At 46.6% G+C, this 288,358-nt stretch overlaps 2 protein-coding genes and 2 pseudogenes across 2 annotated transcripts in view; all 4 read right to left on the reverse strand.

Moving 5' to 3' along the window:
- Window positions 1-216: 216 nt before the first annotated feature.
- On the reverse strand, window positions 217-35,154 carry LOC141098058 (indolethylamine N-methyltransferase-like). The gene is made up of 3 exons (XM_073585643.1): window positions 35,004-35,154; window positions 7,688-7,895; window positions 217-946 (listed from the first exon to the last, which is right to left on the reverse strand). The coding sequence occupies exons 1-3, from the start codon at window positions 35,152-35,154 to the stop codon at window positions 520-522; spliced, it is 786 nt and encodes a 261-aa protein (XP_073441744.1). The 3' UTR covers window positions 217-519.
- Window positions 35,155-83,055: 47,901 nt separating this feature from the next.
- LOC141098101 (nicotinamide N-methyltransferase-like) lies at window positions 83,056-127,869 on the reverse strand (annotated as a pseudogene).
- A 12,905-nt stretch (window positions 127,870-140,774) lies between these two features.
- LOC141097824 (nicotinamide N-methyltransferase-like) lies at window positions 140,775-206,735 on the reverse strand (annotated as a pseudogene).
- Window positions 206,736-279,300: 72,565 nt separating this feature from the next.
- LOC141097825 (indolethylamine N-methyltransferase-like) overlaps window positions 279,301-288,358 on the reverse strand; it is a 9,393-nt gene continuing 335 nt past the window's right edge. Inside the window, exons 2-3 of the mRNA XM_073585285.1 lie at window positions 287,627-287,834; window positions 279,301-281,399 (exon numbers count right to left, since the gene is read on the reverse strand). Of these exons, the coding sequence (XP_073441386.1) occupies window positions 280,961-281,399; window positions 287,627-287,834 (647 nt within the window). The 3' untranslated portion in view covers window positions 279,301-280,960. The remainder of the gene's footprint in view (window positions 281,400-287,626; window positions 287,835-288,358) is intronic.

Genomic DNA, 288,358 nt, shown 5'->3' on the forward strand with positions numbered 1-288,358 from the left:
TGAGAGAAGAGAAAGCAGTACCTGTTGAAGCGCATTGGCGTGAAACTGCTGTCGTCCGTCTTTCAGCATATTGTTCCCGTGCCTATGCCTATGCCTTGTTTATGTGAAATAAAGTAATCGATTTTATGTGAATGGTGAGTGCCATCCTGCTTTCTCTTCTCTCAGTATTGAAACTTCTTTTTTCGATATGGGATTGAGCACCTGTTCTAAATGGGATTAAGGTGGTGTATTTGATGTGGATGTGAAAATACATGTGCTGAAACTAAGGGTATTTTATACATTATACAAACGGTGCCGGATATCTGTTTTCTCTTTTTGTGGATTGTATCCATATAAATGGCCCACAATGTAGAGTCACTTGGTGGCCATTGTGGCTATTATGCTGTCTGTGAAGAGTACTGAGATCATTCTCTGTGGATGCAAGACTCGGAATTACCTGGTTCTTTAAAAAAGAAGATCCCATTGTGCAAAATCTTGTGTGTACATAATAAAGGAGGATGGGCGGTCTTTCATCAGTTTCTAAGTTTTACGGGCATGGACAAAGTATAAACTATCATAATCACTGATGTCCATCCTTGACCTATCGGACCGTGGAGTCACTTTTATTTTTACAATTCCATACCCGGCCTCGGTAAATGCTTTTTCTAGGTCATCCTTAGTTATGGACAAACAGGAAAACCATTTCTCCCCAACATGGTAGAAGGTGCAGTTCAGAACGCTCTGAATTACAATGTGACCTCCTGGTTTAAGAAGCGCCTTAAACTTTTTCAGGGTATTGGTAAAGGCTTCCAGGTCTTTACATGGGGCTTCTAAGCAAAGACAACTAATCAGACAGTCCGCTTCTGGCATGGGCAGAGGGTCATACGGATTCTCTTCAAGAGCATCGCACTGCAACACTTTGGTTACTTTTCTCCTCAATGTTTCTTCCTTTTTCTCCCATTCATTACTGTCAAGAAAAGTTATTTGACAGGTCATTAATTACTTGAATTAATATTTGTTCATTTTTAGTACAGCTCCGTAGATGTGCAGTTTACACTATGAGTTGCAAACAACTCATGCTCTATTGTATGTGACTACTTCCAGCCAACCATCTCGGCACCTGACATCTGCTTCTGTAAATCATGCTCTTTTATGGAAAACTAATTTGACATACACAATTGAATAAAGTTTATTGCATTTTATCATACCAATTTTTTTTTTATCATAGACGAGCCTCATGAAAAGAAGCAAAGAACATGGAGTGGTTAATTTCCTCTACACTGCCCCGGCAGGAATAATAAAGTATTACATGATGCCCTTCTGGGAGTGTTTAATACACGTACAGTGCTACCATGGGAATAATTTAAAATTAGGTGATACTTTAGGTGCTTTCTTTATAACATAGAAGTCCACCATAAATCAAATAAGTCTTTCCAGCTGCTTCTTTCTTGCTTTGTCTGTGTTCAATAAGTAAAGGGAATTAAACTGGTCTTTAACAACTGTGGTGCTGGCTAGGGCTTGTAACAACATAACATCTTGGGGCAAAGCATATAATGACGTTGAGTGAAGCCAAGTCAGCGCCAGAGGTGCCGAAGACCGGACTGATACTGTCGAGATGAAGGTCGATGATCTGTGAAGAGAAGAACTGTAAGGACCAGGTAGGGAACTGCTTTGAATGGTGAGGGCAATGATGAGGTCTGTAGAGACCTCACATTATAACAAGGCACATTTCATTTGCATAGAATATATTTTATGCAACTTGAATTTACCTGCCGAATTGAAGGAAATCTGCTGAATTTTAATTTCGGCAGTTTCGCTCTTTCTTAAAGGAAACCTGTCAGCATAATTTTACATATATAAGCTATGCTATGGTTGTATAGACACTTGTCTTTAAATAAAAATGATACCATTTTTGTAAAGATCCGATAAGCCAGTCATGAGAAATCTAATTTAGAAGCCATATGCAAATCAGGCAGGAAGCGCATCGGAAGCAAAACCCGAGAGCACTTCCAAGTTGATTTCCATGTGGCTTTCACATTAGATTTGTCATGATGGGCTTATTGGATTTCTATTAAAAAAAGATATCATTTTATTGGCGGTCCAATCTATGTAAAAACATGTTCATCGATTGCCTTTAAAGTGGTTGTTAATCTAAATATTGAACTTATAATACCATTTGATATAATATATAGGCAGTGCCAAACTTAGAAGATGATTAACTGGTAAAAAAAAAAGCCTCATTATACCCCAATCTATAAACGAGGAAATCCAAAGATAATTCCCTGGTTTACTTGTATGTACGGTTTTATAGGATGGAGCCTGTTTTATTTTAATAATTCAACATCAAAAACACGAGCAGCACTGGGGAACCCTTCTTTAATCTTCCCGATAATATAATCTGGGCATGGAGCCGAGCACTCTGGACACATGGGCAATGAATATCTTATTTTCTTAGCTGCCAACAATGTTACTTTAAATTAGCTTATTTAGGCTATTAAGACTGAATACTCTTAGAGGAACAGCCTAAAGCACCCTTACCCCTAGGTAAAATCTGTAGTAGGGTCACCCTTGCCATGAACCATTAGTAATGTTACTGGCATCGCCTTGGGTTGCAAAGGAACCTTTGGACAACTCATGCATTAGGGTAGGATGCAACTGGTGCACCTCTGCATCCCTTATGGCTACACTATTGGCCCCGTTTTGACCAAAAAGAGAGGTCAAGATAATAAAAATGGATTAGCAATAAAAGGTCAGGACATGACTACAGGAATACTCAAATTGATCAATAAAGAAAGTCTTGATGGTTGATGCAGAAGTAATACCACATTGCTTCTAGAATTTCCTGATTGCTTACGGTGGCTGGACTAGGAAAATGCTGGCAATGGATATTGGAACGTAATAATGAACTGGAACAGTCCACACACAATGGAATATTAATTATATTTGTGTCTGTCCGACTTTGAAGGATGCAATTAAGTTAAAAAAAATTCTCATGCAACGCATCTTAAGATATAACATCTCAAGCCATGGCGAAAGAGAAGGACACATCAGATCAGTTTTACAGATGATCAACAGAATATAAAATTACACCTAGAATGAAGTGCCAGGGGAAGAGTCTTGAGGAGATCATTTGCATATTCCCAGTGCCTTCTGGGATAAGTGAAGAGTCTCCGCGAGCTCAACGATCACTGGGTTTTGGCCGTTGCAGCTGAAAAGAGGAAATCGGAAAACCAGGGAAAGAGTCTTGAGGAGATCATTTGCATATTCCCAGTGCCTTCTGGGATAAGTGAAGAGTCTCCGCGAGCTCAACGATCACTGGGTTTTGGCCGTTGCAGCTGAAAAGAGGAAATCGGAAGTGAAGTGAATTTTGGCTCATCTTTCATCGGTTTTAAGAAATCTCAATATGGAAGAGGCCAGGAGCCATTTGGTGAGCTGCATTTCTTGCTACATGTTCACAAACTTACCAGTGGAAAAGCCAAACTTCACATGCCACAAATGCAAGCTTGTGTCCCTGTTGGAGGAAAAGTTGCAAAATCTCGAAGAGAGGTTAGCTACGTTGAAGATCATTAAGGAAGGTGAAGAGTTCTTAGACGCAGAATTATCTCTTCATGTTGCAGAAAGAGAAGAAATTCGAAGTGCACCTGAAGAAACAGAGGAATGGAGACATGTGACCCAGAGAAGCAGGAGGATCAGGAGGCAGTCAGCACCCATACTTCTCAGGAACCAGTACCAGGCTCTCACGCAGGAAAACGAAGAAGAAATACATCAGGATAAGACTTTGCCCACAAACAGCAACCTTGTACACCTTCAGAGTCCTCCTGGATGGAGAAAGAAAAATGTTGTGAAGAAGAAACGGAGAGTGATGGTCATGGGGGATTCCCTGTTGAGAGGAACAGAGGCCGCTATCTGCAGACCGGATATAACTTCAAGAGAAATGTGCTGTCTTCCAGGTGCCAAAATTAAAGATGTGTCTGACAGGATATCAGGACTCTTCAGACCTACAGATGACTACCCATTCCTGCTACTACATGTGGGGACAAATGACACTGCAAGAAACGACCTGGAAACAATCTGCAGAGACTTTGAAGACTTAGGCAAGAAAGTGAAAGAACTGGGAGCGCAGGTGGTCTTCTCTTCCATCCTCCCAGTGGATGGCAATGGAACAAGGAGGTGGAATAAGATTCTGCAGGTGAACATCTGGCTACGTTGATGGTGCCGTCAGCAACGATTTGGATTTATGGATCACGGAGTGAATTACCTTTACGATGGACTACTTGCTAGAGATGGGGTGCTCCTTACGAAGACTGGAAAACATGTATTTGGAAGTCGCCTTGCTACACTTGAAAGGAGAGCTTTAAACTAGAACAACATGGGAAGGGAAGCAAAAGACCAGAAAAAGCCATACACCTGACAAATGCTACTGAGAACTCTGCTATTAGAAGTGGAAAGGAAGAACAAAGACAAAAGAATCTAATTAATAAAAATATTGGCGAAAGAGAAACCAATCACAAACTAAAATGTTTCTATACTAATGCACAAAGCATGGGCAACAAACAAGGAGAATTGGAACTACTAACACAGGAAAAGAAATGTGATGTCATTGGAATCACTGAAACTTGGTGGGACAATACACATGATTGGAATACAAGACTAGAAGGATACAACTTATTTGCAAGAAACAGACTTGATAAACGAGGAGGAAGTGTCGCATTGTATGTTAGAAACGCGTATATCTGCACAGAGATTGAAACTTCAGAGACTGGGAGTTCTGTGGAAACTGTTTGGGTAAGAATACAAGGACAGAACAATGGAAAGGACACCATTGTAGGCATTTACTACAGACCGCCTGTGCAAGCTGAAGATATGGATGAACTCTTTATGCATCAAATGGCCAAGTTCTCCAAAAAATATGACATAGTTGTCATGGGAGATTTCAACTATCCAGACATTTGTTGGGAATCTCTCTCAGGCAAAACTAACAGGTCAAGGAAATTCTTATCCTCTCTTGCTGACAACTTTATCTTCCAAAAGGTAAGGGAGAAAACAAGGGGAACTGCTACCTTGGATCTAATCCTTATAAACAGGGAGGAAATGGTTGAGGAGGTAAAAGTGGCTGGGACCCTAGGAGGTAGCGACCATGCTATTTTAGAATTTTGGATAACTAGAGGAGGAAGACCTGTGAAGACTCAGACGTCAAGGTTAGATTTCAGAAAGGCAGATTTTAAGGGATTCAGAAAGAGAATTGGAGGGATCCAATGGCTGGATATCCTTAAAGACAAAAATGTCCAGGAAGGATGGGAAATTATGAAAAATGAAATTCTCAAAGCACAATTGTTAACAATTCTGAAAAGAGGGAAGAATAGGTAGCATTTAAGGAAGCCAGGATGGATGAACACAGAACTTAAGCACATGCTAAAAAGGAATAAAAAAATGTTTATAAAATGGAAAGAGGGAGGCATATCTAAAGAAGAATACAATGCTGTCTGCAGAACCTGCGGGCACAAATCAGATTATCTAAAGCTGACAATGAATTGAGGCTTGCAAGAGATGTCAAAAGCAATAATAAAGGATTTTGGGGATATGTCAAAAGTAAAAGAAAAGTCAAAGATGCTATAGGATTTTTACAGGATGAAAATGATGAAATGGTAAGACAGGATGTTGAGAAGGCCGAACTTTTAAATTCCTATTTTGCATCGGTTTCCTCTCAGACAGGAAATGTAACATCAACTGTTCTTCATTGTCCTATTAAGGGAATAGAAGAATCCAGGATATCTATAAACAGAAAGATAGTGAGGAAACACTTAGCTAACCTAAATGAATTCAAGTCTCCAGGTCCAGATGAATTACACCCCAGATTACTGAAGGAGATAGCAGAAGAAATTTTTGAACCCCTGTCCATAATGTTTGAAAATTCTTGGAGAACAGAAGTCCCAGAAGACTGGAGAAGAGCAAATGTTGTTCCTATCTTCAAAAAGGGAAGAAGGTGGACCCAGGCAACTATAGGCCGGTGAGTCTGACTTCTATACCAGGAAAGATCTTTGAACAAATTATTAAACAACATGTATGTCAGTACCTGGATAAGAATGAAGTGATTAAACAGAGTCAGCATGGGTTTGTAACTAATAAGTCATGTCAGACTAACTTAATTTCCTTCTATGACGGAATCACTGATTGGGTGGATCAAGGAAATGCTGTAGATATAGTATATCTTGACTTCAGCAAAGCATTTGACAAAGTATCTCATACAATCCTTATTGAAAAAATGACTAAGTATGGAATGGACAAGGCAACTGTTAGGTGGATTCATAACTGGCTTAGTGATCGGACCTAGAGTGGTCGTTAATGGCTGCACATTCAGTTGGAAAAATGTCTCAAGTGGGGTACCACAGGGCTCTGTCTTGGGCCCTGTATTGTTCAACATCTTTATCAACGATTTAGATGAAGGAATTCAGTGTAAACTGATTAAATTTGCTGATGACACAAAGCTAGGAGGGATAGCTAATACTAGAGAAGAGAGAGAGAGGATTCAAAAAGATGTAAATAAACTGGAGAAGTGGGCAGCAACTAACAGAATGGTTTTTAACAGGGAAAAATGCAAAGTACTACATCTGGGCAATAAAAATGAAAAAAGCATATACAGAATGGGAGGAATAGGCCTAAGCAACAGCACATGTGAAAAAGACTTGGGTATACTAATAGATCACAGACTGAATATGAGTCAACAGTGTGATGCAGCAGCAAAAAAGGCAAATGCAATTCTAGGATGTATTAACAGAAGCATACAGTCTAGATCACGTGAAGTCATTATTTCCCTCTACTCCTCTTTGGTCAGACCTCATCTGGAATATTGTGTCCAGTTTTGGGCACCACATTTTAAAAAAGACATCAACAAACTGGAGCAAGTTCAGAAAAGAGCAACCAGAATGCTGACCGGTCTGCAAACCCTGTCTTATGAGGAAAGGTTGCAGAATTTGGGATTGTTTAGTTTGCAAAAGAGAAGACTGAGAGGAGACTTAATAGCTGTCTACAAATATCTAAAGGGTTGTCACATTGTAGAAGGATCAACTTTATTCTCATTTGCACAAGGAATGACTAGAAGCAATGGGATGAAACTGAATGGGAGGAGACACAGATTAGATGTTAGAAAAAACTTTTTGACAGTTAGAGTGATCAATGAGTGGAACAAGCTGCCATGAGAAGTGGTGAGTTCTCCTTCAATGGAAGTCTTCAAACAGAGGCTGGACAGACATCTGACTGGGATGATTTAGCGAATCCTGCTTTGAGCAGGGGGTTGGACCAGATGGCCTAGGAGGTCCCTTCTAACTCTATGATTCTATGATTCTATCCACACAGAGGTGAGCTTTTTCATTGCTTTTGTGATATTTTAAGACATTATGTAGCTGCAACTTGCATAATGGCATGTGAAACCCTTACGTAGATGGAGGCTTTCTGTGCATTGCTACATGGCAATTCCCTATGGGATCATAGTTCAGAGGTCTTTTTCCCTTTCTATGTATTATGTCTAGAGAAGAATAATCTCATACTTGAGCATCAAATGGACAATGCCATAGTATTTTATTAAAATACAGCAGAAAAAAATCCCTATATGCCTCTATATAGACATATGTGACATACAGTACATCAACATATACTCAATGCTTGCAGAAAACTGCAATTTTATATTTCTATAATTTTCTCTTTTATGTACCTGTTGCCTTCCAGTTCACACACAAATTTGACAATATGAGTCCAGTCCAGGGCATCAGGGTCCTTTCTCAGCCACTTGTTTAGTTGTTTTCGATTTTGCTCAAGAAAATCAGAAGTTATGATATTGTTGAACACTTCGCAGGCAGAGAGCAGATGATAAATTGTGGGACCGGCTCCAAAGTCGATTAATGTGTCTCCTTTCACATTTCCTTAGGAATAAAATGGAATAGAAATGATAAAAGATGAGCAACAATTTTGTGTAAACACGACTTGGGCCTCATGCACGTGAATGTTGCACCCCATAGTTCAGTTGCCACGGTGACATTGCCTCCCTCTAAGGGGTGATGTCATGTCTGGAGGCAGGGGTGGTCCCCATGCCAGGTAACACAGTGTACATGTCAATTCCTGCTCCAGGCCAGAAAGGGGAGCTTCCCTATAAATTCTGGACAGCAGTTGGGGTTAGTGAGTCAGAAAGAAGTCAGCTGAGAGAGTAAACAGGAGAGTTGTCATGGAAACGGTAGCCAGTTGGAGCTCGTGACAGGACAGTGAGAGAGGAGAGTTAACACTTGGTCTGTGGAGAGGGAAGAGCAGAGACAAGGGGCTCTGGGGAACAAAAATTGTATATAGCTGACCCCAGAGCAGAGCGCCGATAAAAACGGACGCCAGAGTCCTTGGCTGGGTGGGTGCTGTATGCCCTAATAGCCGAATCTGGAGAGCAGGGGACTGCAAGCTCCATAGCCACACCGAACACCTGAAGGCATGTTAGCAGACCAAGAGCCCGGGGCTGACAGTGAAAAGGACAATGGCCATGATATAGGCTCATGCTTTCTGCCATACAGGTTAGAAACCATCACACAGGAGAGGACCGCAGCTTAGCTACAAGCAGCAGGGACCGGAAAAGAGAGTGCAGAAGGAAGGTCCCTAACCCCACCTCACAGAGTGGATCCCCTGAATGCCTCCAGGCAAGCTGGAGTCAATCCATCATCTGTAATTGGAACCCCAGATTGCATCTACTTTCAAGTAAAAGGTAAAGAAAACTGCACCTCTCTGTGTCCTTCATTTATTCTCTGCACCCCAACGTTCACCACCATCTGAACAATCAAATATATTTGCCCTGGGGCCTCACTCTACCCGTGGGGAGCTGAACCATCTTTGCTGAGTCACCATTAGCCCCAGTGGACCAAAACCGCAGCGTTGGCCACCCATTGCCGAACACCATGGGTGGTGTCATGATTAAACACCACATAATTATCCTCTATTTTATGACACTTCCAGGGCCACGGAAACGGATCACAGCCCCGTGACATCCCCCATTGAATTGCTCGGTCCGATTCCGTATACCCCATGGCCTTGGTGGGCGCGTCACATGTAGCAGAGCTATGTAAGGGGGTGGGCTAGAATTACCTCCTTGCTTCCCTTCCTCTAATTGTCTTCCATTTGTTAATGTTTTATTATGCTAATTTTGGTAATGTTTGTGATTAATATTTGCTGTACTACTACATAGTAATATGTATTATCGCTCACACTTATGATACTGCCACATTCATACATGTGTTACCATTCTTTGAAGAACTGTATTATTGTGATGAGCAAAGCAGGATTTAGGGCTCCAGTGTTGAATAGCAAGGCCTTTTAGTATGATAATGAGATAAGGCCCAAAACAGAACTTCAAAGCCTGAGTAGGAGCCACATCAGCATGGGGCAGGGAGGCGCCTGGGGGCTTCAATTAGAATATACCTGTCAGTTTGACACAGAAATATGCATCCATTGTCTCTCCCAGCTGCCCCGACTCCATCCTAGGATCATGGATTATGAGCACATCTTTCGACTTATGGACTTATGAAAAATATCCGAGTGACCCTGAGGAAATTGTGCATCTGGCAGTGTGACTCCTGAGGCGGTGAGGGTTCTGGGGCCTGAGATACATAGATTGGCCCTCCACAGCGACCCAATGGGGCCATGTTTGCTCTCCACACGACAGGCAAAACAAACCGCATTCACTGGTACCTCTCATGTCCTGATCCGAACATGCTGTTGAAAGTTACCCCCTTTCTTAGATATTGGGAATAAGTTCTGCAGGGAGCTAAAGGGTGGAGATTATTAGCCCACCCTCTGACACAGGGGGAGGGACCTACCATGCTTAACTAGCAGCACATGGCAGAGAGCCTCTCACACTCACAGAGGAACCAGACAATGATGATCTAAGAAGGAACTGGGGACAGATCTGCCAAGGGGAGCAGCGGCCCATGCTTTGGGGTCTGTCCGGCAACTAAGATTCTTGTACCTATGGACTGCAGAGCTCCCGGCACCCACATGCAACCTACAATCTGATAAATTGACCTCCAGCTTAATATCTCTAATTCTTGTACCCTTATTGTTATATTTTACTCTGACTGAAAATCCATTGTAATTCCATTGTATAGCTTACTGTATATTTCTGTAATTATCTAGTGCGCCCTTAAGGCAATTAAACCATAAAATTAATCTTGGGCTGATGCTTTTACTCTGATTACGAATCTCAGAATACCCAGCGGGTAACAGGACATCCTCCCCGGCGGTCATTTGCTCTAGGTGCAGTTCCCTTACTGACCTGAGAGACAAAGGGGGCACCGGAGAGCTGTGCCTGTGTAGTTACGCCACATTGGTGACGTGGGAGGAACGGGTCCTGTTTCCTCCACATTTGGTGGCAGCGATGGGATCAGAGTAATAGTGTGCATGGGACCCCTACTCCCAGACACTAGAGACTACCAGCGGTAACTTTCACTGCTGGGGTCTTAAGGTCAGCCCAGCACTCTACGGTCAGAGTGCAAATATAATAAGTTGTGTGCGAGGTCAGGGTTGCAACTGTGTCAGTAACCAGAGGTTCCCATGATGGTGGAAGGCACCAGGAGTAAGGCAAAGGGGGAGGCCAACGCTATGGTCTTTGAGGAGGTGGTGGAGGACAATACTAATGAAGGTGAGGGGAAGCTCAGCCAGGGCTCCCCAAGGAGCCAGCCCCCCGTGCTCAGTCCCGCAGTGGACTGCCCACCACCTGCCCGCCCCAGCCTGTCCAGATCAGAGGCCCTTTTCCAAGCAGCTATGGCAGAGCTTTAGGCTGGTAACGACGCCACCAATGACAGACTCCTGGTGGCGGCAGAGAAAGCAGCGGAACGTGAGCAAGTGGCGGCAGAGAAAGCAGCAGAGCGTGAGCATGCCGAACGTGTGCTGCAGGCTGCAGAATGCCGTGAAGCTGCGGAGTGCCGGCACCGACTGGAGATGGCTCAGCACGGGCTCCTGCTGGACGCTCCAGCCCCACCGGGGACCAAGGCTTCCAAGGTCCGGGTGGAGGACTTTCCCCTGCTTGAAAAGTATGGAGACATGGATTCCTTTCTGCTGGCCTTTGAGAGAACCTGCCTCCAACACCATCTGGCCCTGGATCAGTGGGCAAGGTACCTGACCCCCCGTTTGAGGGGTAAGTCCCTGGACGTTTTGGGGGACTTACCTGCCGGGGAGGAGGAGGACTACAACAGCATCAAGCGGGCCCTGATCCAGCACTACAACCTCACCCTGGAGTCGTACCGCAGGAAGTTCCGGAGCCTGCAGCGGGGCTCAAAGGACACCTGGACCGACCACATGTGGGCACTGCTGAGAGCTGCGGAGCACTGGACCTCAGGTCTAGATCTCACCACCCGCCAGGAGGTCCAGGAACTGTTCGTCACGGAGCAGTTCTTGTGGAACTGCCCAGAGGACCTCCAGCAGTTCCTCCGTGACCGGAAACCAAAGGGGGCTTCTGTTATGAGCTCATTTTCTGCTCCTCCAGTTGAGAGTTCTCCTTCTGTTCTCCCTCTGGTGGTGACAGGAGGTAGTGAGGTTGGTTTAAGTGGTAGTGATCTGCCACCTGATGAGAAGGATAACGATTGGATCTCTGGAGTATCAGACTGGATATAAGACATCCGACGCCCTATCCTGCTGCTGGTGATTCAGTCTGCTTCTCAGGTCTTGGACTTCAGCTCTCTTCCAGTCTTCTTAAGTTAAGTTTGTTTTTTGCTAATGTTCACACTTGTGCTTGTTGGTCAATTCAGTTTCTTGTGTGTCAGCTTGCCCCTGCTGGGGCTATGCTGAACTTCCACTCCTATTTATCGGTATTTGCCAATTTGCCTTTTTGTCCCTTATTAGATTGGCCTCTTTTTGCTCTGTTTCAGAATATTTCAGAGTGCTGATATAGTGGGAGAAGTCTAGTGACTTCAGGATTAATTTTGCTATCAGACGTGTTGGACATTATTTTTGGTAGGGTTTTTTGGCAGATTGCAGACAGTGGCTTTACTTTCCTGTCCTTTCTAGTTAGTCGGGCCCCATCGTTTGCTCAGCCTTTTTTCCTGCCTGTGTATGTGTTTTCATCTTGCTTCACAGTCAATACATGTGTGGGGGCTCTCTTTTCCTTTGGGGTCTGCACTGGGGCAGTTAGTTTTCCATTTTATTACTTTAGGTTTATGTAGTCCTCCGGCGGTGACGAGGCATCTGGGAACAACGTAGGGGCGCTCCACTGCTACTGTTGGTTGTGTGGTTGGGATCGGGGATCTGCAATCTGCATAGTGACCAACCTCTATGGTTTTCTGGGACTTAGCTTTTTGTTGTTCCTCCTCGGTGACCCATTTATAACAGGCTTCTGCTACAGCCGTCCTGGCAGATGAGTATGCAAACAACAGTGCATCCGAGCCAAAGAAGCCTGCCAGCAGCACCTGGAGAGGGGGGTAAGCCCAATCCTGCCCCGTCCCCCCAGCCCCCAGAGTGCAAGGGGTGTACCCCCTGCTGCCCTCTCCAGGCCAGGAGCAGAACTCAGATGTTGTCATCATTGCAACCAACCGGGACACTTTAAGGCTGCGTGTCCCCAGCGCCAGAAGGCCCCATCCCTGTCCCAGAAACCGTCCACTTTTTTGTGTGTGGCAGGGGGTGGTGGGAGGTCCCTGGACAATTACCAACCAGTCACCATCGGCCGCTCAGCGGTCATGGGACTGCGGGACACAGTCGCTGAATGAACCCTGGCACGTCCTGAGGTGGTGTCCCCTCAAGACTTGGTGCCTGGGAAGACCCTTTCCATCCCCGGAATTGGAGGTGTTGAACTGGTGCTGCCCGTCGCCAAGGTGTTTTTGGACTGGGGCGCTGGGAGGTGAATGCGGGAGGTGGGAGTAACGCCAAATATTCATGCCAATGTGTTGCTTGGGACCGATTTGGGGTGGCTAGTGTCTCAGTATATGGCCACTGAACCCCCAAGTCCGGCTCCCCAAGAATGTCATGACTCTACTGTGAATGCTAAGGTTAATGTGTTGAATGTGCCTCCAACAGTGGAGGTGGGAGTAACGCCTAATATTCCTGCCAATGTGTTCCTTGGGACCGATTTGGGGTGGCTAGTGTCTCAGTATATGGCCACTGAACCCCCAAGTCCGGCTCCCCAAGAATGTCATGACTAGAGTTGAGCGAAACGGGTCGAAAAAATTCAAAAGTCGCCGACTTTTGGCAAAGTCGGGTTTCATGAAACGAAACCCGACCCTAGGATGAGGTCGGCCACGAGGTCGGCGACTTACGCGCCAAAGTCGCGTTTCAAAAGTTTGTTTTGCGCTCTTTTTCAGCCAATCAGGATCCACGGACACTGTGGGCAACGTGATGACCTAGGCACGGGTCACCACCATCTTTCAGAAGGGCATGCAAGTGATTGGCTTGCTTTGGTGGGCGTCACAGGGGGTATAAAAGGGCGTGCACGCCGACCGCCATCTTACTTCTGCCGATCTTAGTATAGGGAGAGGTTGCTGCTGATTCTGTAGGGAGAGCGTTAGGCAGGGAAGAAGACAAAAGAACTGCTTCTGCTGCTAGCGATTTGGCCTGCACAACACACAAGTCACTGTGTGTGCAGTGCAAGGGGAGGCTATATTGTGGTGTATCAGTGGTGTTAGTTGTTGGGCTGCCTTCTAAGGCTTCCTGACACGCTGGCATTGCTGTTTACCCACTGCTCCGCAAACTGCTTTTTTAAAAGCAATCCAATCTCCCTTATCCTCTAGTCACTTTGGTCACAGCTGTGCCATCGAGCGTGTCACATAGCGCTCAGATATCAGTGGGCCTCACACAATCCACAAGTGTCCAGTGTCCAAAAGTGTACGCAGAGATTCAAAATCTCCATTATCCTCTTGTCACTTTGGTCACAGGCAGCTGTGCCATCGAGCGTGTCACATAGCGCTCAGATATCAGTGGGCCTCACACAATCCACAAGTGTCCAGTGTCCAAAAGTGTACGCAGAGATTCAAAATCTCCATTATCCTCTCGTCACTTTGGTCACAGGCAGCTGTGCCATCGAGCGTGTCACATAGCGCTCAGATATCAGTGGGCCTCACACAATCTACAAGTGTCCAGTGTCCAAAAGTGTACGCAGAGATTCAAAATCTCCATTATCCTCTCGTCACTTTGGTCACAGGCAGCTGTGCCATCGAGCGTGTCACATAGCGCTCAGATATCAGTGGGCCTCACACAATCTACAAGTGTCCAGTGTCCAAAAGTGTACGCAGAGATTCAAAATCTCCATTATCCTCTCGTCACTTTGGTCACAGGCAGCTGTGCCATCGAGCGTGTCACATAGCGCTCAGATATCAGTGGGCCTCACACAAACTACAAGTGTCCAGTGTCCAAAAGTGTACGCAGAGATTCAAAATCTCCATTATCCTCTCGTCACTTTGGTCACAGGCAGCTGTGCCATCGAGCGTGTCACATAGCGCTCAGATATCAGTGGGCCTCACACAATCTACAAGTGTCCAGTGTCCAAAAGTGTACGCAGAGATTCAAAATCTCCATTATCCTCTCGTCACTTTGGTCACAGGCAGCTGTGCCATCGAGCGTGTCACATAGTGCTCAGATATCAGTGGGCCTCACACAATCTACAAGTGTCCAGTGTCCAAAAGTGTACGCAGAGATTCAAAATCTCCATTATCCTCTCGTCACTTTGGTCACAGGCAGCTGTGCCATCGAGCGTGTCACATAGCGCTCAGATATCAGTGGGCCTCACACAATCTACAAGTGTCCAGTGTCCAAAAGTGTACGCAGAGATTCAAAATCTCCATTATCCTCTCGTCACTTTGGTCACAGGCAGCTGTGCCATCGAGCGTGTCACATAGCGCTCAGATATCAGTGGGCCTCACACAATCTGCAAGTGTCCAGTGTCCAAAAGTGTACGCAGAGAATCAAAATCTCCATTATCCTCTCGTCACTTTGGTCACAGGCAGCTGTGCCATCGAGCGTGTCACATAGTGCTCAGATATCAGTGGGCCTCACACAATCCACAAGTGTCCAGTGTCCAAAAGTGTACGCAGAGATTCAAAATCTCCATTATCCTCTCGTCACTTTGGTCACAGGCAGCTGTGCCATCGAGCGTGTCACATAGCGCTCAGATATCAGTGGGCCTCACACATTCCACAAGTGTCCAGTGTCCAAAAGTGTACGCAGAGATTCAAAATCTCCATTATCCTCTCGTCATTTTGGTCACAGGCAGCTGTGCCATCGAGCGTGTCACATAGCGCTCAGATATCAGTGGGCCTCACACAATCCACAAGTGTCCAGTGTCCAAAAGTGTACGCAGAGATTCAAAATCTCCATTATCCTCTCGTCACTTTGGTCATAGGCAGCTGTGCCATCGAGCGTGTCACATAGCGCTCAGATATCAGTGGGCCTCACACAATCCACAAGTGTCCAGTGTCCAAAAGTGTACGCAGAGATTCAAAATCTCCATTATCCTCTCGTCACTTTGGTCACAGGCAGCTGTGCCATCGAGCGTGTCACATAGCGCTCAGATATCAGTGGGCCTCACACAATCCACAAGTGTCCAGTGTCCAAAAGTGTACACAGAGATTCAAAATCTCCATTATCCTCTCGTCACTTTGGTCACAGGCAGCTGTGCCATCGAGCGTGTCACATAGCGCTCAGATATCAGTGGGCCTCACACAATCCAAAAGTGTCCACTGTCCACAAGTGTGTGCAGAAATTCTAAATCTCCCCTGTCCTATAGACACCTTTTACCTTGTTTTACATTACTATATAGTTTGTTGGATTTTGTCTACATTTCTACCAAAAATGAGGAAGGCTGGTGGAAGAGGCCGTGGAATTGGGCGGGGGTTGGCAGCTGGTAATGATGGTGTTGGTGGTGGATCTGATGGTAGTGGCAAGAGCAAAATAGGACCGAATGCAGGAGGTGCTGACCCTGCGTCATCGTCTGGCTACATAAGGCCTCGAACGCTTAGTTTTCTAGGAGTTGGCAAACCGCTTTTAAAGGCAGAGCATCAGGAAAAAGTTTTGTCTTACATTGCTGACTCAGCCTCCAGCTCTATCGCCTCCTCTTCTTCAGTTGTAAAAAGTAAAAGCACTGAGTCGTCATTGGAGGCTCATGTTCATGAGCCACACCTTTCCTTGTGTCCTTCACCCCAACCAAGATTGAAGGATGACGCAGGCCATACTACTGATTACTCCATGGAGCTGTTTTCACATACCATGCCTGGATTATCAAGTCAAATGGTGAATTACCCAGGCCAAGATGAATCTGACATGGAGTGCACTGATGCACAGCCGCTGATGGATGATTCTGCTGGTACATTCACTCAGAGCACTACATTGTCCTCGCAGTGTACAGAGCCAGATTTTGACCCTGATGAGACTCAGGTGCCCCTTCCCGCACACTATACCACCATACACGGTGACACAGAGAAAGGTGCACATGACATAGAAGAGGAGGTGATGGATGACCCAGTTGTTGACCCAGATTGGCATCCATTGGGGGAAGAAGGTGCTGCTTCCAATAGCTCAGATGAGGAGCATCCACAGCAGACATCGACATCGCAACAGCTGTTATCTGGCAGGCCCGGAGCACTCCAAAGACAGGTTCCAAACATCAAAAGAGTTGCTGGACAGCTTGTCCAGAGGGTCAAAAGATCACAGCGTGCTAGGCCGCAAAATGTCTGCCAAAGTAGGAAGAGTGCAGTGTGGCACTTTTTTGAACAAAATCCTCATGATCAGGCCAAGGTTATCTGTAAGAAGTGCGCAAAGACCTTTAGCCGAGGGAAAAATCTGAAAAATTTGAATACCAGTTGCATGCTTAGACATTTAACCAGCATGCACTTGCAAGCGTGGACACAACACCAAACCTCAAGTGCCACATGTGCAACTGATCACAACGAAGGTAGTCAGAAACGCTACATTGTTTCCCCCACTGTAAGCCCACCGGTTAGCACAGCAGCAAATGTTGAGGTGTCGTTGCAAGGCCACAGCAGTCAGGGAATCCCACTGTTATATCAACGAAAGACTGATTCTAGGCCATCAGAAAGAACACCAACTCCATCACCATCATCAACCCTCTCTCAGTCCGCCCTGTCCACCGCTACTTCCACCATATGCAGCTCTCAAGTGCAGCTCACCCTCCCAGACACTATGAGTAGGTCAAGAAAGTACTCAGTCTCTCATCCGCGTACACTGGGTTTGAACGCCCACATTGCCAAACTAATCTCGTTTGAGATGATGCCCTTTCGGTTGGTGGAAAGCACAGCTTTCCGCGAACTCATGGCCTATGCAGTACCACGCTATGACCTACCCAGTCGCCACTTCTTCTCTCGCAAAGCCATCCCAGCCCTCCACCATCATGTGAAAGACCGCATTGTCCATGCACTCAAGCAGTCAGTGAGCGGAAAGGTGCACCTCACAACTGATGCATGGTCCAGTCGGCATGGCCAGGGCCGTTACGTGTCCATCACTGCGCACTGGGTTAATGTGGTGGATGCAGGGTCCACAGGGGACAGCGGTGGTGGGACAGTGCTGCCTAGCCCACGGTATAGGAAACAGTTGGCTGTAGGCGTTCGACCCTCCTCCTCCTCCTCCTCCTCCAGAAGCGAAAGCTCGTCCACAGAGCGCAGTCGTACGAGCACTCCATCTGCAGCTGCCACTGTTGTACACGATGTGTCCCCCTATCGAGCAGCTAGTGGAAAGCGTCAGCAGGCTGTGTTGCAGATGATGTGTTTGGGCGACAGACACACCGCCGAGGTGCTGGCCGAGTACTTGAAGCGACAAACTGAGTCATGGCTGGGCAGTGTACATCTTGAGGCAGGCAAGGTAGTTAGTGATAACGGCCGTAATTTTGTGGCAGCCATAGCCCTTTCAAAACTCAGCCACATACCTTGCTTGGCTCACACATTGAACCTGGTGGTGCAGTGCTTCCTCAAAAATTATCCGGAGTTAACAGCCCTGCTCCAGAAGGTGCGAAGACTGTGCGCGCACATCCGCCGGTCGCCTGTACACTCCGTTCGTATGCAGAAGCTGCAGCGATTGCTCCACCTTCCCAACCACCGCCTCATTATCGACATTGCAACAAGGTGGAACTCCACCCTGCACATGGTGGAGCGGCTGTGCGAGCAGAGGCAGGCCATAATGCATTTGTGGGAGGATACACGGCCAGGCACTTTGCGAGCAGACATGGAGTTGACAGGCGTGCAGTGGTCGAAGCTGAAAGACCTTTGTAAAGTCCTTCAGTGTTTTGAGGAATGCACACGGCTGGTAAGCGCAGACGACGCCATCCTAAGCATGAGCATCCCACTTATGCGTCTGCTCATGCAAACTTTGACGCACCTTAAGGAGCAGGCGTCTGCAGCCAATGTTGATGAGGAGGAAGAGGAGGAGGGAATCCTTGATGACATTCAGCCATTGTCTGCTCAGGGACCTCTCCTGGACGAAGTGGAGGAAGAAGAGGAGGAGGAGGAGGATGATGGGGATGATTACTTAGGGGAGGAGGATGCATCTCGTGGGGCAAGTGAAAATGTTGGCGTGGCAAGGTCTGGTACAGGGTTTGTGCGTGACTGGAGGGATGTGGATTTGCCAGAAAGTGCTCCTCCACCCAGCACTCGCAGTGCATCATTGACACCGGGAACATTGGCCCACATGTCAGATTATGCCTTGCGGATCCTAAAAAGGGACCCCCGCATTGCCAAAATGATGAACGATGACGACTACTGGTTGGCCAGCATCCTGGATCCACGCTATAAAGGCAAATTACAAAACATCATGCCACAGGAGAACCTTGACCTAATATTGGCTAATAAACAAGCAACTCTGGTAAATCGGTTGCTTGAGGCATTCCCAGCACACAGCAGCGGTGATGGTTCTCACACGAGCCGTACGGGCCGGGGGCAGCTTGGCAGAGGTGTTCGTGGTGCACACAGCAGAAGTGGCGTTGGAGACAGGGGTTTCATGACAATGTTGTGGACTGATTTTTCAAATACCGCTCACACAACTGGTAATACTGCATCGATGGAAAGTGACAGGAGACAGCAGTTGTCAACTATGGTTACAAACTACTTTTCCTCCCATATCGATGTTCTCCCACACAGGTCATTCCCCTTTGACTATTGGGCCGCTAAACTGGACACCTGGCCTGAATTGGCCCAATATGCCTTACAGGAGCTCGCTTGCCCAGCTGCAAGTGTGCTATCGGAAAGAGTCTTCAGTGCAGCTGGATCAATCCTTACAGAAAAAAGGACCCGTCTGTCAACCCAAAATGTGGATGATCTAACCTTCATTAAAATGAACCACGCATGGGTTTCCAAGGATTTTGTCCCACCTTCCCCTGATGACACATAGGGTGACAGAAAAATGGCTTGCTTTGGTCTACCTCTTCCTGGTACTTCACCTATTTCGCCTTTTGCATCAGCTGAATGTCCAACATCAACATATGCCACTTTCTAAAACTCCCTAACTGTGCTGCCTCCCCCCCCATGGCCGGGGTCACCACCTACCGCATGACACCGTGCGAGTGCCGTTGCCCTGGACAGGTGGGTAGGCCGACTCTTGGGCGCGGGCACTGGCACAGGGTCCCTCATAGTGCAATCAAGTGTCTCTGACGGCGGTGGTGCACACCCGCCGTCAGACACACCGCTGTACTATGAGGGGCCCAGTGCCAGTACCGACGCCCACGAGTGGGCCCCCCTTGCTTGGGCAGGGCCCCAGCATTTGCAATCTTTACCTCTCCCTGCTCCTCCTCTGTGTAATCTGGGCCGTCAAATCCATACTGTTCCTGACACCGTCTGAGCCTGCCTCCTGAGACATATATTTTGAATGTGTACGCTATCCATACATGTTATCCGGGGATACGGTACCCTTTCTAACCTTTGTGCAATGACGTGCAATCCATACTGGGCCTAACACCGTCTGAGCCTGCCTCATGCTGTATAGACATATATTTTGAATGTGTACGCTATCCATACATGTTATCCGGGGATACGGTACCCTTTCTAACCTTTGTGCAATGACGTGCAATCCATACTGGGCCTAACACCGTCTGAGCCTGCCTCATGCTGTATAGACATATATTTTGAATGTGTACGCTATCCATACATGTTATCCGGGGATACGGTACCCTTTCTAACCTTTGTGCAATGACGTGCAATCCATACTGGGCCTAACACCGTCTGAGCCTGCCTCATGCTGTATAGACATATATTTTGAATGTGTACGCTATCCATACATGTTATCCAGGGATACGGTACCCTTTCTAACCTTTGTGCAATGACGTGCAATCCATACTGGGCCTAACACCGTCTGAGCCTGCCTCATGCTGTATAGACATATATTTTGAATGTGTACGCTATCCATACATGTTATCCGGGGATACGGTACCCTTTCTAACCTTTGTGCAATGACGTGCAATCCATACTGGGCCTAACACCGTCTGAGCCTGCCTCATGCTGTATAGACATATATTTTGAATGTGTACGCTATCCATACATGTTATCCAGGGATACGGTACCCTTTCTAACCTTTGTGCAATGACGTGCAATCCATACTGGGCCTAACACCGTCTGAGCCTGCCTCATGCTGTATAGACATATATTTTGAATGTGTACGCTATCCATACATGTTATCCAGGGATACGGTACCCTTTCTAACCTTTGTGCAATCACGTGCAATCCATACTGGGCGTGAGAACGGCTGGCGAGCTGTTAAGCAAGCTACAGCACCTGTCCAGACAAGTACAGGGATTCCCTAGCGAGGAGACTTATTTGATTGTTTTCAATGTTGGGACAGCAATTTTTGGGGAGCACTATACTTTGGAGAATGATAGATGGGGCCCACCATACACTGGAACATTCCAAAGGTGGACATCAGACACTGGAGCAGCATTTACAGGGCCCATTATACACTAGAGCATTAGAAATGGGGCTCATTATGTTTGGAGCATTATTTGGGCCCATAAGACAGTGGAGCTTCATCCATGGGGACCAACATATACTGTAGCATTATGTGGAGCTCATCATATACTGTTTCAAGCATTATATGGGACCAATGATTCTGTATGGAGAAATAGATGGGCCTCGTCATGAGAAGTAAAAAGTTAGGTATTTTTCATTGTACTATACCGCTATTTCTCTGCCGTATCGGAGCATGATGAGTTGTGGTATGTGTTAAAGGGGCGCTCTTTCGCCCAGGGCACATGAAAACCTGGAGCCAGCCCTCCCCCCCCCACAGTTTGTAGCCAAATAACCCCCATTTTTCAGTGCGTAACTTGTAATATGAAGTTAATTAAGGTTGACAAGCTTAAGAAAGAAGAATTGATGCTTTTGGCATTCAAATGGGCACTGTAGGTGTGTTTCCTGTCCTCCTCTCACTGCCGACTTTTATTCCCCATTGACTTACATTGGGTTTCGTGTTTCTGGACGACCCCGACTTTTCCCTATAATCGGACGATCTTGCTCGACCCGACTTTTGGAAAAGTCGGGTTTCACGAAACGAAACGCGACCCTAAAAAACCAAAAGTCGCTCAACTCTAGTCATGCCTCTACTGTGAATGCTAAGGTTAATGTGTTGAATGTGCCTCCAACAGTGGAGGAGGGAGTGAAACCTGATAGTAAGCCATGCACTAACACTACACACACAGGGCTCACAGTGAGGACAGGTGAGAAGACTGCAGGGGAGAGCTCAGAGGTGGAGGGAGGGGCTGCTATGGGCAGTGTAGTGCCCCTAAGTGAATCCAGCCTGCTGAGTTTAGGGCCTCTGCAGAAAGAGGAACAGGCCATGGGGGGAGGGGGCGTCCCGGGAGAGGAGCCACCAGGTAAGTCCCCGGGGCAGGATTTCCCCGCATCCGGGATATCAGGAGGCCAGGGAAGTCTGCCTGACCCGGCGACTTGGTCGGGGGCCGGGGGAAGCAGGCGCTACCTGTGGTCTCAGCGGTCGTGGCCGCTGTCCTTGGAGTAGGAGCGCCAGAGACCAAAGGGCCTCGCTGAGGTCCAACGGTTTCCCCCCTCTCCGACCAAGTGGCTGCCGAGTCAGACAGCGGCCAGGAGACAGATCCCGGGGAGCTGACAGAGGATGTGGCAGTTTCGTCAATTCTTTCCACATCGAGTCAGGGATTTCAGGCAGCGTTGGAAGCTGACTCTAGCCTGAAAGCTCTCAAGGAGCAGGCGGCACAGCCTCCCCTGGAGTCCGACCGCGAGCGAGTGGTCTGGGACCAGGGACGGCTGTACCGGGTAATGGTCCAGCAGGGTTCACCGGAGGCATGGCCCAGGGGCCGACAGTTAGTGGTACCCTATCCGTTCAGGGCAGAATTGTTGCGGATTGCACACAAGATTCCCATGGCCGGACACCTAGGGATCACTAAAACCAGGGCCAGGCTAGCTCAGCATTTCTACTGGCCGGGAATGAGGACTGAGGTGATTGCCTACTGCCATTCGTGTGACACCTGTCAGAGTGTGGGGAAGGCAGGGCAGCGCCCCAAAGCCCCACTGGTAACTCTGCCCATCATCGAAGAGCCTTTCTCGAGGGTGGCTGTGGATCTCATTGGACCTCTGTCCACTCCCAGCCACTCCGGGAAATGCTTCATACTAACGGTAGTGGACTATGCCACCCGGTACCCGGAGGCGGTAGCTTTGTCATCCATTCGGGCTGACAAAGTGGCCACTGCCTTACTGGAGATTTTCTCCAGAGTGGGGCTTCCCCAGGAAATGCTCACTGACCGAGGGACCCAGTTCATGTCGCAGCTGATGGAGTCTCTGGAGTCTCTCTGTAAGCAGGTACAGATGCAACATCTGGTAGCCAGCCCGTACCACCCACAGACCAGTGGCCAGTGTGAGCGGTTCAATGGCACCTTAAAGCAGATGCTGAAGATGTTGGTCGACTCCCACGGGAGAGACTGGGAGCGGTATCTCCCACACCTGCTGTTTGCCTACCGGGAGGTCCCACAGGCCTCAACGGGGTTCTCCCCCTTTGAGATCCTGTACGGGCGACGTGTACGGGGGCCCCTTGCTCTGGTGAAGAAAGCATGGGAAGGGGATTTGGCCACCCCTGGAGTGTCGGTCATTGAGTATGTCGTGCGCTTCTGGGACAGAATGATGGCCATGACACGGCTGGTGCATGACAATATGGCCAAGCCCAGGCTGACCAGGAGCGGTGGTATGACCAGAATGCTTGTGAGCGGAGCAACGAGGAGGGTCAAAAGGTGTCTTCAGGCGGCCTGGGAGGGTCCATACCTCGTGCACCAGCGGCTCAACGCTGTCACCTATCTTGTCACCCTTGACCATGCCCATGGAAGGAGGAAGGCCTTCCACATGAACATAATGAAGGCCCATCATGAGTGGAAGACTTGTGCCCACCCAGTGTGCAACCTTCCTGAGGAAGGAGAGGTAGAAATCCTCCTGGATCTGCTCACCCAAGCCAAGGCGGGTGGATCCATCGAGGATGTGGGGGCTGGCCACCAGCTCTCGGAGGACCAACGTTCCCAGCTGGGGGTCACCCTACACCCCTTTCGTGAGCTGTTCAGCCGCCTGCCCGGAAGGACTGAGACAGCCGTCCATGACGTGGACACCGGCAATCACCCCTCGATCCGGCGTTCAGAGTATCGGGTCTCTCTTGAGGTGCAGCAGCACATGCGCCAAGAGATAGACAAGATGCTGAAGCTGGGAGTGATCCAAGTGTCCAACAGAGCGTGGGCTTCGCCTGTAGTCCTTGTCCCTAAAAAGGACCGAACTACGCGGTTCTGCGTGGACTACCGGGGGCTCAACGCTGTGACGGTCACCGATGCGTACCCAATGCCGCGCATCGATGACCTGCTCGATCAGCTGGCCAGAGCCAAGTACCTGACCATCACGGATCTGAGCAGGGGGTATTGGCAGATTCCCCTGACCCCTGGGGCACGGGAACGCTCTGCCTTTATCACCCCATTCGGACTGTACGAGTCCACGGTGATGCCATTCGGCATGAAGAATGCCCCTGCCACTTTTCAGAGGATGGTCAACACGCTGCTCGAGGGTCTGGAAGGGTATGCCACCGCGTACCTAGATGACATCGCCATCTTCAGTCCCACCTGGGAGGATCACCTAGGGCACCTGGCGCAGGTGCTCGGGTGGATCCAGTGAGCAGGCTTGACCATTAAGCCAGCAAAATGCCAGCTGGGTATGAGTGAGGTCCACTACCTGGGACACCGGGTAGGTGGGGGAGCTCTGAAGCCAGAGCCCGGGAAGGTGGATGCCATTGCATCCGGGCCCACCCCCAGGACCAAGATGATGTCCTTCTTGGGGACTGCCGGGTACTATAGGAGGTTTGTTCCACACTATAGTGCCCTGGCCAAGCCCCTGACGGACCTCACCAAGAAGAAGCTGTCCGTCGCTGTCGACTGGACAGTTGCCTGCGAGACAGCTTTCCAGGTGCTCAAGACCGCCCTTTCTAGCTCTCCTGTACTACAGGTAGCTGACTTCACGCGGCTGTTCGTAATGCAGACCGATGCCAGCGACTTCGGCCTCGGTGCTGTGCTCAGCCAGGTCGACACTACGGGCCATGAACACCCCATTCTGTACCTGAACCGGAAGCTCCTGCCAAGGGAAGTGGCCTATTCCACGATGGAGAAGGAATGTCTGGCAATTGTGTGGGCCCTGCAGCATCTGCAGCCATACTTGTACGGATGCCATTTCACTGTGGAAAAGACCACAACCCCCTCAGCTGGTTACACACGGTCTCTGGGGCGAATGGGAGGGTGCTACGCTGGAGCCTCGCTCTCCAGCAGTATCACTTCACCATTCGCCACAAAAGAGGCAGGGACCATGGTAATGCTGATGGGTTGTCCCGGCAAGGAGAAGGTGCGGAAGGGCGCATGGGGAAACACAGGAATGTGATACCCCCTAGCGCCCTCTAAAGCAGGGAGGTGTGATGAACAAAGCAGGATTTAGGGCTCCAGCTATGAATAGCAAGGCCTTTTAGTATGATAATGAGATAAGGCCCAAAACAGGACTTCAAAGCCTGAGTAGGAGCCATGTCAGCATGGAGCAGGGAGACGCCTGGGGGCTTCAATTAGAATATACCTGTCAGCTTGACACAGAAATACGCATCCATTGTCTCTCCCAACTGCCCCAACTCCATCCTAGGATCATGGATTATGAGCACATCTTTCGACTTATGGACTTATGAAAAATATCCGAGTGACCCTGAGGAAATCATGCATCTGGCAGTGTGACTCCTAGGGCGGTGAGGGTTCTGGGGCCTGAGATACATAGATTGGCCCTCCACAGTGACCCAATAAGGCCATGTTTGCTGTCCATACGACAGGCAAAACAAACCGCATTCACTGGTACCTCTCATGTCCTGATCCGATCAAGCTGTTGAAAGTTACCCCCTTTCTTAGATATTGGGAATAAGTTTTGCAGGGAGCTGAAGGGTGGAGATTATTAGCCCACCCTCTGACACAGTTGGAGGAACCTAGCATGCTTAACTAGCAGCACATGGCAGAGAGCCTCTCACACTCACAGAGGAACCAGACAATGATGATCTAAGAAGGAACTGGGGACAGATCTGCCAAGGGGAGCAGCGGCCCTTGCTTTGAGGTCTGTCCGGCAACTAAGATTCTTGTACCTGTGGACTGCAGAGCTCCCGGCACCCACATGCAACCTACAATCTGGTAAATTGACCTCCAGCTTAATATCTCTAATTCTTGTACCCTTATTGCTATATTTTACTCTGACTGCAAACCCATTGTAATTCCATTGTATAGCTTACTGTATATTTCTGTAATTATCTAGTGTGCCCTTAAGGCAATTAAACCATAAAATTAATCTTGGGCTGATGCTTTTACTCTGATTACGAATCTTAGAATACCCAGCGGGTAACAGGACATCCTCCCCGGCGGCCATTTACACTAGGTGCAGTTCCCTTACTGACCTGAGAGACAAAGGGGGTGCCAGAGAGCTGTGCCTGTGTAGTTATGTCACATTGGTGACGTGGGAGGAACGGGTCCTTTTTCCTCCACAATTATATTATGCGGAGTTCCTTTACTGTAGTGTAAAGCTGTAAATAATATTATATAGTGTGATGATATGTACCAATGCTCATGTACAGTTTAAGGAAAGTGAAGTGCATCCTTTTGGGATATTAGAGGAGAGCACCTTAGTATTATAGTTCTAATAGACAAGGGTAGGTGTAGTTCCTTTTTGGGCCACTAGATGGGGCAAACTAGTGTGCACTGTAGGTATAGTTTATAGGATGGTTATAGGGGGTTAATGTTATGAATGGGTCACCGAGGAGAAAAAAAACAAAACAAGCTAACTCACAGAAAACCAGAGAGGTTGGTAACTATGCAAATTGCAGATCCCTGATCCTAACCACACAACTAGCAGCAGCTGTGGAGCGTACCTACGATGGTGCTAGACACTTCGTCACAGCCGGAGGACTAAATAAGACTGAAGCAAGAAAACTAACTGCCCCAGAGCAGACCCCAAAGGAAAGACAGCCCCCACACATGTATTGACGGTGAAACAAGATGAAAGCACAAACACAGGCAGGAAAATAGGCTGAGCAAATGATGGGGCCCAAACTAACTAGAAAGGATAGGAAAGGAAAGACACTGTCTGCAATCTGCAAAAAACCCTACAAAAATAAAGTCCAACACTTCTGATAGCAAAATTAACCCTGAAGTCACTAGACTTCTCCCACTATATCAGCACTCTGAAATATTCTGAGACAGAGCAAAAAGAGGCCAATCTACTAAGGGACAAAAAGCAAATTGGCAAATACAGATAAATAAGCGTGGAAATTTAGTGCAGCCCCAGCCGGGGCTGGCTGACCACACAAAAAACTGAATAGACCAACAAAACTTAGCAGAAAAACTTAGCTTTAGATGACTGGAACAGAGCTGAAAACCAAGACCTGACAAGCCAGAAGGAATCACCAGCACCAGACTAGGGCGTCGGCTGTCTTAAATCCAGTCTGAGATTCCTGAGGTCCAATCATCATCCTCATTATCAGGTGACAGATTTCTACTGATTAAATCAGCCTCACTACCTCCAGTTACCACCAGATTGAGCCTGGAAGGAGAACTTACAACTGGTGGACCGAAAAATGAACTCACAACAGTACCCCCTTGAGGAGGGGTCACCGAACCCTCATCCACACCACCAGGCCGATCAGGATGGGCCCGGTGAAAAGCACGAACCAATCTATTGGCATGAATATCAGAGGCAGAGACCCAAGAATTATCCTCCTGGCAATAACCCTTCCATTTGACCAAATACTGAAGTCTCCGTCTAACCAAACGAGAATCCAAAATTTCTCTACCTCATATTCTATATTGCCTTCAACCAACACAGGGTCAGGAGGTGCTGCCATAGGAACCACTGGCTCAACAAACCACTTCAACAGAGACTTGTGAAATACGTTATGGATCATGAACGTAACTGGAAGAGCCAATCGAAAAGAAACAGGATTAAGAATCTCCAAAATCTTATAAGGTCCAATAAATCTTGGCTTAAATTTTGCAACCTTCATAGGAATATTCTTAGACGACAACCAAGCCATATCACCCACTTTAAACCGGGGACCAATGGTCCTATGCCAGTTGGAGAATCGCTGGGCCTTTTCCTGAGAGAGTGACAACTTATCCACCACTTGGTCCCATATCTGCTGCATTCTCTCAACCACAGTGTCCACACCTGGGCAAGACAATGATTCCACTTGCCCTGAAGAGAATCGAGGATGAAACCCAAAATTACAGAAAAAAGGGTGACATCAAAGTGGCAGAACTAGCTCTATTGTTCAGTGCGAATTCGGCCAAGGGCAAAAATGAGACCCAATCATCCTGATCAGCAGATATAAAACATCTTAAATAAGACTCCAAGGTCTGGTTTGTTCTCTCAGTCTGTCCATTGGTCTGGGGATGAAATGTGGAGGAGAAGGATAACTGAATTCCCAGATAGGAGCAAAAGGCTTTCCAAAATGTAGAAACAAACTGGACTGCTCTGTCGGACACAATGTTCTCAGGAATCCCATGTAACCAAACCACCTGTTGTAAAAACAAGGGCACCAACTCAGCGGAAGATGGCAATTTTGGGAGTGGTACAAGATGGACCATCTTCGAAAATCTATCACAAATCACCCAGATAACAGTCATCCTCTGAGAGACAGGAAGATCAGAAATAAAATCCATTGAGATATGGGTCCATGGCCTCTTGGGCACCGGCAGGGGCCTCAGCAACCCACTAGAACGAGAGCAGGGTTTAGACCGAGAACAAGTCCCACAGGACTGTACAAAATTCCTAACGTCACGAGATAAGGCAGGCCACCAAAAAGACCGACTCACCAAATCTCTGGTACCAAAAATACCTGAATGACCAGCCAATGCGGAGCAATGAATTTCAGACATCATTCTCTTTCTCCATTGGTCAGGAAGGTACAATTTTCCCATAGGTTTATCCTCCTGAAATTCCTCCAGGGCGCGTCTCAAATCGGGCGAAATGGCAGAAAGAACTACCCCCTCACCTAGGATGGTAGTAGGCTCGGTCACATTAAGAGAATCGGCAAAGAAACTCCTAGAAAGGGCGTCTGCCTTAACATTCTTAGTGCCCGGAAGAAAAGAGACCACAAAATTAAAACGCGTGAAAAACAAGGCCCATCTAGCCTGCCTAGGATTCAAGCGTTTGGCCGACTCCAGATAAATCAAATTTTTGTGATCGGTGAGGACCACAACTTGATGTCTAGCTCCCTCCAATCAATGTCTCCACTCCTCAAAAGCCCATTTCATGGCCAACAATTCCCGATTCCCCACGTCATAGATGCGTTCAGATGGGGAGAACTTTCGAGAAAAGAAGGCACATGGATTCATCTTAGAAGTCACAGGGTCTTTTTGGGACAAAACAGCTCCTGCACCAATCTCAGAAGCATCTACCTCCACCTGAAATGGAAGTGAGACATCAGGTTGCCGTAAAACTGGAGCTGAAGTAAATCTCCGCTTAAGCTCCTGAAATGCTGAGACAGCCTCAGGAGACCAATTCAGCACATCAGCACCCTTCTTGGTCAGATCAGTCAGTGGTTTGACAATACCAGAAAAATTACCAATAAATTTACGATAGAAATTGGCAAAACCCAAAAACTTCTGGAGGGCCTTCAAAGAAGTAGGCTGAACCCAATCAAAAATGGAAAAATGGCCTGTACCTTGGCCGGGTCCATTTCAATAGTCGATGGAGACAAGATAAATCGCAAAAATGAAATCCTCTGTACACCAAAGAGGCATTTCGATCCCTTAACAAACAGGCAATTCTCCCTCAAAATCCAGAACACAGTCCGGACGTGTTCCACATGAGAATCCCAATCACTAGAAAAGATCAAAATATCATCCAGATAGATGATCAAAAACTTATCCACAAAGTCACGGAAAATATCATTCATAAAGGACTGCAAGACAGAAGGGGCATTAGTGAGCCCAAAAGGCATCACCAGGTACTCAAAATGTCCCTCCGGAGTATTAAACGCCATCTTCCATTCATCCCCGTGCTTGATGCGAATAAGATTATACGCCCCCTGAGGTCAAGCTTAGTAAACCAGCAGGCACTCTTAACTCTGGAGAATAAATCAGACATCAGAGGTAACGGGTACTGATATTTAACAGTCATTTTGTTAAGGGAATGTTAATCAATACACGGTCTTAATGAACCATCTTTCTTGGCCACAAAAAAACCCAGCACCTAAAGGTGACGAGGATGGTCTAATATGATCCTTCTCCAATGACTCCTTAATATAGGACCGCATAGCATCATGTTCGGGTACTGATAAGTTGAAAAGCCGACCCTTGGGAAATTTACACCCAGGCATCAACTCAATTGCACAGTCATAACTCCTATGAGGAGGCAAAGACGCAGACTTACTCTCACTAAATACATCAGAAAAATCGGCTAGATAATCAGGAATATCGTGAGACTGAGGAGAGGTGGAGAAAACAGAAGCATCCCTAAGAAGACACTGACAACCCCAACTCACCACAGACCCAGACTTCCAATCCAAAACTGGATTATGAGTTTGCTACCAGGGAAAACCCAGAACGATAGTATCATGCAAATTATGCAGCACCAAAAATTTACAATTTTCTTGGTGGTCTGGGGCAACTCGCATTATCACCTGGGTCCAAAACTGAGGTTTATTCTCCGCCAAAGGAGTAGCATCAATACCCCTCAAAGGAATAAGCGTCTGCAGAGGCGTCATGGAAAAACCACAACGTTTAGCAAAGTCCAAATCCATCAGACTCAACGCTGCTCCTGAATCCACGAAAGCCTTAGAAAAGGAGCAGATCAGAGTAATTGCCAAAAGGAACTTAGGTTGTACACTGCCCACAGCAAATGTGTGTGCAAAACATTTCTCTCGTTTAGGGCAGACAGAAATAGTATGAGAGGCGTCTCCACAGAAAAAGCACAGCTTATTACGCCTTCTAAACTCCTGACATTGTGCCCTAGACAAAACCCCATCACATTGCATAGGTTCAGACGTTTGTTCAAAAGGTGGCAGTGCTTCTTGTGTAGTTTTACGTTCATGTAAACACCGATCAACTTAAATGGCTAATGACATAGAATCATCCAGACCAGAGGTAACAGGAAATCCCACCATAACATCCTTTACGGTCTCTGATAAACCCTTCCGAAAGAGAGCCGCCAATGCATTCCATGTAGTAAGGACCGCCCACTTTTGGAATTTTTGACAGTATAACTCTGCAGAATCCTGACCCTGGTTTAATACCAACAGAGTTCTCTCAGCTTGATCAACAGCATTAGGTTCATCGTACAACAACCCCAAGGCCTGAAAAAATGCATCCACATTAGTCAGAACAGGATTTTCAGGTGTCAGAGAAAAAGCCCAATCCTGGGAATCGCCGAGCAGCAAGGAGATGACAATTTTGACCTGCTGCACAGAGCTCCCCGATGAGTTAGGCTTCAAGGCAAGAAATAATTTACAATTATTCTTAAAATTCAGAAATTTAGACCGATCCCCAGAAAACACATCAGGAGTAGGAATCTTAGGTTCAGCAGCATGTGACTGAATGAGGTAGGTGGAAATTCCCTGCACTTCAGCAGCAAGCTGCTCCACACGATCAGACAATTGCTTAATCTCCATTAGGAAAAAAATAAATCCTCCTACGGCCCCAGAAAAAAAAGAGGAAGAAATAAATAAAAATAAAAAATTCTGACACTTTTTTTCTTTTTTTTTTTTAACAACTTTTTCCTGCTTTTGAGTACCCTAGAATCTGCGGTATGGCTGGTGATTCTGTTATGAATGGGTCACCGAGGAGAAAAAAAACAAAACAAGCTAAGTCACAGAAAACCAGAGAAGTTGGTAAATATGCAGATTGCAGATCCCTGATCCTAACCACACAACTAGCAGCAGCCGTGGAGCGTACCTGCGATGGTCCTAGTTGCTTCGTCACAGCCGGAGGACTAAAATTAGCCTGAAGCAAGAAAAGGGGTAAGCTAACTGCCCCAGAGCAGACCCCAAAGGAAAGACAGCTGTTGTGAGCTCATTTTCTCGTTCACCTTTGATGTCCGATGAACTCCCTCTGCTGGTGAAAGGAGGTGGTGAAACTGATTTGGATGGGAGAAACCTGTCACCTGAACAGGTGGATTGCGATAGGACATCCAGAATCTGAGTGGATATAAGGCAGCCGACGCACTGTAGGGTTGCTGGTGATTTCTCTGCTCTGAGCTCTGGCCTCCAGTTCAGTTCCTGTCTTCTAAAGCTAAGTTTTGTTCTGTTATTGTTCCATGAGATTTTGTCTGATTTGCTTAGTTTTGTGTTCTGCCAGCCCCGGCTGGGGCTCTGCTGAATTTCCATTTTTGTCCCTGATCGGTTAAATCTCTTTTGCTCTGTCTTCAGAATATATCGGAGTGCTGATATAGGGATTTTGAAGTCTAGTGACTTCAGGGCTGTTTTTCCTATCAGACGTGTTGGGACATTTTTGGTAGGGTTTTTGTGGATTGCAGCCAGCATCTTTTCTGTCCTTTCCTATCTAGTTAGTTGGGCCCCATCGTTTGCTCTGCCTGTCTTTCTGTCTGTGTTTGTGTTTTCATTTGTTTTCACTGACAATACATGTTGGGGGCTGTCTATTGCTTTGGGGTCTGCTCTGGGGCAGTTTAGATTTCCCCTTTCTTTCTTTAGGCTTATTTAGTTCTCCGGCTGTGAAGAGGCATCTAGGACCACCGTAGGAACGCTCCACGGCTACTGTTAGTTGTTGAGAATAGGATCAGGGGTCTGCAATCCGCTAGCTACCAACCTCTCCGGTTTTCTGGACTTAGCTTGCATTTTTGTTTTTTCCTCCTCCGGTGACTCATTCATAACAGACAGCCCCCACACGTGTCTTGACGGTGAAACAAGATGAAACCACAAACACAGGCAGTAAAATAGGCTGAGCAAACGACGGGGCCCAAGCTAACTAAAAAGGATAGGAAAGGAAAGACACTGTCTGCAATCTGCAAAAAACCCTACAAAAATAAAGTCCAACACTTCTGATAGCAAAATTAACCCTGAAGTCACTAGAATTCTCCCACTATATCAGCACTCTGAAATATTCTGAGACAGAGCAAAGAGGCCAATCTACTAAGGGACAAAAAGCAAATTGGCAAATACAGATAAATAAGAGTGGAAATTTAGCGCAGCCCCAGCTGGGGCTGGCTGACCACGCAAAAAACTGAATAGACCAACAAAATCAAGTGTGAACATTAGCAGAAAAACTTAGCTTTAGATGACTGGAACAGAGCTGAAAACCAAGACCTGACAAGCCAGAAGGAATCACCAGCACCAGCCTAGGGCGTCGGCTGTCTTAAATCCAGTCTGAGATTCCTGAGGTCCAATCGTCATCCTCATTATCAGGTGACAGATTTATACTGATTAAATCAGCCTCACTACCTCCAGTTACCACCAGAGGGAGCCTGGAAGGAGAACTCACAACTGGTGGATAGAAAAATGAACTCACAACAGGTTAAGTGTAGGAGGGACTGCCGGGTGGTAAGACAGGAGTTTCTTGGAAGTTAGGTTAGATGGGGCCAGGGTGCCCAAGTGCCAACATGGGCTATAGGCCTGACAGTTCAGCAGCTATGTAACGCTAAATTACGCTGCCCACGTATTCCACGGCCACTGTCTAACATAGTAGTGGGCCAGAATAGGGAAGGAAAGATGTGATGACTCATCGCCTGTGTGGATGCCATTAGGGCAGGAGTCGGTTGGACTGAGGAGATGAAAGTTGGAGCTTCAACGAGATAGGTACAGATGGGCGGTATGCTTTACCAGAGGCAAACAAACCTGGTGACTGATGATTTTGAATCTGGGGCAAAACAGGCAGAAGGAATTGTCATCATGGCGAGGTTAGGCCAGGAAGGGACTGTGGAGCAGTCTAAGATGGTCCAGTCCGGGCGTGTACTGCACAGAAGTGACAGCAAAGCAGGGAAAGATAAGGAAACAAGTGAATCCCATGATGTGCCAACTGTGGATGCAACGTGTGAATTATTAAGTAAAGAGAATGTTCAAGTACTCCTAGACTGTGTCTCCACCATTGGGGGTTGCCTGAAAGAGGGACCATCATCACCTGGGAAGTGCCCAGGGGAACCTGAATTTGGAGTCACAGATATGCTGAAAAGAAGAATACAATTTTCTGTAGGGGAAGGTCGGGACAAAAATGCTGCGGTATCTATGGTCACAACTACAATCCTGGCCTCCCCTTACAGCTACACACATGGTCAAAATTGTTGGTACCCCTTCTTTTAATGACAGAAAAACTCACAATGGTGACAGAAATAACTTGAATCTGACAAAAGTAATAATAAATCAAAAATCTATGAAAATTAACAAATTAAAGTCAGACATTGCTTTTCAACCATGCTTCCACAGAATTTTTTTAAAATTAAACTCTTAAAATAGGCCTGGACAGAAATGTTGGTACCTCTGAAAAAAATGTGACAAAAGGGACATGTTAAATCACGGTGTGTCCACTAATTAGCATCAAAGGTGTCTACGATCTTGGAATCAGTGAGTGGGCCTGTATAGAGGGCTATAGATACTCACTGTGCTGTTTGGTGACATGGTGTGTATCACACTCAGCATGGACCAGAGGAAGCAAAGGAAAAAGTTGTCTCAGGAGATTAGAAAGAAAATTATAGAAAAACATGTTATAAGTAAAAGTTATAAGACCATCTCCAAGCAGCTTGATGTTACTGTGACTAAAGTTGCACATATTATTCAGAAATTTAAGCTCCATGGGACTGTAGCCAACCTCCCTGGATGTGGCTGCAGGAGGAAAATGAATGACAAATCAAAGAGACGGATAATGCGAATGGTAACAAAAGAGCACAGAAAACTTCTACACAGATTAAAGGTAAACTTCAAGCTCAAGGAACATCAGTGTCAGATTGCACCATCCATCGTTGTATGAGCCAAAGTGGACTTCATGGGAGACGACCAAGGAGGACACCATTGTTGAAAAAAAAAATCATAAAAAACCAGACTGGAATTTGCCAAACTACATGTTGACAAGTCACAAAGCTTCTGGGAGAATGTCCTATGGACAGAGACAAAAATGGATCTTTTTTTCAAGGCACATGAGCTCTATGTTGACAGATGGAAAAATGAAACATATCAAGAAAAGAACACTATCCCTACTGTAAAACATGGAGGAGGCTATGTTATGTTCTGGGGCTGCTTTGCTGCATCTGGCACAGGGTGTCTAGAATCCGTGCAGGGTACAATGAAATTTCAAGACTAACAAGGGATTATAGAGAGAAATGTGCTGCCTAGTGTCAGAAAGCTTGGTCTCAGTCACAGGTCATGGGTCTTGCAACAGGATAATGAACCAAAATGCACAGCTAAAAACAACCAAGAATGGATAAGAGTTAAACATTGGAATACTCAATTTAAAAGAATATTAGAATGAATATTAAAATATTAAAAATGAAAAGTCATCAAAATTATGAGCCTGGATAACCCATTTACAAATTCAATTTCAATAATCCTGAGCATTTCTATTACACATTACTTATTAATTTTACCTGAAGTAAAAGTTTCATGAAGATTTTTTAAAGCAAATTCAGTCCATTCTCCAAAAAGAACCCCTTTTTCTAGAGCATAGTAAGTGCTGTAGTAATCAATGGGGCAAAATTCCTTAATGTAAGTTTCCTGTTTGGTGAATGGTGGGTCCATCGTGTCACCTGGTAAGTCTGTCCCTTCTGGGAAATGGTAGGTAGCTGGTAGCTCTGTCACTTCTGGAAAATGTTACTGTATTTATCCCACTAATCCTATGATGTCATTGCAGATAGGGTTTCAAATCTCCCAGCTTGGTATTAGCCTATTCATGTGTCATGAAGGCTTAGATTTACTATTTTCGAAATACTAGATGCTATAGCGTTTCAAAAAGAAAATACTTATATAAAGTCTTAATGAATGAGTGGCAACTTGCTGATTGTTACTGATCCCTGCGTTGGGAGGTCTCAATGACCCAAGAATGAGGCTCTATAAAATACCGTCTAAGTGTAACTGGAGATGAACACCACTTCATTCATGGCTGGTGAGACCACCAAAAATACTTCTCCAGCAAACCATAGACATTGAATTTAGTGGTGGGGCCTTCGAGCAGCTAAATTTCCATTCAAATGGCAGTCGAGATCCCATTCTCAGAATTTGTGGGTGTTCCAACGAACAGCAAGTTATCACCTGTCCCATGAATAGGTGATAACTTTCCAACTTAATACAAATCCTTTTACTCTAAATAACCAGCTAAAATCATGATAAACATGAAGTACAGCACTCTTTATTCATTTAACACCATCATGATAAATTATTATAATTTTTTTATCATTGTTAATACACTGTTTTTTTCTCAACTCAGAATGTACTAGCTGAAACTATCAACCTTTTCCTCTTCAAAGCATTCCAGGTGACAATGACCAGTCCAATTTTTTAATTTCTGTTTTGCATGTACTGGTCATATGGGTCACCCGCCAGGGCAGTGGGGTACTCGGTACCGGGCCGGTATCTCAGAGGGAAGTGTCACAGTAGCGGTGACCCGGTCCGTGGCCCTGGGCGTCCATGTAAAAGGGGTTAAGCGTGGATGATTAAAGTTTATAAGTGGATGATACGTGACGCCACCTGTGGTGCTCGGCAATGAAGGGGTTAAGCCGACGCTGCAGGCAGATCCTCTGGGACACATGGTATAAGGCAGCAAGATGTAATAGCTCCCCACAGGTAGAGCTGTAGTCCCAGGGCAGTAATGATAGGTGTTGAGGAAGAGGGTGCAGTGTTAGGCACAGAGATGTAGCAGTGCTGAAGGGGTTGCAGGAAGATGGCAATGACACAACAGGGTGCAGTTTCTTTTACCTTTACTTTGCTTTGCAAGTGCAGTCCAGGATCCAGATTACAGATGGAACAGGAGTTGGCCAGCCTGGAAGCAACTTAGGAATCTCTCTATGCAGATATGTTGTGTAGTCTCCTTTCTAGCGCTTATCTGAGGTACAAGCAGTACTGAGTTACACTGAAGTTCCTCTTGATTGCTCTCTTTTAGAACCCCCTTGTTACAGAACCACTCAGCACCCAGAATATGTTGTGCAGTTATATGTATATATAATAGGTACCATGTGAGATGCTTGTCCTTAATGTATCAGCAGTGTCTGCCCTCCCCCCACCTTTGTAATTCCCACAGTAGACATCCGCAGGCTCCGGCCACCTGTGGATTTTGTAATGCATGTCTGGCCTGACGCTTGTCTATTGGCCGGCCCTCTGTATCTGTGTGATATATTGTGTTTCCTGTGAGTAAAGTGTTGTCAGACTGGAAATACATGGAGAAGCAGTGATCTTTTATATGCGCCCATGCACTCAGAGGGATTCCAGCCAGCGTCATTCATTCAGACTCCAGCCAACGCAGAGCAGACCACCGAAAACACGGGGTGGTACTGAAAGAGGTACCCCAGCTTGGTAGACCCCGTTACACCCCTCTTATGGCAGACAGCTGTAGCCTCCATCTGGCTCACACGTTACTGTTGTGCCTCCGAGTCTTATGTGGGAACAGAGCATTTACAGCATCCTATTCCTCTGGTTTCTGCTGCAGGAACATCAGTATCCATATAACCTCGGAGACCGGACTCCGGAACATGCGCTACGCTAGAGGTGAGTCTGAACTCTGCTCAATCCTCCATCTCTTCTTCTCCCGTCAACACACTTCGCCCTCCTCACATGAACTAACTAAACTTCCCCTTCCTGGCCCCCAGAGTGCAGCTCTTCCCCCTGTTTTGGTTCAGAGCTCCCTCTGCTGGCCTAGAGTGGGAACCGTGCTGTGTGTTGAATTTACCTGACAGAGAGACCCTTTATTGCTTGCAAGCATGACATCACACTACCTAGGAGGAAGGTAATGCCACTGTGGCAACCATACTCCCGGGGGCGCCACATTCCCCCCTAGTGCAATTCAGTACTCCCGGACTGAAGAAAACATACAAAACATATTAACAAATGAACAATTGTAAGTGTAACAAGATTTCAAAAATGAAAAATTACAAAAACCAAAGCTCAAAAATAGTCCTGATGACGATTAGTCCATGCGTCAATGTCCATGGTCCATTTCCTGAGCAGCTGGTAAACTATGTACAAGTAAGTTTTGACCACACATAGTCCTGTGGCCCAACTGTCCATCAAAAACAATCTGATATTGCTCAAAAGATTCTTACAGAGTCTCTATAGGCATGTAAGCTTGAAAAGTTACATATTTCCATTTTACCATTTACATAACTTATTTATATACGAAACCTTAGGGGTGGTATACCTTGGGTACTGCGGACAGACCTACATAGCACTGGTGTTGTTGGGTACCTTACTGGATGCTGTGTGTTAACTACTGGTGTAGTGTGTGTTGTACTGGCTACACTACTGGTGGTTCTGCATAGCACAGGGATACTAGATTTCCTAGGACCACTTCTACTCACTGTGGGCATGATAGATTCACCACTGGCAGGGTGAGAATTCTATAGTTCCACTGCTGGTGTGGCATCTGCTACCTGTACTTGCTGGTTTTCAGGGTGGTATTGAGTCACTTCTTCTTGCAATACCAGTTGGGGAAAGGTCAAAACTGGCACCACTATGGCTTGATTCGCTCTAGTCCAATTTGCAGGGAAATCTCTGAGTACAGTGTTGACCTTTTCTTCTTCTTCCTCTATGGGCTGAAGGTTGTTTTGCTCTTCCATTCTGTCCTTTAGTTGGTCAGGGCACAGTTTCAGATGATCCCTCGATACTGCTGATGAGGTTTCTCCTACATCCTTACTGATAAGACACACTTTGGTGTTGTCAAAGTTTGATGGTAGGACGGTGTAGGGTTCAGCTTCCCATTGGTCATCCAATTTATGCATTCTTCTTTTCCTCTTTAGGACTTGTTCTCCTGGTGACAAGGGAACTGCAGGTGCATGTTGATTGTAGTTCTTCTCTTCCTTTTGTCTCGCCTGAGCTAGACTCTTTTCTCCACACTCTTGTACTCTATGGTACTGCTGCTGCCTCTCTGTGTCCCAGTCAGCATCTGGTGATGTCGCCTCAGGTGTAAGGACTCCCATATCCAAATCAATAGGCAACCTGCCAGGCCTCGCTCTCATTAGGTAGGCTGGAGTGCAGTTGGTGGAATTCACAGGAATGTGATTGTAGAGGTCTACCAGATCTGGCAACTTCTCTGATCACAGATTCCTCTCTTCCAAAGGCAAGGTCTTCAGTAGATCGATCACCACCTGATTCATCTTATCACACATGCCATTGGTCTGTGGATGGTACGGTGTTGTCCTGATCTTCTTGCAACCATACAAGTTACAGAATTCCTGGAACACTTCTGCCTTAAAGGCTGGACCTTGATCTGTAAGCACTCGCTCGGGGTATCCATGTGGTCAACAAAAGTGCTGTTGGAATGCTCTGGCTGCTGTCCTGGCTGTTTGATCCTTGACAGGCACGACTACCAGGAATCTCGAATAGTAGTGGTCGACGATGGTAAGAGCATAAACATAGCCTGAACGACTTGGGACCAGCTTCACATGGTCCAGGGCGACCAACTCCAGTGGTTGTTTGGTTATTATTGGCTGCAAAGGAGCTCGCTGGCTGTTACGGTCCTTCCTGCGCAGGTTGCATTGTCCACACTCCCGGCACCAATTTTCAATGGCATTCCTCATACCAGCCCAGTAAAATCTCTCTTGGAGCAAGGCCTCCAACTTCTTCCATCCAAAGTGTCCTGCTCCATTGTGGTACGCTTCCAAGACCATCGATGCCTCCCTCTTTGAGACTACCACCTGCCAGACCAACTCATGAGTGCGGGCATTGATACTCCTCTGACACAGCTTTCCCTCATAGATGAACAGCCTGCCTCTTTCCTTCCACAACCGCTGGGTTTCTTCAGGAGCATCTGGACCTGGGCATGAGTCAGCTTGTGACAGTAGCTCCTTTACCAGGTGGACTGCGGGATCGCTATCCTGCATTTCTGCCCACTCATGATGAGGCAATGGGTTTAGGGTGGCCTCTTTCACGATAGATCGTATGTTGGCACTTTGGGCCGCAATTGGCTGGTGGAAGGCAGGTAACTCTATTTCTTCGAGTGCTTCAGGGTTTTCTCCTGCATCTGGCAGATTGAGCATTCTGGACAGCGCATCAGCATTGGCATTCTTGTGCCCCGCTCGGTACTTGATGGTGAATTCGTAGTTAGACAGCCGGGCCATCCATCGCTGCTCCAGTGCACCTAGTTTGGCAGTTTCCAAGTGAGTCAACGGGTTGTTGTCCATGAAGATGGTAAACTTGGCTGAAGCTAGGTAATGCTTGAATCGTTCAGTCACAGCTCAGACTATGGCGAGGAACTCCAGTTTGAAGGAACTGTAGTTGTCAGAGTTCCTTTCAGTGAGATGAAGCTTCATGCTGGCGTAGGACATCACTCTTTCTTTGCCATTCTGTACCTGTGACAGTACTGCTCCCAGTCCCACGTTGTTGGCATCAGTATACAAAACAAATGGTTGGTCATAATCTGGGTAGGCCAGAACTTCATCGCCTGTGAGAGCCATCTTCAGTCGAGTGAAGGACCTCTCCAGTTCCTCATTCCATTCAAATGTAGGATTCTTCTTCCTGGCTTTCTTGGGCTGGCCCACCAGAAGATTTTGCATAGGCGTGGCTATCTCAGTGAAGCCTTTGATGAACCTTTGATAGTAGCCTACCGAGGAATTGACATACCTCATGGAGGTTGCTGGTTGTTAGGCGTCAGGTTTCTGCATCTGCTCTGCAGGAATCCAGAGCCTCACATTCTACAGTCTCCTGCTGTCTATCTACCGCAGAGGAGACTACTTTGCAGCAGATCACTCCAGAGACCCTCTGTTCTCCTACTGGGCATGCTCACGAGATGATCTCGCATTGGAGATCGGGAGTCATGTGCCCAGGTCCTTCTCCAGATTTCATTGGTCCATCTCGGAGATCTGGAAGCTTCCGGAAGGTCCCGGCTATAAAAAGCACGCATGACCATTCGGCCCTGCGCTAGTATAGTCTCTATTTGCTACTGTGTGAATGATGATGGATGTATGTACCTGCGAATGACTCATTAAGATCCCCTCCCTCTGATATTACGAATGTGTACAGGGACTTAGATTAGAGTCAGCACCAGCGCGTGGCAAGCCTCAAGCCACTACAGCATCATCCACAGTGCTAGCGTTCAACATTATGCCTGCTTCCTTGCTTTGTCGACTAGTGGCAGTGTCCTACGCCGTGCTGCAGTTGCAGCCCTCTTTGGCGTCCGCAGTAGCGACGCCGCGCGCATGGTAGGTCTAGATGGATGCAGCTCCTCTGCCTTGTGTCCTGCTCCTGTGACCAGATACTGTGTGTGCATTTACCTGAGACCTGTGACACTAACAGGCTCAGCCTTTTTTAGCCTTTTTTATTTAGTGCGTTCCGCCGTTCCTAACATTATACTAGCGCCAGGGTCTGGCTAGTAATGGCAAATCAGCAGCAACTCCTAAAGTACATTCGGCAGCTAGAGGGCCGGTTGGCTACTCTTGAGAGTGCTATCTCAGCTGCAAAGTCTACTGAGGCTGCTGTACAGGCAATCGCAGAGGTGGTTTCACGTATGTCCACATCCTCCCCTGCGCCTACAGTTTCCCACCTCCTGTTGTCCGATAAATTTTCTGGCGATGGTGCCTCCTGTAGGCGTTTCGTGAGCCAGTGCTTTATCCAGCTGGAGTTACTGGCTGCGCGATTCCCTATGGAACGGGCTAAGGTGGGGTTTATTGTTTCCCTTCTGTCGGGCAGGGTGTTGGAGTGGGCTACGCCACTATGGGAGCGTGGTGACGCAGATGTTCGGACCGCTGCTCAGATCTTAACATCTATCAAGAAGGTCTTCCTGGGACCACGGGTCACGCACGGTACCTCTCTTCAGCTACTTGCATTAACTCAGGGATCTCTCTCGGTCAGCCAGTATGCCATTCGCTTTTGGACACTGGCTTCCGAGCTGGAGTGGTCTGATAAAGACCTCATCCCTGTGTTTTGGAGAGGTTTAGCGAAGCATGTTAAGGATGCTCTGCCTACCAGAGAGGTGCCTGTAAGTCTGGAGGAGCTGATTGCCATTGCCATCCGCATTGATCTCTGTTTTTCGGAGCGCGGGCTGGAGCGTGCTCAAACCAGACGGAAGGTTACTTCGGCTCCAAACCTTTTTGAACCTCCGGAATTACCTGAGCCAGAGTGTTCACTCCCAGAGCCCATGGAGGTGTCATGCGCCAGTCTCGAGGCACGTCCGGCACTAAGCACCACTTGCAATCACCATTGTCAGCACTCTGTTCCCCAGGATAGCGGGGCCCCGCAATGGCCAAACTCGGTGCCGCTGGGCAAGACCTTTGTCCCCCCTCGCTTTCGGCCAAAGGTTCTCGCGTGGGCACACGCGTCCAGGGTGGGTGGTCACTGTGGCTAGATGCAGACCACAAAACTCCTGGCAGGGTCTTATTGGTGGCCGTACACGGCTCGGGACATTAAAGAGTATATTCGGGCATGTGCCTCTTGTGCTCGGAATAGCTTCCTTGAACAGAGAGTGAAGACGCCCGCCGACACACTGCGGCGTTCCACTTCAACTTCTGCTCCTGGTGATTTTTCCGCTTTCGTTGTCTCCCACATGTCCCTTCTTAAACCTGTCGATTTTGCCGCCTCTGATACCTTCCACGTGTCCCAGTTTTCCGTGTCACCTGCCGGGACATCAGACTTGCCTTCGGACGAGTCTGAGGCCTATGCCTCTGTTGGGCACAAGGTGATTGGAAGGCTCAGAGGGGAGGGGGCCCCAGGAGGGGGGTAATGTTAGGCGTCAGGTTTCTGCATCTGCTCTGCAGGAATCCAGAGCAAAAAATCATATGAAAAAACCCTAAAAATGATGCTTTATTATTAAAAGACCAAAGGTCACACCACAAAGTGAACAGAACAAAACAACAACGTGTCCAATTAGTACCCAAATACAAAAAACATGTAATGGGGGTTTCCTAGGAGTCCCTATTAACGTCTAATGCTCAATCCTTCCTTGCCGCGGAGGTTGGCACCCTAGGGGGAACGTTGTGGCGCCCCCGCTCAACGGTGGCTGTCCCTATGGACCCTGATGAACCCTACAGCCACTAGGGATCCCTTCCCCGATGCTAAAGGGGCCCCTATCATTAGACAGAGATCAACTATAGTAAGGAGGACCCTAATCCCCAAAAGGATTAAAATCAAAGGAACACATTAATGTACTGGCATTAAAGTGATGGCATCTCAGTGACATGAGTCAAATAGATACAACAGATACAACAGATAAAGTCCACAGCATATAGAGTATCCAATATCATTTACATGAGGTTAGATCAAAATGGCACAAAGATGCAAACTCCACAAATGATCAATCACTCAATAGCCAAAGATTTGCATGCATAGTGACAAAAAACATGCCACCTGACTAGAGATACAGTGCCAATAAATACATAGTTCAAACACTCAGTGATCAATGCTGCAGATATTCATCGTGTCAAACGCCTTCTGCCATGTACGTGAAGCGCCTCGACGCGTTTCGCCCCATCTGGGCTCATCAGGAGGGCCGGTCTCAGTAAAAATAGTGTCCTGATGTGGTATAGTAGATGTGCTGGCATGATAACCCTTATTTTATAGTTACCGCCACAGCGTTCGCCAGCTCCGGACGCTATGAAGGGACACACCCCCTTAACACTACTGCGCATGTCCCGACTAAAGAAGAGACTCACCCATTGGTTATAGAGTGTCTCATTCATTTCCTCACATCGAGTGCGCCTGTCATGATTTAAGTAACGCCCCTGTCACGGATGTAAAGACAATCCCACCCTACCCCCGTATTATACTGCTTTTGATGATAGACGTGCAAAGTACCGGGGGGTGGGTATGTGTTAATAAGAACATGTATTGATATTCAGTGTGACCTAGTTCCTAACACGCATGTCGCTCATCAATATACCACAGCAAGGGGCTTGCGTGTATACAGCCCGGAACTGATTGTATTATTTCCGGATAGGTCAAAAGTGGATCTCACCGTGCAGAGCCACGGTCTCTCAAAAGCGCATTCACTGCATCCATAGCCCAAAAGTGTCCACCGGGCAGGTTCCAGCTAGGAAACAACACCATCATGAATCCTTATTACTGCGCATGTCCCCCATCGGCCATTCAAAGCCCGCATACGTAGCGGGTACATAGCACTCAATGGAAGCCGGCAGCAAGCATCCCGAACAGAGGCACAATAGGGACAGATGAACCCGATCCTCCAATCCAGGAGAGCAGAGGCAATATGTAACGCTGGCACCATAACCAACAGCCCATGTTCGTCTCTTTGATTATACTACGATATGAAACACAATCAATGTAGATCCATGATGGAAATCATCATGTTAGTAGGTGCATTCTGTCCTCTATTCATATATATATATATTTGGCCAATGTGTAAATCTATAATTAAACACAATAATTTATATTAGCAGAGCAGAGGCAATATATACTACTATCCTCATGGGTAAACATGCATTTTAATGCCCGTGTTCATCTCTTAAAAATGGTGCCAAATAAGACACCCTGTTAGTAGGTGCATTAAATGCTTTATTAGTGTATGTTACGCCAATACATAAATCTGTGATTGGCCAATATCGGACCTCAAACTACCTTAATCATCTGGGTGGTCTCAAGGCGGGATGTCAAGTCCCTAGTAGTGTAAGGGGGAAATTTGAGTCATCAAAATAATTTGTCATGGTAAATCCATGTAGGTCTTAAACCTAGACCTTAACAAGAATTTGGAAAACAGTCCAGTCTTACAATTGGTCCTCATAGGAATTATATCTGGGTTTAATTCAAAATTTGATATATAACAGACCCGTGAACAAGGATGAAAAATCACAAAAAAATCACAAAAAACAGGCAAAGGATAGTTGTTCATTTAGTCCCCTTGGTTCACGACTCTCCATCCTGAATATCCATTCACACTCTCTTTTTAGGATGGTTTTATCTGTGTTGCCTCCTCTAGGGTTAATGTTCACTACCTCAATAATCGTGAACCTGACCTCAGCAAGGGAATTATTGTGGACTAATAGCATGTGCTTAGCCAAAGGGGTGTCTCTCCCGTTCCTGATATCTCCCATGTGCTCGCCTACTCTACGTCTGAATTCCCTCTTGGTCTTCCCTATATAATCCTTAGGGCAAGAGCAAGTGGCTAGATAGATCACTCCAGTGGCCTTACAGTTTGAGAAATTGCGTTGGTAGAAGGTTTTCCCCGTGGCAGCACTACAAAAGAATTTGTTGGGTTTCATCCATCTACATAGGCTACAGTCCCCACACTTGAAGAAACCGATAGGTTTCCTCTCAAGCCAAGTACCCTTCGGTTCAGGCCTCTTGTATTGACTATGTATTAGCATGTCTCTAATGGACTTCCCTTTCCTGAATGTGATGTTTGGGCGTTCGCCTATCAGACTTCCAATATCTGGATCTAATCTAAGAATATCCCAGTGTCTTGTAATAATTCTCCTAACTTCTTGATGTTTATCATCAAATGTACCAATGATTCTGACTATTTCAGATGTATCCCTTTCCGTACGTTTCTGTAGGAGTTTCTGCCTATCCGCTCTTTCAGCAAAGTTTAATGCTGTATCCAAGACATGTGTCGGATATCCCTTTTCCCTGAATCTGTTATACATGTCACCAGCCTGACTATAAAAAAGATCTTTTCTCGAACAATTTCTCCTCAGTCTAAGGAACTGGCTTTTAGGGATTCCTCTCTTGAGAGGGACAGGGTGATGACTCTGCCAGTGAAGCAGACTGTTGGTACTAGTGGGTTTACGATGGATACTCGTTGAGATATTCCCAAAAGATTCTCTCCTGATTTTAATATCCAGGAAGGCCAGTTCTTGCTTCTCAATTTCAAAGGTGAATCTGAGATTAATAACATTATGGTTAAGCTCATTAACGAACATCTCAAATTGTTGTTTCGATCCCGACCATACAACAAAGACATCATCTATATAGCGATACCACATAGAGATGTGTTGCTGCCACCATTTTGTGTCACCTCCGAACACAATAGTCTCCTCCCACCAGCCCAGGAACAGATTTGCATACGACGGGGCGCAGGGGCTCCCCATCGCAGTGCCCCTGAGCTGGTGGAAAAACCTACCATCGAAGGTGAAAACATTGCGTGTAAGGGTGAAATTGAGAAGAGATGATACAAAGCTATTGTGCTTTCTGCAAGCAATTGACCTTTGTTGTAGATAATGTTCAACACTGCTGATCCCTTCCTGGTGTGGGATACTACTGTATAATGCTTCTATATCAATAGAACCCAGCCAAGTACCTTCCTCAAGATGGATACCTTCCAGTTTTAATAATAGGTCTGATGTATCCCTCAGATATGAGGGAAGTGAGGTCACAAATGGACGCAGAATTTGATCTACATATATCCCACAATTTTGTATCAGGGAATCCACCCCTGAGACAATTGGGCGTCCTTTCAAAGGATCTATACCCTTATGTACTTTTGGAAGTGCATAGAAGGTCGCTATCATTGGAAACTTGGGTACAAGGAAGTCAGATTCAGTTTTGGAAATTAATTTATTCAAGAGAGCCTCATCGACTAGGGATCTAAGTTCTGCCTTATAGTCCAATAATGGACTTACCTTCAGGACCTCATAGGTAGAAGCGTCCTGCAGAATATTTAGACACATCTTGCGATATTCTAGATGATTCATAATCACAAGGTTACCACCTTTATCAGATGATTTAATAATCAAATGGTCATTTCTCTTTAAACCCATGAGGGCATCCCGTTCCCCTATTGCCAGATTCTCCTCATCATCCCAGTTAGTTCTTTTCATAATCCTTTTGAGATCTCTCTCAACTAGTGATGCAAAAATGTCAATGTTCTTAGTATCCCCTTGAGGTGGCATCTTTTCACTCTTGTTTTTGAGTTTAGTAAAGGAACCTTTTCCATCCACTGGGAGATTCTCATTCTCTCTGAGGAGACCCATGAGTGCTTGATAACTCTCAATGTCCTCATCACTGAGGCCTTGTCTATAGCACTCCTCCCGGTCATTATGTCTAAAAAAATTTTTCCATTTTAGTTTTCTGCAGAACAGATTGAGGTCCTTCACCCACTCAAAACAGTTGTAGCTGTTCGTGGGGACAAAGTTCAGTCCTCTTGACAGCACAATAGATTCTTCTTTACTTAGGGTGTGCGAGGATAGATTTATAATTTGACCCTTAGTTAGTTGAACCGGGTTCTTAGATGATAGCCTGCCCTCGCACCCCGCTCCAAAAAAGAGGACGAAGAGGATAAGGGTGTGATAGAGGAGGGGGTATTCAAGGAAGACGGTCCCGCAGGTACCGATGACATATTTACTTTTGAGTAAGATACTTCTTGTCTCATACTGCCCCTGTATGACCCTCTTCCCTTTCTTCTCCCCCTTCCACCCTGCCATCTTTGTTTCGGAAAAGAACCTCTGAATGATGGTACACTATCTGCTCTTTCTGTATCTGAGGCTTCTAAGTCAGACGACGATGCCTCTGACTGTCTTTCTATTTGAAAATTGAAAACTTGGTTCTCACTGAAGTCCCTCAGATCCCTTTGAAACTGAAGGTGTTTTCTTTCCTTCAGAAGGGCCTGATATCTTTCTACAGAGGTTTGTAACAGACCTTCCCTCCTGGCAAAATCAGAGTCCGTTTTATGCTTGAGAGTTTGCTCAATTAATGTATTGAGTTGGCTATTAGACCTCTCAAATATTTTCTTTTCTTCTGCTAATAGAATTTGCATGAACCTTAATGATGCCTCAATAGATTCCTTTGTCCAGATATTCAAAAACTCAGGTGAGGTAACTCTTAGGGAAGGACTAATATTAATTCTAAGCCCTCTTGGTACAATACGATTTTTCAGATAATTTTCCAATGTCCTGATCTCCCACCAGGATTTAAGATAGTTTTTGTAACCGACGTATGTTTCATTGAACAGATTCTTTAAAGCCTGTGGGCCAGTATTATTCTCTACAGTACCACCAATGTTGAACGCCTGATTTGCATCCTCCATCCATATATCCGAATTAACCGGACCTGTCAAAAAACTGGCCATTCCAATTCCGAATTGCTAGCAAAAATAACTATCAAATGTAGAGGGTCTCAGAGCAAAAAATCATATGAAAAAACCCTAAAAATGATGCTTTATTATTAAAAGACCAAAGGTCACACCACAAAGTGAACAGAACAAAACAACAACGTGTCCAATTAGTACCCAAATACAAAAAACATGTAATGGGGGTTTCCTAGGAGTCCCTATTAACGTCTAATGCTCAATCCTTCCTTGCCGCGGAGGTTGGCACCCTAGGGGGAACGTTGTGGCGCCCCCGCTCAACGGTGGCTGTCCCTATGGACCCTGATGAACCCTACAGCCACTAGGGATCCCTTCCCCGATGCTAAAGGGGCCCCTATCATTAGACAGAGATCAACTATAGTAAGGAGGACCCTAATCCCCAAAAGGATTAAAATCAAAGGAACACATTAATGTACTGGCATTAAAGTGATGGCATCTCAGTGACATGAGTCAAATAGATACAACAGATACAACAGATAAAGTCCACAGCATATAGAGTATCCAATATCATTTACATGAGGTTAGATCAAAATGGCACAAAGATGCAAACTCCACAAATGATCAATCACTCAATAGCCAAAGATTTGCATGCATAGTGACAAAAAACATGCCACCTGACTAGAGATACAGTGCCACCTGTCTGCAGGAATCCAGAGCCTCACATTCTGCGGTCTCCTGCTGTCTATCTACCGCAGAGGAGATTACTTTGCAGCAGATCGCTCCAGAGACTAAGTCCCTCTGTTCTCCTACTGGGCATGCTACAGATCTCATTGGTCCATCTCGGAGATCTGGAAGCTTCTGGAAGGTCCCGGCTATAAAAAGCGCGCATGACCGTTCGGCCATGCGCTAGTATAGTCTCTATTTGCTACTGTGTGAATGATGATGGATGTATGTACCTGCGAATGACTCATTAAGATCCCCTCCCTCTGATATTACGAATGTGTACAGGGACTTAGATTAGAGTCAGCGCCAGTGCGTGGCAAGCCTCAAGCCACTACAGCATCATCCACAGTGCTAGCGTCCGACATTGCGCCTGCTTCCTTGCTTTGTCTACTAGTGGCAGTGTCCTACGCCGCGCTGCAGTTGCAGCCCTTTTTGGTGTCCGCAGTAGCGACGCCATATGCACAGTAGGTCTAGACGGACGCAACTCCTCTGTCTTGGGTCCTGCTCCTGTGACCAGATACCGTGTGTGCATTTACCTGAGACCTGTGACACTAACAGGCTCAGCCTTTTGTGTTTACCTCTGCTGACATCTCTGTGAGCAAACAGAGATTGCTTAGCGCACTTGGGTGACGTCCAACCCGCGTGCGCATTCCCGCCATATTGCTCGTCTGTCAATACTTAGCAGCAGTGTTTACACCTACTGCACAGTGGACCCCGAGCTGCGAACACACTTTATTATTTATTTTTATTTAGTGCATTCCGCCGTTCCTAACACTGGGCTTCTGCCAGTCCCGGATGACAGTGACTTTGTCAGGATCCGGTGCCACACCTTCTGCACTCACTACATGACCGAGGTACTGTACCTTGGGCTTCAGGAGGTGGCATTTGGATGGCTTCACTTTCAGGTCAAAGTTGGACAAGGTTTCAAACCCCTCAGCCAGGTGCTTCAGATGGTCTTCATAAGTCTTTGAGAAAACAATGACATCATCAAGGTACAACAGGACTGCCTCGAAGTTCTTGTGTCCAAGACAGCACTCCATTAGCCATTGAAATGTCCCTAGGACGGTGCAGAGCCCGAATGGCATGTAGTTGAACTCGCAGAGACCCATTGGGGTGGTAAACGCTGTATTCTCCTTGTCTGCCTCTGCCACGGGAACCTGCCAATACCCACTAGTGAGATCTAAGGTGGAAAAATAGTTAGCAGTTTTATGTGCAGCTAATGACTCCTCAATTCTGGGTAATGGGTAGGCATCCTTATGTGTAATGCTGTTAATTTTTCTGTAATCAACACACATTCTCATGGTACCATCTTTCTTTTTCACAAAGACTATTGGGGCTGCTCAGTGGCTACAACTGTCTCTGATCACCCCAGCCTCCTTCATTTCCCGCAACATACTTTTGGCACATTGGTATTGTGTTGGGGGTATAGGCCGGTACCTTTCTTTAATGGGTGGATGATCTCCAGTGGGGAAATGGTGTTGAACCCCTTTTGCCTTCCCAAAGCCTAGAGGGTGTTTACTGAATACCCGCTCATACTCCTGAGTCACTCGGTAAACTCCATTCTTTTGGTATGAAGGGGTGGAGTCAGTTCCCACATGCAGCTGCTGACACCACTCCTCCAGCTGCTTTACAGAACCATTGTCCCCTGCCTGGTCGGATGAGACCAAGGGCTCTGCTGCCTGTATTGTGTTGTTACTGACAGTAAGCAGCTTAGCAACTGTGGCATACCGAGGTATTGTGGCCTCCTCTTCCTCACAATTCAAGAGGCGTACAGGTACTCTCCCTTTGCGGACATCAACTACCCCTCTGGCTGTCAGGACAGTGGGCCGGCTATCAGAGTATACTGGCTCTACCAATGCTTGGTAATCTTTTCCTCTGAGGCCTATGGCTGCCCAACACCAAATTAACATTTCACATCTTGGGGGTATCGCAATGGGGAAAGAATCACTCACTCTGACGCTGCCATTTTCTCTACCAGACAGTTCTACCTGCTGTCTTTGCATCATGGCCTTGATTTTCATCTGCAGGACTCGTTGTTCACTGGAACCAGCAGTCTCAGCTACCTGTTGCAACAAAACAATAGCCTTGGCAAGACAATTTTCAATCACATTAGTACCTAAGGTCATCATTGGGTTACATTCTCGTCGATCAATGTCTACAACTATCAGACCTTGAGATTTTAACTCTACTCGCCCCACTTTAATGGTAATGTCTTTACATCCTACTTGCGGAAAAGACAGACCATTGCTGGCAACTATTGTCAGTTCATCACTTAGGCCACGAGAAAGTTCAGAGTCAGCCCAATACCGCTTGTAAAGGATATATGGCATAGTTGTCACCTGAGAGCCAGTGTCCAGCAAAGCGTTCATGGGGATGCCATCAATCACCACTGCGAGGACCGGTCGCCCGCCAACATACTTGGCTCGCCAGTTCTTTGGGCCTTGTGGTCCTACTCATGGGGGGTTGGCCCTCTGCCCCTGGGTGGCAGAATCTTGCGATGTGGCCTGCCTTGCAGCAGCGACGATAGATGGAATGTCCATTCTGGTCATAGTGATCGTTGTCTCTCCCTCGGAGTGGCGGGATCCTCTTCTTCCGTAGCCACTGGACATCCTCTGGACTGGAGGCCAGCTGGATCTTCTCCTTTGAGGACACCTGCATGGACTGCACAGTTTTAGCAAGTGCAGCCATATTTTTGGTCAGCTCTTGGACCTGAAGGCGCAGTTCTGTAGATGGATCATTATCCAGAGTCTGTGCATCAGCCTCCACAGGGCTTGGAGGGAAAGATGCTGCTTCTTGGTGGTGTGTGATTGCTGGGCACCTAGGGGGCGCAGGACGGCTGATATTTGGTTCATGCAGCACCCGGATAGCCCTGTCTTTAAAGTCTGCAAAGTCTAGATCAGGGTTCTGTAGGGCTATGATGCACAGATGTGCTCTGTGGGTACTGGATAGGAGTCCCTCAATAAATTGCTCCTTTAACAGCCTGTCTCCATCTTTCACACTGTCTGGGTCAATCTGCTTTATGGCTCGCAGTGCCTCCTGCAGGTTAAGAGCATAGTCCCGTATACTGTTCTGCACTCTCTGCTTACACCCAAAGAATCTCATTTTTATTTCAGCTGCAGTGTGGGTGTCAAAGGTGCTTCTTAGCTTAGCCAGAATCTTTTTAACAGTCTCTTTATCAGTGTCCTGCCAGACTTTTACTTCTCTTTGCGCTGCACCAGTTAGCTGCCCAATAAGGATGTTCACTTTTTGGTTTTCAGACAGAGGATACACTTCCAACAAATGGCACAGTCTCTCTTTGAATTCACTCAGGGTATGTGACTCCCCTGAGTACTGTGGTAGCCAGGCTGCTCCCGGTATACAGGACATGGACAGCGGCATTATGGGGACTGCTGTGATGGGCGCTTGATCCTGCTGCGCTCTGGAGGTGGCGCTGGCCGCTGGATTCTGCGGTGCCATTGGAGCCGCAGCTGCATTTGCCCCTGCATCTTGCGGCGCTGTGGGGTGTGCGGTGGTGTTCACCGCTGCATCTTCTCTTGCCTCAGACATTCTCTTCCCCACCCTAGTTAACGCCTTTGACTTCCCGCGCGTGTCAAACGGCGGGCAATGGCAGCAAATTCACAATAAGTCCACGGAACACAACACAGTCTCTGGCACACAGGACCTGGTGGCACTGGGCTCTGTAAATCCTGTTCGTGACACCAAAATGGATCGCATGCTAGGGCAGTGGGGTACTCGGTACCGGGCCGATATCTCAGAGGGAAGTGTCACAGTAGCAGTGACCCAGTCCGTGGCCCTGGGTGTCCATGTAAAAGGGGTTAAGCGTGGATGATTAAAGTTTATAAGTGGATAATACGTGACGCCACCTGTGGTGCTCGGCAATGAAGGGGTTAAGCCGACACTGCAGGCAGATCCTCTGGGACACATGGTATAAGGCAGCAAGATGTTATAGCTCCCCACAGGTAGAGCTGTAGTCCCAGGGCAGTAATGATAGGTGTTGAGGAAGAGGGTGCAGTGTTAGGCACAGAGATGTTGCAGTGTTGAAGGTGTTGCAGGAAGAAGGCAATGACACAACAGAGTGCAGTTTCTTTTACCTTTACTTTGCTTTGCAAGTGCTATCCAGGATCCAGATTACAGATGGAACAGGAGTTGGCCAGCCTGGAAGCAACTTAGGAATCTCTCTATGCAGATGGGTTGTGTAGTCTCCTTTCTAGCGCTTATCTGAGGTACATGCAGTACTGAGTTACACTGAAGTTCCTCTTGATTGCTCTCTTTTAGAACCCCCTCTTATGGCAGGCAGCTGTAGCCTCCTTCTTCTGCCTCACACATTGCTGTTGTGCCTCCAAGTCTTATGTGGGAGCAGAGCATTTACAGCTTCCTATTCCTCCGGTTTCTGCTGCAGAAACATCAGTATCTATACAACCTCGGAGACCGGACTCCGGAACATGCGCTACTCTAGAAGTGAACCTGAACTCTGCTCAATCCTCCAGCTCTTCTTCTCCCGTCCACACACTTTGCCCTCCTCACACGAACTAACTAAACTTCCCCTTCCTGGCCCCCAGAGAGCAGCTCTTCCCCCAGTTTTGGTTCAGAGCTCCCTCTGCTGGCCTTGAATGGGAACTGTGCTGTGTGTTGAATTTACCTGACAGAGAGACCCTTTATTGCTTCCAAGCATGACATTACACTCCCTAGGAGGAAGGTAATGCCACTGTGGCGACCATACTCCTGGGGGCGCCACACATACGTCTATAGCGTACTTATTTTTAGGGTTAATAAAGGGAAGAAAACACTCAGTAAAAGTACAGTATGCTGGCATTCACTTAATAAAGTTGACATGTCAATTGTACTGCATGATGAACTTTATAAAAATAAATAGAATAAAAAACAATTTAATAATTTTTTTGCTCACATCTACAGCCCCACAAAAATAATTAAAACGTGGTCAAAAATGACATCAGGAAAAGTACAGCTTGTTCTTCAAAAAATAAGCCCTCCTATGGCTCCATCTACAGAAAAGTAGAAATGGGGAATTTCTCCTCGCTGTGAGCTGATGTAGGGACATATAGGAAAAAAAATTATGAGTATCAAAATTGACCAAAAAACAAAAAGTTTTTTTTAAGTATTTTCTTGTGCAAAAGTAGAATAGCAGTTTATAAAACCCTATACTAAACTGATATTGCATTGTCCCATAAAATAATGATAACAGGACAATTAAACCTTATAGTAAAAGATGTTTTAAAAAAATATGAAGTGCATTTTTTTTGTTAATCTTGCCTACCAAACTAAGTAATAAAAAAGTCACATATATCACAAAATATCATAAAAGGAAAAACTACAGCTCATCACTCAAAAAAAATAAATCCTCAAACAGCCCCACTGACGGAAAATTGTTAACACTTATGGCTCTCTGAATAAGGCAACCCCAAATCTTTTTTTCCCAGAGTGTATTGATTATACAAAAGTAATAAAAAATAAATAAGCCCATAGTTCTTTGGTAACGCAATAATAATACTGACCCACAAAATAAAGTTAACACATCAAATTTAAAACACAAAAAATGGCAAAATTGCTGTTTTGTTTATATTTCTTCCTTCAAAAATGTAATAAAAGTTTGTTAATAAGTTATATACACCCGAAAATGATGCCACTGAAAAGCACAACTTATCTGAAAAAAAAAGCACAAGTACTGATAATCACTATGCTGCTGAAAAAAAATGGCTTCTGGAGCGCTACATTAAAAAAGTAAAACAAAAAAAAGTCTATCGTAAGGGTAAAACTGGCTGTGACACCAAGGGGTTAATGCATTATATGAAAAATAAAACAATTAAATTTCTCCAAATTTAGCATAAAATGTTACTTTTATTGGCTACTGCAGTTCTAGAATTATTTGCAATTCAGATGTTTGTTATCTCCTGCACATCTGATCTAATAATCAAGGGTCATTGTTAGTTGCATCACATGTGCTTGAAATCAAATACCTGGACTAGTTAGGGTACCGTTACACCTAGCGATGGACCAGCGATCCCGACTAGCGATATGACGCGGTCAGGATCGCTGGTGCATCGCTAGGTGGTCGCTAGTGAGCTGCCACACAGGCAGATCTCACCAGCGACATCGCTGGGGACGGGGATCGCTACTTATCTGTCAGACGCGGCGATCCTACGTCCTCCCGCCCGGCTCCACGCGTTGCTCGTCGGCGCCACAGGAAGCCCAGCAGGAAGTGGCCGACGAAGAATGGTCCAGCAGCTTCTCGCGCGATCAGCGATAACCAGCGGGGGAGCCGGTCGGAGGTAAGTATCACAAAATCGGTGACTTTACAGCGATATTGCTAGCGATATCGCAGTTTGTAACGGGGGCTTTAGGGTGCTTGTTGACTGTGATATCTGATTGCATGCTGGAAAAATGGTTAACTCATGAGAGTCGAAGAGCTAGTACCAACTTACAGAGACATAAAGAGAGTGGTCCAAATAATGGACTAAGATTCCTCTGGAACTTTGACAAAACCCGGTGCCTGGCTGTGCCTCACATTTGCAGCAGGTTATAACAGCCAGATGGACACCACTAAGAACACACTTGTCCTGCATGGGGTGAATAATTCTGAAACCACAGCAGTAAAAATGTAATTTTGTGGTGAATCAGCAAAATCCACATGTTCTATTAGTTGAGTTCAGCTATTGACATTGTTCTTGTTTGGTTTATTGCAAACAGCAAAACGTTTGTGAATTTTGCTAAAAAAAAATAATTTTCAGTGGAGGGTGGATAATTTTTATTGCAATTAAATGAGCACAAATTGTCTTTCTCCCCATGAAATGCATATATCATCATTGTCATCTATAATATGTAATGTGCACTTGGATATTTTCTTCCACTGCAGAGTAATATGAGGATAATACTCGAGCTGGATCCCGAGCAGTGTAATGTTTGTATTGGACTGTACGCCACGTTTGTTCCTGCCAACTCCATTATGCAATAACTAGATGTTTACAAGGTCAAATTAAGTTGAAATGTTCAGTGTAACTGATCTAGATAAGACTTGAGCAATTTGATTTATCAGCCCCTAATGGAATGAGAGCACATTTTACGTACATAACAGTATTCTGCAAAATGTCCTTTTATACATGAGTATTGGGCTGTAGTCACAACGACAGCTGCCGGGAGGTCAAAAAATGTTCCCAATATCCTGCTGCAATGAGTCAATGAATAGCAAATTATGGTTTTCCAGTGGTCATCCTGATGGTCATCGTGGATGGTCATCGTGGATGCATTTATCATTTTGCAAGCGTGCTGCTCATCGTGGCTGACAACGGTGTCCTAGAGGTGGCAGAAGTAGACTGTTGAACCTGTCATGTTGATCTTGTTAGTTCAATCCTTCTGTTATCGGACAACCCTATTGGCAGTAATCATTTGGTTGACCTAGTGGGCCTTGAATCAGCACAATCCATGGTTACTTTTCAAAATGACGCCACACATCTGTGCCAAGACAGAAAACGTTGGGATATACCCAAGTCCCTCAGTATCCGTTAGCTAGTACAAGAAGGTTTGCACCCACAACAATCCAGTAAAATGGGCATTTCTTTGGGAGAATAAAGATTGCATAAAGTAAAATGTCAGCCAAAGCATCCTGTTGAAATGACTGATGTCATCCATGGGACATGGGTGGAAAAATAAGAGTAGACAACTCTCGAACTTTGTATCCTACACTTTATGGTGCAATTTATACACAGAGGATCTTCGATCTTAGACTCCACCCCTGCACCCCTGCCCTAAAGTCTGTGGTCACAAGAAATAAAACCACAAAACCATGAGAACTTTTGAAAGATTACATAGTCACATAAGTTGAAAAAAGACCAGGGTCCATCAAGTTAAATTTTTCTCCACCAATTATATATTTTTGCCCTAAATTATCTATAACCCACAATGTTATGTGTATTGAGGAAATCATCCAGCCCTTGTATAAAAACTGTTATAGTGTCTACCGTTACTACCTCTTGTGGTCGCATTCCACAATCTGACTGATCTAACTGTATAGAACCCTTTCCTATTTAGCTGCCGGAATTGCCTTTCTTCCACCTGTAATGAGTGTTCCCTGGTCCTTAGTATTGTGTTTGGAAGGAATAAGTCCTGTGTCAGTGTTTTGTACTGTCCACACATATATTTATACATATAAATCTCCTCTGAGACGTCTTTTTACGAAGTTAAACAAGCCCATCTTTTCCAAAATGTCTCCAATTTCCCCAATAGTGGCATCTTCCGTGATCCCCTTCAGGTCTTAACCACAGTGTCCCACAGCTCATCACCTTTTGTCTTCCACCATCCAGCATTGTCCCCCGACACAATGCCTAGGTGTCTCTGTCACAACCTCTATTACCATGGGCTTAACACCTACCAAATTGATGCAAGCTGTCCGATTATCTCATCATCGCACCTCCAACATCTTATAAGAAGGTGCTGTAAAGGCAAGTCAAGAAACCAAGGGCTTCCTTGCACATGACAGTGCTTGGCCTATCACTATTACTGTAAGGAGAGATCCGATTTGAGATCCTGCTTCCCTCCATTCTCCAAACTGGTAATTTGGGAAAAGCAGTAAGAAATGAAGAGTCCTGATTCCTTTGCCCCAGTGCACATGTAACAAGGTGGCATGGGGTGGTAGTCGTGGACGAGTCCATTAAGCCACAGTCAGCGAGCACCTTGCACATGGAGAGATGGGTGCAGTGTAGTACTCACTTCTGTTGCTGGGATTCCCTCAGTCTCTGTCACTCCAGCCTCTGGCTCCCAGGTTCCATGAAACACCACAACATCACAGTTCTTTTCCAACAGTTGAACTTTACTAAATGGCAAGGATTCCATCTCATCAGCAGCACAGTTCACACAGGGCAACGTTTCCAGTCCTTTCCCTGCCTTCCGGGCAGACTTTAGTATCTCTGTCATTTCTCTCTCTTTACTCTTGGCGTTCATGGCTGGACCTCTAGCCAAGCTCTGTCCTGTATGCGCTTTCCTTTCCTCTGCCATCCGTGCAGCATCTTTGGTTCGTGTTCCATCTGTACCTTTGGCATTACCAGCTCCCTGTCAGCGCCTTGTCCTTCCTGGGGACAATGCTGTTGAGCTGGTGCCCACTGCACCATTCTGCAGCCTGGGGTTCCATACTGCCCTCCGCAGCCTTAACCCCATGGCCTGTAACTGTCTCATTGTATGCATCCTGCCCTTGGATAGACTGCCCGGGTGTCTGCTTCTAAACAGGAAGTGCCTTTCCTATATTTCCCTGCTCTGTGCTGCTCTGCTCTGTGACCCTCCCATCTACTTAAGTCCTTGCTGCCTGTGGCTAACTAACCCTCTTATCTATCCTATTCTCTATCTCTACTGTGCCCCCTTCTATTCTAACCCCGCTATTACTCTACACTAACTTCTATCCATAATCCTAAACATATACACAGTACATAGCAGATGCATGACATCACAGTACATAAACATTACATTACACATTAATAACAATGAGGTGTCGCAGGTAATCGTGTGAACAGTGTAACAGTTTCCAGGGGAGAGGAGGCATGTGAGGTTCCCCGTCATGTCCTTATATACACTCTGAATCTTACACTTTTTAAAGCAATATTTTCTTTGCAACATTATAAGGCTATGTGCCCACGTACGGAAATGCTGCGGACATGTCCGCAGCATTTCCGCATGTCCCTGCTGCGGGTAAAATGCATGCGGAATTCGCATGCGTTTTCCCGCAAAACACAAGTGTTTTGCAAGCGTATTTAGCTTGCAGAATGCTTGCACATTCCAAGCGATTTCAAGCATCGCTTGGAAATGTGATTGACAGGTTTGTCACACTTGTCAAGCATAGTGCTTGACAAGTGTGACCAACTTTTTACTGTTGATGCTGCCTATGCAGCATCAATAGTAAAAGATATAATGTAAAAAATTATTTAAAAAAATTAAAAAAAGGCTATTCTCACCTTCTGATGGACCACGGAGTCCTCAGCTGCTCTCCCGGCACGTTCCGGTCCCAGCGCCGGAAGGTGAGTATATTACTATTTTTTATTTTAATTCTATTTTACACAGGATTATGGTACCCAGGACATGGAGGAGAATCCCCTCTCCTCCAGATCCTGGGTACCATCTGCACAGGGAGCGCTCACTTTACGCATGGTGGGCATAGCTCATATTTGTATGGCATGCATAATTTGTACATTACAACTTCCAGATAACTCATTGTCTATTTCATAGCACTATAGTTACCTTGCTAGGGGATTTACTCTGTTTAGGGTCCCTGCACATTGATTGTAGTAGCATTAGGTGTATTGTATTGTATACTTTGCCTTGTAATGTGTTATAGTCTAATCATTTTTCGGTCTGGTGTCCCCTATCATGGCTATCTTGCTTCTTTTTTACTCTGTTTTTAGACATTTCTCAATAAAATGAACACATTTTTAACTGATTACTATTGTGGGATCTCTTCTTGTGCCCTTTCATATGTCATGGGGGACTAGTTGTTATATGGTTCTTACAAATGTAAACAGTTCAGGTTGACTTTGGTCATAATAAAATGTGAAATTGTTTTTTTATTTGATATCCAATGAAATTTTACCAGATGGTAAAAACACTCACAATGGAAATGTACTGGACAAATACTTTACTCTCAGGTGTTCTGGACTTTGGCCTAGATTCTCATTTGAAGCTTGGTTGATTTCATGGGTACATGATGAACACTGGTAGTTTAGTCAGGTAAGAGGTGATGTGTCAATGTGAATACACCTTGTTTTACGTGCACTGACAATAATTAAAAATTGCTTCTAAAAAGCACAGTCTTGAGGCACTGTAAGGCTAAGTGCACACGTTGCAGATTCTGCTGTGGAATTTTGCTAAATCCGCAGGTAAAATTACCTGCATTTTACCTGCGGATTTAGTGCAGATTTACTGCAAATTTTCTGCAGTTTTTGTGCGGATTTCCCCTGTGTTTTTACACCTGCGGATTCCTATAATGGAGCAGGTGTAAAAATGCAGCAGAACTTCACAAATGAAGTGACATGCTGCAGTTTTCAATCTGCAGCAAATCTGCGCGGAAAAATCCACAGGATGTGCACTGCATTTTTTTTTTAATTGGCTAGAATGGTACTGTACATCACTTGCATATCTGCTGCCGATCCGCAGCATCAAATCTGCTGCGGATCCGCAGCAGAATCCGCAGCGTGTGCACATACCCTAAGATCTGTCCAATTTGGATGACAGGTCAACACCTTCAACTCTTTGTCATGTTCTTCAAACCATTCCTGTAAGAATTTTTCAGAGTGATGGGCGGCAAATACCTTAGGTTATGTGATTTGCTCTGCAAAGCTGCTTTGGTTATGGACTTCTGCTGAAAGAATATCTCTAACAGAACACAATGATATCTATAGCGTTTATGTTCCTCCACAATGAAGAACACGCAATTGATGGTTGCAGAATGCACCTAAAGTCACATTACTTTTACTTGTATGTTGCGAAACATAACTTTGCTGTTCTCTTCCCAAGCTTTTCTTTACCAGGGCATGGGGCCTTATGATATTCCACTGGTCCACTAACTGTTGGTTTGTGCCCCGAGTGTCTTTCCAGCTTCCTTATGTGCATCAGTGAATCCTCCCTCAGGGTCAGCATAAACTCCCCAAAGGATACCTACCAGATTGTAGCAGCCAGTCCATATTGTTCTGCTCAGCACCTCCTTGTGTCCACACTATCACTACCTACTACTGAATTGCTCCTAACCACCCTCAGATGCAAACAAAGTGTTGAGTCTCAGAACAGCACATGCTCACAAAGTCAGTGTACTTGCTAGCAAAGTGTCATAGGTTACCGCGACAGAGAAGAGCCAGTAAACCGCAGCATCTGATTTCTCCGACTCCTGCGCTGATTAGAAGCACTTCACCTTATTCAATGGTGTAAATTTCTTTTGGCAGTGCAGGGGTTAATCAGCTCAGTTGCGATCTCTGGGAGAGTTTATGCTCTCAGCTGAGCACGGTTAGCCACTCCCATCTCCTATAAAATCTGGACCCTGGCTAGCACTCATTGTCAGAGTAGCTTATGCTGCATTGCTGAAGGTTGTTGGTATTGGTTATTATTGGAGAAGGCATTTGGTGGATTTTTATGTGACTGTTGCTAGGTTTTGAGTGTGTGATAATTCCCTTTCTTCTACTTTGGTGTAACCCCATCCTCTACTCCCCAGTGCATTCCTGTGTTAAATGTGTGAGTATATTTGTATGTTTGGTATTTTTTGCTACCCCTGTTTGTATTACCTTGTTAGTCTGGTTGGTGTATTATGGTACACTACTACTCCCCTCTTCCCTGGGTTGGTTAAGGGTACAGACTGAGGGTGGATTCAGGTTCTAAGGCAAGGTACGTGGCCACAGAGTCCCCATCAGAAGTAATCCGGGGAACAGGGCGAGCTAGGGCGCCCCTAGTGGACAGGGAAGAAGCCCCTGGTCCTGGGAACACCAGACAGCAGAGGCATGACAGAAAGTATGCATCTTCACTCTACCAGTGAATTTATGATTTCATTTCTTTGGCAATATTTGAGTCTTGATGTGCCCTACAACACTGGCACTTACCAACAATCCCCACAATGAAGCTTTTATTCAGTTATTTTTCAGTTGTTTGTGTGCTTGCAGCCCATATACATTTTCTAGAATGTTAAACCCAGGTCTGATAGTTACATAGGTCAAAGAAAAGTTTTACAGGTTCCTCACATGGTCTGACTGCCCTCACCCATCTGGAGCCACAACGCTACCATATAAACATCCCCCTGTACCTCTTGTGTGGTGTAATACCACAATATCACATTATAGTCACATACATCAGCATTGAGCTATTGCTGGTACCCATGCCGATGCTGACATCTCTTCCTGCCAACAAGCCATGATGGAGCTGTCACGTACCAAGACTCACCTGCCATCTACTACTCAGAGCAAAGTCTCACTGTAGTCCAATATTTTCATATTTGTTGCCCTCCCATTGCGCAGTCATTTCTTCAGGAATATTTCACAGACTCTTGAGTCTTCACTTTTGTCTGATTCCTTCTTTCGACACCACTCATTGCTTCCGGCCGACTTTTCTTCTGTCCTCAGTAACAGGATACCTTTGCCTGCCATGTGGTTTCAGCTACACACTGACTGATTTACTGCTAGCAGTTTCTATATACTACTCAAAAAATGTTGGTTACACTTGCACATCACAATATAATTCCAAGTCAGTTAAACGCCGCGGATTTCAATCTATCCAGTTAGGAAGCAGAAATTACTGAGAATCGATGTCGCCAGCTTGGTGCAAATGAAAGTGACAACAGGAGCAATAGAGAGGAAGATCAAGGCAGTAAACCAAAAGGGAATGGTGTAGGTGGTGGCCGCAGATGATATCTTTCTCCTTATCCTTCATGACTGATTCATGACTGATTCGCTCTTTGCATTTTCCTCTTGTCCTTGTCACTACTGTTAGTGGGTCGCCCCTCACACCCAGGGCAGCGGGGTGCTCGGTACCGGGTCGGTGTCAGGGGAATGGTGTGTCACAGCAGCGGTGACCCAGCCCGTGGCCCTGGGCCCCAATATCAATGGCGGTGATGCTGATCGTATAGTTTATATGGATAGTAAAGTTCGTGACGCCACTTGTGGTGTTTGGCAAGTAAGGTGTTAAGCCAACGCTGCTTGCAGATCCACTGGGACTGATGGTGTGGTGCAGCCAAGATGGTATAGCTCCTCACAGGTGGAGCTGTAGCCCCAGGGCAGTGTATAGGTGTGATGGAGAAGCAGGGGCACCGGATGGTGTCGGTGTTAATACCCAGGTGTGGCGGTGCTGATGCGGGAATCAATGGAGGACACCAGGGCTTGCAGTTTCAAAGCTTTACTCACAGTTCGTAGTGCACACTGGTGCCCGCTTCGGTACCGTGTCCTCCAGGACAGAGGCCCAGCCAACCTCCAGGCAAGATAGGGCTCTCCCCGCCAGCACCCCTCCACATGTGCCTTTCCTGAACGACTCCTCTATTGCGCCTTTTAATGTGAAGATCTCCAGTACCGTGGTTCCCTGGAGTTCCTCCTGTCAGATGTTCCTAGAACCTCACTTGTATGACAGACAGCTGTAGCCTGCTTTGGGGACTCCCTTCTCCTGATTACCGGCTCTCTATCCGTTTCGCTGTTGTGTCCCAAGTCTTTGATGGGAGTAGTGCATTTACAGCCAACTACTCCACCGGTGTCTGCTGCACAACCATAAGTGTCCATACAACCTCGGGGACCGGGCCCCGGCCTTGCGCTGAGAACCTATAGGCAGGGTACTCTCTCTCTACCCACAACTCCTCTCTGTTCTCTTTCTCCTTCGTTCCGCGCTGTTCCTTCTCTCTCTTATGGAAGCTTAGGTTGCAGGTCTACGTCCTTCTCTTTCTCTTCTCCTTCCCGTGCCAGCTGGCTCAGATCACTGAGACAGCTGCAGCACTCTTTCTAAACTGAACTCAAACTGAACTCAAACTTAACTTCAGAACTGAACTCCTTCTCGCCTGACCTTCTGTCAGACTAACCTTCTTCTCTGGGACTCCCCCCCAGACTGACCCTCTGGGACTCTCCCCAGACTGACTTGTAATTCTAACCTTTCCCTCTCTTTTATACTAACTCCACCCACCTCCCAGCACATCTCGTGTTATGAAACAGGGTTCCACGAAGGGTGCTCTGCTACCCCCAGCCTGGAGCTGCTAGGTGTCCCCACTGAACTATCCTGTGTGTGGGATGCAGGTGTTGGAGTGTGGCAAGGAGTTCCCACCTTGCCTGGATGGTGGGGCACTACACCTTAGGAGAAGGTGCAGTACCTCTGTGGCGACCTAGCCTCAGGGCGCCACATACCCCCCCGTTAAACACAGCATGTCCGCGGGCTGTAAGAAAACAAAGCATACAGCAGAGAAACATACAAAAATTTTATATTGCATAAATAACTTTTCTTATCCTAAGCTTCCGAATATAGGAGGTACTCATCTTGAACGTTACCAACAATTCTATCTAAAATTCTGTGACGTATGCTGTGATAACAAAATAGGTTACGTCCGAGAGTGGACCCTCTGGATCGCGGCACTGGAGCTCCCAGAGGTGAGCGCGCCAGGTGGTGCCGACCCCTATACAGGGGCCGTTAGGGGCAGACCCTCAGAAGACAGATACCGCGACTGCTAGAACCAAGAGGGGCGGCTCGAAGGACTGAGTGGAGGGTGCCGGACTGAGAACTGGAGTATAGGACTGGGCACTGGAGTACAAGAGGGAGACACGGAGTGCGGGACGGAGACACGAAGCACAGGACTGGGCAGTGGAGTGTAGGACTGGGTACTGGAGCACAGGATGGAGGCACGGAGTACAGGACGGAGGCACGGAGTACAGGAGGGAGACACGGAGTACAGGACTGGGCAGAGGAGTGTAGGACTGGGCACTGGAGCACAGGACGGAGGCACGGAGTACAGGACGGAGGCACGGAGTACAGGAGGGAGACACGGAGTACAGGACTGGGCAGAGGAGTGTAGGACTGGGCACTGGAGCACAGGACGGAGGCACGGAGGACAGGAGGGAGACACGGAGTACAGGACTGGGCAGAGGAGTGTAAGGAGTGAGAAGGGGAGAAACCCCTAAACACCCAGGCCAGGATACCGTACGGGAAGTCCACACGATAATCAGGCGTCTCCACCATGTTGGAGACACCTGATATACCCTGCAGAAGTCGGCTGATTGGTCGCTCAGACCGCTGGGCGGCGCTGCAGGGTTAAAGGATCTGCAGAGCGCGCGCCCGCGGCCTAAGGCGCCCGCAGGAAGCCGGCACACGCTGGACGGAGGAGAAGGAAGAGGAGGCGGGCCGACGTGACAGTACCCCCCCCTTTACGTCTCCCCTTCTTGAGGTTAGACAAAAACTTCTTTAAAAGATGAGGAGCATTAATATTCTCTTTGGGCTCCCAGGACCTCTCCTCGGGACCAAAACCCTTCCAATCAACGAGGTAGAGGGTACGCCCCTGAACTTTTTTTACGGCAAGAATCTCTTTTACCTCAAAGACATCATCAGCCCTTACTGGCTGAGGAGAAGAAGGGGGAACTGAGCAGTACCGATTCAGCACAACAGGTTTAAGGAGCGAGACATGGAAGGCGTTAGGGACCCGAAGCGAAGCCAGCAACTTCAATTTATAAGCCACGTTATTAATGCGTCCCAAGACCTGGAACAGGCCAATGTACCGAGGACCCAGTTTGTAAGAAGGCAACTTCGAACGGATATACTTTGTTGACAGCCAAACTTTGTCGCCAGGTTGGTAAGGTGGAAAGTCCCTGCGCCTCTTGTCTGCATGTCTTTTAATCCGGATACTGGATCTTTCAAGAGCTTCTCTGGTCTCCTTCCAGACTTGAGAAAATTCGGTGGCGAGGGCATCTGCTGCAGGAACACCAGACGGCGTAGGGAGAGGTAGTGGAACACCAGGGTTCTGGCCGGAAACCACGAAGAATGGCATCTTGGTGGTGGACTCACTGGGGTGGTTGTTGTGGGCAAACTCTGCCCACGGCAGAAGAGACACCCAGTTGTCTTGATGGGCGTTCGAGAAGTGACGCAGGAAGACTGTTAATACCTGATTGATTTGCTCAACTTGCCCGTTTGACTGAGGGTGATAAGCAGAGGAGAAGTCCAGAGATATACCCATGAGCTTGCTGAGTGCCCTCCAGAAACGGGAGGTAAATTGGACTCCGTGATCGGAGACAATCCGTTGAGGGAGTCCGTGAAACCTAAAGATCTGGTGTATGAAGACCTTGGCCAGCTCAGATGCCGTGGATAATCCGGGCAGAGGGATGAAATGGGCTATTTTGGAGAACCGATCGACCACTACTAAGATGGTAGTACATCCGGAAGAACGTGGAAGATCGGTGATGAAATCCATACCAATTTGTCGCCAAGGGGCTTCAGGAGGAGGCAAAGGGTGGAGCAGGCCGGACAGCAGACTTCTAGGTACCTTGTTCAGAGCACAAGCCATACAGGAGACTATAAAATCAGTCACATCTGGGCGAAGGGATGGCCACCAGTAGTAGCGTGAAAGAAGGCTGAGGGTTTTCTTGACCCCGACGTGACCCGTAACCTTGGAAGAATGCCCCCAATCCAGGACCTCAGACCTCTTATTCTGTGGAACGAAGGTCTTGCCTGGCGGAATGGGAGAAAGCGTCACGGGCGCCACGGTAACAATTTTGGCAGGCTCAATGATGTGAGATGAACCTTTCTCAACCTCAGGTGATTGTAGGGACCTGGACAGAGCATCTGCCTTGATGTTTCTGTCCCCCGGTCGAAAATGGAGTTTGAAGTCAAACCGGGAGAAATATAGCGACCACCTGGCTTGCCTGGAGTTGAGCCTTTGCGCGGACTGAAGATATGCCAAATTCTTGTGATCCGTGAAGATTATGAATGGATGAACTGCCCCTTCCAAAAGATACCGCCACTCCTCCAGGGCCATCTTAATGGCCAGTAATTCCCGGTCCCCAATGGCATAATTGCATTCTGCGGGAGAGAACGACCTAGAGAAGAATCCACACGGTACCACTTGACCAGAAGTCGTCCGTTGAGAAAGCACCGCTCCCGCACCAGTAGAAGAGGCATCCACTTCTAGGATGAAGGGCCTATTGACCAACGGTCGATGTAGAATCGGGGCGATAGCAAAGGACTGCTTCAAAGCAAGAAAGGCCTCTTCAGCCTCTGGAGTCCAGGCATTTGGTTTGGTCCCCTTCCTGGTCAGAGCAGAGATGGGCTTGGTTACCGAGGAGAAGAAGGGAACGAACTGTCTGTAATAGTTCGCAAAACCCAGGAACCGCTGGATCGCTTTTACTCCAACCGGACGTGGCCACTTGAGCACGGCAGCCAATTTTTGGGGATCCATCATTATTCCGGAGTCCGTGATGATATACTCTAGGAAAGGCAACGAGGACTGCTCGAACAGACACTTTTCTAGTTTGGCGTAGAGTCTGTTCTCCCGTAGACGTTGCAGAACCAGCCGAACACTTTTTCTGTGAGTGGATAAGTCGGGGGAAAAGATGAGTATGTCATCTAAGTATACCACGACAGAAGAGTAGAGTTGGTCTCTGAAGATCTCATTAACGAACTCCTGAAAAACCGCCGGGGCATTGCAGAGACCAAAGGGCATAACCAAATACTCGTAATGGCCGTCCCGAGTATTGAAGGCCGTCTTCCATTCATCCCCGGAGCGGATTCGGATCAAGTTATAGGCTCCCCGCAGATCCAATTTGGTGAAGATCCGGGCCCCTCTCAAGCGGTCAAAGAGTTCTGGGATCAGTGGCAGGGGATACCTATTCTTGACCGTGATACTGTTCAGGCCCCGGTAGTCAATACATGGCCGAAGGGATCCGTCTTTCTTCCGGACGAAAAAGAATCCTGCTCCAGCAGGAGAAGATGACTTCCGAATAAAACCCCGAGCCAAGTTCTCCTGGACATATTCAGACATGGCCGCGGTTTCTGCCGGCGACAGGGGATAAATTCTTCCCCTGGGGGGGATTGCTCCTGGCAACAGCTCAATAGGGCAGCCATAGGCACGATGTGGCGGTAGAATCTCAGCCGCCTTCTAACTGAAGACGTCGGCAAACGAGTGGTAAGCCGTAGGAAGCCCAGGAAGATCGATAGGAGCTTGCTGCGGACTGGGACGAGATACCGGCAACAGACAGCGTTTATGGCAGAAGTGTCCCCAACGGAGGATCTCCCCGGAATGCCAGTCTAGAACGGGCTTGTGTAGACGAAGCCAGGGTAAGCCGAGGAGCATGGCATGAGACAAACTGGGCAAAACATAAAAGGCGATTTTTTTTCTCGGTGAAGAGCTCCAACTTGTATCTCCACCTCAAGAGTGACCATGGTGATAGGTTCAGGTAGTGGTTTGCCATCCACGGAAGCGATGGAGCGCGGACTCTCTAACGTCACAACCGGAATTCGCAGCTGGTCCACTTCCTTGAGCCGGATGAAGTTACCAGCCGCACCCGAGTCCACATACGCCTCCACAGATCTGCGCTCCTGACCTGAAACAATTAAAGCCGAAATAGTAAGGTGTAGAGAGGAATCGGTGTCACCTAGGGAGGCCTCTCTTACCTGGCCTAGGCGGAGGCGTTTCCCGGCCGCACTGGGCACGTGCGCACAAAATGGTTAGCCCCGCCACAATAAAGGCAAAGGCCCTGTGTCCTTCTCTCCCTGTGTTCCTGCTCTGACAACCTCACACGGTCTAATTGCATGGACTCAGGAGTGGAATTACTGGAAGACGCTGGGGAGCAGGGAATAGGCGCCTGGTATAACCGAAAAGATCTCTTCTCCCTAACTGACTCCCGGGAGCGTTCCTGGAACCGTAAATCAATACGGGTAGCTAGGGATATGAGATCCTCCAGAGTGGTAGGGGTGTCCCGGCCAGCCAGCTCATCCTTTATTTTACCCGAGAGTCCCCTCCAAAAGGCCCCAACCAAAGCCTCGTTATTCCACCCCAGTTCAGAGGCCAGGGTCCGGAAGCGGATAGCATATTGACCGACGGTGAGGGAGCCTTGGCGAAGATTGAAAAGAGCCTCCGTGGTGGAGGCCACACGGCCAGGCTCATCAAATACCCTGCGGAAAGTATCCAGGAAGTTGTGGATGCTAGATACCACCGGGTCATCTCTCTCCCAGAGGGGATTTACCCAGGCTAAGGCATCTCCCTCTAAATGGGACACAATGAAAGCTACCTTGGCCCGATCCGAGGGGTATTGCTGAGGCAGGAGCTCGAAGTGCAAACGTCAATGGTTCAAAAAACCCCGACACAACTTGGGGTCACCGCTAAACCTGGGAGGTTTCCCCAAGCGTGGTGGAGGATGGGATAGGGGATACCGAGGTAGGGCAGAAGCAGCAGCAGAGGACTGTAGCGATTGGAGTCGGTCGTCCACGGACGCCATGTAGCTAAGAATGTGGGATTGAGCGTCACGCTGCTGCGTGAGCTCCTGCTGGAGTCCTGCTAGCAACGGGGCGTTCCCCGGGTCGGTGGTTTGTAAGGCGGAAAGGCGGGTGTCCATGGACTTCATAAAAGACATTATTCTAGTCTGATTTTCACGTAAAAAGAGCAATTCTTTTTGGGTGGCCGCTGAGGCGCTAGCAGGGTCCATGGCCTGATTATGCTGTGACGTATGCTGTGATAACAAAATAGGTTACGTCCGAGAGTGGACCCTCTGGATCGCGGCACTGGAGCTCCCAGGGGTGAGCGCGCCAGGTGGTGCCGACCCCTATACAGGGGCCGTTAGGGGCAGACCCTCAGAAGACAGATACCGCGACTGCTAGAACCAAGAGGGGTGGCTCGAAGGACTGAGTGGAGGGTGCCGGACTGAGAACTGGAGTATAGGACTGGGCACTGGAGTGCAGGATGGATACACGGAGTGCGGGACGGAGACACGAAGCACAGGACTGGGCAGTGGAGTGTAGGACTGGGTACTGGAGCACAGGACGGAGGCACGGAGTACAGGACGGAGGCACGGAGTACAGGAGGGAGACACAGAGTACAGGACTGGGCAGAGGAGTGTAGGACTGGGCACTGGAGCACAGGACGGAGGCACGGAGTACAGGACAGAGGCACGGAGTACAGGAGGGAGACACGGAGTACAGGACTGGGCAGAGGAGTGTAGGACTGGGCACTGGAGCACAGGACGGAGGCACGGAGGACAGGAGGGAGACACGGAGTACAGGACTGGGCAGAGGATTGTAAGGAGTGAGAAGGGGAGAAACCCCTATACACCCAGGCCAGGATACCGTACGGGAAGTCCACACGATAATCAGGCGTCTCCATGTTGGAGACACCTGATATACCCTGCAGAAGTCGGCTAATTGGTCGCTCAGACCGCTGGGCGGCGCTGCAGGGTTAAAGGATCTGCAGAGCGCGCGCCCGCGGCCTAAGGCGCCCGCAGGAAGCCGGCACACGCTGGACGGAGGAGAAGGAAGAGGAGGCGGGCCCAGAGCAGCGCGGCGAGCTCAGGTAAGTAAAGGCGACGGCGGGCCCCGCTGTTGCTGGGACGGCGGCGGCTACCACCACCGACGTGACAAATTCTATGTTAAACAGTGCAAATATCTAAGTGCAATTCTTACTCTCAAAGTGCTATTCTCTGTAACACATTTCTTTATTACTTTTGTCACTTTATTTTCTCATTCTTCTCTTTTCCTACTAGACGCAAGACACTGACCTCAAATACCTGGTCTGTCACCTGTCTCTATCAATTCTTCATCTACATTGCTCATCTCTATATCAGACATTCCTAATTCTCGCTACATAAAAGCCATTCTTCAATATCAACTCTTCTCATAAAACACATTATCAAATACTTTTTCAATAAAACATTGTACATATTCTTGGAAGTGCTGGACACCGCTCCCAGCCGGGATCTCTTGCAGTGACCCTTGAGGTAGACATCATTCTTCGCAAAGTGTCCTTTCAAAAACATCATCTTCGCAAAGTGTCTATATCTGTAAAACTCTATCTTCACAAAGTGTTCCTTTATGTAAAACCAAGAAAGGGGCACCTAAAGAGGTGCAAACTATTTACAAAATGAGTTCGGATCAATTAGCGTCTATGATCTCTTCAGTTCAAATTTGTAGAAATGCTGCCAATCAAAACAGGGCAACCAAAAGTGCTACCGGGAAACATGATAGCAAAATAAGGCACAACTGGTGCAACAAACCCTCCTGGGTAACAAGATTTACTATACATTTTCTTAATTGTGGTCCCCTCTTGGGGTTCTGGAAGCCGAACTGGAACTGCTACCAGATTCAAAGTAGTCATTGGCAATCCTTAGGAACTCCTCTTCCCAAGGGGTCAAATCTGTAAACTTTAACTTGGGCTGCCGGTTAGGAGTTGGTACTGGGTCAGCGGGTCTCTCAGTAACCGGTACAGGAACCGTCTGGTTGGTAGCTGTAGGTGGAGGGGCAGCAACTGGGCTCTTTAGCTTGTACCTTTTGACGAGCTCCTCCGGAATACGGCGGATATTCAGGGCGTACCACCCCCGTGGTCCCTCGTGTCGGGTGAAGGTCACATACTCCCCAGGCTGCAGGTCTCTGTCTGGGTGCCCCCGTCTCAAATGGGGCTCCACGTCCCGCCGGTTGAAGAACAGGTCACTGATCCGTTTGGGGTCTGCGATAAAGCCAAAACCCCTCTCCCGATTCACATTCTGGACCTGTCCCCAACCGGCTGCATCCCGGGGACCATGCCGACCAGAACGGGCCCTCTCTTTCTGTTTTAGATCAGGGCCCAGCACTGCCATCTTCCTCTGCTCCCTCTCCCGGTATTCAGCAGCCAGCTGCCAGAAGGTAGCCTGACAATAGGCCTCAGTATCTTCTTCCTCCCTCCGGGACCTGCTATTACCCACTGGGGCCCGCTGTACCACCGTTAGGGGTTCAGATGTTTCCCCCCTGGGACTAGCCTCCCGGTCCCATACGAGGTCCAACATGACCTGTCCCGCTGCCACTACGGGCGTGCACCCCAGGGCCTTCCCATGCACAGGGCCTGCAGTCCTACCTGTGACCTCCTGGTGGTGCTCCGGTTCCGTTTCAGGCCTGAAGCGGTGGGGCATTGCGGGGATTGCTTCTGGAATGGTGGATCCGGGTGCTGGGGTGGTGGAGCAGGTGACGGGGTGGCAGTAGGGACCTGCGCGGCTGTGACAGGTCTAAGCGGGAGCACAGTCCTAACTCCCGGGTCATCTAATATCTTCTGTGGGCCAGCGGCGCTCAGCTGCACGGACAGCAGAGGTGAATATTAACGCTGCCGGAGGACAGTCCAGTGCAGCGGTAGCAGGTACCGATTGGACGGGTGCCGCTGGTGTAGGCCCGCCCGGGGCACGCTGCCACCTCAGCTCCTCCAGGGCCTTCTGCCTCAACTGCAGACGGGAGGTCAGTGCGGCGATCTCTGCTTCTAATTGTTGGCGTTCCATGCTGAGATCAGGGTTGAAGCCGTCAGCCACGGCGCCGTGGAGATCCGGTTCCACGCGCTCTGCAGGCCTCCTTCCCTTGCTCTTCAAAATGGCATTCTGGCGTTCTTCTTCCTGCCTCGGCCCCTTTCCCGCCACTGGCTTCTTCTGCCCCTCCTTCCGGGGGTGGCGTCTTCTTCCAGCGCCTCCATACCAAGCCAGTAGACGAACCCCTTGGGGGGTGGACCATGTAGCGGTCACATAGTAATTCAGGCAGGGGAGGCCCAATACTCTTCGCAGTCTTTTCTTAGGACCTCCCATCTCTTCACGCCTTTCTTCTCTGCGCCAGCGGCCATTTCTAATATCCATTTTACAGTCTATTAAATCAGGTCTTCTGCACACTTTTAAAAGTATAAAGTCCAACAAATTTCAGGCACACAGAACCCGATGGCATCGGGTCTCGTCATCCTGTTCGTGACGCCAAAAATTGGGTCGCCCCTCACACCCAGGGCAGCGGGGTACTCGGTACCGGGTCAGTGTCAGGGGAATGGTGTGTCACAGCAGCGGTGACCCGGCCCGTGGCCCTGGGCCCCAATATCAATGGCGGTGATGCTGATCGTATAGTTTATATGGATAGTAAAGTTCGTGACGCCACCCGTGGTGTTTGGCAAGTAAGGTGTTAAGCCAATGCTGCTTGCAGATCCACTGGGACTGATGGTGTGGTGCAGCCAAGATGGTGTAGCTCCCCACAGGTGGAGCTGTAGCCCCAGGGCAGTGTATAGGTGTGATGGAGAAGTAGGGGCACCGGATGGTGTTGGTGTTAATACCCAGGTGTAGCGGTGCTGACGCGGGAATCAATGGAGGACACCAGGGCTTGCAGTTTCAAAGCTTTACTCACAGTTCGTAGTGCACACTGGTGCCCGCTTCGGTACCGTGTCCTCCGGGACAGAGGCCCAGCTAACCTCCAGGCAAGATAGGGCTCTCCCCGCCAGCACCCCTCCACATGTGCCTTTCCTGAATGACTCCTCTATTGCGCCTTTTAATGTGAAGATCTCCAGTACCATGGTTCCCTGGAGTTCCTCCTGTCAGATGATCCTAGAACCTCACTTGTACGACAGACAGCTGTAGCCTGCTTCGGGGACTCCCTTCTCTTGAATCCCGGCTCTCTATCCGTTTCACTGTTGTGTCCCAAGTCTTTGATGGGAGTAGTGCATTTACAGCCAACTACTCCACCGGTGTCTGCTGCAGAACCTTAAGTGTCCATACAACCTCGGGGACCGGGCCCCGGCCTTGCGCTGAGAACCTATAGGCAGGGTACTCTCTCTCTACCCACAACTCCTCTCTGTTCTCTTTCTCCTTCGTTCCGCGCTGTTCCTTCTCTCTCTTATGGAAGCTTAGGTTGCAGGTCTACGTCCTTCTCTTTCTCTTCTCCTTCCCGTGCCAGCTGGCTCAGATCACTGAGACAGCTGCAGCACTCTTTCTAAACTGAACTCAAACTGAACTCAAACTTAACTTCAGAACTGAACTCCTTCTCGCCTGACCTTCTGTCAGACTAACCTTCTTCTCTGGGACTCTCCCCCAGACTGACTCTCTGGGACTCTCCCCAGACTGACTTGTAATTCTAACCTTTCCCTCTCTTTTATACTAACTCCACCCACCTCCCAGCACATCTCGTGTTACGAAGCAGGGTTCCACGAAGGGTGCTCTGCTACCCCCAGCCTGGAGCTGCTAGGTGTCCCCGCTGAACTATCCTGTGTGTGGGATGCAGGTGTTGGAGTGTGGCAAGGAGTTCCCACCTTACCTGGATGTTGGGGCACTACACCTTTGGAGAAGGTGCAGTACCTCTGTGGCGACCGAGCCTCAGGGCGCCACAGTAGCATGAGTCAGTCCCTGCAGCCCATTCTGATTGCACAGGTCTTCCAGTTCCTCCAAGATGGCTCATTCATACAGGTAATCACAAGATGATTTGCTGTGTCTCCCAACACAATCTCAAGAGCATGAAGCAAATACCAGGACATGGACTGTTACACGATGAGAGACGGATAGGAGAAGGACATCAACTCAACAGCAGGCTCTGTATTTTCTACTTTGCGGGATGAAAAACTGGAAGAGAACAGATTAGACTCTACAAAATGGCCTATAGAAGCTACTGGTGTGTATCATCAAACTACCAGAAGCAAACTCCATGAAGGTGGCATGAGGACCCTATATCCTGTATTGAGCCTGTTGCTCTCAGACTAGCAACATGCAGCTCGACTATCATTCACCAGAGAGAACAAGAATTGGCAGGTCCACGATTTTTCTCTGAACCAGTGAGAGCAGGTTCATTGAGCATGTGACATACATGAAAGATTCTGGAGATGCAGTGGTGAATGTCAGGCTGCCAGAAACCATGATTGGTTTGGAAGTGGGTGTGTGATAGGCAGGCAAGGCATATCCTTGGAGGCTTGCACAAACCATCATGTGATAGCCAACTATACACTGAATACTGGTTCCCTGCCCTAATGGGGCCAGAATGTGCAGGCTGTTCCAGGATGGTAGTGATGGAGGATGAAACTGCCCTAATGATCCCCAGATGTGAGTCCAATTAAGAACCTCTGGTTTATTAAGTATCAGTGCATCTAATGCATCCAAGCAGCACCACAGATGTAATGGGGGCCCGAGTGCCAGCTGTGATGAGGGGCTTTAACTCTTCAGCACCCGGGCGCCCCGATACTACAACGTTGGAGTGTGTCTTGGTGTTGGTGCGGTATGTGTGCAATTCTTCACCCACCTGCAGGAGCGGAGCCAGATCAGGATAGTGTCCCATGGAGATTCGAACACAAATATCCACAGAATCCTTGTTCTTTTTCTTTAAGGTTTCATTTGAAACAGATTCTAGCAGCACAGTTATAGTCCTTCCATTCCAGTAAAGCGTAAACATGACATCTTTTGTACAGTCCCTGGTCTGGCCCTGCCACTTCTTGTCCTGCACGTTCTCTGAGCCCAAGGCCTGCAGAATCCTCCTGTCAGGAGTCACTGAATGCTCCCCGTCTACATTGCCCATCTTTGGCAAAAGAACCAGACTGCCATTCGCAGCCTCAACTGGACCTTAGGTCCCTGACAGTTCCAGACGGTGTCCCCAGACTCTTACCCGAGATCCTCTTCCTGGCCTCTCCCAGAGAGAGAGAGTGCTCCCCAGAAGCCAAACTTCAAACTTTCTTCTGACCACTGTACCACGTCTTGCCTGTTCTCACACTCCACTGCGACTGTAACTCCAGCCTGCACTGCTGTTTGCTGCTCACACACACTCTGACTAACTGTTTCTAGAACAATTCTGTCTCCTCTGGGTAACTCCTCCCACCAACAATCCCATTGGTACAGCTACTTAACAGTTTCTATTCTGGCTAAAACCAGCTAACTATTGCTATCCTATCTTGCATCTAATCTCCCTAATACTACAGTACCCCCTAATGTCCTAACTACATATCTATGGTGTCCCTACCTTACTTTCGCATTACAATAACACACTTTATATATATATATATATATATATATATATATATATACAGCAATTAAAGGGGAAGGCACAAAGCACATACAGCACCCCCTTTACACAGACTGCCCAGGAGCCACTGATGCCCTGATCCAGGTCTGGAAGAGGATCCCCCAGGATACCTCACACGACTCATCAGGAGCATGGCCAGATGATATTGGGGGTACATAGAGGCACTAGGGGCCACACACACTACTGATTGCATTATGAGTTGTTGTGAGTGCATTAGTGATGAGCGAGTATACTCGTTGCTCGGGTGGCCTCCGAGTATTTTAGCGTGCTCGGAGATTTAGTTTTCGTCGCCTTATCTGCATGATATGCGACTTGTAGACAGGCTGAATACATGTGTGGAATGCCTGTTTGTTAGGGAATTCCCACATGTATTCAGCCTGTCCACAAGTCGCAAATCATGCAGATAAGGCAACAAAAACTAAATCTCCGAGCATGCCAAAATACTCGGAGGACACCCAAGCATGCGGGGAAAACCCGAGCAATAAGTATACTCGCTCATCACTAGAGTGCATGCATTTATGTATATACTGTACATATTGCTGATTCACATTATGAGTTGTGAACAAGATGGAGGTGTCATTCACTGCACTTGCTGATAAAAGCTCAGTAGCAAAATAAAATCAAGGGAATTTTATACTACAGGTTTACAAGTCAATGCGTTTCAAAGTCCCACACAACCTCTTCATCAAGACAAAAACCTGCTACTGAGATTTTATCAGCAAGTGCATCGAATGACACCTCCATCTTGTTTTCCACATTTTCTGGGTCCTTCTGCGACCGGTCTCCTGCAGCAGCTGTAATTTACATACCTACCAAATGTTACGATATTGCAACTTCGCCAGGTGAATGGATTCACTTGTCTTATTATCTGTCATCACCGGATAAGACCCTATTGCGCTCTCCTGTCTCCTAGTTTTCTCACCTTCACATTATGAGTTGCCGAGAAGAAATTCACGTAAAAATTGGATCTGCCTGTGATTTCAATTTTTTTGCTTTTTTGTAGACTACAGCTTTCAGCTGATTTTGGTTTCCATTCACTGTTTTATAATGAATTAAACAATTTATATTAATGCATAATTTTTGTTCATAGAGATCCGATTTGTGATTTACATGTTCCCTTCTGTTTTTGGAGCAGTGTATATAGTCTTGTCCTCCGGGTATCTGCTGCAACAGAGACACCTTGTGCTAACTGGTAATATTGCAATATAAGCTCATACGTTAGAGTAAAGTTATTATCCAGGACTTAGGTCGTTAATAACAGATCTGTGGGGTTCTGACATCCAACATTCCCCCTGATTAGCTGATATCTGCTCCAGCAATGGTAAGATGTAAACCATGTACTGAGTGGAGCACAGAGCGGAGCACAGAACGGAGCACAGTGCAGCCCTGTACATGGCGTAGTGCCTGTTGCCGGTGGCTGCACCTTACCGTGAATAGGGGATATGCTGTCACTCAAACACACAGACTGTATACTTACTATTATGATCATGACTAAGGATGCTGTGACAACTGAAACGCGTTGATAACGCAATGTTTCATCCGTACTATGCTGAATTTTATCCTCTATTTTTGCAAAAATCTAAGTGATTAAAGAGTTGTGTTTTCACTTCATCGTTGAGCTGGATTTTCTCTTCATTGGAATTCTATATGCTAAGACAGTTCCATCTTCCGAGCTTAATGATGTCCTGATTGGTGAGCTGGATTGTTTTATATTCATAAATTGGGCAGAACATAAAAAAAACAAAGTTGTGATGCATCTCTTCACATATCAGAACACAATGCTTCCCAGCATATCCCCATCATACTGTCTGTGCTTGCTTACCTTCTGCCCACAGTGCATTTTGGTGCCATGTTTTCCTAACTAATGGTTCATATACATCCAGCCATCCATTATCCACCTTTTTCCATTGCTCCATCACAATATTGGAATAATCATGTCTCCATTGTAGATGCTGTTGGCAGTGGGTAGCAGTCAGCATTGACAGTTTGATGGATATGAAGCTAACAATGTGCAGCCATCTTCTTGATGTGCTTTATCTCCTTTCTAGCATAGTCTTCTACTGATGAGCGAGCATGCTTGGATGTTATCAGAGTATCTTGGAAGTGCTCTAATATTATGTTCAAATCCCTGTGGTTGCATGATTTGTGGCTGTTAGACAGCCTGAAGAAATGTAGGGCTTGCCTGTTAGGGAGCCCCCACATGTATTGAGGCTAACAGGTGCAAATCATGCAGTCATGGGGATTCAAACATAATATACGAGCACGCCCAGATACTCAGATAACACCTGAGCATGCTGAGATAAGACGTTATTCGAGCACATTTGCTCATCACTATAGCCTTCTTCTGTGAAGTTGGACTAGATGAGCTAGCCTATGTGGATCCAATGAATTGAAGGAGTCCATTACCCTCTCTTTGGTTTGTCAATTGTCTTTCTTTGGACCACTTATGGTAGTTACTAACCTCTGCATATCAGGAAATCCAGCCATTTTGGAGAACCTCTAACCATGTTGCCTATCGATCATGATTTGGTCTGTTATGAATGGGTCACCGAAGAGGATAGCAGGAACAGGCTAAGCCACCAGAAGACCACAGAGGTTGGTAACTAAGTGGATTACAGACCCCTGATCCTATCAACACAAATAGCAGTAGCCGTGGAGCGTTCCTACAATGCCCTAGACGCTTCATCACAGCTGGAGAACTAACTAAGCCTAAAGATAGAAAGGTGAAATCTAAACTGCACCGGAGCAGATCCCCAAAGGAATAGACAGCCCTCAAATATATATTGTCAGTGAGATAAGATGAGACACAAACACAGACATAAAACAGACTGAGCAAATGGTGGGGCCCAAGCTGTCTAGACAGGACAGAACAGAAAAGATACTGTCTGCAGTCATGCACAATACCCTAAAAAAGTCCAACACTTCTGATATACAAAAAACCTGAGGTCACACGACCTCAACCCCGCCAGATCAGCACTCTGGTATAAACTGGAAGCAAATCAAAAAGACACTAATATAACAGGGGACTGAACAAGCTGTGACATATGAAGCAGGCCCCAGCGCTGCCCCCAACAGGCAGCACACTCAGCCCTAGCAAGAGAGCAGAAAGCAAAAAAGGCACAACCAGATTAGATGCAAAGGATTAGCAAAAAAATCACTTAACTGAACCATGCAGATCAGGCAGGGGACAAAAGAACTCCAAATGCACAAGGAGGAAAAATCACCAGCAACCTTCAATAGCAGCCAGCTCCATTACATGCTTTCAGCCAGAAATCCCAGGCTCCCAATTATCATTGTCAGGTGGAGAACTTCCATCCAGCTGGCCAGCGCCACTACTCTCAGTAACCACCAGAGGGAGCAGAGGGAGCTTCGGCTCAGAATCCCGAGCAACGGAGTTCACAACATTGGTCCTTGCCAAAGTCAATGGGAGACCTTAAAATTGATCTGGATTTCACAGTACAACCTTCAAAATACATGGTGTACTTACTTTGAAAATCACTGTCAGATTGTCTGGGCAAACATATTTAAAAGTTTGAACTTAATCTTTGCCCACTTAGTCTGACTGACACCTCCTCTGGGATGTTTCGAAGATCTCACAATGCTCAGTACAATCTGTAGCTGTCAGTCAGGTTGGCTGGGCACAGACAGAATACACTTGGACTTATGAGCTCTCACTTCTCCACTGGACTCCTAAAACAATCCTTTCAATATTAAGTCCATACACTCATTCTGATGTGGAGTTTCACAGTAAGTACATCAGCCGCATCAGGTCTATTTAATAGTGTGTACAGTTTTCATTGTGAAATCTAGAAACAGATCCCCTTTCTGCTGACTACTCGCTCGCACTATTCCTTGTCAGTGGGTTTTAATATATCGCAGGTTTTTATAAATGCTGTAAAATGAAAATGATAGGAAACCGCCAGTGGGCCCCTATGCAAGAGTAAACCACTTACCCCCAACATGAGTAGTAGTTGGCCAATACATCAAATCACTTTGTAAAGACAAAAGCAGGATGTCAGTGATAAGGCACTGTGGGCACCTACACGATCCCTTGAACTAGGGGCATCCTAGGCTATCCCTGTCTCCTGGATTACCCTTGACGGTGAAGACACAAGGGTCTCATAGCTTGATATACTCCTATCTTTATCATTATCTGTACGCTCCCCCACCGAAGGAGATGTGAGGAGTTAACAGGAAAACACTAACCAGAAAGACAAGAGTAAATTAACATTGGTAAAAAAAAACTACAATCATACAAATACACTAACAAAACAGCAAAATAGGAAAAAAGGGAGATATAGGAAGGAGAAACCAAATGGGAGAGGATGAGGATAAACAAACAATCCAACTCCACGCAGTAATATTCAGAAAAACTCTCCAACCACCTACTAAAAAACATTGATCTTCTCCTTCAACTCCAAACCAGGAAGTGGAAAAACTTGGCAATTCCCAAGTGCAAGTGGTGACTGCTGAGCATATATATCAGAGGGGAGTGGCCAACCCAGAACAGCTGAGACAATTTAGGATGGAGAGCTCCAGGAGAACAACTGAACTGGTTATTAACTCTTGCCATTACTGAGCAAGGGAAACCTGCACTGTTTAATAGGATAGCGAAGCAGTTCTAATAAGTTCAGGAGTTTGTATAACCAGACACCACGATATTCTGATCCCTCTCTGTCATGGCATCCCCGTGATAAAAGATACCATTATTCATTCAACCCAACTACCCAGTTTATTTTTATACAGATAGAAAAAATAAAGACGCGCACTCGTGCTGTAGGAGGAGGTGCTGACTGAACGTGGATATACCACAGGTAAAAGTCAATGGGTAGACAGTCGCACTCAATATTGAATGTCACTTGCATCAGAGTCATTAAAGGAATTATTATGATTTTTATTAATTTTTTTTTTTTTTTCAATAAATCAAGAAAAGTGAAAAAACACCGCAAACAGAGATCAGATTCCAAACATGAGTATTACACCGTGTAATACTCATGTTTGGAATCTGATCTCTGTTTGCGGTGTTTTTTCACTTTTCTTGATTTATTGGGAAAAAAAAAAATTAATAAAAATCATAATAATTCCTTTAATGACTGATGCAAGTGACATTCAATTTTGAGTGAGACTGTCTACCTGTTGACTATTTTTATACAGAAGCAGAAGTAAATTTGTCAGAGAAGGTAATATACAATTTGCATGGAGCTGAACAATGGGCCCCCCAAGTCAATGTTACTGGTGGGCCCTTGCCACTGTATAGAACACAGACAGTACTGGTCATAATTGAAGGCACAATATCCTATGTGGCTGAAGGATGGAAAATATACAGATGTTGATCATGTGGCGCTCCTGAGGCTCAGTCGCCACAGAGGTACTGCACCTCCTTCTGAGGTGCGGTGCCCCACCATCCAGGTAAGTTGGAGGCTCCTGACCACGCTCCAACACCTGCATCCCACACAACACAGTAGTTCAGCAAAGCCACATTGCGGCTTCCTGCTTGGAGTGTAGCAGAGCACCTTTGGTGGCTCCCTGCTTGGAACACGACACATGCTGGGAGGCGGGTGGAGTTAGAATACATAAAAGAGCGGGAGGGCTTAGGATTAGAGGTCAGTCAGTCAGTGAGTCACTCAGAGAGGAGTGAGGAAAGAAGATCCCTGGGAGAGGGATGGAGGAAGGAGGTGCTGCAGCAGATCTCAGTGACCTGGGTCTGCTGGCACGGGAAAGGAAAGAAGGAGAAAGACATTGAACCGAAACCTGATCTTCCATAAGAAGGAAAAACTAGTACGGAACGTAGGAGTAAAAGGGATCAGAGGACATGGGTTAGAGGAAGAACCCTGCCTAGAAGTTCTAAGCGCAAGGCCAGGGCCCAGTCCCCGAGGTTGTATGGACACTAATGGTTCTACAGCAGACACCGGTGGAGTAGTGGGCTGTAAATGCACTACTCCCATCCAAGACTTGGGGGCACAACAGCAACATTGATAGTGAGCCGGGACTCAGGAGTAAGGAGTCCCCGAAGCAGGCTACAGCTGTCTGCCGTACAAGTAGAGTTCTTGGGTACATCTGTCAGGACGCACTCCAGTGTAACTCAGTACTAGGAGTACTTCACACTTAAAGGCACTATAAGAGGAGACGTTCAGAAAAGCACATGTTGGCAGAGTGTTGGAAGGGGAGCATTCCATCTGGCCTGGAGGTTGATTGAGTCCCTGACCCGGAGGACACAGCACGGAGGCAGGCACCTGTGTGTACTATAGACTGTGAGTAAAGCTTTGGAACTACAGACCCTGGTGTCCTCCATTCATTCTTGCGCCAACGCACCCAGCACCGCTACATCTGGGTACCAGCTTCTACACCGCTTGTGCCTCTCCTCTCCCCCTACATCTACACTGCCCTGGGGCTACAGCTCCACCTGTGGGGAGCTTCACCATCTTGGCTGCAACACACCACCAGCCCCAGAAGATCTGCATGCAGTGTCGGCTCAACATCTCACTTGCCGAACACCACAGGTGGCGTCACGAACTATTCATTTACATTCCATCATTTCCTTTCTCTCCCCTTTTTACATTGGGCGCCCAGGGCCATGGACCGGGTCACCGCTGGTGTGACACATCCCGCTGACACCGGCCCGGTACCGAGTACCCCTCAGCCCTGGAAGGGCGATCCAAACACAACAAAGATTATCCATGATAAAATGTCACACTTGTTTATTTGATACTAATCTACGACATTCAAGTAATGCAAAACAGAAACCAATTTATTTTCATTGGCCCATAGAAAAATAGAAGAATTGGATCGTGAGGATTTCTTGAATGCTCAAGGGATGAAAAATAAATCTGGTAAGACAATACAATTCAGATGTTCCTTCTTATTTCTCGTTTGCATATGTTGTAATCAATATATATAAAATTGAATGCATGTGTGTATGTTTGTATCACCAACCAATCACGAAGCATCTTTAATTTCACCAGAGCTGTTTAAAAGAAGCTGAGCTGTGATTGGTTGCTATGAGCAACAGTTTTCCCACTCCACAACACCTCAGCAGACACTGACTGGGAGGGAGAAATCTAGCTTCCCTGGGAACATAAGCTCCCAGCCATTGTCTTCCCCCCAGAAAGCAGCAGAGAGCACATGACAGAAATGAATCATCCCCTCCCTGCCCATATACCCATCACACATCCTTCATCCCATAGGTACATCTTCCCTCTTAAAGGGATCTCCGGAATGGAAGTCAGGACAAGTCCGCTCAGCGCTCTGGTTCTGACCCCAGGCCTCTCTTAAAGGGATCTCCGGTAAGGAAGTTAGGACCATTCCACTTAGCACTGTGGTTCTGACCCCAGGGTCTCTTAAAGGGATCATTGGTATGGAAGTTAGGGCAATTCCAGTAAGCGCTCTGCTTCTGACCCTAGGCCTCTCTTAAAGGGATCCCTGGTATGGATGTTAGGACCGTTCCACTCAGCTCTGTGGTTCTGACCCCAGCGTCTCTTAAAGGGATCATTGGTATGGAAGTTAGGGCAATTCCACTAAGTGCTCTGGTTCTGACCAAAGGCCTCTCTTAAAGGGATCCTCAGTAGGGAAGCTAGGATCATTCCACTCAGTTTTGTGGTTCTGATCCCCCCAGGGTCTCTTAAAGGGATTATTGGCATGGAAGTTAGGGCAATTCCAATAAGTGCTCTGGTTCTGACCCCAGGCCCCTCTTAAAGGGATCTCTGGTAAGGAAGTTAGGGTAAATCCCTCAGTGCTCTGATTCTCACCCTAGGCCTCTATTAAAGGGATCATTGGTATGGAAGTCAGGGCAAATCCACTCAGCGCTCTGGTTCTGATGCCAGGCTTCTCTTAAAGGGATCCCCAGTATGGAAGTTAGGACCGTTCCACTCAGCGCTCTGGTTCTGACCCCAGGCTGATGGGATGATGTGGGATATTAGGGGTAGTAGTCCAGTGGCTCTGGCTGATGGGATGATGTGGGATATTAGGGGGAGTAGTCCGTTGGCTCTGGTTGCCGGGATGATGTGGGTTATTAGGAGTAGTAGTCCGGTGGCTCTGACAGAATAATGTGGGATATTAGGGGTAGTAGTCCAATGGCTCAGACAGGATGATATGGGATATTAGTGGTAGTAATCCGGTGGCTCTGGCTGACGGGATGATGTGGGATATTAGGAGCAGTAGTCCGGTGTCTCTGGCTGATGTGACGATGTGGGATATTATAGTGAATGTGGCTATGCGGAGTGGGTGGGATTCTACACTCAGCTTTATATATATATATATATATATATACAGTATATATATATATAATCATTATAATTTGTTATAACTAACCGTAGTTAGTTACTATGCCCGGACAACGCCGGGCTCTTCAGCTAGTTTATAAATATAACATATCTTATGTTTAGGGAGTATAAAAGTGAACATTTGTTTGGTTACCGGGCATGAATATAATAGTAGCCTTTATAGACACAAACATCCATCCTGGATTTTTCTATACGAGGGGCATAAACGGCTTTTTGAATCTCATATCCGACCTCCTCCAACTCCTCCTTTCTTGTGGTCATACTACAAAAGTACCGGTCACCAACACAGTAAAAAGTAGCATCTAGTACTCACAGCCAAAGCTAACAGACAGTTCTCCATCCTCCTCATTCTCAACTTGTCCTCTGCCTTCGACACAGTCGACCACTGCCTACAGCTACAGATTCTTTCTTCCCTTTGCATCAAAGACCTTGCCCTGTCCTGGATCGCCTCTTACCTTTCCAACTGCACATTTATCATTTCCCACTCCAACAACAATCTCCTCATCCCGCCCTCTCTCTGTTGGAGTCCCTCATGGCTCTGTCCTGGGGTCCCTACTTTTTTCTATCTATACCCTTGGCCTAGGACAACTCAAAGTCCCATGGCTTCCAATATCATCTGTATGCGGACGACACTCAGATCTCCCTTTATAGCCCAGTTGTCACTTCTCTGCTATCCCGAATCCCGGAGTGTCCATCAGCCATATCCTCCTTCTTCACCTATCGCTTCCTAAAACTCAATGTAGACAAAACCAAACTCATCATCTTTCCTCCATCTCACGTATTTTCCATACCCGATCTATTGTGGTAAATGGCATCACGCTCTCTCCAGCACCTGAAATCCACTGCCTCGGAGTAACTCTCGACTCTGCCCTGTCCTCAAAACCACATGTCCAAACTCTTGCCACCTTCTGTCACCTCCAACTCAAAAATATTTCCAGAATCTGTCCCTTCTTCAGCCCTCAATCTACTAAAACTCTTGTGCATGCCCTTATCATCTCTCACCTTGATTACTGCAACACCCTTCTCTGTGGCCTCCCCACCAACTCTCTTGCACCACTCCAGTCTGTCCTCAACTCTGCTGCCAGACTAATCCACCTCTCTCCTCACCACCACCAGAGCTGCTGCACCCCGACCTTCTGTCTGTTCCCTATTATCCCGTAGAATGTAAGTCCGCAGGGACAGGGTCCTCTCCTCTCTGTACCAGTCTGTCATTGTAAATTTGTTTACTGTAAATGATATCTATAACTTTGTATGTAAAACCCCTTCTCATGTACAGCACCATGGAATTAATGGCGCTATATAAATAAGTAATAATAATAATCTAGTACATTTAAGATTAGTAAGCAACCTTCAGGTTTAATCAGATCCTTACAGTTTTTCAAAACATTACAGAATGATTTTATGTCTTCGCAAGGAGCTTCAAGGCAGTGACAGGTAAGGAGACAGTCAGCAGGTTGTAGAAGAATGGGATCGAAAAGGTTTATTTTCAAGGCATCACATTGAATGACTTCTTTCACCTTACTTGGGAGCGTGCCAGCCTTTTTTTTCATAATTCTCCCTTAGAACACAGAAAAAATTAATTGTTTTTAATCCCATATTGATACATGTTTGCTTTCATAAAAAAAAATTCAAGAATGCAGAGCTCCATTGTTTATGTTTGCTTTTCTTTTTTCTCTTTCTTTCTTTTAACTTTTATTAATATATTGTTGGTAATATATTTTTATATTTTTCTACTAAAAGTTTATTTCTATACTGTCTTAAATGTGTTCTACGAATTGAAAAACTTAGCCGATTTCTCTCACAATGTAGAGCAAAAATTGTCCACTGCTTTTTTCTCATAATTTTCCATTCAAACACAGAAAAATGAGGTTTAATCCCATATTAGTGTATATTAATAAAAATATGCAAAATAACTTTTTTTTGCAAATCAATAAATGATGCCACGCTTGAGGGTAAATGCTCACAGTAGAATGAGAAGTTATAAAAAAGGGGCCTTCCACTTATAAGACTAGAGGTGCGGCTCCTTTTAAAAGTGGCTTAGCAGCTCATTGGGGTCACCGAAAATGGCCTGTAAATGATGCAACAGTTAAAACTATGCTCTAAAATGTGATTTCAGGTAGAGCCCACTCCTTTACCCAAACCAGAACCAGAGTGCTGAGTGGATTTGCCCTGACTTCCACACCAATGACCCCTTTAATAGAAGCCTGGGGTGAGAATCAAAGCACTGAGGGATTTAACCTAACTTCCATACCGGAGATCCCTTAAAGAGAAGCCTGGGGTCAGTACCAAAGTGCATAGTGGATTTGCCCTCACTTCCATACCGGGGATCCCTTTAAGAGGGGCCTGGGGTCAGAATCAGAGCACAGAGTGGATTTGTCCTCACTTCCATACCGGGGATCCCTTTAAGAGAGACTGGGATTAGAACCAGAGCGCTGGATGGATTTGCCCTGACTTCCATACAGGAGATCCCTTTAAGAGAGCCTGGGGTCAGTACGAGAGCATTTGAAGACAATTGCCCTGACTACCATACCAATGATCCCTTTAAGAGACCCTGGGGTCAGAACCACAGAGCTGAGTGGAACGGTCCTAACTTCCATACCGGGGATCCCTTTAAGAGAGGCCTGGGATCAGAACCAGAGCGCTTAGTGGAATTGCCCTAACTTCCATACCAATGATCCCTTTAAGAGACCCTGGAGCCAGAACCACTGCACTAAGTGGAACGGTCCTAACTTCCTTACCGGGGATCCCTTTAAGAGAGGCCTGGGCTCAAAACCAAAGCGCTGGATGGATTTTCCCTGACTTCCATATCAATGATCCCTTTAATATAATCCTGGGGTCAGAATAAGAGTGCTGAGAGATTTGCCCTAACTTCTATACCGGAGATCCCTTTTAGAGGGAAGATGTGCCTATGTGATGGAGGATGTGTGATGGGGATATGGGCATGGGAGGGGGTGATTAATTTCTGTCATGTGCGCTCTGCTCCTTTCTGGGGGGCAGACAATGGCTGGGAGCTTATGTTCCCAGGGATGCTAGATTTCTCCCACCCGGTCAGTGTCTGCAGAGGTGTTGTCGTGGAGTGGGAAAACTGTTGCTCTGGTGAAATGAAACATGCTTAGTGATTGGTTGCAAGGAAAACCATTGCTCATAGCAACCAATCACAGCTCAGCTTCTTTTAAACAGCTCTGGTGAAATGAAAGATGCTTCGTAATTGGTTGGTGATACACACATACACACATACATTCAATTTTATATATATAGATAACTGATGAAAGACGAGTAGTGTTGAGCGATACCTTCCTATATAGGGAAATATTGGATTGGATTGGATCGGACCGATACCTCAAAAATATCGGATATCGCCGATTCCGATACCAGAAACCAATGCAAGTCAATGGGACACAAATATCGGAATGAAAATAAACCCTTTCTTTCCTTGTAGGTTAATTCTACATGAAGGAAAACAACTAAGAATAATGTAGACTGTATTGGGGGAGGTGGAGGAGACATTAAAGGCATAGAGGTTTAGCCAATCAAATGGAGTAGCAGGAATTAATTTTTTTTTTAAGACGTTTGGAGTTACAAACATATTGACTATGTTAAAGGAGTTGTGTAGCAATAGAGGGAGACGTTCAGAAAAGACACATGTTGGCGGAGTGTTGTAACGGAGTGCTTCATCTAGCTTGGAAGTTGACTGAGCCCCTGACCCGGAGGACACGGCACGGATGCGGGCACCTGTATGCACAACAGACTGTGAGTAAAGCTTTGGAACTACATGCCCTGGTGTCCTCCAGTTATTCCTGTGACAACACACTCAGCACTGCTACATCTCTGTGCCTGGCACTGCACGATCTACATCTCTTCACTACCTCTCCATCTCTACCGCCCTGGGACCAGTGGCGTAGCAACTGTTTGTGGCGCCCGGGGCGGTCGAAAAATTTGCCGCCCCTTTGGTCGTTGATAATTCGGAAGCATCCGAAGAGCCCACACTACACTCAAAGATCTAATTTTTAGTCTGCTACTAACTCTGCTATTATTTCTAAATTTCTAGACTTTCAACTTCTTGCAGTTCTCTATATATATGTATGTATTAGCTTGATGATGCTGGATGAAGACCTAATGGCTTTTTTTAATAATAATTTTTAATAATGTGACAGAAAAAAAACCAGAAAGTACAAATTATTTTGGCGGACAGGGGGCGGACACTGACAGCTTGGGGTCCCTGTGCAAGAAATGTGTCCGGGCCCCCCTCCTTTTATGGCGTCAAAGCTACGTGTGTGTGTGTATATATATATATAGATAGATAGATTATTGATATTATATAGCCACACACACACATACAGGTATATATTACATAGTCTCCTTTATTATGTATATTGCTGTCCCATACACAGTGCCTTCTCTTGTTATGTACAGTTCTGTCCCTTACATATTGGATTATATAGAGCCCTGTTTTTTATTACATACCGTCCTGTCTTGTTAGCTGTATAATGCAATGATGGCTGATGGAGCATGGGAAAGCTTCCTTTCTAATGGAGGAGCTGATGGACTGGTCGTCTGGTCACCGGATCCTCGATCAGCAGTCATTTTATATCTAACAAGAGAGGGGACCATGTAATAAAAGAGGGCGCTGTGAATAACAAAAATAACAAAAATACACTATGTAAGAGACAGCACTATACATAACAGCAGAGGAAGCTATATAATAAGGGACGGCACCATATATAACTAGAGAGGATGGTAGGTAATAAGGGGCGGTGTTATACATAATAAAAGAGGAAACTATGTAACTAAGGATGGTGTTATACAGAATTAGTGAGTACACTATATACTAAGGGACTGTGTTAGACATAATAAACGATAATGTCTTCCTCCACCTCCCCCTGTTCCTAAGGCCATTATAAGTCCCCCTTCCTCCCATCCCAATCCCCCACACCCCTCATTGTCCTCCTCCCCTCGCATCCCATTATTGTCCTCTCCCCCACCTCCATCATTTTCTTCTCCACCACTATCTTTGCTTTCTCCCCCACCACTCCCATCATTTCCTCCTCCTCCACCACCCCCATTTATTGCCCTTTCCACCACCACCATCATTGCATTCTCACCCACCACCCCATCATTGCCCTCTCGACCATCACCCCATCATTGTCTTCTCCCCATCACTGCCTTCTCCATCACCCCATCACTGTGCCTTCTCCCCATCACTCCCATCATTGCCTGCTCCATCACCCCATCACTCCCATCATTGTCTGCTCCATCACCCCATCATTGCCTGCTTCATCACCCCCATCATTGCCTGCTCCATCACCCCATCACTGCCTTCTCCATCACCCCATCACTGCCTGCTTCATCACCCCATCACTCCCATCATTGTCTGCTCCATCACCCCATCACTGCCTGCTCCATCACTCCCATAATTGTCTGCTCCATCACCCCCATCATTGCCTGCTCCATCACCCCCATCACTCCCCTCATTGCCTGCTCCATCACCCCATCATTGCCTGCTCCATCACCCCCATCATTGCCTGCTCCATCACCCTATCACTGCCTTCTCCATCACCCCATCACTGCCTGCTCCATCACCCCCATCACTCCCCTCATTGCCTGCTCCATCACCCCATCATTGCCTGCTCCATCACCCCCATCATTGCCTGCTCCATCACCCCCATCACTCCCCTCATTGCCTGCTTCATCACCCCATCATTGCCTGCTCCATCACCCCATCACTGCCTGCTCCATCACCCCCATCACTCCCCTCATTGCCTGCTCCATCACCCCATCACTGCCTGCTCCATCACCCCCATCATTGTCTGCTCCATCACCCCATAATTGCCTGCTCCATCACCCCATCATTGTCTGCTCCATCACTCCCCTCATTGCCTGCTCCATCACCCCATCATTGCCTGCTCCATCACCCCATCATTGCCTGCTCCATCACCCCATCATTGCCTGCTCCATCACCCCCATCATTGCCTGCTCCATCACTGCCTGCTCCATCACCCCATCATTGCCTGCTCCATCACCCCCATCATTGCCTGCTCCATCACCCTATCACTGCCTTCTCCATCACCCCATCACTGCCTGCTCCATCACCCCCATCACTCCCCTCATTGCCTGCTCCATCACCCCATCATTGCCTGCTCCATCACCCCCATCATTGCCTGCTCCATCACCCCCATCACTCCCCTCATTGCCTGCTTCATCACCCCATCATTGCCTGCTCCATCACCCCATCACTGCCTGCTCCATCACCCCCATCACTCCCCTCATTGCCTGCTCCATCACCCCATCACTGCCTGCTCCATCACCCCCATCATTGTCTGCTCCATCACCCCATAATTGCCTGCTCCATCACCCCATCATTGTCTGCTCCATCACTCCCCTCATTGCCTGCTCCATCACCCCATCATTGCCTGCTCCATCACCCCATCATTGCCTGCTCCATCACCCCATCATTGCCTGCTCCATCACCCCCATCATTGCCTGCTCCATCACTGCCTGCTCCATCACCCCATCATTGCCAGCTCCATCACCCCATCATTGCCTGCTCCATCACCCCATCATTGTCTGCTCCATCACCCCATCATTGCCTGCTCCATCACCCCATCATTGTCTGCTCCATCACCCCATCATTGTCTGCTCCATCACCTCATCATTGCCTGCTCCATCACCCCCATCATTGCCTGCTCCATCACTGCCTGCTCCATCACCCCATCATTGCCTGCTCCATCACCCCCATCATTGCCTGCTCCATCACCCTATCACTGCCTTCTCCATCACCCCATCACTGCCTGCTCCATCACCCCCATCACTCCCCTCATTGCCTGCTCCATCACCCCATCATTGCCTGCTCCATCACCCCATCATTGTCTGCTCCATCACCCCATCATTGCCTGCTCCATCACCCCATCATTGCCTGCTCCATCACCCCATCATTGCCTGCTCCATCACCCCCATCACTCCCCTCATTGCCTGCTCCATCACCCCATCATTGCCTGCTCCATCACCCCATCATTGTCTGCTCCATCACCCCATCATTGCCTGCTCCATCACCCCATCATTGTCTGCTCCATCACCCCATCATTGCCTTCTAGACCATCACTCCCATCATTGCCTGCTCCATCATACACACAGACACACACACACACAGACATACATACATACATACACACAAGACACCACCTCTCTCCTCTCACCTGTCCGCAGCATCGCCCGCGCTTCCTCCCTCACACAGCAGCGGCCGCTGAATGATGACGTCACTCAGCGGCGCTCCTCTGTGTGAAACAGGAAGCGCGGCCTCCGGGCAGGAAGCAGGACGGACCATTGCAGCTCCGCTCCTGCTATTCACTCTTGCAGGCAGCGGAGCTGCCGTGATCGCATCGCTCCCTGCCCGCCGCTGCACTGCACTGCAGGGTGGAATTGCTGCTGCCGCGCCGCCCCCACACACATGCCGCCTGGGGCGGACCGCCCCCCCCGCCCCCCCCACGCTACGCCAGTGCCTGGGACTACAGCCCTACCTGTGGAGGGCCACAACATCAAAGCTGCACCACACCATCTGTCCCAGTGGATCTGTCTGCAGCGTCGGCTTAACATCTTCATTGCCGAACACCACAGGTGGCGTCACGAATCATTCACTCATAAACTTTAATCATCATCCACACGTTACAATGGATGCCCAGGGCCACAGCTACCGTGAGATCTCCCATTGAAACCAACAGGCCCGGTACCAAGTACCCCACCAGCCCTGGCGGGCGATCCAACTTGGCGGAAATACATAACAGAACAGGTTGTCCGGGCTTTTCACATAATCTCAGTGCATATCTAGGCTGCAGAATGCTGACAATAAGTAATTCACCTTCTGTGGCTAGTCTGCATGGTTTCCAAGATATCATCTCTTGATTCTAAGATAAATGTCAGGGGGGTGTTCTGGCATTGAAATGAGAACTAGTCGTTTCCTCCTCCCTCACTAGTTTCACTTTCCATAGATCACTGTTCAGCATGTGTCTGGGGGAGGTGCAGCTGGGTGGTCTGCTCGCAGCCAATCACAGCCATGCCATTAATTAACATGCCTAACATGCATAACAGGATGTGCCCACAATTCTTAGGATTCCTCATTGGCTGAATAAAATCAAACTGGCTCATTGCATTATGGGAACTTCCGATTCCGGTATTTGATATGCAAAAAGTATCGGAAATCAGTATCGGAATTCCGATACCGCGAATATCGTCCGATACCCGGAATGCTCAACACTAAAGACGAGCAAAAGTTGTGGTGTGTGGATTTGAGAGTTATGGGTAGTGTAAGGTAGTGCCTCCTGTTTTGTGTTGGGGAACACTCACAAGGCAGCGGATTCACGACACCTAGGAACACTTTCCACTTAAATAGTCCGTATGATTTATTATACAGCATAAACCATAAAACGCAACAGTCTTACATCAGACAGGTCAGTGTTGATATTAGGGCTCTGCTCTCTCAGACCTGTGGCCACACAGACTGTGCCATGTACAGTAAACAGGCTCTATAGCCTCAAAACAGTTATTTCCCCCTGTCCGGGGTTACCTCTTAGGAGCTCCTGCTCCAGATGCCGGCTCCATAGTCTGAACCCAGTCTCTTTATGACCTCGGTCAGTATCACTCACGTTTGTCAGGGAAGCTGCCGAACTGGGATCACAATGCCTTTCTCACTAGGCCGCCTAACAGTTTCAGATCCTCAGCCAGGCGGTAGCTTCCCAATGCAGAGCTGTCATTGACAGGAAGCACGGCCTCTGTCTCTCTGTGTGCTGTTCAGGACTTCTGTCACCACTTGGAAATGTCCAACACACAGGCCACCAGGTCCAAAGCCTCCATGTGCTCTTCAGGGAGGTAGCACACCTTCCAACACATAGGCCTTCCAGGACATTCCACATAAACCAATCAGGTCCATAGACTCTTCCCATGTGACCAGACCTCAGGCACATTATATGGTCCATAACCACACCCACAGCTGAGGTATGGATCACATGGTTATGACCTCACTAAAGCTCCTATTTCACACAGCCACACACACACAGGCTTTATCCTGGGCGTTCAAACACACGCCCCTGTGTGGGTTTGTAGGTGACTGGTCCCACCCATCTCACCATTTTCCCTATTACAATGAAGGAACGCCTGCATGCATGTCCCATACAGCGCCCTCTAGCTGTCACAGGGGTCAATGCATCACATAAGGGAGCTGGCTTATGTGGTGATGCCACGTTCAGTAGAACTTGTGGAGCAAATTTTGATGTCTTTTTTTGCAGTTTCTTGTGTAAAAATGTAAAATCTGGGGCTAAAAATAAATTTTGGTGGTAAAAATGTAATTATTTTTTCTTTACTGCCCAATGGTATAAAATTCTGCAACATGGCCATGGTGTCCATGTAGGAGGGAGAGTCCCCACTGTTTAACCGGGCCGGAACCAAGGGGACTGTCACCAAGGTTCCTAGGGAAACTGTTTCTGGGGGACACAATTAGAGGACGGGCCGGACAGAGTTCTAGAAGGAGTGGGGGCGGAGTCAATATAAAAGGAACTAAGGATGCCAGCACTTGACAGAGCGAGAGAGAAGGAGCAGGAAGACTGGAGGGTGCCAGAGAGCCAGAGCTAGATGGAGACAACTAGAGGCACTGGAGAGAGACTCACCACGGACGGGAAGGAGATGGCACCAAGCCAACCAGCAGAGGGACCCCGACTGCACGACTGCTCTTCCCGCAGCCATCACTGTCCGACTCCAGCTAGCGGCTGCGGCCTATCCGCTGCTGTCTGTGGCAGCCACTGCTCGACTCCAGCCTGCGGCTGCGGCCTACCCGCTGCCGCCCGTGGCCGCCGCTGCCCGACTCCAGTCCGTGGCTGTGGCCTGCCCGCTGCCACCCATGGCCGCTGCTGTCCAGATCCATCCCGCGGCGGCGGCTTGCTCACTGCCACCCGTGGTTGCCGCTGTCCAGATCCAACCCACGGCTGCGGCCTGCCCACTGCCACCCGTGGCCACCGCTGTCCAGATCCAACCCGCGGCTGGGCCTGCCTGCTGCCACCCGCGGCCACCGCTGCCCTAATCCAGCCCGCGGTTGCAGCCTGTCCGTCATGACCGGCGGCCGCCCATGTTCGGCTCCAGTCCGTGGCTGCGGTCTGTCCGCTGCTACTTGCGGCCGCCGCTGTCCTGCCCCAGCCCGCAGCTGTGGCCCAAGCCTCTCAGGCCCTGTCTGCGGCCACCACACTGCTTCTTCCTGCCTGTTGGGATGCTACTCCTCCCTCCCCCTGTGTGCTGCTGTCCTTGCTCTACATGTCCTCCTGCAAGGTTGGGTCAGTTACTATATCATCCACCACCTCGTATTCCACTTCCACACCCTGGTCATCCTCCTGACTTTCTGGCAATTGTGTCTCATCATTGTCCACCTCTGGTGACACGTTCCCACTGTTGCTTTTGTGTGACCGTGGCTGCTCAAATATTTGGACATTGCTCCATGCAATCTCCTCTTGCCCTGCTTCAAGTGGACTGGGCAAGAGGCCCGAATCTATAAATGGAAAAGTGAACAGGTCTTCGGAGTGTCCAAGTGTGGGATCACTTGTCTCCGGGCACTCGGCATGGTGGGAGGAAGGAGAATCAGGATGAGGAATATGCGTTCCAGACTCACGGCTACTGCGACTTGACCAAATGGAAGACAGGATGGTGGTGGCAAAGTGAATGGAAGCATTTTCCTCTATCCAACCAACAACCTTTTGACACTGCTCTGGGTTCAATAGTTGTGTGCTGCGGTCCCCTATTAATAAGGACAGGAAGGTCGGGAGAGAAGATATGGGTGTTTGTTGTGGCACAATTTCAGCTTGCCCACGGCCTCGGCCTCTGCATGCACCATCACCATCACATCCAGTTCCCCATCCCTTGCCATGCGCCTTGCCCATTTTAAATGGAGGACAATATTTTCCCCGTTCACTACCAATGGCTGAATTTGGAGCGAACTTGTATGTGATCCATATGATGGACAAACCACAGTTTTAAATAGCTGGCCTGTAGGTAACTATTTTTAACAGCAAACTGGTGTCAATAACTTCGCTAACACACTGCAACAAAATTTAAATGGAGGGCAGAAATGGCAGAATTTTGAGTGCACTTACATGTGATCCATGTGATGGACAAACCACAGTTTTAAATAGCTGGCCTGTAGGTAACTATTTTTAACAGCAAACTGGTGTCAATAACTTCGTTAACACACTGCAACAAAATTTAAACGGAGGGTAGAAATGGCAGACCACAGTTTTAAATAGATGGATTTTTAGCACTGTAAGATGGAAAGGATTTGGCTGTATTCTGCAGTGCCAACAAGCAAATGGAGCAGAAACATCAAGGTTACTTACCGGTAGCCAGTTTTTATGGAGCCCATGACAGCACACCTGGGAGAGGGATCCTCCCCGCCAGGACAGGAACCTACTCAAATATAAGGGGACGTACCTCTCCCCCGCTTCAGTTGGTTACATAGCATGAGAAGATCTCCCGGTTAATTACACATATAACCAACACCACATCATAAATACACCCAATTATTCTGAACACCAATATGGTGAAAAGGAGGGGGGTAATATACAGTATATATATATATATACGGAATATATATGCTGTCATAGGCTCAGGAAAAAATGTTACCGGTAAGTAACCTTGGTGTTTTCCCTTGACCCATGACTGCACACCTGAGAGATTTCTGGAGAATTTGAAACACCTTAGGAAAGGACCACCACGTGCAGCACCCTTCTACAAAAGGTTAAGTCAGCAGAGGAGGATAGGTCTAACCTATAGTGCCAAAAGAAGGTTGACGGTGAGGAACAGGTAACAGCCTTACAGATTTGGTCAATTGATACCTCTGCTTTCTCTGCCCAGGTCGCTGCTATGGCTCTGGTGGAGTGAGCCTTGATGCCATCAGGGATCGAAGCACCACTAGCTGAGTATGCTACACTAATGGCCTCCCTAATCAATCTGGCATTAGTACCCTTAGACACCGCATAACCCTTCCTGCTACCCTGAAAGGCTATGAATAGGGACTGGGACCTCATCCACTGGCTAGTCACAACATATATTCTAGCAGCGCCCTCCTAACATCTAGATTGTGAAATTTCGTTTCCCCCGAATTTTTAGGGTTCTCAAAGAAGGCAGGAAGGATAATCTCTTGACTTTAATTAAATTTAGTGACTACTTTGGGCAGATATGCTCGGTCTGTTTTCAACACAATCCTATCCTTGTATACCTGCTTATAAGGCGGACTTATAGAGAGGGCCTGCAAATCACTCACCCTCCGAGTTGATGTAAGAGCAACCAATAAAATTGTTTTGAGGGTGAGGTATTTTATAGACAAGTCATGTATGGGCTCAAATGGTTCCTTCGTAATGGCCTCTAATACTAAGTTTAGATCCCACGGGGAAACTTTTGGAATCGGGATTGGTTTAGACCTATGGCAGGACTTTATGAATCTTGCCACCCATCTATTCACCACCAGGTTACAATTGTATAATGCACCCAAAGCCAAGACCTGAACTTTAAGGGTATTAATGGCTATTCCCAGTTCTAACCCCGACTGTAGGAACTCTAAAATGGGACCAATTGGAGGTTTTTGGCTTAACGGTTTTCCCAAGAACTCTAGGAATTTACTACACGTTCTGCTATATATCCTTGTAGTTATTGGTTTCCTACTCTTTAGCAAAGTAGAAACTAGCCCTGGCGAGAACCCCCTACTACTCAGAAGTGACCTCTCAAATCCCACGCCGCAAGATGGAACCCCTTCACTTGGGCATGGAATATTGGACCCTGGCTGAGGTCTGTAAATCTCCGGCAAGATCCATGGATCTGACAGCGACATTATGCATAATAGGGAGAACCAAGGTCTTTTCGGCCAGAATAGGGCAATCATAATCACTCTCGTTTGATCCCTTCTGATTTTCCTCACTACTGTGGGAATCAATGCTACCGAAGGAAAGTGTAAGCAATCTTGAAGTTCCAAGGAATCTGTATGGAGTAGAGATGAGCGACTTTGCCATTTTTGGGTCGAGTCGAGTTTCATGAAACCCGACATTCGCAAAAGTCGGGTCGAACGAAATCTGCTGATTATCGTGAAAAGTCGAAGGTCGACTTAAACACGAAACCCAATGCAAGTCAATGGGGGAGAAAAGTCGGCAGTGTGTGGAGGACAGGAAACACACCTACAGTGCCCATTTTAATGCCAAAAACATCAATTCTTATTACTTAAGCTTGTCAACCTTAATTTACTTTATAATAATAGTTAGGCATTGAAAACTGGGGGTTATTTAGCTAAAGTTGTGGGGGGGTAGGGCTGGCTCAAGATTTTCGTGGGCCCAGGGCCAAAGAGTGTCACTGGGCTCCTTTAACACATGCCACAATTCATGATCCTCTGATACGGCAGAGAAATAGCGGTATAGTACAATGAAAAATACTTCACTTCTTAAATCACATGACTGATATCCATTTTAAATTCTCCAATAGCTCCAAAAACGGACAGTATTGTGATGCTTCAGGGGTATGGACTGCGTCCGAGAGTGGACCCTCTGGGGCGCGGAACTGAGGCCCCCGGGACGAGCGCACCAGGTGAAGCCGACCCCTATACAGGGACCGTTAGGGGCAGGTCCACGGGGGTCAGAAACCGCGACAGCTGTAACCTTGAGGGGCGGCTCGAGGGACTGGAATGACTACAGGCTTCAGAGGTTTACAAAGGGACGGGACTCCGTGCAGGAGGAGAGAGGAGAAAGCACGGACGGCAGACAGACAGTGGCAGGAGTACAGGACAGGGAACTGAGCAGACACTGGAGGACGGAACAGAGACAGGGTACCGGGGAATGTAGGCAGTGGCACCCGGACAGACAGGACAGAGGACGGGCAGGGAGACAGGACAACAACAGTGGCAGGGACTGCAAGACTGAGACTAGGAAGTGCACAAGACAAGGAAGACCTATAGACAAGCTATAGGCGGCCAAATTAGAGCAGGTAGGCACACAATAATCAGGCGTCCTCTCCTTATGGGAGACACCTGATATATCCCCTGCTGGTGGTCGATTGACTGACCGCTAATCGGTCTAAGCCCACCACAGGGTTAAACAACCCGACGGCCGCGCGCCCGCGACCTAGTGCGCATGTGCGGGCCAGCAGCCGTCGGGAGACCAGGGAGGCAAGGCATGCGTGAGCAGGAGGAGGGGGGAGGCGCGCGTGAGCTGAAGAGAGGAGGAGGCAGCGGCACGCGACGGGCCGGGTAAGTAGCAGCAGCGGGGGGACCCGGTGCTGGGGGAACGGCGGCGGGCACGACTGCCGCTGTTACAGTACCCCCCTCCTTACATCTCCCCCTTCTGAGATTGGCTAAAAACTTTTTCAGAATTTGTGGGGCATTTACATTCTCCCGAGGTTCCCAGGACCTCTCCTCGGGACCAAATCCCTTCCAATCGATAAGGAAGAAGGTTCTTCCCTTGACTCTTTTCATGGCCAGAATGTCTTTAATTTCAAAGACGTTATCGTCCCCCATTGGCTGAGAAGAGATAGGAGCAGGACGGAACCGATTGAGAATGACAGGTTTAAGGAGCGAGACATGGAAGGCGTTAGGAACCCGGAGTGAAGCTGGAAATCTCTATTTGTATGCAGCATCGTTAATGCGTCCAAGTACTTCAAACGGCCCGATGTACCGAGGGCTCAACTTGTACGAGGGGACTTTCAGATGGATGTGTTTGGTTGAAAGCCAGACTTTGTCACCTGGATGATAAGGTGGAAGGTCTCTCCGTCTTTTGTCTGCATGTTTCTTCATCCGGGCACTGGAGTTCACGAGAGCCTCCCTGGTCTCTTTCCAGACTTGCGAAAAGTCAGCGTCGAGAGCATCTGCTGCAGGAACCCCCGAAGACGTGGAAATGGGCAGCGGGACGCCAGGGTTCTGACCTGTAACCACAAAAAACGGTGACTTGGAGGTGGACTCATTAGGATGATTATTGTGTGCGAATTCTGCCCAGGGAAGAAGTGAGACCCAGTTGTCCTGGTGGGCATTGGAAAAGTGACGCAGGAACGACGTCAGAACTTGATTGACTCGTTCCACTTACCCGTTGGTCTGAGGGTGGTAGGCGGAGGAGAAATCCAAAGATGTACCCATGAGCCGACAGAGGGCCCTCCAGAAACGAGAGGTAAACTGCACACCTCGATCGGATACGATCCGTTGAGGGAGTCCATGCAGCTTGAAGATCTGATGGACGAAGATCTCGGCCAACTTAGGAGCCGAAGGCAAGTCGGGTAATGGGATGAAATGGGACATCTTGGAGAAGTGATCTACTACCACAAGGATAGTAGTACACCCAGCAGAGGAAGGCAGATCTGTCACGAAATCCATGGCAATTTGCCGCCAAGGCGCCTCTGGAACAGGTAGTGGGTGAAGAAGACCAGCGGGCAGATTCCTAGGCACCTTGTTCTGCGCACAAGTAGTACAGGATGCTACAAAATCTTTCACGTTCTGCCGAAGAGAGGGCCACCAATAGTAGCGGAAGAGAAGCAAGCGGGTCTTTTTGATCCCGACGTGTCCTCCAATCTTAGACGAGTGCCCCCAACGTAGCACCTCCAGTCTTCTGCTCTGTGGAACGAAGGTTCTGCCGGGCGGAAGGGTAGAGAAGCTCACGGGAGCCACGGTGATGATTTTCGTAGGCTCAATGACATATGATGGATCCTCCTCCAATTCTGGTGATTGCTGAGACCTAGAGAGGGCATCCGCCTTGGTGTTCCTATTCCCGGGTCGAAAATGGAGCTGGAAATCGAAGCGGGAAAAGTACAGTGACCATCTAGCTTGCCTGGCGTTGAGTCTTTGAGCGGACTAAAGATAGGCTAAGTTTTTGTGGTCAGTGAAAATAATAAAGGGATGAACCGCCCCCTCGAGCAGATATCGCCATTCCTCCAGCGCCATCTTTATAGCGAGCAACTCCCAATCTCCGATTGAGTAGTTACATTCAGCAGAGGAAAAGGATTTGGAAAAAAACCCACAGGGAACCAGACATCCGGATGATGCCCGCTGGGAAAGTACAGCCCCAGCCCCGGTGGAGGAGGCATCCACCTCTAGGATGAAGGGCCTGCTGGCTACAGGGCGATGCAAGACTGGTGCAGACGCAAAGGAGCATTTCAAAGCAAGGAAGGTGTCTTCTGCCTCAGGAGGCCAGGAGTTCGATTTAGTTCCTTTACGGGTCAGGGCCGTGATGGGCTTGGTCACAGAGGAAAAGTGGGGAATAAACTGTCTGTAATAATTTGCGACTCCCAGGAAGCGCTGAATGGCTTTCACACCGACAGGATGAGGCCATTTGAGGACGGCAGAGAGCTTCTAGGGATCCATCTCCAGACCGGAATCAGTGATAATGTAGCCCAGGAAAGGCAACGAGGTTTGCTCAACCAAGCATTTCTCCAATTTCGCATAGAGATGATTCTCCCAAAGGCGTTGCAAGACCAGGCGAACACTTCTTCGATGCGAGGATAGATCAGGTGAGAAGATGGGAATATCATCTAGGTACACCACAACACAGGAGTACAGTAAATCCCAAAAAACCTCTTTGACGAATTCCTGGAAGACTGCCGGGGCATTGCAGAGTCCAAACGGCATGACCAAATATTCATAATGGCCATCGCGAGTATTGAAAGCCGTTTTTCACTCGTCCCCAGTGCGGATTCGGATCAAATTATAGGCTCCTCGCAGATCCAGTTTGGTAAAGAGCCGGTCCCCCTCAGCCGGTCGAAGAGCTCTGGGATCAGCGGAAGAGGATACTGATTTTTAACAGTGATATTGTTCAGCACTCGATAATCAATGCATGGCCTGAGGGATCCGTCTTTCTTCCGGACAAAGAAAAAGCCCGCGCCAGCAGGAGAAGAAGATTTTTGGATGAAACCCTTGGCCAAATTTTCCTGAATGTACTCTGTCATGGCCGAGGTTTCTGCTGGAGACAGGGGGTACATTCTCCCCCTAGGGGGGTGGCTCCTGGAATCAACTCGATGGGACAGTCAAAAAACCGGTGTGGCGGCAAGGAATCTGCTTCCTTCTTACTGAAGACGTCGGCATACGTGTGATACGGAGCCGGGAGTCCTGAAAGGTCGACTGGCTCCTGAGGCGGGTGAGGACGGACCACCGACAACAGACAGCTCTCCTGGCAAGTATGGCCCCAGCGCAGAATCTCCCCAGAGCGCCAGTCCAGAACCGGTTCATGCAACCTGAGCCAGGGTAAGCCAAGGAGAACGGCGTGAGACAAGTTGGGGAGGACATAGAAAGCTATCATCTCCTGATGAAGAGCTCCCACTCGGAATTCCACTTCGGCAGTAACCATAGTGATTAGTTCCGGAAGTGGTCTGCCATCCACAGAGGAAATCGCACATGGGTTTTCCAAGGTAACCACCGGAATCTGGAACTTGTCCACCACCTCTAGCCGAATGAAATTACCAGCCGCACCCGAGTCCACATACGCCTCCACAGATCTACGCTCCCGACCTAGCATAATCAAAGCAGAAATGGTAAGGGGCAGAGAGGAATTAGGGTCACCTAGGGAGGCCTCTCTTACCTGGCCTAGGTGGAGGCGTTTCCCGGTCTCACAGGACAGGTCCGTAGAAAATGATTGGCTCCGCCGCAATACAAAGGCCCTTCGTCATCCTCTCCCTGCGCCATTGCTCTGACAATCTTAGACGGTCAACCTGCAAGGGCTCAGGGGCGGAACTGGTAGAGGGTGCTGAGGAACATGGAATAGGGGCTTGATAGAGCCTAAAGGGTCTCTTCTCCCTGGCTGCTTCGCGAGAACGCTCTAGGAACCGGAGATCAATACGGGTAGAAAGGGATATGAGGTCCTCTAGAGTGGTGGGGTTATCCCGACCAGCAAGCTCATCCTTTATTTTGCCAGAAAGGCCCCTCCAGAAGGCTCCCACCTGGGTCTCATTATTCCACCCGAGTTCCGAAGACAGTGTCCGGAAGCGGATGGTATACTGTCCCACGGTGAGCGAACCCAGACGTAGGTTAAACAGAGCCTCAGTAGTAGAAGCCAACCGCCCAGGCTCATCAAACACCTTGCGGAACGTGTCAAGAAAATTTTGGCTACTAGAGACCACAGGATCATCCCTCTCCCACAAAGGATTCACCCAGCCCAAAGCCTCTCCCTCAAGGTGGGACATGATAAACGCCACCTTGGCACGGTCAGAGGGGTATTGCTGGGGTAACAGCTCAAAGTGCAGTCTGCACTGGTTCAGGAAGCCCCGGCATAGCTTAGGATCCCCGCTATACCTGGGGGGTTTTCCCAGGCGAGGTGGGGGGTGAGAAGCTGGATCCTGGGGTTGGACCGAGGCAGCCGCCGAGGACTGTAAGGACAGTAGGCGGTCATCGACGGACACCATGTAGTTTAAGATGTGGGACTGGGCGTCGCGCTGCTGCGCTAGCTCCTGCTGGAGACCTGCTAATATGGGAGCATGCCCTGGGTCGGCAGTTTGAAGGGCAGAAAGCCGGGAGTCCATGGACTTCATAAAGGACATAATGCGGGTCTGGTTTTCCCGCAAAAAAGTAATTCTTTTTGCGTAGTGGACGCGGCTCCAGCGGGGTCCATGGCCTGATTATACTGTGATGCTTCAGGGGTATGGACTGCGTCCGAGAGTGGACCCTCTGGGTCGCGGAACTGAGGCCCCCGGAACAAGCGCACCAGGTGATGCTGACTCCTATACAGGGACCGTTAGGGGCAGGTCCACGAGGGTCAGACACCGTGACAGCTGGAACCTAGAGGGGCGGCTCGAGAGACTGGAATGACTACAGGCTTCAGAGGTTTACAAAGGGACGGGACTCTGTGCAGGAGGAGAGAGGAGAAAGCACGGATGGCAGACAGACAGTGGCAGGAGTACAGGACAGGGAACTGAGCAGACGCTGGAGGACAGAACAGAGACAGGGTACCGGGGAACGTAGGCAGTGGCACCCGGACAGACAGGACAGAGGACAGGCAGGGAGACAGGACAACAGTGGCAGGGACGGCAAGACTGAGACTAGGAAGTGCACGAGACATGGATCACCTATAGACAAGCTATAGGCGGCCAAATTAGAGCAGGTAGGCACACAATAATCAGGCGTCCTCCCCTTATGGGAGACGCCTGATATATCCCCTGCTGGCGGGCGATTGGCTGACCACTAATCGGTCGCCGCCCACCACAGGGTTAAACAACCCAATGGCCGAGCACCCGCAACCTAATGCGCATGTGCGGGCCAGCAGCCGTTGGGAGACCATGGAGACAAGGCGCGCGTGAGCAGGAGGAGGGGGGAGGCGCGCGTGAGCTGAAGAGAGGAGGAGGCGGCGGCACGAGACGGGCCAGGTAAGTAGCAGCCGCGGGGGGACCCGGTGCTGGGGGAACGGCGGCGGGTACGCACATGCGCACTAGGTCGCGGGTACGCGGCCGTCGGGAGACCAGGGAGGCGAGGCGCGCGTGAGCAGGAGGAGGGGGGAGGCGCGCGTGAGCTGAAGAGAGGAGGAGGAGGCGGCACGCGACGGGCTGGGTAAGTAGCAGCTGCGGGGGGAACCGGTGCTGGGGGAATGGCGGCGGGCACGACAAGTATATTACTCCATATAGTATTATGGCCACCGCATAGTGCGCCCTACAGAGTAATGAGGCCCATATATTTCTCCATACAGAATCATTGGTCCTATATAATGTTCGATACAGTATATGATGAGCTCCACATAATGCTACAGTATATGTTGGTCACCATGGATGAAGCTCCACTGTCTTATGGGCCCAAATAATGCTCCATATATAATGGGCCCCATTTCTAAAGCTCCAGTGTATAATGGGCCCTGTAAATGCTGCTCCAGTGTCTGATGTCCACCTTTGGAATGCTCCAGTGTATGGTGGGCCCCATATATCATTCTCCAGAGTATAGTGCTCCCCAAAAATTGCTCCCAACCTTTAAAACAATTAAATAAGTCTCCTCACTTGGGAATCCCTGTACTCTGGACTCTTCGTCGCCCCCATCTTCCATCTCTCTGCACTTGGACTGTTTAGGCAGAGGGCGTACAGACGTGATGTTATCGTGCTCTCTGATCAGAATGTCACTGTCAGGAAACGCGGAAGACGTCACGGCGGTGGAGCAGGGAGAGGTAAGTATTTCAACTTTGCAAGTGCTGTGATCCTGAGCAAGCAGGGGGGGCCCACTCGTTGGCGACGGCACTGGCACAGGGCCCCTCATTGTATGGCGGTGTGTCTGATGGCGGGTGGGGTGGGGGTGGTGGGCCCTCCCCTCCCACCAGCAGAGACACTTTTCCACCAGCAGAGACACTTTTGTGTACTATGAGGGGCCCTGTGCCAGTGTCGTCGCCCATGAGTATGCCCCCCACCTGCTCAAGGAACCTGCACTTTCATCTGCACCTTCCTCTGTAAGGTGGTATAGTATGCGGGAAGGGGAACCTGAGTTTCATCAGTGTCAGATTCTGGCTGTGTAGAGTGCGAGGGGAATGTAGTGGTCTGGGTCAATGTACCAGCAGAATCATCTAGCAGTGGCTGGGCATCAGTGCACTTGTGGCGCCCACAGGAGTACGGTTGCCACAGTGGCATTACCTTACTCCTAGGGAGTGTGATGTCATGCTTGGGAGCAATCAAGGATCTCTCTAGCAGTTAAACCAACACACAACACAGTTCCCACTCCAGGCCAGCAGGGAGAGCTCTGAACCTGACTGCTGAGGAGCTGCTCTCTGTGGTCAGGAGGAGGGAAGTTAGGGCAGTCTGTGAAGGGAAGGGGAAGTGTGTGGACGTGAGAAGGGGAGCTGGAGGATGAGCAGAGTTAAGGCTCCCACCTAGCTGGAGCGCATGGTCCAGATTCCAGTCTCCGAGTTTGTAGGGACACTGACGGTCCTGCAGCAGAAACCGGAGGAAGTAGCAGCTGTAAATGCTCTGTTCCAAACTAAGGCTCGGAGGCCCCAGCAGTGACGTGTGTGAGCCAGAAGGAAAAGGCTACGGTTGCCTGCCATATGAGAACGTTCCAAAAGAAAGTCAACAGGGGGCACTTCAGTGAACTCAGTACTGCGAGAACCTCAGATAATCGCTAGAATGGATGCCACACTACCTATCTGCAGAGAGAGAATTCCTAATTTGCTTCCAGGCTGACCAACTCCTCCATCTGTTCTCTGGGTCCTGGATGGCACTTACCAAGTACAGGTAAAGGAATTGCACAACTGTGTCTGTCCTCTTTCTCCTGTGCCTGGCGCACTGCTCTGCTACATCCTGCACACCATCTACCAACTTTTTCATCTGCCCTGCGACTACGGCTTCTACATCTTAGCTGCACCACATCTGTCCCAGAGAAGCGACACTGCAACGCTGGTCAATCTGATCAGAAACCACAGGTGGCGCCACGTATCATTCACCTATAACCGTTATTCACCCCTTTGCATGGACGCCCAGGGCCAAGGACCGGGTCATCACCACCGTGACACATCCCTCTGAGACACCGGCCTGGTACTGATTAACCCCACTGCCCTGGCTGGCGACCCACACTCCATGTCAGATTCATCTTGGACTGGGGAATTCATGATTTGACTTGATAACCCAGGCATGGTATGGGAGAAAGAGCTACATAGACTAATGTGAAGTGTGGCCTGCTGCATCATTCACTTTTGGTGGGGGTGAAGGACACAAGGAATGGGGTTCTTCCTGTCCAGGAGCCAACACTTGACGACTCAGTGCTTGCATTTTTTGAAACTTCAGAAGAGGAGGGCATATTATCTGGAGTCTGTTTCCGCAATGAAAGACAAAACCAGTTTCTGATGCTCCGGCTTTAAAAGCGGTTAACCTACTCCCAGAATAGGTAGCCTTCCAGGCCTTCCGGAGCCAGACCATGATGCCGGCTCAACACCTCCTGCCTTAGCTGCTATTGTGCTTTTGCCACTACCAGAAGATGCACCACCACCATCAGTACCAGCTGGCCCCCCCACACCCACGTCCGCAGCCTCTTCCACTATACTTCCAAATTTTGGACAAAATGTACCCAAAATAACATCAGATATATGGTACTGTATCAGAAGCGTACAACTCTATACAGTCAAAGGATAATTGTCAATCTCCCTATATATTTCATGAGTCACACAGACGCTCACAGGCTCAGTACGGATTAGACAAGAATATAAAAAGTAGAAAAAGGGTACAGTATCATCAGATAGCAGGTATATATAGTATAATTTAAACATTCTAAATCTCCGTATATATTTCTCCCACCTAGCCAGAATTCTACTCCACACTGATGAGGGGCAACACCCTGAAACAGCTGTCTGTGGATGGATACCTGGCCTTGGTAATTCCCTTGTCATATCTGTAAACTCGTAAAGAGCTGGATATTGACTTAAAGGGCCACTTAATATGGTGGTAATGGTGGTTTCCGAAAGGAGCCACTCCTTGGCTGGGTCCTTCCCTGGAGGAAGATCTGGCTAGTCCCATGTTTGAGACTCTTAAATGAGGCTCCACAGACTTTATTTGCATATTCGTATATATTTCAGGAGGCAGACACAGACGCTCTCAGGCTCAGTATGCATTACAACACAATATAAAAAGCCATAAAACAGTAATGGATCTGAAGCGTACAGCTGTATACAGTGTAGGGGTCATTGTCAATCTCAGTATTTATTTCCAGAGTCAGAAACAGACTCTCACTTGGTCAGTTTGGATTAGACCAGAATATAAAAACCAGTAAATGGGTAATGTATCACAAGCGTAGAGCTGTCTACAGTGTTGGGGTAATTTTTAAATCTACATATAAATTGCAGGAGATAGGCTGAGTTCACATTTTTTTCGCGTTTCCGCGGCGGTTTTAACCGCGCGATTTTGCCGCGAAAACGCGAAAAATAAGCATCCCATGCATTCCTATGGGATTCCGCAATGCTGTGCTAATGCTGCGGTTTTTACCGTGGCGGAATCGCTTCGCGGTAAAAACCGCAGCATGCTCATTAATTTGCGGAATCGCGGCGATCCCGCACCCATAGGAATGCATTGTTCCGCTTATTTCCCGCATGTGGCTGTGCACACCATGCGGAAAGTAAGCAGAACAATTGCGGATGGTACCCACGGTCCGGAGGAGAGGAGACTGTCCTCCGGGCTTTGGGTACCATATCCCTGTAAAATATAGAATTTAAAATAAAAAATATTGTTATTCTCACCCTCCGACGTCCCGCGCAGCCTTCCCGCTTCTCTTCACGCTCCGGTCCCAGTAGTCCTTTGCGAAAATGCTCGCGATGACGTCCGTTCTCGCGGGATCGCAAAGTCTCGCGGTCATTCGTGCGACGTCATCGCGAATAACCGCGAGACGTCGCGATCCCGCGAGAACTGACGTCATCGCGGGCATTTTCGCAAAGAATTACTGGGAACGGATGCGCGGGACATCGGAGGGTAAGAATAACACCGTTTTTTATTTTTTTTTACATTCTATATTTTACTACTGATGCTGCATAGGCGGCCTCAGTAGTAAAAAGTTGGTCACACTCGTCAAACACTATGTTTGACGAGTGTGACCAACCTGTCAATCAGTTCTCCAAGCGATGCTACAGATCGGTAATTTCCGCGAGAGTTCCGGTACGTGTGCACTTAGCCTAACCCACAGACTCTCACATGCTCAGGATGGATCACACCACAATATAAAAAGAAGATCCGCAAGAAATAATCACACATGTAGGCCAATGTTCCAGTTGTCAATGATACACTTAGAGTGGTGGGTGGAGGATGACTTTCTGGCAGAAAGGGGAACAGTATCACCAGATACCAGGTATTTATAAGCATAGTTAAAACATTAAAAATGTACGTCTATATATCAGGAGTAGTGTTGCGCCACCCCGCTAGTGTTTGAGTTCGATTCGGTTCGTCGAACAGAAGGCAAGTTCGTCGAATGTTTGTCGAACGTTCCACGAACACCGTCGAACCCCAATGAAAACAATGGCAGGCAAACACAAACACATGCAAACATATAGAAAACACATACAAAACACCTTAAAAGGTGTCCCAAAGCAGAAAAATGCTCAGAAGACACAAATAACATATGGAAAAGAGCAACTACATATAGAAAAGAGGTGGAGGAGTAAAAGAAGGAGGAGGAGACACAGATATAGGCATGTCATGCCCTTGTATAGTCAAGAAAGGATGGAATAAAAATCTAAAATACAAAAAAAATTCTAAAGTTCTAAAATCGAAGACCACCATATACCGTCGGACTTCCCACCATAAATTATGCCAACTGCCGATCGGGCGGTGTTATTCCCACAACCCTCGAACAGTGTCCATGAAGGCAAAGTGTTTGGTTTACGGGGGCAGTATGGTTGCAAAGCTGAACCTTAAAGGAATGTCCAGAAGGGCACCGCCACAAGGAGTGGAGCCTGCGGCTTAATTGGACTCCACACGGGCAACCTCAGCTTTGCCAGCCATGGAAAAGATGGACAGATTGCAAGCTTTCTCGATTCTGTGGGTGGTGGTGCATGGCCGTTTTTAGTTGTGCTAGCGATTTGTCAGCTTAATTCCGTTAACGAACGAGACTCCGGCATGCCCCCGTGGTCCGCGTCCGGCTTACTATAGAGACACGCGAGGCTCTGGCACGCGAAATCGAGCAATAACAGGTCTGTCATGCCCTTACATGTCCGGGGCTACACGCGCGCTACACTGAAAGGACCAGCGTGTGTCGCTTACAGGTGCGGATAACCCGCTGAACCCCATTAGGATGGGGATGTGGGATTCCAATTCTTCCCCGCGCACGAGGATTTCCCAGTAAGTGCAGGTCAACCGGAATTCCGAAATTAGGCCTAACCGGCATTCCAGAAAGAATGTGCAAAAATTAAGTGTCCAAACCACAGGTGCTGTAACAGCTGGGCTCCTCTGCTGAGTATCACACAGTTCTTACATAAACAGGCGGCATAGCTTGGTTCACGGGTGGGCAACTCTGCTGAGTAGCAGACAGTGCTTACATAAACAGGCGGCATAGCTAGGTTCATGGGTGGGCTCCTCTGCTGAGTAGCAGACAGTGCTACAAGGCCCAAAAGAATTTTCTGGACAAGATGCGGTAAAAGATTATTAGAAACACACACGGTGTAGCTCCTTGACAGGTGTACTACACCGCTGGCTACCAGACACCGCTACTATGCCATGAAACTGTCTATTAACATTGAAAACCATTATAAATGTGAAAATAAAGTTACGCTTTTGGTGAATGAACCGTTCTCGAACGGAATCTCGAACAGCCGAATTTAAAGCAAAGTGTTCGAGTTCGCCGAATGGCTCGAACACTGCCCAAAACAGCTTGAATTTGAACTTGGCAGTTTGACTCAAATATCGCTCATCTCTAATCAGGAGGCATACTCAGACAGTCTCAGGCCCAGTATGGATTCGACAAGATTGTAGAAAGTTGAGAAAGGGTACAGTATCACTGGATACCAGGTATATATAGCATACTTTAAACATTAAAAATCTGTGTATATTTCCGGAGGCCGACAAAGACACTCACAGCCTCAGTATGGATTAGACAAGAATCTAAAAAGTAGAAAAAGGTAATGTATTTGAAGCGTACACCAGTATACACTGTTGGGGTATTTTTCAATCTTCATATATATTTCAGTCTCAGTAAGACAGTCCAGACTCTCCGCAAGAGGAAATGAGATTGATACAAGAACAGACGGAAAGTCGAGTGATTGCAGAAATTTTGGAATTACTAATCACGGAAAAAACTCCCGGGAGAATTCTCTGTTATGAATGGGAAACTGAGGAGGAAAAAAAGACAACAAGCTAAGTCTCAGAAAACCAGAGAAGTTGGTAACTATGCAGATTGCAGATCCCTGATCTTAACCGCACAACTAGCAGCAGTCGTGGAGCATTCCTACGTTGGTCCTAGATGCCTCGTCACAACCGGAGAACTACATAAGCCTAAAGCAGGAAAAGAGGAAAACTAACTGCCCCAGAGCAGACCCCAAAGGAAAGATAGCCCCCCACATGTATTGACAGTGAAACAAGATGAAAATACAAATAAAGGCAGGAAAAATAGGCTGAGCAAACAATGAGGCCCGGCAAACTAAAAAGGACAGAAATGGAAAGACACTGTCTGCAATCTGCCAAAAACAACCTACAAAAATATTGTCCAACACTTTTGATAGCAAAATTAACCCTGAAGTCACTAGACTTCTAAACCTATATCAGCACTCTGAAATATTCTGAGACAGAGCAAAAAAGAGGCCAATCTAATAAGGGACAAAAAGCAGATTGGCAAATACTGATTAATAGGAGTGGAATTTCAGCATAGCCCCAGCAGGGGCAGGCTGATTACACAACAAACTGAATTGACCAACAAGCGCAAGTGTGAACATTAGCAAAAAACAAACTTAACTTGTGAAGACTGGAAGAGAGCTGAAGTCCAGGATCTGAGAAGCAAACTGAATCACCAGCACCCGGATAGGGCGTCGGCTGTCTTATATCCAGTCTGATACTCCAGAGATCCAATCGTTATCTTCCTCATCAGGTGGCAGATCACTACCACTTAAACCAACCGCACTACCTCCTGTCACCACCAGAGGGAGAACGGAAGGGGAATTCTCAGCTGGTGGAGCAGAAAACGAGTTCATGACAGTACTCCCCCTTGAGGAGGGGTCACCGAACCGTCATCAATGCCACCAGGCCGATCAGGATGGGCCCTGTGAAAAGCACGAACCAATTTATTGGCATGAATATCAGAGGCAGAGACCCAAGAATTATCCTCCTGGCCATAACCCTTCCATTTGACCAAATACTGGAGTCTCCGTCTAACCAAACGAGCATCCAATATTTTCTCTACCTCATATTCCACATTGCCTTTAACCAATACAGGATCAGGAGGTGCCGCCACAGGAACTACTGGCTCAACAAACCTCTTCAACAGTGACTTGGGAAATACGTTATGGATTTTGAACGTAACTGGAAGAGCCAATTGAAAAGAATCAGGATTAAGAATCTCCAAAATCTTATAAGGTCCAATAAATCTTGGCTTAAACTTTGGAGATGCAACCTTCATAGGAATATTCTTAGACGACAGCCAAACCATATCACGCACTTTAAACCAGGGACCAATGGTCCTGCGCCGGTTGGAAAAACGCTGGGCCTTTTCCTGAGAGAGTGACAACTTATCCACCACTTGGTCCCATATCTGCTGCATTCTCACAACCACAGTGTCCACACCTGGGCAGGACGAAGATTCCACTTGCCCTGATGAGAATCGAGGATGAAACCCAAAATTACAGAAAAAGGGTGACATCAGAGTGGCAGAACTAGCTCTATTGTTCAGCGCAAATTCGGCCAAGGGCAAAAATGAGACCCAATCATCTTGATCAGCAGATATGAAACATCTTAAATAAGACTCCAGGGTCTGTTTTCTTCTCTCAGTCTGCCCATTGGTCTGGGGATGAAACGCGGAGGAGAAGGATAACTGAACTCCCAGATTGGAACAAAAGGCTTTCCAGAATCTGGAAACAAACTGGACCCGTCTATCAGACACAATGTTCTCAGGAATCCTGTGTAACCGAACCACCTGTTATCAAAACAAGGGCACCAACTCAGTGGAAGATGGCAACTTTGGGAGTGGTACAAGATGGACCATCTTCGAAAATCTATCACATATCACCCAGATAACAGTCATTCTCTGAGAGACAGGAAGATAAGAAATAAAATCCATTGAGATATGGGTCCATGGCCTCTTGGGCACCGGCAGGGGCATCAGCAACTCACTAGAATGAGAACAGAGTTTAGACCGAGAACAAGTCCCACAGCACTGTACAAAATTCCTGACATCATGAGATAAGACAGGCCACCAAAACGACCGACTCACCAAATCTCTGGTACCAAAAATACCCGGATGACCAGCCACTTCACTTCAGACATCACTCTCTTTCTTCACTGGTCAGGAACATACAATCTTCCCAAAGGGCAACGCTCAGGTTTATCCTCCTGAAATTCCTCCAGGGCGCGTCTCAAATCGGGCGAAATGGCAGAAAGAACTACCCCCTCACCTAGGATAGTAGTAGGCTCGGTCACATTAAGAGAATCAGCAAAGAAACTCCTAGAAAGGGCGTCTGCCTTAACATTCTTAGTGCCTGGAAGAAAAGAGACCACAAAATTAAAACGCGTGAAAAACAAGGCCCATCTAGCCTGTCTAGGATTCAAGCGTTTGGCCGACTCCAGATAAATCAGATTCTTGTGATCGGTGAGGACCACAAATTGATGTCTAGCTCCCTCCAACCAATGTCTCCACTCCTCAAATGCCCATTTCATGACCAACAATTCCCGATTCCCCACGTCATAGTTGCACTCAGATGGGGAAAGCTTTCGAGAAAAGAAGGCACAGGGATTCATCTTAGAAGTCACAGGGTCTTTTTGGGACAACACAGCTCCTGCACCAATCTCAGAAGCGTCCACCTCCACTTGAAATGGAAGTGAGACATCAGGTTGCCGTAAAACTGGAGCTGAAGTAAATCTCCGCTTAAGCTCCTGAAATGCTGAGACAGCATCAGGAGACCAATTCAGCACATCAGCTCCCTTCTTGGTCAGATCAGTCAGTGGTTTGACAATACTAGAAAAATTACCTATAAATTTACGATAGAAATTAGAAAAACCCCAAAACTCCTGGAGAGCCTTCAAAGAATTAGGCTGAACCCAATCATAAATGGCCTGTACCTTGGCCAGGTCCATTTCAATAGTCGATGTAGACAAGATAAATCCCAAAAATCAAATCCTCTGTACACCAAAGAGGCACTTCGATTACTTAACAAACAGGGAATTCTCCCTCAAAATCCGGAACACAGTCCGGACATGTTCCACATGGGAATCCCAATCACTAGAAAAGATCAAAATATCATCCAGATAGATTATCAAAAACTTATCCACAAAGTCTCAGAAAATATCATTCATAAAGGACTGGAAGACAGAAGGGGCATTAGAGAGCCCAAAAGGCATCACCAGGTACTCAAAATGTCCCTCCGGGAGTATTAAACGCCGTCTTCCATTCATCCCCATGCTTGATGAGAATAAGATTATAAGCCCCCCTGAGGTCAAGCTTAGTAAACCAGCAGGCAATCTTAACTCTGGAGAATAAATCAGACATCAGAGGTAACTGGTACTGATATTTAACCGTCATCTTGTTAAGGGAACGATAATCAATACACAGTCTTAATGAACCATCTTTCTTGGCAACAAAAAAAAAACAGCGCCTAATGGTGACAAGGATGGTCTAATATGACCCTTCTCCAACGACTCCTTAATATAGGATCACATAGCATCATGTTCGGGTACAGATAAGTTGAAAAGTCGACCCTTGGGAAATTTACACCCAGGCATCAACTCAATTGCACAGTCATAACTCCTATGAGGAGGCAAAAACGCAGACTTACTCTCACTAAAAACATCAGAGAAATCAGCCAGATAATCAGGAATATCATGAGACTGAGGAGAGATGGAGAAAACAGGAGCATCCCTAAGAACACACTGACAACCCCAACTCACCACAGACACAGATTTCTAATCCAAAACTGGGTTATGAGTTTGCAACCAGGGGAACCCCAGAACAATAGTATCATGCAAATTATGCAGCACCAAAAATTTACAATTTTCTTGGTGGTCTGGGGCAACTCGCATTATCACCTGGGTCCAAAACTGAGGTTTATTCTCCGCCAAAGGAGTGGCATCAATACCCCTCAAAGGAATGGGCGTCTGCAGAGGCATCATGGACAAACCACAACGTTTAGCAAAGTCCAAATCCATTAGATTCAGAGCTGCTCCTGAATCCACAAAAGCCTTATTGGAAAATGTGGACAAGGAGCAGATCAGAGTAATTGCCAAAAGTAACTTAGGTTGTATACTGCCCACAGAAAATGTGTGTGCAAAACGTTTCTCTCGTTTAGGGCAGACAGAAATAGTATGAGAGGCGTCTCCACAGAAAAAACACAGCTTATTACGCCTTCTAAACTCCCGACGTTGCGCCCTAGACAAAACCCCATCACATTGCATAGGTTCAGACATTTGTTCAAAAGGTGGCAGCGCCTCCCGCGTAGTTTTACGTTCACGTAAACGCCGATCAACTTGAATGGCTAATGACATAGAGCCATCCAGACCAGAGGGAACAGGAAATCCCACCATAAAATCTTTTACGGTCTCTGACAAACCTTCCATGTAGTAAGGACCGCCCTCTTTTGGAATTTTTGACAGTACAACTCTGCAGGATCCTGACCCTGGTTTAATGCCAACAGGGTTCTCTCAGCTTGATCAACGGCATTAGGTTCATCATACAACAACCCCAAGGCCTGAAAAAATGCATTCACATTAGTCAGAATAGGATTTTCAGGTGCCAGAGAAAAAGCCCAATCCTGGGGATCGCCGCTCAGCAAGGAGATGACAATTTTAACCTGCTGCACAGAGCTCCCCGATGAGTTAGGCTTCAAGGCAAGAAATAATTTACAATTATTCTTAAAATTCAGAAATTTAGACCAATCCCCAGAAAACACATCAGGAGTAGGAATCTTAGGTTCAGCAGCATGTGACTGAATGAGGTAGGTGGAAATTCCCTGTACTTCAGCAGCAAGCTGCTCCACACGATCAGACAGTTGCTTACTCTCCATTAGGAAAAAAATCCTCCTACGGCCCCAGAGAAAAAGAGGAAAAAATACATAAAAAAAGAAAAAAAAATTCTGATTTTTTTCTTTTCTTTTTCTTTCTCTAACAATTCCTTCCTGCTTTTGAGTACCCTAGAATCTGCGGTAGGGCTGGTGATTCTGTTATGAATGGGAAACCGAGGAGGAAAAAAATACAACAAGCTAAGTCTCAGAAAACCAGAGAAGATGGTAACTATGCAGATTGCAGATCTCTGATCTTAACCGCACAACTAGCAGCAGTCGTGGAGCGTTCCTACGTTGGTCCTAGACGCCTCATCACAACCAGAGAACTACATAAGCCTAAAGCAAGAAAAGAGGAAAACTAACTGCCCCAGAGCTGACCCCAAAGGAAAGACAGCCCCTCACATGTATTGACGGTGAAACAAGATGAAAATACAAACAAAGGCAAGAAAAATAGGCTGAGCAAACGATGGGGCCCGGCTAACTAAAAAGGACAGAAAAGGAAAGACACTGTCTGCAATCTGCCAAAAACAACCTACGAAAATATTGTCCAACACTTCTGATAGCAAAATTAACCCTGAAGTCACTAGACTTCTAAACCTATATCAGCACTCTGAAATATTCTGAGACAGAGCAAAAAAGAGGCCAATCTAATAAGGGACAAAAAGCAGATTGGCAAATACTGATTAATAGGAGTGGAATTTCAGCATAGCCTCAGCAGGGGCAGGCTGATTACACAACAAACTGAATTGACCAACAAGCGCAAGTGTGAACATTAGCAAAAAACAAACTTAACTTGAGAAGACAGGAAGAGAGCTGAAGTCCAGGACCTGAGAAGCAAACTGAATCACCAGCACCTGGATAGGGCGTCAGCTGTCTTATATCCAGTCTGATACTCCAGAGATCCAATCGTTATCTTCCTCATCAGGTGGCAGATCACTACCACTTAAACCAACCGCACTACCTCCCGTCACCACTAGAGGGAGAACGGAAGGGGAACTCTCAACTGGTGGAGCAGAAAATGAGTTCATGACAATTCTCAGAGGAGATGCTGACCCTCAATTACTTTATCTGTGGAGACAGCGAAAACAGTTCTTTGTGAAGAAAGGGTTGCTATATCGCAGTACCGTGGATCCCATCACCATTACTCATCTCTATCAAATTGTGATCACAGGGAGAGATGTAGACATGGTCCTCACTGACTATCATGATCTGTCAGGTAACTTTGGAGTGCAAAAGACAGAAGCCACAGGCCATAGGCAATTCTATTGGATTGGCATGAGAGGACACATATAAAAATGTGGGCAGGAATGTCACACGTCTGTGAGTAGGAAAACTGTGAAAGGTGATGATAAACCACCACTGCATCTCATTGTGAGTCGAAATCCATAACGAATGGAAGCCATTGATCATCTGAAGATAGAGCCCAGCAGGACAGGGCATAGCTACGTCTTAACCATCATCTATCAGTTCACCAAATTTGTAGTGGCAGTCCCAGTGAAGGATTTAACAGCCCAGACTACACAGCGGTGGAGCAGGGAGAGGTAAGTATTGCAAGTGCTGGGGCCCTGAGCAAGCAAGGGGGGCCACTCGTGGGCGGCGGTACTGGCACAGGGCCCCTCATAGTACGCCGGTGTGTCTGACGGCGGGTGTGCACCCCCACCGTCAGAGACACTGGATTGTACTATGAGGGACCCTGTGCCAGTGCCGTCGCCCAAGAGTGGGCCCACCCACCTGTCCAGGGCAACGGCACTCGCACGGGTGCGTGCGCCAGGTGGTGACCCCGGCCCTGGGGGAGGAGGCAGCCCAGTTAGGGAGGTTTAAAAAATGGCATATGTTGATGCTGGACATTCAGCAGCTGCAAATGGAGGAATTGGAGAAGTCCAAGAAAGAGGAGGACAAAAGCGAGCCATTTTTCTGGCAACCTATGTGTCAGCAGGGGGAAGGTGGGACAAAATCCTTTGAAAACCATGCATGGTTCATTTTAATGAAGGTTAGATCATCAACATTTTGGGTCGACAGACGGGTCCTTTTTTCTGTCATGATTGATCCAGCAGCACTGAAGACTCTTTCGGATAGCACACTAGCAGCAGGGCAAGCGAGCTCCTGTAAGGCATATTGTGCCAATTCAGGCCAGGTGTCCAGTTTACAGGCCGAATAGTCAAAGGGGAATGACCTGTGAGGGAGAACATCGATGTGGGAGGAGAAGTAGTTTGTAACCATAGTTGACAACTGCTGTCTCCTGTCACTTTCAATCGATGCAGTATTACCAGTCTTGTGAGCGGTACTTGAAAAATCAGTCCACAACATGGTCATGAAACCCCTGTCTCCAGCGCCACTTCAGATGTGTGCACCACGAACACCTCTTCCATGTTGCCACCTACGGCTCGTGTGAGAACCATCAGCACTGCTGTGTGCTGGGAATGCCTCAAACAAATGGTTTACCAGAGTTAATTGTTTGTTAGCCAATATTAGCTCTAGGTTCTCCTGTGGCATGATGTTTTCGAATTTGCCTCTATAGAGTGGATCCAGGATGCTGGCCAACCAGTAGTCGTCATCGTTCATCATTTTGGCAATGCGGGGGTCCCTTTTTAGGATCTGCAAGGCATAATCACACATGTGGGCCAATGTTCCAGGTGTCAATGATGCACTGCGAGTGCTGGGTGGAGGAGCACTTTCTGGCAAATCCACATCTTTCCAGTCACGCACAAACCCTGTAACTGACCTTGCCATGCCAACATTTTCTCTTGCCCCCTGAGAAGCATCCTCCTCCCCTAAATAATCATCCCCATCATCCTCCTCCTCCTCTTCCTCTTCTTCCTCCACCTCGTCCAGAAGCGTTCCCTGAGCAGACAATGGCTGACAGTCATCAAGGCTTCCCTCCTCCTCTTCCTCTTTGGCTGCAGACACCTGCTCCTTAATGTGCGTCATAGTTTGCATGAGCAGATGCATAAGTGGGATGCTCTTGCTTATGATGGCGTCGTCTGCACTTACCAGCCGTGTGCATTCCTCAAAACACAGAACGTCTTTACAGAGGTCTTTCAGCTACGACCACTGCACACCAGACAACTCCATGTCTGCCCTAAAACTGCCTGTCCGTGTATCCTCCCACAAATGCATTATGGCCTGCCTCAGTTCACACAGACTCTCAACCATGTGCAGGGTGGAGTTCCACCTTGTTGCAACGTCGATAATTAGGCGGTGCTTGGGAAGGTGGAGCAATCGCTGCAGCTTCTGCATACGACTGGAGTGTACGGGCGACCGGCGGATGTGCGAGCACAGTCTTCGCACCTTATGGAGCAGGGCTGTTAACTCTGGATAATTATTGAGGAAGCACTGCACCACCAGGTTCAAGGTGTGAGCGAGGCAAGGTATGTGTCTGAGTTTTGAAAGGGCTATGGCCAGTGGCGTATCCAGGGGGGGCAGCCGGGGCAGTTGCCCCGGGCGCAGGCAGCAGGGGGGCGCAGTCGGGCCGCCCGACCGCCTAATGCAGCGGTCGGCAGTGTCTCTCCCCCTGCGGCTGCGTTCTGCCGCCCCCCGTCCTGTGTGTCGGCGGTTCTCTGTGTCGGCTGTCAAGCTGACAGCCGACACAGAGAAGGAGGCCGCGCTGACTCCCAGGCAGCAATTGTACTGGCGTCTATACAGACGCCAGTACAATTGAAGCTCTGACCGCCGGGCCAGAGCGACGTCAGCAGAGTGATCAGGTCATGTGATCACGCTGCTGATGTCACTCCCCGGCGCCCAGAGCGAACGCTGGTGGTAAGTGTGCTCCTCTGTGGAGCTGAAGAACCACTGAAGATGGGAGATGGGGGTTAATGAGTGGATATGGGACTTAATGTGGGGAAGGGGGTTAATGTGGGGATGGGGGTTAATGAGTGGAGATGGGGTTAATGAGTGGGGGGTTAATGGGTGGAGATGGGGGTGTTCATGAGTGGAGATGGGGCTTAATGTGGGGAAGGGGGTTAATGAGTGGAGATGGGGGTTAATGAGTGGGGGGTTAATGGGTGGAGATGGGGCTTAATGTGGGGATGGGGGTTAATGAGTGGATATGGGGCTTAATGTGGGGAAGGGGGTTAATGTGGGGATGGGGGTTAATGAGTGGAGATGGGGGTTAATGAGTGGGGGGTTAATGGGTGGAGATGGGGGTGTTCATGAGTGGAGATGGGGGTTAATAAGTGGATATGGGGCTTAATGAGTGGATATGGGGCTTAATGTGGGGAAGGGGGTTAATGAGTGGAGATGGGGGTTAATGGGTGGAGATGGGGGTTAATGGGTGGAGATGGGGGTTAATGTGGGGATGGGGGTTAATGAGTGGAGATGGGGGTTAATGTGGGGATGGGGTTAATGAGTGGAGATGGGGGTTAATGAGTGGAGATGGGGGTTAATGTGTGGGGGTTAATGAATGGAGATGGGATTAATGTGGGGATGGGGGTTAATGTGTGGAGATGGGATTAATGTGGGGATGGGGGTTAATGAGTGGAGATGGGATTAATGTGGGGATGGGGGTTAATGTGGGGGGTTAATGAGTGGAGATGGGGGTTAATGTGGGGATGGGGGTTAATGATTGGGGGGTTAATGAGTGGAGATGGGGTTAATGACTGTGGGGGTTAATGAGTAGAGATGGGGGTTGGATGGGGGTTAATGAGTGGGGGGATTAATGAGTGGGGATGGTGGTTAATGAGTGGGGATGGGGGTTAATGTGTGGGGGGATTTGGAGTGGGGGTACATAATGTGTGGGGAGATTTGGAGTGGGGGTACATAATGTGTGGGGGGATTTGGGAGTAGGGATGAGGGGTTATTGAGTGGGGATGGGGGGTACTTAATGTGTGTGGGGGATTAGTGATGGGGGATTTGGAGTGGGGATGGTATTTAATGTGTGTGGGGAGATTTGAGGACACAAAATGAAGAGTATGAGGAAACAGTATGGGGGTTGGGTGCAGACAGTAAGGGGTGCGAACGGGTGAATGTATGTGGACACAGTATGGGGAGTCGGGGATATGTGTGAGCAGACAGTATAGAGAGTGAGGGGGTAATATATGAGGAGACAGTATGAGGAGGGAGGGGAATAGTGTGAGGCGACAGTATATTGCAGATATTTTTATTCAGGAGCATTATAATGACACTTCTATCTTTAAGGGCGTCGTGTGGAGATTTGCTGCAGAAGACCAGAGAAGATGGAAGTCTACAGAGATGGCTGTGGATGACAAAACTCATCATGGGTTCTGGACAAGAAGAAGAAAAGGAGAACGACTGCAGAGACGACGTCATCTATAAGGTACCTGGGTGTAAATGTTATTTGTGACACTGACTAATTCTCATGTTTTTATTTGTTAGGAGCATTATAGGGGTTGTCCAGGTTTGCGCTGAGTCTGCAGACATTCTATGTGACTGCAGACTTCTGAATTCTCACAGTGCCCACTGAACGCTGTCAGGATTCTCTCATGCCGGTAATTTACATACATGCGGTCACATGCTGACTAGACATGTGTGGCCTCACTCCATGAAAATGAACGGAGCGAGGCCGGACACGTCTAGTCGGAATGTGGCCAGAAGTATATAAATCACATACTTGTGCTGACATGACTGTACATCGACAAGGGAGAATCCTAAAAGTGTGCAGTGCATTCGTTGTGAGAATTCAGAAGCTGCAATGTCAGGATTCAGCTCTACAGGTTCCAGTGCCATCACATGGACACTTCACTCATATGCGATTTTCATACTTATGGTCCTGTGACAACGAGCTTCTCTTCCTGCTTTCAGTTTTTTACTGAACATTGAGAGCATTAGGGAGAGCAGCTCGTGGGTACATGACTAAGTGTGCAAGTCGCATATGTACTTGGGGGGGGGGGGCGCCGAACCAAATCTTGCCCCGGGTGCCAGAAAGCCTAGATACGCCTCTGGCTATGGCTGCCACAAAATTCCGGCCATTATCACTAAATACCTTGCCTGCCTCAAGATGTAGACTGCCCAGCCATGACTCAGTTTGTCGCTGCAAGTAGTCGGCCAGTACCTCCACGGTGTGTCTGTTGTCGCCCAAACACATCATCTTCAACACAGCCTGTTGACGCTTACCGCTAGCTGTTCGATAGTGGGACACCTCGTGTGCAACACTGGCAGCTGCGGATGGAGTGCTCGCGCGACTGTGCTCTGTGGAAGAGCTTTCGCTTCTGGAGGAGGAGGAAGAGGGTCGAACACCTACAGCCAACTGTGTTATGAATGAGTCACCGTAGGAGGCAAAAACAGAAATACTAGCTAAGTCCAGAAAACCAGAGAAGTTGGCAGCTATCGGATTGCAGACCCCTGAACCTAACAACAACTAGCAGTAGCCGTGGGGGGTTCCTACGGTGCCCTAGACCCCTCGATCACAGCCGGAGGACTACATAGCCTAAAGACAGAAAGGGAAATCTAAACTGCCCCAGAGCAGACCCCAGAGCAATAGGCAGCCCCCAACATATAATGACGGTGAAGCAAGATGAAAAAACACTCACACAGATAGAAAGATAGGCTGAGCAAATGATGGGGCCCAAGCTAACTAAATAGGACAGGATAGAAAAGCTGCTGTCTGCAATCCGCCAAAACCCTATCGAAGCAAGAGCCAACAGACTGATAGGGAAAAAAGCCCTGAAGACGCTAGGCTTCAAAAAGACTACACTCACTGGCCACTTTATTAGGTACACCATGCTAGTAACGGGTTGGACCCCCTTTTGCCTTCAGAACTGCCTCAATTCTTCGTGGCAGAGATTCAACAAGGTGCTGGAAGCATTCCTCAGAGATTTTGGACCATATTGACATGATGGCATCACACAGTTGGCGCAGATTTGTCGGCTGCACATCCCTGATGCGAATCTCCCGTTCCACCACATCCCAAAGATGCTCTATTGGATTGAGATCTGGTGACTGAGGAGGCCATTTGAGTACAGTGAACTCATTGTCATGTTCAAGAAACCAATCTGAGATGATTCGAGCTTTATGACATGGCGCATTATCCTGCTGAAAGTAGCCATCAGATGCCTGTTCTTAGCTGAGAGGAGTGGTACCCAGTGTGGTCTTCTGCTGCTGTAGCCCATCTGCCTCAAAGTTCGACGCACTGTGCGTTCAGAGATGCTCTTCTGCCTACCTTGGTTGTAACGGGTGGCAATTTGAGTCACTGTTGCCTTTCTATCAGCTCGAACCAGTATGCCCATTCTCCTCTGACCTCTGGCATCAACAAGGCATTTCCGGCCACAGAACTGCCGCTCACTGGATTTTTTTTCTTTTTCGGACCATTCTCTGTAAACCCTAGAGATGGTTGTGCGTGAAAATCCCAGTAGATCAGCAGTTTCTGAAATACTCAGACCAGCCCTTCTGGCACCAACAATCTTGCCACGTTCAAAGGCACTCAAATCACCTTTCTTCCCCATACTGATGCTCGGTTTGAACTGCAGGAGATTGTCTTGACCATGTCTACATGCCTAAATGCACTGAGTTGCCGCCATGTGATTGGCTGATTAGAAATTAAGTCTTAACACACAGTTGGACAGGTGTACCTAATAAAGTGGCCAGTGAGTGTATATCAGTACCCAGGTATTTTCTGAAGACAGAGCAAAAAGGAATTCAGCTCACCCCAGCAGGGGATGGCAGAAATCCAGCAAAACAAGGCAAAACAAAACCAAAACAAAAATGCAAAAAGCAGAGCAGAAAACTTAGCTTTTGAGGAGCAGGAATCAAACTGGTCTCCAAGAATCCCTCAGAGAAATCACCCGCAAGGCAGAAGGGCGTCGGCTGCCTTATATCCAGTCAGCAATTCCAGTCACCCAGTCATCATCATTCTGCTCAGCTGTTTGGTAATCAGCCTCACTACCTTCCTTCACCAGAAGAGGGAGTTCATCAGCTTTTTTTTGTTCTTCCCTGCCTAACGCTATCTCTTATTCAGTATCATCAGCAGCAACCTCTCCCTATGCTAAAATCGGCATAAGTAAGATGGCGGTCGGCGTGCACGCCCTTTTATACCCCTTGTGACGCCACACAAAGCAAGCCAATCACTTGCAGGCCCTTCTCAAAGATGGTGGTGACCGCTGCCCATGTCATCGCTTTGCGCACAGTGTGCGTCCTCCATCATTGGCTGAAAAAGGGCGCTGGAATCATCATTTGAAACGCGACTTTGGCGTTCTGGTCGCCGACCTCGTGGCCGACCTCACGCTATGGTCGGTTTTCATTTCATGAAACCCGACTTTAGTGAAAGTCGGCGACTTATGAATTTGACCAACCCATTTTGCTCAACTCTAGTATGGAGTCTACCGCGAATGGCCTTTCCCTTGGGTTTAGTGAACAAAACCTTTTTACTTTCCTGTTGCTTTTGTTCCCAAAAAAAAACTTTCCAGCAGTGGAAAACACTTAGGTTTAAGGCCCATACCCCCTGCTTTAGTCTCTTGTGGCTTAGGAAGTCTGCTTCAATGTTCTCTGTCCCCTTTATGTGTAGTGTTGTAAGGGATAAGAGGTGTTGTTCCGCTAACTGAAAAATATTGTTGGCTGCTTCCATTAGGGAGTATGACCTTGTTCCCCCCTGGTGACTGACATATGCTACCGGGGCCCGGTTGTCTGACATAATTCAGATGTTGCGGCCCTGGGGTAGAGGAATAAACTTTTTTAGGGCCCTGTTCACCCCCCATAGTTCTTTTAGGTTCAAGAATAACCCCAGCTCCTGAGGACCCCAAGACCCCTGATCTGCTTGACCCACCCTGAGAAAATTGCATCTGTTAGATCACATCACTTACCAATGCTTCCCATGGAACCCCTGATGTCAGATTTGTCCTGTCTGACCACCATCTGAGAGAGTCCCTGATCCCCATGGAAAGATTTACCTTCCCTTCTAAACGCCCTCTTAACAACCTCTGTGCTGACAGGATCTCCCATTGCAGCTGTCTGGTATGGAATTGTGCCCATCTGACTGCCGAGATACAGGATGTTAGGGTTCCCAACTGGGACATTGCATTTCTTAGGGACATTTGTGGTTGCTCTATGGCTGCCAAGGTTAGATTTACCACCTGCTCTATTTTGTCCTTGGGTAGAAGACAAGCTTGTATCTCAGAGTTCAGGATAAAATCCAAGAAGGTCTACACCTTTATGGGTTGTAATTTTGACTTTTGGGTATTCACCATCCCAGTTCTTGTAGGGTCTCTGACACCTGTCTTAACTGTGTCGCACAGTGATCCTCTGATCTTCCTACTATCATAAAGTCGTCTAGATAGGGAACTGGATCACCCCCAGGGCTGTGGGGTTTACTCAGTACCGGGCCGGTGTCTTAAAGGGGAAGTGTCACGTTGGCAGTGACCCGGTCCGTGGCCCTGAGTGTCCATGTAAAATAAGAGGATTGATGCTGAGTAAAGTTTATGTGTAGATAAGTTTGTGATGCCACCTGTGGCATCTGGTCAGAGGCAACCAGTGCTGCAGTGCAGATCCTCTGGGACAGATGGTGGGATGCAGCAGAGGTGTAATAGCTCTCCACAGGCAGAGCTGTAGTCCCAGGGCACCTGTAGTAGGTGTTGAGGTAGATGGTGTAGTGTTTAGGCAAAGGGATGTAGCAGTGCTGAAAGGTTGACGCATGAAGAAGGCAGAAACACAGCTCAATGCAGTTCCAAAGCTTTACTCACATTTCTGGCATATACAGGTGCCTGCTTCAGTGCCGTGTCCTCCAGGTGAGGGGCTCAGCCATCTCCCAGGTAAATGAAGTACACCTTTCCAGCACTCCCTTCCGTATGTGCCTTTACTGGATGTCTCCTTACTAGCGCTTATCTGAAGTACTAGCAGTTATGAATTACACTAAAGTTCCTCTTTCCCGCTGTTACATAGAACTCCACTCGCATGACAGGTAGCTGTAGCCTACTTCAGGGACTCCTTACAATCATGTCCCGGCTCACACACGTTGCTACTGTGTCGTCAAGTCTTACGTGGGAATAAAGTGGTCTCAACTTCTATTCCTACGGTTTCTGCTGTAGAACCATTAGCACAGCTGACCACACAGCCTCGGATACCGGCGCCCAGCCTTTGGCGCTTAAACTTAGGAAAGGGCTCTGCTCTAGCTCCAGTTCCCAGCTCTCTCCTCCTCACGTCCCGTCCTTTCCAATCTTTCTTCTGGAGAACTGATCCTCTCCTCCTTTCCTTTCCAGCAGCTCCAGCTTACAGGAGGCTGCTGCATACAAGTCCTCTCACTGCTACCCCCTCTGGGGAACTGATCCTGACTCCCTTTCAGTTTTCCCCTTCTCTAGTGCAAAACTACACTCCACCCACCTCTCAGCACCCTTCATGAACCAAGCAGGGGTCATAGAGGGTGCCCTGTTTTTCTAAGGTTTCCGTGTTGGGTGCAGGTGCTGGAGTCTGGTCAGGTGTCCCCATCTTACCTGGGAAGTGGGATACTACACATCAGGAGAAGGTGCAGTACCTCTGTGGCGTATGAACCCTCAGGGGCGCCACAGAACTATAACTGTGTTTTGGATTCAGAAGAAGGCTGTTATCTCCGCTATGACCTTGGTGAATACTCTCGGGGCTATTGATAGGCCAAAAGGAAGGGCTCTGAACTGAAAATGTCTGAGACTGCCCTGGATATATAGGGCCACCCTCAAATATTTTTGATAACCTGAATGGATAGGGATGTGGTGATACGTATCCTTTAAATTGACTACCACCCTAAAACAATCGTCATGGAGAAGCTTTATGGTTGTAGTCACTGATTCCATTTTGAAGGTGTGCTTTTTCACCCAATGATTGAGACTCTTCAGATTTATAATAGTTCCGAACGAGCCATGTTTTTTTTTTATTAAAAAGAGGGTTGAATAAAACCCCCTCTCCTTCTATTCGTGTGGAACCTCGGACAGGACTTGTTTGTCCACCAAGCTCAGGATCTCTGTTTCTAGGGCCCAGCTGTGCTTCCAACCCCTTCCTGACAGAAATGTTTGTTTTGGCAGCTGAAAGAATTTTATTTTCAGGCCTTCCTTCAGTTTGTTCAGAACCTTGGTGTTGGAGATGTTTTCCCAGGCCTGAACAAAGAATGAAAGCCTCCCCCCCCCGAGGAGTTCTGGCATCATTGCGAGGACTTTCTGGCTGTAGAGGAGTGGCCACCGAACATGAATCCGAACTCTTTTTTCCCCTATCCTCCCATTTTCTTCTTTCTATTGGAGGACAACCTCTGCTGAATTTTCTCCTCTGGAAAGACGGCCTTCTCTGATCCCCTGAGAGCCTGGGAAAGCCATTCTTCCTATCACTTGCTCTAGAATGTCATTCAGAATAGAAACTGGCCATCACAGGGTAGCAAACACAGCTTAATCATATATTGTAAATCTCCTGGACATCCTTTGACCCATAACGCACACCTTGCCGCATTCGATAATCTGGCTGCTCTAGCCGCCAGTCTCAAAGAATCAGCAGATGTATCTGCCAAAAAAGCTGTGGCCCCATGTAACAAATACATGTCTGATAGAATTTTCTCTCTCGCAACCTTGGTTGTGAGTTGCTCCTCGAGATACTGGAGTCAGATCATTAATGAATGTGCTGTACAAGTTCCAGCAATTGCTTGCTTTAGCCCCCCTGCTGCTGCTTCCCATTTGTGCCTCCGGTAAGTGTCCGCTCTTTTCTCCAATGGGTCCCTGAGTACCCCTGAGTCCTTTAAGGGTAGCTCTGACCTTTTAGATGACCTGGATACCGTGGCATCAATTTTTGGAACATTGTCCCAAATATCTATTTCCTTCTCTTCAAAAGAATACCTCCTTTTAGAGGAGGAGGGTAGGGCACCTGACTTCTACAGTCTCCTCTATTCTCTATTAATGAGTGCCTGGACCTTGGCATTGACTGGGAAGGTACCTTTTTTTTTTTCTCCTGTAATCCCCTAACATGACATCTTCCAGCAACTTAGTCATTTTCTCCTCTTTCAGGTCCATAGTCATTCTAATGGCCTTAAGCAGACCATCCGTGTCCTCTATAGGAAAATATGGCCTACCCCACATATCAATATCTGAGGAAGAGGAAGATGGGGATTCAGGATGGGCTAGGCCCTGAGACGAGGGTGAAGGAGTCGAATTAGAAAGAAGATCCCTAACATTTTTTCTCCCTTTCTTCAGTAGCGACTTAAGGGAACCCTACACCTCCGACCCGATAACTGATCAAAGGCTAGCTGCAAAACTGGAGGTCTCTTCCGCAATGGTCCTTTGGATGCAGTTGGAACATAGGTCCTTCTGCCAATCCTTCGCTAGGGGATTTTTACACAGGACACAGACCCTGTTATTTTTCTTTCCCATGGACTTTCTAGGCTTTTCCTAAAGATTTAAGCAAACAATAGCGGCCTATTAACGCCTAGCTGACATTCACGGAGATCACGCACCATCACCACCCGTTGATAACCATGGGTACCACACTCGGAGGCCGTGGTGGGACACATAATGCATCCTCTCTGGACACCGAGGATTACCGGGATCTCTGGCTGGGACGGTTGCTGCTCCTGCCTCTTCAGCGGCTGTCACCTTTTTGCCCATGCTGCTGATGAACTGTCGGTTTGCCTGGAGGTAGTGGTGGTGGCAACGGTGATTGCCGTTGCTCTGAATCAACTGACTCCATTTTTCCAAACGCCTTCCGCTCTGGTGTCCATGCTTTAAATAACGCAAGCCTCGCTCCAGTGTATCTTCCGCCTCCCACTGCGACCGCCAGCCGGCCACCGTTTATTTTCATACCTGCCGACGTCTCACAGTGCACCACCATCTTGTTTCCTGCGCTTCTCTGATGCAGGGCACCTCTCCCATCAAGCCTTATGGCGCCTGTGACTTCAGCAGTACCCGGAAGAAACCCTGGCCACTCCTCCACGTGTAATCCAGGCGGGAGCCAGCCCTGGGAGGTGGCGCAGTGGATCTAACATGACACCCACCGGAAATGCCACCCACGCCAGCACGTACAGCAAGCCCCCAGGAGACCTGTGGACGGTGCTTTCTGCACCTGAAGGCCGGCGCTACAGGTACCGGACCTGCTCTTCCCACGCCGGGACAGACCAAGGATCTTTTCCATTTACCCAAGACAGGTACCTTCCTTCAGTACGGGATCCCCATCCAGGACAGGAACCCAGCTGAAACAGGGAAGAGGTAGCACCCCTTATATTTCAGTCTAGTCCTGGCGGGGCGGATCCCTCTCTCAGGTGTGCTGTCTTGGGTGATGGGAAAAAATGGTGTTCTCTGGATTGCTTTTTAAGTAAATAATCAGGATTAAGATCCAATAAAAGGTATTCCTGGCCCGATATCTGTGGCTATGTCTAGAAATATCTGTAAAAGCAGCAACAGCAGACAGAAGTGGAATGGACCCTCTAGCTACAGTCTATGCACTGCGGTCTGCCACATACACTGCCTGCCTGCGTAACATTGATATCTATGCAGCTGAATTAGTCCTCTGAAGGACTGTTAGTTGAGATGGATATGTGTAGAATATATTGAGGTTTACCTAAACTAAGTAAGAACCAAGCAAATCTCTCCATAGCTCAGCAGCAACTCTCCCTACACTGCCTGAGTCCAGAGTAGACTGTGAAGAGCATGGCGATGCCAGGTCTGACATAGACCTGATGACGTTGTGGGGCCAGCCAATCACTGTAATGCCACAACCAACATGGCTGCGGCATTACAGCGTGTGGCAGGCAATCCCTGGATGTTCATTGGCTCTCTAAAAAGCGCCAAACATGGAGGAAGGGGACCCGAGCACCCGCCGAGCAACCCCGGAAATACTCGGCGAGCTCCGAGCATCTCGAGCAGTGAGAAGCTCAGGCGAGTACAGAGTAGTGGCGCGCATGCTCGCTCATCACTAGTCACAATATATCATTGAATTAATTAACCCACTTGTACAAAAAGGTAAAAGGTGAAACCTTCTGTCATTGCAAAAAATATCATATGACCGACTGTAATGGACCAACGCATATGAATAGGTGTTTTCTACCTCCCTGTAGTGCCATTATAAGTCTGTGTGAGATACATAATGGCTCCCTAGAAAACAAAAAAAGCTCTAGCAAATAGAGCAGCACTACAACATGAAGACCCTCAAAACTACTCAACATATCTCAGCTCTCTGAAACCCATGGGTGTGGCTTTGAGAAAAGTTCCATCTAATCTTTACCACAGATTACTTTACCTGAAGTGAAGGTTTCATAAAGGTTTTGTAAAACAATACAGTCCATTCTCCAAAAAGAACCCCTTTTCCTGGTGCGTAGTAAGTACTGAAGTAATCAATGGGGCTAAATTCCTTAATGTGTTTCCTATTTGGTGAATGGTGGGTCCATTGCGTCTCCTGCTCTTGTGGTAGGTCTGTAACTTCTGGGAAATGTTACCTTATTTATCCCACTGATCCAGTGACGTAAATGTAGGTAGAGTTTCAAATGTCCTAGCTTTTCATAATTCTATATATGTAAGCAGGAAGCCTCAGGTTCACTATGTTTTGTGGTGTTTTGATGCGTATATTGGGATTCAAATTGGCATAAGTTATGTAAAGCCTTAAGGGTGTTGTCAGCCTTTGATTTTTTATTTATTTTAAAAAAATGTCTAAGGTACATAATATAAATAGGAACTAAAATATAGATCTGCCCATTTTCACTTCTGGATGTAAATGAGAACATTCCTGTTGAACACAGCAAGCAGAGGTCTTTTTAAAGAATTAAAAGCACAACACTAACTCAACTTTTCATTATATTTGTCACGAGTGTGTCACACCGAACTGGGAGATCTGGGTGTAGAAGATCTTCCATTTAGCTTGTGTGGTTGGATCCCATATTAAATTAATTTGATTTCCTTTGGAACTGAAGAGGTTACCGACCATTTCTATGCTGGTCACAAACACGCAGCTTTATTTCAACCGCTTCTGATCTTGTTGTAAACTCTTCCTGTAAAACCTGGCCAGATCTTCTCTGTCTTGCCAGTGAAACACCAATGTTACTTATTGGTAGCCATTTTTTCCATAACCCATGACAGCACGCCTGAGAGAGGATGGGTGTGGGGCTCCTGCGGGTCCAGAGGCCACAGAGGTACTGCACCTCACCCAGAGGTGTGGTATCCCACTGACAGGTAAGGTGGATGCACCCGACCAGCAGACCAACACTCACATCCCACACACACCAGTAGTGTAGCAGAGCACTCTTTATGGCTCACTGCTTGGAACACGAAGAGTGCTGGGAGATGAGTCTAGGCTGAGGTTTGAGAGGAGGTCCCCTGTGAGGGAGGGAAGGAGAAGGACGTAGTCTGCGCAGCTCCCAACTGCATGGGGAGTGCCAGACGGTTTGGACTAAAGAAACAGCAGATTCTCCGTAGGAAGATTGGTTCTTCCAGGGACACGGTTGGAAAGTCATCCCGTGGGTCCCGATCCACGCTGATGACTGTTAGGTGGAGGAAGGAACCAGACTGGTCGCAAAGGGAACGGCCCCTAGCCTAGTTCGCATTCCTCTGGGTGCTACTGGCAAGCCGATAGCTTTGGTTTCCTTATGGACCATCGCCCCTACCACAGTTAGTCCGACTGGAAAGGCGGCTATGTAGAATCACAGAAATGGGAAAACATACGTTGTCTGGACAGGATTTGCAGTCGCTGGCCCAGAACGATAACTGTGAAGCGCTTAAGTGGAAGAAGGAGTTTAAGCAGCGTAGTGTTTGGAGATGGCCAGGAAAGGAACACACTGACAGGGAAAGCTGGACAGGTGCATTTCATCTTATCTGGAAGCTATCTGGACCCCTTTCTGGGAGGACTCAGTACTGAAGCGGGCGTCTGTGTGCACCATCCCAGAGAAGCAACACTGCAGCGCTGGTCAACCTGACCAGAAACCACAGGTGGCATCACGAATCACTACAATAACTTTATCCCCATCAATCTACCCCTTTTACATGACCGCCTGAGGCCACGGACCTGGTCACAGCCACTGTGACATTTCCCATTGAAGTCAACGGGCCCGGCGCCGAATCCCCACAGCCTCTGGGGCGCTTCACGGGAAACACACTGAAATAAAAGGGCGGTACCTCTCCCCCGTATAAGTTGGGTTACAGAGCAGGAGAGGGCCCCCGGATTAAATACAGTATATATATAACCAACACAACACCACAAAATCACACAATCTATAATGCACACCAATATGGTGATAAGAGGTGGGGGAATAAACGGGTGCTGTCATGGGTTCTGCACAAATTGGCTACTAGTAAGAGAGATTTTTGGAGAATGGAAACACTTTAGGGAGGGACCACCACTTGCAGCACCCTTCTACCAAAGGGTAAGACAGCAGAGGAAGGCAGATTCAGTCTGCAATGCCTAAAGAAGGTGAGGACCAGGTAGCGCCTTTACAAGTCTGATCAATTGATACCTCTGCTTTTTCTGCCCAGGGGGTTGACACAAATCTGGTGTAGTGAACCATGATGGCTTCTGGAACCGGAGCACCACTGACAATATAAGACAAAGTAATGGCCTCCCTGATCCATCTGACAATGGTACCCTTGGATACCCAATACACCTTTTTGCTACCTCGAAAGGCTACAAACAACGACTGGGCTTTCCTCCACTGACTGGTCATAGACATGTATTATAACAGTGTCCTTTTGACATGTAACCTATAGAATCTTTCCTCCCCTGGATTCCTAGGGTTATTACAAAAGGAGGGCAAAATAATTTCTTCTATGGAACTTAAGGGCTACCTTAGGAAAGTAAGCTTGGTCAGGTCTCAGTTTAACCCTATTCTCATATCTGTGTATAGGGAGGGCATATGGACAGGGCCTGTATATTGATCACCCTTTGGGCCAATGTAAGTGCCACTAATATAATGGTTTTATGTAAGGAATTTAGCTGACAATTCTTGTAGGGCTTCGAATGGGTATTTGGTTAATGCCTCCAGTACCAGATTTAGATCCCATGGGGGAAATCTTTGGACTGAGATAAGCCTGGGCCTAACACAGGATTTTATGAATTGTGACACCAATCTATTGGCCACAAAATTACAATTATACAATGCGCCTAAGGCCGAAACATGCACCTTGAGGGTACTAGTGGCTAATTCTAGCTCCAAACGTGACTGCAGGAATTCTAGAATGGAACCTACTGGAGCCTTATCCCCTAAAGGCTGTCCTGAAAATTCTAGAAATGTTTTTCACATCCTGCAATAAATCCTTGTTATCGGCTTTGTACCTTTTAACAGGGTGGAGACTAACCCTGGTGAAAACCCTTTCTGACTCAGTATTTCCCTTTCACCGTAGCAGGTGGTCCGACATGACCCGTACATGATGACCTAGAAGGAAGGGAAGAAAGCCTCTTAGAGCCTTTTCCATGGCCCACAACTCTTTCAATGCCCGATTTCTCTCTCGAGATGACCATGTCCTCTGAATTGTGCGATTTCCCAGGTCTGCCCCCAACCTGAATTGCTTGCATCACTTGTAAGTTTTTCGTCTACCGGCCTTACTCAATGGACCCCTGATGCCAAATTTACTCTGTCTGCCCACCAAAAGAGGGCGCTTCTGACCCATAAAGAAAGTTCCAACTTTCCTTCTAAATGTCCTCTTAGCAATCTCCATGCAGACTTTCCCACTGAAGTTGTCTCATGTGGAATTGGGCCCATCTTACTGCTGGGATGCAGGATGTTGATATTAACAGGAACATTGCCTTCCTTAGGGTATGTGCACACGTTGCGGATTTGTGGCTGATCCGCAGCGGATTTTCCACGTGGAATAGCTGCAGATCCGCAAGTGTTTGGCCATACAATGTTAACCAATGGAAAAATAAAATTGCTGTGCAAATGCTGTGGATTCCATGCTGAATTTTTCTGCAGCAGTTTATTTTCCACAGCATGTCAATTCTTTGTGCGGATTCTACTTCGTTTCTACACCCATTTCATTATAGAAAACCGCAGGCCAAAAAACGCTTGACAATCCGCTTAAAATCCACATTAAATTCGCACAAATCCGTGCGGATTTTGACCTGCGGTTTCTGTCAAGAGATGCAGAATCTGCTCAGGAAATTCCTGAGCCCAATCCACAATGTGTGCACATACCCTTAGGGTCTTTCCTGGATGATCTATTTCTGTCAAGATCAGGTTCACTATCCTGTCTATTTAGTCTTTGGGTAAGAGACAGGTCTGGAGATTGGGACTTAGAGCCAGGCCGAGGAAGGACTGTATCCTCTTTTTTTATTCTTGACTTGAGAGTGTTCACCATCCAGCCAAGATCCTCTAGGATGATCTCACATCCCTTAGCTGTGATGCACAGTGGTCTTTTGAACTTCCCACTAAAGAAAGTCGTCCAGGTAAGGGACGATAATGGTAGGTAGGCCATCACCTTTGATATTATTTTGGTGACTCTTCCTGGATTGTTTTTTGTATGCAGTCCAAACAGAGACTCTTCTGTCAGTCCACTGCTAGGGCACACTCTCTATTCCTCTTCTTAGCACTAGCTTTTCTAAGTTCCTAGTTATTTAAGCAAAAAACAAGGCCCTATTAAAATTGGTGACATTCACAAAAATCACCACCCGCTGTCACTTTCAGAGTACAGGATTTGGAGGTTGTTCAGAGATACATAGGACATCCCTCCTGGACTCAGACCTTCCACTGCTCTGGATGGGACAGCTGCCACTTCTACCCGTTTACTATGGCCAAGCTTACATGGAGCTTGTGATGGTAGTGGTGACTACTGCTGTCGTCTCTGATCCTACATGATGGAGTAAGAGTTTAAACATAAGCACTGTCTTGTGGATATCCTCCCTTTTTAAAGGAGAATCTATGATGCTCTCCTCGGTTCAGCCTTCTCCAGCCCGGTAATTGCTCCTCCCCCCTCTGACCCACCTAAACCAGGTTGTCTTGAATCCCTGGTCATCCAGGATAGTGTTTTCACTTAGGGTGCCTCCATCTTGTTTCCAGCGAGTCCCCTTAACTTCTCTCAGGCATGCCTATTCCAAGCATGCATTGTGCCTGTGATGTCAGCGGAGCGTGCGCTCATAAGTGCATCCCGGCTGGGACAGCAGAGGAAGAGAGTAGGTAGAGCAGAGGAGGGAGGGTGGCACAACGGTCCAAGAAATGCACCACATTTTTTTCTGTGCAGCTCACAGATACACTAGAGCCCCCTCGTGACCGGTATATGATGCTTCCAGCATTCTGAAGGCCTGCCCACAGGCATACCGCCTGCTCTTCCTGCACCGGGACAGGACTGGGTAAGACAAGATATCCTCTTCTGTGAAACCACCAATTCCAGCACAAGGTTCCCATGAAGGACAGGAAGCCAACTAATGCAGGGGAGAGGTACCACTTTTTTATTTCAGTAGGTTTAATGTCCTTGGTGGGTGGATCTTTCTCTCAAGTGTGCAGTCATGGGTGAATGGAAAAGCTCTGCTTCCTTGCTCTTACAAAACACTGTGCTGAATAAAAGTTTGTTGTTGTTATTGGAGATTATATTATGCGCATAGCAAGACTAAACATTTTGGAAAGTAGTTGTTGTAGAGGCATTCTGTTGTACGTGTGTGTTTATCTCCTGGTCCCTGTTCCCATTTAGTTTATTTTTACCTGTCCCTATCCTCCTTCCTATTGTTGGTTGGTGCTTTTGTATGACACAGTGTTTCTGTTACCTCTGTTTTGTCTTGTGTCTTGTTCACATTACACTTCTGCTCCAGGCTCCATGAGGTGGGGTAGGGGACAGGCCAGGGATTAACAGAAGCATAGTGAGGTCGAAGACTTGGGTCTCTCTACCGTCAAGAGAACCCCCCAGGACAGGAATAGTTAGGGCACCAGTTCCAAGGACAAATTGAGGTTCCCCATCCCTACCTAAGACGGTCACAGCGTGACAATATTATTTCTAAAACTAGACAAATGCTTAAAGAATATACAGCAAATTTGCTCAGATGCAGGTCTCAGATTCTTTATGTTGTGGAAGTATCTCTTCCAGGAATAAAGGCTGGATTTGAAGTCTGTATAATGACAGTGCTGCTGTTTTACACATTTCAGCACAGCTTCTATCTTGCACTTATTTTTATTCATATTGGCAGACTGTTTTTTCTGCCCTCCCCGACACTGTAGTTAAATGCGTTGACCACTCTTCACATAGTGAAAAAATGTGTACAACCACCTCTGTGCTGCTAAGACCAGATTCACAAAACCGTATTTCAGTCTAAGTGCTATCTAAAAAAAAAACAAACACAAATAAACCGATATCACTCTGACAGAACTAGGACCAAATATTATTCAAGTGTGCGTTTTTTGTTTTTTTTCATTAATGGATCAATTTTGATTATGGGTAAAAAAAAAAAAAAAAAAAAAAAAGGATTTTTCAATCCTTTTATGCAAATTGCCTCTTCGGAGAGGAAGAGTACTTGAACTCTATAGCGCCACCTGTTGGTAGTAGCGAGTCTACAAGTCACAATCAACCCTTTAAGGCTACTTTCACACATCAGGTTTTCGGCGTCAGGCGCAATCCGGCGTCGTGCCGGAACGCCGGATCCGGCAAATGTTTCGTAAAACCGGATGTGACGGATCCGGTTTTCTGCCGGATCCGTCTTTTTCTTGACAGACAAAACCGGATCCGTCTCATCCGGTACATCCGTTTTTCTATCCGTTTTTCGACGGATTACGCCGGATCCGGTTTTTAAAATTGACCCTTGTGGCCTTCCGAACGGGATTGGCTACTGGAAAACTATATATAGCATGTTCCTACAGCCCTTCTTTGACAGGTTGTAGAGGAGAAAGTGCAGGTTGGAGAGAAGAGCAAGTTACTGGCGAAGATGGATGTTGTCATTGGAAATATTTTGAAGAATTTGGCGGATTTTATAGCGGAGGCGAATCGTTTGAGGGTGATTGTTCTGGAGAAGGAGAGAGCGAGACAGCAGCGCATCAGGCATCGTAGACGACGTTTGTGGATCCACCCCATCACAGCCAAGAGAATGACGCGTGGGGTCTATTCTATACTCTGCATGGACCTTCGACGAAACCCGGATACATTTTTTGGATATGTTCGGATGAAAATGGAGAATTTTGATTACTTGGTGGAGCGCATTGCACACATCATAAGAAAAGCGGACACCTATTGCCGCTTCTCTGTTTCACCCGCAGAGCATCTGATGGTGACTTTAAGGTAAGCCACATTTATTGGAAGTGATCGCATCAGAGCACACTTTCACTGCAATCTTGTTGGTGGTAGTTTGTATCTCCAAGTGTTATAGCTCAGTTTTGGTATGTAATGCTGTGATTTAAAACTAATTTATTGTTTTTTAATTCCCCACAGATTTCTTGCAACTGGAGAATCCCTTTCGTCACTGCATTTCCAGTACAGACTCGGGATTTCCACCATATCTGGAATTGTGAAGTACACATGCCGTGCACTGTGGGACTCCTTAGCTGAAGAGTTTTTACCAGAGCCCACAACAGAGAGGTGGATTGAAATTGCTGACAAGTTTCAACAGATATGTCAGTTTCCAAACTGCTTGGGCGCTGTGGACGGGAAACATATCCGCATTGTAAAGCCAGCTGGATCGGGATCAGAATATTTCAATTACAAGAAATATTTTTCAATTGTCCTCATGGCCATCGCTGACGCGGAATACAAATTTATTGCGGTTGATATTGGGGCCTATGGCCGCTCCAATGACTCTCAAGTTTTCAAACTGTCTGCCATGGGGTGTAAACTGTATGGAAACACCTTCCAGTTCCCACCACCTAGACCGCTGCCGCAAACATCTGGTCCACCTATGCCATTTGTCTGTGTAGGGGATGAAGCCTTCCAGCTGTCAGAACACCTTTTGAAACCATACTCTAGCAGAGGATTGACAAGACCAAAACGCATTTTTAATTACCGCCTCACAAGAGCAAGAAGAATGGTTGAATGTACCTTTGGTATTCTAACAGCCAAATGGCGGGTCCTATTGACTGCGATCAACCTCAAGACAGAAACTGTGGACGAGGTGATCAAAGCGTGCGTGGTACTCCACAATTTTGTTATCTGCAAGGAACCCATTTCCATTGAGGACACCTCTGAAGAAACCACCTTGCAAGATTACCATGACATTACCACTAGAAGTTCTGTGACGGTTTCAGTAATGAGGGACAATTTTGCACTATACTTTATGTCACCTCAAGGCAGAGTACACTGGCAGGATGACAGAGTGTGAAAGATTTGTGCCCTAACCAAACTTGTGTACCTTCTGGACCAACAGTATATACCTTTGCCAACCAAAGTTGGCTATCTTGTCATGGTCTTACTATTTTTAGCTTTAGGCCACAGGTGTGTACCTGGTTGTGTTTTATGCAAAGTATTTCACCTTTTAACAAAAGTTGTGTACATTGTTAGGAAATCACCAACAATAAACACAACTTTTTAGGTGAAATACTTTGCTTCAAACACAACCAGGAACACAACTGTGGCAAAAAGCTAAAATTTACCCACAGTTATATACCTGGTTTTGAATACCTTTTTACCTTTGAAATACCCTGTATTTAACCTTTTTTTTAAACATAGTTCGCCGCAGAAAGAAATGACAGACAACCATTGTGAAACGATAATTTAACTTTTATTTAAAATTTTTTTTTTTTTTGAAAAATGTTTTTAAAGTGCAAAAAAACTTTTTTAATAAAGGTTTTAAACCCAATGGGCATTTTTATTAAAAAAAAAAATTACAAATCTGTGTAGTGTGGGGTGGAAATACTGCTGGAGGGGCTGCGGGACACTTCGACACTGGGTGTGTGGAGAGAGGACTGGGATCGTGGTGGGGAAGGAACAGTTAGAGGTGAAGGTGTGGAAAAATCTACAGAATGGGTGGACATGTGGGAGGCAGAAGAGGTGGTGGGCGGTGGAGTGGAGGGTTGGGCAGGGACTGTAGGAGCAGATGATGTTGATGGAAAGTTGTATGGGGAAGGAGTTTGGTACGGGGAAGGAGTTTGGTACGGGGAAGGAGTTTGGTACGGGGAAGGAGTTTGGTACGGGGAAGGAGTTTGGTACGGGGAAGGAGTTTGGTACGGGGAAGGAGTTTGGTACGGGGAAGGAGTTTGGTACGGGGAAGGTTGCTGGAAGTGGGGAGATGTCTGGTACTGGGGAGGTTGCTGGTATGTAATAGGAGGGGGAGGATGGAAAGTGGCTGGAGGGGGTGCAGATGTAATAGGAGGGGGAGGATGGAAAGTGGCTGGAGGGGGTGCAGGTGGAGGAACTACAGTGGTGGGAGGTGGAGGTTGGGAGGTAATCTGCTGTAGAGCACCGTGGCACGAATGCATTACATGCATCTGCTGGGTTGGAGATAGTGTTGCCATGCGCTCCACAACAGACCTTAAAAAAGGTGTGGTTTGGCGAAGTTCTTGCTTCTGAATGCATGGTTTGCAGAAGTGTCTTCACCTCCAGAATGCTGGAGTTGATCTGCTGAAAGCCTGCGGAGATTTGCTCTGACAAGACTTTTAGACAGTTCTGGAAAGATGCATTCAGATGCAAGAACTCTTGCGCATAACTCTTTTCCTGACCCCTCTGCCGCTGTCGCCCAGTACCCGCAGGTGTACTAGAGGTGGCAGGGGCAGAAGGGTGGGGTAAAGGGAAAGCGATCTCCTCACCAGCAGCTTTATGTAATGTAGGCAGCCACGATGCTCCTGTGCTGGTGGATGGGACAGATGGGTCGAATGTGTGGGAAGGCTGGGAAGGTGCAGATGTACCGGGGCGGTCGAAGTGTCCCTCGGTGCCGGTCTCCTCAGGGATCGCCTCAGAAGGGTCCAATCGTGCAGGCTCCCGAGTGCTGCTCACCGTGCTGTGGAATAAAGAGAAAAAAAAACAATTAAAATAGTGACATGGTATGGCCCTGGCTGAAAAAAAAAAGTTACATCTAAACATTTTTTTGTCACATGTGGTGTGTAATATTTACCTTCTGGTGAGCATTGTCTCCCGGAGGAACGACAGGGCTTGTGCGTACTTGTACTTGCTCCTGCATCCTCCAGATCCACTCGGGGCCCGCATCTCTTTATTGAACTCCTTCTTGAAACGATCCCTCACAGACCGCCACCGATTCACAATTCTGTTCCCTGAAACGAGAAAGGAGTGGTTAGTATACAACATCAGTGTTTCCCAAACTCCAGTCCTCATGGTCCCCAGGGGTCATGTTTTCAGGATTTCCATAGTAAATAGAAATCCTGAACACATGATCCGTGGGGACCACGAGGACTGGAGTTCGGGAAACACTGGTTTACATCAAGCAACCGGTACTGTATATACTTACGCTCTTTAATCTGGGCCCGAACATCGAGGTCCTCCCAGCGGCCCACAAGGAGTGAACAGATTTCCTCCCAGAGTCGTCGGGTAACGATAAGGTCAGCGTGGCGGCGGTCAGCCATATTCCAGAGCGGCTCCCTTTCTCTGACGAGATCGATGAGGTGGTCCACATCGAGTCCTCCATCCTCACCGTCAGAGTCGGGAGCACGCTGTGAAGGCTGTTAAAGAAAAAGACAAAAATAACATAATTAGCCTCCACAAAAGAAATGAAATAAAAAGTGCAAAAAAACAAAGCAAAAATATTTATACTTACACGCTGGTGACCGCCGCGTTGCTGTCGCCGACGACCCTGGGAGGCACTGCGAGGACCTCTTGGCCGAGCACCAGATTGGGAAGACTAGAGAAGAAAACGAAAAATGTTATGTCTTTGGATGTAGGCATTTGTTTGCTGTGTGTGGTCTGCAGAACATTGTTTTCTATGTGTTGTGTGTAGTGTGATGTTGTGTTTCTGCATTTGATGCAAAAAACTTACTAATTGTGAGCCCACTCCAGGTGTCTGTCCACCCCTTCCTTCTTCTTCTGGGAGCTCCTCTTCATCTTGTGATTCCTGTTTTGAAATAAAAGGCAATGAATAGACATATATTACAAAGATGATGGATTTTGGAAATAAAAACTTACCGTCAAACGCTGACGATGCGAGGGAGGGCTCCCAGAAGAAGATGTGCTGTCCTGTTGATGGCCAGACTCCATGGCTGTGGGTATTGCTGCTGCTGTTGCTGCTGCCAGTGATGCCATTTCTGCTGCATCTCTTTGGCGGCTGTTGAATAAAGAGAAACAAAGGGCCAATGAATATCTTGATATTCCATGGCCCTAGTTTGGAGGAATGGGGGATTTGATAATTACCGTCTCTCATCTGCTTCTGGACTCCCCTCCTCAGCATGTTCCATTTGCTGCTCCATTTGGGGTGGTGGTGGTGCTGATGGTGCTGCAGATGTCTGCTGCCTTCTCCTGGTTCTTGGCTTGGGTGGCATGTTGGGTGTGGCTGTGGGTCCCACTGTCTTGCTTTTATATATGTCTTGTGGGCAGAGCTACTGAGCATGCTCAGACCAAAAAAACCGGATCCGGCCACCGGATCCGGCTTTCGCCGGATCAGGCGCATTGCGGCGCTCATAGGCTTTCATTGTGTGAAAAAGCCGGACGCGCCGGATCCGGCGTGTCCGGCTTTTTCGCCGGAGACAAAGAAACGTTACAGTAGCCGTTTTTTCCAGACGCCGGATCGCGACACATTGCCGGATCCGGCGAAAACCGGATGAAACGCATGGCCATCCGGTGCGATCCGGCGCAAATGCAAGTCAATGGGGGGGAAACCGGATCCGGCATTGCATTTCGCCGGATCCGGTTTCTGTCAAAAGCGCCGGATCGCGCCTGACGGCGAAAACCTGATGTGTGAAAGAGGCCTAACAAGTCTTGTAATATGACTAAGGCTACTTTCACACATCAGTTTTTTGCCGTCAGGCAGGATCCGGCTATTTTTAGAAAAAACGGATCCGGCATAAATTTTGGAGAACTGTAGAAACGGATCCGTTTTTTGCTGGATCCGTCTAGCAGGTTATATCTGTTTCCTGGGGGCTGGCCAATTGGATCTGAGCATGCGCAGACTTAAAAAAACGGATCCGTTGGCTGGATCCGTCTTTTTCTGGATCCGGCGCATTCCGGCGCCCATAGACTTTCATTGTAGCAAAAAGCTGGAAGCCCCTGGACAAAAAACGTTACAGTAGCCGTTTTTTCCAGACGCCGGAATGAGACTAGTAGCCGGATCCGGCAAAAAACGGACGAACCGCAATGCCATCCGGCGCGATCCGGCGTTAATGCAAGTCAATGGGGAAAAACTGGATCCCGCATTGCATTTTGCCGGATCCGGTTTTACAAAAAAAAGCCGGATCGCGCCTGACGGCAAAAAACTGATGTGTGAAAGAGGCCTTAGGATAAAAGCCAAATCAGAATCTCAATTTCCAGACATGGTGTTTCGAGCTATTGGCCCTCGTCAGTGCAAAGTATGAGAGCCGATTTGGCTAGGTAAGAGACTCTGGACTGAGGTCTAAGGGGTAAGGTTTCTCTTTGTGGAGAGTGTCAATCCTTTTATACATTCGAGTGAACTTAGCCTTAAGCCTCATTTAGACATCTGTTTTTTTTGCATACTAATTTTATCCGTGTTTTTCATGGATAGAACTTGTATCTAGTACAGTTTGTGGGACTGTTCGCATGGCCGACCTTATTTTTGCTGACCAACTGGTCCACGCATAATCAAGGAGTCATCTCAGATATTGATCAGAGTGTCAGACCAAAATCTACAATGCGAGGCTATGATCTCTGAGTGCTGTCCATTTATGTACTATTAAATAGAAGGTCGACAAATTTTTTTTTTTGGGTCTCTCATCCGATAAACTAATGAAACGCAACAAAAATCGCTAATAAACGTAATTTTTTTTCTGCATACAAAAATAAACAAAAAAAAAAAAAAGTCTGAATGAGCCATTAACACTGACAGAAAGAAGAGAAGTGTAGAGCTGTTAGAACTAGTAACAGCTCTGATGGATTTATAACATTTTACAAAACCATCAGCTAGATAAAATTTACTACAGATGCAAAGCAACAGGAAAACGATATAATTGTTTTTCTATAACTTCAGAAAGTTACTCAAGATTGAAAAAAAAATTAGTGCAGAGGTGTATACGGCCCAAGGGTCTCTGTGGCTCTGCACGTTCTGTTCCCGCTTTCGTCATAAACCACATGAATGTTTGAAGACTCCTTTCCTGGACCCTTCCTTCATATGGAAGGTATGTTCTGCATGCATGGCATGCTATATATTTATACACTGTCACCTAGCACAGTCAGTAGCACATGTAGGTATTATAGCTAAATTATAAATTGACACTACAGAAGAGAGGAAACTTATCTTAGTAATATATCCAGCTAAAGCCCAAAAATTAAGCTGTCACACAATCTGATATATTTTTCATCTTGTTTATTTGGTGTTACAGTACATCAAGCAAGTAATGCAAATGTCAAAAGATTAGTGACCAATAAAACAATTAGATTTTCACATTTTGTTGAATGCTCTAGAGTTGGAATATAAATCTACTTTTGTTGAATTAGACAAGGGCTCCAATTCTCAGTTGTGTTACATGATACATATCAGATATGCAAAGTAAATGTTAGCAAGGATTTAGGACACCTGTAATAACACCAGAAGAACACACATTATTTTGGTATTCGGGCATGAATATAATAGTAGCCTTTATAGTCACAAACATCCATCCTTGATCTTTCGTTACGAGGAGCATATATGGCTTTTTCAATCTCATATCCCGCTTCTTTAAACGCCTCCTCCAACTCCTCTTTTCTTGAGGTCATACTAGAAAAGTACCGGTCACCAACATAGTAGAAAGTAGCATCTAGTATACTTAAGATTAGTAAGTGACCAGGTTTAATAAGATTCTTATAGTTTTTCAGAACATTACAGAATGATTTTATATCTTCGCAAGGAGCTTCAAGGCAGAGACAGGTAAGGAGACAGTCAGCAGGTTGTAGAAGAACTGGATCAAAAGGGTTTCTTTTCAGGGCATCACATTGAAGGATTTCTTTCACCTTACTGCGGAGCAGCTCAGCCTTTTTCACATAATTGTCCCTTAGAACACAGAAAAATTAAATTGTATTTATTCTCATTAATATAGGTTTGCATTCTTCTCTCACACATACCAAAGCTCACAAAATCAAACAGGCAACCCTAGTACACCAGCCTGACCAAAGAACGGAGGTGGGCTTCCAGGGTTGCTGAGCAGAGATGGAAAAGTTCCCACTCCAATGAGCACTTAATTGCATTCAAACAATTACTCACTACTTTCAAGGCCACAATCGCTGCAACAAAACTAACCTACTTCTTATATCTCATATCCTCCCTGTCTCAAAACCTTAAACAGTTATTCAACTTTCAATTCTCTCCTCCGTCCCCCATCACCTCTTCCCTCTCCACTCATCTCAGCTGAAGACTTTGCCTCATTCTTCAAGCAGAAGATTGATAACATCAGATAAAGCTTTGGCCTACAACCCCCACATTCCCTCCTCATAACTACTAAGCCCTCCTCCTCCAAAAAACAACTTCACCACCATTACAAAAGATCAACTTTCCACTCTATTCTCAAGATCACATTGTAAGCAGGTTGCGGGATGCAGTGACGCAAGAAAGGCAGAACAAGGGTTAATTTAATTTAACAGTCAAGATACTCCTCGCAGGGAGATAAACCACAATGTGATGACAGTCCACGCAATCAACTTATGTTTGTAGCTTCCTTGGCCACGGATGATCCGATGAGGGCTGTAATCCCAGCAACGGCCGATGCACTGTCCTCAGAGGAAATTCCACAGCTCACGGTATATCTTCTGGTGGCAACAGGTGGTCTCCGTTTTTTACCCGTTAAGCCAGTTAGTCCATAAACTTGTGTGGCCAAAGTCAAGGGAATTGCGTGCAATTAACAAGGGGGGTTTGCGACGTGCTGTCTGGCAAAGAGGGCCACAACGAACAGTCCTGAACACTGCCCTCATTCCTGTGCCCTTCCTCTGCTGCTGGTCTCAACGGTGTGCTTGTGAGTTGCAGTCCACGGTATGTTGCAATGCCGCTGCACACTAAGCAGAGCACACTGCGCACACACCTGGCTCTGTCTCTGTTGGCAGGAAACTGCCCGTCGCTTCGTGCGCTTTTCTCTTTGACGCTCCCTGGTTCCAGGTCACAAAGTCTGTCTGGTCTCCTATTCTTTCCCCCAGACAACCTGGGACGCAGCCTCGACAGTTCCTGACCCAGCACAGTACAGGTGCCCGCAGCCCGGTCTTCCTCCTTACAACATCTCACCACCTGTGCACTTAACCCGATACCATCCCATCTCATCCCAAACCTCACCACTGTCTTTATCCCAACCCTAACCCATCTATTCAACCTGTCACTAACAAGTGGTATTTTTTCCTCATGCTTCAAACATGACTCAGTCACACCCATCCTCAAAAAGCCCTCTTCAGACCCATCCTCTGTATCAAGCTATCGCCCCATATCACTACTCTCCTATGCATAAAAACTACTTGAACAACACATCCATCTTGAACTGTCCTCTTACATCTTCTACTGCTCCCTCTTTTACCAATTCAATTCTGGCTTCCAACCATATCACTACACTGTAACTGCCCTGATTAAAGTCACGAATGACCTACTAACCGCCAAAGCCAAGCGACATTACTCTGTCCTCCTCTTCCTGGACCTATCCTCTGCCTTTGACACAGTGAACAGCTCCCTATTACTACAGACCCTCATCTCTTGGCATAACAAACTTGGCCCTATCTTGAATCTCATCATACCTAGCAGACCGGACATTCAGCCTCTCCCACTCACACACCACCTCCTCACCTTGCCCCCTATCTGTCGGTATCCCCCAAGTTCAGTTCTTGGACCCCTGCTCTTCTCCATCTACACCTTTGGTCTGGGACAGCTCATGGAGTCCCAAGGCTTTCAGTATCACCTATATGCTGATGACACACAGAGCTACCTTTCTGGACCTGATATCACCTCTCTACTAACCAGAATCCCAATGTCTGTACTCTATTTCATCCTTCTCTGTTAGATTTTTAAAACTTAATATGGACAAAAGAGAATTCATCATCTTTCCCCCCCATCTCACTCGACCCCCCCCCAATGGACCTATCCATTAAAGTAAATGGCTGCACACTATCCCCAGTTGCACAAGCTCGCTGCCTCAAAATAACCCTTGACTCTCATTTCTCCTTCATACACATATCCAAGCCCTTGCCACTTCCTGCCTACTCCAACTCAAAAATATTTCCTAGATCTGTAGATTCCTCAACAAAGAATCTGGAAAAACCCTAGTCCATGCACTCATTATCTCCCACCTTGACTACTGCAAGCTCCTGCTCTGTGGCCTCCCCTCCAACACTCTCTTACCCCTCCAATCTATTCTAAACTCTGCTGTCCGAGTAATCCACTTGTCCCCCCGCTATTCCCAGACCTCTCCCCTTGTATATTATGAGCCCTCGCAGGCAGGATCCTCTCTCCTTCTGTACCAGTCGTGACTTCTATGGTTAAAGATAACCGTACTTGTTTTTATTATGTATACCACTCCTCACATGTAAAGTGCCATGGAATAAATGGCGCTACAATAATAAATTTAAGTAATTCTACAATAATCTTTTATTAAAGCAGAACTCCATTGTTCATAGTATTACTTCTCTTTTTACTTTTATTAATAACCATTTTTCATATATATATTTTTGAATACCTACACTGTATTTTTTTCTCTAACTCTGGTTTTATGTACTAAAAGTCCATTTTAATACTGTCTTGAAAGAGGTTGCATCAATAGAAAGCAGCCATGTTTTTCACCCACAAAACAGAGCCACCCTTGTCCACAGGTTGTAAGTGGTACTGCAGCTTACCTTCAACCAAGCTGTTATACCAGACAACCCATGAACAGGTATAGAGCAGTTTCTCGAATGAATGGAATAATTTGTAAGAAAAATAAAATAAAAATTAAAGAATAAAGTTTAACATGAACACAAATATTACATAAAAACAAGTTACTTCTATTTATAATTATGGTCATTAATATTTAATAAAATAATGACAGCATCATTTAGTTCTCTAGGTTAATCTTATTTTGTTTCAAATTACAATTAGCATTTTTTTTTTTTTTTTATAGTTTTTATGCCCCACCAACAGCCAGTCCCCCTTCACCTTGCTGTCTCCTGGCTGTCTGTATGACAACTGTCTGCAGCAGGAGCCTCCCCCCTTCATTTCTGCAGTGTTCCACAAAAAAAAAATCCTGCTTCTTTGGTGAAGGACTTACTCCCTAAAGTGTTCTACAACAGATCAAATCAATAGGACATTGGCCTTCCAATTACCCATGGGATTTCTACAAGATATGCTTATTTAACATGCAGAATCTTAACTTTCGGATCTTAAAATTTGCATAACATTTGTGCTCTTTTTCGGTTACACATCTCACTAGACTTAATTTGTTCACATGTCGGTTTCTCTTAGGCTACTTTCACACATAAGGTTTTCGGCGTCAGGCGCGATCCGGCGTCGTGCCGGAATGCCGGATCCGGCAAATGTTTTGTAAAACCTGATGTGCCGGATCCGGTTTTCTGCCGGATCCGTCTTGTTCTTGACAGACAAAACCGGATCCGTCTCATCCGGTTCATCCGTTTTTCTATCCGTTTTTCGACGGATTACGCCGGATCCGGTTTTTAAAATTGACCCTTGTGGCCCCTCAAGGCAGAGTACACTGGCAGGATGACAGAGTGTGAAAGATTTGTGCCCTAACCAAACTTGTGTACCTTCTGGACCAACAGTATATACCTTTGCCAACCAAAGTTGGCTATCTTGTCATGGTCTACTATTTTTAGCTTTAGGCCACAGGTGTGTACCTGGTTGTGTTTTATGCAAAGTATTTCACCTTTTAACAAAAGTTGTGTACATTGTTAGGAAATCACCAACAATAAACACAACTTTTTAGGTGAAATACTTTGCTTCAAACACAACCAGGAACACAACTGTGGCAAAAAGCTAAAATTTACCCACAGTTATATACCTGGTTTTGAATACCTTTTTACCTTTGAAATACCCTGTATTTAACCTTTTTTTTAAACATAGTTTGCCGCAGAAAGAAAAGACAGACAACCATTGTGAAACGATAATTTAACTTTTATTTAAAAATTTTTTTTTTTTGTAAAATGTTTTTAAAGTGCAAAAAACTTTTTTAACCCCTTCACCCCCAAGGGTGGTTTGCACGTTCATGACCGGGCCAATTTTTACAATTCTGACCACTGTACATTTATGAGGTCATAACTCTCGAACGCTTCCATGGATACCGGTGATTCTGACATTGTTTTCTCGTGACATATTGTACTTCATGTTTGTGGTAACATTTAGTTCAAATAACTTGCGTTTATTTGTGAGAAAAACGGAAATTTGGCGAAAATTTTGAAAATTTCGCAATTTTCCAACTTTGAATTTTTATGCCCTTAAATCACAGAGATACGGCACACAAAAAACTTGATAACTAACATTTCCCACATGTTTACTTTACATCAGCACAATTTTGGAACCAAAATTTTTTTTTGTTAGGAAGTTATAAGGGTTAAAAGTTGACCAGCGATTTCTCATTTTTACAACACCATTTTATTTTTAGGACCACATCACATTTGAAGCCACTTTGAGGGGTCTATATGATAGAAAATACCCAAAAGTGACACCATTCTAAAAACTGCACCCCTTAAGGTGCTCAAAACCACATTCAAGAAGTTTATTAACCCTTTAGGTGCGTCACAGGAATTTTTTTGACTATTTAAAAAAAAATGAACATCTAACTTTTTTTCATAAAAAAAATACTTCAGGTTCAATTTTTTTTATTTTACCAAGGGTAACAGGAGAAATTGAACTGCAAAAGTTATTGTGCAATTTGTCCTGAGTACGCAGATACCTGATATGTGGGGGGGAACGACTGTTTCGGCGCATGGCAGAGCTCAGAATGGAAGGAGCGCCGTTTGACTTTTTCAATGCAAAATTGGCTGGAATTCAGATTGGACGCCATGTCACGTTTGGAGAGTCCCTGATGTACCTAAACAGTGGAAACCCCCTACAAGTGACCCCATTTTGGAAACTAGACCCCCCAAGGAACTTATCTAGATATGTGGTGAGAACTTTGAACCCACAAGGGCTTTACAGAAGTTTATAACGTAGAGCGGTACAATTAAAAAATCATATTTTTTCCACAAAAATGATCTTTTCACCCCAATTTTTATTTTCCCAAGGGTAGCAGGACCCTAAAAGTTATTGTGCAATTTGTCCTGAGTACGCTGATACCCCACATGTGGGGGTAAACCACTATTTGGGCGCATGGCAGAGCTCGGAAGGGAAGCAGCGCCATTTGACGTTTTTGGCTGGAATTGAGATCGGACACCATGTCGCGTTTGGAAAACCCCTGATGTACCAAAACAGTGGAAACCCCCCACAAATGACACCATTTTGGAAACTAGACCCCCTAAGGAACTTATCTAGATGTGTGGTGAGAACTTTGAACCCCCATGGGCTTCACAGAAGTTTATAACATAAAGCCATACAATTAAAAAATCATATTTTTTCAACAAAAATGATCTTTTCACCCTCAATTCTTATTTTTCCAAGGGTAACAGGACCCTAAAAGTTATTGTGCAATTTGTCCTGAGTACGCTGATACCCCACATGTGGGGGTAAACCACTATTTGGGCGCATGGCAGAGCTCGGAAGGGAAGCAGCGCCATTTGACGTTTTTGGCTGGAATTGAGATCGGACACCATGTCGCGTTTGGAAAACCCCTGATGTACCAAAACAGTGGAAACCCCCCACAAATGACACCATTTTGGGAACTAGACCCCCTAAGGAACTTATCTAGATGTGTGGTGAGAACTTTGAACCCCCATGGGCTTCACAGAAGTTTATAACATAAAGCCATACAATTAAAAAATCATATTTTTTCCACAAAAATGATCTTTTCACCCTCAATTCTTATTTTTCCAAGGGTAACAGGACCCTAAAAGTTATTGTGCAATTTGTCCTGAGTACGCTGATACCCCACATGTGGGGGTAAACCACTATTTGGGCGCATGGCAGAGCTCGGAAGGGAAGCAGCGCCATTTGACGTTTTTGGCTGGAATTGAGATCGGACACCATGTCGCGTTTGGAAAACTCCTGATGTACCAAAACAGTGGAACCCCCCCACAAATGACACCATTTTGGAAACTAGACCCCCTAAGGAACTTATCTAGATGTGTGGTGAGCACTTTGACCCCCCCAGTGCTTCACAGAAGTTTACAACGCCCGGGCGTGAAAATAAAAAATTCGTATTTTTTCCACAAACATGATCTTTTAGTCACCATTTTTTTATTTTCCCAAGGGTACCAGGAGAAATTGGACCCCAAAAGTTGTTGTCCAATTTGTCCTGAGTATGCTGATACCCCATATGTGGGAGAAAACTACTGTATGGGCACACGTCGGGGCTCGGAAGGGAAGTAGTGACGTTTTGGAATGCAGACTTTGATGGAATGGTCTGCGGGTGTCATGTTGCCTTTGGAGAGCCCCTAATGTACCTAAACAGTGGAAACCCCCCACAAATGACACCATTTTGTAAACTAGACCCCCCAAGGAACTTATCTAGATGTGTGGTGAGCACTTTGACCCCCCCAGTGCTTCACAGAAGTTTACAACGCCCGGGCGTGAAAATAAAAAATTCGTATTTTTTCCACAAACATGATCTTTTAGTCACCATTTTTTTATTTTCCCAAGGGTACCAGGAGAAATTGGACCCCAAAAGTTGTTGTCCAATTTGTCCTGAGTACGCTGCTACCCCATATGTGGGAGAAAACTACTGTATGGGCACACGTCGGGGCTCGGAAGGGAAGCAGTGACGTTTTGGAATGCAGACTTTGATGGAATGGTCTGCGGGTGTCATGTGCGTTTGGAGAGCCCCTGATGTACCTAAACTATTGAAAGTGACCCCATTTTGGACACTAGACCCCCCACGGAACTTATCTAGATGTGTGGTGAGCACTTTGAACCCCCAAGTGCTTCACAGAAGTTTATAACACTCGGATGTGAAAATAAAAAAATCATTTTTTTCCACAAAAATGATATTTTTGCCCCCAATTTTTTATTTTCCTAAGGGTAACAGGAGAAATTGGACCCCAAAAATTGTTTTGCAATTTGTCCTGAGTAGGCTGCTACCCTACATGTGGGGGTAAAACACTGTTTGGGCGCATAGCAGAGCTTGGAAGGGAAGGAGCACCATTTGACTTTTTCAACTCAGAATTGGCTGGAATTCAGATCAGACGCCATGTTGCATTTGGAGAGCCCCTGATGTGCCCAAACAGTGGAAACCCCCAATTCTAACTCCAACCCGAACCCCAACACGCCCCTAACCCTAGCCCTAACCCTAGCCCTAACCCTAGCCCTAGCCCTAACCCTAACCCTAACCCTAACCCTACCCCAACACACCCCTAGCCCTAACCCTAGCCCTAACCCTAATGGAAAAATGGAAATAAATACATTTTTTTTATTTTATTATTTTTCCCTAACTAAGGGGGTGATAACGGGGGGTTTGATTTACTATTTATGGCGGGTTTTATGTTTGGCGGCTGTCGCACGCTAAAAGACGCTTTTTATTGTAAAAATAGTTTTTGCATCACCACATATTGAGAGCTATAATTTTTCCTTATTTTGACCCACCGAGTCATGTGAGGTCTTATTTTTTGCGGGACGAGTTGACGTTTTTATTGGTACCATTTTCGGGCACGTGAAATTTTTTGATCGCTTTTTATTCCGATTTTTGGGACGCAGAATGAACAAAAACCAGCGTTTCATGAATTTCTTTTGGGGGGGTGCGTTTACACCGTTCCGCGTGCGGTAAAATTGATAAAGCGGTTTTATTCTTCGGGTCAGTACGGTTACAGCGATACCTCATTTAGGTCGTTTTTTTATGTTTTTGTCGGTTTTATGCAATGAAAACTATTTTATATAAAAAATAATTATTTTTGCATCGCTTTATTCTGCGAGTTATAACTTTTTTATTTTTTCGCTGATGATGCTGTGTGGTGGCTTGTTTTTTGCGGGACAAGATGACGTTTTCAGCGGTACCATGGATATTTATATGCGTCTTTTTGATCGCGCGTTATTGCACTTTTTGTTTGGCGGTATGATAATAAATCATTATTTTTTGCTTCGTTTTTTATTTTTATTTTTTAAGGGGTTCGCTAAAGGGGTTAACTAATGGGACAGTTTTATAGGGCAGGTCGTTACGGACGCGGCGATACCTAATATGTGTACTTTTATTGTTTTTTTTTTTTTATTATTTTCAAAAAATGAATTTATTGGGGAATATTTTTTTTTTTTTTTACTAATTTATTTGGCGATTTTTTTAAATTTATTTTTACACTTTTTTTTAATTTTTTTTTTACTTTATTACATAGTCCCAGGTGGGACATCACTGTCCTGTGACAGATCGCTGATCTGTCACATCACAGATCACTGTGACAGATCAGCAATCTGTCACAGGCAGTGCACAAGGCTTCCTCATGCCTGCGCTTTGCAGGCACTGAGGAAGCCAGCTTCCCCAGGCCCCCGAAGGCCCCCGTCGCCATCTTGGATTCGGGGGCCTGGAGGAAAGGAGCCCCCCGCAGCAGCGCTGCACATTGCGCTGCCGTGGGGGGCTCAGGGAAGCACGGAGGGAGCCCCCTCCCTGCCGATGCTTCCCTTTAACCCCCGGTACACCGCGATCATGTTTGATCGCGGTGTGCAAGGGGTTAACGTGTCGGGGGCGGTCCGTGACCGCCCCTGACACGTAGTGCCGGGTGTCAGCTGTGATAATCAGCTGACACCCGGCCGCGATCAGCGGCGCTCACCACGTGGGCGCCGCTGATCGCGGTAGACGTACTATCCCGTCCCCGGTCATACGGGCCCGGGTACCGTGGACGGGATAGTACGTCTCATGTCAGGAAGGGGTTAATAAAGGTTTTAAACCCAATGGGCATTTTTATTAAAAAACACACATTACAAATCTGTGTAGTGTGGGGTGGAAATACTGCTGGAGGGGCTGCGGGACACTTCGACACTGGGTGTGTGGAGAGAGGACTGGGATCGTGGTGGGGAAGGAACAGTTAGAGGTGAAGGTGTGGAAAAAGCTACAGAATGGTTGGACATGTTGGAGGCAGAAGAGGTGGTGGGCGGTGGAGTGGAGGGTTGGGCAGGGACTGTAGGAGCAGATGATGTTGATGGAAAGTTGTATGGGGAAGGAGTTTGGTACGGGGAAGAGTTTGGTACGGGGAAGGAGTTTGGTACGGGGAAGGAGTTTGGTACGGGGAAGGAGTTTGGTACGGGGAAGGAGTTTGGTACGGGGAAGGAGTTTGGTACGGGGAAGGAGTTTGGTACGGGGAAGGAGTTTGGTACGGGGAAGGAGTTTGGTACGGGGAAGGAGTTTGGTACGGGGAAGGAGTTTGGTACGGGGAAGGAGTTTGGTACGGGGAAGGAGTTTGGTACGGGGAAGGAGTTTGGTACGGGGAAGGAGTTTGGTACGGGGAAGGAGTTTGGTACGGGGAAGGAGTTTGGTACGGGGAAGGAGTTTGGTACGGGGAAGGAGTTTGGTACGGGGCAGGTTGCTGGAAGTGGGGAGATGTCTGGTACTGGGGAGGTTGCTGGTACTGGTGAGGTTGCTGGTATGTAATAGGAGGGGGAGGATGGAAAGTGGCTGGAGGGGGTGCAGATGTAATAGGAGGGGGAGGATGGAAAGTGGCTGGAGGGGGTGCAGATGTAATAGGAGGGGGAGGATGGAAAGTGGCTGGAGGGGGTGCAGGTGGAGGAACTACAGTGGTGGGAGGTGGAGGTTGGGAGGTAACCTGCTGTAGAGCACCGTGGCACGAATGCATTACATGCATCTGCTGGGTAGGAGATAGTGTTGCCATGCGCTCCACAACAGACCTGAAAAAGGTGTGGTTTGGCGAAGATCTTGCTTCTGAATGCATGGTTTGCAGAAGTGTCTTCACCTCCAGAATGCTGGAGTTGATCTGCTGAAAGCCTGCGGAGATTTGGTCTGACAAGACTTTTAGACAGTTCTGGAAAGATGCATTCAGATGCAAGAACTCTTGCGCATAACTCTTTTCCTGACCCCTCTGCCGCTGCCGCCCAGTACCCGCAGGTGTACTAGAGGTGGCAGGGGCAGAAGGGTGGGGTAAAGGGAAAGCGATCTCCTCACCAGCAGCTTCATGTAATGTAGGCGGCCACGATGCTCCTGTGCTGGTGGATGGGACAGATGGGTCAAATGTGTGGGAAGGCTGGGAAGGTGCAGATGTACCGGGGCGGTCGAAGTGTCCCTCGGTGCCGGTCTCCTCAGGGATCGCCTCAGAAGGGTCCAATCGTGCAGGCTCCCGAGTGCTGCTCACCGTGCTGTGGAATAAAGAGAAAAAAAAACAATTAAAATACTGACATGGTATGGCCCTGGCTGAAAAAAAAAAGTTACAGCTAACATTTTTTTTCAAATGTGGTGTGTAATATTTACCTTCTGGTGAGCATTGTTTCCCGGAGGAACGACAGGGCTTGTGCGTACTTGTACTTGCTCCTGCGTCCTCCAGATCCACTCGGGGCCCGCATCTCTTTATTGAACTCCTTCTTGAAACGATCCCTCACAGACCGCCACCGATTCACAATTCTGTTCCCTGAAACGAGAAAGGAGTGGTTAGTATACAACATCAGTGTTTCCCAAACTCCAGTCCTCATGGTCCCCAGGGGTCATGTTTTCAGGATTTCCATAGTAAATAGAAATCCTGAACACATGATCCGTGGGGACCACGAGGACTGGAGTTCGGGAAACACTGGTTTACATCAAGCAACCGGTACTGTATATACTTACGCTCTTTAATCTGGGCCCGAACATCGAGGTCCTCCCAGCGGCCCACAAGGAGCGAACAGATTTCCTCCCAGAGTCGTCGGGTAACGATAAGGTCAGCGTGGCGGCGGTCAGCCATATTCCAGAGCGGCTCCCTTTGTCTGACGAGATCGATGAGGTGGTCCACATCAAGTCCTCCATCCTCACCGTCAGAGTCGGGAGCACGCTGTGAAGGCTGTTAAAGAAAAAGACAAAAATAACATTAGCCTCCACAAAAGAAATGAAATAAAAAGTGCAAAAAAACAAAGCAAAAATATTTATACTTACACGCTGGTGACCGCCGCGTTGCTGTCGCCGACGACCCTGGGAGGCACTGCGAGGACCTCTTGGCCGAGCACCAGATTGAGTGTACATAAAAATCCCCTTAAAACACAATTTTATTAATGATCATAAAAACACACCTTCCCAGTGACGTTGAAAAAATGTCAAAAAATAAACCTAGTATAAGGTGCTGCATATCCCTACATTAAGGCCTAACTGATACCTTCCTATCCGTGGAGGTTGGCACCCTAATAGTACGATATTGGCGCCCCCACTCAACGAGGACTATCCCTCACTTCCCTAGTGATCCCTAGTATCACAGAGAGGAAAACAATTTCAAGATAGAACAGTAATGAAAAGGTCAGAATGCCCTAGGACTTATGCAGACCAAACAAATAATACAACAATAAAACATAACCCACATCATGATATCATGTGACCCACAAAAATAGCAGCTATTCTCACTTGGAGAGATAAACATCCTCAAATACAATCAGCAATAAATGAAAAGGTCACTTATCATGTCTCATGGGGGACCCTCAACGCGTTTCCCCGCCGTAGCGGTTCATCAGGAGGAATAGTCCTATCAAAAATATTGTTGCTGCTTCATGCCTGATACCTTCAATAATAGTGGCACCAGAAGTCTAGGAAACCGGATTTAAATAACCGGTGTGATTGTTTTGCATACCACCCACTATCCGGCAGTCCAATCGGTGTGAAGATGCAAATAACTGAGAGCCAGGTGTGCAGCAAAAAATATCATATACCTGAGAGCCCGCCCTTGCATTCAAAATTCAAAGCGGAAGAAGGGGTCATTAGCGTGCGTTCCACCGTGGGGCGTATCCAATATGGCGCCCATACTTCCGGTCGCGCAACCCCCTCAACGGGTTGTAGCCTCCGGAACCATCCTGTGCGGGCAGAGCGGAGGGGAATCAAAGATGGCGCCGGCACTTCCGGTCACATGTTTCCCCTTAGCTCCCGGACACGCCCATAGATACCAACAATGGGCGCATCACCAATGTGGGCCGGACCTTTCGATCACATGCTTCCTCCCTGCTCAATAATGTAAACAAACAGAGCGCATCATATGAAATCGCCAGGAGATCAAGAGTCTGCCCGCAATACAGTGTCCCACAGATTTATCGCAGTAAAGATGACCCCAATAAATCTAGTAGTACCAATGTCCTCATATTCGGCATAATGCTGCACATCAGAAATTCAAGAAATGTAGAAAAATAAAAGTGCATATTGCTATGCGATAAATCAAATCAACCATCCAATGTGGTCCATGCCATACAGGCATCATCCAATATGCCAGACATATAGAACCCCTTATCATAACCCCCATAACAGAAAAAAGGGGCAAGTTCAACCAACCAGAGACTCAAAAGATCATAAAAAACAGGCATATGAGATGCATTCATTCATCCCATTAGGGAAAACCGATTGCAGTCTGAACATCCATTCACACTCCCGTCTCAAAATTAAATTGTCCAGATTACCTCCCCTAGCCCTTGGTTTGATTAATTCTATCATATTAAAGGTGATGTCACCCATTCGACCCTGATGTATACCATTGATGTGTCTGGCGACAGGAGTATCACGTTTATTTCTGATATCCCCCAGGTGTTCACCCACCCTCACCCTTAATTCTCTAGTGGTTTTTCCCACATAATCCAATGGGCAGGTACACGTGGCCTTATAGACCAGACCTGTTGATTTACAGTTTCCAAAATCCCTCAGATAAAAGGTCTTACCATTGTGTGAACTCATAAAGGTCTTACATTGAAGCATATATTTGCATTTAGTACAGTCCCCACACTTGAAGAAGCCCAAAGGTTTTCTATCTAACCATGTACCCGTTCCCTTGGGTCTTTGGTAGAGGCTGTGCACAAGCCGATCTCCTATAGATCTCCCTTTTCTATATGTAATAGAGGGTTTAGGTGGTATCAGCCCCTTCAAGTTCGAGTCAGCTAAGAGTATCCCCCAGTGCTTTTTAAGAACATGGTACACCCTGCCTGACTGACCATCATACGTGCCAATAAGTCTGACAACAGTGTCCCTGACAGTATCTTCTTTTTTTGACTGGAGGAGAGAGGGCCTATCCGCTATGAATGCTTCATGCCATGGCCCATTCAGGAAACGTGGGGGATAACCCCTGTTTCTAAATCTATTATATAGGTCATTGGCTTGTTTTCTATAGACACTCAACTCCGTGCAGTTCCTTCGAACCCTAAGGAACTGTCCTTTGGGTATCCCCCTCCTCAAAGGTTCCGGGTGATGGCTTGTCCATCTCAACAGACTATTTGTTGCAGTAGGCTTCCGATAGGTACACGTACTAATCCTTCCATCACCATTCTTTGAAATCGTCAAATCCAGGAAGTTAATACTTGTGGTGTGACACTCTGAGGTAAATCTAAGTCCCACTATATTCCCATTGATATATTCAATGAAACGAAGAAAATCTGACTCAGGGCCAGACCAAAATATCAGAATGTCATCGATATATCTGGCCCATAGGTTGATAAACGGAGTCCACCACTCCTCTTCCCCCCAAAAAATATGGGTTTCCTCCCACCAGCCCAGGAAGATATTAGCATACGTGGGGGCACAGGGGCTCCCCATCGCAGTCCCCCTGAGCTGGTGGAAGTACTTACCATCGAAGAGGAAGTAATTCCTGGTGAGAACAAATCCCAACAATTTTTTAATGAAACAATTATGTATTTGACACTCAACTGCTCTCATTTGTAGAAAATGGGTAACTGCCTTCAAGCCCCACTCATGTGGAATACAACTATACAGTGCCTCCACATCGATAGACGCCAGCAGGGTGTTTTCCTCCAGAACAACACCCTCCAACAGGTTCAACAAATGTGATGTGTCACGTATATAGGACGGTAATGTGGTCACAAATGGTCTTAGGACTCTATCCAAATATACACCACTATTCTGAGTGAGCGAGTCTATTCCAGAAACTATAGGGCGACCTTTAAGTGGTTCAAACCCCTTATGAACCTTTGGTAATGCATAAAAGGTTGCTATTGTGGGGGAATTCGGAAATAAAAATCGAAATTCATTATCCGAAATCACCCTATTCTCTTTAGCTTCACTCAGAATAGATAATAACTCATTTTTGTATCCAGATGTTGGATTATCCCGTAGGACCTCATATGTGTCCTCATGATTCAGGAGCGCATAGCACATTGCCCTATATTTATTATGATCCAGAAGCACCAGGTTGCCCCCCTTATCCGAGGCTTTAATAATTATTCTGGCATTTTTTTCAAGGCCCTCAAGAGCCAACTCTTCAGAACGAGAAAGATTAGATGGATGACTCTGGTTTATACTTGAAATTTTACGGAGATCCTCCTCCACCATCTTGGTAAAAATATCAATACTCAAAACCTCATTATTAGGTGGCATCCTGGTGCTCCTATTTTTCAGAGTAGTGAAGGGGCCCAAACCCCGTGGTTGCTCGTTTTCCCTTAGGAGACTAGTCAGAGCTTCCAGGCCCTCTAGGTCTTCATCAGCTAAACCCAGTTGGAGACACTGTTCACGATCATGCTGCCTAAAGAAAAGTTTCCATTTCAGATTGCGACAAAATAAGTTCAGATCTTTGACCCAATTAAAGCAGTTAAATGTATTAGTTGGTACAAAATTAAGACCCTTGATTCATATGAATTGTCTAGAGATGAATATTGTGTGTTGCAGAAGGGTCTTAATTTTGTACCAACTAATACATTTAACTGCTTTAATTGGGTCAAAGATCTGAACTTATTTTGTCGCAATCTGAAATGGAAACTTTTCTTTAGGCAGCATGATCGTGAACAGTGTCTCCAACTGGGTTTAGCTGATGAAGACCTAGAGGGCCTGGAAGCTCTGACTAGTCTCCTAAGGGAAAACGAGCAACCACGGGGTTTGGGCCCCTTCACTACTCTGAAAAATAGGAGCACCAGGATGCCACCTAATAATGAGGTTTTGAGTATTGATATTTTTACCAAGATGGTGGAGGAGGATCTCCGTAAAATTTCAAGTATAAACCAGAGTCATCCATCTAATCTTTCTCGTTCTGAAGAGTTGGCTCTTGAGGGCCTTGAAAAAAATGCCAGAATAATTATTAAAGCCTCGGATAAGGGGGGCAACCTGGTGCTTCTGGATCATAATAAATATAGGGCAATGTGCTATGCGCTCCTGAATCATGAGGACACATATGAGGTCCTACGGGATAATCCAACATCTGGATACAAAAATGAGTTATTATCTATTCTGAGTGAAGCTAAAGAGAATAGGGTGATTTCGGATAATGAATTTCGATTTTTATTTCCGAATTCCCCCACAATAGCAACCTTTTATGCATTACCAAAGGTTCATAAGGGGTTTGAACCACTTAAAGGTCGCCCTATAGTTTCTGGAATAGACTCGCTCACTCAGAATAGTGGTGTATATTTGGATAGAGTCCTAAGACCATTTGTGACCACATTACCGTCCTATATACGTGACACATCACATTTGTTGAACCTGTTGGAGGGTGTTGTTCTGGAGGAAAACACCCTGCTGGCGTCTATCGATGTGGAGGCACTGTATAGTTGTATTCCACATGAGTGGGGCTTGAAGGCAGTTACCCATTTTCTACAAATGAGAGCAGTTGAGTGTCAAATACATAATTGTTTCATTAAAAAATTGTTGGGATTTGTTCTCACCAGGAATTACTTCCTCTTCGATGGTAAGTACTTCCACCAGCTCAGGGGGACTGCGATGGGGAGCCCCTGTGCCCCCACGTATGCTAATATCTTCCTGGGCTGGTGGGAGGAAACCCATATTTTTTGGGGGGAAGAGGAGTGGTGGACTCCGTTTATCAACCTATGGGCCAGATATATCGATGACATTCTGATATTTTGGTCTGGCCCTGAGTCAGATTTTCTTCGTTTCATTGAATATATCAATGGGAATATAGTGGGACTTAGATTTACCTCAGAGTGTCACACCACAAGTATTAACTTCCTGGATTTGACGATTTCAAAGAATGGTGATGGAAGGATTAGTACGTGTACCTATCGGAAGCCTACTGCAACAAATAGTCTGTTGAGATGGACAAGCCATCACCCGGAACCTTTGAGGAGGGGGATACCCAAAGGACAGTTCCTTAGGGTTCGAAGGAACTGCACGGAGTTGAGTGTCTATAGAAAACAAGCCAATGACCTATATAATAGATTTAGAAACAGGGGTTATCCCCCACGTTTCCTGAATGGGCCATGGCATGAAGCATTCATAGCGGATAGGCCCTCTCTCCTCCAGTCAAAAAAAGAAGATACTGTCAGGGACACTGTTGTCAGACTTATTGGCACGTATGATGGTCAGTCAGACAGGGTGTACCATGTTCTTAAAAAGCACTGGGGGATACTCTTAGCTGACTCGAACTTGAAGGGGCTGATACCACCTAAACCCTCTATTACATATAGAAAAGGGAGATCTATAGGAGATCGGCTTGTGCACAGCCTCTACCAAAGACCCAAGGGAACGGGTACATGGTTAGATAGAAAACCTTTGGGCTTCTTCAAGTGTGGGGACTGTACTAAATGCAAATATATGCTTCAATGTAAGACCTTTATGAGTTCACACAATGGTAAGACCTTTTATCTGAGGGATTTTGGAAACTGTAAATCAACAGGTCTGGTCTATAAGGCCACGTGTACCTGCCCATTGGATTATGTGGGAAAAACCACTAGAGAATTAAGGGTGAGGGTGGGTGAACACCTGGGGGATATCAGAAATAAACGTGATACTCCTGTCGCCAGACACATCAATGGTATACATCAGGGTCGAATGGGTGACATCACCTTTAATATGATAGAATTAATCAAACCAAGGGCTAGGGGAGGTAATCTGGACAATTTAATTTTGAGACGGGAGTGTGAATGGATGTTCAGACTGCAATCGGTTTTCCCTAATGGGATGAATGAATGCATCTCATATGCCTGTTTTTTATGATCTTTTGAGTCTCTGGTTGGTTGAACTTGCCCCTTTTTTCTGTTATGGGGGTTATGATAAGGGGTTCTATATGTCTGGCATATTGGATGATGCCTGTATGGCATGGACCACATTGGATGGTTGATTTGATTTATCGCATAGCAATATGCACTTTTATTTTTCTACATTTCTTGAATTTCTGATGTGCAGCATTATGCCGAATATGAGGACATTGGTACTACTAGATTTATTGGGGTCATCTTTACTGCGATAAATCTGTGGGACACTGTATTGCGGGCAGACTCTTGATCTCCTGGCGATTTCATATGATGCGCTCTGTTTGTTTACATTATTGAGCAGGGAGGAAGCATGTGATCGAAAGGTCCGGCCCACATTGGTGATGCGCCCATTGTTGGTATCTATGGGCGTGTCCGGGAGCTAAGGGGAAACATGTGACCGGAAGTGCCGGCGCCATCTTTGATTCCCCTCCGCTCTGCCCGCACAGGATGGTTCCGGAGGCTACAACCCGTTGAGGGGGTTGCGCGACCGGAAGTATGGGCGCCATATTGGATACGCCCCACGGTGGAACGCACGCTAATGACCCCTTCTTCCGCTTTGAATTTTGAATGCAAGGGCGGGCTCTCAGGTATATGATATTTTTTGCTGCACACCTGGCTCTCAGTTATTTGCATCTTCACACCGATTGGACTGCCGGATAGTGGGTGGTATGCAAAACAATCACACCGGTTATTTAAATCCGGTTTCCTAGACTTCTGGTGCCACTATTATTGAAGGTATCAGGCATGAAGCAGCAACAATATTTTTGATAGGACTATTCCTCCTGATGAACCGCTACGGCGGGGAAACGCGTTGAGGGTCCCCCATGAGACATGATAAGTGACCTTTTCATTTATTGCTGATTGTATTTGAGGATGTTTATCTCTCCAAGTGAGAATAGCTGCTATTTTTGTGGGTCACATGATATCATGATGTGGGTTATGTTTTATTGTTGTATTATTTGTTTGGTCTGCATAAGTCCTAGGGCATTCTGACCTTTTCATTACTGTTCTATCTTGAAATTGTTTTCCTCTCTGTGATACTAGGGATCACTAGGGAAGTGAGGGATAGTCCTCGTTGAGTGGGGGCGCCAATATCGTACTATTAGGGTGCCAACCTCCACGGATAGGAAGGTATCAGTTAGGCCTTAATGTAGGGCTATGCAGCACCTTATACTAGGTTTATTTTTTGACATTTTTTCAACGTCACTGGGAAGGTGTGTTTTTATGATCATTAATAAAATTGTGTTTTAAGGGGATTTTTATGTACACTAAGTCTTTTCCAATCTCCATTAATTAATTTTTTCCGAGCACCAGATTGGGAAGACTAGAGAAGAAAACAAAAAATGTTATGTCTTTGGATGTAGGCATTTGTTTGCTGTGTGTGGTCTGCAGAACATTGTTTTCTATGTGTTGTGTGTAGTGTGATGTTGTGTTTCTGCGTTTGATGCAAAAAACTTACCAATTGTGAGCCCACTCCAGGTGTCTGTCCACCCCTTCCTTCTTCTTCTGGGAGCTCCTCTTCATCTTGTGATTCCTGTTTTGAAATAAAAGGCAATGAATAGACATATATTACAGAGATGATGGATTTTGGAAATAAAAACTTACCGTCAAACGCTGACGATGCGAGGGAGGGCTCCCAGAAGAAGATGTGCTGTCCTGTTGATGGCCAGACTCCATGGCTGTGGGTATTGCTGCTGCTGTTGCTGCTGCCAGTGATGCCATTTCTGCTGCTGCATCTCTTTGGCGGCTGTTGAATAAAGAGAAACAAAGGGCCAATGAATATCTTGATATTCCATGGCCCTAGTTTGGAGGAATGGGGGATTTGATAATTACCGTCTCTCATCTGCTGCTGGACTCCCCTCCTCAGCATGTTCCATTTGCTGCTCCATTTGGGGTGGTGCTGATGGTGCTGCTGCTGTCTGCTGCCTTCTCCTGCTCCTGGTTCTTGGCTTGGGTGGCATGTTGGGTGTGGCTGAGGGTCCCATTGTCTTGCTTTTATATATCTCCTGTGGGCAGAGCTACTGAGCATGCTCAGACCAAAAAAACGGATCCGGCCGCCGGATCCGGCTTTCGCCGGATCCGGCGCATTGCGGCGCTCATAGGCTTTCATTGTGTGAAAAAGCCGGACGCGCCGGATCCGGCGTGTCCGGCTTTTACGCCGGAGACAAAAAACGTTACAGTAGCTGTTTTTTCCAGACGCCGGATCGCGACACATTGCCGGATCCGGCGAAAACCGGATGAAACGCATGGCCATCCGGCGCGATCCGGCGCAAATGCAAGTCAATGGGGGGGAAACCGGATCCGGCATTGCATTTTGCCGGATCCGGTTTCTGTCAAAAGCGCCGGATCGCGCCTGACGGCGAAAACCTGATGTGTGAAAGAGGCCTTAGTCTTGGTGAACTTGGGTGAAGCAACAAAAATTGTAAGATCAGCCCACTAGCAAATTTAACAGTTTATTTCCAAAGATTGTTTGAAATTTTGAGTATCTGGATAAGTTTTATGACTTTTATGTTCAAACAAACAAAAATGCTCCTACACAGAGTTTAGCTTTTGTTTCAGATATAAAATACATAGTGCAAGTGTCAGAGGGAATTTATCAGCAGATTTTGCAGTTCAATATGAAAGCAGAATGATGTGGGGACAGAGACCCTGATTCAGTGATATGTCACTTAGTTTTCTGAGTGCAGCAGTTAGGAAAGAATCAGTTTACTCTGCTGCAGATCTAGCAGAGCTCAAATGCTGAGCTGTGTATAACCCCACCCACACCATCGATTGGTTGGCAGCTTTCTGTGTACACTGTATTTTGACAAAAATCTGTTAATCAGTGGTGTAGGCATGGCTGGACCAGGAGGCACAAGACAACTAGTCCTGTAGTGATAATCTCCAGCTGATAAAACGCTTATTGTTTCATTACAATCAGGAAGTGATACATCACTGGAATCAGGGTATCTTCCCCTACATAATGATGTTCTCAGAATACATAGAAAAAGCCTGGTGACAGATTCCCTTTAGAGGGGAATTTACACACTTTTATTACCTGTTTCCTTCCATCTCACACATTTGTTTATAGTTGGGGTCCAGTCAGATGCCTCTGGATCGTTTTTTAGCCATTTTTGCAATTCAACACGATTTTGCTCCAGGAAATCTGAGGTGACGATTTTGTCAAACACTTCACAAGCAGAAAGTAGATGATGAATAGTGGGTCCAGCTCCAAAGTCAATCAGAGTGTCTCCTTTTACACCACCTTGGAAGATGACTAAACATTTGCAGTTTGATGAAAAAAAAAAAAAAAATGAAGGAATTGGGAAGATTTCAAGACTCCAAAGTTTCTGTAGTGTGACCCTAGTAACTGTGTGCAGTGTATGAGTTAAGGTACTGTCACACTTAGCGATGCACCAGCGATCCCGAAAAGCGATATGACGCGGTCAGGATCGCTGGTACATCGCTAAGTGGTCGCTAGTGAGCTGCCACATAGGCAGATCTCACTAGCGACATCGCTGGGGACGGGGATCGCTACTTACCTGTCACACCAGGCGATCCTGCGTCCTCCCGCCCGGCTCCACGCGTCGCTCGTCGTCACAGCAGGAAGCGCCACAGGAAGCTGACGACGAGAAACGGTCCTGAACGTTCTCGCGCGATCAGCGATAACCAGCGGGGGAGCGGGTTGTAGGTAAGTATCAGACACAGAGATATCGCTAGAAATATCGCTATAATGTCACAAGTTATAGCGATATTGCTAGCGATATCTCTTAGTGTGACTGGCCCTTTAGGGTTAGCATAAATTTACTAAATCTAGAAGTTAGCCTTTACATGTAATAAAGACATCGTAACTCAGTTAGTCGGCCTCAATACCAGTTTGTGAACTTCAGCAAACAGAAGTTACCCATAGGATTGATGAGATCTTCTAGATAGGTCGTGGTCTGACTACTGTAATACAGAAAGGTGCCCGAAAACTTGCAAGCAGGATCGAAAGGACACCCAGCATGATGACTATATATTACCAATGATAGTAAAACTTTGTGTCCAGGATCATTTTATAATAGGATTTCAGTTGCAATATCAGGAATATCATTGTGGACAAGAAAGGCACTGATGGGTGATGTGTATGCAGAGTTTGTTGGAGCAGGTTTGTTTTTAAATTAAAAAAAAAAAAAAAAAAAAAAAAAAAAAAAAAAAAAAGCTTAAAACCCTCTTCCTATTAATTTAAATTGTAATCCACTTATATGTAGGGTTGAGCGAATTTTCAAAATTCGGTTCCGATTACGATCAGCTGCGAATATTGTTTTTGCAATATTCGACGAACGTCATTGGAGTCAATGGGAGTAGAAATGATCCAATATGTTCGGAACCAATCATGAAATGTAAATTTGGCACGAAGAGGTAACAAAATGGCAAATTCAGATTCGGCGACCGATTCTGAACAACTCTACTCGTATGTTCAAAATTTTGAGCTGTTTTTTCCCCCTCCCTCTTCCTCAGCTTCAGATTTTCAAAAACATCTAGTGGGGGGAAAAAAAAAAAAACAGTCTCAAGAAACTGTGTGCACAATGCTTTTCTGGAAGAAATTATATAAAAAAAAAATACAAAACTTTTTAAACAGTTAATGTTATGGAATCTGGTCAGCATAAAAGTTGGTTAATTGTTACATCAAAATTAATATCTCCCCCCAGGATGTGATCCATTGTTACTATGCCCCAGTGCATTTTGCTGCATTTGTATTGTTGCTTAATCTTCATTTTACCCTTCTCTATAAGGAAGAAAAGGAAAAATATCCGCTGGTAACTAAGTAACTAAGGACATTTTTTAAATGCCTTTGTGAAGACGTGGACTGTCTCAGCAATTGGATATCGGTGATCTATTCTTACTATAGGTCATAATCTATTGCCTGGGGTCTGACATCCAGGACTCCCACCGATTAGCTGTCACCAACACCCAAATGTAAGCAGTGCATGGAATGAAATCCATCCAAAGCTGAAACCCTCCGAAATGTAGTTAAGGTTAAGAAATAGTTTTAAGTAATAGAATTTAATTAGATTTATTTAGTGGGTGTGTATAAAAAGAAACCCAGCACCCCAGACCTTCACTTGAGCTGCAACTTGAGCTCTGACAACATGCCAAAAATCCACCCTGCGACCAAAGCCTGGATTATCAAGAGGCTGAAGACCAGATCCACTGCAGAGGTGGCTGGCACCTTTCATGTGTCTCTGCGTCAAGTACAAAGAATTAAAAAAAAGATTCAAAGAGACAGGAGATGTGTTTGACAAGCCCAGGTCCAGCAGACCCCACAAGACAACTGCTCAGGAGGAACGTTTGTTGGTTAGAAAATCCAAAGCAAGCCCCTCTTCCACTGCAGCAGAGCTCCAACAGGCCTGGTCACCTCAAGTCCCTGTGTTAACAAGAACAGTTTGTAAGATTCTGTCTCAAAATGGCCTCCATGGTCGAATCAGTGCCCAGAAGCCCGCACTAAACAAAAGGCAAATAAAAAACCGTGTGACATTTGCAATGTCCCACAGCCTGCTAAACAGATGGACCCTGGAAAAGTGGCAGAAGGTGGCTTTCTCTGATGAATCTTCAGTAGAATTACACCACAGCCGCAGCAAACACTGCAGGAGACCTACTGGAGCCCGTATGGATCCAAAATACACCCAGAAAACAGTTACATTTGGTGATGGAAAGATCTTGGTCTGGGGTTACATTCAGTATGGGGGTGTGTGAAACATTTGCAAGGTGGAAGGCAATATCAATAACCTAAAATATCAAGAAGTATTAGCTACCTCTTATATTCAAAATCATAAAAGGGGTCAAATTCTGCAGCAGGATGGTGCTACATCTCATACATCCATCCCTACAACAAAGTTCCTCCAGGAAAAAAGATCAAGGTGCTCAAGGACTGGCCAGCCCAGTCACCAGACATGAACATCATTGAGCACATGTTTGGGGTAGGATGAAAGAGGAAGCTTGGAAGACAAAACCAAAGAATCTAGATGAACTCTGGGAAGCATGTAAGACTGCATTCTTTGCTATTCCTGATGACTTCATTAATAAATTGTATGAATCATTGTTGAACCGCATGGATGCAGTCCTTCAAGCTCATGGAAGTCACACAAAATATTAAATATGACTAATAGCACCACAACTTCATTCACCAATGTTATGCAACATATATTTGTATTTTAAGTTAATTATTTGTTTGAATATCACATTACTTTCTGTGGCCGACAAAACTTTTGTCTTGCCAAAATCTGACCATTCTATGTCCATTAAATGATCAATATTTCTGCATTGATGCCAATTTATTTTCTTAACCTAAACCACATTTCGGAGGGTTTCAGCTTTCAAAAGAATAATTTATACAACCAATGGATGAATTTAACGTCAGGTTATAAGTTTTTATTTACATAACATGGATAAGCGACATAACCAGAGGCGTATCTAGGCTTCCTGGCACCCGGGGCAAGAATTTGGTTCGGCGCCCCCCCCCACACACACACACACCAAGTACATATGCGACTTGCACACTTAGCCATGTACCCACGAGCTGCTCTCCCTAATGCTCTCAATGTTCAGTAAAAAACTGAAAGCAGGAAGAGAAGCTCGTTGTCAAGTATGAAAAATCGCATATGAGTGAAGTGTCCGTGTGATGACTACTGGAACCTGCAGAGCTGAATCCTGACATTGCAGCTTCTGAATTCTCACAACTAATGCACTCCACACTTTTAGGATTCTCCCTTGCTGATGTACAGTCATGTCAGCACAAGCATGTGATTTATATACTTCTGGCCACAGTCCGACTAGACGTGCCCAGCCTCGCTCCGTTCATTTTCATTGAGTGAGGCCACACATGTCTAGTCAGTATGTGACCGCATGTTTGTAAATTACCGGCACGAGAGAATCCAGACAGTGTGCAGTGAGCACTGTGAGAATTCAGAAGTCTGCAGTCACATAGAATGACTGCACACTCCGTACAAACCTGGAAAACCCCTGTAATGCTCCTAACAAATAAAAACATGAGAATAAGTCAGTATCACAAATAATATTTCCATCCAGGTACCTTATAGATGACGTCTCTGGAGTCATTCTTTTCTTCTTCTTGTCCAGACCCAAAGATGAGTTTTCTCATCCACAGCCATCTCTGTAGACTTCCATCTTCTCCGGTCTTCTGCAGCAAATCTCCACACGATGCCCTTAAAGATAGAAGTGTCATTATAATGCTCCTAAATAAAAATATCTGCAATATACTGTCGCCTCACACTATTCCCCTCCTTCCTCATACTGTCTCATCTAACATCCATCTGTTCACCATACTGTCTCTTCGTATATTTACCCCCTCACTCTGTATACTGTCTGCTCACACATACCCCCGACTCCCCATACTGTGTCCACATACATTAACCCGTTCGCTCCCCATACTGTCTGCACCCATCCCCCATACTGTTTCCTCATACATACTCTGTGTCCTCAAATCTCCCCACACACATTAAATCCCCCCATCCCCACTCCAAATCCCTAAGACACATTAAATACCCCATCCACACTCCAAATCCCTCACACACATTAAATAACCCCCATCCCCACTCCCAAATCCCCCCCACACATTATGTACCCCCCACTCCAAATCCCCCACATATTAACCCCATCCCTACTCATTAACCCCCCCAAACAATAACCCCCATCCCCACTCATTAATTCCATCCCCACTCAATAACCCCCCGTCCATACTCCCAAATCCCCCAACACATAATGTACCCCCCTCCAAATCCCTCACACATTAACCCCCATCCCCACTATTAACCCCCCCACACATTAATTCCATCCCCACTCATTAACCCTCCACAAATTAATTCCATCCCCACTCAATAACCCCCATCCCCACTCATTAACTTGCCACACATTAACCCCCATCCCCACTCATTAACCCCACACACATTAACCCCCATCCCCACTGTTTACCCCCCACACAGTAACCCCCATCCCCACTTATTAACCCCCCCACTACACATTAACCCCATTCCCACTCATTAACCCCCCCACACAGTAACCCCCATCCCCACTCTTTAACCCCCCCACACAGTAACCCCCATCCCCATTTATTAACCCTACACATTAACCCCATCCCCACTCTTTAGCCCCCCACACAGTAACCCCCATCCCCACTTATTAACCCCACTACACATTAACCCCATCCCCACTCTTTAACCCCCCCACACAGTAACCCCAACCCCACTCTTTAACCCCCCCACAGTAACCCCACTACACATTAACCTTATCTCCACTCATTAACCCCCCCACGCATTAACCCCATCCCCACATTATCCCCATCCCCACACATTAACACCCCCCATCTTCGGTGGTTTCTTCAGCTCCACATTGGAGCACACTTACCACCAGCGCTGAGCGTTCACTCCGGACGCCGGGGAGTGACGTCAGCAGCATGATCACATGACCTGATCACGCTGCTGACGTCGCTCTGGCCCGGCGGTCAGAGCTGCAATTGCACTGGCGTCTATACAGACGCCAGTACAATTGTTCCCTGGGAGCCGGCACGCGCACCTTCTCTGCGCCAACTGTCAGCTTGACAGCTGACACAGAGAACCGCCGACTCTCAGGCCAGGGGGGCGGCAGAACGCAGCCGCCAGGGAGGGACACTGCGGACCGCTGCATTAGGCGGCCCGACTGCGCCCCCTGCTGGCTGCGCCCGGGGCAACTGCCCCGGCTGCCCCCCCTAGATACGTCCCTGGACATAACTTCTGTCAGGGAGTGAAGATAAGCCCACGATGTAACCTGAAAGATAAGAAAAACGAGTTAGATTATACTCACCGGGGGGCAGTCCGGTCTTGGTCCGATGGGTGTCGCGGTCTGGCGCCTCCCATCTTGTAGCGTGATGTCCACTTCTTTGCTTCCCATCGCGGTGCAGGCGTACTTTACCTGCCCTGTTGAGGGCAGAGTAAAGAACTGCAGTGCACAGGCGGCCGACCTCTCTGACCTGATCCGGCACCTGCGCATTGCAGTACTCTGCTCTGCACTCAACAAGGCAGAGCAGTGTGCACCTGCGCAGGAGCCACAATGGGAAGCAAAGAAGAGGATGTCACCGTTAGAAGATGGGAGGCGCCGGACCAGACCGCTACACCCATCGGACCAAAACCAAACCCGGACCACCCCCTCCGGTGAGAATAATCATCTCATTTTTCTTATCTTTCAGGTTACATCTGGGGCTCATCTACAGCATTACAGAATGCTGTAGATAATCCCCTGATGGCGGTGCTGATAGTCGAAAAATGGGGTGACAGATTCCCTTTAATGTTGATGACTATGGCTTACAGCCAATGAAAACCCAACTCTGTGTGTAATGACTATATAATATATGGGTTTCACTTTTTGTATTGAACTGAAATAAATTAACTTTTTGATGATATTCTAATTTAGTGAGAAGCACCTGTACATATAGTCTTGTAAGTCAGGTGGGCATGGTCCTCAACTCTTTATGGGCATCTTCAATATGATCACTTTGCTTACAAGACTAAACTTATGAACAGGGAACAATAGGCAATATCCAGACAGTGGAGAGGTGCAGGAACAAAAGAAAAACAGCGCCGGATTCAGGAGAACAGCGGCTTTTACAGCAGGTAAATAGCTATACATGTATGAGAGGTCCTCTAAATTCCAGCTCTAATACAAATTTTTTTCACAGCATTCAGGGTATCTTTACCATTAAAGGGAAACTGTCACCTACCCTTTGGAAGGCAATGAAAACGAGGTCGGTCCGGTCCGATGGGCAGTGTTCCCGATGTGTGCCGCCTCCCCATTCTTGCCCGCTGTCTGAAGGTTATTGCTGAATTGGAGTAGGTGTACGCCATTTTTTGTGCGTGCGCTAAGCATTCATAGCTAGCGCACGCGCAGTATGCTTTGCCCAACTGCGGGCAAAGCCGAAAAGCCGGACTGCGCATGCGCCGGTTAACTAAGCCCCGGAAGTATTTTGCTGTGTTCCAGGGCTTAGTTAACCGGCGCATGTGCAGTCCAGCTTTTCCCGCTGTTGGGCAAAGCATACTGCACGTGCGCTGGCTACAGTTGTGGCCAAAAGTATTGACACCCCTGCAATTCTGTCAGATAATACTCAGTTTCTTCCTGAAAATGATTGCAAACACAAATTCTTTGGTATTATCTTCATTTAATTTGTCTTAAATGAAAAAACACAAAAGAGAATGAAGCAAAAAATTGATCATTTCACACAAAACTCCAAAAATGGGCCAGAAAAAAAGTATTGGCACCCTCAGCCTAATACTTGGTTGTACAACCTTTAGCCAAAATAACTGCGACCAACCGCTTCCGGTAACCATCAATGAGTTTCTTACAATGCTTTGCTGGAATTTTAGACCATTCTTCTTTGGCAAACTGCTCCAGGTCCCTGATATTTGAAGGGTGCCTTCTCCAAACTGCCATTTTTAGATCACTCCACAGGTGTTCTATGGACTCATTGCTGGCCACCTTAGAAGTCTCCAGTGCTTTCTCTCAAACCATTTTCTAGTGCTTTTTGAAGTGTGTTTTAGGTCATTATCCTGCTGGAAGACCCATGACCTCTGAGGGAGACCCAGCTTTCTCACACTGGGCCCTACATTATGCTGCAAAATTTGTTGGTAGTCTTCAGACTTCATAATGCCATGCACACGGTCAAGCAGTCCAGTGCCAAAGGCAGCAAAGCAACCCCAAAACATCAGGGAACCTCCACCATGTTTGACTGTAGGGACCGTGTTATTTTCTTTGAATGACTCTTTTTTTCTCCTGTAAACTCTATGTTGATGCCTTTGCACAAAAAGCTCTACTTTTGTCTCATCTGACCAGAGAACATTCTTCCAAAACATTTTAGGCTTTTTCAGGTAAGTTTTGGCAAACTCCAGCCTGGCTTTTTTATGTCTCGGGGTAAGAAGTGGGATCTTCCTGGGTCTCCTTCCATACAGTCACTTTTCATTCAGACGCCGGATAGTATGGGTTGACACTGTTGTACCCTCGGACTGCAGGGCAGCTTGAACTTGTTTGGATGTTAGTCCAGGTTCTTTATCCAACATCCGCACATTCTTGCGTTGAAATCTCTTGTCAATTTTTCTTTTCCGTCCACCTCTAGGGAGGTTAGCCACAGTGCCATGGGCTTTAAACTTCTTGATGACACTGTGCATGGTAGACACAGGAACATTCAGGTCTTTGGAGATGGACTTGTAGCCTTGAAATTGCTCATACTTCCTCACAATTTGGTTTCTCAAGGCCTCAGACAGTTCTTTGGTCTTCTTTCTTTTCTCAATGCTCAATGTGGTACACACAAGGACACAGGACAGAGGTTGAGTCAACTTTAATCCATGTCAACTGTGTTATGATTGAGTCACCGTAGGAGGCAAAAACAAAAATGCTAGCTAAGTCCAGAAAACCAGAGAGGTTGGCAGCTATCAGATTGCAGACCCCTGAACCTATCAACACAACTAGCAGTAGCCGTGGGGGGTTCCTACGATGCCCTAGACCCCTCGATCACAGCCGGAGAATTAAATAGCCTAAAGACAGAAAGGGAAATCTAAACTGCCCCAGAGCAGACCCCAAAGCAAAAGGCAGCCCCCCACATATGACGGTGAAGCAAGAAGAAAGAACACAACACAGACAGAAAGATAGACTGAGCAAAGATGGGGCCCAAGCTAACTAGATAGGAAAGGACAGGAAGGCTGTCTGCAATCCGTGAAAAACCCTATGAAAATAAGAGCCAACAGACTGACAGTGAAAAAGGCCCTGAAGACGCTAGGCTTCAAAAAGACTATGTCAGTACTCAGGAATATTCTGAAGACAGAGCAACAGGCAAAAGAAGAATCAACTCACCCCAGCAGGGAATGGCAGAATCCAGAAAAGCAAGGCAAACAAAAACAAAACACAAATGCTAAAAGGCAAAGCAGAAAACTTAGCTTTAGAGGAGCAGGAATCAGACTGGTTTCCTAGAAGTCCACAGAGAAATCACCCGCAGGGCAGAAGGGCGTCGGCAGCCTTATATCCAGTCCGTGACTCCACTCAGCCAGTCATCATCATTAGACTCAGGTGCCTGATAATCAGGCTCATTACCTTCCTTTACCAGAATAGGGAGTTCACCAGACCTCAGTGACGAAGGGGAAAATGAACTCACAACACAACTGGCTGCAAGTGTGATTTAGTAACAAGGTAACAGAGTTACCTTGTCGTGGTGGGATGGCTTTCATGCTACTTTTGATCAAAAACAGTATTACTAAAATCTCTGTATTATTTAGATGCACTTTTGCTTTTACTTATTTAGTTACAGCAGGGTTTTTGCTCACTTTGTCTTTTGCAGGTTTTATGTTTTATGGCCAATGTCAACATGCATTTATACGCTGCATGTGTATCATCTTAAACCAAGCTCAATTTTTGTGTTTTTTTTTTTTTTTTTTTTTAAGTGTGATTTAGTTATTGCCAACACCTGTTAGGTGCCACAGGTAAGTTACAGGTGCTGTTAATTACACAAATTAGAGAAGCATCACATGATTTTTCGAACAGTGCCAATACTTTTGTCCACCCTCTTTTTATGTTTGGTGTGGAGTTATATCCAATTTGGCTTTAGGACAATTCTTTTGTGTTTTTTCATTTAAGACAAATTAAATGAAGATAATAATACCAAAGAATTTGTGTTTGCAATCATTTTCAGGAAGAAACTGAGTATTATCTCACAGAATTGCAGGGGTGTCAATACTTTTGGCCACAACTGTATGAATGCTTAGCGCATGTGCAAAAAATGGCGTACACCTAGTCCAATTCAGCAATAACCTGCGGACGGCGGGCAAGGATGGGGAGGCGGCACACATCGGGAACACCGCCCATCGGACCGGACCGACCTCGTTTTCATCGCCCGCAAAAGGGTAGGTGACAGATTCCCTTTAAACCAAAAAAAAGCAATAGAGCTGTGCGCGTTTTGTTTCTATTAGGACAATACACAATATCTTGTCCATTTCAGAATTGTATTTACCTGTAGTGAATGTTTCATGAAGGTTCCTCAATACAAAATCTGTCAATTCTCCACGTAAAACTCCTTCCCCTTCTTTGTAGTAGGTCTTAAAGTAATCTGAGGCGCTAAAGTCATCAATGTAGGTTTGCTGACTGGTAAAAGGCGTCTCCATGTTCATATTTTCTTAGGATCACTGTATTGTAGATACTTCAGATTATAATGCTACATGTAAAAGGCAATACCCCAAACAAATATTATTGATAAAGGAGACCTCAGGCCTCCTCATCAGCAGGTATTTTAGAGACTTTGGACCAAGACTGTATTTTGTGTTTGAATTTCGTTTTGTACAATGAATAATAATAATAATAATTTTTCTATAGCGCCAACATATTCAGCAGAACTTTACAGAGGGGACGTCTGTAGACAATAGACATTACAGCATAGCAATAAACACATAGATCAAAACAGATACCAAGAGGAGTGAGGGCCCTGCTCGTAAGCTTACAATCTATGGGAAAAAGGGGAGACATGAAAGGTGGATGGTAACATTTGCTTTTATTGTTTGGACCAGCCATAGTGTAAGAATCGGGTGTTCCTGTTGCTGCATGAACCGGTTAACAGTCTAAATATGTAACAGTACAGACACAGAGGGCTATTAAATGCATAAATCATGTGAGAACATGATGTGAGGAACCTGGTTATGGTATAAAATTTTGAATGAGCCACACAGGGATATTTAGGTTAATGTGTTGAGGCGATAGGCCAGTCTGAACAAATGTGGTTTTAGGGCATGCTTAAAACTGGGGATTGGGGATTAATCGTATTAACCTCGGTAGTGCATTCCAAAGAATCGGTGCAGCACGTGAAAAGTCTTGGAGGCGGGAGTGGGAGGTTCTGATTAATGAGGAATGGAGAGCACAGGTAGGGTGGTAGGCTAAGACGAGGGAGGAGATGTAGGGTGGTGCTTAGCCATGGAGTGCTTTGTGGGTGAGGGTAATAAGTTTATACTGAATTCTGGAGTGGATGGGTAACCAGTGTAAGGACTGGCACAAAGTAAATGCATCGGTAAAATGATTGGTGAGGAATATGATCCTAGCTGCAGCATTCAGGACGGATTGGAGAGGGGAGAGTTTGGTAAGAGGGAGATCGATTAGTAGAGAGTTACAATAGTAGAAGAAGAAGAAATTTAGTTGTGTTCTAAGGAGATGGACACATTGCCCATGTTCCTGCTTGAAGAACATACATATTGTTGTATTGTGTAATGTGAACTGTGACACGCGCTAATGAAGTTAATGTTGTGTGTTGCCCGACGGTAGGGAGAGTTAGAGTTAAAATTTGGGACTAGCCCAGAGTGGAAGGGGATAAGGTAAAGGGACAGAGACAGTTTCCTGTCAGGACGTCAAATTGGGCCCAGTGTGCATCTGAAGTACACCTAAGGTCTAGACAGTCTGCAGTGCAGTGCGACATGGGTGTCCTAAACTGAGAGGAGACCAAGATGGTGGTTAGCATGAACCAGAGTTAAAAAAAAGGAGGACCAATGAAAGGATTAATTGGAGACGTGTCTCAGGAGAGGATGTCTAGTTGTGTGGCCCAGAGTTTACAACTCTGAGAGGTAAGAGGCCACGACTGGACAGAGCACGCAAGATGTAGAGAGTGTCCTTGGTGGGAGTTCCAAGGTGTCAGTGGCAGAGAAGATAAGTGCCGGCCATACTAGCAATATAGTTTCAATGAGGTGGAAAGAAGATGTGGAACCGTGTTTTGACAATAGGAACCTTGCTGACTGGACTGCTGTACTGTGAAGTAGAGAGGGACGGTGAAGGGGGCGTGGCCTGGACTGCAATGGAGTAAGAGGTGCAGACCGAGAGCTCCTGATACAGCCTATCTAAATCAACATCCATCAACCAGGAAAGACCCATCCTGACCAATTCTTTATTGAAAGAATACTCAACGGCTATCACAGACCTACTTTGAAACCCCCATTGATTGTAATCCAGGAAAAATCAGAACTGCAAAGCCTGACCTCATTTCTGAGGCCTACTGAGGCCTACTAGGCCTACCGGTCCTATCCCTACCAAGACTATCCCCTCCAAGACTGTCCGTGGACTAATCTATCCCCACAGAATTCCTGACGGGTGCCCATCCTCGGAAGGACTCATCTGGCCCAGGAAAAAACAATTGTAGCCCCTGTCTCCCTGTGCCTGTCGGCCCACCTCTCCGGCCCGCACCGCGGCTCCTTCAAGATCCACTGCAGCAAAGAACAGCCAAAGAGGGGCCCCCGGTGCTCCCCGAGGAGGTGCTCGGTACTTAAATTTACTCCTACTACTATCCCCGGTAAGAACCGCCGCGGTCGTTTCTTTTATTACACTGCCGACTCAGCCCCGATGAGTTTCCTTCCTACTGCGCATGTGCAACAGCCCCACACCCGGGCTGATAACTCCAAGGCGACAGGGACAATAGCGGCAACCGGAGTACTGTGAATAATTCCTCCACAACCTCCGCTGACTTCGGAGAATCCCGTGGCCCCTGCCCGCATTCAAAAACATCTCCTCCCACTGACTGGGACCCCCCACCGGCCATCGGGAGTGAGGAGGAGGTAAGGAGAATCTGCTGCCGCGGCTAGGCGGCTATTTATATACAAGCCGGCGCACAGGCTCATTAGCCGCGACCCCGCCTGTCATCCCCGTCTGCCGCAGGTAATTGTAATAAAAAGGAGTCTAAAACATTACCGCCCCCAACTCCTTCGGATCCCGGGGGGTCCTTCCCTCCTCGCTGGACATCAGTGGGGAGCCACCCGGGTTGTCTGCAGCCTTCAATGTCCCGACATCAGAGCGGAGTTCACCGCTGACAAAGAGGTGCTTCAGTGCGCAGGCGCGCACACTCCTTACGCCAATTGCGTAGCTTACATTCCCCGGCTACGCAAAAAACGTAGCCTAAGGAAAAAAAAACCAAAAAAAAAACCAGTGCTGCTGAGCCTGTCTGTTTTAATAAAAATTAACAACCCAAGGCTACCCAGCATAAAAGTGGCAACCACAATATCATTGTCACACCAAACATTAACACAAAGGGGTTGATTAACTCCGACCAGGGCACCATATTCAAATATAAACCGCCTTCTCCCTTAAATTACTAGACTTCGCCCTACAAGCGTTCTTTAATTCCCATCCTACAGGAGTGCTCTACACAGTTTGGCAAAATGAGCAAGAATAAATCAAATATTGCTAAACAAACCAAAACACCGATCTCATCTGCCTCCTTATCCCCTAAAGGAGGTGGAGACAAGGGGGGCAAATCTCACCCGCCCTCGGACAAAGTCAACACAATCAGCCCCACTAGGTCCAGGACCCCACATAAAATTGCTCCCAATATGGACACTTCTGTCTCCACAAAAAGAAGGAACCCAGGAGCCCGAAACGAGAGATTCGCTCCTCTAATCGACCATAAAGAAGACTCCGATAATGATTCATGGGCCTCAACTCCGAATTCCAGCCCAGCAAAATCCAAACCAAAACTGGACTCCCTTGACAAAACAAACCTTGACTCTATTGAACTATATATGACCTCTTTGGCGGAAAAAATAAATAATAATCTCAAAATCACCCTGGAAGCCACCCTCGAATCTCAAATGAAAATCTTCCAATCAACATTTGAATCTTAACAAAAAATTAGAAACCCTCGAATCCAGGATTGTCACAGTAGAAAAGAAATCCGAGGAGTCAACTAATGAGAGTCACCAAATCAGAACAGAGATCACCCAGTTGAAACACAAGCTGGCAGACCTAGAAGATCGCAGCAGAAGAAACAATATAAAAATCAGAGGGATTCCAGAATCCGTTACCTCTACCAAACTAGAAGACTATGTCCAAAAAGTCTTCAAAAAATCGAACCGACTCTCTCAGCCCATGATACTATCATTGACAGAATACACAGACTACCAAAACCGGCTCACCTACCTAAAGACACCCCCAGAGACACAATCCTTCGAATCCATTTTTTCCACACCAAAGAACGGATCCAAAATAACATCAGAGATAATGGAGGCTTCCCAGACCCATATTCCCACCTCAAGATCTTCACAGACCTCTCAAAACATACCATAGAAGGAAGAAAAGCTTTCCAAGATATCACCATCCCCTTGAGAGACAATAATATTCAATACAAATGGGGCTTTCCCCTAAAACTCCTGGTCCTTCACAATGGCAAAACCACAGTCCTTTCCTCCATAGAAGAAGGCCACAGATTTTTGAAATCAATGAACATCAAGCCCAGGAACAGGCCGGCTTCATCCCAAGACTCCAAGACTCCGACCTGATCACCTGAGCGGTCTTAACCACCACAAGTCTCTTTCCTTTCTTCCTTTTATTTAGCAGGCCACGCAGCATTTCCCTTTTGGGCCGTTAATTTTGTCACCATCGTTAAAATTGCAAAGATGGACTGCAGATTCTTTTTTCCTGTCAAGTGCCCTACTTGGCTGGGATGTTGGTTTATTCCTCTCAGAGGTTGTTTTCGGGATATTCTCCCACGGACTTTCCACCGAGTTAGAGAAGAGTTTGCCTAGGCAACCTTCTCCTGGTGGTCCCCCCCGAGTTGAGCAGAGTTCATCGTAGAAATCTGCTCCTGTTGGTCCATGTAAGATTATTCTGACCAAATTTGCTACAAACTTGTCTAATTTGTCTTGTTTTTTCCATTATATTGTGTTTCAGTTGCAGCCTATACAACCTCAACCTTATCCATCTGTGCCTAAACTTCTTCATCAGCCACAACCCAACCGAGTTCAACAACATCACAGGTACCTCCACAACCACAAAACACCACTCTGACAATGAAAATAAACCTGGCCACGTACAACGTCAGGGGTCTGAACAGCCCTAGGAAGCGCCATGTAATACATTGCGAGGCCAACAGGCTGGGCTCCGATGTTGTATGTCTTCAGGAAACGAAATTTAAAAGAGAGGCCCACCCCAACTTTTCTCACAAAAACTTTCCCCACATATATGAATCATCGGGAGTAAAGAAAAAGGCAGGGGTCCTTACTATGATAAAAAATTCCATCAACTTTAAATTCATAGAAGAATTAAGAGACGAGAAAGGCCACTACCACATTCTAGTTTGCAATATCAATAACTCAACTGTCATAATTGTGAACGTCTATGTCCCTACCACAGGTCAAATCAGATTCTTAAACAAACTTCTAAAGAAAATCAACCTAATAAAAAAGGGTTCTTTAATATTCGCGGGAGATTTTAACATGGTCCCAAACGGAAAATTGGACTCCTCAGCCCCCAATAGACACAAGGCAGGAACACTAAACAACTGGATATATTACAATGAATTCTTTGACACATTTCGTTCCATAAACACGACTTCAATTGAGTACTCTCACTTTTCGGATGTCCATCACACTGCTTCTCGTATTGACCTAATTTTAACTGATGTCTTTTCACTCCCCAAATTTACTTCCATCTCTATCCTCCCCAAAATGATCTCTGATCACGCTCCAGTAGTAGCTACATTCACTCTCGGCCCTGCTACCAACCAACAATTTTTATGGAAGTGCAACTCTTCTTTAATTAATATCCCACATTATAATGCAGAGATTACTACAGCCCTCCTAAATTACTTCAAAGAGAACAATACTGAACTTTCTAACCCTTTTACCCTTTGGAATGCCCACAAAGCTGTTCTAAGAGGCATCCTAATTAGAATATCCTCAAGACACAAAAGGGCAAACAGAGAGAAAATAACAGATCTCCAGAATCAAATCAAAACTAAAGAAACAATGATAACTGACAATACAAATTCGGGTTCAGTTATACGCTCGGAACTCCTCAAATTACGACAAGAGCTTAGAGCCTTGATATTCTCGCTTCATGACTCAGCAGTTAAAAACAACCGCTTTAGACTATATCAAAATCTAAATCGCCCATCGCGTTACATGACTAACATCTTGAAAAACCATAGACGGAAAAACAGGATCGACACCATTCTTTCCCCTAAAGCTATCCCTCTGTCCCACCCACAGGATATTGCTAACTCCTTTGCCACATTTTACGAAAATCTCTACAATATCAATCAAAACTTACCCCTCCCCCATCCTAATCCTTCAGATATCACTTCTTTTCTGGCCAAAATTAACCTCCCGAAACTAGATGAGGATGACAAATCTTTTCTGTCATCCCCCTTTTCCGAAAAAGAAACTCTAGAAGCTATAAAACACCTCAAACCCTTCAAGGCCCCTGGCCCTGACGGATTTACGAATAATTACTATAAAACTTTTGCCGAAATCCTCACTTGACGAAAATCTTTAACACAGCCTCTACTTTGGGCTACTTCCCCAAGGAAATGCTTGAGGCCACCCTAATCCTTATTCCCAAACCCAATTCAGATACTACTCTTATGAAAAATTTTAGGCCAATTTCGCTAATAAATACAGATATCAAACTTTATGCAAAACTACTATCAAACAGACTGAATTCCATACTCCCCAAACTGATCAATAAAGATCAAATCGGGTTCATAATCAATAGACAATCTACAGACGGCACCAGAAGATTGATCAATCTTATAAAACTCATCAATACACACAAAACCAAATCCGTCATAGCTTCTCTTGACGCCGAAAAGGCTTTCGACAGATTAAATTGGGATTACCTCTTCGCCACCCTACATAAATTCGGCTTTCACCACAAACTAATTACAAGCATTAGAGCATTATACACCGACCCAACGGCCAAAGTATATGTTAATAACCACCTTTCAAAAGTTATCCAAATATCCAACGGCACCAGACAGGGCTGCCCACTTTCCCCTCTTCTCTTTGCCCTAGCAATTGAACCCCTAGCTCAATCTATTAGAGACAACCCGGATATCCAAGGCATCAAAGTAGGGGATAAAGAATATAAAATATGCCTCTTCGCTGACGACGTTATTCTCACTTTATCAAACCCAATCAAATCAATTGTCAGAGTCCAAGAACTTCTGCAGAAGTTTTCGGACATCTCCCATTTCAAAATCAACATAACAAAATCCAAGATGCTAGCACTTAATCTGGACAACACTCAAACCAACTCTATCAGTCGCTCATGCCCATGGAGCTGGACTACAGATTACATCACATATTTGGGAATCAAATTCACAAATAAAGTCCCTTCCCTCATACCTCTAAATTTAAAATCCCTCACAGAGACCATTTCAAAAGACCTAAACACATGCGGGGAGAAAAACCTCTCTTGGTGGGGTAAAATTATAATTTTTAAAGCCTATATCCTCCCCAAAATAATCTATTTCTTTAGATCTCTCCCTTTACCCATTTCCACCCCTGCCCTTACCAATCTTCAACTCATGACCAACAATTTCGTTTGGAACGGGAAAAAAGCCAGAATTGCGAAAAATGTTTTATATGGCAACAGGAGATTTGGAGGAGCTGGCCTTCCAAATATCTCGGCTTACTACTCCGCATTCCTTGTCAAAAACAGCCTCCACTGGTGGTCAACCGTAGACCCTCCGGCATGGGCCGACATTGAAAAGGCGTTAAACAACAACAGGTCTCCTTCTTTTCTCGTCCTGGAATCCATCCTTCTCAAAAAGGTTCTCTCCACTACTCATCCAATCTTTCAAGCAACCCTGGAAGCTTGGAGACTCTTAGCTAAACAAAAAAGAAGCGTCACGAATAGAGTTGAGCGACTTTTGCTTTTTTAGGGTCGCGTTTCGTTTCGTGAAACCCAACTTTTCCAAAAGTCGGGTCGAGAAAGATCGTCCGATTATAGGGAAAAGTTGGGGTCGTCCCGAAACACGAAACCCAATGTAAGTCAATGGGGAATAAAAGTCGGCAGTGAGAGGAGGACAGGAAACACACCTACAGTGCCCATTTGAATGCCAAAAGCATCAATTCTTCTTACTTAAGCTTGTCAACCTTAATTAACTTCATAATACAAGTTACGCACTGAAAAATGGGGGTTATTTGGCTAAATTTGTGGGGGGGGGGGGGGAGGGCTGGCTGCAGGTTTTCATGTGCCCTGGGCGAAAGAGCGCCCCTTTAACACATACCACAACTCATCATGCTCCGATACGGCAGAGAAATAGCGGTATAGTACAATGAAAAATACCTCACTTTTTACATCTCATGACGAGGCCCATCTATTTCTCCATAGAAAATCATTGGTCCCATATAATGTTTGAAACAGTATATGATGAGCTCCACATAATGCTACAGTATATGTTGGTCCCCATGGATGAAGCTCCACTGTCTTATGGGCCCAAATAATGCTCCAAACATAATGGGCCCCATTTCTAATGCTCTAGTGTATAATGGGCCCTGTAAATGCTGCTCCAGTGTCTGATGTCCACCTTTGGAATGTTCCAGTGTATGGTGGGCCCCATCTATCATTCTCCAGAGTATAGTGCTCCCCAAAAATTGCTGTCCCAACATAGAAAACAATCAAATAAGTCTCCTCGCTAGGGAATCCCTGTACTTGTCTGGACAGGTGCTGTAGCTTGCTTAACAGCTCGCCAGCCGTTCTCACGCCCAGTATGGATTGCACGTGATTGCACAAAGGTTAGAAAGGGTACCGTATCCCTGGATAACATGTATGGATAGCGTACACATTCAAAATATATGTCTATACAGCATGAGGCAGGCTCAGACGGTGTTAGGCCCAGTATGGATTGCACGTCATTGCACAAAGGTTAGAAGGGGTACCGTATCCCCGGATAACATGTATGGATAGCGTACACATTCAAAATATATGTCTATACAGCATGAGGCAGGCTCAGACGGTATTAGGCCCAGTATGGATTGCACGTCATTGCACAAAGGTTAGAAGGGGTACCGTATCCTCGGATAACATGTATGGATAGCGTACACATTCAAAATATATGTCTATACAGCATGAGGCAGGCTCAGACGGTGTTAGGCCCCGTATGGATTGCACGTCATTGCACAAAGGTTAGAAGGGGTACCGTATCCCCGGATAACATGTATGGATAGCGTACACATTCAAAATATATGTCTATACAGCATGAGGCAGGCTCAGACGGTGTTAGGCCCAGTATGGATTGCACGTCATTGCACAAAGGTTAGAAGGGGTACCGTATCCCCGGATAACATGTATGGATAGCGTACACATTCAAAATATATGTCTATACATCAGGAGGCAGGCTCAGACGGTGTCAGGCACAGTATGGATTTGACGGCCCAGATTACACAGCGGAGGAGCAGGGAGAGGTAAAGATTGCAAATGCTGGGGCCCTGGCCAAGCAAGGGGGCCACACTCGTGGGCGTCGGTACTGGCACTGGGCCCCTCATAGTACAGCGGTGTGTCTGACGGCGGGTGTGCACCACCACCGTCAGAGACACTTGATTGCACTATGAGGGACCCTGTGCCAGTGCCCGCGCCCAAGAGTCGGCCTACCCACCTGTCCAGGGCAACGGCACTCGCACGGTGTCGTGCGCTAGGTGGTGACCCCGGCCATGGGGGGGGAGGCAGCACAGTTAGGGAGTTTTAGAAAGTGGCATATGTTGATGTTGGACATTCAACTGATGCAAAAGGCGAAATAGGTGAAGTACCAGGAAGAGGTGGACCAAAGCAAGCCATTTTTCTGTCACCCTATGTCATCAGGGGAAGGTGGGACAAAATCCTTGGAAACCCATGCGTGGTTCATTTTAATGAAGGTTAGATCATCCACATTTTGGGTAGACAGACGGGTCCTTTTTTCTGTCAGGATTGATCCAGCTGCACTGAAGACTCTTTCCGATAGCACACTTGCAGCTGGGCAAGCGAGCTCCTGTAAGGCATATTGGGCCAATTCAGGCCAGGTGTCCAGTTTAGCGGCCCAATAGTCAAAGGGGAATGACCTGTGTGGGAGAACATCGATATGGGAGGAAAAGTAGTTTGTAACCATAGTTGACAACTGCTGTCTCCTGTCACTTTCCATCGATGCAGTATTACCAGTTGTGTGAGCGGTATTTGAAAAATTAGTCCACAACATTGTCATGAAACCCCTGTCTCCAACGCCACTTCTGCTGTGTGCACCACGAACACCTCTGCCAAGCTGCCCCCGGCCCGTACGGCTCGTGTGAGAACCATCACCGCTGCTGTGTGCTGGGAATGCCTCAAGCAACCGATTTACCAGAGTTGCTTGTTTATTAGCCAATATTAGGTCAAGGTTCTCCTGTGGCATGATGTTTTGTAATTTGCCTTTATAGCGTGGATCCAGGATGCTGGCCAACCAGTAGTCGTCATCGTTCATCATTTTGGCAATGCGGGGGTCCCTTTTTAGGATCCGCAAGGCATAATCTGACATGTGGGCCAATGTTCCCGGTGTCAATGATGCACTGCGAGTGCTGGGTGGAGGAGCACTTTCTGGCAAATCCACATCCCTCCAGTCACGCACAAACCCTATACCAGACCTTGCCACGCCAACATTTTCACTTGCCCCACGAGATGCATCCTCCTCCCCTAAGTAATCATCCCCATCATCCTCCTCCTCCTCCTCCTCCTCTTCTTCCTCCACCTCGTCCAGGAGAGGTCCCTGAGCAGACAATGGCTGAATGTCATCAAGGATTCCCTCCTCCTCTTCCTCCTCATCAACATTGGCTGCAGACGCCTGCTCCTTAAGGTGCGTCAAAGTTTGCATGAGCAGACGCATAAGTGGGATGCTCATGCTTAGGATGGCGTCGTCTGCGCTTACCAGCCGTGTGCATTCCTCAAAACACTGAAGGACTTTACAAAGGTCTTTCAGCTTCGACCACTGCACGCCTGTCAACTCCATGTCTGCTCTCAAAGTGCCTGTCACGTCACCGTCAGACTCGGGGCCTGCTGTTCCGCCCTCAGCCACTAGGAGGCGACGGACTGTCACGCCGCCCTCGGGCTCGGGGCCTGCTGTCCAGGCCTCGGCTACCAGGAGGTGCCGGACTGACATGTCATCGTCGAATTCAGGGCCTGCTGTTCCGCCCTCAGCCACTGTGAGGCGCCGTGGCTCGCGCCCGAGTAATGGCGGCAACAGTGAAAGGGCTTCTGCGCAGGCGTCTAGTGGACACAGACTCCTCTCCTCTGTCAGTCATGAAGGGGTTGGTGCATCGTCATCAGGTCTGGTCCTGGGGGCGGTCCTGATGACATCATCAGCCCGGGAGCCTGTGAGGGATGACCTGATCCCTCAAATACCTTTGGACTGGGCTTGCAAGCCGCTGGATATATTCTTGGTTCCCCTGCGTGTTCTGTGTGAATTGCTGTTGACTGACTCTGACTTTTGCCTGGACTTCTGACTCTGCTTCTGCCTAACGATTCTGTACCTCTGCGACTCTCCTGGTTTATGACTCTGACTTTGGCCTGGATTCTGACTCTGCTTCTGCCTAACGATTCTGTACCTCTGCGACTCTCCTGGTTTATGACTCTGGCTTCGGCCTGGAATCTGACTCTGCTACTGTCTTTGTACCGTTGCTGCCTGACTGGTTTAGTCTCGGATATCATTGCCTCTGTGTCCTGTATTGGAACACCTTTCTGGCGACCGTCCTGCTCTGGTCATTGCTCCTATTCAGACAGTGCCTCCTGGGCTCTGCTATAAATCCAGATCCCTGTATAGGGGTAAAGGGTATCAGTGTTTCTCGGGGTGCTGTCTGGCTGCAGTCCAGACCGCAGGCAGACGTCACATTATATCCGGCCCAAAAAAATAAAACTGCTCTTGTGTCTATACTTAACACATATAAAAGCAGTTTTCCTTACCTATTTTTTTACTTCCTCCTGACTGAGCTGATTCCTGGCCCAAACACCTGTTACATTGCACAGCCTGGAAGGTCACTCTCAGGCTCAAGCATGCTGCAGCCTGGAAGCTTCAAAGAAAATGCTGGCTGTTGGAAATCCACATTCCTGGAGCATCGCCCCCTGGACAGCGCTGGGGGTCAGGTATTGCCCGCAAAAGCGGCCAAACTGTTGTTACCAGTTTCCCTTTCTTTTGCTAAGAAACGTCTGTGTGTGAAGGCTTATGTGGATTGTGGTGCTGCCGGCAACCTTATGGATTTTTTTATTTGCTAAGAGTCTGGGTGTACCTCTGCTAAAGCTTAAAGTGCCTATTCAGACTATTACAATTAATGGTACATCTATAGACCAGGGAGGCGTGGAATTCATTACTGACGAAATTTCTATGTCAGTGGGGACATTACATAACGAACAAATGTCATTTTTTGTTATACACAATTTATCAGATCCAGTTGTGTTAGGCATGCCATGGTTGCACCAGCATAATCCAGTTATTGACTGGCGCATAGGTGATATCGTGCGCTGGAGTCCACGGTGTCAGAATCACTGTATGTCACTGTCAGTGAACCAAGTTAAAATTAAAAACCCCTCCATTCCATATGCATTCGGAGATTATGAAGATGTCTTCTCCATAGTGGAGTCTGAGAAACTACCTCCTCATAGAGAGTACGACTGTCCTATAGACTTGGTCCCTGGTGCCCGTCTCCCTAAGGGGAGAATATTCAACCTCTCGGGTCCGGAGCGTGTAGCCATGAATGACTACATAGCAGACAGCCTACGTAAAGGCTTTATTAGACCTTCCACCTCACCTGTCGGAGCTGGGTTTTTCTTTGTAGAAAAAAAAGATGGTGGACTCAGACCATGCATCGATTATCGTGAGCTGAACGCAATTACTGTAAAAAATCAGTACTCGCTCCCACTCATTCCTGATCTGTTTAATCAGCTACTGGGAGCCCGCTGGTTTACTAAACTTGACCTCTGGGGGGCATATAATCTGGTCCGCATAAGAAGCGGTGACGAATGGAAAACGGCCTTTAATACACCTCTTGGTCACTTTGAGTACCTTGTAATGCCGTTCGGACTCAGTAACGCACCTGCCGTATTTCAACACTTTGTCAATGACATTTTCAGGGACATTTGTAGGGTGTATGTCGTCGTGTATCTGGATGACATTTTGATTTATTCGGCTGACCCTGTGACACATGCTCAACACGTCCGTTCGGTATTGCAGAGACTGCGAAAAAACTCCTTGTATGCGAAATTAGAAAAATGTGTTTTTTTTGCTGAAGAGGTACAGTTCTTAGGATACATGGTCTCAGGCAAGGGGTTTCGCATGGACCCTGCCAAGATTCAACCCATTAAGGATTGGGTGCAACCCAAATCGCTGAAAGCGCTGCAGCGGTTTTTGGGATTTGCGAATTACCGCAAGTTTATCAGGGGTTTCTCTGAGATTGCCAAGCCACTCACGGACCTTACCCGAAAAGGGGCGGACGTGACTAATTGGAATCCTGAGGCAACCCGAGCTTTTTCTACACTAAAGGAGTGCTTCGTGGCCAACCCGGTGTTGATTCAACCAAACTTGGACCACCCCTTTATTGTTGAAGTAGATGCCTCCGAAGTCGGAGTGGGAGCAGTGCTCTCGCAAGGCACTGCATCCCTCACTCAGCTTCGCCCATGTGCATTTTTCTCCCGCAAATTCTCTGCCACGGAGGGAAACTATGACGTCGGTAATCGGGAATTACTGGCGATCAAGTGGGCCTTCGAGGAATGGCGCCACTTCCTCGAAGGTGCCAAACACAAGGTCACTGTTATTACAGACCACAAAAACCTAACCTACCTAGAGTCAGCTAAAAGACTAAATCCCAGGCAGGCTAGGTGGGCCTTGTTTTTCTCCAGGTTTGATTTTATAATCACCTTCCGCCCCGGGACTAAAAATGTGAGGGCAGATGCCCTCTCTCGCAGTTTCTGCCCCACACAGACCGAGGACTGTGAACCAGTCCCAATATTGGCTAATGGAATCGTCGTGTCGGCAGTGTCTTTGGACCTTCTGGAGGAGATCCGTAGGTCTTCAGAGCAAGTTCCTGACACTACGCCCCCCAAAAAATTGTTCGTTCCGGCTAACCTTCGTCTGCAGGTTCTAAAAGAATCGCACGACTCTGTCCTGGCAGGCCATCCGGGTCTCAATAATACCACCAGGTTGGTAACTAGGAACTTTTGGTGGCCGACGGTGGTCAAGGACTGTAAGGACTATGTTTCAGCGTGTGAAGTCTGTGCCCGCGCCAAGTCCCTCCATAGTCGCCCTGCCGGCTGGCTTCAGTCCTTGCCCACCCCTGAGAGTCCATGGACCCACATCTCCATGGATTTCATTACAGACCTGCCGCCATCAGATGGGAAAACTTGTATCTGGGTGGTGGTAGACAGGTTCAGCAAGCAGGGCCATTTTATTCCCCTGTCTGGGTTGCCTAACTCTGAGACTTTAAGTAAGTTGTTTATCCTGCACATTGTACGTCTGCACGGCGTTCCGGCAAATATTGTGTCCGACAGGGGTACCCAGTTTGTCTCGAAGTTCTGGAGGGCATTCTGTAGACGCATTGGTGTGGAGTTGTCCTTTTCTTCGGCATACCATCCCGAAACTAATGGTCAAACTGAGCGTACTAACCAAGCTCTGGAACAATACCTCCGCTGTTATGTGTCAGGACATCAGACCGATTGGGTGGAACATCTGCCATTGGCTGAGTTCGCCCTCAATAATCGATATCAAGACTCCATTAAAACTACCCCTTTCTTTTGTAACCTTGGACTACATCCGCGCTTTGGGTCGTTTTCGGCCAGGATGTCGGAGCTCCCTGGGGTGGAGCAAAATATACATCGGCTAAAAACGATTTGGTCTGAGGTTAATTCAAATTTGAAAGGGGCTCAGGTTAGACAGGCTTCGGCTGCAAATAGACGACGATCTAAGGGGCCGCACCTGGGAGTTGGCGACAAGGTTTGGCTCTCTACAAAAAATATCAAGCTTAAGGTACCGTCCGCCAAACTAGGTCCCAGGTTCATCGGCCCATACGAAATTACCGAGGTGGTTAACCCAGTAGCCTTCCGCTTAAAACTTCCACAGTCATTCAAATTGCCTAACGTATTCCACAGGTCTCTCCTCAAACCTTATCATTCTCCCATTCACCCTGTTCAGTCCCCTCCTCCTCCTGTTTCGGTCGGGGGAGCTCTGGAGTATGAAGTCCAGGGTATCCTTGACTCCTGCCTTGTGAGGGACTCAGTACAGTATCTGGTACACTGGAAGGGCTACGGCCCAGAAGAAAGGTCCTGGGTTCCTGCGGGGAACGTCCATGCCAAGGCATTAATTAGGAGATTTCATCTTCTTCACCCTGACAAACCGGGTTTTGAGGGTCCGGAGGCCCCTCCTGGAGAGGGGGGTACTGTCACGTCACTGTCAGACTCGGGGCCTGCTGTTCCGCCCTCAGCCACTAGGAGGAGACGGACTGTCACGCCGCCCTCGGGCTCGGGGCCTGCTGTCCAGGCCTCGGCTACCAGGAGGCGCCAGACTGACATGTCATCGTCGAATTCAGGGCCTGCTGTTCCGCCCTCAGCCACTGTGAGGCGCCGTGGCTCGCGCCCGAGTAATGGCGGTAACAGTGAAAGGGCTTCTGCGCAGGCGTCTAGTGGACACAGACTCCGCTCCTCTGTCAGTCATGAAGGGGTTGGTGCATTGTCATCAGGTCTGGTCCTGGGGGCGGTCCTGATGACATCATCAGCCCGGGAGCCTGTGAGGGATGACCTGATCCCTCAAATACCTTTGGACTGGGCTTGCAAGCCGCCGGATATATTCTTGGTTCCCCTGCGTGTTCTGTGTGAATTGCTGTTGACTGACTCTGACTTTTGCCTGGACTTCTGACTCTGCTTCTGCCTAACGATTCTGTACCTCTGCGACTCTCCTGGTTTATGACTCTGACTTTGGCCTGGATTCTGACTCTGCTTCTGCCTAACGATTCTGTACCTCTGCGACTCTCCTGGTTTATGACTCTGGCTTCGGCCTGGAATCTGACTCTGCTACTGTCTACTGTTTTTGTACCGTTGCTGCCTGACTGGTTTAGTCTCGGATATCATTGCCTCTGTGTCCTGTATTGGAACACCTTTCTGGCGACCGTCCTGCTCTGGTCATTGCTCCTATTCAGACAGTGCCTCCTGGGCTCTGCTATAAATCCAGATCCCTGTATAGGGGTAAAGGGTATCAGTGTTTCTCGGGGTGCTGTCTGGCTGCAGTCCAGACCGCAGGCAGACGTCACAGTGCCTGGCCGTGTATCCTCTCACAAATGCATTATGGCCTGCCTCTGCTCGCACAGCCGCTCCACCATGTGCAGGGTGGAGTTCCACCTTGTTGCAATGTCGATAATGAGGCGGTGGTTGGGAAGGTGGAGCAATCGCTGCAGCTTCTGCATACGAACGGAGTGTACAGGCGACCGGCGGATGTGCGCGCACAGTCTTCGCACCTTCTGGAGCAGGGCTGTTAACTCCGGATAATTTTTGAGGAAGCACTGCACCACCAGGTTCAAGGTGTGAGCCAAGCAAGGTATGTGGCTGAGTTTTGAAAGGGCTATGGCTGCCACAAAATTACGGCCGTTATCACTAACTACCTTGCCTGCCTCAAGATGTACACTGCCCAGCCATGACTCAGTTTGTCGCTTCAAGTACTCGGCCAGCACCTCGGCGGTGTGTCTGTCGCCCAAACACATCATCTGCAACACAGCCTGCTGACGCTTTCCACTAGCTGCTCGATAGGGGGACACCTCATGTGCAACAGTGGCAGCTGCAGATGGAGTGCTCGTACGACTGCGCTCTGTGGACGAGCTGTCGCTTCTGGAGGAGGAGGAGGAGGAGGAGGAGGAGGGTCGAACGCCTACAGCCAACTGTTTCCTAGACCGTGGGCTAGGCAGCACTGTCCCACCACCGCTGTCCCCTGTGGACCCTGCATCCACCACATTAACCCAGTGCGCAGTGATGGACACGTAACGGCCCTGGCCATGCCGACTGGACCATGCATCAGTTGTGAGGTGCACCTTTCCGCTCAATGACTGCTTGAGTGCATGGACAATGCGGTCTTTCACATGATGGTGGAGGGCTGGGATGGCTTTGCGAGAGAAGAAGTGGCGACTGGGTAGGTCATAGCGTGGTACTGCATAGGCCATGAGTTCGCGGAAAGCTGTGCTTTCCACCAACCGAAAGGGCATCATCTCAAACGAGATTAGTTTGGCAATGTGGGCGTTCAAACCCAGTGTACGCGGATGAGAGACTGAGTACTTTCTTGACCTACTCAGTGTCTGGGAGGGTGAGCTGGACTTGAGAGCTGCATATGGTGGAAGTAGCGGTGGACAGGGCGGACTGAGAGAGGGTTGATGATGGTGATGGAGTTGGTGTTCTTTCTGATGGCCTAGAATCAGTCTTTCGTTGATATAACAGTGGGATTCCCTGACTGCTGTGGCCTTGCAACGACACCTCAACATTTGCTGCTGTGCTAACCGGTGTGCTTACAGTGGGGGAAACAATGTAGCGTTGCTGACTACCTTCATTGTGATCAGTTGTACATGTGGCACTTGAGGTTTGGTGTTGTGTCCACGCTTGCAAGTGCATGCTGGTTAAATGTCTAAGCATGCAACTGGTATTCAAATTTTTCAGATTTTTCCCTCGGCTAAAGGTCTTTGCGCACTTCTTACAGATAACCTTGGCCTGATCATGAGGATTTTGGTCAAAAAACTGCCACACTGCACTCTTCCTACTTTGGCAGACATTTTGCGGCCTAGCACGCTGTGATCTTTTGACCCTCTGGACAAGCTGTCCAGCAACTCTTTTGATGTTTGGAACCTGTCTTTGGAGTGCTCCGGGCCTGCCAGATAACAGCTGTTGCGATGTCGATGTCTGCTGTGGATGCTCCTCATCTGAGCTATTGGAAGCAGCACCGTCTTCCCCCAATGGATGCCAATCTGGGTCAACAACTGGGTCATCCATCACCTCCTCTTCTATGTCATGTGCACCTTTCTCTGTGGCACCGTGTATGGTGGTATAGTGTGCGGGAAGGGGCACCTGAGTCTCATCAGGGTCAAAATCTGGCTCTGTACACTGCGAGGACAATGTAGTGCTCTGAGTGAATGTACCAGCAGAATCATCCATCAGCGACTGTGCATCAGTGCACTCCATGTCAGATTCATCTTGGCCTGGGTAATTCACCATTTGACTTGATAATCCAGGCATGGTATGTGAAAACAGCTCCATGGAGTAATCAGTAGTATGGCCTGCGTCATCCTTCAATCTTGGTTGGGGTGAAGGACACAAGGAAAGGTGTGGTTCATGAACATGAGCCTCCAATGACGACTCAGTGCTTTTACTTTTTACAACTGAAGAAGAGGAGGCGATAGAGCTGGAGGCTGAGTCAGCAATGTAAGACAAAACTTTTTGCTGATGCTCTGCCTTTAAAAGCGGTTTACCAACTCCTAGAAAACTAAGCGTTCGAGGCCTTATGTAGACAGACAATGACGCAGGGTCAGCACCTCCTGCATTTGGTCCTATTTTGCTCTTGCCACTACCATCAGATCCACCACCAACACCATCATTACCAGCTGCCAACCCCCGCCCAATTCCACGGCCTCTTCCACCAGCCTTCCTCATTTTTGGTAGAAATGTAGACAAAATCCAACAAACTATATAGTAATGTAAAACAAGGTACAAGGTGTCTATAGGACAGGGGAGTTTTAGAATTTCTGCACACACTTGTGGACAGTGGACACTTGTGGATTGTGTGCGGCCCACTGATATCTGAGCGCTATGTGACACGCTCGATGGCACAGCTGCCTGTGACCAAAGTGACGAGAGGATAATGGAGATTTTGAATCTCTGCGTACACTTGTGGACAGTGGACACTTGTGGATTGTGTGCGGCCCACTGATATCTGAGTGCTATGTGACACGCTCGATGGCACAGCTGCCTGTGACCAAAGTGACGAGAGGATAATGGAGATTTTGAATCTCTGCGTACACTTGTGGACAGTGGACACTTGTGGATTGTGTGCGGCCCACTGATATCTGAGCGCTATGTGACACGCTAGATGGCACAGCTGCCTGTGACCAAAGTGACGAGAGGATAATGGAGATTTTGAATCTCTGCGTACACTTTTGGACACTGGACACTTGTGGATTGTGTGCGGCCCACTGATATCTGAGCGCTATGTGACACGCTCGATGGCACAGCTGCCTGTGACCAAAGTGACGAGAGGATAAGGGAGATTGGATTGCATTTAAAAAAGCAGTTTGCGGAGCAGTGGGTAAACAGCAATGCCAGCGTGTCAGGAAGCCTTAGAAGGCAGCCCAACAACCAACACCACTGATACACCACAATATAGCCTCCCCTTGCACTGCACACACAGTGACTTGTGTGTTGTGCAGGCCAAATCGCTAGCAGCAGAAGCAGTTTTTTTGTCTTCTTCCCTGCCTAACGCTCTCCCTACAGAATCAGCAGCAACCTCTCCCTATACTAAGATCGGCAGAAGTAAGATGGCGGTCGGCGTGCACGCCCTTTTATACCCCCTGTGACGCCCACCAAAGCAAGCCAATCACTTGCATGCCCTTCTGAAAGATGGTGGTGACCCGTGCCTATGTCATCACGTTGCCCACAGTGTCCGTGGATCCTGATTGGCTGAAAAAGAGCGCAAAACAAACTTTTGAAACGCGACTTTGGCGCGTAAGTCGCCGACCTCGTGGCCGACCTCATCCTAGGGTCGGGTTTCGTTTCATGAAACCCGACTTTGCCAAAAAGTCGGCGACTTTTGAATTTTTTCGACCCGTTTCGCTCAACTCTAGTCACGAATACTGCCCCGTTAGGTCCTCTATCTCTCGACGTTATAGCTTCTCTTTTTGAGTCAGATCTACCCTCGATCTGGTCTGACCACGGTGTCAAAAAATTCAGAGACATTTGCGGACACAACCACATCTATTCCTTTAGCGATTTGAAACACAAGTTCAGTATTCCATCATCATCATTTTATGACTATATTCAACTAAAAGAACTAGCAACCAATTTTAGAAAGAAAAACGCAAAACCCTCTGAGCCTTTCTTCAATCTCATTAACAACATAAACCACTGCCTTTTCTGGAAGGTTTCCTATATTTATATGTGGCTCAATAAGTGCCACGAATTTACCAAAACAAACAATATAATTAAGTGGGAGACGGAACTTGGGATAAATCCAGGAATAGAGGACTGGGAGCAGGCATGTTCCTCCTCCATATCCGCCACGTTATCTATGTCTCTCTTGGAAACCCATCAGAAAATTATCTCGCGTTGGTATCACACCCCAGCCAGACTAGCCAAGCTATACCCTGAGATTTCCCCATTATGCTGGAGAGGATGTGGACATCACGGGAATCTTTTTCACATATTTTGGCACTGCCCAGTGATCAAACCTCTCTGGAGAAATATTTCTCTCCTAATAAACTCCCTTCTTCAAAAACCCATCACCCTCTCTCCCCAATTGGCCTTGTTATCTATTACCTCACAAGAATCAAACCAAACATTACCACCTCTAATAATTCTCATCCTCCTTATTACCAAAAGCTCCATAGCTTTTAATTGGAAAAGACAGGATATTCCAACAATTGAAGATATAAAGGAAAAAATCTCCTTACACAAATCTTTCGAACTAAAACTAGCCACTATTAATAATAATATTGGCCTCTTCAATCATAAATGGCTCAGATGGATTACATTATTTCCTACAAGCTAACCCTATAGCAATTGCTGCACTGATATTTTGTTGTTTGTTCTTTGCTCCAGAGTCAATCTGGTTTGTATTAAACATATTATTATAGCATGGTTCTGGTTATAAAATAACCCAGTCAATTATATCTCTCAAATATTGTTTTATGAATGAAAACTTGTTTGGACCAACCGGTCCTTCCCCCCCTTTCTTCCCTTCCCTCCCCATTCCTCCCACCCTCCCCCTGAGCTCTTCCCCTCATTATTGTAAAAACTCTCAATAAAATTGGTTTGAAAAGAGAGGGACGGTGAAGATAAAGAAGGAGCGAGTAAAGAGGGAGGAATTGGAACAGTGTGTGCAAAATGATCCATATTGTGAAGGGAACGTTCACAAAGTTGTGTACTCGTGATCTACTGTGTATAATCCCCACCAAGCTATCATTTAGTAATGAGATCATTTCTGACTCATGGTCTCCACAAGCTGACACCATCAGAACCGTACACGTCATAAGCAGTAATGTATGTATGATAAGAATAAACTCAGAAAAGTATTGAACTTGATATGTGACATGGCATAACTTCGTAATATCCATTGAAGCACATTGATGTAACTTTGTTTAAGTAAAGCTGTCAGATTCTAATCTGGTGGAAACCTGAGTGTAAACCACACTAGCTGTTTGAGTCTCCTTTCTTACTCCATTGAAACGACATCTACCTGCTCCATCTGGCTCGATCTAGATCATAGCAGACAATCTGTTTGCCATGATAACATCAACGATAAATAAAAGAAATTGTGAAAGCAGAAGGCATTTTCCTAAGTAAACTTCTTCAATTTAAAATGAATTAAAAGGAATCAGCAGGTTTATCCTATGTAATCTGACAGCAGCATGATGTAGGTGCAGAGACCCTGATTCCAGTCATGTGTCACTTGCTGGTCTGCATTCTGTCATTTCGATACAATCAAACTTTTCTCTGCTTCAGATCAACAGTAGATCAGAATGATGATCCCTGTATAACCCCGCCAACATCAATGATTGGCAGTTTTTGGTGCTCACAGCATATTGAGAGAAATATGCCAATCAGTGGCAGATGGCGGAGTTACACTGAGAAGGAGGACTAGGAGGCACAAGATACCTCTGCTGTAGTGATAATCTCCTGCTGATAAAACATTCATTTTATTGAAACAAACATCCCAGTATGTGATATGTCGCTGGAGTCACGGTCTATGTGTCTACATCATGCTGCTGTCAGATTACATGACAAAATCCTGCTGACAGATTCCCTTTCAATTACAGCTTTGTGTGGTAAGAAAGGAGTCTGATCACTCTGTAAAGTCTTCTTGTTAAAGAAATTGATGGTGGTGTAAAGGTCAGACATCAAAGCGATCTCACTTGTATTTATGATGTATCAAAAGATCATTTTACATGCATTTCTCCTTTAAAAGGGAACCTGTCAGGTCCCCCCATGAACCCATAACCACCAGCAGTTGTATGAGCATATATAACTATCCTGCCTAACAGTCCAATTTAACATTACACACAAACAGATCTTTGGAAAAAGTATTCTAAAGTCTATATGATATGTAAATGAGGTCTTTGAATAGTCAAGAGAGAATTAGTGTCCCCACCAGACTAGTCGTCCCACTAAGCATGTTGTCAAGCCCCTGTGGGTGTGATAACATGACTTACAAGCACCGACATAACTACAAGCGCTATACATCCCTCGCGCCTGTGTGCAGCTTCTTTCCCTCACTACATTGATCCTCTGAGGCCGGGTGTATGTTGCCGGCCTCAGAGAAACGCACTGCGCATGATCGGAAATGAAGAATACTTCTCATCATGCGCAGTACGTTTCTCTGAGGCCAGCACACATGCACCCGGCCTCAGAGGATCAATGTAGTGAGGGAAAGAAGCTGCGTGCATGCGCGAGGGATGTATAGCGCTAGCGGTTATGTCGGCGCTTGTAAGTCGTTATCACTCCCACAGGGGCGTAACATGCTAAGGCTACTTTCAGACTTGCGTTAGGAGGCACAGCGCAGTTCCGCCGCTAAGTTCCGCCCCCAGCCGTGCCTCCTCCAGTCAGCTCCTCCTCTGGGGGCCCTTTTTGCGCTGGGCCGAGCGCAAAAAGGGCGCATACGCCGGCAAAAACATACCAGCGCACGGCCAGCGTACCCAACGCTAAATATAGGGTATGCCGGTCACAAGCAGCATCATGCGCCCAGAGGAGCTGACCGGAGGAGGCACGGCTGGGGGTGGAGTTTAGCGGCGGCCCTGCGCCTCCTAACACAAGTCTGAATGTAGCCTAAGTGGGACGACTAGTCTGGTGGGGACACTAATGCCCTCTCAAAGCCTTCACATATATTATACAGACTTTAGAAATACCTTTTCTAAAGATCTGTTTATGTGTGTAATGTAATAAATGGACTGTCAGGCAGGGTATATAGCTATGTAGACACAACTGCTAGATGTAGTGTGGGCATGTGGTGCCTGACAAGTTTCCTTTAAAACAGGGGTGGGCAATTTTCCCAAGGGGCCACATGAAAAACTGGCACTGCTGTGGAGGGTCGAACCAATCAGCTAAACTTAAAAGGGGCGGTCCAAAACCAAAGGTGAATTTCATATTAAATGTATATCTATTCAGTGTAATAATCTAATCTCGTTTTCTAATATACTTCAATGAAAAATTCCCTAACGTACCCTCTACATTCTGACTTCCTGTCTTTTTTTTTTTTTTTTTTTTTTAACGTCCCATGACATTTTGCTTGAGATTCACCAGTGCATGCTGGGATACTCGAATGAGCTGTCATCTGGGGGCAGACGCTGCGAACACTGCCACAGCCTCTGCGCTCTCTCTGAAATGAGGCGCCATCAGTGATGTCTGTTTTGGAAGCTCAGCTAGTCTTGCTCACTTGATAATGTGTTGTACGTAAATTCTGCTGCATACTCGGTATGAGTTTTCTGTGCTATATTCCTTTGAATGCACAGTGACAGTGCGCTCCCTTGCTGACTCTAAGGAGACGAGATGACCCGGCAGGGTCCAGTCCAGTCTCTGAAACAGATGACGCTTGTTTTCATGGTGGGGAAAGCAGCTATGGCAGTGACCACAGCCTCTGCCCCCTAAAGATGTCCCTGTGAGTACCCCAAAATGCAATGGGATTCTCAAACAAGTGTCATTGGAAGTTTAAAAAAAAAACAAAAAAAACAAAAAAAAAAACCCACAAGCAGACAGGAAGTTAGAGTAGAGTGGGAAAGGTAGAATTTTTTTTAACTGAAATATATTGGAAAAGTGACTACATTATTAAATTAAATTCAGTATCAAAGTCACCTTTGGTTTCAAATCTCCCTTTAACTCTGAATAATATTAATTTTATCACCTTATAAAAAACAGTTGCTTATGTGATGAAGTTTACATGAGCGTATAAAAGAAAATCATGATTTTCATCCAGAAAAAAGATGATTTTCTATCTGTATTGTCATCTGTATGGCATTCATTTTTAGACATCAGAAATGAATAAAATTTAAAAGAAGATATACAGTGTCCTGTCTCAGTAATAGAAATGTATTCGTAAAAATCGGATGCTATACGGATGATTCATATGGGATCCAATTTTATTTTTGTACATGCTGCGGATTGGGGTGCGGATTTGGCCACGCGGATTTTGTAAAATCCGCAGGTAAATCTGCAGGTCAAAGACCTGTGGATTGGCCTGTGGTTTTGCCCTGCGGTTTTTCATCTCCACGATGGAGGAGATGGCAAACCACAGCGGAATCCGCAGAAAGATTTGACATGTCAATTCTTTCTGCGGTTTTGAAACAGCAGCAAATCCGGGTGGAAAATTCCGCACCGTCTGCACAGCGGTTTTTTTTTGCCATTGGTTAGAATGCTACTGTACACAGCAGCAAAAACTGCTGCGGATCCGCAGTGGCCAAATCCGCTGCGGATCCGCAGCAGAATCCACAGCGTGTGCACACACCCTAAGACTTCAACAGGCGGAACATTGGAAAAATGTTGCTCCCCGCCTCTATTCCACATGCAGAGATCCACATTACATATGGGGCAGGAGCTGACAGGCAGGGGGTGAGAATCCTTACTGCAGTCTATGGAGTGGAGTGATAAGCCACAGATCACAGGGGGAGCACTATGAGGGACTTAACCCTTGCTTCTTCTGCATAGGACATACAACACCACAAGCTGTGAGCAAAGAGGCAGCAGAGTACATGATGGGGCAGAAGAGCAGTTTGGGGAGCACATGGAATATCCCATCTGCAGGCTGCATGTAGTGGAGGTGAGGGGGCACTTCACTGTTGGACCCCATATTCGTAGGAATACTCAGTCCCAGGGAGATTCAGTGGCTACTAATTAGCTGCTCTCCCTGAACATAAACTACAGCCCCACAACTTTCATTCCACAGTGTGAAAGGCGGCAATGCAGGTCCTATGACCTCCTCCATAGCAGATACTCGATGCTGCCTCCCAGGTGGTATCTGGGCTCCACTTAGAATCTACTTGCCCATTATCTACAGCAGATGGGTGTTGTAGTCCCCGATTCCCTCCTCCTGTCCTGACCGCTCTGCCAGCCAGGAAGCGAGCAACCCCGCATCCACCAATGAGAAGACGAGGGCGGGGCTACAATCACTTCTGAGCAAGATCAGACTCATAGATCAGTCCCTCTCCGACCCTCTGACTGCGAGTGTCAGCGGGCCGCACAGAAACACTCAGGGGGCCGGATGTGGCCTGCAGGCCACAGTTTGCCCAGGCCTACTTTAAAAGACGATTACTGAATATAATTAGGATGAAATATAGATGACAAAAAAAAAGGATAATCCAGCAGCCTCTGCAGGTTCTAAAATGTGCGCAAACATTCAATATGTGAGATTTGTACGCCATAGACTTTCATTAGGTGCCACATACTTGACATGTTTTAGGTCCGCAGCCCGCACATTCTCTGCATAGTTTACACTGGGACTGAGCCAGTCTCAGAAAAGGGAATAGCATAAAATTACATACTGGAAAAATACTTTAACCGTCAATTAGGCTGCTTTCACACTTGCGTCAGTACGAGCCCGTCGCAATGCACGTTGTGAAAGATTTGCACAACGGGGGCAGCGGATGCAGTTTTTCAACGCATCCGCTGCCCAATTGTAATGTCCAGGGAGGAGGGGGCGGAGTTTTGGCCGCACATGTGCGGTCGAAAATGGCGGACACGACGCACAAAAAAAGTTACATGTAACTTTTTTTGTGCGGTGCGGCCGCCAAAACACGACGCATCCGTCGCCCGATGGATGCGACGTGTGGCCATATGTCGCAATGCGTCGCTAATGCAAGTCTATGGAGAAAAAACGCATCCTGTGGGCAACTTTGCAGGATGCGTTTTTTCTCCAAAACGGTGCATTGCGACGTATGTCACACGACGCTAGTGTGAAAGTAGCCTTAGTCGCACCAAAGATCTCAGCGCCGTTCACTGTGCAGTGGTCGTTTTCAGGTACTGCAGGGGCTGATCTGTGAATGGAGCAGTCAGGCTCTGTGTTTTTGTACATGTTGTGATAGAACCAGAGACGAAAGACAATGCACTACTATTTTATAGTCACGGAATAAATCTTAAAGGGATTGTCTGGTCTAAAATGAAAAGTCTGCAGTCACTCTATGTAACTGCAGACTTATGAATCCCCCCAGCACATGCACAAAGCCTGGTGGGGATTAACTGGTTTCTGAGTTGGGAACGGCAGTGATGTATGCCATATGCATACCCCCCAGGACAGAAGCCGTCCGGTGGGTGTGGCCTCGCTCTATACCCATGTATGGAGTGAGGCCACGCCCAGTAGACGGCTCTGCATGGGAGTATGCATACGGCATACATCACCGCCGTATCCCCGCAGCGAACAGTGCATGATCTGGGACGGTTCATAAGTCTGCTGCCAAACACAGTTACTTATTTTACACTGGACAACCCCTTTAAAATCCTCTTGCCATGAATTAGACCTCAGGCTTCCTATGTGTTTCTTGCCTCTTAGGCTACATTCCCATGATGAGTTTTTGAGGTTGCAGATTTTCTGCACCCATTAGGTAAAATAGGATACTTGCATTTTTTTTTAAAATATGCAGCGTAAAAAAAAAATATCCAAAAACTCATTGTAGGAAGGTAGCCTTACCTCCCAACATTCACGGATTAAGAGAAACAATCATTAATCTAGTGAACTGGTTGGTCTGGAGGGTGTAACATCAGGACTTCAACTGTATCCGTGCCCTCTGGAGACAGGCACCGTTGAATACAGTGGTGCAGCAGAGAGCCATCCCTGCTCCACCGTTCCATCAGGTCACATGACAGGGCAGCAAAGATCAGCAGGGATGTGACACATAGGCAAGACGTATGCTTGTAAGGGGGGCATCCTCATGTTGGGGTGGGGGACACCATAGACGGCATGATATTGTGTGCGAAGGACATTGGGGAGGCACCATACTGTTTGTGATGGCACATTGGGTGATGGGAGTGGAGTTCTACTGTGAGGTGGGCACTGAGGGGGAGCAGAATACTGTGTGGGAACTCCAATGTGCTTCACTAGGAGTAATATTTGTATGGGCACATCTATAAAAGGACTGGGGGAGGTGAGGGACTCAGCGTAAAATAATTTCAGGAGGGTGTGTTGCGTGCACCACACTATGTGTCCCCCTCTTTTCTATTATTCAAAGATAGGAGACATGCTTACCTTAATTTTGCACATGTGTTGTGCACCCCATTATTGCAGAGATTTGGGGAGGCATATTTAAAGTTTACTCCTCACTTAGAATGCAGTATATAATATATACCTCTGCTACATTATACACATTCATACATTTCTTACACACAAATGTATCCATCATTAACAGACAGGCACGGTGCCTTCCCTGATAATGCAGTCTGGCTACATTGTAATAATTTGCAACCTACAGTACCGAGATTCCACCACCAGGTGGCCCAGGAAACGCTCTGGAATTAAACTTGGACTTGCATCATACACCACTGCAAGTACAGTATTTACAGCTTCCGCTCTAATAAAGAAAAAAAATAATTATATATGGAAAAACCAAATAAGACTTGTAAATAATTAAACAGCATCATATAGGTCATCAGTGTCTAGCCACAAACTTCTAAAAATCAAAAATGGTAAAAAATTCGGTATCAATAAAAACTAATAGGGGATTAATTCATACACTCGAATAATTTCCCCACTCCCCCCCAAAAAAATAAAAATTCCAATATATAAATAGAATAACAGAGATTTGGTTATGACTACGAGAGGGTAGAACAGAAAGCCAACATGTAACATGTGCAGGAGTTGTAGAATTTTCCATTAGAAAATTGTGATAAAAACAAAATAAAAAAATAATATAAAAATCACACACTCCAGACCGTGGCTCCAGGCTTATCCAATCACTGTCGGAAATCATGACATCACAATGTGCGCCACGACAGCACGGCACGCAGTGATGCCCGATGCCTAGTGGAACCAGAAGCCATGACCTGGAGTGAAAGACGCCGAACAAGATGCATGTGATGGGAAAAGGTAAAGGATGACTAACGGATGGCAGGACAGGTGTGTATCGTGGGTTTTTTTTATGTACTTTAACCTAACCATTTGCTTGGCCTTCTATGGTTCAGTAAGCTGGTGGCCACAGCTCGCTGCAGTTTTGCTAAGTTTATGTAGGGAAAATTTGCAAAAAAAAAATTATGGAGAATCAAATTTTTCTAAAATTTTAAAATTCAATTTTACTCATCTCCAGTGATGACAGTGACAGGACAGAAACAAATACTGTAAGGGGGCACAGTCATGCGGGTGGCAGTCTATGGAGGAGTCTCTACTGTGATAACAATAGGTGGGAGACTAATAGCCCAGCCGCTGAGAAATGTTGCATGCTCTTCATACAAGACTCCAAATAATACGGATGAATGACCCCTAAATAGTGCTCCGTATGTCATCCGTAAGCAAGGTGTGGTCGCGTATTTTGAGCATGTCAGCATCTGTATGGAATCCATATTGCGAGTTTTTCTCGCAGGCTTGCAAAATGGACATTTAACGGTTTTGAGGCCTGCAAACTATTTAAATCATTAGCCTGCACCCTATTTATTGCCTCAGGAACAGGTGGCAGCCTCCATTCTGTCCATTTGTGACCTTGCCTTCACTAGGTGTTGTATGTGCAACATGGCAGACAGTCTGAGTTTCAACACAACTGAGCAGGTTCTCTTCAACTGGCTTTTGTCACGCCGCTTTAGTCAACCATACCCAGTGAGGGGCATCTTGTTGGGTCTGGTAGGCCCATGTCTCATACCCACCAATATATCCATGTCGTCCCCAACCAGGTTGGGACCAGCCTCCAACACTGGGTGGGAACAAGTGGCCATATTGGTGAGGTTGGCTAGAGCCAGACATATGTGGCTGCTGTTGGGAAGGTTGGGTAGGGGGGAGGAAGGGGGTGAGGTGTAGGCCCACGTATTTGAGGATCCTCAGAGCCTGCTTGAGCAATCATGTGTGTGGGGTGTCTAAGGCGCATTAGATTTCTGGGTGAAAGCTGCCACCTCACCAGATAGTCAAATAATTCATATGGGTATTGGGGTGTGTGCAAGCATCAAGCAGGATCTGAAAACATCCTCGAATACGGAGCCTCACCTCATGGGAAAGGGCACGAAGATAAAGGGCCAGGCTGCGCGAGTATGCCTCCTCGCCATCATCATTATTGACTCTAGCCAAAAAGTTGAGGACCGTAGTGTCAACATTTGTACGTGTATCTTAGGCAGGGATCTGGAGCCTTCTTCTTCCTCACCGGGATGGTCCAGCAGGCTGTGGGGAGCCCTGGATCTGGGCAGTTGGGCTGCTGCTCATGTTGCCCTGCTCCTCCTGTATGGCTGATGGGGCAGCAGCAGACGATCCTGGTTGTGGATGTGGTCCTGGTGGTGGGGTTTGTGGCGCGGGCACTGGGTTTTCCTGAGAGGATTCTTCACCCATGCTTCTTGGAGGGGGAGAAGATGGGCCAGCCACCTCATCCCCTACAGGATCAATGATGGGCTCTGTATCTGAGCCAGTTCCTCTGTCCGTAAGGTTGGAATGAGTTCTGTTATGAAATAGAACAGAGCCAAAAATAAATCAATATTTTTGGCTGTGTAATGTAGTGTGAGGTATCTACTTATGGTCTCAGATCCAGAATAGGGGCGTGGAAGGAGAGGCGGTCATAATAGATGTATTTCCTCTTTAGGTGGCCCACATCACCACTCCTGGACCGCTGCTGACGCTCCCACCTGTATTGGTCGCGGATGCTGCGCCAGCGTCTCATCACATCTTCCACTGCAATGTGACAGGAAATTTTCTCAATTTCACATATTTGATATATCAAATTTGCTACCAGTAGCCTAGGCATGGGGCCTTATGGGGTGTGCTTTCTACCCAGGGTGGCATATATAATTGGTGCATCCAGGCCAGATACACAGGGTCACAATAGTTCATGTATCAAGTAACTACACTTACTAACTTGGTAGGCTAGGAGGATGAGGAGCTTGTGGCCTTGGCCAAATGATGGCAGTGTAAAACCATAGGTAACATCAAAATCTACCCACCTCATGATGAAAAAAGTACAAGCACAGGAAGGGGGGGGGGGGGTGAATCTATATGAATTTTTTGATGTGAGGTAATTTTAAACAGTTTTTGGGTTGTACTTACTCAGTTGCTGCTGCTCCTCACATGGCCGATCACCAAAATCGTGGAACATCTGGCGACATATGCGCCTCCATGACGCCTCCTTTCTTGCCCGGTTGGCATAATGGGCATCACGTTGGTCCCAGATTTCCGGTCGCTCCTGCGCTAGTACAATCAGCATCTCCACATTGAGGAAATATGGCGCCATGATGCTACAGAACTCAGTGGAGGCGTACTTCCTGGATGTCTGGAGCGCTTTTTGAGCTAATTAGCATGTCTAAGCTTCCTGATGATGGATTGGCCCATTTCCTGTCACCTGCCAAAAGACCTGCGTATTTCTCGCAGGTTACACGTGTGGTCCGTATGTAATCCGTATTTTTTGCACACCCATAGACTTGCAGTGGCGTACTACGGGCGTAGTACGCTGACAATCGCAGCATGCTGCGATTGGCACGGACCATAGAATACAGTCGAGAATTATACGGCTGTTGGGAGCAACCCCATAGAGAATCATTTGTCCGTGTGTAATGCGTGCTTTTAACGCCTCTCACTCGGCCGTATTCCTCGCCAGTGTGACCCCGGCCTAAGTGTTTCTATCAGGAATACCATTCCTGGGTAGGGCAGTCTGTAAACTTGAAGGGTAGGTAAGAGCCAGCACTAATTAAAAACAGCCTTAGGCTGATGGGAGGTGCTCAGTCTAATATGGAGGCAATTGGGTGCTACAAAGAAGCAAAAACTGACCTTAAAACAGAATGAAGCGAGTATGAACAGGTGCAAGGTGCTCTCACTGTATTGTATACAAACAAGGCATTCAGCAGCAGCTACTTTATACAGTAAGATGTATGCAATCATTTAATGTATGAAATGTAAATTGTATTACTGCCACAGACTATACTATTAAAATTGAGGTACTTAGAGCTTAAATTGTGCATGTCCACCAGCCACGAAAAAAAAAAAGCCATTTCTGTTCTAGTTATAACCTCAGTATTTTCATCACCAGCTAGATTGGAAAAACACATCTCTAAGGCTAAGTTCACACTTGTGTACCAGGGCTCTGCGGTAGGCTCCGTACTTTCTCCCATAAGCTCCGCCAACTTCTGCACGTCTCCCGTTTAGGTCCGCCTACTTCTGCATGCGTCCTGCGTACCTATCATTAACATTGGGTATGCAGGACATGCGGATGTATGCGGATGCATTGTTTTGATGCGCCTGCCGACTGCACGGGAACGCAAGTTGCGTTTTGCGCAGACGGCAGGTGCATCAAAATGACGCATCAGCATGTCCTGCGTACCCAATGTTAATGATAGGCACGCAGGACGCATGCAGAAGTAGGCGGACCTAAACAGAAGTGTGGAATTGGGCGGAGCTCCAGGGAGGAAGTACGGAGCCCTCCGCAGAGCCCTGGTACGCAAATGTGAACTTAGGCTATGTTCATACATTGCGTTTTTGCTGTGTTTCTTTAATTGCAAAATTTTTAGCTACAGAACGAGCAAAAGCTTTGATATTTCAGAAATCTAATGCACACACCTTGTTTTTTTCCTGACTGAGTTGGAAAACTGCTACGTTTTTGCAAACTGCAGCATGTCACTTCTTTCAGAGTTTTTTCACTCTTAGAAACCATTGAGTAAGTAGAAAAACGCAGCAGAAAACTCAGTTATCAGGTTTTCCTGCCTTTTTGGTGCAAAAACAAAGAAATTGTGTCGTGTTTTGGGGGACACTACACTTTATCAGCATGCACAAGAGAGGACAAAAATGTAGCAAAACCTGCCTTTTGTAAGCAGCTTCTCTACTGCCAAGAGAGCAAGTTTTACATGCAGATAAACGCAATGTGTGAACAGGGCTGCCATCAGAAATTTCGTTGACCCATATTGGCAAAATTTTCTGACCTCCTTAAGACTCCACCCCAGCTCTGCCTCCAACCCCAGTCCCACAACCCATTGATAGAAAAACTCCTCTTCTGCACCATTTCCTCACCCATCACACATTATCAGTTCCCATCTAAGGCCGGGGTCACACTGGCGAGGAATACGGGAGAGTGAGAGGCGCAAAAAGCACGCATGAGACACGGACCAATGATTCTCTATGGGGTCCCTCGCACCAGCCGTATATTTCTCCTCAGTATCCTACGCTCCGTGCCACTAGCAGCATGCTGCGATTGTCAGCGTACTACGGCCGTAATACGCCAATGCAAGTCTATGGGTGCGCAAAAAATACGGATTACACACGGACCACACATGTGACCTGCGAGAAATACGCACCCGGTGTCTTTTAGCAAAGCCGGCAATTCAGTGCGCTATACAGTAAACTCACACTGACAGGTTTAATAAAGAAATGAAAGAATAGATATAGACACATAGAATATATATATATATATGCATTCTATGTGTCTATATCTATTCTTTCATTTCTTTATTAAAACTGTCATAGGGCTCCATTATATGTCCATTTTGCAAGCCTGCGAGAAAATCTCAGCATACGGATGCCATACGGATTACATACGGATGCTGACATGCGCAAAATACGCGACCACACCTTGATTACGGATGACATACGGAGCACTGTTTAGGGGTCTGTCATCCGTATTACGCATGTAAAATACTGACCGTATTTTGCGCAGGTTAGTGTGACTCCAGCCTAACACCAGGTCACATACATAGCCAGCAGCTCTTGTTTTGGCCAAAAGATTTTTTTAAGCCGCCACCACGACTAGGTAGACTCTTTTGGCCGGGCCCTACTCTACTCTAACCTATTAAATATTTGTTAAAATATCCAATACTTCTTTTAGGTATATTTATATTTCTTTAAGGGAATGGGTTATATACATTTATTTAAAATGAACAATAATACCACATACAAGGAACAAATACCGCCACACCATGACTGGATCACATATTACCACCACATAGTTACCGAATAATACCACATACAAGGGACAAATACCTTCACATCATGACGAGACCACATATTACAACCACATTATGACCGAATAATACCACATACAAGGAACAAATACCACCACACTATGACCAGACCACATATTAATACCATATAGTGACCAATAATACCACATGCAAGGGAAAATTCTACCACACCATGACTGGACCACATATTGCCACCACATAGTGACTGAATACTACAATACCGATCATTATTTAAAAAAAACACAATACTAATGTTACCATAATTGCCATTATACACAGGAGCTCTGTACTTAGCATACAGTGTCAGTGTACAGCAATACAGTGATCACCAGTGACATTATACGCAGGAGATCTGTATATAGTGTCAGTGTACAAGTAATATAGTGATCTCCAGTGACATTATACACAGGGGATCTGTATATAGTGTCAGTGTACATATAATACAGTGATCACCGGTGACATTAGACATAGGAGCTCTGTATATAGTGTCAGTGTACAGATAATGCAGGGATTACCAGTGACATACATAGGAGCTCTGTATATAGTGTCAGTGGTGGCATCTCTAGTTGAAGTCCTTCATCTTCCTCCATCACAGACCACCATCACTTTTTCCAATCAGGACTTGTCTCTGCCGAAAATAAGTTATCTAGACCACCGCTTCCAGAGCACATTCCCCAACTTATACACTATACCAGATGAAGAGAAAAAGTGACAATATTGTCCTGCACACTAGCAGGACCCCCCCCATTGGAAACAGTATCCTCAAAAATAAAATGTATCACAGCAGTAATAATAACCCATAATGAGGCCCTACAGTAATAATGTCCTACATCCTGCTCCCATATGTACTCCATGCTGGACACCATGTGTCTCATTCTTGGCCCTACGTCCCTCCATCCGGGCCACGTGTCTTTCCACACTGCCGCCATGTCTCTCCATACTGCCCCTGTGTCTGTCCATACTGCGGTTTTACAAAAAGAAAAGTTTCTCCTTACCAGGGCTGAGATATAGCAGTGTCCTCTGCTCGATTCATCAGAGGCACGGACGTCCCGACGTATGGCAGTGACATTATACACTGGCAACGTGCGCGCTGAAGTCAGCTGCCAGCCTGTGATTGACTGGCAGCTGTAAACTGTGGCCCTGTTGGAAGCCGTTCCTGCATGGCAATATAGATTTTACCTGAACATGTGTCCGACGATGCTCGCTCAGTCACTGAACTGGCAGGAACCTGCCGCTGGGGCCAGTGAGCAGAAGAGAGGGGGGCACGGCCTGGGCCCCATACGCCATTAAGGGCAGGAATGTGTGTGAACGTAGCCTAAGGCTATTTTGGCTTTAGGGCTCACTCCACTATTTTGGAGCAGAAGCAGATCAGAAACTCAAAGGGCTGCAGTTTTATTTATATCTGGTGACATTTGAGCCTTTATTCAAGTTGTCTTTTGTGATTTAGTTTACTGATATTTTTGTCACTGACTTTTCCAGATTTTTTTAGATGTTTTTTGATTTTTTTTTAAAAAGTCGCAAAATTTGTCACAACTTTACTCAAATTATCCAAATTCCCCCTTAGAGTCATCTTATAATCGGCGGTCATTTTGGCACACGTTTTGTGACATTATGTGAAATGTACAAATTTAGGAGAAAAAAGGGAGCAAATGAATCCAAGTAGTATAAAACTATCAAAATCCTTTATTAAATGCGGGCACAGACAATATACATAAATAACCAGCAAAGTTGCAGATGACAAATAGACACCAATATTAAGAAGGCAGGTGGGGGTGAAAAAAAAAAATAAAAAAAAAATGACTGCACCTGTATACAACATTAGCCAGGATAGTTTGTAAAATATGCCGACACAAGGGCTGTTACAAATGCCAAATAATCGCCATATAGGCTGGACAAAATATCCTCAGGGCAACCAGCTGATGTGTAATCAGGCAATAGGGCTAATGACGGCAAGCAGAATCCATAACATTCATCATAAGTTACATCATATATCAGCGACAGTCATATGGAAAAAGCTTACCAGGTGGTGCACAGTTACCCCCAAGCGTGGAACAAACCTCCGACGTACATTTCGCGCTCAGGAGGCGCTTTCTCAAGGAGATGAGGCTATAATGAACTGCAGGACCTTATGTAGTCCTAGTAACGGTCACATGCAGAGTCACGTGACCCGTATCCACCAATGAGAGCTGCCATAGCGGCGCATGTGCCGTGCTGCCACCAGGTCCTCCACCATGAAACAGGCGTCCAGTGTAAGAGCGCACACGCAGAGGATTAACCCCCGCGCGAGCGTCCGAGGAAAATGGACACCGGTCGTATGAAGAGGGCAACTGGGGGGCACGAACCACATGCGCATGGCCGAAATCTAAGGCCACGCCTCACACTTCTGACAAAAGATATACTGGTGCATGTATGGCAACATAAATATATAAACAAATTTTTTTTAAAAAAAGCATATATAAACACGCACAATTATAATCATATAACAGGTGTAACACTGAGACCACGTAATATGACAAATGACACAGGCATATTCAGATAAGATTCAAAAACGGAGACAATGGATGTTAATAAGCATATCTTCAAAAATCCCCAATGAGTAGATGGTATATATGGAAATTGTCACCTACACCTACAGGGGACACAGAAATAAGTTCATATCCAGAATATCATCTTCACTAGTATGACATATCTGCCCAGCGACGAGTCCAGAGGAACCATCCACAATATATGTCCCAGGAGGATCCCATTAATCCAAAATAGGCACAATTAATAAGTGACACTAGAGTGAAAAGAACACACAAAGGTTTAAAAGCAAATAAAATAACCTCGGACATGGGGGAAATGTGCGAAATGGTGGATGCAGGAGAGGCACAGAAAATAAGAGTATAAAACTATAAAAAAGAGGCAAAAGTTAGGGACTCATTGAGACCTTTTGGAGTCACCGTATCCAAGGTGACAATCCATTTAGTCTCTCTTTGGGCTAAAATCTTCTTGTAGTTCCCTGCTCTAACCCCCAGGTGGATACAGTCAATTCCTCTCACCATAAATGATTGAGGGTCACAATTGTGAAACATCTTGAAGTGGTGAGGTATAGTCTTGAGGGTAGAGCAGTCGGCCACTGTCTTGGCCACCTGAATGTCCCGCACATGCTCACGCACCCTCACACGTAATTCTCTTGAAGTCAAACCAACGTATATCATGGGGCACCCACATGTCGCATAATATATGACATTGGTACTACCACATGATATATGCTGGGCAATCTGGAATTCTTTAGAACCATCTGAAGTGTGGAATGTAGAGCATCGCAGGACATTCGAGCAGGCAAGACAGTGGCCGCAGGGAATAGATCCAGCGACCGGACCCCTGGAGCCAAATGGATTAGTCCGTGATGGGACATAGTGGCTCCTAACAAGGAGATCTTTTAAATTTTTAAATTTTTAGACCTTCTAGAGGTCATCATAGGGCGATCTCCAATAGTCGGACGCAAGGATGGTTTGGAACTCAAGATGGCCCAATGTTTAGAGAGAATCTCCCTCATATGATCCCACTCATGATTGAAAGTTGAAATGTCCATTTGCCTCGGACGCTCGCGCTGGGGTTAATCCTCTGCGAGTGCTCTCTGATGCTGGATGCCTGTTTCATGGTGGAGGACCTGGTGGCAGCACGGCACATGCACCGCTATGGCCGCTCTCATTGGTGGATACGGGTCAAGTGACTCTGCATGTGACCGTTACTAGGACTACATAAGGTCCTGCAATTCATTATAGCCACATCTCCTTGAGAAAGCGCCTCCTGAGCCCGAAACGTACGTCAGAGGTGTGTTTGTTTTTGATATTTTTATACTACTTGGATTCGTTTGCTCCCTTTTTTCTCCTAAATTTGTATGTTTATGGAGCGGAACATAATATTAGTATGGCGGCTTATTTCCATTGATTGCCACATTGTGTTTTATTGAAAGTATTGGACTCATGTTTATTTCTAATTATGTGAAATGGGTGACTTTTCACACTAAACAGTCACAAAACCAGTTAATGGCAGGGAAAAAAAATTGTCACATAGTGTGCCATTTTGATGAATTTGGTGCAAAAAGTATCAGAGAACAGCACAAGTCAAAAAAGAAAAGTGACTTAAAAAAACAAATGATTAATTTATTTCCCAGTGGATTTTGCAGTTTTCTGCTTCAATAAGGCTACAATGAGTATTTCTTATGTTGTGCTTTTGAATGCTTTTTTTACGTGTTTTTGACGCTGTGGATTTTGTCTCTTTTTGGTTTGTCATGCTTTATATTAAGCTGCTTTGCTTTTTGATACTTCCAGGTATTTGGCTTTGAAAAAACTTCATTAATACAATCATGTGCAAATTACATGCAATTTCTATACTGTACTTCAGTATTGCTCTATATAGTAAAAATCGTAATCTCCCATGAAGACCATCCTGTGGCTAGACTTCTCATGAGAACAAACAGGGAAGCCATGAGGGACCTTCAGGCAAACCATCAGTGCCCTGCAATTGCATCCTGGTGGGACCAATTGTTTCCTGAATGAACGCCCTGGACAGATCACGATGCTTATGTGGCACCCTAGGAGTTTGGTTGCCACAGTGGCATTGCCTCCCTTCAGGGGGGAGTGATGTCATTCCTGGAAGCAAAGAAGGAATCTCCTTACCAGGTAGTTCCAGCATACAGCACAGTTCCTTCTCCAGGCCAGCAGGGGGAGCTCTAAACCCGACTTCAGGGGAGCTGCTCTCTATGGTCAGGAGGAGGAAGTTAGTGGGAGTTAGTGCCTGAACAGGGTTGAGACAGGATGTGTGGAGAGGAGCTGGGGGACAGGAACTATAGCTGAGCTCACCCCCAGGCTTGAGCGCCAGAGACCGGGCCCTGGAGCTTGAGGCTATGTGGGTACTAAAGCCTCAGCAGCAGAATCTGGAGGACAGAAGACCGCATATCCTTTGCCCCCAACTGATACTCGATGACACAGCGGCACATGTCAGCCGGAGACGCCAGATAGGAGTGATCCCTGAAGCAGGCTACAGTTGCCTGTCATGCGAGTGGAGTTCTACCTAAGTAGCAGACAGAGAGAGTAACTTGAAGAGAGTTTACAACAGCAAGTACCTCAGAGAATAGTGTTAGAAAGGAGGCCTCACAACCCACCTGATTAAGGAGATCCCCAATTTGCTTACAGGCTGACCGACTCCAGAACCATCTATATCCTGAACCCCGGACGGTACCTGCACAGCTCAGTAAAAGGTAAAGGAAACTGCACTCTGTTGTGTCTTCTGAATCTTTCCTGCGTCACCTGCCCTGCACCACATTCACCTTCAACATTATCTTTAGTATCCTAACTGCCCTGGGACCTATCTCTGCCTGTGGAGAGCTGAACCAACTCTGCTGCATCAAAAACTGTCCCAGTGGACTGAATCTGCAGCGTCGACTAACATTTTTATTGCTGAGTACCACAGGTGGTGTCACGAACATTTTATTATAAGCTTTATTCCCTTGTAAATATCCCTTTAATTGGACGCCCAGAGCCACAGACCGGGTCACTGCTTCCGTGACACATCCCCTTTGAATACCAGACTGGTACCGAGTATCCCCACTGCCCTGGAGCGCAATCCACTTAGATGCCAAAAGCTAATGTACTCCAGCTGGTGGTCTCCATGGAGGGTTTTCCTTTTATTTCATGCAGATTTCACATTTCTATCGTCTTTTGTTGCTTTCCTGTGATTGGTCAAAAGTGCACCATGACTTTACGGACACACTGCATTTTAACATAATTCTTTTCCCCATAAATGTTCTTCTTTAAGACTAGATAAATAGATCCTAGACATTTTCCTAGAGAAGACTCTAGTTTGGATATTAGACTTAAAGAGTTTGAGTAAAGAAAGGTTTATTTTGACTAATGTCATTAGGACCTGATTTTGTGGAATGAAGATATACAGTTGTGCTCAAAAGTTTACATACCCCGGCAGAAACTTTGCTTTCTTGGTCTATTTTCAGAGAATATGAATGATAACACCAAAACTTTTTCTCCATTGATGGTTAGTGGTTGGGTGAAACCATTTATTGTCAAAGTACTGAGTTTTCTTTTTTGAAATCATAATGACAACCCAAAACATACAAATAACCCTGATCAAAAGTTCACATACCCTGGTGATTTTGGCCTCATAACATGCACAGAAGTTGACACAAATGGGTTTTAATGGCTACTAAAGGTAACATCCTCACCTGTGACATGTTTGCTTGTAATCAGTAAATCAGTGTGTGTGCATAAAAGCTGAGTGAGTTTCTGTTGCATCTTTCATCCAGCCACTGACATTTCTGGATTGTGAGTGTTACAAAACCTAGCGTGGACCCTGGGCGAGCTGGCCAGGTGGAACCGACCCCTATACAGGGACCGTTAGGGGCAGGCCCAGGAGGAAGGTATACCGCAATAGCTAGTGCCAGAGAATCGGCTCGAAGTAAAGGAGAAGAATCAGGGTACTCACTGAGAATGAAATAGAGCTGAGCAGCCGCAGAGAGACACGGGATCCGGGACAAGGCAGAGTTCACAGAGGGTACGAGATCCTGGGCAGAGAAGAGCACGCCCTGGCAAGCATACAGGAACAGAGCAGAGCACACACTGGAATGCGTACTGGGAAAAGCAGAGCAGAACACGCACTGGAAGTGTACAGGGTCAGAGCAGAGCACACACTGGGAAGCGTACTGGGAAAAAGCAGAGCAGAGCACGCACTGGAAGCGTACAGGGACAGAGCAGAGCACACACTGGAAAGCGTACTGGGAAAAGCAGAGCAGAGAATGCACTGGAAGTGTACAGGGACAGAGCAGAGCATGCACTGGTGGTGTACAGGGACCTGGGAGAGCATCTACACAGGCAAGTGCAAGAAATAATAATCAGACGCCGAGGAACGGCCAAAGTCGTCTGATATACCTGACATCGGCGCCTAGTGAGATCATTTCCCGGTCAGCACAGGACTTTGGCAGAAGTCTAGTGCACCCAGCAAGTGCGCAGCCGAGGTCTAAGGCCGGAGTCACAATACAGCGAGATACGGCCGAGTCTCGCAGGTTAAAACCAAGCTCTGGCACCGGCACTCTGGAGCGGAGCATGCAGCTCCATGTGTTGCTGTGCGGCTGCACACTCTGCTCCGGAGTGCCGGCGCCAGAGCTTAGTTTTAACCTGCGAGACTCGGCCGTATCTCGCTGTGTGTGATCCCGGCCTAAGAGTGCACATATGTGGACAGCGAGGAACCTGGGGAGGCTGCAAGGCCGGGGGGCACAGTGAGAGCGCAGCTCTCCCCGAACCCAGCAGTCCGTCGGGAGACCAGAGCACAGGGAGCACGAGCGGACATGGCGGTAATAGTACCCCCCTTACACCCCTCCTTCTTACGTTTGAAGAGGAACTTCTTCAAAATACTGGGGGCATGAATGTTCTTTCGGGGCTCCCAAGAAGGTTCTCCCTCTAACCCTTTCCTAGGCCAGTATATCTTTTACCTCAAAGACATCCCTGGTGTTAATAGATGGAGGATAGTGACTGGATATGGCATGGAAGCGATTGAGAACCATGGGTTTAAGGAGTGATACATGGAAGGCATTGGGAATATGAAGCAAAGGCAGGCAACCTCAGTTTGTAGGTCATTGACTCGCTTCAGGACTTCAAAAGGGCCGATATAGCGAGGACGCAATTTGTAGGATGGAATCTTGAGCCTGGTATACTTGGACGCAAGCCAAACCCTCTCACCCGGAAGATACGAAGGGGAATCCAAGCATCTCTTATCTGCGTATCTCTTCATCTTGCTGGAAACCCTTTCAAGCGCATCCTTAGTCTCACCCCAGATCAGAGAAAACTCCTTCGACATGGAGTCAGCTGCTGCCATGCCTGAGACAAGGGAAACAAGGAGTGGCATGTTGGGGTGTTTACCAAAAATGATGTAGAATGGAGACTTGGTAGAAGATTTGCTGGGATGATTGTTATATGCAAACTCTGCCCAGAGAAGAAGGCTGACCCAGTCGTCCTGATGGCCATTAGTAAAGTGCCGAAGGTAAGACATCAGGACCTGGTTGACTATTTCTACCTGGCCATTAGACAGAGGGTGATAGGCTGAGAAAAAATCCAGAGTTACCTTCATGAGTCTACAGAGAGCTCTCCAGAAGCAAGAAGTAAATTGTTCACCTCTATCGGACTATGTGTAGAGGGAAACCATGAAATTTGAAAATGTGACTAACGAAGATCTTCGCCAATTCTGGAGCAGATGGTAAGCCGGGTAGGGAAACAAAATGAGCCATTTTCGAAAAACAGTCCACAACCACCAAAATAACCGTACAATCCGAGGAACGAGGCAGGTCAGTAGTAAAATCCATGTGTTGCCAGGTAGCCGAATGTATCGGAAGGGGATGCAGGAACCCAGAGGGAAGTTACCTTGGAGTCTTGTTCTTGGTGTAGGACGGGCAAGAGGCCGTAAAATCCTCCAAATCTTGATGGAGGGAAGGCAACCAGTAGTAGCGAGAGATGAGAGCGTCTTCTTGATTCCAGCATGGCCAGCCAATTTAGAGGAATGACCCCAGAGAAGTACCCTGACCCTGTCGTTCTCTGCCACGAACATCTTACCCGGTGGTGTGGTAACCCTGAGTGGCGCCACGGTGATTACCTCAGAAGGATTGATGATGTGAGAGGGATCATCTTCAGTGTCCTCCGACTGGAAGGACCAGGAGAGAGCATCTGCCTTAGCGTTCTTGATGCCTGACACAAAGTTGAGCTTGAAGTCAAACCGAGCAAAGAACAGGAATCATCTGGCTTGTCGAGGGATAAGCCTCTGCGCGGAATAAATGTACGCCAGGTTCTCGTGGATGGTGTAGACTATAAAAGGATGTATGGCTCCTTCGAGAAGATACCGCCACTCCTCCAATGCCAACTTAATGGCCAACAACTCCCTGTCACCGATGGAATAGTTGCATTCAGAAGTGGGAGTGCTTTGTAGAAGAAACCACAGGTGACTAATTGACCCGAAGAAGACTTCTGGGAGAGAACATCACCGACAAACGTGGGCGAAGCATCCACCTCAAGAATGAATGGCTTGCTAGCTACAAAACGATGCAATATAGGAGGCTCTGTTACCCTTCGCTTCAAGGTTAAGAAAGCCTCTTCCGCCTCAGAGGACCAGACTTTGGGATTGATCCTTTGCGGGTGAGAGATGAGATCGGCTTAGTCAGTGACGAGAAATGAGAAATAAATTGTCAGTAAGAGCTAACGAAGCCATGAAAGTGTTGAATGGCCTTAATCCCCTGAGGTTGTGGGCAGTTGAGAATGGCAGACACCTTTTCGGGATCCATCATGAGATAACATAACCTAGAAAAGGTAGGGAAGTCTATTCGAAAACGCACTTCTCGAATTTGGCACAAAGCTGATTCTCTCATAGTCGCAGTAATACCTGGCGATCATTCCTTCTGTGGGTGGGCAAGTTCAGAGAAAAAACAGAATGTCATCCAGGTAAACCACCACGCAGGAGTATAACAGATCACAAAAGATGTCATTCACCAACTCTTGAAAAACTGCGGGAGGGTTGCAGAGACCAAAGTGCATAACTAAATATTCGTAATGGCCATCCCGGGTATTAAATGCGGTCTTCCACTCATTCCCGGAGCAAATTCGGACTAGGTTATAGGCCCTGCGGAGGTCACGCTTAGTGAAGATCCTAGCTCCTCGCAGATGATCAAAGAGCTCAGGAATTGGCAGCAGTGGGTACCTGTTCTTGACAGTCATCTCATTGAGACCTCTGTAGTCAATACAAGTATGAAGTGAGCCATCTTTCTTTTTGTCAAAGAAGAATCCAGTGCCAGCAGAACACAGTGAAGGTTCTGGAGTGGCCATCTCAGTCTCCTGACCTCAATATCATTGATCCACTCTGGGGAGATCTCAAGTTCATGCTAGGCAGCCAGAAATTTATAGGAACTGGAGGCTTTTTGCAAAGAAGAATGGGCAGTGGTGATGGGCGAGCCCTAAAATGCTCGGGTGGTTGTTGCTCGAGTCGGGTTGTTGCCCCCCCTGGTGGTCTGCAGAGGGACTAGAAATTGCGGAAATCGATGGGAATTGTACTAAAATTACATGGGAACAGCATGGGGAAGACCCCTGGAAGCATTTCTGACTCCCATGTCACTGCTGTGAACAATGTTGTCAGTCTTACGCCACTTTTACAGACTCACAATAAAACATACAAAAACGAAACCAAAATGGATTTTCCTGGGAAATATGTTAAGGAACATCCTTTCCAGGTTAATAACTTGTATATAAGGCAAAATAAATATCCAAAAACAAAAATGCCCCTCCACACCTTGTGCTATGTTCAAACATAGTGTTTTTGATGTATCCACTGGCAAGGTCCAAGGTTGAAATGAATTTGGCTTTCCCTAACGCCGACAAAGACTCTTCATTTCTGGGTAGTGGGTACGCATCTTTCACAGTACAGGCATTGAGCTTTCGATAGTCAACGCAAAAATGTAGTGTGCCATCCTTTTCCCGCACTAGTACTATAGGGACAGCCCACGGACTTTGACTCTTCCGTATGATGCCCGTTTGTAGCATCTGACTAAGCATACCTTTCACCACTTGGTACAGCTATAGAGGAATTTGTCGATACCACTCTCATATGACTGCGGTATTTCCCATTGGTATCTCATGGGTTATGGCTGTAGTGCAGGCCCTTTTTTTTGGAAGTGCATTGAGCAGCAAGGTGGTGTGCTGGTAAAAGGGGGGGAAAAAATACTTTTACATCTTCTGCCTGAGCGAGTGTGAAGAGTTGAGTGTGACCTGAACGTAAGTGCGAACCGTGGTAAGTGTGTGACTTGAGATTCAGTGAAGAGGTATTTGGAAAACCTATAACAAATACCTGTGTGAGTTGCTGAATTGTAGGTTGCTGAGTGCTTTCTACCAGATCAATTTTTTGGGGGCTTGTTTAACCTATTTTTTCTCTCTACAGGGTTAATCTCTAATTTTATTATCTGTGTTTTTAAGGGTTAACTATATTGCATTTAAATCTTGAGGTGTAACTATATTCACAAGGGGTTAATTAAGGGTGGGAGATCATACAGTAATTAAGGGTTTATAAGGGACAGCTGGTTGGGGCTCAACTCCTTTTGGAAGTGCATTGAGCAGCAGGGTGGTGTGCTGGTAAAAGGGGGAAAAAAAAAAACTCTTTTAAATCTTCTGCCTGAGCGAGTGTGAACGAGCTGAGTGTGACCTGAGCGTAAGTGCGAACTGTTGTAAGTGTGTGTCTTGTGATTCAGTGACTTTGGATTCAGGGAGTTTCCAAGGGAGGTGTTACTGAATTGCTGCTATTTTATTAATACTTTTTATTTATTTTTGCTTATCTTATTGTCTGGTGCAATCCCCATTAAGATGTGCTCCACTATTGCCAGTGCCATCCAGTGCACGTCTTGCCGCATGTATGAAATCCTTGAACAGCCGGTCGAGGGTGCATACTGCTGTGCGAGATGTGAGCACATTGTGCATTTGGAAGCCCAGATACTGGATCTAAATGTGCAGCTGGCAACACTGAGATCCATAGACAATATGGAAAGGAGTCTTCTGCTCACTGAGCAGACGCTCAATAGGATAGATGAGGGGGGATGCTAGGTTGGAGCTGCAGGACAATGAAGCAGCTAGCTGGGTGACAGTTAGAAGGCGGGGTAGAGGGAAGAGTGTCAGGGAGGCTAGTCCTGATCTGGCTCACCCCAATAAGTTTGCTAAGTTTGCAGATGAGGGCAGTGTTAGTGCAGGAGTAGCACTGCTGCAGCAAGGCATGTCCTCTGAAAGCCGGAGGAGTGTCTGCTTCAGTAAGGGGGGAAATAGGAGAGCAGGGCAGGCCAGACAGGTTCTAGTAGTGGGAGACTCAATTATTAGGGGAACAGATAGGGCAATCTGTCACAAAGACAGGGATCATCGAACGGTGTGCTGCCTACCTGGCGCTCGAGTCCGACACATCGCTGATCGGGTTGACAGATTACTGGGAGGGGCTGGTGAGGATCCAGTGGTCATGGTGCACATTGGCACAAATGACAAAGTTAGAGTTAGGCGGAAGGTCCTTAAAGATGATTTCAGGGAATTAGGCTGTAAGCTTAAAGCAAGGACCTCCATGGTGGTATTTTCGGAAATACTTCCTGTACCACGTGCCACGCCAGAGAGGCAACGGGAGATTAGGGAGGTTAATAAGTGGCTCAGGAATTGGTGTAGGAAGGAGGGGTTTGGGTTCCTGCAGAACTGGGCCGACTTCTCAGTTGGCTACAGGTTCTACGCTAGGGACGGGCTGCACCTCAATGGGAACGGTGCAGCTGTGCTGGGGGAGAAAATGGCTAGAAGGCTGGAGGAGTGTTTAAACTAGGGACGGGGGGAGGGTATAACTTTTATAGGAGGGGAAGACAGTGCAGATAGAGACCTGGGCACAAATAATGAAATTGGGGGTGGGGTGGCATGGGGGGTGGGATTAGAACAGTTAATAATTTAAGAAAGAATAGAGGTACAGAGAGATACATAAAGTGCATGTATACTAATGCCAGAAGCCTCACCAACAAAATGCAGGAATTGGAGTTAATGTTGTTGGAACATAATTATGACATGGTGGGGATATCTGAGACATGGCTGGATGAGAGCCATGACTGGGCGGTTAATTTACAGGGCTATAATCTGTTCAGAAATGACCGTACAAATAAACGAGGGGGAGGTGCTTGTTTATATGTAAACTCATCCTTAAAACCCATCCTTCATGATAATATATATGAATCTAATGAAAATGTAGAGTCCCTGTGGGTAGAGATAAGGGGAGGGGGGAAAAATAATAAATTATTGATAGGGATTTGTTATAAGTCTCCAAAAATAATGGAAGCAACAGAGAATATCCTCATAAAGCAAATAGATGAAGCTGCGACTCAAGAAGTCATTATTATGGGGGACTTCAACTACCCTTAAATACATTGGGGAACCGAAACCTGCAGTTCCAGCAAAGGTAATGGGTTTTTGACAACTATGAGAGACAATTATCTTTCACAACTGGTTCAGGACCCAACAAGAGGGGAGGCACTGCTAGACCTAGTAGTAACCAACAGGCCAGACCGCATATCAAATGTAAGGGTTGGGGGTCACTTGGGTAATAGTGATCACAAATTAATAAGTTTTCATGTATCCTTTAACCCCTTCACCCCCAAGGGTGGTTTGCACGTTCATGACCGGGCCAATTTTTACAATTCTGACCACTGTACCTTTATGAGGTCATAACTCTGGAACGCTTCCATTGATCCCAGTGATTCTGACATTGTTTTCTCGTGACATATTGTACTTCATGTTAGTGGTAAAATTTCATTCAAATAACTTGCGTTTATTTGTGAAAAAAATGGAAATTTGGCAAAAATTTTGAAAATTTCGCAATTTTCCAACTTTGAATTTTTATGCCCTTAAATCACAGTGATACGGCACACAAAAAACTTGATAAGTAACATTTCCCACATGTTTACTTTACATCAGCACAATTTTGGAACCAAAATTTTTTTTTGTTAGGAAGTTATAAGGGTTAAAAGTTGACCAGCGATTTCTCATTTTTACAACACCATTTTATTTTTAGGACCACATCACATTTGAAGCCACTTTGAGGGGTCTATATGATAGAAAATACCCAAAAGTGACACCATTCTAAAAACTGAACCCCTTAAGGTGCTCAAAACCACATTCAAGAAGTTTATTAACCCATTAGGTGCGTCACAGGAATTTTTTTGAATATTTAAAAAGAAATGAACATCTAACTTTTTTTCACAAATAAAATACTTCAGGTTCAATTTTTTTTATTTTACCAAGGGTAACAGGAGAAATTGGACTGCAAAAGTTATTGTGCAATTTGTCCTGAGTACGCTGATACCTGATTTGTGGGGGGGAACGACTGTTTCGGCGCATGGCAGAGCTCAGAATGGAAGGAGCGCCGTTTGACTTTTTCAATGCAAAATTGGCTGGAATTCAGATCGGACGCCATGTCACGTTTGGAGAGTCCCTGATGTACCTAAACAGTGGAAACCACCTACAAGTGACCCCATTTTGGAAACTAGACCCCCCAAGGAACTTATCTAGATATGTGGTGAGAACTTTGAACCCACAAGGGCTTTACAGAAGTTTATAACGTACAGCGGTACAATTAAAAAATCATATTTTTTCCACAAAAATGATCTTTTCACCCCAATTTTTATTTTCCCAAGGGTAACAGGACCCTAAAAGTTATTGTGCAATTTGTCCTGAGTACGCTGATACCCCACATGTGGGGGTAAACCACTATTTGGGCGCATGGCAGAGCTCGGAAGGGAAGCAATGCCATTTGACGCTTTTGGCTGGAATTGAGATCGGACACCATGTCGCGTTTGGAAAACCCCTGATGTACCAAAACAGTGGAAACCCCCCACAAATGACACCATTTTGGAAACTAGACCCCCTAAGGAACTTATCTAGATGTGTGGTGAGAACTTTGAACCCCCATGGGCTTCACAGAAGTTTATAACATACAGCCATACGATTAAAAAATCATATTTTTTCCACAAAAATGATCTTTTCACCCTCAATTCTTATTTTTCCAAGGGTAACAGGACCTTAAAAGTTATTGTGCAATTTGTCCTGAGTACGCTGATACCCCACATGTGGGGGTAAACCACTATTTGGGCGCATGGCAGAGCTCGGAAGGGAAGCAGCGCCATTTGACGTTTTTGGCTGGAATTGAGATCGGACACCATGTCGCGTTTGGAAAACCCCTGATGTACCAAAACAGTGGAAATCCCCCACAAATGACACCATTTTGGAAACTAGACCCCCTAAGGAACTTATCTAGATGTGTGGTGAGAACTTTGAACCCCCATGGGCTTCACAGAAGTTTATAACATAAAGCCATACAATTAAAAAATCATATTTTTTCCACAAAAATGATCTTTTCACCCTCAATTCTTATTTTTCCAAGGGTAACAGGACCTTAAAAGTTATTGTGCAATTTGTCCTGAGTACGCTGATACCCCACATGTGGGGGTAAACCACTATTTGGGCGCATGGCAGAGCTCGGAAGGGAAGCAGCGCCATTTGACGTTTTTGGCTGGAATTGAGATCAGACACCATGTCGCGTTTGGAAAACTCCTGATGTACCAAAACAGTGGAAACCCCCCACAAATGATACCATTTTGGAAACTAGACCCCTTAAGGAACTTATCTAGATGTGTGGTGAGCACTTTGACCCCCTCAGTGCTTCACAGAAGTTTATAATGCCCGGGCGTGAAAATAAATAATTCGTATTTTTTCCACAAACATGATCTTTTAGTCACCATTTTTTTATTTTCCCAAGGGTACCAGGAGAAAATGGACCCCAAAAGTTGTTGTCCAATTTGTCCTGAGTATGCTGATACCCCATATGTGGGAGAAAACTACTGTATGGGCACACGTCGGGGCTCGGAAGGGAAGTAGTGACATTTTGGAATGCAGACTTTGATGGAATGGTCTGCGTGTGTCATGTTGCCTTTGGAGAGCCCCTAATGTACCTAAACAGTGGAAACCCCCCACAAATGACACCATTTTGTAAACTAGACCCCCCAAGGAACTTATCTAGATGTGTGGTCAGCACTTTGAACCCTCCAGTGCTTCACAGAAGTTTATAACGCCCGGGCGTGAAAATAAAAAATTTGTATTTTTTCCACAAACATGATCTTTTAGTCACCATTTTTTTATTTTCCCAAGGGTACCAGGAGAAATTGGACCCCAAAAGTTGTTGTCCAATTTGTCCTGAGTATGCTGATACCCCATATGTGGGTGAAAACTACTGTATGGGCACACGTCGGGGCTCGGAAGGGAAGTAGTGACGTTTTGGTATGCAGACTTTGATGGAATGGTCTGCGTGTGTCATGTTGCCTTTGGAGAGCCCCTAATGTACCTAAACAGTGGAAACCCCCCACAAATGACCCCATTTTGAAAACTAGACCCACTAAGGAACTTATCTAGATGTGAGGTGAGCACTTTGAACCCCCAAGGGCTTCACAGAAGTTTATAATGCCAGGGCATGAAAATAAAAAAATCGTATTTTTTCCAGAAACATGATCAATTAGTCCCCAATTTTTTCATTTTCCCAAGGGTAACAGGAGAAATTGGACCCCAAAAGTTGTTGTCCAATTTGGCCTGAGTACGCTGACACCCCATATGTGGGAGAAAACTACTGTATGGACACACGTCGGGGCTCGGAAGGGAAGCAGTGACGTTTTGGAATGCAGACTTTGATGGAATGGTCTGCGGGTGTCATGTGCGTTTGGAGAGCCCCTGATGTACCTAAACTATTGAAACTCCCCACAAGTGACCCCATTTTGGACACTAGACCCCCCACAGAACTTATCTAGATGTGTGGTGAGCACTTTGAACCCCCAAGTGCTTCACAGAAGTTTATAACACTCGGACGTGAAAATAAAAAAATCATTTTTTTCCACAAAAATGATATTTTTGCCCCCAATTTTTTATTTTCCTAAGGGTAACAGGAGAAATTGGACCCCAAAAATTGTTTAGCAATTTGTCCTGAGTAGGCTGATACCCTACATGTGGGGGTAAAACACTGTTTGGGCGCATGGCAGAGCTTGGAAGGGAAGGAGCACCATTTGACTTTTTCAACTCAGAATTGGCTGGAATTGAGATCAGACGCCATGTTGCATTTGGAGAGCCCCTGATGTGCCCAAACAGTGGAAACCCCCAATTATAACTCCAATCCTAACCCCAACACACCCCTAACCCTAATCTGAGCCCTAACCCTAGCCCTAGCCCTAGCCCTAACCCTAGCCCTAACCCTAGCCCTAACCCTAGCCCTAACCCTAACCCTAACCCTAGCCCTAACCCTAGCCCTAACCCTAAGGCTGTGTGCACACGCTGCGGATTTTGCTGCGGTTCCGCAGCGGTTTTGGCTGCTGCGGACCCCAGTACCATGATTCCCTATGGGAATCAAAAACCGCAGTGCAGACGGTGCGGAATTTTCCACGCGGATTATCTGCGGTTTTCAATCCGCAGAAAGAATTGACATGTCAATTCTTTCTGCGGATTCTCCTGCGGTTTGCCATCTCCTCTATTGAGGAGATGAAAAACCGCAGGACAAAACCGCAGAGCAATCTGCAGGTAAAACCGCAGGTCTTTTGACCTGCGGTTTCACCTGCGGATTTTACAAAATCCGCGCGGATGAATCCACACCTAATCCGCAGCGTGTGCACACGGCCTTACCCTAACGGGAAAATGGAGATAAATACTTTTTTTTTAGTTTTATTATTTTTCCCTAACTAAGGGGGTGATAACGGGGGGTTTGATTTACTATTTATGGCGGTTTTTATTTTTGGCAGCTGTCACACGCTAAAAGACGCTTTTTATTGTAAAATAGTTTTTGCATCACCACATTTTGAGAGCTATAATTTTTCCGTATTTTGACCCACCGAGTCATGTGAGGTCTTATTTTTTGCGGGACGAGTTGACGTTTTTATTGGTACCATTTTCGGGCACGTGACTTTTTTGATCGCTTTTTATTCCTATTTTTGGGACGCAGAATGAACAAAAACCAGCGTTTCATGAATTTCTTTTGGGGGGGTGCGTTTACACCATTCCGCGTGAGGTAAAATTGATAAAGCGGTTTTATTCTTCGGGTCAGTACGGTTACAGCGATACCTCATTTATGTCATTTTTTTATGTTTTTGTCGGTTTTATGCAATGAAAACTATTTTATATAAAAAATAATTATTTTTGCATCGCTTTATTCTGTGAGCTATAACTTTTTTATTTTTTCGCTGATGATGCTGTGTGGCGGCTCGTTTTTTGCGGGACAAGATGACGTTTTCAGCGGTACCATGGATATTTATATGCGTCTTTTTGATTGCGCGTTATTACACTTTTTGTTTGGTGGTATGATAATAAATCATTATTTTTTAATTCGTTTTTTATTTTTTAAGGGGTTCGCTAAAAGGGTTAACTAATGGGACAGTTTTATAGGGCGGGTCATTACGGACGCGGCGATACCTAATATGTGTACTTTTATTGTTTTTTTTTTATTATTATTTTCAAAAAATGAATTTATTGGGGAATATTTTTTTTTTTTTTTACTAATTTATTTGGCGATTTTTTTTTTATTTATTTTTACATTTTTTTTTACTTTTTTTTTTACTTTATTACATAGTACCAGGTGGGACATCACTGTCCTGTGACAGATCGCTGATCTGTCACATCACAGATCACTGTGACAGATCAGCAATCTGTCACAGGCATTGAAGCAGACTTCCTCTTGCCTGCGCTTTGCAGGCACTGAGGAAGCCAGCTTCCTCAGGTCCCCGAAGGCCCCGTCGCCATCTTGGATTCGGGGGCCTGGAGGATAGAAGCCCCCCGCAGCAGCGCTGCACATTGCGCTGCCGTGGGGGGCTCAGGGAAGCACGGAGGGAGCCCCCTCCCTGCCGATGCTTCCCTTTAACTCCCGGTACACCGCGATCATGTTTGATCGCGGTGTGCAAGGGGTTAACGTGTCGGGGGCGGTCCGTGACCGCCCCTGACACATAGTGCCGGGTGTCAGCTGTGATAATCAGCTGACACCCGGCCGCGATTAGCGGCGCTCACCACGTGGGCGCCGCTGATCGCGCCGACGTACTATCCCGTCCCCGGTCATACGGGCCCGGGTACCGTGGACGGGATAGTACGTCGGATGGCAGGAAGGGGTTAATAAGATGTGTAGTAGAGGGGTTACAAGGACACTAAACTTCAGGAAAGCAAATTTCCAACGGATGAGAGATGATCTTGGTCCAATTAACTGGGACGATATCTTGAGACATAAAAATACACAAAGAAAATGGGAGACGTTTATTAGCATCCTGAATAGGACCTGTGCACAATATATACCGTATGGGAATAAACATGCTAGAAATAGGAGGAGACCACTATGGCTAAATAGAGCTGTAAGGGGTGCAATAAGAGATAAAAATAAAGCATTTAGAGAATTAAAGCAAGTAGGTAGTGATGAGGCATTAACTAAATACAGAAGATTAAATAAATTCTGTAAAAAGCAAATCAAGACAGGAAAGATTGAGACAGAGAGACTCATTGCCAGAGAAAGTAAAAATAATCCCAAAATATTCTTTAACTACATAAATAGTAAGAAACTAAAAAATGATAGTGTTGGCCCCCTTAAAAATAGTCTGGGGGAAATGGTGGATGAGGATGAGAAAAAAGCCAATATGCTAAATGACTTTTTTTCAACAGTATTTACACAAGAAAATCCCATGACGGATAACATGATCAGGGATAAAAATTCTCCATTAAATGTCACCTGCTTAACCCAGCAGGAAGTACGGCGGCGTCTAATAATCACTAAAATTGACAAATCCCCGGGCCCGGATGGGATACACCCCCGAGTACTTGAGGAATTAAGCACAGTCATAGATAGACCATTATTTTTAATCTTTAAAGATTCCATAATAACAGGGTCTGTACCACAGGACTGGCGTATAGCAAATGTGGTGCCAATATTCAAAAAGGGGACAAAAACTGAACTTGGAAATTATAGGCCAGTAAGTTTAACCTCAACTGTGGGTAAAATACTGGAGGGTTTGCTAAGAGATACTATACTGGAGTATCTGGAGAAGAATAACTTTATGACCCAATATCAACATGGGTTTACAAGGGACCGTTCCTCTCAGACAAATCTGATAAGCTTTTATGAAGAGGTAAGTTCCAGACTGGACCAAGGGAATGTAGTGGACGTAGTGTACATGGACTTTTCAAAAGCTTTTGATACAGTGCCACACAAAAGGTTGATACATAAAATGAGAATAATGGGGATAGGGGAAAATATGTGTAAGTGGGTTAAGAGCTGGCTCAGGGATAGGAAACAAATGGTGGTTATTAATGGAGCACACTCGGACTGGGTCACGGTTAGCAGTGGGGTACCACAGGGGTCAGTTTTGGGCCCGCTTCTTTTTAACATATTTATTAATGACCTTGTAGGGGGCATAGAGTAGAATTTCAATATTTGCAGATGACACTAAACTCTGCAGGGTAATCAATTTTATATTACAGGAGGATTTATGTAAACTAGAAGCTTGGGCTGATAAATGGCAAATGAGCTTTAATGGGGATAAATGTAAGGTCATACACTCATGCACTTGGGTAGAACAAACAAGATGTATAATTATGTGCTTAATTGTAAAACACTGGGCAAAACTGTCACTTAAAAGACCTGGGTGTATGGGTGGACAACAAACTCACATTTAGTGGCCAGTGTCAGGCAGCTGCTGCAAAGGCAAATAAAATAATGGGATGCATTAAAAGAGGCATAGATGCTCATGAGGAGAACATAATTTTACCTCTATATAAGTCACTAGTGCGACCACACTTAGAATACTGTGTACAGTTCTGGTATCCGGTGTATAAGAAAGACATAGCTGAACTGGAGCGGGTGCAGAGAAGAGCGACCAAGGTTATTAGGGAACTAGCGGGTCTGCAATACCAAGATAGGTTATTACACTTGGGGTTATTTAGTTTGGAAAATCGAAGGCTTAGGGGTGATCTTTTTACAATGTATAAATATATGCGGGGACAGTACAAAGACCTTTCTAATGATCTTTTTACTCTTAGACTTGTGACGGGGACAAGGGGGCATCCTCTACGTCTGGAGGAAAGAAGGTTTAAGCATACTCACAGAGGCGGATTCTTTACTGTAAGAGCAGTGAGACTATGGAACTCTGCCATATGATGTTGTAATGAGTGATTCCCTAATAAAATTTAAGAAGGGACTGGATGCCTTTCTTGAAAAGTATAATATTACAGGGTATATACACTAGTTTCCTTAATATTGCGTTGATCCAGGGAGCTAGTCTGATTGCCATATGTGGAGTCGGGAAGGAATTTTTTTCCCCAATGTGAAGCTTACTGTTTGCCACATGGGTTTTTTTTGCCTTCCTTTGGATCAACATGTTAGGGCAAGTTAGGATAGGATATGGGTTGAACTAGATGGACTTAAAGTCTCCCTTCAACCTTAATAACTATGTTACTATGCTACTAAAATCATCCTTGTAACGTGCAAAAACTTCCCAATATCGCTCCAGTAGAGCCTCCACCTCAGTGGCGTAGCAACTGTTTGTGGCGCCCAGGGCGGTGCAAAAATTTGCCGCCCCTTTGGTCGTTGATAATCCGGAAGCATCCGAAGAGCCCACACTACACTCAAAGATCTAATTTTTAGTCTGCTACTAACTCTGCTGTTATTATTTCTAGACTTTCATCTTCTTGCAGTTCTCTCTCTCTCTCTCTCTCTCTCTCTCTCTATATATATATATATATATACAGTGGGGAAAAAAAGTATTTAGTCAGTCAGCAGTAGTGCAAGTTCCACCACTTAAAAAGATGAGAGGCGTCTGTAATTTACATCATAGGTAGACCTCAACTATGGGAGACAAACTGAGAAAAAAAAATCCAGAAAATCACATTGTCTGTTTTTTTTTCATTTTATCTGCATATTATGGTGGAAAAAAAGTATTTGGTCAGAAACAAGCAATCAAGATTTCTGGCTCTCACAGACCTGTAACTTCTTCTTTAAGAGTCTCCTCTTTTCTCCACTCATTACCTGTAGTAATGGCGCCTGTTTAAACTTGTTATCAGTATAAAAAGACACCTGTGCACACCCTCAAACAGTCTGACTCCAAACTCCACTATGGTGAAGACCAAAGAGCTGTCAAAGGACACCAGAAACAAAATTGTAGCCCTGCACCAGGCTGGGAAGACTGAATCTGCAATAGCCAACCAGCTTGAAGTGAAGAAATCAACTGTGGGAGCAATAATTAGAAAATGGAAGACATACAAGACCACTGATAATCTCCCTCGATCTGGTGCTCCACGCAAAATCCCACCCCGTGGGGTCAGAATGATCACAAGAACGGTGAGCAAAAATCCCAGAACCACGCGGGGGGACCTAGTGAATGAACTGCAGAGAGCTGGGACCAATGTAACAAGGCCTACCATAAGTAACACACTACGCCACCATGGACTCAGATCCTGCAGTGCCAGACGTGTCCCACTGCTTAAGCCTGTACATGTCCGGGCCCATCTGAAGTTTGCTAGAGAGCATTTGGATGATCCAGAGGAGTTTTGGGAGAATGTCCTATGGTCTGATGAAACCAAACTGGAACTGTTTGGTAGAAACACAACTTGTCGTGTTTGGAGGAAAAAGAATACTGAGTTGCATCCATCAAACACCATACCTACTGTAAAGCATGGTGGTGTAAACATCATGCTTTGGGGCTGTTTCTCTGCAAAGGGGCCAGGACGACTGATCCGGGTACATGAAAGAATGAATGGGGCCATGTATCGTGAGATTTTGAGCGCAAACCTCCTTCCATCAGCAAGGGCATTGAAGATGAAACGTGGCTGGGTCTTTCAACATGACAATGATCCAAAGCACACCACCAGGGCAACGAAGGAGTGGCTTCGTAAGAAGCATTTCAAGGTCCTGTAGTGGCCTAGCCAGTCTCCAGATCTCAACCCTATAGAAAACCTTTGGAGGGAGTTGAAAGTCCGTGTTGCCAAGCGAAAAGCCAAAAACATCACTGCTCTAGAGGAGATCTGCATGGAGGAATGGGCCAACATACCAACAACAGTGTGTGGCAACCTTGTGAAGACTTACAGAAAACGTTTGACCTCTGTCATTGCCAACAAAGGATATATCACAAAGTATTGAGATGAAATTTTGTTTCTGACCAAATACTTATTTTCCACCATAATATGCAAATAAAATGAAAAAAAAAACAGACAATGTGATTTTCTGGATTTTTTTTTCTCAGTTTGTCTCCCATAGTTGAGGTCTACCTATGATGTAAAATACAGACGCCTCTCATCTTTTTAAGTGGTGGAACTTGCACTATTGCTGAATGACTAAATACTTTTTTTCCCCACTGTATATATATGTATGTATTAGCTTGATGATGCTGGATGAAGACCTAATTGCTTTTTTAATAATAATTTTTAATAATGTGACAGACCTTACATATTGGATTATATAGAGCCCTGTTTTTTATTACATACTGTCCTGTCTTGTTAGCTGTATAATGCAATGATGGCTGATGGAGCATGGGAAAGCTTCCTTTCTAATGGAGGAGCTGATGGACTGGTAGTTTGGTCACCGGCTCCTCGATCAGCAGTCATTTTATATCTAAAAAGAGAGGGGACTATGTAATAAAAGAGGGCACTGTAAATAACAAAATTAACAAGAATACACTATGTAAGAGACAGCACTATACATAACAGCAGAGGAAGCTATATAATAAGGGACGGCATCATATATAACTAGAGAGGATGGTACATTGTCCTCCTCCCCTCGCATCCCATTATTGTCCTCTCCCCCACCCCATCATTGCCCTCTTCACCACCTCCATCATTTTCTTCTCCCCCACCACTATCTTTGCTTTCTCCCCCATCACTCCCATCATTGCCCATTCCACCACCTCCATCATTTCCTCCTCCTCCACCACCCCCATTTATTGCCCTTTCCACCACTACCGTCATTGCATTCTCCCCCACCACCCCATCATCATTTATTTTCCCCCCACCACCCCATCATTGCCCTCTCCATCACCCCCATCATTGCCTTCTCCCCATCACCCCCACCCCTGCCTTCTCCCCATCATTGCCTTCTCCTTCACCCTATCACTGCCTTCTCCCCATCACTCCCATCATTGCCTGCTCCATCACCCCATCATTGTCTTCTCCCCATCACTCCCATCATTGCCTGCTCCATCACCCCATCATTGTCTTCTCCCCATCACTCCCATCATTGCATTCTCCATCACCCCATCACTCCCATCATTGCCTGCTCCATCACCCCATCATTGCCTGCTCCATCACCCCATCATTGCCTTCTCCATCACCCCATCACTGCCTGCTCCATCACCCCCATCATTGCCTGCTCCATCATTCCCATCATTGCCTGCTCCATCCCATCATTGTCTTCTCCCCATCACTCCCATCACTGCCTTCTCCATCACCCCATCACTGCCTTCTCTCCATGACTCCCATCATTGCCTGCTCCATCCCATCATTGTCTTCTCCCCATCACTCCCATCACTGCCTTCTCCATCACCCCATCACTGCCTTCTCCCCATGACTCCCATCATTGCCTGCTCCATCACTGTGCAGGCTCAGAGTGGCATCCCCCAGGCTCGGAGCCTTCTAGTTAATGGATGGCGTGGTTGGGGTCTTCCCTGACATGGACACTCTCTAGCCAAATGTCCAATCTCCCCACAATTGAAACAGATGGGCGGTCTGTTGTGAACACTTTGGACCTGACTTCTGAGTTTGGGCTCCCTCTGGTGGTTGCTGCGGGTAATAGAGCTGGTCGGTTTGACAGAAGTCAATCACCTGAAGAGTATGATTGGAGATCAGGTGTTACAGACTGTGAGGATTTAAGTGAGCAAGTTTCCCTCAGTTGTTGCTGGTGATTTGGTTTTCTTCCTGTGCATTTTGAAGTCCGCTTTCCCCCTGCTTAGTCCTGCATCGTTTAGATAAGTTATTTGCTTGCTGGAATCTTTTTGCATTTGATCCAGTTTTTGCCTTTCTCTGCTTTCTGCTTTGCTGTGTTGGTTCAGCATTGTTCCCTGCTGGGACCAGTGCTGGACCCCATTCCACAGTTTATGTCAGTCTGTTCAGTATTGCTAATCCCCTATTATATCAGTATATTTTGTTTTGCTTCCGGTTCACACCAAAATTCTGATCTAGTGGGGGAGAAGTCTTGTGGCCTCAGTATTTTTGCATATCAGACGTGTTGGATTTTTCCTGTCCTGTTCTATCTAGACAGTTTGGACCCCATCATTTACCTACTCTATTTTCTGCCTGTGTTTGTGCCTCATCTTGTCTCACCGGCAATATATGTTTGGAGGCTATCTATTCCTTTGAGGTTCTACTCCGGGGCAGTTTTCCCTTTCTTGCTTTAGGCTTAGTTAATTCTTTGGCTGTGCCGAGGTGTCTAGGGCATTGTAGGTATGTCCCACGGCTAATTCTATTTGTGTTGCTAGTTTTTGGGGTCTACAATCCGCTAAGTTACCAACCTTTCTGGTTATCTGGTTTCCTAGCTTATTCCCCGGCTAGCCTCCTCGGTGACCTAATCATAACAGAATCACCAGCCTAAAGTATAGATTCTAGGGTACTCTAAAGAAGGAAAAAATTGTAAAAAAAAGTGTCAGAATATTTGATATATTTTTTCCTCATTTTTTCTCTGGGGGCCGTAGGAGGATTTTTTCTTTAATGGAGACTAAGCAATTGTCCGATCGTGTTAAGCAGCTCGCTGCTGAAGTTCGGGGAATTTCTGCCTATCTCGCTCAGTCGTCTGCTGTAGAACCAAAATCCCTATTCCTGATGTATTTTCTGGGGATCGGTCTAAATTTTTGAACTTTAAGAATAATTGTAAACTGTTTTTTGCCTTGAAATCTAATTCCTCGGGGAACTTGGTGTAGCAGGTTAAAATTGTCATCTCCCTGTTGCGCGGCGACCCTCAGGAATGGGCTTTTTCTCTGACACCTGGGGATACTATTCTGGCTAATGTGGATGCATTTTTTCAAGCTCTGGGGTTGTTGTATGATGAACCTAATGTTATTGATCAAGCTGAAAAAACTTTATTGGCATTGAACCAGGGTAAGGAAGCAGCAGAGTTATATTGTCAAAAATTCTGAAAGTGGGCGGTCCTTACTAAATGGAACGATGACGCCCTAGCAGCTCTTTTTCGGAAAGTTCTGGCAAAAACCGTAAAAGATGTTATGGTGCGATTTCCTGTCCCCTCTGGTCTTAACGACTCTGTCATTAGCCATTCAAATTGATCGACATTTACGTGAACGTAAAACTATGCGAGAGCAGTGCTGCCTTTCGAACAAACTTCTGAGCCCATGCAATGTGATAGGGTTTTGTCTAGGGTGCAACGTCAAGGCGTAATAAGTTGTGCTTCTTTTGTGGGGATGCCTCTCACACTATTTCTGTCTGCCCTAAGCGGGAAAAACGTTTTGCTCACTCATTTGCTGTGGGCAGTGTACAGCCTAAATTCCTTTTGGCGGTTTCCTTGATCTGCTCCTTATCTTCATTTTCTGCTGTTTTGGTTGATTCAAAAGCAGCTCTAAACCTGATGGATTTTGACTTTATTGATGCTACCCCTTTGTCGGAGAATAAACCCCAGTTTTGGACCCAGGTGATAATGCGGGTAGCCCCGGACCACCAAGAGAATTGTAAATTTTTGGTGTTCCATAATTTACATGACATTATTCTACTGGGTTTTCCTTGGTTGCAGACCCATAATCCTGTTCTGGATTGGAAATTTGTCTGTGGTTAGTTGGTGTTGTCAATGTGTTCTTAATGACACTCCTGTTTTCTCCACCTCTCCCCAGTCTCATGATGTTTGGCTGATTTTTCTGATGTATTTAGTGAGAGTAAGTCCGCGTCTTTGCCTCCTTATAGGAGTTATGATTGCACGAATGAGTTAGTGCCCGGTTGTAAATTTCCCAAGGGTCGACTTTTCAACTTATCTGTACCTGAACATGATGCTATGTGATCTTATATCAAGGAGTCATTGGAGAAGGGCCATATCAGACCATCCTCTTCACCTTTAGGTGCTGTTTTTTTTTTGTGGCCAAGAAAGATGGCTCATTAAGGCCATGTATTGAATATCGTCTCCTTAATAAAATCACTGTTAAATATCAGTATCAGTTACCCCTGATTTCTGATTTATTTTCCAGAGTGAAATGTGCTAGTTGGTTTACCAAGCTTGACCTTAGGGGGCGTAAAAAATTATTCGCATCAAGCACGGTGATGAATGGAAGACGGCGTTTAATACTTCTGAGGGACATTTTGAGTACTTAGTGATGCCTTTTGGGCTCACTAATGCCCCTTCCGTCTTCCAATCTTTCATGAACAACATTTTCCGGGACACTGTAGATAAGTTTTTGATCGTTTGTTTGGTCGATATTTTGATTTTTTCCGGTGATCGGGATTCTCATGTGGAACATGTTCGGACTGTGTTCTGGATTTTGAGCAAAAATGCTCTGTATGTTAAGGTATGTTAGGGATTCATTTTGTCCCCGTCTGCTATTGAAATGGACCTGGCCAAGGTCCAGGCCATTTATGATTGGGTTCAGCCCAGTTCTTTGAAGGCTCTCCAGAAGTTTTTGGGTTTTGCTAATTTCTACCGTAAATTCGTAAGTAATTTTTCTGGTATTGTTAAACCACTGACGGATTTGACCAAAAAGGGCGCTGATGTGGTGAATTTTTTTCTCCATAGGCAGTCTCGGCGTTTCAGGAGCTTAAGCGGTGCTTCACTGCTGCTCCTGTCTTGCGCCAACCTGATGTTTCACTCCCATTTCAGGTGGAGATAGATGCTTCTGAGATTGGGGCAGGAGCCGTTTTGTCTCAAAGAGATCCGGTAACATCTAAGATGAATCCCTGTGCCTTCCTTTCTCGAAAATTTTCCCCATCTGAACGTAACTATGATGTAGGGAATTGGGAATTGTTGGCTATGAAGTGGGCTTTTGAAGAGTGGAGAGTGGAGACATTGAATGGAGGGAGCCAGACATCAAGTTGTGGTCCTCACCGACCACAAGAACTTGATATATCTCGAATCGGCCAAGCGATTGAATCCTAGACAGGCTAGGTGGGCCTTGTTTTTCACGCGTTTTAATTTTGTGGTCTCCTTTCATCCAGGCACTAAGAATATGAAGGCGGATGCCCTCTCTAGGAATTTCTTTGCGGATTCTCTTGATGTGACCGAGCCTACTACCATTCTAAATGAGGCTGTGGTTCTTTCCGCTATTTCACCTGATTTGATACTGGCCCTGGAGGAATTTCAGGAGGACAAACCTGAAAGATGCCCTATGGGGAAATTGTATGTCCCTGACCAGTGGAGGAGAAGAGTAATGTCTGAAATTCATTGCTCCGCGTTAGTTGGTCACCCTGGTATTTTTGGTACCAGAGATTTGGTGAGTCAGTCTTTTTGGTGGCCTGCTTTATCTCGTGATGTCAGGAATTTTGTGCAGTCCTGTGGGACTTGTTCTCGTTCCAAACCCTGTTCTCATTCTAGTGGTTTGTTAGTGCCCCTGCTGGTGCCCAGGAGGCTATGGACCCATATCTCAATGGATTTAATTTCTGATCTCCCTGTCTCTCAGAGAATGATGGTTACCTGGGTGATCTGTGATAGATTTTCTAAGATGGTCCATCTTGTGCCACTCCCAAAGTTGCCATCTTCTTCTGAGTTGGTGCCCTTGTTTTTACAACAGGTTGTTAGTTTGCACGGTATTCCTGAGAACATTATGTCTGACAGAGGAGTCCAGTTTGTTTCCAGATTTTTGAGATCTTTTTGTTCTAAACTGGAAATTCAGTTGTCTTTCTCCTCTGCATTTCACCCTCAGACCAATGGGCAGACTGAGAGAACAAACCAGACTTTGGAAACCTATTTGAGATGTTTTATATCTGCTGATAAAGATGACTGGGTCTCATTCTTGCCCTTGGCTGAATTTGCTCTAAATAATAGGGCTAGTTCTGCCACTTTAATGTTTCCTTTTTTCTGCAACTTTGGGTTTCATCCTCGATTTTCTTCAGGGCAGGTGGAGGCTTTGGCCTGCCCAGATGTGGATTCTGTGGTAGAGAGAATGCAGAAGATTTGGGATCAAGTAGTGGATAAGTTATCTCACTCTCAGGAGAAGGCACAACGATTTGCCAACCGGCATAGGACCATTGGTCCCCGGTTTAAAATGGGTGACATGGTTTGGTTGTCCTCAAAAAATATTCCTATGAAAGTTGCGTCTCCAAAATTCAAGCCAAGGTTCATTGGACCTTATAAGATTTTGGAAATCCTTAATCCCACTTCTTTCCATTTGGCTCTTCCAGGAACTTTTAAGATTCACAACGTTTTTCATAAATCTTTGTTGAAAAGGTTTGTGGAGCCTGTAGTTCCTATGGCTGCGCCCCCTGATCCTGTATTGGTTAAGGGTAATTTGGAGTATGAGCCAGAGAAGGTATTGGATACTCGTCTGGCTAGACAGAGTCTCCAGTACTTGGTCAAGTGGAAAGGTTATGGTCAGAAGGATAATTCTTGTGTGCTTGCTTTTGACATTCAAGCCGAGAGATCGGTTCACGCCTTCCACCGGGCCCATCCTGATTGGCCTGGTGGCTTGGATGAGGGTTCGGTGAACCCTTCTCAAGGGGGGGGAACTGTTGTGAACACTTTGGACCTGACTTCTGAGTTTGGGCTCCCTCTGGTGGTTGCTGCGGGTAATGGAGCTGGTCGAGTTGACAGAAGTCAATCACCTGAAGAGTATGATTGGAGGTCAGGTGTTATAGACTGGGAGGATTTAAGTGAGCAAGTTTCCCTCAGTTGTTGCTGGTGATTTGGTCTTCTTCCTGTGCAAGGTCCGCTTGCCCCCTGGTTGGACCTGCATCGTTCAGATAAATTATTTGCTTGATGGAATCTTTTTGCATTTGATCCAGTTTTTGCCTTTCTCTTTCTGCTTTGCTGTGTGGGTTCAGCATTGTTCCCTGCTGGGACCGTTGCTGGACCCCGTTCCATAAGCTGTGGCATATGTCTGTCTGTTCAGTATTGCTAATCCCCTGTTATATCAGTATCTTTTGTTTTGCTTCCAGTTCACACCAGAATTCTGATCTAGTGGGGGAGAGGTCGTGTGGCCTCAGTACTTTTGCATATCAGATGTGTTGGATTTTTCTTAGGGTTTTTTGCATGATTGCAGACAGTATCTTTCCTGTCTTGTTCTATCTAGACAGTTTGGGCCCCATCATTTGCTTGCTTTATTTTCTGCCTGTGTTTGTGCCTCATCTTGTCTCACCGGCAATATATGTTTGGGGGCTATCTATTCCTTTGGGGTTCTACTCCGGGGCAGTTTAGTTTTCCCCTTTGTTGCTTTAGGCTTAGTTAATTCTTTGGCTGTGCTGAGGCGTCTAGGGCATTGTAGGTACGTCCCACGGCTAATTCTAGTTTTGTTGGTAGTTTAGGGGTCTGCAATCTGCTAATTTACCAACCTTTCTGGTTATCTGGTTGCCTAGCTTATTCCCCGGCTATCCTCCTCTGTGACCTAATCATAACAGCGGTCTCTGTCGACGGAACATTCTTGTTTCTAGTCTGGGGTCAGGACCATCTCGGCCCCCAGGCGGATTCGGGGGATTTCCTGACTTGTTTTCTTCAGCCAACTCCCCTCTAGTATCCTGAAGTTATTTCCGCAGTTCTTGCACCCATTGAGGTTTGGTAATCTTATTTACAGATACCTCTCCACTCTGGACCTTCCCTATCGGGGCTGTCACCCTCTGTTTTTGTTCCCGGGTGCATGCTTCACTTCCTATCTCAGAAAAGGTCAGGCGGGGGTACACCCACAGGCGCTCCCGTAGGGCCTGTTTTGTCAGCACGTCCCGCAAGCCCATCACCAACTGATCCGGCAGCATTACATCAGTGGGACCTACACCCATGCTGTCCTTTCTAACAATAGCAGTGTGTATCTCTTGGAGAGCATTCATGTACTGAGTCATCGTCTCCCCCATCCTCTGCATACGGCTAAAGAGACGCATCCTCAATTCCCCTACGTCTGTGGGGTCACCATGGGTCTTTTATAAGATTTGCAACACCTTAGTAAAGGTATCCCACTCTCTGAGGGGGGGTCGTAACATGACTCAGTTCTTTGCCTCCCCATCTAAAGCCATTATGGCTACTTTGGTCTCCAAAGCAGGGTCATGGGGTGCATTCTCAACATCCCCCTGATGCGTTCAGTCCAGCTCCACAACATGGTATTGTTCCCCAGGAACTTAGGGAGATTGTTCAGCATCGCTCCCAGGGAAATGGTGGACCTAGGGCTGATCCCAACCGCTTGATCTGCCGCCTCCATGCTGGTTGACTACATCCTGCCGACTACACCAAATGAGAGCAACAGCAGGAATGCTGGATGCAGTCACAAGCAGGAGGCAGATCAAGGGTTAATGGTTTATTACAATTGTTACTCCTCACAGGGAGCTAAAAAAGGTGAAAGAGGGAGTTTGGGGTTTCAACACAGGAGTAAATATTCAACAAAAAGGTAAACTTAACAATCTGATGTTTTCGGAGGGTGGAGGCTTGAAGATCCAACGGTGGTGCCGCAGACAAGGCGTGAAGTGTCTTGCCTGGTCCTGGAGAAATGTGAGGCACTGTCTCCTGACAGTCGCGATGTGTCTTGACTCTCTGGAACGTGACTTCGCAGTCGCAGAACAAGGTGTCTGTGTAGTAGAAGCCTGCAGGGCTGCTTTGGATGGATAAAATTCAGTGACGGAGGTCAGGAGTATACTGTCCATCCTCACGTGGTCCCCCTGGTCAGGCCTGCAGCTTGATCCATGTACAGTCAACACTTCGGTCTGGGAGGTGAGAAAGCCCAAAGTCATAGGCTGCTTGCGGTCTGTCGGCGTCTGGGATTGTAGTAAGCAAATCAGCCTGGCCTTCTGATATCGTGCTGAGGAGAGTGAGCAAACCTTCCCCTGCTGCACACACTGCCTTCCCGCCAAAGACCCCGTCTTCCTGCACTTAGAGACCTTTATATCTGACCCGCCCCCTGCAGTCAGATTCTCAGTTCTGTCCTGGTCAGAAAGTCTCCCTCCCGGCAACAAGAGTGACAGCCCCAATAGTTATGGCCCCAAAACGAGAGAAGCACTGGATGTTACTGGCTTGGTCCATCTCCCTACACCAATTCTGACCAGTATTATGTATCATTATTATGGTATTTAAATAATTAATGCAATTTTGTTTTACATTTTTCTAACTACAAGGTTGCATTACTCCGTTCTTTGTAGGAATAATGCTATGTCTTTGAGTTTTTACTTACCACATGGGTATTATTATTTTAGTGCCTCATGGCCTGACAATGATCATTGTAAATGTTGTTCAGATGACTGTATTAGGCTGGTTTCACATTTGCGTTTTTTTGCGCTGGAAAAAAACGCATACGTGTGCATGCGCTTTTTCCCCCTATATTTAACATGGTCGCGCATATGTGCGCATTGGCATGCGCACGTATGCGTTTTTCGTGAGCAGCGTTTTTTTGTGGTGTGCGATTTTATTTTCCAGACGCTACATGTTGCATTTTTTGGTCCGCCCAACCACTTCAAAAAAGCGCATGCGCACGTATGCGCACGTTTTGCGCTAAAAAAGGCCATTATGGCCTATGGATGCGCATACGTGCGCACTGGCATGCACATGTATGCTTTTTTTAGCGCTGCGTTTTTTTTTGGGTGTCCACTATTTAGACAAGTTATAAAATTCAATAGTCAAAAAAAAAAGTCTATATAAAGGAGGTGTCTGCCAACACTGTACCACAACTAGAGTGACAGATTGGAGAGCAGACATTCACCAACGAACCCATCTTCTATCAGCGTCAAGAATGTGAGTAATTATTACATCGTATGCCTGTCCTTTTAAATTGTGTATGTACTAATGATTTTTATTATTTTTACATGCAGTATGTCTTCGGAATCAGAATATTCCCCATCGCGGCAGGAATTGGCGCAAGCAGACCGTGAGGTGATTATTTTCGGGCATCTGGTAAGTATATCTGCTGCTACTCCAAATCTCTTACGTTTTTTTTTTTTTTAAGACATCGTCATCTTCGGCGGACGGGACTACTGAGGGCGAAGAGCAGGAGCAGCGAAGCCAAGTCCCGGTGGTGATACGGAATGTATGTATCAAATGATTTGTAATTTTCTTTATTTTTTATCTTCTATTTTTCATCTTTTCTGTATTTTTTTTTGTAACTTTTTATTCAATTTAAATTTGATTATTCTAATGAATGTGTTTTGTCTAGGTTCCACAATGGGATGAAGACATCTACCTGGATAATGAGCAGCTCATCAGCCTGGTCCAGGAGCGTGCCCCGTTGTGGGACAGCCGTGACCGGCTGTAGAAGGACAATGTGGTGACCCGACAGCTATGGAATGAGGTGGCCACAGCGTTGATGGATGGCTGGGACAGCGCCACTGCATCCTCCAAAAAGGCGTTTAGTATTTCCCTGCTCTGTATTGTGCCGCAGTGACTGTTGTCCTTGATGTCACTGTTGGGTTTCGTGCTAGATATATTCTGGCAGGAAACCCAACAGTGTCATCGGGCTCTACAGTGACTGCTTTGAGTATTGTATTGCTGTATTGTGCCGCAGTGACTGTTGTCCTTGATGTCACTGTTGGGTTTCATGCTAGATATATTCTGGCAGGAAACCCAACAGTGTCATCGGGCTCTACAGTGACTGCTTTGAGTATTGTATTGCTGTATTGTGCCGCAGTGACTGTTGTCCTTGATGTCACTGTTGGGTTTCGTGCTAGATATATTCTAGCAGGAAACCCAACAGTGTCATCGGGCTCTACAGTGACTGCTTTGAGTATTGTATTGCTATATTGTGCCGCAGTGACTGTTGTCCTTGATGTCACTGTTGGGTTTCGTGCTAGATATATTCTAGCAGGAAACCTAACAGTGTCATCGGGCTCTACAGTAACTGCTTTGAGTATTGTATTGCTGTATTGTGCCGCAGTGACTATTGTCCTTGATGGCACTGTTGGGTTTAGTGATAGCATATGTCGTGCATCAAAAACACAAGTGACATGTTGTTGTTTTTTTTCCAACAGTGGACAAAGTCCGAACACGTTGGCGCTCGATCAAGGACCGCTTCAACAGTGATGTTCGTGCTGAAGGCCAGGTTCGCAGTGGATCTCCGTCAAGGACAAGAACTAGATACCGTCACTATCACGCATTGCAGTTCCTAAGACCGGTCCTTGCCACCAGATCGTAAGTATTATACATTTTGGGTTTTTATTTTTATTAATCTGTGTTTTTCTAATCCACAGCTGATGCTTCTTGTAAAGGCATGGTAGTAATGATTTTCCTTTCTTCCACAGCACCTGGAGCAGCACCCTGCAACCTGGCCCTGGAGCGGTCCTTCCTCGGACGTCCTCTGACCCGTCCCAGCCATCCGACAGCCAGGAAGCACCTTGCAGGTCAGCCACACAGACAGCTGGTGACCAGGAAGCTGGGCCATCAGGTGTTCCCCTGTCCCAGGTCTCTGCCACTGGTTATGCGGGTACTACCCGCCAGCGGCAGAGGGCCTTGGACAGGAATGTCTTGCCTGAGTTTATGCACTTGAGTGAGGCCTTTAATGCCAGCCTCAAGTCGCTGTCCGACAGAGTTGAAAGCGGTTTTGCACTCATGGAACATGGTTTTAACCACTTTGAACACCGCTTCAATTCTGTCGAACAGCGCCTTGACCGTCTGGAGGCCAACCTCAACAGACCAGCGCACCATTTTTTTAGTAAGATTGAAAAGGGCATGGCGGAACACCTTAGTCCTGAGCAACAGCTGAATGTGCTGCAGGCCTGCAACAATGCTTTCTTGCAGGCTATGCAGCATAATCGGTACGGGCAGCAGTTAGTGGTGTCATTTCCACCTCTGCCACCATTGACTCGCTTCACCTCACTACCGACTTGTGCTGCATACCACTGCACGGACACCTCTATTCAAAGCCAGAACACCCACCGTTACACCACCACAAGTCTCAGTGCAGCTGGTCACTTCACCAACACCACCATGGCAAGCGCTGCTCCTGTCTGGAGCACCACTGCCACCCCCATGCATGCGTGGAGCACAGCCACCACTAGGCAAACGTGGAACAGCCCTGCCGCTACAACAACATGAAGTAGCCCTGCCACCACCACTCCGCAAACCTGGACCATCACTGCCGCCACCAGTCCTCCTGCAAGGATGAGCACTGCCAACACAGAGCATCTGCCACAGCAGCAGCAGCCACAGCAGCAGCAGCCACAGCAGCAGACGGGGACCTACACTCAATATTTGCCCCAAGTTCAAGGCGAAATCAATCAAGGTGGGCACTGGGCCCAAGTAGGTCCAGGCAGACAAGCTTACGGCGACATGCACTTAGAACAAATGTACCTGAACCTATTTCCTCTCCTCCAAGTGTTCCTAGTTTAATTCCCTTAACTGGACTACTTTCCCCCACAAGTTTTGTTGCCCCTTCCCCTCAAACACCTTCTTCAACTGCAAGTGTTGCATCTTCCCTGCACACCCCCAAATTGCAACCATCTTCCCCCAAACGCAGAAAAAATAAAGTTTTTTTTATTTTTGTGGTTAAAAATAAATTTACATTTGTGGTTCAACATAACAAATTTTGATTAATGTTTTTGGCGCTGCTCACACACACTGCACCGTACACACATATGTTAAATACAAAGGCGTAGTATAGTCATATGTGAAATACCAAGGCCTAGTATAGTCATATGTGAAATATCAAGGCCTAGTATAGTCATATGTTAAATACCAAGGCCTAGTATAGTCATATGTTAAATACAAAGGCCTAGTATAGTCATATGTGAAATACCAAGGCCTAGTTTAGTCATATGTTAAATACCAAGGCCTAGTATAGTCATATGTTATATACTGGTTATAGTTATCAATCATGCCCTGGTTAATACACATCAGATTTAACATGCAGCTTTGCTTACGTTCCAATATATTTCACGCAGACTAGCAATGCTGCATTTTAACTCATACAGTTGTGGCCAAAAGTATTGACACCCCCTGCAATTCTGTCAGATAATACTCAGTTTCTTCCTGAAAATGATTGCAAACACAAAATCTTTGGTATTAGTATCTTCATTTAATTTGTCTTAAATGAAAAAACACAAAAAGAATTGTCCTAAAGCCAAATTGGATATAATTGCACAATAAACATAAAAAGAGGGTGGACAAAAGTATTGGCACTGTTTGAAAAATCATGTGATGCTTCTCTAATTTGTGTAATTAACAGCACCTGTAACTTACCTGTGGCACTTAACAGGTGTTGGCAATAACTAAATCACACTTGCAGCCAGTTGACATGGATTAAAGTTGACTCAACCTCTGTCCTGTGTCCTTGTGTGTACCACATTGAGCATGGAGAAAAGAAAGAAGACCAAAGAACTTTCTGAGGACTTGAGAAACCAAATTGTGAGGAAGCATGAGCAATCTCAAGGCTACAAGTCCATCTCCAAAGACCAGAATGTTCCTGTGTCTACCGTGCGCAGTGTCATCAAGAAGTTTAAAGCCCATGGCACTGTGGCTAACCTCCCTAGATGTGGACGGAAAAGAAAAATTGACAAGAGATTTCAACGCAAGATTGTGCAGATGTTGGATAAAGGACCTTGACTAACATCTAAACAAGTTCAAGCTGCCCTGCAGTCCGAGGGTACAACAGTGTCAACCCGTACTATCCGTCGGTGTCTGAATGAAAAGGGACTGTATGGTAGGAGACCCAGGAAGACCCCACTTCTTACCCCGAGACATAAAAAAGCCAGGCTGGAGTTTGCCAAAACATACCTGAAAAGCCTAAAACGTTTTGGAAGAATGTTCTCTGGTCAGATGAGACAAAAGTAGAGCTTTATGGGCAAAGGCATCAACATAGAGTTTACAGGAGAAAAAAAGAGTCATTCAAAGAAAAGAACACGGTCCCTACAGTCAAACATGGTGGAGGTTCCCTGATGTTTTGGGGTTGCTTTGCTGCCTCTGGCACTGGACTGCTTGACCGAATGCATGGCATTATGAAGTCAGAAGACTACCAACAAATTTTGCAGCATAATGTAGGGCCCAGTGTGAGAAAGCTGGGTCTCCCTCAGAGGTCATGGGTCTTCCAGCAGGACAATGACCCAAAACACACTTCAAAAAGCACTAGAAAATGGTTTGAGAGAAAGCACTGGAGACTTCTAAGGTGGCCAGCAATGAGTCCAGACCTGAATCCCATAGAACACCTGTGGAGAGATCTAAAAATGGCAGTTTGGAGAAGGCACCCTTCAAATATCAGGGACCTGGAGCAGTTTGCCAAAGAAGAATGGTCTAAAATTCCAGCAGAGCATTGTAAGAAACTCATTGATGGTTACTGGAAGCGGTTGGTCGCAGTTATTTTGGCTAAAGGTTGTGCAACCAAGTATTAGGCTGAGGGTGCCAATAATTTTGTCTGGCCCATTTTTGGAGTTTTGTGTGAAATGATCAATGTTTTGCTTTTTGCTTCATTCTCTTTTGTGTTTTTTCATTTAAGACAAATTAAATGAAGATAATAATACCAAAGAATTTGTGTTTGCAATCATTTTCAGGAAGAAACTGAGTATTATCTGACAGAATTGCAGGGGTGTCAATACTTTTGGCCACAACTGTATGTGTATTTATCTGCCCAGGTGTGAGAACATCAAAAAATTCATAGGTATACATGGGAAGTTTTTTATTTAATTGGAGTGTAAAAAATATAGTGCACTCAGTAATGGTATCAAATAAGGTTTTTTATTACCATAAACAAACGAAAACATTCTTACAACATTTCATCTTGCCAGTGCACCGGTCCTGCATCAGAAATAAAGTAGGCCGCAAATTGGTCCCTCATTTGGCCAACTTCAACGGATGACCTGAGAGGGTGCTGAGTGAATCCAGGCAATGGGTTAGGAGCAGCATCATCGAGTTCAAAGGTCGGGTGCTCTTTAGAAATCACAAAATTATGTAGAACCACACATGCCTTCACCACTTCATCGACTGTTTGAAGTTTAAGATTTATGGCTGTGCCGAGAATTTGCCATCTTGAGACAAGAATCCCAAAAGCACACTCGACAGTTCTTCTGGCCCTGGTCAGCCTGTAATTGAATATTTTTTTGGTGTGGTCCAAGTCCCGGCTGGAGTAGGGTTTCAGTAAGTTTGCGCACATTTGAAAAGCCTCATCCCCAACCATTACAAAGGGCAGTGGCGGAGCTTCGGTGTGAGGAAGAGGCCGTGGCATAGGGAAATTAAATTGGTTGCCATACAACCTCCGGCCCATGTCTGAGTTTTTAAAAGCCTGTGAGTCATTACCACGGCCAAATGCTCCAATGTCCACTGCTACAAACATACATCCGGCATCCGCAATGGCCATGAGTACTATTGAAAAGTACTTTTTGTAATTATAGTACTCAGATCCTGTTCTTTTGGGTTTGATGATCCGTATGTGTTTACCATCAACAGCTCCCAAACAGTTGGGGAAATTGCAGACGGTACGGTCAAGAAATTGTCAGCAATTTCCATCCACTTTTCAGCGGTGGGCAGGGGCATAAATTCTGGACAAACAACATTCCAGGGAGCCCGGCAGGTGTCAGCAACAATTCCAGACAAGGTAGAGATTCCAATACGGTACTGGAAGTGTAGTGAGGATACGAAAAGGAGATGAATCCAGCGAGCCAGGTTTGAAGTACGTAAAAAATCTTTTTCTTTATTTCAAACGTAGATTAAAAATATTTATCCATAGCAGCATATTATAAATATAGGCAGAGATGGGAAAAATTACTGCCGTAAAGCGCACGGCAAGACGCGTTTCGGCTAAACCTTTATCATTGCCATAATACACATTGCTATTTTTCTGGGATATATGAAGGAAAAGATCCTTGGATAGGTGGTGCTATAGTTGATTAAGCGTTAATAGATCACACTTGTGAGCATCCACCTATAAGATTAACTATTTAAAAACAAGTGCTAACCCTAACTGAAGCTAATACGCTAGAAGTAATTTTTCCAAACATTTTACAAATATTTTACAATACATGATATAACAGAATATATATAGAGATTTTATTCTCATGTTATCCTCCACAATACTTCCATAATATGATTTTTACTCAAAAAAAACATATATTTATGAACTTCAGACAGAGCAGGTTATAATTGTTAGCATAAGAATCATAATTTTAGGATTTTTAATATATTCTAATTAAATCTTGTCTATTATTTAAGCCTATTGGCATCCTAGTTTCCAAGGTAAAAATCCAAGCAGATTCTCTGTTAAGTAGTTTTTGTTTTCTATCGCCCCCTCTGGTAGACCGTGTTACTAATTCTATTTCTTTAAACCTGAAGCTATCAAAATTGCCAGAATGATATTGTGAAAAAAGCCTGGAGACCGCTGATGGATTGAAGCTGGAGGGGTTAATAGCATCAGAGATGTGTCTTCTGATTCTTTTCCTCAATTTTCCCGTTGTACAACCTATATACTGTTTACAACATAATGTACAGTCAATCAAATATACTACGTAGGTGGAATTACAGTTCAAAAAACTGTTAATAGAATATTCTTTGTTGCTATGGAATGAGGAAAATTTGTTGATTTTATGTGCATATTGACAACAAGTACATCTCTTATTTCCACATTTAAAAAACCCCTTTAGATTCAGCCAGGTGTCACTGGTTTCCAGCGAGGAATTCAAATACAGACTCGGCGACAGTTTATCCTGCAAAGTAGGTGCTACATAAGTGATTTGGTTTTCTGCAATAATCTGTTTTAGTTTTGGACCCTGGCTTAACACAGGAATATATTTCTTTATAATAGAAACTATGTTGTTGTACTGAAGACTATATGGAGTAGAGAAAAATTTTTTTTTATTATTTGGAGATTGTGATTTTTTTGTTTTTTTTTTGTTAATTATTAAATCCTTTCTATCAATATCCTTTAGTATTTTGGTTGCTCTCTGTAACATCCAATTTGGATATCCTCTATTTTTTAGTCTCGTATTAACTAATTCCTGTGCATTTTTATATGTTTTTGGATCAGTCGAATTTCGGTTATACCTTATACCTGTTTTTTATCACATGTTGAGGATGGCAAGAATCAGCTGCCAGTAATGTATTTTTGGCAGTGCTTTTGCGGTAGGGGCTAATAAAGATTTTTTTGTTGTCATCTTCATCTAGACCTGCTGTTAATGTGACATCTAGAAAATTCACTGAATTTTTATTCCAAAAATGTGTAAAGGCTAAATTGAAATCATTCACATTGATGCTGTTTATAAAACTGGAGGCTTCCTCCTGTGTTCCTTTCCATATAATGACCAAGTCATCTATATAACGCCCTGTCCACACCAGGCTTTTAGAAAAAGGATTGGAGTCAGCATATAGGACCAGCTAGTAACACGGTCTACCAGAGGGGGCGATAGAAAACGTAAACTACTTAACAGAGAATCTGCTTGGATTTTTACCTTGGAAACTAGGATGCCAATAGGCTTAAATAATAGACAAGATTTAATTAGAATATATTAAAAACTGTCCCATTAGTTAACCCCTTTAGCGAACCCCTTAAAAAATGAAGCAAAAAATGATTTATCATACCACCGAGCAAAAAGTGCAATAACGCGTGATCAAAAAGACGCATATAAATATCCATGGTACCGCTGAAAACGTCAGCTTGTCCCGCGAAAAACGAGCTGCCACACAGTGTAATCCGCAAAAAAATAAAAAAGTTATAGCTCGCAGAATAAAGCGATGCAAAAATAATAATTTTTTTATATAAGATAGTTTTCATTGCATAAAAGCACCAAAACATAAAAAAAGACCTAAATGAGGTATCGCTGTAACTGTACTGACCCGAAGAATAAAACCGCTTTATCAATTTTACCGCATGCGGAACAGTGTAAACGCACCCCCCCAAAAGAAATTCATGAAACGCTGGTTTTTGTTCATTCTGCGTCCCAAAAATCGAAATAAAAAGCGATCAAAAAATGTCACGTGCCCGAAAATGGTACCAATAAAAACGTCAACTTGTCCCGCAAAGAATAAGACCTCACATGACTCGGTGGGTTAAAATACGGAAAAATTACAGCTCTCAATATGTGGTGATGCAAAAACTATTTTTACAATAAAAAGCGTGTTTTAGCGTGTGACAGCTGCCAAACATAAAAACCGCCATAAATAGTAAATCAACCCCCCCGATATCACCCCCTTAGTTAGGGAAAAATAATAAAATAAAAAAAATGTATTTATTTCCATTTTCCCATTAGGGTTAGGGTTGGGCTAGGGTTAGGGCTAGGGTTAGGGCTGAGATTAGAGTTAGAGGTGTGTTGGGGTTAGGGTTGGAGTTATAATTGGGGTGTTTCCACTGTTTGGGCACATCAGGGGCTCTCCAAATGCAACATGGCGTCTGTTCTCAATTCCAGCAAATTCTGCGTTGAAAAAGTCAAATGGTGCTCCTTCCCTTCCAAGCTCTGCCATGCGCCCAAACAGTGTTTTACCCCCACATATAGGGTATCAGCACACTCAGGACAAATTGCAAAACAACTTTTGGGGTCCAATTTCTCCTGTTACCCTTAGGAAAATAAAAAATTGGGGGCAAAAATATCATTTTTGTGGAAAAAAATGATTTTTTTATTTTCACACCCAGGCGTTATAAACTTCTGTGAAGCACTTGGAGGTTCAAAGTGCTCACCACACATCTAGATAAGTTCTGAGGGGGGTCTATTTTCCAAAATGGGGTCACTTGTGGGGAGTTTCGATAGTTTAGGTACATCAGGGGCTCTCCAAACGCACATGACACCCGCAGACCAATCCATCAAAGTTTGCATTCCAAAACGTCACTACTTCCCTTCCGAGCCCCGATGTGTGCCCATACAGTAGTTTTCTCCCACATATGAGGTATCAGGGTACTCAGGACAAATTGGACAACAACTTTTGGGGTCCAATTTCTCCTGTTACCCTTGGGAAAGTAAAAAAAATGGAGACTTATTGATCATGTTCGTGGAAAAAATGCAATTTTTTTATTTTCATGCCTGGGCATTATAAACTTCTGTGAAGCCCTTGGGGGTTCAAAGTGCTCACCACACATCTAGATAAGTTCCATGGGGGTCTAGTTTCCAAAATGGGGTCATTTGTGGGGGGTTTCCACTGTTTTGGTACATTAGGGGCTCTCCAAAGGCAACATGACACCTGCAGACCATTCCATCAAAGTCTGCATTTCAAAACATCACTACTTCCCTTCCAAGCCCCGACGTGTGCCCATACAGTAGTTTTCTCCCACATATGGGGTGTCAGCATACTCAGGACAAATTGGACAACAACTTTTGGGGTCCAACTTTTCCTGTTACCCTTGGGAAAATAAAAAAATGGGGACTAAAAGATGATGTTTGGTGAAAAAATACGATATTTTTATTTTCACGCCCTGTCATCATAAACTTCTGTGAAGCACTGAGGGGGGTTCAAAGTGCTCACCACACATCTAGATAAGTTCTTTGGGGGGTCTAGTTTCCAAAATGGGGTCACTTGTGGGGGGTTTCCATTGTTTAGGTACATCAAGGGGTCTCCAAAAGCAGCATGACACCAGCAGACCATTCCATCAAAGTCTGCATTCCAAAACGTCACTAATTCCCTTCCGAGCCCCGACGTGTGCCCAGACAGTAGTTTTCTCCCACATATGAGGTATCAGCGTACTCAGGACAAATTGGACAACAACTTTTGGGGTCCAATTTTTCCTTGTACCCTTGGGAACAAAAAAAAAATTGGTGACTAAATGATCATGTTTGTGGAAAAAATACAATTTTTTTATCTTCACGCCCGGGCGTTATAAACTTCTGTGAAGCACTGGGGGTTTCAAAGTGCTCACCACACATCTAGATAAGTTCCATGGGGGGTCTAGTTTCCAAAATGGTGTCATTTGTGGGGGGTTTCTACTGTTTTGGTACATCAGGGGCTTTTCCAAACGTGACATGGTGTCCGATCTCAATTCCAGCCAAAAACGTCAAATGGCGCTACTTCTCTTCCGAGCTCTGCCATGCGCCCAAATAGTCATTTACACCCACATATGGGGTATCAGCGTACTCAGGACAAATTGCACAATAACTTTTAGGGTCCTGTTACCCTTGGAAAAATAAAAATTGGGGGTGAAAAGATCATTTTTGTGGAAAAAATATGATTTTTTAATTGTACCGCTGTACGTTATAAACTTCTGTGAAGCCCTTGTGGGTTCAAAGTTCTCACCACATATCTAGATAAGTTCCTTGGGGGGTCTAGTTTCCAAAACTGGGTCACTTGGGGGGGGTTTCCACTGTTTAGGTACATCAGGGGCTCTCCAAACGCGACATGGCGTCCGATCTCAATTCCAGCCAATTTTGCATTGAAAAAGTCAAACGGCGCTCCTTCCCTTCTGAGCTCTGCCATGCGCCGAAACAGTGGTTCCCCCCACATATCAGGTATAAGCGTACTCAGGACAATTTGCACAATAACTTTTGCAGTCCAATTTCTCCTGTTACCCTTGGTAAAATAAAAAAAATTGAATCTGAAGTATTTTTTTTGTGAAAAAAAGTTAAATGTTCATTTTTTTTTAAATATTCAAAAAATTCCTGTGACGCACCTAAAGGGTTAATAAACTTCTTGAATGTGGTTTTGAGCACCTTAAGGGGTGCAGTTTTTAGAATGGTGTCACTTTTGGGTATTTTCTATCATATAGACCCCTCAAAGTGGCTTCAAATGCGATGTGGTCCGTAAAAATAAAATGGTGTCGCAAAAATGAGAAATCGCTGGTCAATTTTTAACCCTTATAACTAGAGTTGAGCGAAACGGGTCGAAAAATTTCAAAAGTCGCCGACTTTTGGCAAAGTCGGGTTTCATGAAATGAAACCCGACCCTAGGATGAGGTCGGCCACGAGGTCGGCGACTTACGCGCCAAAGTCGCGTTTCAAAAGTTTGTTTTGCGCTCTTTTTCAGCCAATCAGGATCCACGGACACTGTGGGCAACGTGATGACATAGGCACGGGTCACCACCATCTTTCAGAAGGGCATGCAAGTGATTGGCTTGCTTTGGTGGGCGTCACAGGGGGTATAAAAGGGCGTGCACGCCGACCGCCATGTTACTCATGCTGATCTCAGAATAGAGAGAGCTGCTGCTGCTGATGATTTTGTAGGGAGAGCGTTAGGCAGGGAAGAAGACACCAAAAACTGCTTCTGCTGCTAGCGATTTTGCCTGTACAACACACCAGTCACTGTGTGTGCAGTGCAAGGGGAGGCTATATAGTGGTGTATCAGTGGTGTTGGTTGTTGGGCTGCCTTCTAAGGCTTCCTGACATTCCTGCATTGCTGTTTACTAGAGTTGAGCGAAACGGGTCGAAAAAATTCAAAAGTCGCCGACTTTTGGCAAAGTCGAGTTTCATGAAACGAAACCCGACCCTAGGATGAGGTCGGCCACGAGGTCGGCGACTTACGCGCCAAAGTCGCGTTTCAAAAGTTTGTTTTGCGCTCTTTTTCAGCCAATCAGGATCCACGGACACTGTGGGCAACGTGATGACCTAGGCACGGGTCACCACCATCTTTCAGAAGGGCATGCAAGTGATTGGCTTGCTTTGGTGGGCGTCACAGGGGGTATAAAAGGGCGTGCACGCCGACCGCCATCTTACTTCTGCCGATCTTAGTATAGGGAGAGGTTGCTGCTGATTCTGTAGGGAGAGCATTAGGCAGGGAAGAAGACAAAAAAACTGCTTCTGCTGCTAGCGATTTGGCCTGCACAACACACAAGTCACTGTGTGTGCAGTGCAAGGGGAGGCTATATTGTGGTGTATCAGTGGTGTTGGTTGTTGGGCTGCCTTTTAAGGCTTCCTGACACGCTGGCATTGCTGTTTACCCACTGCTCCGCAAACTGCTTTTTTAAAAGCAATCCAATCTCCCTTATCCTCTAGTCACTTTTGTCACAGCTGTGCCATCGAGCCTGTCACATAGCGCTCAGATATCAGTGGGCCTCACACAATCCACAAGTGTCCAGTGTCCAAAAGTGTGCGCAGAGATTCAAAATCTCCATTATCCTCTCGTCACTTTGGTCACAGGCAGCTGTGCCATCGAGCGTGTCACATAGCGCTCAGATATCAGTGGGCCTCACACAATCCACAAGTGTCCAGTGTCCAAAAGTGTGCGCAGAGATTCAATCTCCATTATCCTCTCGTCACTTTGGTCACAGGCAGCTGTGCCATCGAGCCTGTCACATAGCGCTCAGATATCAGTGGGCCTCACACAATCCACAAGTGTCCAGTGTCCAAAAGTGTGCGCAGAGATTCAAAATCTCCATTATCCTCTCGTCACTTTGGTCACAGGCAGCTGTGCCATCGAGCGTGTCACATAGCGCTCAGATATCAGTGGGCCTCACACAATCCACAAGTGTCCAGTGTCCAAAAGTGTGCGCAGAGATTCAAAATCTCCATTATCCTCTCGTCACTTTGGTCACAGGCAGCTGTGCCATCGAGCCTGTCACATAGCGCTCAGATATCAGTGGGCCTCACACAATCCACAAGTGTCCAGTGTCCAAAAGTGTGCGCAGAGATTCAAAATCTCCATTATCCTCTCGTCACTTTGGTCACAGGCAGCTGTGCCATCGAGCGTGTCACATAGCGCTCAAATATCAGTGGGCCTCACACAATCCACAAGTGTCCAGTGTCCAAAAGTGTGCGCAGAGATTCAAAATCTCCATTATCCTCTCGTCACTTTGGTCACAGGCAGCTGTGCCATCGAGCGTGTCACATAGCGCTCAGATATCAGTGGGCCTCACACAATCCACAAGTGTCCAGTGTCCAAAAGTGTGCGCAGAGATTCAAAATCTCCATTATCCTCTCGTCACTTTGGTCACAGGCAGCTGTGCCATCGAGCGTGTCACATAGCGCTCAGATATCAGTGGGCCTCACACAATCCACAAGTGTCCAGTGTCCAAAAGTGTGCGCAGAGATTCAAAATCTCCATTATCCTCTCGTCACTTTGGTCACAGGCAGCTGTGCCATCGAGCCTGTCACATAGCGCTCAGATATCAGTGGGCCTCACACAATCCACAAGTGTCCAGTGTCCAAAAGTGTGCGCAGAGATTCAAAATCTCCATTATCCTCTCGTCACTTTGGTCACAGGCAGCTGTGCCATCGAGCCTGTCACATAGCGCTCAGATATCAGTGGGCCTCACACAATCCAAAAGTGTCCACTGTCCACAAGTGTGTGCAGAAATTCTAAATCTCCCCTGTCCTATAGACACCTTGTACCTTGTTTTACATTACTATATAGTTTGTTGGATTTTGTCTACATTTCTACCAAAAATGAGGAAGGCTGGTGGAAGAGGCCGTGGAATTGGGCTGGGGTTGGCAGCTGGTAATGATGGTGTTGGTGGTGGATCTGATGGTAGTGGCAAGAGCAAAATAGGACCGAATGCAGGAGGTGCTGACCCTGCATCATCGTCTGGCTACATAAGGCCTCAAATGCTTAGTTTTCTAGGAGTTGGCAAACCGCTTTTAAAGGCAGAGCATCAGGAAAAAGTTTTGTCTTACATTGCTGACTCAGCCTCCAGCTCTATCGCCTCCTCTTCTTCAGTTGTAAAAAGTAAAAGCACTGAGTCGTCATTGGAGGCTCATGTTCATGAACCACACCTTTCCTTGTGTCCTTCACCCCAACCAAGATTGAAGGATGACGCAGGCCATACTACTGATTACTCCATGGAGCTGTTTTCACATACCATGCCTGGATTATCAAGTGAAATGGTGAATTACCCAGGCCAAGATGAATCTGACATGGAGTGCACTGATGCACAGCCGCTGATGGATGATTCTGCTGGTACATTCACTCAGAGCACTACATTGTCCTCGCAGTGTACAGATCCAGATTTTGACCCTGATGAGACTCAGGTGCCCCTTCCCGCACACTATACCACCATACACGGTGACACAGAGAAAGGTGCACATGACATAGAAGAGGAGGTGATTGATGACCCAGTTGTTGACCCAGATTGGCATCCATTGGGGGAAGAGGGTGCTGCTTCCAATAGCTCAGATGAGGAGCATCCACAGCAGACATCGACATCGCAACAGCTGTTACCTGGCAGGCCCGGAGCACTCCAAAGACAGGTTCCAAACATCAAAAGAGTTGCTGGACAGCTTGTCCAGAGGGTCAAAAGATCACAGCGTGCTAGGCCGCAAAATGTCTGCCAAAGTAGGAGGAGTGCAGTGTGGCACTTTTTTGAACAAAATCCTCATGATCAGGCCAAGGTTATCTGTAAGAAGTGCGCAAAGACCTTTAGCCGAGGGAAAAATCTGAAAAATTTGAATACCAGTTGCATGCTTAGACATTTAACCAGCATGCACTTGCAAGCGTGGACACAACACCAAACCTCAAGTGCCACATGTGCAACTGATCACAACGAAGGTAGTCAGCAACGCTACATTGTTTCCCCCACTGTAAGCCCACCGGTTAGCACAGCAGCAAATGTTGAGGTGTCGTTGCAAGACCACAGCAGTCAGGGAATCCCACTGTTATATCAACGAAAGACTGATTCTAGGCCATCAGAAAGAACACCAACTCCATCACCATCATCAACCCTCTCTCAGTCCGCACTGTCCACCGCTACTTCCACCATATGCAGCTCTCAAGTCCAGCTCACCCTCCCAGACACTATGAGTAGGTCAAGAAAGTACTCAATCTCTCATCCGCGTACACTGGGTTTGAACGCCCACATTGCCAAACTAATCTCGTTTGAGATGATGCCCTTTCGGTTGGTGGAAAGCACAGCTTTCCGCGAACTCATGGCCTATGCAGTACCACGCTATGACCTACCCAGTCACCACTTCTTCTCTCGCAAAGCCATCCCAGCCCTCCACCATCATGTGAAAGACCGCATTGTCCATGCACTCAAGCAGTCAGTGAGCGGAAAGGTGCACCTCACAACTGATGCATGGTCCAGTCGGCATGGCCAGGGCCGTTACGTGTCCATCACTCCGCACTGGGTTAATGTGGTGGATGCTGGGTCCACAGGGGACAGCGGTGGTGGGACAGTGCTGCCTAGCCCACGGTATAGGAAACAGTTGGCTGTAGGCGTTCCACCCTCCTCCTCCTCCTCCTCCAGAAGCGAAAGCTCGTCCACAGAGCGCAGTCGTACGAGCACTCCATCTGCAGCTGCCACTGTTGCACATGATGTGTCCCCCTATCGAGCAGCTAGTGGAAAGCGTCAGCAGGCTGTGTTGCAGATGATGTGTTTGGGCGACAGACACACCGCCGAGGTGCTGGCCGAGTACTTGAAGCGACAAACTGAGTCATGGCTGGGCAGTGTACATCTTGAGGCAGGCAAGGTAGTTAGTGATAACGGCCGTAATTTTGTGGCAGCCATAGCTCTTTCAAAACTCAGCCACATACCTTGCTTGGCTCACACCTTGAACCTGGTGGTGCAGTGCTTCCTCAAAAATTATCCGGAGTTAACAGCCCTGCTCCAGAAGGTGCGAAGACTGTGCGCGCACATCCGCCGGTCGCCTGTACACTCCGTTCGTATGCAGAAGCTGCAGCGATTGCTCCACCTTCCCAACCACCGCCTCATTATCGACATTGCAACAAGGTGGAACTCCACCCTGCACATGGTGGAGCGGCTGTGCGAGCAGAGGCAGGCCATAATGCATTTGTGGGAGGATACACGGCCAGGCACTTTGAGAGCAGACATGGAGTTGACAGGCGTGCAGTGGTCAAAGCTGAAAGACCTTTGTAAAGTCCTTCAGTGTTTTGAGGAATGCACACGGCTGGTAAGCGCAGACGACGCCATCCTAAGCATGAGCATCCCACTTATGCGTCTGCTCATGCAAACTTTGACGCACCTTAAGGAGCAGGCGTCTGCAGCCAATGTTGATGAGGAGGAAGAGGAGGAGGGAATCCTTGATGACATTCAGCCATTGTCTGCTCAGGGACCTCTCCTGGACGAGGTGGAGGAAGAAGAGGAGGAGGAGGAGGATGATGGGGATGATTACTTAGGGGAGGAGGATGCATCTCGTGGGGCAAGTGAAAATGTTGGCGTGGCAAGGTCTGGTACAGGGTTTGTGCGTGACTGGAGGGATGTGGATTTGCCAGAAAGTGCTCCTCCAACCAGCACTCGCAGTGCATCATTGACACCGGGAACATTGCCCCACATGTCAGATTATGCCTTGCGGATCCTAAAAAGGGACCCCCGCATTGACAAAATGATGAACAATGACGACTACTGGTTGGCCAGCATCCTGGATCCACGCTATAAAGGCAAATTACAAAACATCATGCCACAGGAGAACCTTGACCTAATATTGGCTAATAAACAAGCAACTCTGGTAAATCGGTTGCTTGAGGCATTCCCAGCACACAGCAGCGGTGATAGTTCTCACACGAGCCGTACGGGCCGGGGGCAGCTTGGCAGAGGTGTTCGTGGTGCACACAGCAGAAGTGGCGTTGGAGACAGGGGTTTCATGACAATGTTGTGGACTGATTTTTCAAATACCGCTCACACAACTGGTAATACTGCATCGATGGAAAGTGACAGGAGACAGCAGTTGTCAACTATGGTTACAAACTACTTTTCCTCCCATATCGATGTTCTCCCACACAGGTCATTCCCCTTTGACTATTGGGCCGCTAAACTGGACACCTGGCCTGAATTGGCCCAATATGCCTTACAGGAGCTCGCTTGCCCAGCTGCAAGTGTGCTATCGGAAAGAGTCTTCAGTGCAGCTGGATCAATCCTGACAGAAAAAAGGACGCGTCTGTCAACCCAAAATGTGGATGATCTAACCTTCATTAAAATGAACCACGCATTGGTTTCCAAGGATTTTGTCCCACCTTCCCCTGATGACACATAGGGTGACAGAAAAATGGCTTGCTTTGGTCCACCTCTTCCTGGTACTTCACCTATTTCGCCTTTTGCATCAGCTGAATGTCCAACATCAACATATGCCACTTTCTAAAACTCCCTAACTGTGCTGCCTCCCCCCCCATGGCCGGGGTCACCACCTAGCGCACGACACCGTGCGAGTGCCGTTGCCCTGGACAGGTGGGTAGGCCGACTCTTGGGCGCGGGCACTGGCACAGGGTCCCTCATAGTGCAATCAAGTGTCTCTGACGGTGGTGGTGCACACCCGCCGTCAGACACACCGCTGTACTATGAGGGGCCCAGTGCCAGTACCGACGCCCACGAGTGGGCCCCCCTTGCTTGGGCAGGGCCCCAGCATTTGCAATCTTTACCTCTCCCTGCTCCTCCGCTGTGTAATCTGGGCCGTCAAATCCATACTGTGCCTGACACCGTCTGAGCCTGCCTCCTGAGACATATATTTTGAATGTGTACGCTATCCATACTTGTTATCCGGGGATACGGTACCCTTTCTAACCTTTGTGCAATCACGTGCAATCCATACTGGGCCTAACACCGTCTGAGCCTGCCTCCTGAGACATATATTTTGAATGTGTACGCTATCCATACATGTTATCCAGGGATACGGTACCCTTTCTAACCTTTGTGCAATCACGTGCAATCCATACTGGGCCTAACACCGTCTGAGCCTGCCTCATGCTGTATAGACATATATTTTGAATGTGTACGCTATCCATACATGTTATCCGGGGATACGGTACCCTTTCTAACCTTTGTGCAATCACGTGCAATCCATACTGGGCCTAACACCGTCTGAGCCTGCCTCATGCTGTATAGACATATATTTTGAATGTGTACGCTATCCATACATGTTATCCGGGGATACGGTACCCTTTCTAACCTTTGTGCAATCACGTGCGATCCATACTGGGCCTAACACCGTCTGAGCCTGCCTCCTGAGACATATATTTTGAATGTGTACGCTATCCATACATGTTATCCAGGGATACGGTACCCTTTCTAACCTTTGTGCAATCACGTGCAATCCATACTGGGCCTAACACCGTCTGAGCCTGCCTCATGCTGTATAGACATATATTTTGAATGTGTACGCTATCCATACATGTTATCCGGGGATACGGTACCCTTTCTAACCTTTGTGCAATCACGTGCGATCCATACTGGGCCTAACACCATCTGAGCCTGCCTCCTGAGACATATATTTTGAATGTGTACGCTATCCATACATGTTATCCAGGGATACGGTACCCTTTCTAACCTTTGTGCAATCACGTGCAATCCATACTGGGCCTAACACCGTCTGAGCCTGCCTCATGCTGTATAGACATATATTTTGAATGTGTACGCTATCCATACATGTTATCCGGGGATACGGTACCCTTTCTAACCTTTGTGCAATCACGTGCAATCCATACTGGGCCTAACACCGTCTGAGCCTGCCTCTTGAGACATATATTTTGAATGTGTACGCTATCCATACATGTTATCCGGGGATACGGTACCCTTTCTAACCTTTGTGCAATCACGTGCGATCCATACTGGGCCTAACACCGTCTGAGCCTGCCTCCTGAGACATATATTTTGAATGTGTACGCTATCCATACATGTTATCCAGGGATACGGTACCCTTTCTAACCTTTGTGCAATCACGTGCAATCCATACTGGGCCTAACACCGTCTGAGCCTGCCTCATGCTGTATAGACATATATTTTGAATGTGTACGCTATCCATACATGTTATCCGGGGATACGGTACCCTTTCTAACCTTTGTGCAATCACGTGCAATCCATACTGGGCCTAACACCGTCTGAGCCTGCCTCCTGAGACATATATTTTGAATGTGTACGCTATCCATACATGTTATCCGGGGATACGGTACCCTTTCTAACCTTTGTGCAATCACGTGCAATCCATACTGGGCCTAACACCGTCTGAGCCTGCCTCCTGAGACATATATTTTGAATGTGTACGCTATCCATACATGTTATCCAGGGATACGGTACCCTTTCTAACCTTTGTGCAATCACGTGCAATCCATACTGGGCCTGACACCATCTGAGCCTGTCTCCTGAGACATATATTTTGAATGTGTACGCTATCCATACATGTTATCCAGGGATACGGTACCCTTTCTAACCTTTGTGCAATCACGTGCAATCCATACTGGGCCTGACACCGTCTGAGCCTGCCTCCTGAGACATATATTTTGAATGTGTACGCTATCCATACATGTTATCCAGGGATACGGTACCCTTTCTAACCTTTGTGCAATCACGTGCAATCCATACTGGGCGTGAGAACGGCTGGCGAGCTGTTAAGCAAGCTACAGCACCCGTCCAGACAAGTACATGGATTCCCTAGCGAGGAGACTTATTTGATTGTTTTCAATGTTGGGACAGCAATTTTTGGGGAGCACTATACTCTGGAGAATGATAGATGGGGCCCACCATACACTGGAACATTCCAAAGGTGTACATCAGACACTGGAGCAGCATTTACAGGGCCCATTATACACTAGAGCATTAGAAATGGGGCCCATTATGTTTGGAGCATTATTTGGGCCCATAAGACAGTGGAGCTTCATCCATGGGGACCAACATATACTGTAGCATTATGTGGAGCTCATCATATACTGTTTCAAACATTATATGGGACCAATGATTCTGTATGGAGAAATAGATGGGCCTCGTCATGAGATGTAAAAAGTGAGGTATTTTTCATTGTACTATACCGCTATTTATCTGCCGTATCGGAGCATGATGAGTTGTGGTATGTGTTAAAGGGGCGCTCTTTCGCCCAGGGCACATGAAAACCTGCAGCCAGCCCTCCCCCCCCCACAACTTTAGCCAAATAACCCCCATTTTTCAGTGCGTAACTTGTATTATGAAGTTAATTAAGGTTGACAAGCTTGGTCTGCAATACCAAGACAGGTTATTACACTTGGGGTTATTTAGTTTGGAGAATCGAAGGCTTAGGGGTGATCTTATTACAATGTATAAATATATGTGGGGACAATACAAAGACCTTTCTAATGATCTTTTTACTCTTAGACCTGTGACGGGGACAAGGGGGCATCCTCTACGTCTGGAGGAAAGAAGGTTTAAGCATACTCACAGACGCGGATTCTTTACTGTAAGAGCAGTGAGACTATGGAACTCTCTGCCATGTGATGTTGTAATGAGTGATTCACTACTAAAATTTAAGAAGGGACTGGATGCCTTTCTTGAAAAGTATAAAATTACAGGGTATATACACTAGTCTCCTTAATATTGCGTTGATCCAGGGAGCTAGTCTGATTGCCGTATGTGGAGTCGGGAAGGAATTTTTTTCCCCAATGTGAAGCTTACTGTTGCCACATGGGTTTTTTTTGCCTTCCTCTGGATCAACATGCTAGGGCAAGTTAGGATAGGATATGGGTTGAACTAGATGGACTTAAAGTCTCCCTTCAACCTTAATTACTATGTTACTATGTAAGTAAGAAGAATTGATGCTTTTGGCATTCAAATGGGCACTGTAGGTGTGTTTCCTGTCCTCCTCTCACTGCCGACTTTTATTCCCCATTGACTTACATTGGGTTTCGTGTTTTGGGACGACCCCGACTTTTCCCTATAATCGGACGATCTTGCTCGACTTTTCACGAAACGAAACCCTAAAAAAACAAAAGTCGCTCAACTCTACTGTTTACCCACTGCTCCGCAAACTGCTTTTTTAAAAGCAATCCCAATTTTTTTTTTTGTCCTGCTGAGAAGAAGAAAAAAAAACTGCTTCTGCTGCTAGCGATTTTGCCTGTACAACACACCAGTCACTGTGCAGTGCAAGGGGAGGCTATATAGTGGTGTATCAGTGGTGTTGGTTGTTGGGCTGCCTTCTAAGGCTTCCTGACATTCCTGCATTGCTGTTTACTCACTGCTCCGCAAACTGCTTTTTTAAAAGCAATCCCAATTTTTTTTTTGTCCTGCTGAGGTACTGAGCGTGCATTTTTTCACACCATACAGCGGTGTACGCTCCTCACACAGTACCGTGTAACGGCTGTTATCACAGCCACAGTGAAGCTATCAGTGTGTCACTCTGTGAGAATAAGTCGAGGACATGTTCCGTTCTTACAGACCTGCACTCTAGGGAGATTCCTATTCTGCCCAATTCTACATACACCTTGTAGTTTGTGATACACTAGCCAATTTCTGCCTGTGACATAGCGCTCAGATATTCAGTGGGCCTCACACAATCCATAAGTGTCCAGTGTCCACAAGTGTGTGCAGAAATTAAAAATCTCCCTTATCCTCTAGTGACTTTGGTCACAGCTCTGCCATCGAGCCTGTGACAGAGCGCTCAGATATTCAGTGGGCCTCAAACAATCCATAAGTGTCCAGTGTCCACAAGTGTGTGCACAAATTAAAAATCTCCCTGTGACGGACTCAGCTCCTGCTGAGCCCATTTTTTGAGTGGACCCTCTGGGTCGTGGCACCCACCCACCGAGGGCGAGCTGACCTTGTGAGAATCCACCCCCTATACAGGGAGTGTCAGGGGCAAGACCAAGGGGGTGAGCCACCACGACTGCTGGGACCAGACGGCCGGCTCAGGGGACACTAGACGAGTGTCTGACGACAAGGACGAGCAGGAAGCAAGACGAGACTAGACGTAGGTGCAAGGTATCTTCATTAGAATAACACAAGATCACATACAGAGAAAACAAGCAAAACGTGCAAGGTGCGCGCGTGGGCACGCCAAGGTCCATAACATGGTACGTGCCAGATGGCACGCCTAGGCACAGGTAATGGCATGATGGCATCGGACTCCGGACTGCTGGCAAACCGACAGGGTCCAGGGATCTGGCTGCGGACGTCAGCTCCGGACATCAGGCCGTAGTCATCTGGTTCCGGACCTCTGGCAACGGTCGGCAGGTTCCGGGCATCCGGCAGGCAAACCAGGGTTCAGGCAAGGAGGCACGACAGATATCCAAGCAGGGTGCGTGTTTAGGGAACACGCCAAGGTCCAAGGCTAGGTGCGTGTGTAGGGGACACGCCAGGGTCCAAGGCTAGGTGCGTGTGTAGGGGACACACCAGGGTTCAAGACTAGGTGCAAGGCAAGGTGCGTGTGTAGGGGACACGCCAGGGTTCAAAGCGAGGTGCGTGTGTAGTGGACACGCCAAGATTCACAAACGAGACAGGGTGCGTGTGTAGCCACGCCAAAGCATAGAATAAGACAGTGCGTGTAGAGACACGCCAAGGCACAAGGTACAAGACAGTGCGTGTAGAGACACGCCAAGGTACAAGGTATAAGACAGAGTGCGTGTAGAGACACGCCAAGGTTCAAGGTACAAGACAGAGTGCGTGTTGAGACACGCAAAGGCACAAGACAGGGTGCGTGTAGAGACACGCCAAGGTTCAAGGCAGGGTGCGTGCTAGAAGCGACGCCAGGGTTCAAGGCAGGGTGCGTGCTAGGAGCCACGCAGGGACGCACACCTCACTGGCCAATGCACACGGCTGTAACGCCAGCACGAGGCACGACTAAGGCACAGGAGGGGGCAAAGGAACCTTCGTGCTAGGAGCCACGCCAGGTTCAGGGCAGGGTGCGTGCTAGGAGCCACGCCAGGGTTCAAGGCAGGGTGCGTGCTAGGAGCCACACCAGGGTTCAAGGCAGGGTGCGTGCTAGGAGCCACGCAGGGGGCACGCCACACTGGCCAGTGCACACGGCTGTACACAAACACGTGGCACTTACCATGGCACAGGAGACGGCCAAGGGGAACCCACGCCGGGGTTCAATGCAAGTACAAGGCAGGGAACAAGGCAAGGAACAAGCAGAAACAGAGCCAGGTCAGAGCGAGGACAGAGTCTAGCAGCGGAGCGTAGGCAGAAGCCCAGAGCCGGGCCAAGGGAAGAACTTGGGACTAGACATAGAAACGAGCACTAAGGAGAGGAGAAATGGTGCGTGTGCCAGGGAGCACTACAGAGCACCATAGGAGAGAGCAAGGCAGAGCAAGCAAAGACTGAGACCATAGGGAGGAACACAAAGCAAGGAATAGCAAGGCAGAGAACACAGGGAGGACTACAAGTCAAAGCATAGCAAAAGCAAGACATGGCAAAACAGGCGAGGCAGAGAACACAGGAAGGACTACAAGTCAAAGCAAAGCTAAGGCGAGACATAGCAAAACAGACTAAGACAAAGAACAGCAGGACTACAAGGCAAAGCAAGGCAAAGACAAACATGGCACGAGAGACAACACAAGACATGGCACAAGACAAGAGGCGGAATACGAGCACGGAGCGTGTGCAGAGACGCACTACAGAGCAAAGTGCAAGGGCACAGAATAGAGGGAGCGACCCCACAGACCCAGAGCCTTGCAGGGAAGCAACACAATAATCAGGCCCTGAGCATAGGAAGAGGCGGCCTGATATAGGGCATAGCACCTCCTCCTCCAGGTCAGGACCAGGGGAGCACTTCCGGGATTCTAGACATGACGAGATGATAGCAGAACCAGACAGTGCAGGATCTTAGGAAACGCCACATGATCAGGGTTTCAGACATGACGAGATGATCACCGAACCAACCAGTGCAGGATCATAGGAAGAACACATGATCCGGGATTCTAGACATGACGAGATGATTGCAGAACCAGACAGTGCAGGATCTTAAGAAACATCACATGATCAAGGACTCCAGACATGACGAGAAGATCACAGAAGGCAGAGCAGAAACGCAGGGATCCTGCAGCTCAGACATGAGGTGAGTCTGCACACAGCTCTAGCGAACATGCAGGACAGCAGACAAAACATGCGCATGCACATCGCTCCAGGAGTTCTTGAGACAAACAGACATGGCAGACATGGCGGACGTGACACTCCCTTATCCTCTAGTGACTTTGGTCACAGCTCTGCCATCGAGCCTGTGACAGAGCGCTCAGATATTCAGTGGGCCTCACACAATCCATAAGTGTCCAGTGTCCACAAGTGTGTGCACAAATTCAAAATCTCCCTTATCCTCTAGTGACTTTGGTCACAGCTCTGCCATCGAGCCTGTGACAGAGAGCTCAGATATTCAGTGGGCCTCACACAATCCATAAGTGTCCAGTGTCCACAAGTGTGTGCACAAATTCAAAATCTCCCTTATCCTCTAGTCACTTTGGTCACAGCTCTGCCATCGAGCCTGTGACAGAGAGCTCAGATATTCAGTGGGCCTCACACAATCCATAAGTGTCCAGTGTTCACAAGTGTGTGCAGAAATTAAAAATCTCCCTTATCCTCTAGTGACTTTCTTCACAGCTCTGCCATCGAGCCTGTGACAGAGCGCTCAGATATTCAGTGGGCCTCACACAATCCATAAGTGTCCAGTGTCCACAAGTGTGTGCACAAATTCAAAATCTCCCTTATCCTCTAGTGACTTTGGTCACAGCTCTGCCATCGAGCCTGTGACAGATCGCTCAGATATTCAGTGGGCCTCACACAATCCATAAGTGTCCAGTGTCCACAAGTGTGTGCAGAAATTAAAAATCTCCCTTACCCTCTAGTCACTTTGGTCACAGCTCTGCCATCGAGCCTGTGACATAGCGCTCAGATATTCAGTGGGCCTCACACAATCCATAAGTGTCCAGTGTCCACAAGTGTGTGCAGAAATTAAAAATCTCCCTTATCCTCTAGTGACTTTGGTCACAGCTCTGCCATCGAGCCTGTGACAGAGCGCTCAGATATTCAGTGGGCCTCACACAATCCATAAGTGTCCAGTGTTCACAAGTGTGTGCACAAATTAAAAATCTCCCTTATCCTCTAGTGACTTTGGTCACAGCTCTGCCATCGAGCCTGTGACAGAGCGCTCAGATATTCAGTGGGCCTCACACAATCTATAAGTGTCCAGTGTCCACAAGTGTGTGCACAAATTCAAAATCTCCCTTATCCTCTAGTCACTTTGGTCACAGCTCTGCCATCGAGCCTGTGACAGAGCGCTCAGATATTCAGTGGGCCTCACACAATCCATAAGTGTCCAGTGTCCACAAGTGTGTGCAGAAATTAAAAAGCTCCCTTATCCTCTAGTGACTTTGGTCACAGCTCTGCCATCGAGCCTGTGACAGAGCGCTCAGATATTCAGTGGGCCTCACACAATCCATAAGTGTCCAGTGTCCACAAGTGTGTGCACAAATTCAAAATCTCCCTTATCCTCTAGTGACTTTGGTCACAGCTCTGCCATCGAGCCTGTGACAGAGCGCTCAGATATTCAGTGGGCCTCACACAATCCATAAGTGTCCAGTGTCCACAAGTGTGTGAACAAATTAAAAATCTCCCTTATCCTCTAGTGACTTTGGTCACAGCTCTCCCATCGAGCCTGTGACAGAGCGCTCAGATATTCAGTGGGCCTCACACAATCCATAAGTGTCCAGTGTCCACAAGTGTGTGCACAAAATCAAAATCTCCCTTATCCTCTAGTGACTTTGGTCACAGCTCTGCCATTGAGCCTGTGACAGAGCGCTCAGATATTCAGTGGGCCTCACACAATCCATAAGTGTCCAGTGTCCACAAGTGTGTGCAGAAATTAAAAATCTCCCTTATCCTCTAGTCACTTTGGTCACAGCTATGCCATCGAGCCTGTGACAGAGCGCTCAGATATTCAGTGGGCCTCACACAATCCATAAGTGTCCAGTGTCCTCAAGTGTGTGCAGAAATTCAAAATCTCCCTTATCCTCTAGTGACTTTGGTCACAGCTCTGCCATCGAGCCTGTGACAGAGCGCTCAGATATTCAGTGGGCCTCACACAATCCATAAGTGTCCAGTGTCCACAAGTGTGTGCACAAATTAAAAATCTCCCTTATCCTCTAGTCACTTTGGTCACAGCTCTGCCATCGAGCCTGTGACAGAGCGCTCAGATATTCAGTGGGACTCACACAATCCATAAGTGTCCAGTGTCCACAAGTGTGTGCACAAATTCAAAATCTCCCTTATCCTCTAGTGACTTTGGTCACAGCTCTGCCATCGAGCCTGTGACAGAGCGCTCAGATATTCAGTGGGCCTCACACAATCCATAAGTGTCCAGTGTCCACAAGTGTGTGCACAAATTCAAAATCTCCCTTATCCTCTAGTGACTTTGGTCACAGCTCTGCCATCGAGCCTGTGACAGAGCGCTCAGATATTCAGTGGGCCTCACACAATCCATAAGTGTCCAGTGTCCACAAGTGTGTGCACAAATTCAAAATCTCCCTTATCCTCTAGTGACTTTGGTCACAGCTCTGCCATCGAGCCTGTGACAGAGCGCTCAGATATTCAGTGGGCCTCACACAATCCATAAGTGTCCAGTGTGCAGAAATTAAAAATCTCCCTTATCCTCTAGTGACTTTGGTCACAGCTATGCCATCGAGCCTGTGACAGAGCGCTCAGATATTCAGTGGGCCTCACACAATCCATAAGTGTCCAGTGTCCACAAGTGTGTGCAGAAATTCAAAATCTCCCTTATCCTCTAGTGACTTTGGTCACAGCTCTACCATCGAGCCTGTGACAGAGCGCTCAGATATTCAGTGGGCCTCACACAATCCATAAGTGTCCAGTGTCCACAAGTGTGTGCAGAAATTCAAAATCTCCCTTATCCTCTAGTCACTTTGGTCACAGCTCTGCCATCGAGCCTGTGACAGAGCGCTCAGATATTCAGTGGGCCTCACACAATCCAAAAGTGTCCAGTGTCCACAAGTGTCTGCAGAAATTCAAATCTCCCCTGTCCTATAGACACCTTGTACCTTGTTTTACATTACTATATAGTTTGTTGGATTTTGTCTATATTTCTACCAAAAATGAGGAAGTCTGGTGGAAGAGGCCGTGGAATTGGGCAGGGGTTGGCAGCTGGTAATGATGGTGTTGGTGGTGGATCTGATGGTAGTGGCAAGAGCAAAATAGGACCGAATGCAGGAGGTGTTGAGCCTGCGTCATCGTCTGGCTACATAAGGCCTCGAACGCTTAGTTTTCTAGGAGTTGGCAAACCGCTTTTAAAGCAAGAGCATCAGGAAAAAGTTTTGTCTTACATTGCTGACTCAGCCTCCAGCTCTATCGCCTCCTCTTCTTCAGTTGTAAAAAGTAAAAGCACTGAGTCGTCATTGGAGGCTCATGTTCATGAACCACACCTTTCCTTGTGTCCTTCACCCCAACCAAGATTGAAGGATGACGCAGGCCATAGTACTGATTACTCCATGGAGCTGTTTTCACATACCATGCCTGGATTATCAAGTGAAATGGTGAATTACCCAGGCCAAGATGAATCTGACATGGAGTGCACTGATGCACAGCCGCTGATGGATGATTCTGCTGGTACATTCACTCAGAGCACTACATTGTCCTCGCAGTGTACAGAGCCAGATTCTGACCCTGATGAGACTCAGGTGCCCCTTCCCGCACACTATACCACCATACACGGTGACACAGAGGAAGGTGCACATGACATAGAAGAGGAGGTGATGGATGACCCAGTTGTTGACCCAGATTTGCATCCATTCGGGGAAGAGGGTGCTGCTTCCAATAGCTCAGATGAGGAGCATCCACAGCAGACATCGACATCGCAACAGCTGTTACCTGGCAGGCCCGGAGCACTCCAAAGACAGGTTCCAAACATCAAAATAGTTGCTGGACAGCTTGTCCAGAGGGTCAAAAGATCACAGCGTGCTAGGCCGCAAAATGTCTGCCAAAGTAGGAAGAGTGCAGTGTGGCACTTTTTTGAACAAAATCCTCATGATCAGGCCAAGGTTATCTGTAAGAAGTGCGCAAAGACCTTTAGCCGAGGGAAAAATCTGAAAAATTTGAATACCAGTTGCATGCTTAGACATTTAACCAGCATGCACTTGCAAGCGTGGACACAACACCAAACCTCAAGTGCCACATGTGCAACTGATCACAACGAAAGTAGTCAGCAACGCTACATTGTTTCCCCCACTGTAAGCCCACCGGTTAGCACAGCAGCAAATGTTGAGGTGTCGTTGCAAGGCCACAGCAGTCAGGGAATCCCACTGTTATATCAACGAAAGACTGATTCTAGGCCATCAGAAAGAACACCAACTCCATCACCATCATCAACCCTCTCTCAGTCCGCCCTGTCCACCGCTACTTCCACCAAATGCAGCTCTCAAGTCCAGCTCACCCTCCCAGACACTATGAGTAGGTCAAGAAAGTACTCAGTCTCTCATCCACGTACACTGGGTTTGAACGCCCACATTGCCAAACTAATCTCGTTTGAGATGATGCCCTTTCGGTTGGTGGAAAGCACAGCTTTCCGCGAACTCATGGCCTATGCAGTACCACGCTATGACCTACCCAGTCGCCACTTCTTCTCTCGCAAAGCCATCCCAGCCCTCCACCATCATGTGAAAGACCGCATTGTCCATGCACTCAAGCAGTCAGTGAGCGGAAAGGTGCACCTCACAACTGATGCATGGTCCAGTCGGCATGGCCAGGGCCGTTACGTGTCCATCACTGCACACTGGGTTAATGTGGTGGATGCAGGGTCAACAGGGGACAGCGGTGGTGGGACAGTGCTGCCTAGCCCATGGTATAGGAAACAGTTGGCTGTAGGCGTTCGACCCTCCTCCTCCTCCAGAAGCGAAGCTCGTCCACAGAGTGCAGTCGTACGAGCACTCCATCTGCAGCTGCCACTGTTGCACACGATGTGTCCCCCTATCGAGCAGCTAGTGGAAAGCGTCAGCAGGCTGTGTTGCAGATGATGTGTTTGGGCAACAGACACACCGCCGAGGTGCTGGCCGAGTACTTGAAGCGACAAACTGAGTCATGGCTGGGCAGTGTACATCTTGAGGCAGGCAAGGTAGTTAGTGATAACGGCCGTAATTTTGTGGCAGCCATAGCCCTTTCAAAACTCAGCCACATACCTTGCTTGGCTCACACCTTGAACCTGGTGGTGCAGTGCTTCCTCAAAAATTATCCGGCGTTAACAGCCCTGCTCCAGAAGGTGCGAAGACTGTGCGCGCACATCCGCCGGTCGCCTGTACACTCCGTTCGTATGCAGAAGCTGCAGCGATTGCTCCACCTTCCCAACCACCGCCTCATTATCGACATTGCAAAAAGGTGGAACTCCACCCTGCACATGGTGGAGCGGCTGTGCGAGCAGAGGCAGGCCATAATGCATTTGTGGGAGGATACACGGCCAGGCACTTTGAGAGCAGACATGGAGTTGACAGGTGTGCAGTGGTCGAAGCTGAAAGACCTCTGTCAAGTCCTTCAGTGTTTTGAGGAATGCACACGGCTGGTAAGCGCAGACGACGCCATCCTAAGCATGAGCATCCCACTTATGCGTCTGCTCATGCAAACTTTGACGCACCTTAAGGAGCAGGCGTCTGCAGCCAATGTTGATGAGGAGGAAGAGGAGGAGGGAATCCTTGATGACATTCAGCCATTGTCTGCTCAGGGACCTCTCCTGGACGAGGTGGAGGAAGAAGAGGAGGAGGAGGATGATGGGGATGATTACTTAGGGGAGGAGGATGCATCTCGTGGGGCAAGTGAAAATGTTGGCGTGGCAAGGTCTGGTACAGGGTTTGTGCGTGACTGGAGGGATGTGGATTTGCCAGAAAGTGCTCCTCCAACCAGCACTCGCAGTGCATCATTGACACCGGGAACATTGGCCCACATGTCAGATTATGCCTTGCAGATCCTAAAAAGGGACCCCCGCATTGCCAAAATGATCAACGATGACGACTACTGGTTGGCCAGCATCCTGGATCCACGCTATAAAGGCAAATTACAAAACATCATGCCACAGGAGTACCTTGACCTAATATTGGCTAATAAACAAGCAACTCTGGTAAATCTGTTGCTTGAGGCATTCCCAGCACACAGCAGCGGTGATGGTTCTCACACGAGCCGTACGGGCCGGGGGCAGCTTGGCAGAGGTGTTCGTGGTGCACACAGCAGAAGTGGCGTTAGAGACAGGGGTTTCATGACAATGTTGTGGACTGATTTTTCAAATACCGCTCACACAACTGGTAATACTGCATCGATGGAAAGTGACAGGAGACAGCAGTTGTCAACTATGGTTACAAACTACTTTTCCTCCCATATCGATGTTCTCCCACACAGGTCATTCCCCTTTGACTATTGGGCCGCTAAACTGGACACCTGGCCTGAATTGGCCCAATATGCCTTACAGGAGCTCGCTTGCCCAGCTGCAAGTGTGCTATCGGAAAGAGTCTTCAGTGCAGCTGGATCAATCCTGACAGAAAAAAGGACCCGTCTGTCAACCCAAAATGTGGATGATCTAACCTTCATTAAAATGAACCATGCATGGGTTTCCAAGGATTTTGTCCCACCTTCCCCTGATGACACATAGGGTGACAGAAAAATGGCTTGCTTTGGTCCACCTCTTCCTGGTACTTCACCTATTTCGCCTTTTGCATCAGCTGAATGTCCAACATCAACATATGCCACTTTCTAAAACTCCCTAACTGTGCTGCCTCCCCCCCCATGGCCGGGGTCACCACCTAGCGCACGACACCGTGCGAGTGCCGTTGCCCTGGACAGGTGGGTAGGCCGACTCTTGGGCGCGGGCACTGGCACAGGGTCCCTCATAGTGCAATCAAGTGTCTCTGACGGTGGTGGTGCACACCCGCCGTCAGACACACCGCTGTACTATGAGGGGCCCAGTGCCAGTACCGACGCCCACGAGTGTGCCCCCCTTGCTTGGGCAGGGCCCCAGCATTTGCAATCTTTACCACTCCCTGCTCCTCCGCTGTGTAATCTGGGCCGTCAAATCCATACTGTGCCTGACACCGTCTGAGCCTGCCTCCTGATGTATAGACATATATTTTGAATGTGTACGCTATCCATACATGTTATCCGGGGATACGGTACCCTTTCTCACCTTTGTGCAATCACCTGCAAGCCATACTGGGCCTAACACCGTCTTAGCCTGCCTCCTGATGTATAGACATATATTTTGAATGTGTACGCTATCCATACATGTTATCCGGGGATACGGTACCCTTTCTCACCTTTGTGCAATCACCTGCAAGCCATACTGGGCCTAACACCGTCTGAGCCTGCCTCCTGATGTATAGACATATATTTTGAATGTGTACGCTATCCATACATGTTATCCGGGGATACGGTACCCTTTCTCACCTTTGTGCAATCACCTGCAAGCCATACTGGGCCTAACACCGTCTGAGCCTGCCTCCTGATGTATAGACATATATTTTGAATGTGTACGCTATCCTTACTTGTTATCCGGGGATACGGTACCCTTTCTCACCTTTGTGCAATCACCTGCAAGCCATACTGGGCCTAACACCGTCTGAGCCTGCCTCCTGATGTATAGACATATATTTTGAATGTGTACGCTATCCATACATGTTATCCGGGGATACGCTACCCTTTCTCACCTTTGTGCAATCACGTGTAATCCATACTGGGCCTGAGAACGGCTGGCGAGCTGTTAAGCAAGCTACAGCACCTGTGGTTTGCACACGTAAGTTTTTCATTTTTTCAGGAATGACGGTTAGGCCTAATTCCGGAACTGCGGTTGACCTGCACTTACTGGGAAATCAGCATTCGCGGGTAATAATTGTAATCACAGATCCCCATCACTAACGTTGTTCAGCGGGTTATCTTCACCTGTAAGCGACAAACGCTGGCCTTTTCAGTGTAGCGCACATGCAGCCACGGACATGTAAGGGCATGACACACCAGTTATTGGCCAATCTCATGTGCCAGAGCCTCACGTGTCCCTCTAGTAAGCCGGTCTCGGACCACGGGGCATGACAGAGTCTCGTTCGTTAACGGAATTAAGCTTGCAATCTGTGCATCTTTTCTGTAGCTTGCATGGTTGAGGTTTCCCAGGTGGAGTCGAATTAAACTGTAGGCTCCACTCCTGGTGGTGCCCTTCTGGACATTCCTTTAAGGTTCAGCTTTGCAACCATACTGCCCACATAAAACAAACACTTTGCCTTCATGAACGCTGTTTGGAGGGTCATGACTCGTGGGAATAACGCCGCCCAATCAGTTAACCTGCTAGAGAGATCCTTCGTTGCTCCCAAGCATGACATCACACTCCCTAGGAGGAAAGTAATGCCACTGTGGCGACCGTACTCCTGGGGGCGACACAAGTGCACTGATGCCCAGCCACTGCTCGATGAATCTGCTGGTACATTCACCCAGACCACTACATTCCCCTTGCACGCTACACGGCCTGAATCTGACCCTGATGAAACTCAGGTTACCCTTCCCATATACAGTTCCATCTTACACGGTGGCAAAGAGGAAGCTGCAGATGAAAGTGCAGGTTCGGCCCACCCGCCATCAGACACACCACCGTACTATCAGGGGCCCTGTGCCAGTGCCGTCGCCAACGAGTGGGCCCCCCCTGCTTGCTCAGGATCACAGCACTTGCAAGGTTGAAATACTGTGCAGTGAGATGGAAGATGGGGACGACGAGGAGTCCAGACTAGTACAGGGATTCCCTAGCGAGGAGATTTATTTGATTGTTTTCAATGTTGGGACAGCAATTTTTGGGGAGCACTATACTCTGGAGAATGATAGATGGGGCCCACCATACACTGGAACATTCCAAAGGTGGACATCAGACACTGGAGCAGCATTTACAGGGCCCATTATACACCAGAGCATTAGAAATGGGGCCCATTATGTTTGGAGCATTATTTGGGCCCATAACACAGTGGAGCTTCATCCATGGGGACCAACATATACTGTAGCATTATGTGGAGCTCATCATATACTGTTTCAAACATTATATGGGACCAATGATTCTGTATGGAGAAATAGATGGGCCTCGTCATGAGATGTAAAAAGTGAAGTATTTTTCATTGTACTATACCGCTATTTCTCTGCCGTATCGGAGCATGATGAGTTGTGGTATGTGTTAAAGGGGCGCTCTTTCGCCCAGGGCACATGAAAACCTGGAGCCAGCCCTCCCCCCCCACAACTTTAGCCAAATAACCCCCATTTTTCAGTGCGTAACTTGTATTATGAAGTTAATTAAGGTTGACAAGCTTAAGTAAGAAGAATTGATGCTTTTGGCATTCAAATGGGCACTGTAGGTGTGTTTCCTGTCCTCCTCTCACTGCCGACTTTTATTCCCCATTGACTTACATTGGGTTTCGTGTTTCGGGACGACCCCGACTTTTCCCTATAATCGGACGATCTTGCTCGACCCGACTTTTGGAAAAGTCGGGTTTCACGAAACGAAACTCGACCCTAAAAAACCAAAAGTCGCTCAACTCTACTTATAACTTCCTAACAAAAAAAAATTTTGGTTCCAAAATTGTGCTGATGTAAAGTAAATATGTGGGAAATGTTACTTATTAAGTTTTTTGTGTGCCGTATGTTATAATAATTGTAATAAAGTCCTTTCTTATGTGTGCGTGGGTGTATGTGTATATATATATATATATATATATATATATATGTATATACACTCACTGGCCACTTTATTAGGTACACCTGTCCAACTGTGTGTTAAGACTTAATTTCTAATCAGCCAATCACATGGCGGCAACTCAGTGCATTTAGGCATGTAGACATGGTCAAGACAATCTCCTGCAGTTCAAACCGAGCATCAGTATGGGGAAGAAAGGTGATTTGAGTGCCTTTGAACGTGGCATGATTGTTGGTGCCAGAAGGGCTGGTCTGAGTATTTCAGAAACTGCTGATCTACTGGGATTTTCACGCACAACCATCTCTAGGGTTTACAGAGAATGGTCCGAAAAAGAAAAAAAATCCAGTGAGCGGCAGTTCTGTGGCCGGAAATGCCTTGTTGATGCCAGAGGTCAGAGGAGAATGGGCATACTAGTTCGAGCTGATAGAAAGGCAACAGTGACTCAAATTGCCACCCGTTACAACCAAGGTAGGCAGAAGAGCATCTCTGAACGCACAGTGCGTCGAACTTTGAGGCAGATGGGCTACAGCAGCAGAAGACCACACTGGGTACCACTCCTCTCAGCTAAGAACAGGCATCTGATGGCTACTTTCAGCAGGATAATGCGCCATGTCATAAAGCTCGAATCATCTCAGATTGGTTTCTTGAACATGACAATGAGTTCACTGTACTCAAATGGCCTCCTCAGTCACCAGATCTCAATCCAATAGAGCATCTTTGGGATGTGGTGGAACGGGAGATTCGCATCAGGGATGTGCAGCCGACAAATCTGCGCCAACTGTGTGATGCCATCATGTCAATATGGTCCAAAATCTCTGAGGAATGCTTCCAGCACCTTGTTGAATCTCTGCCACGAAGAATTGAGGCAGTTCTGAAGGCAAAAGGGGGTCCAACCCGTTACTAGCATGGTGTACCTAATAAAGTGGCCAGTGAGTGTATATACCCATGTGTGTATGTATGTATGAGTGTGTGTATATGTATATATATATGTATATATGTATCTATACACATGACTGCATATATGCCATTTATTTTTGCTTAAGACTTTGAAACTCTTTTCAGCTGATGTAATACATGGGTGTTACTTTTTGTGAACGTTAGCTGCTTTCCTTGTCTTGCGTGACTTCTATGGTAACTGTAGATAAGGATTTCTAACAAGCTCAGCATATTGTATGTACTCTTTTTTGCAAACGCAATATGTTTCTACACCCTTTCGGCTTTGCTATTTAAACTCTTAAGAATATGTATTGAGTTAGACAGAGGACGGCCCACACCTGGTGTGGTCGTCATTCTCTCTCCATGCCGGCATATCCAATAAAGAAGCATCTTACTTATTCAGGTCTGGACGATTTCTAATTGGAAGACTGAAACTCCCTTGACATTTTGGTGCGTTGGCCGGGAATCCAACACCTTTCCCTCACCGGTGAGTACTGTAAACCGTGCACGGGGGAGTCTGGGACTCCTTAAGTAAGTCCTCCGCCTTGACATTAGGCGTCACCAGGGGCATTAATCAGTTATTCCGGTTTGAGGGAAATTGACGGATTTCGTATAGTTTAAGGATCTCTGGGAATCGTCTGTATCTGAATACAGGTAAGAGCATTTAATAATTTTCATTATATTCGGTAACCTTGTTAATCCAGTATGAATGTTATTCTAGGAATTGAATGGGAACTGTGATTGTAGACTTTTCCAATTGGGGTTTGTGAGAGGCTCTTGTAAGTTGGAAGTTGTTTACATGCAATTGGGGTTATAATAACTCCTATAAGTTGCTAAGCTCCATAGATTTGGGGTTTGTTAGTTCTTGTAAGATATTCTGTAGAATGGATACAAAGCCAGTGTGAGAAGGCTACTGTGCAATAGAAAACTCCGTGTGCACGTTAAATTGATCTAGATGGGAGAATCAAGGGAGATTCTCGTCGGATTAAGGAATCCGCTGGATTAACCTAAAATAGAACCCAGTATAAGATGAATTTTTGCCGGTATTCTGTTTTGTCTTCTGTACTTTGTTGAATATTGTTTCCTGTTAAATGTGCTGTTTTGTCTGTCTTTTAAAATTACATAGAACTAAAACGCCATAAATATATGTTTTATGTTACACATGAGACTCCTTGAATGTGATCTTGAGTGAATGTATGAGGATTGCAATATAAAATCCTGACTGTATTAGGGAGTCCAGTAGGCGTGGTCAACAGTCATGTGTGGACTGGAGACAACTCATAGGTTATTATAGTGGTATAAATCACCTAGGTACATGTCACCTGATCCCCATAGAGAATATTCTGTGTAGTTTTGTTGTATGTTTTTCTTTTAATAACACAGAGTGACTGAACCCTCCTCGTTTAAAAAGTGGACACAAAGTCAGATTTGTGGCGGTCAAATGGGACCTTATCACGATCACTGAGGAGTTAGTAGAGTCCGCGCCGGTGGTGCTCTGAATACCTGATTTTAAGAACGGGAACGTCTCTGGATATAAAGAGGGGGTGTCATTAGACTTTATCTTAGCACTTCAGGAATAGGAGTACGAGGGAACTTTACTCTCCTGTCTTATATATTCTTGTCTGATAATACATGTCTCTGTGTACGTGTGTCTGTCCAATCCCTAACTATGGAAGCTGTTGTACATTGTGTGTTTGTACTGTTACACTGGTCAGTAGTCCATGTGAGCATATTTATCTCGTTCATATCAGTGACCACATTTATCATCGTGACCCCATTCCTTGGGGACCGTTCATGTTTGTTACACTGTGTTGTCATACTAGGCCCTTACAGGTCTTCATTGGATGGAGGTGGCAGGATATAGAGATACAAGCTGGTAAATACCTAGGACATAGTGTAATCAGTGAGGATTATTTAGATCCTGGATATTAGTAGCAGTAATTGAATTGTTGCTATTGGTTTTTTATCTTCTTGTTGACATATGAATTTCACTGATATTTGTCAAACTTCTTAAAAGTGGGTAGAAATCCATTGTGCTCCAGGGTTTATATTGTGTATAGTCCTCATCTTGTTTGTCTTTTTGTGTTTAAGAATTTTATGTAACATCCTTATGGGACTTTATCCCATAGATATATATTTTAAGACCTTGTCCTCATTGTAAGGCAGGATTGTTATTGACCATTTTCATCTGAAGGCTGGAAAGTTATTAAGATTGTACCAAGAAGGTATCCCTGGAATGAGACTGGATATGGTCCTTTCTTATCAGGTACCCAGAGAGAACAGTCTTCAGATCATATGTACAATGTGTCCTTATTGGTAACTTATAGGCCTAACTCTTACATATTATAACAAATAGAGAGTAAACATTGTAGATCCCTGACAATGTCTTTTTAGTCTTGAACACTTAGGAGTAGGCACCACCCAGAGCACACAGTCCTGAGGGTGGGAGATAAGCTGTTAACATAAGGATTGTTGTGGAATGTGGTTGTGGTTTTGAGATAAGAAGGGGCCACTAGGAGACCCTGAATGTGTCCCCTGACAGATGGGTTGTATTTTATGATAAACCGTTTCATAAAATGTGAAAATTTGGTACAAGAAATGTGTAAAGAGAGGAAATATTTAATTTGGCTAAAGTAGAAATACATTTATAAAAAAACACTGTATTTCCAGAAGTAACTCTCCTTGTGGGAAGCCATGAGGTCACTTTTCTTGTTGATTCAGGAGCCACTAGAACCTTAGTACATCCAGAAGAGATACCGACTATTGGACTGTCTGCTGCCTGCATAGTGGTAAAAGGAGAAAGTGGTAAGACACAGAGAACCATTGTCTACACCTGTGGAGACACCGGTCCCTCGGCACAGGTAAAAGTGCAATTACACAAATTATATTATCAGCTGTGTGGGAGGGATATGATGCAGCCCTGAGCTCAGGAATAATTCCTACTGCTGCAGGACTATAGGTGAAATCCATGACTGAGACAATGGTGCTCCAGGGGTATTGAGAATCTAGATACTATTACAGTCTAGATCTAATAACTGCAGGACCATCCTCAGCTACTGAGTCCTTCATCAGGGAAGCAATAGATAAAGGTATACAAATGTAGATGTTCACACACCAGAAGAACTACACTGCACCATGTACTACAGGTATTTCAGGGGTCCTGATGTAAAATCTGGGAATTTCCATGCTCTAGATTGTTCTTTGCACACCATGTACTGGGATTATAAAGGGAACTGTGCCGTCAGGTGTAATCTGTCAGGACAAATTAAATTGTTGTTTTTGCTTTTTAGAGGCACTGTGCCACATGTTTCCCTCTCCAGATGTAAAGGTAGAACATGGAAATTCCTTGGTGATTTTGTTGAAGAGTGTAAGGAAAGTAACAATGGGAGGATTTGGGTGATGGCTTATTTTGCAATGCCAGACTGCAGGTATATTCACAAGTACTAAAGTGGAACACCATTTCTAAACCCAGTGTCCACCTGCAGCGAGGCAGGGGAACGAGTGAGAAATGCTGATCCTTTCCTAGAATTAGAGGAAGAATTGACCAAATACCCAGAATCTTTGTGGTCCTCATGACCTGCAGATGTGGGATTGATAATAGGGGTGATTATACCCTGTCCAGCTCACCTTGTAACACAGCCTTGTTTCCAGTAGGGAGGGCGCCCCCATCTGTAAACGAGGCGGTGATAACAAGAGCCCCCACAGTGCCAGACCCCCATACTCTGCTGAATGGCTGGAGGCCGGAACATAAGGTCTTTACAGTGATATCAGTAATGTCTTCTTCAGCATCCTGGTACATCCAGATAGCCAGGTTTGGTTTGTATTCACATATAAGGGGAGCAGGTATACATTCACCAGAATCCCACAAGGGTACTGTGAATGACCTACTATTGTTTCCAGGTAAAATCGGCTAACCTAGCTCAATGTGAGTCACCAGAAGGCAGCCAGATACTCTTATATGTGGATGACATGCTATTGGTACTTAAAAAAAGAAGAAAAAAAAAAAAGTTGGTAACAAAAGGGGTTATAGGGTTAACTTATGACCTATATGTATGAACTGCCCAGTGACCTCCTAAGATATGTCACAGTATTGAGCCATGGCATAAGCTATGTCTCAACAGGAGGGATGGTAGAGATCATATCTTATGTATTTATGATGTATGGCTTTACTAACTATTAAAATTTTTGTTTAATCTGCGTTACTTGTGCAAAAATAATTTCTAAGGGAATCTGAGACCAAAGAGAGGACAATGTCCTCACCCTGAATACTTATTCCAACACATTTGTATGGATTTTATTGAACAAGTGTGAGGGAAAAAGTCCGGCCTTGTTATTATGGATGCTTTCAGCAGGTGGATTGAAGCTGTCCACCCTGGTGCATTAATGTACCGTAGACCCTTCTAAAGGAAGTCATACCAAGATTTGGGGTTCCAGAAAATATATAGTAAACTAAGTAATGTTATTATTACCTAAAACATTGTCAGTTGAGTTGGGAAACCGCTGTGCCTGTCATCCTCAGTCAGCCGGACTGGTTGGGAGACACAGTGGGATCTTGAAAAATAGGTTGACAAAGACCATGCAGGAAACAGGAAAAATTGGTTGTACTGTCTCCTATTGGTTGTACTAAATATGTCACATGGACATTGGTAGTGCTGACAGCCTTTGAAGTCATATACGGGAGATCTTTTCTGTTACCTCAGTTAAAATCCTCTAAAAGGATAGATGAGGAAGTTGATTGTACATTAGCAGAATATGTGGCTAAGATATTAACTCACAAAGAAGTTTCTACTCGTAGTCTTGTTCCAGGAAACCCACTAAGAAAACCTAAGATCGTGAAACCTGCAGGCTGGGTCCTTGTGAAAGTGATAAAGAAGAGACACCAGCACCATCCTAAGTGGGAAGGTCCTTACCAAGTCCTGTAGACTTCTACTGCGGTCAAGATTCTTGGATCCATCTCTCATACTATAAACTTGTCAGACAGGAAGGGACAGGGTAGGATCTGACTTGCTTGTCAAAGTCCAGCTACAAAGGGAGGTTTTCCACAAGGGAAAGCTTGTCTCAAACTGGTGAAGTCTCCCATTCATCCCCCTACCCGGACAAGACGGTCAGATCTAGGATGTGTACATCAGGGTTAGTCACATATATATTCTTCGTGACCATAGTGATGGGAGATTGGAGGGTAATAGACCCAGCAGGAGAGGAAAGTTCAGGGTGGTAGAATGGTTTCAGATTTGAGACTTTGAATCTTACTTTTGAAATCGGGCAGGAAGCCGCCATGTTACTGGATTTCTGTCTGTTGTATAAATGATACAGAGACAGGGAACAAGCTGTGAAACTAGCAGAGTCTGATAAGTATGTTTGTGTTATGAGCTCTAATAGCAGAGGGGACGTATGTGTGTGACTGGAGTAAAGCAGCATGGACAATTGCAGCCCGAGACTATAGGTATAAGCCTTATGGCTACATAGATTTTAAAGCCTGATTCTCCATTAGGGAAAAGGAGATCCCCTTACACAAATAAGAATAATTGTAATCAGCTACTGAGAACTTTTAAAAAACCCTAAGATGAGGGATCAAAGTTTATAGGAGCTGATATGTCAGGATTAGAGCCAATAGGACATTTCTACATAGAAGTTCAGAATAATAGCATACGTAGATCCAAGGAAGGTATGTCAGAAATTAACCCTAACAGAGTCTATAGGGTTCATAGTTGGATTGTCTAACCTAACTTATGAAGATAAACTAGCTCTAGAGAGAGGCTATGAGGAGAAGAATGAATGGTTAGAATGGCTTAACTACACTGCAAAAAGCTTAAAAAAATTAAGTTATATAATAAAACTTATGTCTGCTCAGAAAATGAATGGAAAATGTAAAATGTTATCATTTTTATATCCCCCTCTTGAGAAAGTGGATATCCCACCACAGGTGATTGCTAAACGTGGTAACTATACTTGTTTTAGTCTTCCAGGGCATGGGTACAACTTCGGAGAGCTCCAAGGCGACTCTTGTAGAGAATGGATCATTGTCTCCCACAGGGCCAAGTACTCAGCCATATGGTCAGATCACACTACCCTGAGAGCGGATGTATGGTGGCTATGCGGTGATAAAAGCATAGGAGCCAGACTACCACATGGTTCCCGAGGGGATTGTGCGGTGGTCCAGCTAATCATGCCGTTCCACCTGTTGTCAACAGGGATATGGCCAAAGGTACGTAGTGGAAGAGACAGAAGCGTGAAACTCTGCAAGGATCCTTCCATTCTAGTATCTACAGAGATGACATTGGAGTTCCCAGGGGAGTGTCCGACGAGTACAAGGCTAGGAACCAGGTAGCAGCCGGGTGGGAATCCATAATTTGGTGGGTGATTATAAAAATGAATGTAGATTGGATAAATTACTTATACTATAACCAACAGAGATTTTTTAATTATACCCGAGATGCAGTTAAAGGGATAGCTGAGCAATTAGGACCAACTCCTCTCATGGCTTGGTAGAATAGGATGGCATTAGACAAGTTAGTAGCAGAAAAGGGAGGTGTATATAAAATGTTTGGAGGATTTTTGTTGCACCCTTTATCCCTGATACAGATCCTGATGGGAGTATCTCCAAAGCTCTTGATGGACTGACTGCCCTGTCTAATGAATTAGCTGAGAACTCTGGATATGACGACATATTCCTGGACTGAAGGATGGTTTGGGAAATGGTCCGGATTATTCACTTCTGCGTTGACATCTCTTACCATCGTGGCCGGAGTGCTGATTGTTTGTGGATGCTGCGCTATTCTATGCATTAGAGGACTTGTTCAAAGACTGATTGACTCTGCCATAACAAAAACTATGCATCAAGGAATGGAGACCTTGGAATCCAACGAAAGAATGAAAATTTTTGGACTTAATGATAAATATACTGAACATATTAATCTCCCTCTAGATTATAAGAAGATCTTCTGTGAAATCTGACAAAAAGAAATCTGTCTCCAATGTGTACAGATAAATGATTTTATTACAAGATGAGGGAATGTTATATTAATTGTAATAAAGTCCTTTCTTTTGTGTGCGTGGGTGTATGTGTATATATATATATATATATGTATATATATACCCATGCGTGTATGTATGTATGAGTGTGTGTATGTATATATATGTATGTATATATGTATCTATACACATGACTGCATATATGCCATTTATTTTTGCTTAAGACTTTGAAACTCTTTTCAGCTGATGTAATACATGGGTGTTACTTTTTGTGAACGTTAGCTGCTTTCCTTGTCTTGCGTGACTTCTATGGTAACTGTAGATAAGGATTTCTAACAAGCTCAGCATATTGTATGTACTCTTTTTTGCAAACGCAATATGTTTCTACACCCTTTCGGCTTTGCTATTTAAACTCTTAAGAATATGTATTGAGTTAGACAGAGGACGGCCCACACCTGGTGTGGTCGTCATTCTCTCTCCATGCCGGCATGTCCAGTAAAGAAGCATCTTACTTATTCAGGTCTGGACGATTTCTAATTGGAAGACTCAAACTCCCTTGACACCGTATCTCTGTGATTTAAGGGCATAAAAATTTTCAAAATTTTCACCAAATTTCTGTTATTTTCACAAATAAACGCAAGTTGTATGAATGAAATTTTACCACTAACATGAAGTATAATATGTCACAAGAAAACAGTGTCAGAATCACCAGGATCCATGGAAGCGTTTCAGAGTTATAACCTCATAAAAGGACAGTGGTCGGAATTGTAAAAATTGGCCAGGTCATGAACGTACAAACCTCCCTTGGGGCTTAAGGGATTAAAAGGATTACACAATCCTATTAATGCTTTAGGAAGGGTTAAAACTTTCAGACAGGCTCCCGTTAAAATGTTCTAACATACCATTTATTAACAACAAAAAATGAGTTTCATGAGGATGCATGCTTTATTTAGGATCAGTAATACATATAGATGCATGATACAAAACAGTCATTTGCTTTTCATAGTTCTCGCAAGATATGTTTGATTAGAAATGTACATTTTATCTTTACATTAAAAACCCTTTACTTGCTACTAAGCTTTGCTGCATTGGAATGAATGCTACTGAGCTGCTATACCTCTTACAACCTGTGGTGGTGCTGTTTTAAGATGAAAGTGGCTATGCTTTTCTAAAGATGTGTGTCAGTGAAAGTCTTTGCCCTGTGACTTCTAATGTTATCTTTAGGTGTGAATACGACTGAAAAATACTCTTTTAAAAAAAAAACGGAACCTGAGTCATACTTCCCAGATGTGTCTTTTTTTGTGGTGGGAGAGTTTCTACTTTTGATGATTTTCTTGCATTCGTCTTTGACCCATGAATTTCGCTTTTTTATGACTTTATAGATAGATAGATCCTAGGTGTCTCTAGTTTGGTTAATATTCTTAAAGGGGGTTGTCTAAAAAAAAGTCTATTGGGAGACATGATTTTGTTGCTCTTACTAATATTTAGTTTTTCAGATTCTTCTCCTTCCTGAGAGGCTGCACAGCTCTTCTCTTCCCAAGTGGAGGAGTAACTTGTGATCAAACATGCCCATCAGTCTCCTCCATTAGAAAAATAGCTTCCTTATTTGAAGTGATTTTCATCTGGACGAGGCAGATAAGCACGTCTGGTTACATGTTTATGCTCTGCATACTAGCGTAAAGGCTCTACTCATTGCCATACAGTCTCCACACACTACGGTAAAGGCACTGCACATTGCCATACAGTCTCCACACACTACGGTAAAGGCACTGCACATTGCCATACAGTCTCTGCACACTATGGTAGAGGCACTGCACATAGCTGTGTAGTCTCCGGACACTACAGTAGAGCCACTGCACACTGCCGTAAGTCTCTGCACACTGCAGTAGAGGTACTCTCTACTACCATACAGACTCTAACCATTGAAGCCCTGAAGATGGTCAAACTTGTGATTCCCCCATATGTATGAGCTCTTGTGTTTTTGATGGAGAAGGAGGAGAAATAATCTGCCATGTGTCTCTGGTAACAGATTATTTTCGCTTTTTGCTGAAAATAAAAGGATCCACCATCAAAATTACAACAGTCCGATCCTTCTTTATCCATGAGCTGCCGGGAGAGAGATAGTCTCATCTTATGTATATAAGACCCGTTTCCGGTGAAAGCAAGTTATCATCTATCCACAGAGTGGATAACCTGTTGGTCATTGGAGGTCTGACCACTGAGATCAGCACCAATTAGCAGAATTCATATGGAATAGCACTGCACGTGTGACCTCCGCTCCATTCAATTTTTAATGACTTGCCAGAAAAAGTTGAATGTAGCGTTCAGCTGCTGATAGTGAATGAATGGAGCAGTGGTCTATCATGTGCTCTGCTGTTCCACCCTAATAGAGATAAAAGTGCCCAATTGGTGGGGGTCTCAGCAGTCTGTACCCCACAATAAGTTACTTTTTTTTACTTGACAACACCTTTAAGTTTTTCCTTTTTGAAAAATTACGATTCATGTTTGTAAATTTCCATAACTAAGCATTGATTAGAAATAAGCTAATATTCATAGATCAGACTTTTTCTCTCTCCTCGGCTCCCACTAAGGAGTTTTAACTTTGCGAGCCAGAACAAACAAGCTGGAGTCATGGTTGCACAGCTCATACTGGTCCTTGTCGTACTTTCTGGGGATGACTTCCATATCTATGATCTCATATCCCGTCTCCATTATAGCACTTCGCATAAAGTCCTCTGTCAGCACCAGACAGGAGAACCTCTTACCCCCGGATAAGTACGTGCTGCAGTTAAGAATCTCCATTATAATTAAATGACCCCCTGGTTTTAACAAAGAAGAGACATTTTTAAGGACATTTCGATAGGTGTCCAGATCACTGCAAGCGCACTCCAAACAGCCAAGAGACATCACACAATCAACCTGGGGCAGCACCAGTGGTTCTAGTGGGTTGTCATTGAGGACATCACATTTCAGAGTTTTCTTTACGGTATCTTTAAGCTTTTTCTTCTTCTCTTCTACTGACATCCTGAAACAAAATCACAGATAATCTTGAAATCAATAAGTTAATATCCTGTAACATGTCTCATTTTTGAAGAGGAATCATTTAAGTTAGGACCAGGGCCGTATTTAGAGTATATGCTGCCCTAGGCACTTTTAGTGCTGCCTCCCCCATTCATGAGCACGACGAATGCAGACACTTTGGCAAAAATCGCTGATGTGAAAGTAGCCTTTCTCCCCAGTGTAGCCATCTCCCCAGTGCAGCCATCTCCCTAGTGCAGCCATCTCCCCAGTGCAGCCATCTCCTCAGTGCACCCATCTCCCTAGTGCAGCCATCTCCCCAGTGCACCCGTCTCCCCAGTGCACCCGTCTCCCCAGTGCACCCGTCTCACCAGTGCAGCCGTCTCCCCAGTGCAGCCATCTCCCCAGTGCAGCCATCTCCCCAGTGCACCCATCTCCCCAGTGCACCCATCTCCTCAGGGCACCCATCTCCCCAGTGCAGCCATCTCCCCAGTGCAGCCATCTTCCCAGTGCAGCCGTCTCCCCAGTGCACCCGTCTCCCTAGTGCAGCCATCTCTGCAGTGCAGCCATCTCCCCAGTGCAGCCATCTCCCCAGTGAAGCCATCTCCTCAGTGCACCCGTTTCCCAAGTGATCCCGTTTCCCCAGTGCAGCCATCTCCCCAGTGCACCCGCCTTCCCAGTGCACCTGCCTCCCCAGTGCACCCGTCTCCCCAGTGCACCCGTCTCCCCAGTGCACCCATCTCCCCATTGCAGCCATCTCCTCAGTGCAGCCATCTCTGTTGTGAGTTCATTTCCCCCTTCACTACTGAGGCCCGAGGAACTCCCTCTTCTGGTGAAGAAAGGTAGTGAGCCTGATTGTCAAACACCTGGGGCTGATGATGATGACTGGCTGAGTGGAGTTAATGACTGGATATAAGGCTGCCGACGCCCTTCTGGCCTGCGGGTGATTTCTCTGTGGACTTCTAGGAAACCAGTCTGATTCCTGCTCATCTAAAGCTAAGATTTCTGCTTTGCCTTTTTGCATTAGTGTTTTGTTTTCCTTGCTTTTCTGGATTCTGCCATTCCCTGCTGGGGTGAGCTGAATCTCCTTTTGCGTGTTGCTCTGTCTTCAGAATATTCCTGAGTACTGACATAGCTTTTTTGAAGCCTAGCGTCTTCAGGGCCTTTTTTACTGTCAGTTTGTTGGCTCTTATTTTCATAGGGTTTTTCACGGATTGCAGACAGCAGCCTTCCTGTCCTTTCCTATCTAAGCTAGCGTGGGCCCCATCTTTGCTCAGTCTATCTTTCTGTCTGTGTTTTGTTCTTCTTGCTTCACCGTCATTATATGTGGGGGGCTGCCTTTTGCTTTGGGGTCTGCTCTGGGGCAGTTTAGATTTCCCTTTCTGTCTTTAGGGTTTGTAGTCCTCTGGCTGTGATCGAGGGGCCTAGGGCATCGTAGGAGCCCCCCACGGCTACTGCTAGTTGTGTTGATAGGTTCAGGGGTCTGCAATCTGATAGCTGCCAACTTCTCTGGTTTTCTGGACTTAGCTAGCATTTCTATTTTTGCCTCCTACGGTGACTCAATCATAACACATCTCCCCAGTGCACCCGTCTCCCCAGAGCAGCCATCTCCCCAGTGCAGCCATCTCCCCAGTGCAGCCATCTCCTCAGTGCAGCCATCTCCCTAGTGCACCCATCTCCTCAGTGCACCCATCTCCTCAGGGCACCCATCTCCCCAGTGCAGCCATCTCCCCAGTGCAGCCATCTCCCCAGTGCAGCCATCTCCTCAGTGCACTCGTTTCCCCAGTGCACCCATTTCCCCAGTGCACCCGTTTCCCCTGTCCACCCGTTTCCCCAGTGCAGCCATCTCCCCAGTGCAGCCATCTCCCCAATGCAGCCATCTCCTCAGTGCACTCGTTTCCCCAGTGCACCCGTATCCCCAGTGCACCCGTTTCCCCAGTGCAGCCATCTCCCCAGTGCAGCCATCTCCCCAGTGCACCCGTCTCCCCAGTGCAGCCATCTCCCCAGTGCAGCCATCTCCCCAGTGCAGCCATCTCCTCAGTGCAGCCATCTCCCTAGTGCAGCCATCACACCAGTGTACCCATCTCCCTAGTGCAGCCATGTCCCTAGTGCAGCCATCTCCTCAGTGCAGCCATCTCCTCAGTGCAGCCATCTCCCTAGTGCAGCCATCTCCCCAGTGCAGCCATCTCCTCAGTGCAGCCATCTCCTCAGTGCAGCCATCTCCTCAGTGCAGCCATTTCCTCAGTGCAGCCATTTCCTCAGTGCACCCATCTCCCTAGCGCAGCCATCTCCTCAGTGCACCCATCTCCCTAGTGCAGCCATCTCCTCAGTGCAGCCATTTCCTCAGTGCACCCATCTCCCTAGTGCAGCCATCTCCTCAGTGTCTCCATCTCCCTAGTGGAGCCGTCTCCCTAGTGCACCCATCTCCCTAGTGCACCCGTCTCCCCAGTTCAGCCGTCTCCCCAGTGCAGCCGTCTCCCCAGTGCACCCATTTCCTCAGTGCACCCATTTCCCTAGGGCAGCCATCTCCTCAGTGCAGCCATCTCCTCAGTGCAGCCATCTCCCTAGTGCACCCATCTCAGTGCACCCATCTCCTCAGGGCACCCATCTCCCCAGTGCAGCCATCTCCCCAGTGCAGCCGTCTCCCCAGTGCACTCGTTTCCCCAGTGCACCCGTTTCCCCAGTGCACCCGTTTCCCCTGTGCACCCGTTTCCCCAGTGCAGCCATCTCCCCAGTGCAGCCATCTCCTCAGTGCACTCGTTTCCCCAGTGCACCCGTTTCCCCAGTGCACCCGTTTCCCCAGTGCAGCCATCTCCCCAGTGCAGCCATCTCCCCAGTGCACCCGTCTCCCCAGTGCAGCCATCTCCCCAGTGCAGCCATCTCCCCAGTGCACCCATTTCCTCAGTGTCTCCATCTCCCTAGTGGAGCCGTCTCCCTAGTGCACCCATCTCCCTAGTGCACCCGTCTCCCCAATGCAGCCGTCTCCCCAGTGCAGCCGTCTCCCCAGTGCACCCATTTCCTCAGTGCACCCATTTCCCTAGTGCAGCCATCTCCTCAGTGCAGCCATCTCCCTAGTGCACCCATCTCCTCAGTACACCCATCTCCTCAGGGCACCCATCTCCTCAGGGCACCCATCTCCCCAGTGCAGCCATCTCCCCAGTGCAGCCATCTCCCCAGTGCAGCCATCTCCTCAGTGCACTCGTTTCCCCAGTGCACCCGTTTCCCCTGTGCACCCGTTTCCCCAGTGCAGCCATCTCCCCAGTGCAGCCATCTCCCCAGTGCAGCCATCTCCCCAGTGCAGCCATCTCCTCAATGCACTCGTTTCCCCAGTGCACCCGTATCCCCAGTGCACCCGTTTCCCCAGTGCAGCCATCTCCCCAGTGCAGCCATCTCCCCAGTGCAGCCGTCTCCCCAGTGCAGCCGTCTCCCCAGTGCAGCCATCTCCCCAGTGCAGCCATCTCCCCAGTGCACCCGTCTCCCCAGTGCACCCGTCTCCCCAGTGCAGCCATCTCCCCAGTGCCGCCATCTCCCCAGTGCACCCGTCTCCCCAGTGCAGCCGTCTCCCCAGTGCAGCCATCTCCCCAGTGCAGTCATCTCCCCAGTGCACTCGTTTCCCCAGTGCACCCGTTTCCCCAGTGCACCCGTTTCCCCAGTGCACCCGTTTCCCCAGTGCAGCCATCTCCTCAGTGCACTCATTTCCCCAGTGCACCCGTATCCCCAGTGCACCCGTTTCCCCAGTGCAGCCATCTCCCCAGTGCAGCCATCTCCCCAGTGCACCCGCCTCCCCAGTGCAGCCGTCTCCCCAGTGCAGCCGTCTCCCCAGTGCAGCCGTCTCCCCAGTGCAGCCGTCTCTCCAGTGCACCCGTCTCCCCAGTGCAGCCGTCTCCCCAGTGCAGCCGTCTCCCCAGTGCAGCCGTCTCCTCAGTGCAGCCGTCTCCTCAGTGCAGCCGTCACCTCAGTGTACCCAACTCCCTAGTGCAGCCATCTCCCTAGAGCAGCCATCTCCCTAGTGCAGCCATCTCCTCAGTGCAGCCGTCTCTCTAGTGCAGCCATCACACCAGTGTACCCATCTCCCTAGTGCAGCCATCTCCTCAGTGCAGCCATCTCCTCAGTGCAGCCATCTCCTCAGTGCAGCCATCTCCCTAGTGCAGCCATCTCCTCAGTGCAGCCATCTCCTCAGTGCAGCCATCTCCTCAGTGCAGCCATCTCCTCAGTGCAGCCATTTCCTCAGTGCAGCCATTTCCTCAGTGCACCCATCTCCCTAGTGCAGCCATCTCCTCAGTGCAGCCATCTCCCTAGTGCAGCCATCTCCTCAGTGCAACCATCTACTCAGTGCAGCCATTTCCTCAATGCAGCCATTTCCTCAGTGCACCCATCTCCCTAGTGCAGCCATCTCCTCAGTGTCTCCATCTTCCTAGTGGAGCCGTCTCCCTAGTGCACCCATCTGCCTAGTACACCCGTCTCCCCAGTGCAGCCGTCTCCCCAGTGCACCCGTCTCCCCAGTGCACCCATTTCCTCAGTGCACCCATTTCCCTAGTGCAGCCATCTCCTCAGTGCAGCCATTTCCCTAGTGCAGCCATCTCCCCAGGGCAGCCATCTCCCTAGGGCACCCATCTCCCTAGTGCAGCCATCTCCTCAATGCACCCATCTCCCCCCTCCCTTCCTCCCCGCTGGGCTCATTCTCATCTCCCCCCTCCCTTCCTCCCCGCTGGGCTCAGTCTCATCTCCCCCCTCCCTGCTGGGCTCATTCTCATCTCCCCCTCCCTCCCTGCTGGGCTCATTCTCATCTCTCCCTCCCTCCCCACTGGGCTCATTCACATCTCCCCCCTCCCTCCCCACTGGGCTCATTTTCATCTCCTCCCTCCCTCCCCACTGGGCTCATTCTCATCTCCCCCCTCCCTCCCCATTGGGCTCATACTCATCCCCCCCGCTCATACTCATCTCCCCCCAGGCTCATACTCATCTCCCCCCTCCCTCACCTCTGGGCTCATACTCATCTCCAGCCCCCTCCCGCTCACACTCATCTCCCCTCTCTGGGCTCATACTCATCTCCCCCCCGGGCTCATACTCATCTCCCCCCTCAGTCTCATACTCATCTTCCCCTCCCTGTATGCATAGCTGGGCTCACCTTGCGCTTCCTGCATGTTTCACGTTTACTGCTCCAGGCACCAGCATTCTTCCTGTGTGTGTGAGCGGTCACGTGATACTGCTCATTAATGTCATGAATATGGATGCCACGCCTATGGGAGAGGAGTGGTGTCCATATTCATTACTGTAATGAGCGGTATCACGTGACCGCTCACACACACAGGAAGAATGCCGGCGCCGGAGACCATCGGAGGTGCAGGCACCGCTGGAGCCGAGGAGGTGAGTATGATGTCTTCAAGAGGGGAGGAGAGGGGATGAGAGGGGAGCAGAGGGGAGGATCCGACCCGGACTTCTATTATAAGAAAAAAAAACTTTGCCCAGGTGCCGCCCCCCGCATCGTCCCACCCTAGGCACGTGCCCGCGGGTGCCTAGCGGCAAATACGGCCCTGGTTAGGACACACAAAGTTTTAAGTCCTGAGTGTCATGACCATCCTCACTGGAGCTAGCATGATGTGTGGGTATGACGGGGCAATTACTTCAAGACCATCTAATCTATCTACAATGTTTACAGCCCCCCAATGTAGAACTGATACTTACGAATAATTACTCAAAATTGGCACCACAAAAATTTGGTTCAAGAGCTAGCACTTCTCAGAAGCCCTCATGGATTAGAAGAATGCAAGACAGAACTTATTAAAAGTAGTTTAATATGATGAAAACAGTCACGGTGCTTAAAAAATGCAAACAAAGAAGATAAAAAGAGCACAAAAAAGTCTCTTAAAATAAACGGAAACAAACCAGAAACCTAACACTCTAGTTTTGTGCATAGGTCAGAAATTGGGACAGGTCTTTCATTTGATTGATCCCCAAAAAAGGCACCAACATACAAAGTCTTGCATTTTTAAAACCTGATCTGTTCTTTCTCATCTCCCCTTTCTTTGATATCACCTCCAGTCCTGGGTCAGGATAATTGCATGTTATGACTTGTTGATGCCATCATTATCTTCAGTAAACCCTATGACTTAGTGTAAAATACCATTTTCTATGACACCCAGGTAGATTTTTTTTTACCTCTCACCTTCAACCCAACTTTTAAAGACTAGAGTCATAAAATAAAGACTAGACTCATAAAATAATGGCACGTACCCTTTCCCTTCCATGTCGCAGACTTTTTGAATAACGTTGGTCCAGTCGAACGTTCCGGCTTCATTTCTCAAGCTTCGTTCATAGTATTCTCGGTTGCGATCTGTGTAGTCAGCACCAATGATCTCATCAAAAGATTCACATGCTGAAAGGTCTTGATAAATGGTCGGTCCATGGCCGATATCGATCAGTGTTTTTCCCTTGACACCCCCTTTAATGCAAAAAGGGTTTATACGTGTTATTTCATTGAAGTTTGTAGTCCCACCCTGAATTGGTCAAACAAAAAGTATTTTAACACAGCAGTATATCTAAAGAGATTGTACAGGATTGAAAAAAGGGTCTAACGTTAACCATAAACAGAACTTTTGTCCACAAGAGCCCGTAATTGCAGCTTATCTATGTTATAATCTTAGCAGAACCCATGGATACAAGTGGTGTTTTTGGAATGAAAAATAGATCTTTTTTTTTCTAATTCTGGGCAGTGCTAAAAACTACATCAACAACATAATCTGCAACTTTTTGGATATAAACGGACAATGATATCAGGCATCTTATCGCTTCCCACACGCCTAAGCAGTGTGCCAAGAGATTTCCTATACCATGTCCGTCAGCATGGACTTTACTGACTCCGGGATTACTCCCACACTTCGAGTCATGAGTGCCAACCGCAATGCTCTATTAACAACTTAATTTCTAGATTATAAAGACACAGAACTGTGATTTTGACCACCCGTG

Source organism: Dendrobates tinctorius, unplaced genomic scaffold, assembly GCF_039654945.1.
Source record: "Dendrobates tinctorius isolate UK_male_01 unplaced genomic scaffold, ASM3965494v1 ptg000086l, whole genome shotgun sequence".
Taxonomy (NCBI): domain Eukaryota; kingdom Metazoa; phylum Chordata; class Amphibia; order Anura; family Dendrobatidae; genus Dendrobates; species Dendrobates tinctorius.

Coding starts and splice junctions, on each gene's coding strand:
- LOC141098058 (XM_073585643.1), bottom strand. CDS start 35,154: ATGGACCCACCATTCACCAAACAGGAAACTTACATTAAGGAATTTTGC. Junction 7,896..35,003: donor TCATGAAACTTTTACTTCAG/GTAAAATTAATA, acceptor TTTATTCCTAAG/GAAATGTGAAAGGAGACACA. Junction 947..7,687: donor TGTGAACTGGAAGGCAACAG/GTACATAAAAGA, acceptor TTTTCTTGACAG/TAATGAATGGGAGAAAAAGG.